Genomic DNA, 269,189 nt, shown 5'->3' on the forward strand with positions numbered 1-269,189 from the left:
CAGTACCACCTGGGTGACCCTTACACATTACCAAGTCCCGCTACAGCAGGAGTACAACCTTGGTTATCTCTGGAACACAGCCTCTTTGTGCTTTCAGAAAATACTTCCCAGAAGATGTCACCTCAATGATGCTGGTCTCTTCTTAATCACGGCTAATTTCTTAGCTCCAGCTAACCAGCATCAATAGTCCCAGTAATGCTAAGTTTTTGCTTTAGTAGTTCTGGTATCTTGTGATCCACAGCTGATTCTTCAGCCCCAGCTAACCAGAACTACAAAATCTTCACATTTATGTGAACAGCAATGGCCCTGAAAAGAGTCTTTAATTTTCCCTCTGAAATTTCACAAACCAGACCTCCATCTTCTGCACTGTTCTCAACATTATCTTCCAAGCTCCTACACAACATCTGACAGAGCTCTTAACAACGAATGGATCTTCAAGCCCAAAGTTCCAAAGTCCTTCCACAGTCCTCCCCAAAACATGGTCAGGTTGTCACAGGAATACCCCACTTCTGGTACCAATTTGTCTTAGTCAGGGTTTCTATTCCTGCACAAACCTCATGACCAAGAAGCAAGTTGGGGAGGAAAGGGTTTATTTGGCTTACACTTCCATGCTGCTGTTCATCACCAAAGAAGTCAGGACTGAAACTCAAGCAGGTCAGGAAGCAGGAGCTGATGCAGAGGCCATGGAAAGATGTTATTTATTGGCTTGCCTCCCCTGGCTTGCTCAGCCTGCTCTCTTATAGAACCCAAGACTACCAGCCCAGCGATGGCACCACCCACAAGGGGCCTCCCCCCTTGATCACTAATTGAGAAAATGACTTACAGTTGTATCTCATGGAGGCATTTCCTCAATTGAAACTCCTTTCTCTGTGATAATTCCAGCTGTGTCAAGTTGATACAAAACTAGCCAGTACACCCCCCCCCCAGAGCTCCTGTCTCTAGCTGCGTATGTATCAGAAGATGGCCTAGTCAACCATCATTGTAAAGAGAGGTCCATTGGTCTTGCAAACTTTATATGCTTCAGTACAGGGGAATGCCAGGGCCAAGACGTGGGAGTGGGGGGGGGGGGATTGTATGAGGGACTTTTGGGATAGCATTGGAAATGTAAATGAAGAAAATACCTAATTAAAATTTTTTTTTTAAATCTTTTTCTGGCAATGGTGCCCTGTAGGTATTATTTCAGGGCTGAAACCAGGAGTAGAGACAGTAGTTTGAATATGAAGAAAGTGGTGAAAAGTGAGTAGTGTGTAAAGAAAGAGAGGGGAGTGATCATTTAGGACACAGAACTGTGTTAGAAGAAGTGAAGTAAGCTTGCCAACCAGCATAAGGACCAATCATGGATGAAGTCATGGGTTTAATGAGACACCAATGACATATATCTCCATGCATGTACTTTCCCTATGTCAAGTTGTTCAGTTGTCCACGTTGAGCACCTGGGCTACTTGAGTTTTTTGAGTTGAATTTCTGCTAGCAGTATGATAAAGGGAGGAGCAAGAAAGATAAGAACACATGTAGGTAAGAAAGCCAAATATTCAAGTCAAGTTACACACACACAAAAGAACATGACAAGCAATGAAAAATAATAAGAAGATGATGAGTGAAAGGGCATGGAGTAGTCGAGGTTGAGGAATTCGAAAAATTTTGGAATGCCAGAGAAAATATATCAGAGAGTGGAGTAGGTTTCTCTGTCTCTCTGTGTCTCTGTGTCTCTGTGTCTCTGTCTCTCTCTCTCTCTCTCTCTCTGTCTCTGTCTCTGTCTCTGTCTCTCTCTGTCTCTCTCTCTCTGTCTCTCTCTCTCTCTCTCTCTCTCTCTCTCTCTTTCTATCTCTCTCATGTTTAGAATTTTGATTTTTTTTATTATTCTTTAATTTTTTTTTTTACAGCCCATTCTTTATACTCATCCTGGCCCACCCTCTGACTGTTCCACATCCCATACCTCTTACACCACCCATCTCTAAGAGGATGTCTGACCCCTGCCCCTACCATATTTGCATCTGACTCTTTCAGATGCTTGTTTTAGGACTTTTGGAGGGCAGTCATGCTAGGCTCCTGTTTGTAAGTGCACCATGGTACCAATAATAGTGTCTGGTCTTGTGGCCTACATTTGAGCTGGATCCCTATTCAGGCCTGTCACTGGACCACCTTTTCCTCAGGCTTTTCTCCATTTTAGACCCTGCAGTTCTTTCAGAAAGGAATGATTCTGGGTCTGAGCTTATGATTTGGGATGGCAACCCTATCCCTCTGCGTGATGCCCTCCCTGTCTTTCTACTAGAGGTGGATTCAACAAGTTCCCTCTCCCCACTTAAGGGCATTTCATCTAAGGTCCCTCCCTTTGAGTCCTGAGTCTCTCACTTCCCAGGTCTCTGGTACATTCTAGAGTCCCACCCCCACCCCCAACCTCCTCCCTCTGGAGATTGTCCATTTCCATACTTTCTGTGGTCGTCAGAGCTTTAGTCCTTCCCCCCACCCCTCAATATGTGATCATGTTCCCCTCTTCTTCTCCCTGCATCCTTTCCCACCTAGGTCCTTCCCTTTTCCCTCACCCTGTGAATGCTTTCTTCTCCCTCCCAAATGGGATTGAGGCATCCTCACTTGGGCTCTTCAGCTTGTTAAAATTCTTGAGTTCCGTGGATTGAATCCTAGGTATTCTGTACTTTTTTTTTTTTGCTAGTATCCACTTATTAATGAGTACATGCCCTTTAGGGTCTGAGTTAGCTCACTCAGGATGATATTTTCTAGTTCCATCCATTTGCCTACAAAACTCATGATGTCCTCATTCTTAATAGCTGAGTAGTATTCCATTGTGTAAATGAAACACATTTTCTGTATCCATTCTTCTGTCTTGGGACATCTAGGTTGTTTTCAGCTTCTGGCTACCACAAATAAGGCTGATATGAACATAGAGAAACATGTGCCCCTATGGTGTGGTGCAGCATCTTTTGGGTATGTGCCCAAGAGTGGTATAGCTAAGTCTTCAGGTAGATCTATTTCCAATTTTCTGAGAAACCTCCAGATTGATTTCCAGAGTAGTTGAACCAGTTTACAATCCCACCAGTAATGGAGGAATGATCTTTCTCCACATTCTTGTCAGCATCTGCTGTCACCTGAGGTTTTGATCTTAGCCATTCTGATTTGTGTAAGGTGGGATCTTATGGTTGTTTTAACTTGAATTTCCCTGATCACTAATAGATCCATATTTGTCACCTTGAACAAACCTAAAGTACAAGTGGATCAAGGACCTCAACATAAAACAAGATACACTGAATCTAATAGGAGAGAAAGTGGGAAAGAGCCTCAAACTCATTGGGACAGGGAGAAATTTCCTAAAGAGAACTCCAATGGCTCAGGCTCTAAGATCAAGAATTGATACTTGGGACCTCATGACACTGGAAAACTTCTGTAAGGCAAAGGACATAGTCAGTAAGACAAATTCACAACCTACAGATTGGAAAAGATCTTCACTAACCCCACATCTGATTGAGGGCTAATATCCAAAATATATAAAGAACTCAAGAAGCTATCCACCAAGAAATCAAACAACCTACCATGGACAAGTGTCTCTGGGTTGTGTAAGGAAACAAAGCCAGAAAGCAGTACTCCATGGTTTTTATTTCACACCTCACTGTCCACTCATAGCCTTTAGAAAAAAAAAAACAAAAAAAAAAAAGAAAAGAAAGAAATCAAACCCAAAGAAATAGCAGAGATCAGAGTAAAAATAAATGAAATATTGAACAATCAATTCAACAAAGTATGGGTTATCTGAAACAAAATTAAATTTTAAGATTGAGAATAAATAGAATGCTAAAGTAAATAAATTCAAAGAAAATAACAATATCATAAGAAACTAACTGGGCTACTAATGACGAATAGAAAATGGTAGTACCACTCAGCAGTAGAGTATTTATCAATCTTGCACAAAGGACTGGGTTTGATCTCTATGCTTAAAAATGAATTTTTGTATTGATTAGCATTATGAAAATCTGTGTATTATAACAGTGTTAGAGAAACTTGAAAGCCCTAGGTGAAATGGATAATTTTGTGGGAAGATATGACTGCCAAAATTGAACCATGAGAAAAAGTTAAAGTTACACAGATCCATTATAATGAGATTGATTACAAATAGAATATCATCCAATGAGGAGAGGTCCCACCTGAACGGCTGTATGATGAATTTCAATAAACCTTTTTTTTTAAAAAAAAAAAAAAAAAGGTGGGGGTGTTATAGAACTAAACAGAGAGTTCACAACAGAGAAATCTCGAATGTCTGAGGAGCACTTTAAAAAAGGTCATGGTCTCTTTTAAAGGTTGGCCTTTAAAAGCCCAGTGTCTAGGAAGCCATATGGTTGGCTTTCTTTTCATGAAGATTCCAATTAAGGTTTCAGGTGGTAGATATTCTGACAAATATGAATCACAATAAAATAGCTAACAGAATTTTCCCTTCCTAATCTCCAGTCCAACTTGGTGGGAGTCAGAAGTAGACACAACTGTAGAGAATAACAGTGACGCAATACAGAAAAGAAGAACTGATGGTGTTCAGACGTCAGACCATTATGTCAGAATTATCTACATTTTGGGAGCAAAGAAGTTAGGGAAGGAAAAAGGAAGCTATCTGATGGGAGGCATTCCTGATTTAGGATTGATATCATTTAAGAAATGCAGTTTGAAGCAACTGGAAAGTGAAGCAAAACAGAAAGAAATTAATATTCAGCAAGGAAAACAAGGCATTGCAGTGGTCCCTATGCCTTTGTAAATAGTTAATAGCAACAACAAAATTCATATCAGATGATCCATAAATGGAGGTGAGGTGAGCTGAGAGAGGAACAATCTCTCTCACCCCCTTCTCTATAACAATTCTTGTGCTAGTTTGGTTCCTGTTGCTGTGATACAGTGCTGAGCAACACCAATTGGAGGATGGAATGATTCATTTCATTTTACAGATTAGAGTCCATCAAGTCATGACAGAAGCCAGGGAAGGACTCATGAGATGCTCCTGGAGGGACGACATGAAGCAGAAGTCATGGAGGAATGCTGCTCACTGGTTTGCTCTCTGGGGCTTGCTTGTACTGCGTTCTTAGTCAACCCGAACCCACCTGCTCAGAAGCAACATATTCCACAATGGGGTGTTGTCTTTCCACAACAATTATTAGTCAAGAAAATGTCTCCCATGTTTGCCTATAGGCCAATGTGAAGGAAATGTTTTCTCAGCTTAGGTTCCTCTTTCCAGATGATTTTTGTGTGAAGTTGACAAAAATGAAATCAGCACAATCACTGAAGATGGGGAACTGTTGTGCAATAATATTTGGGGGAGAGGACATGAGCACTACACACATGGACTCCTCACAGCAGCTGTGACTGTATACACAATACCTGCATAAGATCAATCCAGGGGAAATCCTTACATCAATGGAAAGAGGGCCTCACAAATTCCCATCCCTAGCTGAAGACTTTTGACAATTACTGGCTGCTTGCTGCAGGAGGGTGATCTGTCAATTTTCTTTAAGGATAAGGCCCCTGATAGGCTGTCCATGTCCCATGCTCCTACCTCAACCCACATATTAGTAGTACTATGTGTACTCAGTGTATTTCATTTAAGTGCAGTTGACAGAGAAAAGCGGTGGTGGAAATATGGACAGAGTTTGAGAGGATGGACTACAGATAGATTTGATCAAAACACATTGTATGTGTGTATGAAATTCTCAAACCATAAGTTTAAAAAACAGATCAAAGACTACCTCTAGATGCCAGGTACCACAGTTGTTCATAGGTAACATGGGTATTTTAGATAACGTATGGCTATTGATGGCCTCTTTTACATTTTACAACTATGACCTACTAACTATTAGCAATAAAGAGTCAATTTCATAACAAATGCTAAATTCCAAGTGTAGTTCAGTTTCCTAGGGAAATAGGCTGGCATTTTTGACTGCTGGTTAACCATGTCTACAGACAACCTGTACAGTGAACCCGAGAGAGAAATCTTCCCAGCTGCTACACATCCTATCTCTTTAACTGTTCCATGCCTGTTTGCTATTTTGATAATTTTGTGTATGTGTGTGTATGCTGAAGTGCTATAAAACCCTTGACCAAATTTGTTTACTTTTTCCAAAATGCTAAGGTGTTTTGGTTTCTTGAAGTAGAATCCAGATTAGGCATGTTTGTTTGTTGTTTGCTTATTTTGTTTTGTTTGAGAAGCCAATGGGACTGTAGGCTGGAGCATTCTGTAAACATGGACAGATGATAGCCAAACTGCCTAGCCACATGTTGAATCTCCAGTGTTAAATTTAGAGACCCAGATTTCCTACAAAAAAAGCATTAAAGACCCCATCACATTCAGAAGCCTTCTGTAACATCTTATTTTCTTTAAAGAAACGAGACAAAGAAAGAAGATGCATTAAGCAAAAATAAGAATAATAATCATGATGATGTGCTTGGAAGAATACAAATTGTTATTTAACTAGAGGGTAGAAATCTCCCAGGATGCTCCTTAAAGAACATGTTTACACTCATTTTTTTATATGAAAGGATTCATCTGAAAGTGTATTACAAAACAAAACTCACAACACTGTTGATAATCCCAGCTGGAGTAAAAGGATAGAATGCAGACCAATTTATTACCAACTGGTTTTAAAAAGTTATAGTCCCTGATCCAGGAGAAAGGAGGAGGGACGAGCTGGCAGCCTAGCAGGTAGAAAACTTGCATTTTCTGATCATCAAAGCATGAGCAAGCTTTGTGTTCCACATTTTACAAAAATTTTATTTTTTTTAAGCGAAAACCCACTTCAGGGTAAATAAACCTGGGGTGCTGTTCAGAGACATGAGACTCACTGAGTTCTGCAAATGACCTGAAGTGATACAGCTTGTCAGATGCTTACAACCTTTGCCCGACCTCATTCAATGCACAGTGCATAAAGAAATTCTTTATAGTATATTTACATCCTTTTCAAGTACAAGAAAGCATGACCAGAAGTGGTGGGAAGGCTCTTTCCCATGCTTCTGAAGCTCTGTTTAGACTGCAATCAGCTATCTGAGGGTGGCTGAGTGCAAGTGAAAGTTCGGAGCCTTCTGTGGCTTTTTTCTGTGACCAGGAAATTCCATGATGACATTTTACCTTCCTGAAAAAGTGATCAGTGCAGGATTAAGCACACTCACAGGGGAGACCTTAGGATTATCTCCAGCTTTTATAAGTTGTAGCTGATGCAGGGGCTGAATCCCTCAAGTCTCTTCTCTGTGGTCAGAACTGGCTGGAATTTGGCAGCTTTTTAGTCCCTTGCTTCAGGGTTGGCTCTGCTCTTCCCTATGATCTTAAAGCCACGCATTCACATGTTCACATTATTTCTGACCTTGGAGGCATCTGAACTTGTAATCCCTGGATATGATGCTCTAGAAGTTTTTTCCACTTCCCATACTCCATGACCATTTCATATAGAATTACTGAAATATGTACCCAGGCCTGTCAAAACATTAAAGAAAAGCCTCATATTGTTATATGGGGAAATTATTTTTAAGAGCACAGACTTTGTGATCTACAGAAGATGTCAATCAGCACTTTGAAAGAGGGAAATGAGGCTGTGACATCTCCCTCACATTTAACTGGAATGAAATTCTGTGTTCTAATCATCGAGGAGTTGACAGATGCCTACAAGTCGGTAACACTTGAGCATGGCCCTAAGCACTGAAATACATGGTGAGCTAGCACTAATCTTTCCTTCTCCAAAAAGAACTACACAGCATCTATAAATTGGGAATGCATCCTGAGCTTCCATACTGGTGTTGTGTCTAAGTGTCTGAAAACTGGCAGATAGGTTTTCAAAATAATAGACTTTTTCTTTAAAATATAAACAAAATAAAACACGTCAGAAATTGAACCCTTTGTAAAATACTGCTTTATGGAAAAAGGGAGGTTTATTGCTACTTGCAAAAGAAAAAGTTACTCATCATGCAACAGAGGCTTATGGAAGGTAAAATGTAATCTGCCATATTTGCACAGACACACACATAGAACATACATACATATATACATACATATATACACTTGCATATAATTAAAAATACATTTTAAATTTTAAATAATAAAGCACTTTCTCTTTTGTCTTGAGAATTGCTCCTAAGAAAGTCATATTCTTCAAATATAGAAGCTATTCTCTAACTTTATGGGTATTGTACAAAGTTTATCTCTCTTACAACAAAGGTGACACCCCACTAGTACCTCAAGACTTTGACTCTAATGTATGGTCAGTGGTGTTCTGCAAACAGGTATCAGTCTGTAGAAAAATGGCTGGTATTCAGTGACCATACTCTTTGTTATTATTGTGGCTGAATATAAGAACACTCCACATTCTGTCAGCTGATATTTTCTGATGATTTCATTTTTCAGACAGATGTATGGCACATCAAATCACAGGACAAAGTCCCTGAGAATGTTCAGAAGACACGTGTCAGAACAAATGAATACTAGGGGTATAAGGTGGGTTGAGTCTTTACACACTAGCAGTTTTACCTGTCTCTGGACTTTTCAACTGCACCCTTTAAATGAAGTAGTTTGTTTAAGCACTATCATTGTGAAATTAGCAAATAACTCAAATGCACATTAGATTTCTTCATTTTTTTATTTCCTGATGCTTACCTTCCTGTCACTATGACAAAACTCCCCAAAAATCAACTTGAAGATTTACCTTTGAATCAGAATTCCAGTTTCTAACCACGTGATTCATTCTTTCTCAGCCTGTGGTGAGCAGACCACCAAAGAAGGAGTATATACTAGAGTGAAGTTGCTCACCTCCTAGAGCCAGAAACCAGGAAAAGTGACAAAGTCTCCTTTTCGGGGTATATCATCAGTGACTTACTTCTTTCAACTAGTCTCCTCCTCCTGAACTTTCCAATACCTCCCAGTAACCCATCAATTCATAAAACATTCGATTCACTAAAGATTAGAGTCCTCATAACCTACCACACTAGGGACTAAGTCATTAATATGTGGATTGAAGGGATGAAACCATATTCTCCAACAGAGAACATTTGCTATTAAGCAAACTGGAAGTCAAATATAAAGAAGGAAGTGATGCAGATGTCAACTGTGAGGTAAGTGTTCAGAAAGGCCACTGCCCTGAGAAGTACGGGGGTCTTATTGACTATGTGCTCCCACAGCGCAGTGAATCCACCATCTAAGCAATGTTGCTGCCTCTCTTTTGCAGTTGCTTATCCATCTTCTCTACTGTACAGTGAGCAGCCTCACTAGTTTTATATACTGTTAGTCCCCTAAGGCAAGACAGAAATCCTGGCATCTAGCAGGCAAATGCTAGATCATTGCTGAGCAAACCAAGACATGAAACTAAAGGTGATGTGTTTATAACTGAATTGTGACATTGCCTGACCTTGCAAGAATTCAAGTCGCATCTTCAGATTCATGATTTGTTGTTCACTGGTCAATAAAAAGCTCCAGTATTTATTATGTCACCCATAATCCAAACTTTCATTTATGAATCCAAAATGAAACACACTATTGATATAGGTTTTCGAAGATTTTTTTCTACAACAAATTTTAAGGAAATGTCTTCAGGTTATCACAGGCATTAAAACTACAGCAGATTTGCCTGACCGAAAGGAAGTGAGGCTGACTGGCCTCACAATATTCACCCTTCCTGCAGCCCCAGGAGAAAACTATGAGATGTCCATTGTGTGGATGAGTAACTGAAGCTGAAAGGAGAAAACATGGGCTGTGAGCCAGACTTCAAATCCCACCTCTGAGCAACTCATTTTTTATACCTTGCTAAATAAGCCAATGAGATCCAAGTGAGAATATATACTAAATTCAGGTTTATTTTTTCTATTTATTTATTTATTCAATTTATATCCTGATCACAGTCAAGCTTGTCTCCCAATGTTTGCTCATGTGGCCTGTCCCCACCCCTCTCCCCCTCTTATCTAAGAATTTTGAGGGCCCTCCTGGGTACCAACCCAATCTGACACATCAAGTCACTGCAGGAATAAGCACATCCTCTTCCACTGAGGCCAGACAAGGAAGCTCAATTAAGGGAGCAGGATCCACAGGTAAGAGAGTCAGAAACAGTCCCCTCCAGTCATCGGAGAGCAGCATGAAGATCAAGCTCCATATCTTCTACATCTGAGCTAGGGTGGGGATGGGAAGTGGGTGTGGTTAGGTCCAGCCAATGTATGCTCTTTGGTTGGTAATTCAATCTCTGGGAGCCCCCAGGGTCCAGGTAAGTTTATTCTGTTGGTTTTCTTGTGGAGTCCCTGTTCCCCTCCAGGTGCCTCAATCCATTCCCCAACTTTCAAAAGACTCCATAAGTTCCATGTAATGTTTAGCTGTGGGTCTCTGCATCTCTTTCAGTCAGCTGCTGTGTGGAGCCTCTCAAAGAACAGTTACGCTTGGCTCCTGTCTGCAAGTATTATTAATAGTGTCAGGGACTGGTACTTTCCCATGGAATGGGTCTCAAGGTGGGCCAGTCATTGATTGCTCATTCCCTCAATCTCTGTTCCATCTTTGTGCCTGCACTTCTTGTAGGCAGGAAAAAATTGGGGTAGAAGGTTTTGTGGGTAGATTGGTATCCTTATCCCTCCACTGGGAGTCCTGCCTGGCTATAGGAGGCAGCCACTTCAGGCTCCATACTCCCCACTGCTAGAAATCTCAGCTAAGTCACCCTCATAGACTCCCTGGCAGGTCCAAGAGATTGCCCTCCTCCCCCCACCCCATCGCACTGATTTCCATTCACTTTCAGGGTGAGGATGGGAACAGAAAGAAGGGGATTATAGTAAACATAAATTCCAAAAATTTAAAAATAAAGCCCAGGCTTAAAATGCAAAATAATATGCTTTCTGTTCAAATAATGACACTGTAGATGTGAAAGCTTATCCAACTGTCTTAAAACCCCACTCTATAAAGAATTATATAAGATGCACTGGAAATGTGTTACAAGACTCTCAAATTGTTCTCTCTGCACTTACATTTCACAGGGATAAAGAGCACATGACTTTGCACAAGGCTTGCATGTAATATAAATCAAGTGGCATAATTCTACTGCTAATATTACTTCAAACTAGCTGAGAGACCTATTCCCTATACTATGTTTGCCATGTAACTCTTTCCATTTCCAAGTTGGGGGGTTGGGGTAATATGAATATTTTCAATGTTGGGACAAAGGGTGGAGGAATCATGAAACCTTTAGTGCCATAAATATGCATGATGTTTGAATGGATAAAGATGTCTACAGAAAGCTGAGACTTGCAACTCTAATACTTACTGGAAGATGTGTATCCTCTTCTATACTTCAGGATTTTCCACTAAACTTTCATTCAGAGAAGTGTGTTCAACCTCTTACCTTTGGGAATTCCTGCAGCTGCATCCCCACAGAAGGCAATATCTCAATTGTCCACAGAGAGGAGGATGCTAACCTAAATGGCCCTGCTGCTCTATAAAAACATCAAATCACTGACAGCATTGATTTGGGCATATTTATATAAATGTAATTCTTCAGAATTTATTATGGAGAACCCAACATTTATAGATTTGTTTGTTCATTGCTTTATTTGTCTATTTAAAATATATTTTTCTTTTTGGACAAGCTTGGTATTTTAAGGATAAACAAGTGTTTTTAAATCAGTCCACCAAATGACAAGCCAACAGGTTTGAAACCAGTTGTCATCTTTTATTCATCACACCCATAAATTGAGCCTGAGATGATTTCCCTTTATCCCCACATCACAAACAACAGAGTACTAAAAGACGATAGTATCTTCTTTAAGAAGTGATTTTTGTTGTTGCTGTAGTTGTTGTTGTTGTTGTTGTTGTTGTTGTTGTTGTTGTTGTTGTTGCTGCTGCTGTTGCTGTTGCTGTTGTTGTGTGTATGTGTGATTGGCGATGTTCTGTGAATCAATTTCCTTGCAATTATTTTATAATACATTCATACATACAACATATCATTGTTCTTTCCCTTTCTCAAGTCATCTACCTTTCAGTCATAGGTAGAAACAGTCCTGACTCACCTGAGCTCCATCAGTCTCCACCAGAATATTCCCACTCTGTACCCTCTACCCCTGTAAATGGAAATAATTCTACCTCCTGTTCCTAGATCACCCAGGTTTGAGTGTTACTAAGCACATTCTAACAGCAGAAGCTGAGCCTGTATGTTTTACTCTCAACATAAAATATGAAAGACTGTCATCATACAAATCATCTTCAAAGATACATCCTGCATGCTTAAGTAGCATTGATGAGAAGAGGCGGGAAGGACTGCAACCTTCTCATACCCTGGGCTTTGGGTGCGCTACTTCCTGCCTTGCTAGCAAAGGCAGTGAATTTAACACTCAGATTTGCTCTGACAGGCTGACAACTGATATCACAAGGCCACAGCTAAGAGTGGTTTATTACTTTTGGGGGGATTTATTTAATTCAGCCTCACAGCCTGAGGGTGGGGTAAAGATTTAACTTGAAATTAAATTCCAGCAGGAGACCTTTTAATATAAGAAAAATGGGCAGAAGGATAAATGACATGCTCAATTGCAATGAATTTAGAAAAGGGGGGTTACTATATTTAACAAGGAAAAAAAAAATCCCACACAATCATTTCAGTTGTATGCCAGAAATAGAAAGAAAAAGTGCAGATGAACCAGGAATGATGATGAAACTCACAAGATGATATGCTAAAGGAAAGTTTCTGACACACTAAAATCGTCTCATCCATGAAGGGAAAAAAATATCCCAGTTTATGAATGCTTTCTGTCAAGGTCTGGATAAGCTGATTAAGAAAGTAGGAAAAAAGAAAAACACAGGAGTGGTTTTTTTTCCTCTTGTATTAACTTTAAACAGAACAATAAACTGTAGAACTGAAGCAACGCCACAAGGAGCAATAACTCTGACTTAAGCAAATAAGCAAACAAACAAACAAACAAAACCACAGGGAATATCTACCCTATAAGCTTCAGAACTGAAATGAAGCTGGGCAGAGAGGAATTTTGTCCTAGACAGGTTCTGCCAGCAGGAGAACTGGGGAGCTCAAGTGGCTGTGCTCAAAATCTTCTGCCTGCATCTAAGAAAAGAATGTCACTGACACAGGCCATGGGCACAGGAGATGCCTCACGGCTGGTGTATCCTGGTTAGCAGTACATCTCATCTTCTCAGACAGTATTGCACTGACTGAGACTTTCTGGGAGTAGATGTACTGTCATAAAATCTATTGATCTTGAGGGCTACATTTGAAGGCAATTTAACTGTCAGGCATTTGAGACATAAATGCTCAAGAAGAGGAAAGACCATTTGCCCAACTCTATCCTGTCCATACTTGGAAACATGGATATTGACCTTACCAGCCTCTACTCCATCATCTCTGCACCAAGCCTGGCACCAGATTCGATTGGGAGGTTTTTATTCCCTAACCATATGCCATGTCTTTATAACAGTCTCTCCTCCCTTTGGAAACCCAAGTTGTGATGGTTTTGTTGGACAACTTTGAAATCCCACTCATGATCGTTATGGTCTTTCTTCTCCCTCTGTCTTCTTAAAACCCTGTGCTTGTCATAGCTATCTAGGTCTCATCTATACAGCATACTTCATACTGCCTGGCTTCAGAACATCTATGATCCATGTCTGGGTAATTGTTTCATGCCATTCTTTGTTTTCCTTTTTATTCTTCTAATACAATATATCCCAACCAGAGTTTCCCTTCCATCTGCCCCCTCCCAGTCCCATCTCCCTCTGGCCCCCCCATCCCTCTCTTGTACAGTCACTGTTACCCTGTTTCCTTTCAGAAAAGAGCAGGTCTCTTACAGATATCAACCAAACATGGCATAACAAGATTCAATAAGACTAGACACAAACCCTCATGTCAAGGCTGGAAAGCAAATCAGCAAGAGAAAAAATGGGGTCCAAATGAAAGTAAAAGCAAGTAAAACAGTCAGAGACACCCACACTACCAATGTTAAAAGTTCCACAAAAACCCTAAGCTAAACAACCATACACATATGCAGAGAACCTAGCAGACCCATGGAGCCTGTGATTGCCATGGTAGTCCCTATAATCCCTTATGATTCCTGCTTAGTTAAATCTGTAGGCTGTGTTCTCCTGGTGTCTTCAAACTTGCTGGCTCCCACAGTTCTTCTTCCCCATCTTTTGTGGATCATACCCTTCTGTATAATCTATATTAATGAGAGATTTATTAGATTGTCTTACATGAAGTGGTCCAGGTAGTCCAGCAGTGGTGCTCTCATACCAGACATGCAGAGGATGCAATATTTGTTCTGTCCACAAGTCTTTCTCAGCAGTCCTAATCTAGCACTGGAGGCCTCTGGGATTCCTGCAGTGCTGTGGGCCTTCAGTCTACATCAGAATTCCACAGAAGCTGGGTTGTATTGGTGATAGAATATTACAGCAATGGAAGAAGACCTGCTCAGGAAGAGTATGGCCGAGCAGGCAGAGGGCAGCGTTTTCTTCTTTCTTGACCTGGGCTGCTACTAGAATATGTTGTTCTCATGCAGTTTGCATCTTCTTACTTCATGAAGTCTGATCAAGAAAGGTCTTCACAGCATTGCCCAAAGACTTCAGGTTTAATTGATTTCAGATTCAGTCAAGTTGTAATCCAAGATTAACCATCACAAAGGCTAAGGAAATAACCAAACATTCTATATAGTAAACACTTGGGTCTGAGTGCTTCATGATCACATATTACCTACTTAATACTGTTCAATATTTTCAAACTGTAGAATACTTCTGGACTCTACCTTTAACTTTGAGTGAATACAAGGATCATAGTGATACATGTGTGTCTGTGTGTATTCACATGTACATGTGTATGTGTGTGTGTGTGCATGTGTATGTGTATGTGCTCCTGTCTGTACTTGTGTGTGTGTGTGTGTGTGTGTGTGTGTGTGTGTACTCAGTAAGCGAATGTGGGTGAGTCTTACTTACCTTGGGTTTTACTCTTTGCCTTCGTTCATTTTGGAGATAGGCTCTCTCTCTCTCTCTCTCTCTCTCTCTCTCTCTCTCTCTCTCTCTCTCTCTCTCTCTCTCTCTTTCAATACATAAAAAGATAAAGATACCTGGTCTACTTATTTACTAAGGATTCTACTATTACTGCCTCTTACCTTCCAATAGGAAGGCTTAGTATTATAGATATGTGCACTATCATATATGACTTTATGTAGGTTCTAGGGATTCAAACCCAGGGTCTCCTACATGCTTGACAAGTACTTTATCTACTGATCCATATTTCAATACCATGAATATTATTTTATTTTAAGTGCATGATGAACATGAGTTGATCATCAGCACACAGATTGAAAATCATGTGAGTAAAGCAATAAACATAGAACTTCATCTTATCAAAGAATTATTCTCTCCTATCTACCTCATCACATTGGCCACCAACTTCTGAGGAACCTTCTAACTTTAGTAAGTTATTATTTTGCACTTTAATTAAGGCTTTATTTATTTTTTTAGAATTATAATCTTCTGACATGGTTGGCTTTTATTTGCCTCTGTCTATGATTTGGGAAGGAGTTCCTTACATATTGTTCTGTGAAAACTAATAAGACATTATTTTTTAATTAACAGTGTTTTATAGACTGGTGGGGTTTTCAGAGAAGAGTTAGTCATTAAGCAAGAGTTGGGTGTGCACTGAAAGCAATATTCCTGAGTGAAACGATAATTGAGATATCACCTTGCTTTATTCCACCGTAAAGCTGAACCCAAGCCCTGTCTGCTGAACAACACAATCAGATTTCAGGTTAATTAGCTCCCAAGTGCCCTGTATGTATTTATATCATCAATGGTTCAAAAGGTCCACGTTTGAGTGTATCTGAAGCTGGAGTATCCTTCTTTTGAAATCAAGTATGTGCATTTGACGTGGGCACTTCTCTGCCAAAGAAAAAGTTAAATGCCTCTGAAGTGACTATACAGATGCATCTCTGTGCTGAAACTTCACAGGGAGACAGTAGAAGGTGCCTTTTCTTATCTTTAATTCAATGGTGTTGTGGAAGACTATCCTAAATTTTAGGTTAAAACACTGTAGAACATAAGCTGCTTATGTGAAAGCAGTAAATCTTTTACGGAGAAAATACACTTTTGACCAAAGATTATAATGTAGAAAAAAATATTAGTAGTTCCAGTTGGCATACCATCTATTTATTTAAAGGCCTATGTCAAGCAAGGTAATGGGAAACTTTTATCTCATTCCTGTTCCTAAGATTGCATCTGGGTTCTGGGAACTAATTGAGTGCCAAGATACTGAAGAAGAGAAGGTGCCTAGCCCAGGTTGTCTAAGCCTACATTTCTCCTAGCATTGGAGACATTACATTCCAACTTTCCTTTGATAATACATCCCACTGAGGGCCATGGGAACTCTTTTACAAAAATAAAAGATCCTCAAATCTCACTGCTACTTAGCCCCAGAGGATTGCAGCCTATATGCTTGTCAGGATGTCTCTGTGGACAGTTCATCCACATGGATAAAGACAGTGATTATAGACAAATATACTGAAAAGACAACTACTCCATTTTGGTATGAATTAGTACTGTAAGTAGTTTGTCTTTGGAATATATTCAGTTATGGAAAGAATATGTTGTAGGGAAATTTTTTTTCTTAAGAAGTTTCCCATGCATGCAGGACTCTCAGCACATAACATGGCTCACCTCTCATTTTCCGTTCACACACAGTTTGTGGTTATTTAAAGCCTAATAAACTGACAGACGATTTCCATTTCCAATCTTCTTGATGTATGTTTTCTAATAGAAAGTTCTTAAGAAGCGTCTAAGTTAAATTCATGTGGTTACTTGGGTATATAATAAATCCCCGAGCCATTCAAATAAGAAGCAATGAGCCTCATGAAAATCAGCTCCAGTCAAACGCTGTTCATAGAATTTGGGGGGGTGGGTGCTGTGTTTGAGCTCTCTTTCTCTGTAAGAGACCAAGAAATAACCAAGTAGAGACAAACATACACATGCTCATGTTTATAAAAGGTCTGAGGAAAATATATATATATATATATATATATATATATATATATATATTGAAATTCTAACCAGAACCAGTGTTTTCCATACTCTGATAAGATGCAGTCACATAGTTCCATCTACCATAGGTATGCCACATTCAGGGCACTACTGGCAGAGGCATGTTAACCAGAGAGGAGATAGCAGAGTGAGGAGCATAAGAAACCCAGCTCCCTCTGCGGCTTTCAGAATTGCTCTTGATTGCACATTTTTTTTCTTTTTGTCTTGCTTTTGCAGCCCAAAGATTCTTTCCAGATTCTAAGCTGTTTGCCCAAGGGCTGTAAAATAAACCTTCTGTATCCTCCTTAGAAATCCCCCTCTAGGATCTCACCTCAAGTTTCTCTCCTTTTTTTAATTTATGAATAATTTTCAGTATTCATGGTAAGTGGATAAAGATTGTAAAGCAATTTTAAGAAGTAACTCTGAAATCATGCACGTTATGATTTCAGATCCATTGGGATATTTCACAAAGCCAACTTTTGGCTAGATTAAACTATACCGAGAGCAAAATGGGGTGAGACCCTGGTCCAGACAACTCATAGGTACCGCAGGGCATAAGATTCCTATTACGTGAGATGTGCTTATCGCAATGAACTGAGAGTTATGGGTTGGAGGGGTCATTCACGACTCCAAGTAAGGTTCAGATTTTCCAAGACCATGAAGTTAATAATAATGACCAAAGCAATGTGTTCTCAGTATAATGGCAAGATCATCTTACTCTTTGTACATAGATGTTGATGGGGAAAGTGATGTTACAGCTCAGCCCTCTTTAAGGAAATGCATGACCAGATAGAATTGTGGAATGGAGAACTGTGTTAATAACAACACCCTGGTTACCAAGCCCAGCAATGAGAAGGCAAGAAAAATGATGGAATGGTTCATTGTATTCCAAGATACGTTTCATCATCAATTGTTCCTAAGTTCTTTACCTGTCTTCCCAATGGTTTACTACGGTTATTGCTTTCTCATCCCTAATGACCTACTAGATGCATGATATTGGGCCATATTGTTCATCAATCAAAAGTTGTATTTCTTCATTTATAAAATGGCACTAATATTTTGGATTAGTATTGTAAAATTGCATAATATTCTACTTATTCTAGACAGTCAGTGTTCAACATATAGTGCATACCTTTCCAAATGAACACTGTTATTAAAGTGAATTTCACTATTCCTATGTAATTTAGCATCCCAATTTCCTTTCTAGCATCCTATGTCCTACATAAATTATTGCCCACCTTACCATCCAGCTAAAATGAACTTCTGTTTTCCTATTTCAGCTATTTATATTTGAGATGGGGGTTTTGTCATTTCCTGTGTTTAACAGTCTTAATTTATAGAAGGCATTTTTAAAAATCATACTTAGCTGAATATAGTTTTTTCTTCTAGTTCTCATAGAGGTTACATCTTAAAACTATTTCCAGATAAAAATCTCACATAGTAATTTTAGTCTCCAGAATAGTCTTTCTTTCTTGAGTAATTAAACTTATTATCTATTTCATCATTAGAAAAAAATTTCTTTGGCTTATCTATTGAAAAATCCAATCTTTCCTCCAATTCAATCTGAGAAAATTTAGAACATCAAGTTAACATTATAAGGAAAGAAAGTCCCTCTCCTATGACTAAACTTTTGAGGAGACAGTGTGACTAATACCCATTGCAACTCTAGGATGAGACAGCACATAAACTCAGCACACTGTTATGGACAAATATAACTGTACTGGTTCCAAGATTGTGTTGCATATGAATGGTTACGTGGGGAAATTTCAGTTTATTTAAGAGTTTACTATCATTCTCTATCGGAGGCATTTTAAATATATAAAACTCTGTCTAGAGAACTTCTTATAGTCATAGCATGCCAAGTAAAAATTATAGACAAGTAAACTTTTGTAAATTTTGAAGTGAGGTATACTTGAGCATTGTATAAAGCATTGGAATGCACCAATAGGAAAAACATAGCTGGATCCTCTAAATTTAATGGATAATATCTCTGAAGTCTTTGAGGAGTGTTAGTTCAAACCTCTCCAGTTTTACCTAAACTGTACCTGCACATTCATAGCAATCTAAATTTCTCATGTGACATTGGCCTATGAACTGTTTTCTATGTTTTGCTTCCAGGTCATTTCTTTGTTGATTTTATTAGTTCATTGATAATTTCTTTAAATCATATTCACTTCCTGACCCCACTCCTCCCAGATCCACCAATGCTCCTCTTTCAACCTAACTTTGGTCCCATATTTTGTATGCCATCAAATACAGTTGGTGCTGTCCATTTACTCTTGGATATATAGCTCTCCACTGAATAGTAGTCAATCCACTAGACTGTAGAACTTAAAGAAAACTTGAAGGAGTAGTGGATGGAGAGGAAGGATGTGGAGGGACAGAGGAGGTGAGAGGTGGAGGGAGGGAGGGGAAACAGCAGTTGGTATGGAATATATGAGAGAATACATTAATATTAAAAAACCAGAAAACTAACACTCTTCAAGAAGCTATTATTTACTAATAACTCCTCAACTAGGAGTAGGACTGCATGTCCCCTTACTCCCTCCATGCTGTTATCTTGCCTGCCTTGAGCTTGTGCAGGTCTATCACAAACACTGTAAACTCCTAGGTGCAACTTTCCCATTGTGTACAGAAAATACTGGCTCCTTAAAATCATCCAATGCCACTGATTGTTAGTTCTGCCCCCTCTTCCACAATTACTCTTAAGCTTGAAGAAGAAGGAATAGACTATGATGTCAGGTTTAGGGCTGAGCAGCCTACTGTGTCCTATGCTCTGTATCTTAAAAATTTGTGGATATTTTTGTGATAATCAGCAATTTCTACCAAAAAAAAACTTCTCTGATGCAGAATGAAAATTATAATCATATATATAATGATTATATATATAATGATTATATATATCATATATATATCATATATATATGATTTATATATATATAATGGTATATATAATATATATATAATGATTATATATAATGATTATATATATCATATATATCATATATATATGATTTATATATACATATATATACATATATATAATGGTATATATATATATATATATATATATATATATATATACCATTAGGAGGAGAGATGGGTTAGTACTATGACCATTTAGCAAAGTACTAGTAGTAGGTTCCTGTATGTGTCCTATGAGTTGTCCAGTCACAGGTTATTGACCCTGAAATCCATACTAGATGTCAGTTCATCTTGTAGAGTGATTGAGTTCATCCAACAAACATTGGTTGTTTGCTCCCATGACATTTATGTCACTATTAGATAACTAAGCATGACTGGCCGTGCCAGTAGTTGGTGTAGCTCACAGGATTCAAAGTAGGGTAATTTTGATTAATTCTGTACTCCAATAACATAAAGAATATCTTAAAGCACTATAAAAGCTAGATAGTAAAATTGAGCTTTCAGGTCAGTAGTAGCTTTGGTTTCTCCATGGTCTATGACTCAAATATGTGGAATCTTCAGCAATAAGGCTTTACTACTAAGTTCTAGAAAATAACCAACAACGTTAACAATAGTCTATCACATTCAATGTCTAAAGGACCTAACAGGCCAAAAACTCCTAAAGAAGTCACCTATTTCTGGCACTGAGCTTTCTATTTGTTAACTTGTAGTATGTTATAGAAGCATTGTTGCCCAATTATATAACAACTTCACTTAAACAGTTTTAAATGTGCTTATGTATGTATTTTAGGAAGTTTCTACAGTAGTAGGTTTCCATGACTTTTAAAGAGGGCTTTCATGTTAATTATCTTTCTGCATATTTCTTCTCCTACCTCACCCTGCCATTTTACACTATTTAGCCCCCTCCTCTTCTATTAGTTTCTTTTAACCTTTTATAACACTAAATTCTCTCTCTTTTCCATGAAATCCTTATGAAATGCCTGATTAGTACCAGAAAAGTAATTTTTTGGCCCCAGAAGACTACTTAGATAGTATTTAAAAATGTTCTTCTTCTTTATGGAGGGTCTGTGAAGCACTGAGGACACACCATTCTGTGCCTCATTTCCAGCATGTGCATCAATACTGGTCAGTCATCCACTGTGCTTCATCTTGTTTCCCTGTAGTATAAAACTAATGTCCAACATTGCCAAGAAAACCTCTAAGAGATTATTATTATTATTATTATTATTGTTATTACTTACCAAAGATGTGTTGACATTAACTATTTTTATTAACAAAAAACATCAAGCAGATTTCATAATCAACCATTTCTACCTGAGAAGAAGCACATTGGCTTTTTCTCCACTTTAGTTTTTTCAAGCAATAAGTGTTATGACTTCTAAATCAGTTTACTATCCTTTCTTGTTGTTTGTATAATCCCTTTTGCAAAGTATGAAACTAATAAACACTTATTCCCCTCTGTCAATGAGGATTTTTTTTTTACATTTCCTTGTATGCACTCTAAATTGTAAGACTTTGTGAAGTGCTCTGACAATCCACTTGCTGTGTGATAAAACATTCCAAAAGTTATCAAATTTAAATAGCAACCACATCATTGTCTCACAACCTCTGTGTTAGAAAGTTAGACAAGATTTATCCAGGGAACATTCTTAATCTGCGTGTCATTATCTGATACATTGCAAGCATCAGCTGTGGACGTGCTCTCTGGAGAATCCAGGTTTACTTTTGATTGACTTGGTGTCTTAGAGGTAATGGCTGTAAGACTGGCTCAGCATTATCATTGTCTGGACTACCTGAGGGGTGGAAAAAAGCTCTGTGAAAAAGTTTCAAGCTAGTAAATATATATATATATATATATATATATATATATATATATATATATATATATGAATGTATCAGAGGCCTGAAAAATTTTTCAAATAGATATAACAAAGAGCTGCACTGTTTATGATCCAGCCTCAAAGTTACAAACACTACAGTCTTGTATTGTTCAATCAAGCTATTACAGCCAACAGATTCAAGAAGACAAAAAGGTGGACTCCACCTTTTAATGATCACTGTTCTGAACTGTTTATGATCATCTTTAGTCTATACTTAGAACTTTCATTCATTTACTGAGTACTTTCCGAACCACTTAATGCATACCAAACACTGAGGCAAGCACCAAAAAATTTTGAGAATAGAACAATGCATTCTACAAAAAAATATCCTGTGCTGATCTGGGACTTCTTGATAAATTTTCTGTTGGGTGGTTAGATGCAAGACTGGAAGAATGTTTCTCCTCTGCAGTGCTCAAAAGAAGATCATTGAGACGCAATATGGAGTAGTACTTGGCTGCTTGACTATTTCTGGACAGCTAGTATACCTGCTGGACATTTGATAACAATACCTGATGGCCAAAATGAACAGAAAGCAGGTCCACTGTTCTTTATTTTTAGTAGTCGTTTGCAAGCCTCCTCCATTTCAGTACAGTATACACCCTAAAACCAGTTTATGCAGTTTGAGTTGAAACAATATGTGATTTCAAATTCTACTTTTTGACAATTCAAAATAAACATACCCTTTCAGAAATTACTAAATGCAGGGTGTTTATGAAACTACACCCCCAGTTTGGAAATCCATTACAGTAGTAATCATAATGACAGTATTTTCATGTAACTCCCGAGAATAAGCTCTGTCTCTGTAGCCTTTTGGGTTATTCTTGATGCATTATTGTTCTATTTGTCTAAAACTTGATCAAATGACCTGAAGGAATTACATGCAGTAAAGGAATAGCCTATAACTTCAAGTTGTTTCTATACTTTTCTGATGATAGTATATATTTCTGTAGCAATTTATTACCAAAAAGAGAATCAATTGTTATGACAATATGAACTTAAGGCACAATTTTAATGGTACATCTCACAAAATATGATTGGTTTAATAAATATAAAGATTGTAAACTTTATGAAGTTTTCCATAAAATAATATCATCTTCATAAAGTTTATTTTAAACAAAATTGCTTTAAAAGAAATTTTCAAAGAGCATTTTTTTATTGCAGTAGGATTTTATTATGATGGTAGGTTTTGTTTTGTTGTATAGTGAAACATCACACAACAAATATTCAATATAGGGAGAAATTCAACTCCTCTTTATATAACTCAAAACCTTGCAAAAATGTTGACAAGGTCTAGTTCCCCTGCTCTCTCTCTCTCTCTCTCTCTCTCTCTCTCTCTCTCTCTCTCTCTCTCTCTCTCTCTCTCTCTCTCTTTGTGTGTGTGTGTGTGTGTGTGTGTGTGTGTGTGTGTGTGTGTGCACGCGCGAGCATGCACATGCATGCAGGTTACTAAAAGTTATAAGTAGGTGTTTCTCAATGCAGTTAATCATAGCATAACATGTCCTTTGAATTTCTTTTGTCTTCAGAAATATCTGAATATTACCAATCTAAAAAAGCAAAATCTTCTGAGAACCAGTTGGACATTTAAATAAAATGTCACTAAGTAATGATATCTTGTTCCAAGAGGAAATGATATCTGATTTTCTGAAACTTCTCCTTAGAAAATGCCAAAAGAAAAATCTAGTGCTAAAAGCAAGCTCTGAAAAAAATTCATGTTCAAAGAGCTATGATTTGTAATAGACTGAGAACAAGATTGTCCCATAGACTTTTAGGCTTGTCGTTAATACAATTTCAAGATATAATTCATTTCCTAGTTAACAATTTATTTTATCATCTTCATGGAAATATTTTATGGATGGATAATAGAGAACTTCAAAGAATAAATGTGGTTATTTTTGGATATTAATCATAACTGTAATCAAATGAAATAAAATATTGATATATTTTGATTTCTATTTTTAATCTCAACTTTCTTATCTTTGAGAACATATTGAGCACTGTTCAGTCTAGTTCAGATTTATTTCCAAGTGTGTCGCACCATGGAAGCCCTATGCAAATGTTGTAAAAATGATTAGGTTAATTCTTCTTAAACCACTTTGTAGATGTGAGTGCCATGGTTTGAGCACATTCTAACACTATATGCTATGTTCTATGGTTTGAGCACATTCTAACACTATATGCTATGTTCTATGGTCTGAGCACATTCTAACACTATATACCATGTTCTATGTACTAGAAGCTTGTTCTAGTCACCATCACTTTGGCATGATGGGTCTTCTTAGACATGATTAGATCATGGGTCTATCTGTAGAAGTGAATATGTTTCTCTTAGTGGTGGATTAATTCTCAAAGAAACTCATTACAAATGAGCAAGTGTGGTCCTTCTCCACACTTGCATCTCCTGCGTCTTAACCTTGATCACTTTTTCTCCCTCTCCTATCTTTGGAGCATCACCAGACATTGCCTTCAGAATCATAGAACTTTCCAATCATAAGCTTATTTTCTAGGTATACTACCCAGTGTTGATTATTTTACTATTCTAATGAAACAAAAAAACCTGAAAGGTGATATTTAGGAGTAAAAACACATTTTAAATTGTATCCAAGGTAAATCAAAAGAGTATTCATAAGTAGATCTTAACAAACTAGAAAGAGATCAGTGTACAGATCAGTATATATCAGCTCACTATTGAAATGAAGTTTACATTAAAATATTGGATATGTAGTAACATTTGAATTTCAAAGAAACAATTTTTAGTATGAGTGCATTCCATGAATATTTGAGTCAGGATGTGATGGTTAATCCTGCCTGTCAGCTTGATTGAATCTGTCACCAACTAAGGGGCATACAAACTGTAAGGATATTTTCTGGAAAGATTAACTATCTGCCCAAAACAGTATCTTTCAGCTTCCAGCCTAGACATAAACTTACCCCAGAAGAAAGCTGAGTTACTTGTGGCTGCTTGCCTTTGCCCCTTGCCGGTAGGAACATCTATCCTCTTGTTGCTAATGCTGTTGGCATCTTCGCTGACATCAGAACCCAGCTTCTTGACCATCTAAGAGGCATTGAAGAGCAACAGGCCCAAAATGGGATCCAGCTCAAGGGGAAGTCCTAAGGCCTGACACTATTACTGAGGCTATGGAACACTCATAAAAAGGGACCTAACATGACCACACTCAGGAAGACCCAACAAGCAGCTGAAAGAGTCAGATGCAGATATTTGCACCCAACCAATGGACAGAAGCAGATGACCCCAGTTGTTGAATTGGGGAAGGCTGAGGAGAAGGGTGACCCTGTAGGAGGACCTGTAGTCTCAATTAATCTGGATCCCCAGATCTCTCAAACACTGGACCACCAAATACACAGCATACATCAGCTGATATGACCCCCCCAACACACATACAGTAGAGGACTTCTGGGTCTGTGTTCATTCTGTGATGATGCAGCTAACCCTCAAGAGACTGGAGGCCTCAGAGAGTTTAGAAGTCAGGCAGGGTAGGGGTGGGGACATCCACATGGAGACAGGGGGGTGAGGTGGAGGTATGAGATGTGGAACAATAGGAGGGTGGATGGGGGTTGGGGAATAAAATATGGAGTTTAAAAATAAATTAATAATAATTAAAAAAACAATTTATTAAGGAACAACATACCTCATAGGGCCACTTTTTATGGTGGTTCCATAATCAAGGAGTTGTGCTATCAGTTTGTGTGACTTCAATGACAGACTCACATAATAAATTTCAGAGTGTGTCTCTACCTAGCTGAACTTGAAAATAATGAATGTATTTACTCAATGATGGCTGGAAGGCCTGTGTGCCAGAGATTCCATGTATGTCCGGGGAAATAGAAATGTTTGTTTTATGATGCTCTGCAGGAGTGAAGAGAAAGGCAAACCTTCAGAAGATATAGGTAAACTTGTGAGTTTTGTTTACACTACCAAAGTTTTGAACATTTCTTTGAAAGACGTGAGACATGGAAACTCCCTCCATCTGTATAGACTTAGGATGCTTGCTTAGCTCGATTCAGTAATGCCTGTGATTCACTGCTGTGATGTGTGTATCTGTTATTCATAGTCCTTTTAAAATATGAATGAGAACATTAATTTTCTCCACTATGACTATATTAGCTTTGTCATCTCAATCTAATTTGGGATTTCAAGTTAGAAAGGAAATTGTCTTAAGCTGCCAGAGTAAATGGTTTGCCCCATTTGCTTAGACATATGCACGCACTCTGCTCACTAGTATCCAGAGATCTGGTCACGTAGACTTGTCTAATTGAGGATCTATATTTTTTTCCCTTGGAAAAGAAAGTTCTTATTAGACATTGGATTTTAATTAAAAGATATTGAACTTCATTTCCTTTTAACAGAAACACTGATTTTCATTTTAGGGTGTTTATTAAACACTGAGTTTTTATTTTGAGATGAAGTTAAACCACGGCTGACGAACCATTGCTGACTTCATTGATGACTCTTTGCCTTTGTAGTAAATTACAAATCAATGCTGCTCATTCAATTTCTTTTAAATAGTGTTTTCAGTGATGACGTCTCATGACTGATTATGTTTCTCCCAGACATTTTTCCATCCAACAAAAAACTATTATGGTTCTTACTTTGATATTTTCTGCAAACATCCTAACTCAGCGGAAAGCCAGACAGACCCACAATGGAGTGTTTCATTCAAACTGGGGTTGGAGGTGAGAATGGGTTTGGATTCGAGGTAAAACTGTGAAATTCTTATACAGGTTATATGCTTAAGAGCGACATTAATTAATACAGACTATTTCTGTGAATACATCTCCTCACTGCAAGTGGCAAAGATGAAATCGGAAGCTGGGGTGAGTCCCATGCAGATGATTTTTATTGAACATGGAACAGGTATTGCTCACATTTTAGGGACAGTATTCTACCTAAATAATGCAGGAGTATGTGATGCCTGCCAACCCCCACACAATGTTAAAACCCTACTTACTGTTTTATCTTTAAAGAGAGAGAGCTCTGCATCCTTTGGCAGCTGATGAGTTCAGATAGAAAACACGCCAGGAGTGTGGACCCGACGCATTAGCACACACATCCCCCTACCGCAAAGCTGGGCCTCATCAAATGCCATAACATTGGCAAGCAGAGCCCAGAGCTCTTTAAGAACACGAAGCTCATAAATAATGCTTGAATCACATAAGGGATAATTAAATGAGACAACTGAATGCCAGTGGACTCCCTCGCAGAAAATATTCCTCAGCAAGGAGCTTTCTGCCACTGCTTTATCTGTGTGTGTGTTTTTCTTTCTCAGTTTCAGCTCTGACTAACAGTTCATTACTGCCGATACTTTTCAAATGGGAGTGTTTTAAAACTCCTCACACTCCAAGAAACATTGTAAGACATATTGAGCAGCATTTCTCCAATGTCTAGCGACTCGTACATATATCTTCATTTCTAAATACTTTAGCATGAACCATATCAATCTAATAAGATACACCTGTTTGACAAACCAGACACACTTAACAATCCCGAAAACTAAAAGAAAAATATAAATATACAGAAGTTCACTTAGTTGTGAACCTTACAGCGTATCTGGAAGTTGTTCATCCATTCTTTTCATTTAGGGTAAATAGGCATCGGTGTTATATCTGCTTCCTCATTCTTAAAACAAACAAACAAACAAACAGATTCACAATGAATTTCAATGTTTCTCTACCAACTTCCTCCGAATTTTCTTTCAGAAATGCTTAATGTCTTTGGCTTGACAGCTTTGTGCTCGAGGTTGGCAGGCTATTTTTAGTCTCCCAAGTATTGTAAAGGCTTGAAAACACTCTGCTCTGCCTTGCTTGTTTATAAAATACATTTAGTAGACAATTACAGTTCATTTAATATGCTTTCATCACTGTCTAGGAAAAAATGCCTTTAGTTTTTGGGTTTTTTTTTTCTTTTTGGAAAATGAAGAGAAATGTAAATCTTTGTCCCATGGGGCCACTAGGATGGGACATGTGTACTAACCCTGAGAAAAAAGATGGGACTGCAGGAGAAGGGAACCCTAACTCAGGTTTGCAGCTGGAAGCTGAGAGAGGGGAGTGCCTCGGGCCTCCGGTCTGACCTATTTTTATTTCGAAGCTGCAAGATAATCCTGTAGAGTGATGTACAGATGACTCCCGATTCCAGGTAGGCTTCACGGCTATTCAAATGGCCTCCTGTCAGTTTGGTCAGGTGTCAAATGTTCACTTAGCATCTAATAGTATTCCAGGCCTGTGGCCAGTACTCAAGCTAAACAAACTTTTAAGCTAAATAGATTTTGTTTTAAACTAAAACCAAAAGAACAAAATTGGCCTTTGCCTTCCTTGGAGGGGGCCATTGAAGAGATAACTGAAATAGTACTGAAAGGGTCTAACAGATAAAATACCCAGGGGAGGGGAAGCTGTTTAAAAGATACTTTGTTTGAAAGACAGACCGACACAGAGGCAGACAGAAAGAAATGTGTTATGATTTTCTGCATTCAATCTGACTAACCAGGTAAGGTAAGTAAAATGAGGTTAGACCATAAGCTCTACTGTAATAGGAATCTATTACAGTAGTCACTAGGGACCAAATTAACAAAATATAATTCCAGTTAGATAGAAATGAAGTGACAATACTGTTAAGTAAACCTATTAACTCCCTACTCTTAGAAAATGTATACTACCATAGTTAGAAACCATGTAGGATACCTACAGACCATCTGCAATCAAATAGCTCAAAAAATGTTAAAATTATTAGATGTAATTATATGTCACATATTATTATATAATTATAGCACAGTCTTATATATAATATAGTTATATGTTATATGTAATAAAATTATATGTTATTATATATAAAGCATTATATATAATATAAAAAATGTTTACATTTTCTGTAAGAAGAGGATAAAAATGATGAAAGTGACAGGAAGAAATGTCAACAATAGGTGTGTACAGATACAAGATTACTATTTACCACATTTACAGCTTCTCTGTACATTTAAAATTATATATTCATAATTTAAAATTTTGGCATTGTTCCAATGTGATGAGTTACTATTTTTTAAAAGAATAAACAAAGTTGAGGCATAGGGAGTTGGAGATGGATCTCAGAGGAGATGAAGAATTGGGGTGAAGAAAAAATATACTATATGCGATTATCAAACAATTAATAAATATCACATTATAAAAGTTTTCTTTTATATGTGTGTGAATGAGTAGGAGGCTACACCCTGGCAGATGGAGTACGTGGGGTCTAACCTGCTCTAAAGGCCTTGACATGGAAATTAGCTCTCATGATGATGCATGAAGGGTATGAGAGAGACAGGAGAAGCCTGAGGTAAGGAAAAGGGTCTTCAGCAAGAGGTTTAGGTAGCTGAGCACCGAAGCCAAGGGAAGTCAACCCAGTTATAGCACAGAAGTGGCAAAGGAAATTGGCTGAAAGAATTGTGGAAGGAGCCCAGGGATTCCATACATCCAGTCATAAGACCTAGCAAGTTTGAGAAGGGTATTATGGATAATTATGAATGATTATGTTCCTAGGACCTCAATTGGTGAGAGGAAAGAACTGATGCCTACAAGTTCTCCTCCAGGCTAAGCACACATGAGCAAATGCACACACACACACATACACACACACATATACACACACATACACACACATATACACACATACACACACAGACACACACACAGACACACACACAGACACACACATATACACACATACACACACAGACACACACACACATACACACACACACAGACACACACACATATACACACATACACACACATACACACACACACACGCACACACACTCACATATACACACACACTCACACACAGGAAAAAGTCATTGAAGCATGCAGTTTTAGCTTTTGGAAAGAAAGTTAAGTTTGAGATTCTGAATAGTGAGGAGAAACCCACTCTTTCCTCTTCTCGGAATTGAACTCAATTCTGTTCCTACTTCATCTATCTAGGATGAAGACAGTAAGAAGGGACTCCAGACGGGAGAGCCACTCTGTTCAGTCTTAGAAGCCAAAAGTTTGAGAACAAAACAATGCATCCCAAGTCTGAGGCTAAAGACTCCAAAGCACCCTGGAGACTTCCTGGTGAAAGCCTAGGTTCCAGGGCTAAGGAGTGTGTGAACTCAGCCAGCCACAGCAAACAAGGGCTGGGCTGGGCACAGTAGCCCTGGAAGAGCTTTCCAGTTTTTCCAGTTTTGCCAGTTCATTCCATCCAGACATCCAGCCCATTAAACCATGCTGCCCACACTTAGACCCTCTTGGGTCTTTGAACAAAATGACAGTCTTCTCTGCAAACTCCTTCACAGAAACACTTTGAAGCAAGCTTTACTAATTTCCTAGAAATCCCTTAACCCAGTCAAATAGGCAACAAAAAAATTAACCATCATTATAACTGTTCATGACTATCTTTGATTGACTCCCAGATCTGGTTATACTCCATGGTGAAAGCCTTACTATTAGTCATGTAAATATTTTAGAAGAAAATCTGTTAGAATGTTTTAAATTTGTGAAAAACTAAGATGCACTTATGAATTAATAATCATGTTTTGAAAGTTAAAACTCTGCAACAGTGTCATCAAAGAAGCTTAATTTTGTGTCAGAGGGAAATGGTCAACTGGTCAAAATACAGAGAACCACTCATCATTCAGTGCCTAACACCAGTTGCTAATTCTGCACTACAATCCCAACAACTAAAACGCAGAGTACATGAAAGATGGCAGCGGGGGGCAACCTGTAAGAGCATAAGAGTCACAGGACCATGACCTCCACTGAGATTTTGTCTTCTATTTGACGGGAAAGCTGCAACCATGAACGTCAAAGGTCTGGTCACTGAACGAGACCTATACAGTGAAAACACCAGTTGACATGCAGGTGTGAACAGGAAAATCTCACAGGGCCCAACCCTAGATGAAGAGCTGCATTCAGTTAATGACTTCTAAAAGAGATTCACTTTTCTCTGAGGGTGAGCTCCTGGTATGTAATCCCAAATGCCCCGCCCTAAACATATATACAGATGAGCAACAGTAAATGAACTCAGCAGGCTGCAGTCACACGTGTACGCATGCACTAATATGGCAATGGTAAAGAAGATGAGGTCATGAATGTGAGAAAGAGGAAGAGGGAGGAGAAGTTAGAGGAAAGAGGAGGAAGTGAAAATGATGTAATTACAGGACTTGTATATGAAATTCTCAAATTTATCAAAATTTAAATTAAAAGTTAATATAATGAAAACTGGCAACAAAGTTAGCAATGCCCACTTTTTTCTAAAGAGCATTTCGTCCCCATAGTGGCAAAGCAAATAGCCTGAACAGTGTACACAACTGTACCGTCAGCCATGGAGCTCCCTTGAAACTACCTAGTCCATTCATCACTTTCTTCTACAGGCACAGAGGACTCCAAGTGAAGATGGTAACCTGGAACAGATGGTCTTTCCTTCTGTCTCAGCTCTGAACTTTGTCTGTGTAACTCCTTCCATGGGTATTTTGTTCCACATTCTAAGAAGGAACGACCACTCTTTGGTCTTCCTACTTCTTGAGTTTCATGTGTTTTGCAAATTGTATCTTTGATATTCTATGTTTCTGAGCTAATATCCACTTCTCAGTGAGTGCATATCATGTGTGTTCTTTTGTGATTGGGTTACCTCACCCAGGATGATATCCTCCAGATACATCCATTTGCCTAAAAATTTCATGAATTCATTGTTTTTAATTGCTGAGTAGTACTCCATTGTGTAAATGTACCACATTTTCTGTATCCACTCCTCTGTTGAGGGACATCTCGGTTCTATCCAGCTTCTGGCTATTATAAATAAGGCTGCTATGAACAACAGGGTGGGGGGAGGGTATAGGGGGCTTTGGAAATAGCATTTGAAATGTAAATGAAGAAAATATCTAAGGAAAAAAAAGTAGCCTGGAATGGCTAAGAATTCAGATAGCCCTCAGTCCTGCCAAGTTTCCTATGTATTCTACCACTATTGGCTCTAAGTAAAACTAGAAAAACACTACATATATGCTTGATTGATTGTTATTCAGAAAATAAATTATTTACATATGACTAAAATCAGTTCTTTTCAAATGTTGTTTGGCTGTGTTGATTCATCACACCAAAGGGTTATTAGAAATTCCCTACATTCTCAGAGGGTTGAATCCAAGAGTTTAATTAAAATTCTTTATTTTTTTTCTCATGAAGAGTATGAAATGTGAGTGTAATTGGGATAAAACTAACTCTCTCTGTGCATTCACAAGACTCATACATTTATTTTCCATTATCACTGGAAGCTGAAACAAACACATAAAATTATCAGCCATAATTATGATTATGTTTAATTTTCCCATTTCTCACCCCTAAAATGCCATTATAGATGCATTAAATTAAAAAAAGTGCAGGTCAAAATGTGTTATGAGAGGTCAAGTATTTCCCTCTAAGAATTTCAAAGGCCTGAAAATTGTTCAGTTCACTCTCATGCCTTGACTTTGAGATAAAATAAGTATGATAACTTCGAATCAAAAAGTCAGAAATCACAAAGCCACAGTGAAATTGGAGACAAGGCAGCAGAGTGGCCAGTGTCCAAATGGAGGCTGAAGCCCAGCTCTTGTTTGCCTGTGCAGTTTTTGAGTATTGAACTTTAAACTCTCCCACATAAATGATCATTCTTACAGCTAGACTCTCTGCCCTTGTCTCACAAAAAACAAACAAACTACCCCATGATGATTCAAGCTACCAAAACTGCGCTACCACAGTCTACCTCATGCATTCCAACAGAAACTCCAACATAATCCTTTAGGATACTTGCTTCAGCTGGAGAAATTGGCAGTGTTGTGCGAAGCACAGGTCACCTGACATTGATCAGCATAACCTGGAATTAGGACTCGCTGCAGATGATATATGCAAATACATCCAAGGGAATCTTCCTTTTGAAAAGAAACAAAGAGACAGCTTTATCAGAGTCCTTTCAGCAAAATCTTGCTGGCATATGCAATAGTGTCTGGGTTTGGTGGCTGATTCTAGGATGGATCTCCGGGTAGGATCATCTCTGGATGGTCCATCCTTTACTTTAGTCTTAGCTCCAAACTTTGTCTCTGTAACTCCTTCCATGGGTATTTTGTTCCCTATTCTAAGGAGGAATGAAGTATCCATACTTTGGTCTTCCTTCTTCTTGATTTTCTTGTGTTTTGCAAATTGCATCTTGGGTATTCTAAGTTTCTGGGCTAATGCCCACTTATCAGTGAATGCATATCAAGCAACTTCATTTGTGATTGGGTTATCTCACTAAGTATAATATCCTCCAGATACATCCATTTGCCCAAGAATTTCATAAATTCATTGTTTTTAATAGCTGAGTAGTAAGTACTCCATTGTGTAAATGTACCATATTATCTGTATCCATTCCTGATATTGCTGTCTCGTGTGAGGCTATGCCAGTGCCTGGCAAATACAGAAGTGGATGCTCACAGTCATGTATAGGATAGAACACAGGGCCCCCAATGGATAGAGAAAGCACCCAAGGAGCTGAAGGGGTCTACAACCCTATAGGTGGAACAACATTATGAACTAATCAGTACCCCCATAGCTCGTGTCTCTAGCTGCATATGTATCAGAAGATGGTCTAGTTGGCCATCATTGGTAAGAGAGGCCCCTTGGTTTTGCAAACTTTATATGCTTCAGTACAGGGGAATACCAGGGCCAAGAAGTGGGAGTGGGTGGGTAGGGGAGCAGGGCAGGGGGAAGGGTATAGGGAACTTTCAGGATAGCATTTGAAATGTAAATAAAGAAAATATCTAATAAAAAAGCAAAAAAGAAATGAAACAAAGAAAAAGTTTTAGCACTTAAAGTTTATGGATTCACTCCGCTCGATGCTTCTTAAGAAGGGCTGCCTAACCTTAAAGGGGTAGCAGAGCTCTTCTTCCTCCTTCTCAAGATTCTGAAGCAGCTTCCATCTGGTACTTCCCTCACTCTAAAACTTCATCCTCAGACCAAGACCCCGCACTTATTGCTATCTCCCTTTCTGAAGATTTAGCTTATGTGTATTTGTGTGTGTGTATATATGTATACATATATAATATTAGATATTCATAATTTTATGTAATGTATATAATATAATGTATAATATGCATTAATATTATTACGCATATTATTGCTATGTGTAATATGTTATATAATGTATATTAATATATTATACATATAAAACCATGAGCAAAATAACTAGCAGAGGAAAGGGTTTTAATTCAGCTTACAACTCTCGGGTCACTTTTCATCAATAAAAGAAGCCAGGACATCAGCCAAACATAAAAACCTAGAGGCAGGAGCTGAAGCCCAGTCCATGGAAGAGGGTTGCTTGCTTGTCAATCATGGCTTGCTCAGCCAGTGTTCTTATTGAACCCAGGATCCCCAGGCCAGGGATAGCACCTCCCACAATTGGCTGGGCCCTCCCACATCAGTTTTTAATTAAGAAAGTTTCCTACAGCCTGATCTTGTAGTGGACTTTTCTCCACTGAGGTTCCCACCTTTCAGATGGCTCTACCTTGTAGCAAGTTAACATAAACTTAGCCAGCACATAGGTCAAACCACAGTCTGATGAATTGAAACAAGAACTTCCTAGAAAAGGATAGTAGGTATTCCTGGCACTTTTCCTTGCAGAAGTCGCCGCCATCTTGTTGTCGCTATCTTGTCAGTACTTTAGAAGTCATGTGTCCATTACTGAAAAAGGTGAAAGGGATTAGATTGTCATCGTAATCCATTCTTCAAAGTGAGGAGGAACTAGGAGTCATTTGCAGAAAAAGTAATGGCAACTTGACAAAGCAAATCTGAACATCCTTCAGATCCAGTAAGGATAGTAGACATCATAAAACAAATCATGTACATTAGATTAAATCCCCATGAAGACTGTCAAAATCCTTCAAGCAATAAAAGTAGAAAATCACTATCCTGTGTTAATATTATAATTATTAACAGGCAAGAAAAACAGAGGATGTAGAAATGTTAAGAAATAAATTATCCAGTGTGCTTATTGTTTTATAAGCTAAATGTTAATTATAACGGGGAAAAAGTGTGACAGATGATGACTTTAACAAAAATGATCAAATATAGCAATATGTTCAACATGAAAATAGCTACAATATCTGCAGCCTATGTGCTAATGTACAACTCAGATGTGACAATGATAAAATTCATTCATAATATGAGACACGTTTCAGCCTGGCTAAACAGATGTTTTCAAAGATGTCAAAACCATGAAAGATGCAAAAGGAAAAGAAACCACTCTAGAATAAGGAAAGTATACAAACATGACAAAATAATGCACCATATTTCTTAGTTGAATACTAAATCAAATAAACAGGAAAATAATCAGGAAAACACAATATTAATGAGACATAATTGTCAATAATTGTTCAAGGAGAATACATTGCCATTATGCAGCAACCACTAAAACTTGTCATTGTATTTGAGTGCTGAAATCTTCATGTATCCTCATACAGGTTTAGTCTTAGGAAGTAGAATAAAAGCCTTTCCATGAAAATTAATAAAGGCTTTGATGTTTATACCCTCTTGAAATATTCAAACTTTTCTGGTGTTAAGCAACTCTTGATATCAGATAGTTAGATGAGTTTTATTTTATTTAGTTTAATAGGAGCAGGAGGTGGGAAGAGTTTGTTGGTGTTAAATGTCTATTCATTCACAATTAAAACTGAACATGTGGTCATTGTCTTTTAAGGTATTTCAATTGTTTTCTTTCCTACTTAAATTAAAACTGTGGTTTCTTATGCCATTTTTAAGTAAGAATTAATGAAGAAATTTTATTAATTTCCATAAGAAAGGAAACAAAATCGAAAAGTCTTGAATTGACGGAAAAATTAGATCATTTAAAGAAGAACAAACTATGAGAGTGATTGAAAATTTCAAATCTCACTTCTCACATCTCTTTATTTATTTTATTTTACTGGATATTTTCTTTATTTACATTTCAAATATTAGTCCCTCTTCCTGTTTCCCTTCTGGAATCCCCATATCACATTCCCCATCCCCCACACCACATCCCCCATTCCCCATCCCCCTGCTTCTATGAGGGTGCTCCCCACCCAACTATCCACTTCTGCCTTCCTGCCCTGGCATTCCTCTACACTGGGGCATCAAGCCTTCACAGGACCAAGGGCCTCTCTTCCCATTGATGTCCAAAAGGCTATCCTCTGCTACATATACTGCTGGAGCCATGGGTCCCTCCATGTGTACTCTTTGGTTGGTGGTTTAGTCCCTGGGAGCTATGGGAGGGTCTGGTTGGTTGATATTGTTGTTGTTCCTATGGGGTTGCAAACCCCTTCAGTTCCTTCAGTCCTTTCTCTAAATCCTCAATTAGGGACCCAGTGCTCAGTTCAATGGTTGGCTGTGAGCATCTCCATCTGCATTTGTCAGACTCTGGCAGAGCCTCTCAGGAGACAGCTATATAAGGCTCTTGTCATCAAACCCTTCTTGGCATCCGCAATAGTGTTTGGGTTTGGTTTCTGTATATGAGATGGATACCCAGGTTGGCCTGTCTCTGAATGGCCTTTCCTTCAGTCTCTGCACCACACCTTGTCTCTGTATTTCCTCCTGCAAGTATTTTATTCTCCCTTCTAAGAAGGACTGAAGCATACTGGAAGGACTTCCATCTTTACAGTTGGCATATATTTATAAACAGCAGGAAAAAATTATAACTAACTTCCTACTTATTTTCTTAGGAAATATGCAATGGTGGCTTATAAGTATCAAGATGCTGCTATGTTTCTTAGAGGTAGTTCTTTGTTTTTGAGAATCTTAATTTTAAAATAGGGACTTGAAACTACAGCTGAAGTTCACAATATACCTGTACACTCAGGCCCATTTCTGATTTTATAATATGTGCCAAATAAGCTACTCCATGACCACGGTGACTTGCTTATGAGAAAACAACACAGATGCATTTGTAATAACTCTACACTTCGATAGCAGCTCATGAGAGAAAGGTAGTATAATTTTCTTGGAGACCTCAGAGCATTTTCGAGTTTCAACTCTTTTGCAGCAGTGTACCTAACATCTTTCTTTCATTAACCTACATTTGCCTCTTTTGTTCTTCTTATCAAAGACATATGTGCCAATCACATTTTATTTTATCACTGCTTTAAAGGATATATTGATGAATTCACTCAATTCTAATGCTAGTATCATTTAAAAATCTGTAAAATAATAGAATATCAAGTAATAATGAAATACTTTAAAAAAAACACAATGCTTTGTATTTATTACCTCCTACAACTGTGAAATAGAATCTGAATTAAGCCAGTCAACTTTTTGGTTATATACTTTCAATAAAAGTATCAGTTGAAACTGCAGTCATATGGCCAACTGGGCTAGGATGTCCAAGATGAGCATTCACTCGCTGGCCATTTTATGCTAGCACACTCAGGTACATTGAGTCATTCCAGAGTTGGTGACTGAAGTGCCATCCTCCTCATACATCAAGCCTCCCATGCATCCTTGACTCAGTGTGGTAGTGCTTCCAAAAATAGATCCAACTTTGCATGTTGCACAACAGCATGACGTCACCATCTGTAATCAAAGCAACAATAACAGCCTAGAGAGAGAAGGATGCAGAACAAACGGATGAACTACCATAGTTGCTATTTTAATTATGCTGTTAAACACTGTAAAATAAACATTAGCCACATACAAGAGTCTATTAGTGATGCTATGGTGTGCTTACAGACAGGAAACTACCATGGCTGCCCTCCAAGAGGCCCAACAAGCAGAGGACTGAGACAGAAGCAGATACTTATACCCAACCAATGGTATGAAGTTGGTGACTCCTGTGGTTGAATTATGGAAAGGCTGGAAGAAGTTGAGGAGGGTGACCCCATAGGAAGACCAATAGTCTCAACAAACCTGGACCTCTGAGATCTCTCAGACACTGATTTAAGATTAAAGATAATAATTTTTTAAAAAAATTTAAAAGAATCTAAAAAGGAGGTAAATATAATTAATATTTTAAAGCATTTTCATTATGGATTATCTCAAAAAATATAAAACACATCAAGGACCCTAAGTATTCACTGCATAAAGTTGTTTTTAAAAGTATAACTTATAGTAAAAGCTAGTAGAAATAAGGAAAGATAGTGATCAGTTTTAAAAATAGAAAATAACTGTGAAACATTAATGTCAATAAATTGGAAGTAGCTTCAATGAAAAGAATATAAAATCTATATTTTTCAGAAAATGCTTCTCAAAAACAAACAAGCAAAATCAACCACAAATTATCAGGATCCAAAAAGAGAAGTAGTCAAGATAGGGCTCTTAAATACAATGGCACTGGGCTGGATGGCGTTTAGGGCTGAGTACTTGCAACTCACACAAAACCCTGGATTGGACTGCAAGGACTTTTTTTTTTTTCACAGCAAGCACTAGGAGAGAATTGTGAGAGTTCCTCTCAGAGCCTGAGTAGAATACAAAGCTTGGCACTGTCACCTCCTCTCCTTCACATTATGCTACAGTGTCTAGCCAATGGACCGTGGCTAAATTAATGAATGGGTAAGGAATTTGGAATGAAAATTTGCAATGTTTGCAAATGATATAATGGTTTTTTTTTGGGGGGGGGGAACATCCATGGAAATCTACAGAAAAACAGTTAGCATTAACCCATACATTTGGCACAAATTCAGGACACACATGCAATCTAAATATCAAATTTATTTGAAAGAATAGCCAAATTTTTTGAAATTATTTGTCACATTTATGTACATATTTATAAGTAATAAATGTAAGCAAAATATATACCTATTTACAAATAAAACTAGCAAGCACCCAAATATATCTGAAAAAATATTATTAGGAAAACTTTAAAAAGTTGATATGTATATCATGATTAAAAGCAACATTGTACTCTTACAAAATTGATGTAGAAATTTAAATCAATTACAGAAAAAAATCACAGTAGAGTTTGTGACTATCTTTCTCAGTGTATGTGTGTATGTGTGTGTGCAAATATATCATAAAACTTCATACTATAAGAATTCAAGAATATTGGTATCAACATTTTCATAAAAGAATGAAATATTACTGCATAGATATTAGGCTGTACAGCTAACTGAAACAATAACAACCATGTGTAAGGAAAGCTCCACCCGTACCTGATAGAGAAAGACTAGAAACAAACACACTCATTGGTGAGTACTTGACTCATGCTAAATGTGCCCATGGAAAGCTATAGTGAAAAGCAATCTTTGATTATATGGTTCAGGATCAATGAGATATACACAGAAATCTGCTTCACACTGTACACAAAACTCAATTTCAATGACTACAAGTAAAAGCAAGCAGTACAAAATAAGCTTCTATAAAAATCACATTTCACCATGTTCATTATCTTGAAAGGAGAAAAGTTCTTTTTAAACTTTATGATAACAAGTAGGTCTGCAAATATATTATATATATATATATATATATATATATATATATATATACCCAATTGCCACTATAGACTTTTGGTTATCAAATAGATGGCAGAAAGTAATTGCAACTTATGTAACCATAAAAGGGTTTGAATCCAGAGCATGTAAAGAATCATAAATCCTTGAGTTATGCTTGGAGAGGCACTTCACATAAGAAAATATAAAAATGACCTTTGAACATTTGTAAGAATGCTTATCTTAACAAGTTAAAGAAATGCAAATACAAAGGAGTAACAGACCATAGGCATTTAAAGAGGGAAGTTAAGAGGTCTAACAATGCTTAGTGCTGTTACGAACAAGCACTCTGCAGAGCATATACCCACACATGGTCACATATACACACAGAAAAATAAAGATACAGAGTCAGCAGTTACAAATAGCTAAGCTTCTGTGACTATCAATTTATTTAAATGTTATTCAAACCATGGGTAACAAACACAGCTGGTCTTCGATACATGTCTGGGAGAAGAAGATTTGTGGTGAGAGTTAGCAAATCCTGGTGAGGATATGTATCATACACATACACACACACACACACACATATGTGTGTATGTATGTATATATGTGTATATATATACATGTGTGTGTTGCATGCATGTGTGTGTGTATTTAACTAAAATCTGAGAACTTAGAAATAAATTCTTTGTACTTTGAGGTCACAGTTACAGTGAGTCATCAAGTGATACAACAGTTAAACAACTGTGACCTCAAAGTCCTCAGTCCCCTATTCTCTCATGCCCAACCTCATGTCTAAGCTAGTATTAGAATATGTATTCAGCAGAATTGGCACAAAGACTAAGAACTAATACATTTAAAGTACAGCTCACACACTTTAGTGACAAACAATTACTCCTAAGTAATGGTCAGTATCTAAGAGCAAACACATCGAAACAGATATAAGTCAAGAGTGTTAGCCTAGGAGAGCTGTTAGCAGGAAATCCTATGAAGAGTACAAAACTTTACAATTTTCATTAAACCAAAAATAGGAAAAAGGAAGTGAGTATCAATTACACATTACCATCTTGGGCTCTGGAGACATGGCTCAGCAGTTAAGAGTGGGTACTGCTCTGGCATGAGACTGAGTTCTGTTTGCAACACCCACATCGAGAGGCTCACATTTGACTGGAACTTAGGGTCCAGGGTTTCAGACGCCTTTTTCTGATCATGGTGAGCACCTGGGCACAGATGCATGTGCTCACAGACAGACAGACAGACAGACATATGCAATTAAGAATAAAACAAAAATGCAGTCATATTAAAAATAAATTATCCTGGAGATAATAAATATTTGGAGATTCAGATATGCTATGTTATACAACAACAAATACAATATGCATTATCATGATGCTGTTGAAGTACCCTTTGCCAACCGACAATACAATTGTCTATTTATAGGTGTGCAAATGTCACAAAATTCCTGTTTCCATAAAGTATTTCTTATTTTTCTATTGTTCTGTGGACTGATTTACAGAATTCCAAGTATTAATTTTCAGGGTTAAGATTTAGCCGCTTTTATGATTTTTGGATCTATCTGGTAAGCAAGCATTATAGACTTGTTCTACTGAGCCGATCAGTTTTAACCTCATATAGATAGGTGAGATTTGTCAAGCAAGAATAGGAGGAAGAGTTAGAAAGATGTAGAAGAATGCAAATTGATCCATTCTTATCTCCCTGTACAAAGCTCAAGTCCAAGTGGATCATGGACCTTCATATAAAACCAGATACACTGGATCTAATAGAAGAGAAAGTGGTAAAAAGTCTTGAACACATGGGCACAGGGGCAAAGTTCCTGACCAGAACACCAATGGCAAATGCCCTAAGATAAAGAATGGACAAATTGGACCTCATAAGATTGCAAAGCTCCTTTAAGGCAAAGGACACTGTCAATAGGACAAAACAGCAACCAACAGATTGGGAAAGATCTTTACTAATCCTCCATCCGATTCAGGGCTAATATCCAATATATACAAAGAACTCAAGAAGCTGGACTCCAGAAAAATCAAATAACCCCATTAAAAAATGGAGTTCAGAGCTAAACAAAGAATTCTCAACTGAGGAATACTGAATGGCTAAGAAGCACCTGAAAAAATGATAAACAACCTTAATCATCAGGGAAATGCAAATCAAAACAACCCTGAGATTCCACCTCACACCAGTCAGAATGGCTAAGATCTAAACCTCAAGTGATAGCAGATGCTGGCAAGAATGTGGAGAAAGAGGAACACTCCTCCATTGCTAGTGGGATTGCAAGCTGGTACAACCACTCTGGAAATCAGTCTGGTGGTTCCTCAGAAAACTGGACATAGTACTACCTGAGGACCCAGCTATACCACTCCTGGGCATATACCCAGAAGATGCTCCAACATGTAATAAGGACACATGCTCCACTATGTTCATAGCAGCCTTATTTATAATAGCCAGAAGCTGGAAAGAACCCAAATGTCCTTCAACAGAGGAATGGATACAGAAAATGTGGTACATTTACACAATGGAGTACTACTCAGCTATTAAAAAGAATGAATTTATGAAATTCGCAGGTAAATGGATAGAACTTGAGAATATCATCCTCAGTGAGGTGACCCAGTCACATAGAAACAAACACGGTATGTACTTACTGATATCCCAAAAGTTTGGAATACCCAAGATTCTATTCAGAGACCATATAAAGCCCAAGAAGAAGGAAGACCAAAATGTGGATGCTTCAGCGCTTCTTAGAAAGGGGAACAAAATTCTCACAGGAAGAAATACAGAGACAAAGTGTGGAGCAGAGATTGTCCAACCTGGGTATCCATCCCATATACAGTCACCAAACCTAGACACTATTGTGGATGTCAAGAAGTGCATGCTGACAGGAGCCTGATATGGCTGTCTCCTGATAGGCTCTGCCAGAGCCTGACAAATACAGAGTATGGCACTCATAAGCAACCATTGGACTGAGTTTAGGGGTCCCTGATGGAGGAGATGGAGAACGGACTGAAGGAGCTGAGTGTGTTTGTAACCCCATGGAGGCTACAACAGTGTCAACAGGCCAGATGCCCCCCCCCCCCCCGGAGCTTCTGGAGACTGGATCACAAACCAAAGTATACACATGGAACTGGCCACATATGGCACTGGCCACATATGTAATAGAAGATGGCCTTGTTAGACATCAGTGGAAAAAGAGACTCTCGATCCTGAGGGTGTTCAGTGGCCCAGTGTAGGGCAATGCCAGGGTGGGAGGATGGGAGTGGGTGGGTGGGTGAACACCCTCATAGAGACAGGGGGAGGGGGGCTGGAATAGGGGGTTTCTGAAGGGAAGACCTGGAAAATGAAAAACATTTGAGATGTTAATAAAGAAAATATTCAAGAAAAATAAAATAAAATAAGAAAGATTTGCTGTCCTCCAAATGAGTACATACTTAACCCAGACCTGAATACAGTTCCAAAGCTTCTCACCAAGCAATAGCAATTATCAACAAAATGTCCTTCCCCAGAGCATTTTGAAAACTCAAAATGGGGGCTTATTTCCATACTTCCCAGTATTCTCAGGCTTTCACTGTTTTTTTCCAAATTAATGGAAAAAGTGTGATAAAATAAATAGAGTTATTCCTACCAAAAGCTTATCTGAATGGCCATTGTCCTTTTTGACAATAAATACTAGGTAGGCCACTGAAAGGCTTCTTGGTGTTAGGAAACACAATTCTTACTTACTCAACAATTAATTTGTTTAAATAGTAATTACTGTAATAAAATATGCCTAATAATCTCATAAACAGAATAAATATGACAAGTGGCAATTATCTGACAAAAAAGATTAGATGTGAAGAAATAAGAAAGCTTTCAATAAGACATTTCTGAAAAATCACTGATTATATACTGACACATGTGAGATATGCGTGCGCATATACCTGTTTGCATGGATGGATGGATGGATGGATGAATGGATTAGATGTGAAGAAATAAGAAAGCTTTCAATTAGACATTTCTGAAAAATCACTGAGTATATACTGACACATGTGAGATATGTGTGCGCATATACCTGTTTGCATGCATGCATGGATGGATGGATGGATGGATGGATGGATGTCTATGTAAAAAGTCATTGTTTGCTGTCACTAAATCTACATGTATACATTCCTGTGCCTAAATGATCATGCTGTGATAGTTTTTCCTTTTACTGTGACTCAAAGTATATGGAAAAATGTGTACATACCAAAAATAGAGCAATTTAATACACGACATGATGGTTCGTTCCTTTAATCCAATGACCATGCAGATCTCTTGGAGATCAAAGTCAACCTGGTCTATAAAGAGAGTTCCAGGCAAGCAATAGCTACAGAGTGAGGATCTATCTCAAAACATAAATTAATTAATAAATAAAAATTTACAAAATAATTATACATGATTTTATATAAATGATTGATCATTGTGAATTTCTGTGTTCATGAAGGAAATGCTGGAAATAGTCCCCTAAAAAGTCCCAAAGGAAGACTATACTTACATATAGTTTTTGTGACAGCCAAAATTTGAAAAAAATCATTTTGACTTTGGCTATGCTAACCAAAATGTTAAATTGCAATGGACACCACAATTTATTTCTAATTATAGAAAACACCTCGACTATCTGAAAGAGAATAAACTAACAAACGCACACGTACACACACACACACACACATACACACACACACAAAAGAAACTAAAATTATGGGTATGAATGTAAAATTGAAAGTTTTTTTGAAGGATAAATTTTCTAATATTTTTGCAGTGGTTACAAGCAGTATGAGAATACTATAAAGGACAATGGAATCATAATTTTTAATTTATGCCCTCACATAATTTGAATTTTCATAATATAGGTTTATTTATTGTGTCTCCTTTCCTTTATTTCTTTTTTGATTTCTGAGAGTATGATATAATTACAACATTCCCTCACATTCCATTTTGTCCCCTCCAGCCCTCCCAGAGACTTGCCCCTGTCTCTGTTTTTACTACTTCTTATTACATCAAGAAAACATCAAGACCAGGTTTTCCCATTTGCAAATATTCTGTGAGCTTTTTTCGAAGCAATTTGAACAGTTGTCTATTCACTCAAGACAGGGCACCAATGACAAGTTTATCCACCCTAATGTAGATTTGGGTTAATGTATTTAACTGGGCTTATGTATTTGAGCACTGATGAAGAGCTATTTACAGGTGTATGGTCAACTTACCGGCAGTTACATTGATGATTAACTATTTACAATTCTTTTGGGAAGAGCAGGTACTCAGGACCCTGACCCCACTTTCAAACTACTGAAAGCCCAGTGGGTCCATTTTAATGCCAATATCTTCCAGTGATCACAGCCATCCATAGTTTTGAAAGCCAACAGTCAAGTTATGACCTGAAGGACAACCAGGCAAATATAAAATTTCACAGCTTTATTGCTTGCTCTCTTGGCTTGCTTGCTCTCAGATTATTCACACAATCAAGACAGAGAGTTAGTTTAGGACTTTGGTTTTTTGTTCTGTTTTGTCTTGTTTTGTTTTTGTTGTTTCTACTATATTCACATTCATATGAATAAGGCAAATTGTATGGTATGTCAGACCTAGTCCAACTTGGGAATAATCACAGATTTTTCAACTTTTTCTTTGCAACGTCTCTATAATTTTGAGATCTCTAATGTGGCCCCTGAGTTGCCAAGATGAGGCTATGGGTGCCAAGCTAGCGCCTAGCAACATGGTCTGTGAGAAAACAGGAGCAGTTCATGTCTGCCAAGACCAGTTTCTCTCTCTCTCTCTCTCTCTCTCTCTCTCTCTCTCTCTCTCTCTCTCTCTCTCTCTCTCTCTCTCTCTCTCTCTCTCTCTCTCCCTCCCTCCCTCTCTCTCTCCCCTCTCCCTCTCCCTCTCCTTCCCCCTCCCCCTCCCCCTCCCTCCTCTCTCCGTCTCTATCTCTCTCTCCCCCTCTCCCTCTCCTTCCCCCTCCCCCTCCCCCCTCTCTCTCCTCAGTCTTCTCTTCCTATTTATCTCACCTCCCTCACGCTTCTGCCTTCCATTGCTCCCCTCCTTCCTCATTCTTTCCCTTAAAGTACAGCTGACCAGCATGAACCTCAGTCTTCTGCCTCCCACTTTTTCCAGTTATGCTAGATAAAGGAAATATCCTGAGAAGTCTGAGGGAGCTATTGTTCTCTCTCAAATGAAGATTGTAGTTTTGAGTCTTTAGATGTGTGTGTGTGTGTGTGTGTGTGTGTGTGTGTGTGTGTGTGTGTGTGTCTTTAAACTTGAGCACCAGGAGAACTCAGGAAACTAGATGGTGCTAGGGCATAGGCTTCACAGAAGATATTAAAACAGATGGTATGGAGTGTGAAGGAGGAAGAAGTTGGAAGAAAGGGTGAAGAAAAATAGGGAATGGAAGAACAGGGGAGCAGTTGGGTACAGGAAAAGGATAACATGAAAGAACTTTTAAAAATAGGGAAACAAGAATACATACATTCCTGTTGTGCTGCCCCCAATACCTGATCGTGTTCCCCTTTTCCTCTCCCTGACTCCTCTCCCACACAGGCCCCTTCCTCCCTCTGCTCCCACTCAGTGATTGCTTTCTTCTCCATCCCAAGTGGGATTGAGGCATCTTCACTTGGATCCTTCAGATTGTTAACCTTCTTGAGTTCTGTGGACTGTATCCTAGGTATTCTGTACCTTTTTTGGCTAATACCCACTTATTAATGAGTACATATCATGCATGCCCTTTGGGGTCTGCGTTACCACACTCAGAATGATATTTTCTAGCTCCATCCATTTGCCTGCGAAACTCATGATGTCCTTGTTCTTAGTAGCTGGATAGTATTTCATTGTGTAAATGAACCACCTTGATATAGATAGATAGATAGATAGATAGATAGATAGATAGATAGATAGATAGATAGATAGATATTAGATATTTTCCTCATTTACATTTCCAATGCTATCCCAAAAGTCCCCCATACCCTCCCCCCCACTCCCCTACCTACCCACTCCCACTTCTTGGCTCTGGTGTTCCCCTGTACTGGGGCATATAAAGTTTGCAAGTCCAATGGGCCTCTCTTTCCAGTGATGGCCGACTAGGCCATCTTTTGATACATATGCAGCTAGAGTCAGCTTCCAAACGCTGACACCATTGCATACACTAGCAAGATTTTGCTGAAAGGACCCAGATATAGCTGTCTCTTGTGCGACAATGCCGGGGCCTAGCAAACACAGAAGTGGATGCTCACAGTCAGCTATTGGATGAACCACCTTTTTTTTATCCATTCTTCTGCCATGGGACATCTGAGTTGTTTCCAGCAGCTAGCTATCACAAATAAGGCCACTATGAACATAGTAAAATAATGCCACTGTGGCATGGTGTGGCATCTTTTGAGTATATGACCAAAAGTGGTATAGCTGAGTCTTCAGGTGAAATAATTGAAACAGGCAACTTCAAGAGGTAGGAGGTGTGTGTGTGTGTGGGGGGGTGAGACCATCTAGAATGTACCAGAGACCTTAGAGGTGAGAGACACTCAGGACTCAGAGGGAGGGCCCTTAGATGAGATGCCCAACAGTAAGGAAAGGGAACGTGTAGAGTCCACCTCCAGTAGAAGGACAGGGCACCAAGTGGAGGGATGGGGTTGCCATCCCTCAGTCAAAAACTCTAACCCAGAATTGTTCCTGTCTGAAAGATCTGCAGAGACAAAAATGGAGAAAAGACTGAGGGAAAGGAGTTCCAGTACCCAGGACAAATTGGTATCCAACTCAAGGGTAGGTTCCAAGGCCTGACACTATTACTAATGCTATGGTGTGCTTACAGACAGGATCCCAGCATGGCTGCCCTCCAAGAGGCTCAACAAGCAGCTGAGTCAGTTGCAGATACTACACTCAACCAACAGACAGAAGCCGGGTATCTCTGTGGTTGAATTAGGAAAAGGCTGCAAGAAGCTGAGGAGGAGGGCAACCTCATAGGAAGACCAGCAGTTTCAACTAACCTGGACCCCCGAGATCTCTCAGACACTGAGCCACCAACCTAGCAACATACACTAGCTAATATGAGGCTCCCAACACATATACAGCAGAGGACTGCCTGCCATGCCCTCAAAAGAGAAGATGCACCTAACCCTGGAGAAACTTGAGGCCTTAGGGAGAGGGGAGGTCTGGTGGTGTGGGGCAGGGGGTGGGGACATCCTCTTGGAAAGGGGGTGGAGGTGTAGGAAGAATGGGATGAAGAACTGTGGGAGGGTAGATCATGACAGGGATAATAACATAACTGTAAAAAAGGTTAGATGATGATGATGATGATGAATCAGCACCAAAACAAAATGAATACATACATATAGAAAAGGAATTTGAACGTAGTTCCTCCCACCATACAAAGGGAAAATGCTTCTGCAGAAGCTATAGCATATCAAACAAAATCCCAGTACCACCTATGGCTTATTTCCCTTTGAGTAATTAGGTAGTATGTCTTATAAACCCCTTCCCTCAAAACCAATACAGCCATTGCCATTGCTTGGTACTTCCTGAACATGATAATAAAACTTGGGATTATATACCTGATTCATCTGGCATGAAGAAAGTAATCTGGTACTGTCTTAGAAGCTTCACCATGATTGGCCAGTGTTTCACGACACCAGAAAGTACTATGAAAGCTATGCAGGGAGTAAGTAATAAACAGCTCTACCCAGCTCTGAATGTTTCCTGCTATAATAACAACCTGTATGACAAGATATTCCCACTTGTGCAGAAACATTTTGACAGTACTCAATTGCTTTCTTATTGAATTTAATGCCCACTCTATAAGACAGAATTTGTGTCTGTTACTCTTAACATGGAACAAGAACACGTGGCTAAGTAGATCATAGGTCTGGGATAGGACCTCTTCTGCTAAATAGACACATAAACTGTATGCTAAATACTTATATTTATAACCACAGATTAGTTCCTCTCGACTCTCATCAGAGACTATGGGATTCTCAGCTCTAAATGAGATACATACATCACGCTCCTTACCTCCAAGACTCAAAAATCATCAGAGAGGAAGAGTCACAAAGAACCGGAGCTGTAGAGGACAGCTGTGAATCGGTGTTTTCCAGATGTGGCAGTGCCCCTGCACACAGGCATTCACAGCACCTGGGACTGCATGCAGGAGACCTATAGAAAATGAAGTCAACCAAAACTTTAGCATGGATGGGAAAGTACTCAAGAAGTCCCACTCCTTGCTGAAAAGGTATTGGAGATGGTTCTGGGGAGTCAGTTTTCCTCAGATGCCAGCAGAATCCCTACGTCTCAGTATATAGACCAACAACTAGGCACATACCATAAGCAATAAGAGTTTTAAAAAGAGTACAAGGAGTTTGGAGGGGAAAGTGAATAGGGTTTGCATACAAGGTAAGTTGAAGGGGAGGGACGGAAGATGGCTTTGATCAGGATACATATTACTATACGAAATGCTCAATAAAATTTTTAAATAATAAAATCAAGTGGTATGTGAGTAATGAATATTATATAAAGTCTTTATGCACTTAAACAAAAAATAAAAATTCAACTGAAAATACACAAATGAAAATGGCTTTGTGTTCACAATAATTATAAATATATTTTGTTTTCATCTGTTTCCTATGTTGATTGTTATTTGTATTTAATAACTTTTAAATATTCATTATTGGATGGAAGATCTCAACAGACATGAAAATATACAAATGGAAAATGAACATTTGAAAATATGTTAAATTTCATAAGTCATCCTAGAATTAAATAGTAAACAACAAGATATACAAACATAATAAAATAGACACAATTTTAAACAATCTCTTGGGGATTTGGAGTAATAGGGATTGAGATGTCATTCAAAGCTGATGAAAATTCAAAATGACAGAGTCACTTTGAAAAATAGTTTGCCGGTTTCTTTCAAAGCTAATCCAGAAATCTCAGACTCCTCAGTCTTTTCCCAAGTGAACTGAAAATGTGTGTCCACATAGAACTCTGCACGTGGTTGTTTATCGCAGCTCTATCCCTAACTGCCAAAACCTGAGAGTCACCAAGATGTCCCTCTATAAGCAAACAGGAAAATAACTTGGAATATCCAGACAATAGACTGTCATTCGGCCATAAGAGAAATGAAGTCCCAAGATATGAAAATTATGAACAGAACTTCAATGTGTATTACAAAGTGAACGCATCTAGTCTGAAGAGACTCCAGAAAACATAAGAGCAATTGTGAGATCCTCTGGGAAAAGAAAACATATGTGTGCAGTGAAAAGATGAGTGGTTGCCAGAGACTGAGGTGAGATGACACGGTGGGTCTCTAAGACGGTGACTGTTTTCTGAAACATGTTGGATTGTCAAAATCAACAAACTGTACCGGATAAAGAGAGAACAACTAATGGTAATGATATCCCAATACTAATTCAGCAATTGTCAATAATTGTCACCCTATTGCAAGGTGTTTAGATAGATAGATAGATAGATAGATAGATAATAGGTGGGTGGATGGATAAGTGGATGGATGGGTGGATGGATGGATAAGTGGATGGATGGGTGGATGGATGGATGGAAGAATAAATGGATATCTAGGTAAACCTTGAGAAAAATATACACAATATGTATCATCTTTGGTTTTTTTTTTAAGTTTTACTATAATTCCATCATTTCCTTCTTGCCTTTCCTTTTGCTCTTGGATGCCCCTAGGATGCCTCCCTGATGACTAGAATTCAGTATACCAAAAGACACCATGGGAGTTTCCAAAGGAGGGAAGAAACTAAGTCCTACCCAGCTATATTTGTGATCTACAACAATGACCAGCATGGCAGCATAACCCTGAGGGTGCAATAGTGGCACACATACCTTGGTGGTAACAACAGCTCTGTAATTGATCTTAAGATCTACTTAACAAGAAGGCTGTCATTCCTGGTACAGGGAATCTACCCAACAACCCAGAGCTAGGAAATGATGGATCTCAAAGAGAATCTGCAAGATGTTAGGAATAACAGACACAAAGAAGTAGGGGCGGGACAGGGCATATGAGAATGTGATAACTTTTGCTCAGTTTGTGTGTGTGTGTGTGTGTGTGCATATGCCTGTGTAAACATAACAGTGCTCTGAAATATATTTATTAAAATGCTCATTCAAACATAACACTTAAGAGTTATCAGTAAATTCTAGTTTTATATTTTGTTTCATGTGATTCTGAATTTGGTTTAGGGGTCCTTCCTTGTTTCTTGTATATTGTATTTATATAAGAAGATAACTTTTCAAGGTTGTGTATAGCTTGAAATATTTTCTTAAAGTGTGTCTGTGAAGAGCAGGTGTGGCAGCAGTCCCAAGATGGGGCCCGGGACTGCAGCTAAGTCTTATGACTTGCACCTGACTTCCTCATACACCTGAAAATAAGCCACGACCATCGTGAGAGCTGCACAGGTGCACCATGAAGCTGGTGGTGTAAACAAGTCCATATTTGGTGGAGACGTGCCCCTGCTGCCCTGATTGGCTGAAGCCGCGTGCCTGGTGAGGTGAGGTGAGGTGGCCTGCCATGAGTGGATGGGGCTGAGAGTATATAAGAGTGAGAGGCCTGGGGTTCGGGGGAGAAAAGGATGAAGCAAGAGAGATGAAGACTGAAGCTTGCTGAATAAACTGCTGTTAGAAGAACTGGTGGTCGTGTCGTTCTTGCTGGTCGAGAGCAGACGCTACAAATGGTGGCCCGTATGGGGACCCAACTCCCCCACCAACGAGTTCAGAACTTTCAGCAGTCAGTGTTTGCCAGCAGGGTAAGTTCACAGTAAGTGAAACCCCAGGAGTTTGGGAAGGACCTCGGATAAAATAGAGGCAAATATAAAGTTGCCAGGAAGCAGGCACAAAGTAACAGTGAATTGGGAAGGACCTCCAATAAAACAGAGGCGAATATAAAGTTGCCAGGAAACAGGCACAAAGTAAAAGTGAAACCATGGGGACAAGTTAAGGTTCCAGGTTTGGGGACAAGTTAAGGTTCACAGTTTTGGGACAAGTTGCACCAAGCACCATTGGGACTTGAGGTTTGCAGAGGAACAGGGGGTTTTTTACCAAAAGGGGTTTTGCCAGTCTGGAAGTTAGTGAGAAATTGCATAGAAGATAAAGATGTGGCACAGAACTCCAGAGAGGTAATGAGGCGCTGAATCAGGTGAGAGAGGAGCGCTCTCAATTGGTTTGGGCGAGAGGGTCCGTTTGTGTTTCCCCAGGATCACCGACAACAGCTGTGGGTCCCAGAATGGCTGACCAGAGCAATTCAAAACAAGCAGAGCTATGAGGACATGGATGTTCCTGTGGCTGGGAATGCTCCTGCTAGTGAGAACTGAAGAGCTCTGTGTTCCCGAAACCCATGCCATTGACGCATTCAAGTGTTTCCTCAATTCTTTACATCTAATGCTTCTCTACAATTGCCTTTTTTCTATGCTGCTTCAGCTAAAGGGATTGTTGTGTTTTCAGATGATTCAAAAAATTTCACAGATGAGTGATTGTGTTCAGCTGTATCTACTAAAATTCATGCTACCTGGATTTGAGGGGTGTGGCCTGCCAGTATATCCAAGGGCAATGGCACTATACCCTCCCAACCTAGATGGGCCCCCCTTCCTCTTTGTTGGAGTGTTCCTAATTCCCTTCCACCTTGGGCAGTGCCCCTTATATGTATGGTTGTTATGTGGGGTGAATGGTAGTTGCACTGATCTTTCCCCCTTAAGCCAGGTGGTGGGAGGGGCCTGGGGTAATGCAAATTTTATTGGAATGGTTCTAATGTGTTTGAAACTTCTGTATTTCAATTTGCTGGAGGAAGGAATGTTTCTTTTCAGGCTATGCCTGTTTGTATGTGACCTCCTTTTGTGTTTATTGTTTATAAGATCCCTTGCCTCAGGGCTGATGGGAGCCCTGGGATGTATGCTTGTAATAGTGTGTATGTTGTGTGTTTGGTGTATGTGTCAGGTGCAGCATGTGCAGGCCCGCACTTCCACCATGGTGGCGCAGGCCTTTGCCGCAGTGGAGGTGGGACGATCTCCTCAGATTTGGCTTGCCGCTCTAAAGAAATAATGCTGTGTTATGCCGTGGGTTGTGAGGCTAAGCACTGCACAGAGGATATCTTGCTGTTGGCATCCTGTGGAAGGCACGTCTGATTGCATGAAGGTTCAGTGTCCTAGTTACCTTCCCCCAGGAAAAACGACACAGGAGCTGGCCAAGACCTCTCTGGGTGATGAGCGCAAGGGATGGTTTTGTGTAGGGCCCCTATGATTGCACACTGGGAATCAGACCTCTACCTTGACCCATGAGGCTTGCTTGCAGCAATCAAAATCGGGCCATAGATTAATCAGTGTCCTGGCCTTCTGGTGCACCTGCCGCATGCAGACAGGACAATCTCAAGTGTGGCTTGGCATGATAGAGAAGTAGTCAATGACGGATAAGACTCCCTGGGCGTGTCACCAACCTAAGACAGGGATCAAACCAATGCTGTTTGTCTCCCAAGGACGGGTAAGGGGCATTGCCGCAGGGGGCAATCTAAGACAGACATTCTCTCTGCCAAAAAAGAAAAAAGAGGGAGATGTGAGGAGCAGGTGTGGTAGCAGTCCCAAGATGGTGCCCAGGACTTCAGCTAAGTCTTATGACTTGCACCTGACTTCCTCATACACCTGAAAATAAGCCACTACCATCATGAGAGCTGCGCAGGTGCACCATGATGCTGGCAGTGTAAACAAGTCCATATTTGGTGGAGACATGCCCCTTCCACCCTGATTGGCTGAAGCTGCGTGCCTGGTGAAGTGGCGTGGCCTTCGCCATGAGTGGATGGGGGCTGAGAGTATATAAGCAGTCCTCCCTGGGTTCCCGGGGTCCCCTTAGCAGCATCGAGTCATTCCTGCAATAAAGGCTGTTGAGAAGAATCCGACCGTGTTGTGTCTTCCTTGCCAGCCGAGGTGGGCGCAACATGTGTCTATTTAAACAAATACCTGATTACTTCCAAATCATTACAATTTTCATCATCTTTGATATTGCTCTTGCTTTGACCTCTGTTAAAATATGTTAATTACTGCAATGGGTGGCCAGTCTCAATCTATATTCACAGAATTGGTAGGAATAAAAAGTCCATCTGTAAACTTCCAATAATTTTACCTTTAAAACTAGGTTTTCGTAGGCAGTCCCATTTTTTTCTCAGCCTTTTCTCAGTCACTAGTAACTCCAACCCCCACATTTTTCTCTCCAGGATCATTGCCCAGATAGTGAATTAGCCTGCTCATCACTATCCACGGAATCAAAACTTGCTTGCCTTTTCCTCGGGCATTCTAATGTTTCCATTTACTGTCCTTTTGTTATTGCAAGTTCTCTACACCTTTAGGGGGATAAATGTGGTTCTTTTTTGAGCATTCTGAGAGCTAGTGGAGAAATGTGCTATTCCACAAGAGAGACAAACTTCCAAGGTAAAAAGACAAAGTTGCATGTAGTCAGGGTACAGATTTCAAAATTTAAATGAAACAGGGACTTGCCAGGGGAAGAATGGTTCTGTAGACAGATTATCTGTTGGAAAAAATTACTACTCTTGGTTTCTGAGTAAAAGTATATTTAAAAAATAAAGAGCTTATTACACTTTCTAATTTTTCATTCATAAAAATAGAACAAATAATTGTTCTAGTGGCTAATTAATACAGTTTGGTATGTTTAATTTCAAGCTCTGTGGTCTTGGAGTTGAAATATTGACTTGAAGGCCTCCAGTTAGCTCCTCACAGGAAACAAATAGTGCTATGTGTCCTAGTGTCTGTCTGATCAGCTTCTCTAGATCCAAGACAGACTCCTGGTGCTCGCTGGTGGTGCCAGTTTCTGCCACCAGGACTGCACCCTCTGCTGGAGACTCTTAGTACAGAATGTTAATAAAAAGGCCACCTTGGAGTGGAACCCAACCCAAGCAGGTTTATTGCCAGTGGGACTGTCCTCCCCTATTTCCTGATATTCTACCAGTATCTTCAAAGGCAAAGGTAGAGTATACAGGCCCTTTAAGAAAATCTCTCTGTCAACTTACCATCAAGTTTAAAGGCATGAAGTAACCATAGAACCCTTCCCTGTAGACATGCCTGCATATGTGTTAAAAGGTGACATGATCAATTATTTTCCAAGCAGCACTTTTCTCTTTCAGGATTAATTATATCAGCCTTTGAAAGTCATGGCACACCAAAGGTAGGCCTTTTAAGAAACAATCTCATTCCTGTGCCTGGTACACTGAGAATGGGAAACTCCTTACTTATCACTTGTACATCTGGCAATTCAATGATAGTGGGGAAGACTCCCTCACAGTATTGCATGCATCAACCAGTTCACTTATATGGGAACATATGTCTGTGCATTGCACCAGTTTTACTAAATTTAAATTCTGATGAAATCTTAAATAAACAATATGAGTTTACTAAAATAAATTTTAAAATAATCTGAAAAGCGGTTTAGTTCTTGGTTATGTTACTTTGAAGGGAAGAGGAGCAACACCCATCCTGCATCTTTTGTTGAAGGGCTGGGGCTATCACTCTGTATTTCTGATTTCCTGTCTACATTTTGTATACTAACCTATTCCAAGCAGAATACCCCATTGCTCTCCTCCCCAGATAGGCCACTGTGGTTAAAAGACAAGGACTTGGTAGTTTAAATATGTCATTGTGAGAACACCATAGGGACTTGAATGCCAAAAAGGCAAAGAAACAAAAATGTTGGTACCACTCCTCTGGGTACCAGGCATTTGCTTCTAGCCTTAAGTGAAATGTTGCCCCTTAAAAAGCCAATAAGCACATCCAGCTTTCTCCCGTTCTACCTCTCTCTCACTTACCCCTTTGTTGTTCTTCATCTTCCAGCCCTAGCCCTGCTTCTTCTTACTCTCCATTGAATGACTAGGCTGAAACATGCCAAATTAATGCACATTAGCCATGTCCTTTAAAAACAAGTGAGTCCATGCTCTCTCCATCTTTTGGAAACCCTTGTTCTCATCCTCACTCTCTTATTTTTCTGTTACTATTCATCTCTTCTGTGTTCCTTGTTTTGTTTCTCAGTTTCTGTTTGGTTTACCTTGTTAAATTTTTTCTGTGCCCTTCTTCTGAGTCCTGGTTGTTAGTTTAACAGAAGTTACCACTTTTCTTCCTCCACCTGTTTATACAAACTGGCTAAGATTCTAAGAAGTAGGAGTTCAAAGATCCATGCCTCAGGTCTGTAAAATGGCATGGTGATCTTTTTCGTTTTATGCGCAGCATCCTCCCAGAGAGGAAGATAAACTCCTCCAAAATTGATTCAGATTGATAAAGTACACCTTGCAATTTTTATCTTTCCATTCACCAGACAGATAACGCAAACTTCCGTATCCAAAGGAATTAGGTCTTCCATGTCTCTTCCAATTAAGAAAAGCATGCTTTCATTCACACAAACATCTCTTGATCTCTGCAAATGACTTTTAAATTTTATATATGTGTGTGTGTGTGTGTGTGCGCGCGCATCCATCACCTGTCGAAAGGCTGCCAGGCCTCATATATGCCAAGTGTTCAAACTGAAAAGTCTCATCATGTGTGTACATGTTTCCTACAGAAGACCTGGTGGTCATAATTTGGTTCTTCAGGTGGCTTCAGTTAGCCTTCCATTCTCTACCCCAAAGGAAAAAAAAATTGGCTGAAAGTCACAAGGATGGGATTTCACAACAGGCTGAAATCTCAGAGGAAAATGGATTCCTATTGCCACACTGAGCAAATAGCAAAGACAAAATACATTTTGTTAAGAATTAGTCTGATTTGGGCAGTCATGTTGGAACAAAAAAGAAGTAAATATTTGTGATTTTTATAAATGTAACTCCGTGACCGTGTCAGTTTTGATGTTTGAGAGGTGTGAACATGCACACCAAAAAAAAAAAAAAAAAAATCTTAAATCTTAGCAGAAAACGCTGAGTCAGATTGTGTATATGCACCAGTATTTCAACTTTTTTTTTTCAAATTCAAGTCTTCAAAATAGTCTTCGTTTCTCCTCTCATTTGTCATTCCAGGTTTTCCCCTTTTCTGTGGGCTTTGTCCAACAGTTCATATGCTGGAAATTTGTTTGCAGCTGTGATTAGGCTAAGAGATGCATGAGCTTTGAGATGTGATGGAAGAAGTGAGTAAATCATAAGGAACCCACCTTCAGATTGGATTCATGTGGTTCCTGGCTGGTCAATTCTTTCCTGAAGGAATGGGGTATAAAAGGGCCAGCTCTGCTCTTGGGTTTATGTTTTTCCTGCACACACCCATCTCCTTCTCCTCATCTCCTTCTCCCCTCCTTCTTCAGTCACAGTACAGCTAGATGATGGCACCATGTACAAAGTTTGAACTTTGTACATATAAAAATTAAGAACCATTTTTTGAAAATCAATCAATTACCACAGGATATTCAGACATACCAACACAAAATCTAAACAGAAAGCTACCACAAAAATAGAATTTATATCACTCAGGGATGTTTTAAATTTTATAGATCATTGCTATAGTTTCAATAGAAGACTTTGTCTAATAAACAATTGATACACAAAGTGAAGCAATGACCCAGGTATGAATGATCACTCATGGGCTTTAAATTAATTCAATGTTTATATGTTAAAGGACACAGATGATGAGATGAAAGATTTCACCAGATAACTGGAATATGTGTAGAACCAAATGAAAATTCTGAGACAAAAAAAAAAATGGAATAACTAAAAAACTTAACAGATATATCTATCAACAAAGTGTAAAACAGGAAATATCTGAGAAATATTAGTTAGATAATAATCATGTAACTAACAAATCTCCTGGTAGACTCTGGGAACCAAACAGATACAAATTACACTCAAATGTGAAGAGTATATGAGAATCCAAGAACACATCAAAACAATCATCCATCCTGACCAAGTAGGTTTCATCCCAGGGATGCAGGGATGGTTCAATATACGGAAATCCATCAACGTAATCCAGTATATAAACAAACTCAAAGACAAAAACCACATGGTCATCTCGTTAGATGCAGAAAAAGCATTTGACAAAATCCAACACCCATTCATGATAAAAGTCTTGGAAAGATCAGGAATTCAAGGCCCATACCTAAACATGATAAAAGCAATCTACAGCAAACCAGTAGCCAACATCAAAGTAAATGGTGAGAAGCTTGAAGCAATCCCTCTAAAATCAGGGACTAGACAAGGCTGTCCACTTTCTCCATATCTATTCAACATAGTACTTGAAGTCCTAGCCAGAGCAATTCGACAACAAAAGGAGATCAAAGGGATACAAATTGGAAAAGATGAAGTCAAAATATCACTTTTTGCAGATGATATGATAGTATATATAAGTGACCCTAAAAATTCCACCAGAGAACTCCTAAACCTGATAAACAGCTTCGGTGAAGTAGCTGGATATAAAATTAACTCAAACAAATCAATGGCCTTTCTCTACACAAAGAATAAACAGGCTGAGAAAGAAATTAGGGAAACAACACCCTTCTCAATAGTCACAAATAATATAAAATATCTTGGCGTGACTCTAACTAAGGAAGTGAAAGATCTGTATAATAAGAACTTCAAGTCTCTGAAGAAAGAAATTCTAGAAGATCTCAGAAGATGGAAAGATCTTCCATGCTCATGGATTGGCAGGATCAACATTTTAAAAATGGCTATCTTGCCAAAAGCAATCTACAGATTCAATGCAATCCCCATCAAAATTCCGACTCAATTCTTCAACGAATTAGAAAGTGCAATCTGCAAATTCATCTGGAATAACAAAAAACCTAGGATAGCAAAAACTCTTCTCAAGGATAAAAGAACCTCTGGTGGAATCACCATGCCAGACCTAAAGCTTTACTACAGAGCAATTGTAATAAAAACTGCGTGGTACTGGTATAGTGACAGACAAATAGACCAATGGAATAGAATTGAAGACCCAGAAATGAACCCACACACCTACAATCACTTGATCTTCGACAAGGGAGCTAAAACCATCCAGTGGAAGAAAGACAGCATTTTCAACAAATGGTGCTGGCACAACTGGTTGTTATCATGTAGAAGAATGCAAATCGATCCATTCCTATCTCCTTGTACTAAGGTCAAGTCTAAGTGGATCAAGGAACTTCACATAAAACCAGAGACACTGAAACTTATAGAGGAGAAAGTGGGGAAAAGCCTTGAAGATATGGGCACAGGGGAAAAATTCTTGAATAGAACAGCAATGGCTTGTGCTGTAAGATTGAGAATTGACAAGTGGGACCTCATGAAACTGCAAAGCTTCTGCAAGGCAAAAGACACCATCAATAAGACAAAAAAACCACCAACAGATTGGGAAAGGATCTTTACCTATCCTAAATCAGATAAGGGTCTAATATCCAATATATATAAGGAACTCAAGAAGGTGGACTCCAGAAAGTCAAATAACCCCATTAAAAAATGGGGCTCAGAATTGAACAAAGAATTCTCACCTGAAGAATACCAAATGGCAGAGAAGCACCTGAAAAAATGTTCAACATCCTTAATCATCAGGGAAATGCAAATCAAAACAACCCTGAGATTCCACCTCACACCAGTCAGAATGGCTAAAATCAAAAATTCAGGTGACAGCAGATGCTGGCAGGGATGTGGAGAAAGAGGAGCACTCCTCCATTGTTGGTGGGATTGCAGCTTGTACAACCACTCTGGAAATCAGTCTGGCGGTTCCTCAGAAAATTGGACATAGTACTACCGGAGGATCCAGCAATACCTCTTCTGGGCATATATCCAGAAGATGTCCCAACCGGTAAGAAGGACACATGCTCCACTATGTTCATAGCAGCCCTATTTATAAAGCCAGAAGCTGGAAAGAACCCAGATGTCCCTCAACAGAGGAATGGATACAGAAATTATGGTACATTTACACAATGGAGTACTACTCAGCTATTAAAAAGAATGAATTTATGAAATTCTTAGCCAAATGGATGGACCTGGAGGGCATCATCTTGAGTGAGATAACACAATCACAAAGGAACTCACACAATATGTATTCACTGATAAGTGGATATTAGCCCAAAACTTAGGATACCCAAGATATAAGATACAATTTGCTAAACGCATGAAACTCAAGAAGAATGAAGACCAAAATGTGGACACTGTGCCCCTTCTTAGAATTGGGAACAAAACACCCATGGAAGGAGTTACAGAGACAAAGTTTGGAGCTGTGATGAAAGGATGGACCATCTAGAGACTGCCGTATCCAGGGATCCATCCCATAATCAGCTTCTAAACGCTGACACCATTGCATACACTAGCAAGATTTTGCTGAAAGGACCCAAAGATAACTGTCTCTTGTGAGACTATGCAGGGGCCTAGCAAACACAGAAGTGGATGCTCACAGTCAGCTCTTGGATGTATCACAGGGCTCCCAATGGAGAAGCTAGAGAAAGTACCCAAGGAGCTAAAGGGATCTGCAACCCTATAGTTGGAACAACATGATGAACTAACCAGTACCCCGGAGCTCTTGTCTCTAGCTGCATATGTATCGAAAGATGGCCTAGTCGGCCATCACTGGAAAGAGAGGCCCATTGGACTTGCAAACTTTATATGCCCCAATATAGGGGAATGCCAGGGCCAAAAGAATGGGAATGGGAGGGTAGGGAAGTGGGGGGCGGTATGGGGGACTTTTGGGATAGCATTGGAAATGTAATTGAGGAAAATATGTAATAAAAAAAAAGTAAGACGATTAATAACTGTGAGACTAAGAACAATGTCAAAGATAATAAATCAACAATAAGATAGAGATATGAGGTAATGTTGCAAATACTATATAAGAACCTGTGATACTCTGAATAAAACAAAGCTAAAATCTAAAAAAAAAAAAAAAAAAAAGAGTATATGAAGCAGGATGAAAAGTTTTAATATGCATGGAATGATATATCCACTCTGGAAGGAAAGCCAACGAATGACTCAAGGGTTGTGTGATGGAGTGAATATCAAGAACATTCCAACTAATAAAAGATTGAAATTATAAGTTACACCCATACTGCTCTTCCACACGAACTGAGTTTGGTTCCCAGCACCTAAGTCAGGCAGCTCACAAACACTTGTAATTCCAATTTCAGAGAAAAATGATACCCTCTTTGGCCTCCAGAAACACCTGTATTTGAGTGTGCAAATAAACACACACACACACACTTAAAATACAAAAATAACATATTTCAAATGAATATTCTCTTATTAAAATAATCAAGAAAAGAGAAGAAAAGAAAAATTATCCCTAAACCCATCACAGTAAAACAGCTGAGAAATGACCAAAATGGAAGACACATGCTCTCTCTTCAAAGGGACAATCTTACACCTGAAAGTTGACTCTTACTCAGAGTCATATAAAACAGATTACGGTAGAATAGTATGAATAACATGTTAAAAAACAAAGTTACCAGGAACATATTTTAAAAGTAAAGCAATACAGATGTTCCTATGACATCAGTGCCTGAGAACATTTAACAGCAGTAATCTACTAAAAAGGACCAAGAAACAGTAGCTTGAAAATATCCCATATACCAAGAGGAAATGCAAGAAAAGTTAAAATGAAGTTGGGGACAATCCAAATGAATGTTGGTGATATAAATTAATCTCAAAACTGTTTTCCAGAAGTCCAAACATGTGTAGAGTTACAATGACTGATGGTGGCCTTAGTGGAATTCCACACATCAGAAGTAGCTGCTTACTGGAGTTGGATGTTAGCTGGAAAGTAAACACTTGCTAGTTGATATTAGTTTTAATAAATCACAGACGTAGGGTTTTTTTTCCCCCTAGAGACGTGTATTGGACCTTCAGTTGCTGTCCTAATCCTGTGAGAAAAACAACTTAAGGAAGGAGAATTTTATCTTGGCTCAGGATTTCAGAGGGTTCTGTATACTAGGACAGGAGGGTGTTGAAAACAGAAGGAGCTCATGCAGGGGGCAGCCCAAAAGCACAGAGAATGGAATGCTGTTGTAATGGGCTCTCTGTTCATTTCCTTTCCCATCATCTAGGCCTCTAGTCTATGGAATGAGTCTGTCCACACTCAGGACAGTTCATCCCCAGTCCCTTAATCATCCCTGGATATGTTCTCACAGACATGCAGAGAGAGGTACGCTACTAATCTCTTTGAGGCTTCCCAACCCATTAAATTGGCCTTCAAGATTAACCATCACGTGGCGTTACTAAAAGAGCAGTAACATTTTACCAAATCAGTATATTAACAGAAGGAAAAGAAAACATTTCAAAATTACTGATTCAAATAAAGAAAGTGGGTAGGAAGAGAACTACATTAATTGGGGGAAATCAAATTAAAAGAAAATAATGTAGTAAAAAACAAAGTGGGTAGCATGTGTTATTTTCATTAACCTCGTGGAAGTAGATGAGGAGTAGAACAGGCAAGCCAAGTTTTCTAAATGATCTAAATGAAAAGGTTGGCTGCTATCAATTCATAGAATGAAGTAAATGGTTTGACTATAACATTTTGAGCACTATGTCATCATATCTCCTTTTATCCTTTTGGATTTATTAGCCATAGCTTGCACTTTTCCCATCCCCCTCCCAACACACATGCGTGTGTATATACAAACATGGTGCTCCAGACAGTGCCTCAGAAAGCCCAGTCCATTGTACCAAGACAGCAGATGTGATGGTTTAAAGTATAAACATTTTTTTTTCTCACAGTTTAGGAAGCTCAGAAGTTGAAGTTCAAGACACTGGCCAGACCCTGACTCTGATGAAGGCCTTTTTCCAAGTTTACAGACAGCTGCCTTCTTGTTGTGTTTCTATCTGTTAGAGAGGAAATAGATACAGGAGCTTTAAATGACCACTAAAGCCTTCTGGTCTTAATCTCTGGATCCCCACTGAGGGTTGGAAGTCAATGTAAGACTGTAGCATGAATATGAGTATAGGGTACATAATAGGTTAGGTAACCAGATAGCAGTTATACTCTTAATTAGATGTGAGATTTTAAAATGTGTTTGCTTTTTTTTTTTTTTGCTTTTTTTACTGTTTCATTTTGCTATAGAAAAAAAAAACGCACTTTAAGTGTTACTGTATATTTCAGTTGCTTTGAAAAGTACAACTTTTGCTCCTCATGGTTTTTAAGGTAACCATGATATAAGGAGACATCTTAGCCAATGTGTGGAACGATCTTTCAAAATAGCATGGCTTGTGTCCCTTAATCCTAGTTTAAGTTAGCAACTTATTGGACAAAATCTTAGCAAGCATACTAAGTATCTTACACTCAAGGTTAAATTGTGTTATGCTCTCCATGTATTATGTAATTAATATTGGTTAAAATTTATTTATACCTTTGATTTAAAAATAATAAATGAAAGTGCATAATCAAAAGCTCCGTGCTACAGAGAAGACAAACATATGCTCTAACAAAATGTCACAAACAAGTACACTTTGAATAGAGACATGAAGAAAGGGCTTTTTCTGAGTAATGTGACATTTATGTCAACTGAAATTCAGAATTAAGGTAATGTTCTTCTATGTTACCTAGACAGAAATACACCTGTAAAGGATAGGGGCACTTTAAATAATTAAATAGGGTTTCAGGGCAATCCATAGTACAAATTATAAACCAAGATAAGGGGTATGGATTATTCTTTTGAGGGGAAAACTATACCAGACTTATATCTTTGAAAGTTCTTTTCAAATAGTTGGAAAATTGATGGAGTAGAAGCAAGTATCAGGGTGGTCAGAAAAAAAAAAAAAATCCACCCCATACAGGTAGGAAAAGGTTACTAGCTTGGCCAAATGAGGCTCTGAAGGAAAAGAAGAATAAATAATTCAAGATAAATCCTGGAGGATATTAGCCATGATGAAGTCGTGTGAAATATTACACTTATATTTTAATTCATATTTTACCAAATGTGCTAGTTTCCTAAAAGTTTTGCCAAGCAATCTAAAAAAAAAAAAAAAAAAAAAAAAGAATCCCTCATGCACAACACTAGTGGGGCTATAATTGGTGGATAAAGTCTTAAGGAAAAAAACAAAAAGACTGAAAGACTGTCTCGGTTATCACCCCTTTCTCTTCTGCCAACACCAATTTGGATAACGTTTATTACATTGTACTCATGTATTGATTTGTTTATGAAGGCTGTTCATCTTTTCCTGTCAGCTGTGTTACAGATATTTCCCTTGGATTGTTGATTTGTTTGTGAATCTTCTGCCAGTCACAGTGTTTCCTTTTTGACTTATATACAAAAGAAGACATATTTTTCTTTACGTAGCATAAAGAACTAACTTTAGAAAACCTTATCTCTGTACATAGTCACATGACATATAAAATTGCAATTCTAGTGCCTTTTGTCTTAGTTACATGTCAATTGCATAGTGTCTGCATTTGCCTTGGTTTTGAATGTCTTCTGGTTTTCTCTTTCCCTTTAACCAGTTTCTCTCCCTAGCTCTATATATACAACATTCTCCTGGATAGTGTGGGTGATGTACAGAAGACTCAAGCTTATCTCAACATTCCCTATTTGAAGAACGTCTTCACCTTGCTTATTCCTAGGTAGTGCTCATTCTTCCCAGGCTCCTTACTATTCTGACTCATGAAGCTGTGGTTTCACTGCTCCCCCTTCTCTAACCACCCTGTCCCTTGTCATCATCAAGAGACATCAGTTTCCATCCGCAAAATGTGTCCTGAATCAGACTTGTCTTTCCCCCCTCATTATTACTGTTGCAAGCTTAATTCTGGCTGACACTATCTCTGATATGAAATATTTATTACAAATTTATTTCTAAGTTGTGTGATGAACCGAATATGGCTATTATTGCTTGATAAATTTTCCACCCTCTCTTTTTATTTTTCAAATCAAGATTCAACGTTCTGCATTCACTATCGTTTAGTGAATAGAGGCTGCTGGACTATGCAAGGCTAGACTCAAATGTCTGTGTCTTGGTTCACTTCTGTATTTCAACCACTGACTTTTGCCAAGCAAAGCTCTAAACTCTGTCTTTTAGCACGAAAACAGATAATATCAAATTACTCCACATACTCTTGGAATTTACATTTTAGTTGTTATACCTTATTTTCAATGTGGATACAACATTTTTAGATTTGTGCTCTTTGACAGTCCACTTAGCTTTCTAAGCCTTTGTTGCTTTATTGGGTTTGGGGTGGGGTGATATAACACATGACAGGCAAGCTCTTGAGAGGGATAGAAATTAAATGAATAATCCTATAAATCAAATATTAGCTCCTTTTCTCTCTTCTTTAAAAAAAAAAAAACCTGTGCATTTTTTTTTCTTTCCCTGGGCCCAATTTTCCTCATTTCTACTCTTGATATTGGGGTTAATTTGTGTTTTATTTAGCCCTTGCTACCTTCCCTAATATATTATAAAGCACAAATTACACATTATATATACACATATGTATATACATACATATATGTACGTGTGTATGTATTGCTTTCCTTTCTTTAATGTGCATAGTTGTCAAACCTGTATCCTTACTTTAAAAGGAAGTAGAATTGAAAATAATAACAGATTATACAAGATTCTGTGAGTAAAATAAATCTAGTAATGAATATAAAAGTAGGTAGATTTACTTTTATAGTTGTGCGAGCAATCTCAACCTTTATATTTTCTTCCCCCAAATTTTAAGGAGTTTAAAATACAAGGAATTCTTCTGTCTACTTGCTCTTAGCATCCACTGGAAAAGGGGATGCTGTAATTGCCCAGGACCTGTGGCATCTCAGAAGCACTCCTTGACTACAGGAAAACCCTTGCTCCTTTACCTTGAGGGCTTGCCTTCCCAGGTAGAAAGCAGATCACTACTCATATGCCACAGCTAGAGCAATGCAGGCCTGGAACCCCAAAGGCTCTTTAGAGGCATTCCAGAGAATGTCCAACCTAGAACAGAAATCTATGCCCAAGTATCTTCATCAGAACCTGTTCATCCATTTCTTCAACGCATTCATGAACATCAGTATTTTATTTTTCCATATTCAATAGACTCAAGTTTGAAGTTTTCTTTTTGTTCCCTTGCCTTTATAATATTCCAAGGTATCTATATATCTCTTCTTTAAATTTTCTAGTGACACAGCCTATTTAGCTATGCTAAATAGAAGAAATCTTTTAGTCATTCCTAATACAGATGCCAGTATTGCCAACATCCCTCCAAAATGTATAACTATATAAACACTCTCTGCTTATAGACTAACTAAGTACCAAATATAAAGAACCACTATGTCTTTTTTTCTTCAAGCATTTTAGGGTTGCCACCATCCTAAATGCTCTCTTCACCCTACAAGACTGGATTGTATTATAGCTCTTTTTCCTTTAGGACACAACCAGTCATTAACATTCTAAAGCCTTACCTGAGGAGTGCCAACCAACATTACAGACAACAGATTCACATACAACCCTAAGTAAAATCACATCTATGCTTGAGATTGGGAATGGTGTCCTGTGACTAAAGACCATTGAAATTAATCAAAATTGATACACCAACAAAATGTCCTCAAGGCCCAGAGCCAAAGCAGAGCATAAAGCCTATAATTATGCAGTTCCATAATCATTCTAATAAAATTATTCACAGTCTATTTTATGTGAACAAGAATATTTTATGATGAAATTATTATTATACCACTATAAATATAAACATTTGTTACCAGATATGGTATAAAACCATCATATAATATATAAGTATTATACACATTTGTAGAAAGTTCTTGCTTCCTTAATTAGAATTTTGAATATTTGGTTTTTCTCCAAATGAGTTCCATTCAGTTGAATTAAATGTAAAAGTTGTAGACACACTGAAAACTCCATTTAAAAATTTCAGCAGGGCCCTAAATGTCCCAGATCACATATAATAATCAAAGATCAATGTTTATGTTACTTTAATAAGAAAATAAATACTAAATAGAAAAAGAATACTAAATAAAAATTACTAAATACTCAAAGGAAAAAGAAAATGATACACATTGTATCACCATGTGTACAGAGTTTAGAAATTGAGATGTCTTTATTTATAATTAACATGTTTTAAAAAATGCTTGGAGAAAAAAATCAAGAAATATATTTTACACAGAAAGTGTGTAGTATTGTATTAATGAAACAAAAACCACATAAAAATGTGTACCGGCAAGTTCATTCCATACATGTGTTTACTGTCTGTTTGAAGGCTAAAGATATTTTATCAATTAAAATATACTTTAAAGATTCACTAGTTTATTAGAAACTTAAGAGTACATACAGGAGTTAAAAATTTTGGAGTTCTGAAATTCCTTTTAACAAGAAATAGAAAAAGGAAATAATAACAATAGCAATTACAATGTTTACAAAGGGTTTTTCATTTCCAATATTCCTATGACTCTGCTTGAAGCTCATAAAATTAAAATGATATAGTCACAATTTGTTTCTTGACTATTTTATATGCAGTAATTTTTAATGAAGCAACTAAATTAGGCATAACTTACTGCAGCTTTAATGTAGTTATGATGAATATATTTTACTTGATTAAAAATGATAAAAACCAGGGAGCCTTAAATATTATCTTAAAAGATTAACTACTGTGTCAATTAAAAATCTAGGAGAAAGGTATTTATGAGGACTAGCTTTCCTGAGTAGTAACTTCCTTTGTTCATTTCATTTAATTAATGACTCAATCGACTTTTACTTTCTCCACAACATGTTCCTAAATTACACGCAAATGGAACTGCCCACAGCCGAACTGTTTTGGTTAAACACTGACAGAAGATTCGGGAATTAATACAATTCTTATTGGTGAGACAACTAGTTGATGGTGTTCAGTGTACAGCGGACTGAAGGACTCCGAATTCTACGACATATTACGTATTATTACATATTACCCAAAGCAGCATGAATAAATACTGGCAAAAAAAAAAGTTAAGTTATTTGGGTATGGAGAATTTTGGGGAGACTCACTTTTAGAATGACTGTGACACGGAGTCCTGTCTCTGTGCTTTCAAAATGATCAAGCAAACTTTTGCACTTCCTCTCTCATGATGCTCAATTCACCAAAGTTTTCAAGCAGTACCTAACTACACGGAAGGAAATCGATGCCATGCCTCTATATTGTGTGTTTGTTTCATCTACAAAGAATGAAACCGTGCCATAAAGAACAAGTTTTGATAGCTGTGCTTCATTTTGTTTTGTTTTCTTTTTCAGAACACGGGTAAATTGTCATAGATGACAAATTTCTTATAAAGAATGCAGTCTCGTGACCTTTGTTTTAGGACCAAACTCCCCTAAACAGGTGTCTCTGAAGAGCTACTAGCCAAGTGTCTTGCTCTTTAAACCTTCACCAACTGAACAGAACCACACAGTCTTGCCTTCTAGTCTAGGCTCTCTGCCAAGTGTCCTGTCTCTAAAGTGACAAATAAAAAGGCAAATGAGCCTGTCCTTAAGTCCTGCAACCAGGGTCAAAGGGTTTCCAAATGCTAAAGAAACCCTTGTCCTTGGCAAAGGAACCTGGGGCTACTGAGAAAGGAAGAAGAGAGAGATGGAAGGGAGAGAGAGGAGGGGAGGAAGGGAGGACCTGAGGCTCAGCATTAGTTAGTTAAAGTTAGAGTGAGGGGTGGGGAGCATTTGAACAGTTTTTAAAAGAAGCTGCACAGAACTAGAGGGGTGTGGTTTTGTAGTCTACCGCTACAGCAGAAGCGTCCTGACAAGGTAAACACTCTGCCAGAGGAGCCTGCATTATGGGAAAGGGACTCTTCAAAGCGCTGTTGTAAATACAAAACTCTTTCGGGACTCTTGCAGTAAGAGGGAATGAGAGTGCAGCCCAGAGGTTCGCCTAGACTCTTCCCTCCAAAGACCTGATTGACCAGTGTCCCTTTCTAACTACTGGAGTCAGAAGTGAACGTCATTCTCACATCTGCCTCACTCTCCAGGGCGCGCTAAGCTCGGCCCAGATCAGACCTCAGATAGGACCTTCTCTAATTCCCAGTCTGGGTCCGCACATCCTGGGACGCCAGAGTCCCTAGCCCCGCCCCCTGTCCCCAAGAGCGTCCCCTCCCCCGCCTCCCCAGCCTCTCCACGCGCTGCGGGACGCTGATTGGCCATGGTGCTGACAGGAGGCGGAGCCAGGAAGTCCGGCCAAACCCTCCCTCGCGTATAAGCCTCTTCTGCGCTCGCTCTCTCCACCTCTCTCCTCTTTCTCTCTCGCTCCCTTCCTCTCTGCAACTGAACAGTGAAAATTCACATTGTGGATCCGCTAACAGGCACAGATGTCATGTGAAAACGCACATGCTCTGCCATCCATGCCGCCTTTCTTTCTTTTCTGTTTCCTTTTTTTCCCCCTTGATAATTCTCCCTCTTCTTTGTAACTAACAAAACCACCACCAACTCCTCCTCCTGCCGCTGCCCTCCTCCTCCTCCTCAGTCTAAGTGATCACAAAAGAAATCTCCGAGCCCGAGGCGGTGGCATTTTTTTAAAGCAAGCACATTGGAGAGAAAGAAAAAAGAAACAAACAAACAAACAAAAGCAAAACAAAACCCAGGCACCAGCAGCTAGGACATTTTTTTCCACTCTGCCTGAAAACAAACAAACAGCCATCAGAAACAGTCATCAGCAACAGCATCAAAACTGTTAGCTTAGCGGCGGCGGCCACCGTCACCCTGTGGCCACGACATCTGCCTAAAGGGATGCTTCTCTCAGCGGAGCAGCTCTTCGCCGACCGCCTTCTTCCCTCGTGCTGAGCGGAATTTTTGGGTTCTCTGGGGTTCGGGCTGGGAGCTTCATGACTACGCGGAGCAGGACAGCGGCCACATCATGCGAGGTAAGCGAGCCCGCGGGCGCCCAGAGCAGGACAACTCTAGCTAGACCCGGAGCTTTGGGGGAGGGGAGAGCTCTCGGCCCAAGGGAAGAGAGATTGGCTACGCGAAGCTCCCCGAGTTCGGTTCGCAGGTGGGACTGCAAATGGCCTGGGCTTGGAAAGTTGTGGGAAGGTGGTGGAAGGCTCGGGGATTTCGGCAGGACGCGGAAGGGCGCTTTTTTTGGAGACCGGGACAGTGCTAATCGCGTCTCCCAGTTCTGGATTTGAATCTTTTCTGCGCGTCGCTCTCCGGTGCGCCACAGGACACGGGATAGAGAGCAGGAAGCCGGGTGACTTTGGGTAGAAGAGGCTGGCAGCTCGCGTCCGGCCGTGGTCGCTAGCCAGAGGTGAACTCCCTGGCATACGTGGGGATCACACTGGCCCAGGCTGCCAGATGCAGGAGCATCCCAGTCTATAAGCGCGTCCCTTTCTAGAAATAGTAAACACGGTATGCTCCCGCGAACGGGGAAGCAGATGCTTACACCTGGACCTTCTTTGGGTCCCCTCTTCCCCGTTCTGCTTCACTCTAGATAGGCCGACCCACCACCACCAACCTAACACTCCCCCCACCCACCCAAAAAAAAAAGTTGGTAGGAAAAAGTTCTGGAGAGTGAAGGCCGGCCGTACAACTCACATCGGAGAAACCAGGGTCTCAAGCTCTTTTGTGGGATAAAGGACCAAAATAGGAGCTAATACTAAGGTGCACCTTCTGGACAGAACCACTACTGTCAATGTTGGTGCTATCTCAGGGACAAGTGGCCCTCATGGAAGACAGAGCTGAGTCCCCTGCTCTGACTTCAAGACTGGGAGCTACCTGAGCAGCTGGCCAGAGGGCTTGAGGAGTCAGTTTGTAGATCTCAGTGGTACAAGTTTCTTGCTTTCTCACTTTACAGTGGGACACAATTTCTTCTTTTCTTAAAGAGGCCACCGCCGGGTGCCCTCCTAATTTGGACATCTGCGTATATCTGGACACCCAGCCCCTACATCCAAGCTTCTCTTCTTTGATGTATTGCGTTCCTATGGTGGCTTTTCTCTCTGATTCACAAGTTCCTCCAGAGCAAAAATAAGCAAGCGACAGTCAAGTCTGAACCTTCTTTTGAGCAGGACACTGTTTAGAACAGGGCCCAAAAATACCCATCTCCATCTACCGAGCTGCCTACTCTGGTGCACTGTCCATACTCCCTTTAGGGAGGAGTGGGCATGACCCTCACCCTGGCCATTATTGAGGAGTCCTAGGCCTGTCCTGACCTTGAAAGCACAGCGTGAGCCCTGGTCTTTGTAGGGCAAGGCAGGACGAAAAAGGATGGAGAGAAGCTGATCATTACCCATGGGGATGGAGGAATAAGTCTCTAGATAAAGGACAAAGGTGTCTGAGTGAGTGTCTTGATTGACCCGCGCACTGGAAGTTAGAATCTCTGTGTGCTTGTGCACAGTGACAACAGCTGATTGTCCCAGTCACAGGATAGTCACATGCTCCACTATCCAGAGTCTTTCCAGAAACTGTAGTACAGAAACTGGTGGGCAGAGCGCCTTTCCTTAGTGAGAACTTGGATTTTCTTGTTTCTCTTTTTCTGACTCACCTCACGATCTCACACACTTTCCTTTCCTTTCGGTTTCCTTCACTTCCATCTGAAGCTGCCAGTTAGCAGTTTGACTTTTTCTTCTCCCCCACCCACCAGCAATACCCCTCCCATGACTAAGTTCAAGCTATCTGAGGGTCAGAAGCCACGTGCCACAGCAGTTGGTCCCCTGCACTAAAGGCTGGAGCGGAGCTGCTTAAGCTCTTAAGCTACAGTGTCAAGCAGAGCGCAGCTTCCCAGCGCTTCACCTTGATCTTGCTGCTCCTGTGGCTTTACTGCCGGTCTCCCCTTAGAGACACCTGGCTGCAGCCAGCTTGAAGGATTTAAGGCAAGGACTAGTGCCCTGTTTATATTAAGTTAGATATTCACGTGAACCCACACCTTTGTCTCAGAGAACATCAGGCTCACCAGACTGCCCAGGACAGTTCACCAGCTCTAACCCAAGATGACTCTCCGGAGGTGACTAGAGGAAACTACTGGTAGAGACAAAGTCATTGGTCTCTAGCCCTTTGCCTCTCCTCTCCTGACCTCTTACTGTCCCATTCGCTTTCTCTGCAGTCCAAGAATTATCTTACCCCAACCTAAGTGGCTGGCTGTTCCTTAAAGATGAAATAAGAAGTCCCTTCAAGGTTCAGTGGCCAGTATTCCACAGGGAAAGGATATAGAGTGCAAGAAGAGCCAAGCTACCCAGAAGTCATCTAATAGTTGAACTTGAACTTCAATTAAGAGGTGGTGGGGGTAGGGACCATCAAATTCTCTATCCCTTTGTGCGGGGGCTGTTAGGCTGAGCATATTGGAACTGATTCTGCTAGGGGAGGAGCTGCTATTAAACTTGGCTTTGCCCTTTGCTTGTAAGCATGTCATCTACTCCATACACCATGCCCTGCCCTGCCATTCCTCACACTGTCTCCACTTCCACGTGGTCCTGTCAGAACTTTGGCTCCAAGGTTTGCTTCTGGCAATGGCAACTGTCCTAAGTCAGGTCAATTTGCCAGACACAAACTGTGTCTAGGATTGAGCAGTCTCCCTGTGGGCCAATCCAACAAATGACCCCCAGGACAGACTATGCCACCCAATAATGCCTCTGCTTGGGGTATTTGAGAGACTATTTCTGGGGAAGCTCTAGGGTAAAAGGGATGTTAAGAGGCTCTGATACTTGGATTCATTGCTCTGTCCTGAAGCTGAATCTTCCTAGAGAAGACCCAAGTTTCAGCCACAGCCCCTCTCCATTAAAGTGGGGGAGGCTGCAGCTTGGTGACCCACAAAACTTTGCTTCCTTTGTCTGGCATGTGAGTGAGTGTGTGTGTGTGTGTGTGTGTGTGTGTGTAAAGGGGTGGTCCTTTGGAGTTTTAAGGATGCTTCTTCTCTTGTTTCCTAAAAGGAAACAGCTGGAAAGGGAAAAAGTAGGTAGGAGAGGAGTAAGCCAGCCTGATATGGTTTTTCAAGGCTCCCTGTTGTGTAGTCTATCTTGTTTATTACAAAGGAAACATAAATGGTGGCTTTTCTCTCTGGTGTCTGCATAAAATCCCACTTTTCCAAACTGGAGCACTGTTGCCTTTGCAATCAGTAGATGACTGCAGCTTGGGAGGATTTAACTCTGGCTTTATTCTTGTGGTAAACAAGGAGAAATGATGGCTTAAAAAAAAACTCTGCATTCTATCATTTACAGGTAGTACATTTCTGTTGCCTACTAAAGTTAAAAAAATTAAAAAAGAAAAAAATCAGCTTGCTCTCTGAGATGTAGCCACCCTTGGAAGTAAAGAGATATGAATATCCCTGGATTTTTTTTTCTTAAATAAAGTTGTTGCTCTAATTTTTCTCTGCAAGTTCCAATGTAATTATTTAAGTCAAATATTTCCAACCAATAGTTCACCTTACACACACACACACACACACACAAATTGAATGCTTGCTGAAAGGATGTCTCTGTCAGCACTCTGTTAATTTCTGCCCACTCAGAAATCACCAATGAACTGTCTTTCTAACAAGAAAATTCATTCAACAGCTTAAAGAAAAATCTTAAAACTGTGTCTCAAGTACTGTGGGAAAATATGTAGCCAAAAAAATTCTCAAATATTCCCCTAAATGGCTATTAGAACCTCCACCCACCTTGCTCCTCCCTCGACAGCCGTGGTGAATTGTTAACTGTTAAGAAACAGTTAGACATCTTGGAGCTGAAGGTTAGGCATGGGTCCACTGTAGCTTTTATATATATAAAAAAAAAATCAGTAAATGTAATGATGAGAATTTTGAGTATCAGGCTTCATAAACAAGAGTCAAAAGATTAAAACTCCTTTGTCTCGCAGACAAAGGAGTTTTAGTTTTACTTTTAGTTTTAGTTTTTAGTTTTCCACCTAAAACTTGGAAATCCTTGTATTTTCCATAAATGACAATAACTTCTGAACATTAGAGAACCCTTTAAGGTGGTCTATTCTATCACTGTCAAAGTGGTTTTATGTTATGGTTTAACATAAATTACTTATCATGTTATACTCTTAACCAAATATAAATATTGGTTTAATATTTATTCATCTTGGTATTTCGTCAAAGGCCAAATTATTTAAAAGCCTCAAAAATTACCCATAATTGTATTTACACAGATTGTACTTTAAATATGTGTTTCCAATTGACACATATAATTTTAGAATAAAAAGGTATCAAAGCACAAAGAAATTATAGAAAAAAATAGAATTGGTCCTCCTTTTATCAAAAGCTTGTAAAAAAATTACTTGTTTTTCTAAAAGTAACAGGACAGTAATTAATACAGGTGAGTTTCCAACATAAAATGACAAATAAGCGTTTTAAGACTTGACTTCCCATTTTATAAGCCTGTGTTCCCCATTTAGGAAGAGAAAATGGCCTGTAGAGCTTTTACGCTTCTGACTGCAGTAGTGCTTAGATATGCAAGTGTGACTCACAGCACACTAATTAATTTACTTACACTAATAAAGTATCTCTAATTTAAGATGAACATTGCAGCTTTGATAAACAGTTTTAAATTATTATAGTAAGTAATCCAGACTTGAAAATGTATTCATGAAGCTGCTGGGATTCTGAAATTCTGTAAAGTATGGGTTTAAATTATGCGTGGTGACATCAGTGTCACTGTGCATTGGCAAAAATCTTTGACTTACAGTTAAGTGTACCAAAAAAATAATAGCATCCCATTGAAAACAGAGTAAAGGTACATGAGTATTAACACTAAGTATAAAAGTAACTGAAATAATGTGAAATCGTATTGCATTCTAGGAGTATAAAGATAGATCATTAATGTTGCCCCATCTCTGTTTATTCTACAACTACAAAAGGTAATTGTTTTTAATTATATTGTCATTAAGTTGGTTGATGTTAGTGAAATATTATTCTGTGGTAAAATATATAGAAAAGTAGATACTAGTAGAAGAAATTGTGCTTAAAATTAAATGTGTCTCCTTATTCCCTGGATATAGTTCTACTCTCTACCCATTCTTGTCTAATGGGTAAAAATTAAGCCGACTAATGAAATAAGTCTTTAATGATGTAAGGAATTATGGCCTTTGATAAAATGAGCACTCTACATAAAAAAGTATTATTCCTATAATTTTGCAATCATCTTCCAATTACAGCTTCTTGCAAATATTTAATATGACTTTGAATAGAATCTCTGACTTAACAGAATCCCTAGCAGATAATAGCAGTCTTCGGAGGCGTCTGTTGATGCACACTGATATGCAATATGTATATGCATGTGCCTATAACCACCCACTCAGACAAAAAGAATGAATATTTGAGAGCGAAAATCATTTTTATCTTTGCTTTCACAATCTAGACTTCAAACTCAAACATATTTACAGAAACAGAACGAGACTTCCCAGAGCATTCAGAAAGGATATGTGAATACATGTGGCACTTGAGCCGCATAAAAAGGAACTGCTAATAGCATCTATTTATAAATAATCTACACAAAACTCCATTATACTACCTAATGATAATTAGGGGGAAAGGGAATCAAAGAACTGAGGATTGCCAAATAAATAAAATATTCCCTCTCAAATTAAGCAACAAATTCATAGATAACAAGGCTTCTGCCATGAATTTGAAGGATGTCTCTTTTGTAACATAAGACAAAGGGAGCACAGAGGAATAAATATTGATTGAACTAATCATCTGATGAATAGAAATGAGATTTACCAGTGCACCAATATAATAGACTATGTTAACTAGTTCTTTCATAGCGCATATGCTGCCCTTTCAACCCCTGACCTCTTCCAATCAGTTCTTAATGAGGGAAACCACAGGTGTTTTAACGGTATTTATGGCGAATCTGCCTAAATATAATAACATGTGGTTAAGAAATGGTATTGTGTATGGATTCTTATAAAAGGAAATACTGGGTCCATAGCACCACAAAAATTATAGTGTACTTCAAACTACATAAAATTTCGGCTTGCTTGGGTAACCTTTAAGATATAGTTACAACACGGTCGTCAATATTTCAAGTGACTCTATGATCCTTGCAATTTTATTAAAGCTTATCTGAGGAGGTAAAATGATTATTTGATACGTATTTACTTGTAGTTGTATACTATGCAGAGTAAACCTTTAAAAATGACATTTGGAAGATGTAGTATTTTATAAAAACGGCATACTTTCTTTTTAGTTAGTGGGTGTTTTAGAAATATTGAAAATCAAAAACTGTCCTGTAATAATGACTTCATAATATACTTTATTTAAAATTAAATTATTATGTTTTTGGTATAGGCATGTTCTTACAAAAGCTGAAATGAAGACACCAACTTCTGCCAAAACTAGGCTAAAAACTTACTTAGAACTGAGCTCTGACCCTAGGAGGAAATCAGCTTGCTTTGGCTTAGACATGTGCATCTCTGCATAATAAATATTACAGTAGTCAGTTAAGTATGCTGACTGTGTAAGTTACTTTATTAAAATGAGTATTTGCAAAAGTTTGTGTGGTTGGTTGGCATAGTATGTGGTCTTGGGTTTTGTTTCTCTAATTTACAGAAACTGTTGACTTTAGCAAAGAAATGGCAGTTTAGCCTGTTTGTTTATTAGATGATGTTTTCGGTGATGAGCCTACTTATTATCAAACATTCGTGTAAGCAAGTTAACTATCTTGCTACACAGAGCATGCAGACGATCTGGGATGCCTCTAGAAAATAGTTATACAGATTTTACCCCATGCCGAAGCCTTTTACATTACACACTTCAAAAAAAATTAAATTTCAATTATATAGTTTTTAAAATTTGTAAAGTATATAATCAGTCATCTTCCTTTTAAATGCGGTCACCCCATTACCTCTAAGTATGCTGTTACAGAGCTGTGAGCATGCTATAACTATATAGACACAGTGATTTAATACTGAGAGGAAAATATAATAGGCAGTGATCCCAAAATTAGGGGCAAAAATATATAGAAAAATATATTTTTCTAACCAAATTTTTTAAAGTATTTTCAAATGGGAATTCACCTCTCTACTTTATACCTCATAAGCCTGATTCTCTCTTGTTCTGAAAACTGTCAAAGCTGCTGATCAACCTACTTCTAGAAACTCGAGATAAACTTCTCATCTGTGAGAAGGAGATGGCTTTCTCAAAGTTGTGTCTGCTGCAACTTCAATTTTAAGGGGAAAATTTCAAATCTGTGTATATATATTCATGTCCATACCTATAGGAATGAATATGCCTTCCACACATACAATTTATGTATTGATCATCTACCCAAGATAAACTATAGGACTAGATCCTGAGAATGCTCATATTGATACAGTGGGCCATTTAGATGGTCCAAGCCTTGCTCTAGGGAGAACAGAGATAAAATCAGAAAGAAAATAGTGAGGAGTGTCCTTGGTGCTCAGGTCTCACAGGTGAAGTGGTCAGTACTTGCTGTGAACTGGAAAGATGAGTCCAAGTCCCGCCTTGGGTTGATCTGTTGATCGGAATGAGGTCTATGAACATGCTGTCTGTCTGGCATATTCCCCAGTTGCCATTGTGAAAGAACTATTGAGAAAATATCACAATCTTCTGTAGAACAAGCAGCAGCAGGAGCATTACCTTGAATATATCAAGCCATGAGAAAAAAAAATGCCTAAAGTATTTCTTAGTAATAAGAAAAAAAAACTGGGGAAAATTTTCACTATGAGCAAATTATAATATTTTTGTTGTTGCTCTTTGTTTTAAATGTTTATGTATTTTAATTAAATAGAATCACAATTCTTCCACCCTTCTGCTCCTCTTTCTAGCCCCGCCCATTTCATTACCACTCACTGCTCGACGCCCCCCCCATTGAATGCCTCTTTTTCTTTGATTATTGTTGTTGCATGCATATGTGTGTAATGTGATACTTGTTTTTGAAGTACCACAGAGAAAACAGATAAGTGAAAATACTGTAGTACAGTATACATATACTTGTTTTTAATAAATGAAATTCTTTTTTCCAAATAAGGACATAGCTGTCCGTATTGAATTTCATTTTCTTTAATGTTTAAACTATTATCTGAAAGTAGTGATACCACTCTAGGGAGTATCTTAGATTACCAGATACCAAGACAAAATCCACCTAGGTAAGAGAGTTTTGTAGGCAGTGGCTGAAGGCCCCCTGAGGTAGTCTTCACAGTCAAGGCCCCTCATTTTGAAATGACAGTTTGGTAGTTCTTATCTTATGCATTAGCTCTGTGAGCTTTAGTTAAGTAATTGTGAGTCCTCATCCCAATGTTTAGTCCACTCTGAAACACTGGTGAGATCGAGTTTCTGAGCCCATGAAGCTGAAAAGCAGGTCGGTCAGGCTGGGGAGAATTCACCACAGTAAATGTCACCATTTCAAAGCTGCCAGGCGGCCAAACTGTCCCCACTGTTGGCTATAACCTCCTGAACTACCAAAAGTTCTTTCCAAATTTCTACATAGAATTTTGGAGTTCATTGCAGCCCTGAGAAACAGTGTGTAGCTTGACACTGTTTATTAGACTAAGTAAATGTGGTCTTCTCTTTTAGCACCATCCAGCCACGTGATGACTATGGTTGGTCCTTGGTATGACTATTACTTGACACTAGAAGAATTTAAAAACTAGTTTAACAGCCCAGACTGATTTCTTGGGGGCTTCTCTAAAAGGGTAGAAAGTTAGAAAGCCACTCTATTTTTTAGTATATTTGAACAAACAGTCATTTTCTATAAAAAAATGATTTTCTGGATACTTGGTGCAATTTCTCTCTGGTCCACTTATGTCTAATGACAGTGGACATATGCTCAGACTTGATGTAATTTCTAGCCAATGTTCTCTTTTGTGTGGTAAATGTAGAGTGAATCTCGATAAAACAATGCTGCGCTTTGTAACAGAAATATCATTTGTTTGTTTGTCTATTTAACTTGTAAGAAAATATGCCTAGTACTTTGAACTAATTAATAGAACCAAACTAATATTCTGATCTTTTTATTAAAAGGACTGCTTAAAAGGCAATCTTATTAAATAGGATCAGAGTGTGTTGTTCTTTGTAATTAATGCTCATAACATCAGATCACGGTGTTATTTTTATTTGCCTAAAGAGTAAAGTGAAACCAGTTACCTGAAAAGCTCCGTTGAAAATGTTAAATGGAACATGTCTAAGGGATGAATTACAAGAGTACTTCATGCAGTTTAATAGTACTTCATTAACATGAAATTCAGTATTGGAAGATTTCCATTTTTACTCTATAGCTTAAGACAGAACAAACACCCAAATCATGTTTTTCACCCAGCAGCTGTTTTGTTGGCTTCTAGATTTCAGAACCAAACAATAACACAAGTTGAAAACATTTAGACATGTCGACTTCCTAATGAATTACTTGCTATTATTATCATTGTTGAATCAAATAAAATTATTACACAGAACGTTTTCTCTTAACTTGTACATACGTTGTGCCTGGCACGTGCAGAGGCATTGAACACTTTTAAAGGAGAGAAGAAACTTCGGTCCAAATTCCCACAGTCGTTAAATATGAGCAAATGCCGCACAGTCTGGTAGAACAGAGTAACATTTGCAGAAAAAACATGTCATATCTTTAAGGTATTGTGCTTCTTGGAAATAATTTTCTTTCTACAAAACAAAGTATTTTAAATATATTACCTGGAGGATTTTGGGTCTCCATATGTTAATTTACTAGTTTACTCTAAAATTCAATTCAAACCAAACAGTAGAATACATTAGATTCCCTTCCTTTCAAAAATGACTACATTTTAAAATGAGATTAATTCTTACCGAATTGGCCCTTGCATATACATTTTCACTATTAAAAAATTATTAGATACCAAAGAAATGGGACTTTTGGAGTTAACCATGCCAAGGACAATTCAAAATGCAAATGTTAAGAATACTAGTAAGTTTCTGTGAACCTCCATCTCCATCATGGTTTTCTTTCAATTGATTTACTAATGCTGCTGAAGATTAATTCTGGCTGATGCTCAAATCAGAATAAATGAGCATTTATGTTGTTACTTTTAGAACATGTTGTTTCATAAATAAATTGATCCTGAGTTATTTCTGCCAAAATGATGTTGTATCCATTTTCTCTTTAGTGATTTTTACAGTTGTCTAACACAATTCACTTGAGTGTTGGTTTTTAAAGTCAGAGACAAACCTTTTTTTTTTTTTCTCATGATACAATTACTAAAAAGAAAACAAAACACACAGCAAAGCTGTGTGTGGCACTCCCACGTTATACATCAGATTACAGAACACTTCGTACGTGTAAGACTCTCAGCAGCCTCCAAGTAACTATCTCCAGCAGAAAGAAGAAGAAGAAGAAGAAGAAGAAGAAGAAGAAGAAGAAGAAGAAGAAGAAGAAGAAGAAGAAGAAGAAGAAGAAGAGGAAGAGGAAGAGGAAGAGGAAGAGGAAGAGGAAGAGGAAGAGGAAGAGGAAGAGGAAGAGGAAGAGGAAGGAAGAGAAGGAGGAGGAGGAAAAGGAAGAAGAGGAAGAGGAAACAAGGGAAGGGGAGGGGAGAAAGGTAGAAAAGGAGGGAGAGGGGGACAGAGGAGAGGAAGCTTCTTTAAGAATCATCAGATATTTCTGAGTTCGAGGCCAGCCTGGTCTACAAAGTGAGTTCCAGGACAGCCAGGGCTATACAGAGAAACCCTGTCTCGAACCCCCCCCCCCAAAAAAACCCAAAAAGAATCATCAGATAACATTCACAAGAATGTCTTTGTTGTTCACTGTTGATTATTTCCCTTTTAAATAAAAAAAAAAAAAGGATACTTTGCTTGTTTTTAAGATTTACTTAATTGCCTTTAAATGAAGGCCCGTGTCTCACAAGACAAGTTTTATTTCTAGTAATCTTTACTCTGGTCTTATAGGCCATTCTGTTTTTTGCCACTTCTACATGGTTAGTGCATTTTAGTAATAAATTATGCGAGGTATTAATCACTTGCTAGGTATAGATGTAAATTTTGTTACTATATCCGTTAAGATGTTTTCATTAAAACTCTGTGTTTTGCATCACATGGCGAAGAATCACATAATAAAACTAACTGTTCAGTTGCAGTGTACCCTTGGGAAAGCATGGTTCTCCACAGTTTTTACTCCCTGAATAATCATGATGTTATTTACCAATACGAGGAAGAATTAAACTAAGTATAAAATAAAATAAAAAACTTCAGAATCTGATTGGACACTGACTAGCCAAAATAATCATGACTCCAATGTGTCAATAGTATTTTCTTTTGATAGTTATTCCATTGAAGTTTTCAAATATATATATATATATATATATATATAATTTCATGAACTCAAAATAGAAATTAAAACTATAAGATTTTAATAAAATGGCATATTTTGTTTCCCCATTGAGAATCTATACTGACTATAAGGAAGCAAACCTGGGGGCAAGATATCTGAAGCTGTTGGTGACTGGTTAGGACGTTCTTCTCTGCTCAGTTCCCAATGTCTCTTTGAGTCTGAGATAAATGGTGCTTATTTGTCCCCAAGCTCACCAATTGTCTATTGTAATGCCTGTCACCTAGATGGAAGTTTCTCCTCAGGCAGAAATATTTCAAACAAAGCAATGGGCTGAAAAGCCTGGCGTACCACCGCTTACCCTCGTGACCCGAACTTACCTTGTCTAATCAACTAGTAATGGCACCAGAGTCCCATTCCTGTCCTTCCAGGCTTCTCTATACAAGATATATTTTTTTTTTAAAGGAAAGAGTCTTCGTGCCATTAGGAAGGTGCCATATCTAATTGTTCCCACCCATATAAAAGGGAAAGCCAATTACATTTTATATTAATTCTGCAGAAATGCAAAGTTCCACTCCTTCCTAACAACATTGCAATTTAATTTGTTTTGCATTTTGGCTGAGACAGAATGCACCTTACGTGAAGCCATCATTTATGTTTATTAATTTTTACGGTTTCAAATTAAGTCCATTTCTGTTTCTTTAAAGGCATGATTGTTAGCCTGCTCTTATTGATTTTTCAGGCCTCTTCAGTGTAAACTGTACTGTACAAAGGGTGGTATGAAATGCTAGCACTGCCCTGTTATTTATTCTTCGGGACAGTAATTGATCACATTATATAATGATGCTGACTCCTGTAGTCATCCTAATTTGCCCAGAGATACTATTCAAAAGAAACCTGCACACACTGGGTCATTTTCATCTCCTATTTGCTTTCTACTTTGTTTAATAGTATCAGGTTAGAAGAGACTGTAGCCTTATCTCAGGGGATCCTCTTTGTTTTGCTTTATGTAAAATACCCTCTGAAGTAGCACTCTTTCAAAGACAGTGGCACTCTTCCTCCAAATCATTAATTCTGTCAGTAGACTGAGGCTGCTATTAAGGAAAGTTCTGGAAATGTTTTTTTAAAAGGAACTAACTGTGTAAAGCTGAGAGGAGCTGACAGATGCAGCCTCATCCCTGTGCAGATGTAACAGCAGGAAAAAAAAATAGTATAATAATATCTTGCTTGTTTCTTGCTCTATAGCTCCCAACCAGCTTATGTAGATGCTATCTTGACAGCCCACTCAGCAATATTGGGAGATGTGTAAGACAGGTATGCAAAATAATAAGTGTTGGGGTGAAGAAAGAGCCTAGGCAAACTCTCAAATGTAAATAGAATGCTTTACAGAACAATTTAAGCCGCCAACTACTACACTTCAAACTAGCCCTAAATTTTAAAAAGTAAGCATCTGGTTTTTTAAAGGAAAAAAAAATGACTAATGAACACTGGGGAAAGAAGCTCAGATTCAAGTATTAAACAGATAAAGGAACGGAAGCTCCCTTCTCGCCTGTCAGGTGGTAGCTGTGATGGGTTGAGAAGCAATGTCCTTGTGTGCTATGGCCGTGCTTTAATTATGTTAGCGCTACCTGTAACATGAACGCTTATGATGTTCTAGTCTTTTGCTTTCATTTTGTTCCATTTTATCTCATCCCCCCCGTGCTTCCTGCTGGTGATTTTTCATCCGTTGCTCCAATGACTCGGTGATTTCTGGGTTCTTCTTACCGAGGGATAAACTGGACAGCTTGGCATTTGTAGACACTGCTCTGAAGTGTCCCAATAACTAACCAAAGCCAGGATGTTTTTCAGAGCTTGGAAGTGTTAAGTTTTGATAATTCACCTTTGAATATGGAGCATCTATAGAGTGTGTGTGTAATCACATGTGTAAAAGTTATTAATTTTTTAAAAGACATAGTCTTTGCTCTGGCAATTCATCTTTTTGGAGTTTTGCCAAGGGAAAATAAACTAAAGGGCAAGTTACTTCACTAGTCATGGTCATAGTCTTATCATGGGCTTTGCAGTGATATGAGGAATGCTTTTATGCACTGTCATTATGACACACCCTTCCTTGATGTACATTCACTCTGCACGTGTATGCATTTGTCAGACATTCCATGTACCCTGCTAGCACTATGTATGTGTAGACAATAACATGCTTTAGAACTTGAGCTAAGTCTCTTTGACCAGACTAAACCTAAACACCAGTAAGAAAAATTGTAATGCAACTGTTTGGATATCATAGTATCTCACTTATATAAAATGCCCAAAGACAAAATAGAAAAAAAAAAAACAACTGGATAATAAGATTTATTTATTTATTTTTGTTTTCTTCTTTATGTTCTTTTCTATACCTTCACATTTTATACACATAGTCAGAATGAATCATTTTAAAGTAAGAAAGTAAGCATTCGGTAATAGTAGTAAGATAGTATTCTTTCTCTGAGTCGCTGTATTTTAGATTAACTGTTAGGCTGCACTACCTGGCAGGTTAATAGGATTGAGAATGAATTCCTAATAGATCCATCAAGAAATTTACTCTATCATTCATTTCCTAACACTGAGCAACTAACCATAACCTAGTGAAGTACTAACTTACTAGGCAGTGTACTGAATGCTGATGTATTTGAAGAACAGAGTAATCCCATGCTCTAAAACAGATATTTTTGTCTTCTTGAATCACATATGTTATGATGCAGACACAAGTGCTGGAAATGATGAAACTAGGAGGGGAGTCAGGACTGAGGGGAGGAGGATGAAGAAGCAGAAGAGGGCATACTAAAACTTTCCCAACCCGAAAACAAAGCCCTGTTAAGCTCTTGTTGGGGGTGAATTAACAAGCTTCTCTATATCTCTCAAGGTTCAGATTAATTTTGAATACAGATTACATCCAATGCAGGTGCAAAGGCCAGGATCTTTACATATCAGTTTTCCTCCACTTCTGTCTGTTGAACTCCCTGTACTATCCCAACAACATAGGCAGGTTCTACAATTCTAGGAGGCTAAAATGCCAACAAACATTGATAGGCCTGGGTGTCACAGAATAAGAAGAGAGAAAAGTAACTGATTCCTACACAGGGCACTTGGAAGACATTTTAAATATCCATGTGCTCTGAGGTAGTGAGGAATCCCTACTCACCCTTAAGATGGCTTGAAACTCAGTGGTATTTAGTATGCAAGGCCATATTCAATGATTTTTCACCTCCAAGGTAGTCATCATGCATGAATCATAACAGCTCTAGGCCAGTGGTTTAAAGTGGGGTTCAAATTTGGGACCAGGGAAATATGTTGGAAGAAGGGTGCAGACTTTGCCCCACTCCCAGAAAACATGGGTTAATGTCTAAAGATGAATTTGGTTGAGACAGCCAAGGTGGAAGTCTGCACACCTCATAGGTAGAGACCAGGAATAACAATGACCATCACACAACATACAGGAAAGCCCGTAAAGGATCATCCTTCCATAAAAATGGCCAGTAGTGACAGCAGACAGTCAGCCACAGAAGTCTGGAAAGGGTCTCGGAACAGTGTGCCTTCCCACATGGTATTTCTTGGAAAAGCTACAACTTTCCCACCCTCTGTCCCTGCATAATAACCCTATTGCCACCCTTAAGAAAGACTGAGCTGCGCTCATTCTAAGAATTTCAAAATATCAAGCCTTCAACTGCGTTACCAAGACAGGTCATTCAAACATTGATTCCAGTGATGAGATGATGAATGTTTTAACAAATGAACAGGATATTCTTTTGCAAGTCAGATGGTTTTTATTTCTTTGCTTCCCACAAAATTAAAAAGAAACTGTTAAGATTGTCAGTCAGATCATTCAAAATAGCTTTTGGTGACAGAATAATATATAAGTTGAAACATCAACTTTAGAAGGGGCTTAAAGTTAGAAGTAAATGAGATCAATTATGAAGGCTCTACTTTCTTCTATATATTTATATAAATTGTGGGTTTAGTAGTATGGTTGATGATAAACTCCATTATTATTTTGGTAGTAATAATTGAATATGAGTACCAGAAATAAATAGAGGGAGAAGTTCCTTTCTAACCTAAAAGATTGATTTCCTTTAAAATTAATTTTGTGTTTGATAATGTAAAATTTATTGCATACTCTTCCATTTTTGTCAGTTGTATCAGCTAATTATAATTATAAGTTTGCAATATGAAGAAACTCTATCACAAAATCAGTATTCACAGTGACAGTATGTTGAATTAATGCATATTTTTATTACAATAAAGTACAACTTAGTGGTTAAATAAAATAGTGTTAAACATGGAAGTTTTGACAAAATATATATGGCTTGAAAGTATAACTTCCAGAAGAAAAGTAGAAATTATGTGTTTTCTCCTCAAATCTATGATGTGAATATCAAAATATTGTGAAATTTTTATTTCACTGGTATATTTAAAGAATAATTCATCCATTTTACTTCAAATTATAAAACCTAAAATTCCATGGAAACTGTTTTCTTTGAACTCGTATTATGAAGGCCATAAAGTTTGCTTCTATGGTCGTACCAGGACGACAGAGAATGCCCTGCCCTAGGGCCCAGAACTCCTATCCCATAGCCACCTGCCATATTTTCCCTGTTTCTTATGAATCCAGCATCCTAATTCATCAGTGCAATACTTGGGCAACTAACTATTTCTCGCTCCTAGTGATTGCCCATTTTCAAGGGGTTAGCTTTTTTTTAACAAGGCACAATCATATCAGTCTTTGGACAATAAACAGCTGCTTATTTTTACTCATGTATTTAACCCCTATATAAATTATGAATAATCTCTGACGATAGAACTATCAACAATGAGCTATAAGAACCATTATACTCAAAGACTAGGAGCTAGTGTATTCTTCTAGACCATTCTAAATATCCTATAAACCCCATTAGCAAATACTTGAGACTCAGGGATTCATGCAACCCCTATGGCTCTCCTCACAGCTCACAATATTAGAACTTTACAAATTAGCCATAGACCAAGTTCAACAACTTATTTATTGTGACTGTGTTCCAATAAAATATTATTTGCAGAACTAAGGTGGGCCAGATTTAGATGGACAATTATTTGCTGGTCCCAACAATTAACTGTTAAGTCCCTAAAGACAGGATATATGTCTAAATTTGGTATTCTGATCTCCTGAGTCAAAAATTATTCAATGGGCACAAAAGTTTAAACCTTAAGGTATTCAAAATATGCTGATATACAATGAATGATTGAAAATAAGGGGGGAAAATCACAATATAGCTTAGACATTCAAAAGTGCTTTCTTGGCCACAAGCAGTGGGGTGAGTTTGATATGCATTATTTGTATGGTCCTCCCCATTGCAAACACTCAATTATACCTCAAGAATAATGTTCACGTGTTTTTCTCGATTATATTTTTGCATCATTTGGATCAGCCCCAAGACTAAATCCGTACGTATCTATAATAGCTAGCTGAAACATCACATTAATTATGGTTGATGAAAGCTAAACAAAATATCAGGCAATTAACAAAACAATTACCAAATATTTGGCAGGTCTAGAATACTTTAAATCATTGTAGGCGATCCGCTGAAGAACATTTGTGTGTACGCAAATACTACACAGCAGTTCTTACCTTCAGGGTTCTAATGTAATTCCTGATGTAGTTTTGATGCAATCCCAGTAACAAATAGTAACTGGGTTAATTATTGAAGCAAGTGAGCGATTAAACAAAGTACCTGCTATTGGTCTATCTGATAGATGAAGAAGCTAAGATAAGGACAAGACAGGGCACTTATCCCAAGTCACACACCAAATAAGTACAAGCCTGGGGTTCAGGTCTCCTATCCCTCCCTCTCGTGACTTTATTCTTATCCTTCACCAAATGCTTTTCTTGATAAAAAAAAAAAATCCCTGATCTTCTAAAATAACAGGTATGAATGGTTATCTCTGAGTACAACAAAAGGTGGCATTGTAAAATGATACCTGTAAACTTTATAATCAATAGGAGTCTAGGAAGTAGGTAGATGCCCCTCTAGTTAGGGAGAAGAAGATCATGGGAAGCATCCAATATTCAGTTATGTTCAATCACTTCTTAATAAAATATAGATACATATATATATTCATTTTCAGTAAAATATCATATTGACCTCCTAGGGGACCAACAATCCTAGGCATTGAAGTGGGGTTCTAATCTTCCACTGGTGTATCAATTTTCTGAGCTTCAAAGGTGTGTGTGTGTCGTGTGTGTCTCATGTGTATGTATTTCAAGTATATGTAAATAATAACTCTATTCTAATGTCATTGTTAGGGGTAAATTAATTGCAAATAATTAATTTAGAGGGAGGATAGAGACCTCATACCTTATTAGAGAGTTTATGTTGCTTCTTGGTATCATTACATACAAAATATGAAGTGCTGTAACCTCCATACACTTATAGGGAAACTTAGCCTTGAATCAAAAACTGATGATTTTCATTTGGGTAGTATTTTCACGTTGTACAAGTTTTCCATGGGTGGACTCAGGAGGAAGTAGAATGCTGCATAAAAAGTATAGCTTAAAGATACCCCAATGGCGAAACAGGAAGGTATTTTTCATATGCTGGCATATTTAGATTGTTATTGAAGATAAATGTGCGAACTTTTGATTGGAAATGAAATGTATGCCTTTGTCCACGTGTAAAAGACAAACTCTTTAAACCTTATGCATTTTGGGAAGAAGCAAATTGAAAGGCTTGGAGCTTGGTCTTCAAAATGTCTGCAGGCTAAGCTATACAGTGACCATTAGCCCCTCAAGACCCATCTTTTACCGAGCATCTTACTCACACATAGCAGGTCTGAACATACAACTGAAGGTTTATTCTCATGCTTACTTACCTTTTTTTTTTTAACATTCTGCCTGAAAAAAAAATATAGATACAACATTAACAGATAAATTGCAGCTTGCCTACATTCAACCTCCGTGAATGTTAGGCCTGAAGTGTGTGCTTGAAGTCATGCTTGTGTGTGTGTGTGTGTGTGTGTGTGTGTGTGTGTATGTGTGTGTGTTTCATGGCTATGGAAGACTTGTTGGGTCTTTCTGGGAAGCATTTTCAGAAAGATCTCATCAGTTTTAAGATGGAGGGATATCTACTATTTTAAAATATTTTACACACAGCCTTTGGAAAATCTTCCAGGAATTTAAAGCAGCTAATTCTTTTCTCTTGCTCCTACTGAAAAGCATGCTTTTGATTAGAAAAATTCAAAATTTCATCTAGGTCTATTTTCAAATGTATACTTGCAAATGATGATACAACTTTTTCTTAACAAAACTTCAAATTCTCACATCATTTATTCCTAAAATAAGTAACATATTTTTTGTCTTTCCCTTTCTTTCCTTCCTTCCTTTTTTCTTCCTTCCTTCTCTCCTTCCTTCCTTCCTTCTCTCCTTCCTTCCTTCCTTTCTTCCTTCCTTCCTTCCTCCCTTTCTTTCTTCTTCCCCTTTTTCCTTTTTCTCTCTTTTTTTATGTAGTGCTGGGGATTAAATCCAAGGTCTTCCTAAATTATATACACATGCTAACACAGCCCCAGCCAATATCACCTTGTTTTTTGTTTGTTTGTTTTGCTTTGGTTCTACTTTTAAACAAAGGAAGGGACTAATATCAACAGAGCTAAGTTGTATAACTTACGCTACATACATACATATTGCCCTCAGCCCAACCTTGTTGTATAATTATGACCAAATGGAACCAGTTAGGTTGGGAGAACCCTGACTGGTTCAGGTGTTAGACCCTTGTGAAGAGTCACGAAACCTTCCTCCTCCAGCTGATTCTATTTTGGAACACAAAGTTTTATATAAACAAAAGTCACAATGTTTGAATGGCCTTTGATAAGCTTATGTTTGTGACTAGAAGAAGAAATAGTTACTGGACATTTTTAATATAAAAACTTAGTAGTCCATTTTCCTTAAAAGCAGTGGAAAATGTCCCAGAAGCATTATGTTATTGTAAAGTGTTCTTTAAAAACTAAAAGGGGAGGGGGAAAGGCAGGGCAGATTTTTTATTCAAGCCATGTCTCGAAGTTAAATGAACTTAAACAAAATCTTATAATTGTGTAATAAAAAATAAAAATAAATTGTAAGGTCCAAGTTCCTCTGGAACTTTTTCAAAATTTTTGTTTTATTTTGTTTTTTGTTCTCCTCACCATAGCTGACTATAAATGATGAATTACAGTAGGAAACATGCTATGGTATTTGAAATGTGTGTTCTCTGTTAATTATCAGAAAAAGCCACTGAATAAAAGTAACATTTTAATCCATTTTACAGCTGAGGAAAACCTACAGAAACCTGTTCAAGATCATACCCAGCAGTGCTTGGGAGGCTAAGATTGAATCTCTTCACTCAGACATGGCCTCAATGTGTTTCTAGCTCATGTCCCCCATGGGTCTTCTTGTTTTAGTGGCCCTTCCAAGGGAACGGAGTCCTGATTCAACCCAAGCTACAGCTAACACTCTGGTTCATTTTCCTCCTTGAGCTGTATGTAGTACTTAGGGCTTCCTCCTCTGCACCTGTAAGGGGGCACGGGGATTTTGAGAGAGAATGAGCATTTAACACCACCAAAGAGCATATCTTACTATTTATTCTACATTCAAACAAATATCAGCAAACCTGGCTCTGACAAATTGTCTTGGGATAATGTAGCTCATACCCAAGGGCAAGCAGAATTCAGTACACAGGCAGTGTTCTGGAGACTCCATGGAAAGAACTCCAAGGTTTACACCAGTCAGCACTTTTTCTAGCTGTGGGTAATACATCCAGGGTCCCACCTTCTAATCTCAAAGAAAATGTGGGGTGAAATTATCCCCAAGCTCTCTCTCTCGGATATCATCAATAGAATCATATCCCCTCTTACAGATAGATAGATAGGATAGATAGATAGATAGATAGATAGATAGATAGATAGATAGATAGATAGATAGATAGATAGATAGATATGTGTGTGAGAGAGAGAGAGGGGGAGAGGGAGAGGGGGAGAGAGAGATTGATTTTATATGAATGGTTTTCCATCATGTATGTTTGCTCTCATTTGTATGCCTGGTGCCAGCAGAGGCCAGAAAAGAGTATCATATCTCCTGAAAGGGGAGTTAAGTGTGAGCTGTGTGTTCGGAATTGAACCCAAGTCCTCTGGAAGATCAACCTGTCCATGCTCTCAAACCCTGAGCCACCTACCTCTTCAAGTCTAGAGAAAATATTTTAATTGCATTGTTACAGGGGTTTGTTTTTAGTTCTTTTATTTTTTTAAGATAGAAGCTTTTAAAAACTACCCAAATCCAAACAATCTTCTACAGCTCTAACACTAGGATTCCTAAATTCTGAACTAGGAAGTTACTCTCAATTCTTTAATATATGTAAAGTAAGCCTACTTTCAGCCTTGTTAGACTCACAGTGAGTTCTCATGGTATCGGATCTTACAATATACCTTACATGTTTGTTAAAACTACGGAGAGGTTAGGACTCTATCCCGGTCTTGAGGTACACACCACATTGAGTTTAGCATCCTTTACAGCCTCATAAAGGATCCTAGAGTTATTTCCCGAGAACACATTTTCTCAGGGATAGAAGAAAGCTAGATGGTCAGGGCACTTGGATGATCCTTCCCTCCCCTCTTGACAGAGCTAAGATAGGACAGGCATAGAAAGGTTGTGCTGATTAAAGATAAACGTCTAAGCCCCTGGACGATTTTGCCGAAAGCTGTCTGGAGTGTAGTATGCGCATGCGCGTGTCGGAGGGCTTTAGAGACAGAAGTCAGGGTGGATAGCCTGTGCAGGAGACAAGGGAACTCAATGAAGGGAGACACTTTAGCCTCTCCTTCAAGTACATCTCCCTCCTGAGTGCATTTACTCCCATCACAATGGACTAGAGGAGATCCTTGCTCGGTGGTGCAGAACCCTTGAGATCTAATTTAGCTTTTATAGGAAAATCAAAAAGAGAGAGACAGCACAAGAGCAAGCGAACAGAACAAAGATAGGAGTTTGTACGGGGAATATTGATACTTGTGGACTGCTTCTGTAACTCCTTTGAAAGAAATTGTCTAAGTAAATGCTGACTTGGACTTTTCTGGGAGCAGAAAGCAGAGCTCTGCCCGCTCAGCCACGCAGGACCAGACCAACAGCCTGTGCTCCCTGAGGCTTGGCTTCGTTAATTTTGATGCTGTGAAGGTCAGAAAACATTTCGGAAAAAATAAAATTTCACTTTTAATTTCTTAAATGTGTCCTCACAAGGATGCTCAGAAGTAGGTAAGTCACAAAAATGCCAATCAAAAACATACCAACATCTGCACCCCCTGGAGATGGATAGATAGATGGATAGATAGGTAGGTAGGTAGATAGATAGATAGATAGATAGATAGATAGATAGATAGATAGATAGATAGATAGTAAGTAGATAGATACGGATGTACACACACACAAACATACATACACACACATTGTGTGTGTGTGTGTGTGTGTATTTCACATTTCACAGCAATTTTCAATATCAACAACTGCATCCTTTGTTTACTGCAGGTCAATTAAAATATCTCTGAGAAGCAGGAACAATCTTCAATATGTATTGTTCTCAAAGAGTGAAAGGCCATTTCTTTTGCTAACAGCTATTGGAAAGACACTGAGACTTAGGAAAACAGAAAAAAAAAAAAAAAGTCCTTCCATTTAAGGATTTCACAGACAATAAAGAGACGTTTTTCCTCAATATTGTATTTTTTTTTAAAAAGTGGCATAACCCAGCAGAGAATGGGAGAACCAAAACTCTACATTCTTATTCTTTTTCATGTATTGCTTGAAGTCTAATAAACTGTTGTTCACAAGCAATTTTTGCCACACAAATACAAAGCTGTTAGTGCAAAGAGCCTAAATTACTTTTGTAAGTGAGTGTTAGGACTGTAGTACAAGATGGCATTTAAAAAAAAATAAAAGGGGGGAAGAAAGAGAAGCTAAAACCGTGGAGTCTTGAAGTCAGATGTCTTTGTGCCCCTAAATACATTGCGGGTGCACTGTGCTGGGGTCCCTAGCCTAATGAATCTCAATTTTCTTGCTTGTCCAATAGGAGAATGAGGCCTACTTCGCTGGGTAGCTGCAGGGTTTAAGTGGAGCTGTACGCGTCAGATTTAGCAGATAGTCCATTGGTTGTGATCTTGTGTGAAAGGCAGCCATCATGTATGCTTGCACCTTACAGGCTGGTCTGCAGCAGCTACCTGGCATCTAATCTGCCATTCACATTACTGGCCGGCTGCCTCCTGCTTGTGGAGAACCTGCTTGCAGATCTGTTGCTGGTGTATCTTTCCTGATAGCAAGCTGGAGCATTTTTCTCTTACCTTAAAGCATTTCAAATCCTCACCTTCTTGCTATCTCTAGCTACAGGTCTGTAAGACACAAAAACAATTGGTAAAGTTTTGTGACTTGAATAATTAATCAGGTTGAGGTGTTAAACTGAGCCAATAATCTTTATGTAGCAAATGCATATTTAGTTTATTAGACAACAGGATGCTAACTGGCATTCCCTAGCTGTTAAAAGAACTCAGAGCTCTTTCCAACCCTGAAAATCCTGCCAGAACTACCACTTAAGTGTACCTGGGCATTACTCATCAAAGCTAAGCTAGAACTCTTGTTCTGATTCTGAGATAACAATTTATTCAGAATAATGTTTCTCCTAAGGGTCTAAGCATAAGCCCAAGATGATTAACATTATGAAGTCCAGCTGTAACAACAATAGGACCCTCCAGAAAAAGAACCACATGAATATTGAATCTTTTGAGAATTTTCCACAACAGATCTAGGGGTGATAGATCATGCAAACTCATTCTATAATTAACCTAAGTGTTCTCTTTCCTTCATCAAAATCCAGATGGATTAGCCCATGACCTTTTGCTGGGTAAATCACAGAGCCATGGTTAGCTCTGCGGTACAAAATTAAATTCAGATCTTAAAATGCAACTCAGAAAATCCAAACACACATTCAACACAGTAATGAACTAAAGAAGGAAAGAAGCATTTTGAGAATAGAAGCTTCACTGAACTTCACTAAGAAAACGGAAAATGAAGGAAATGTAAAGAACATGTGGGCACCTCCTTTCCCGTCCCTAGCTCAAGGTTCTTTCAACATAGCCATGTCCTACCAAATAAGAAATTGTGTTTCCACTGCTAACCCAAGAACAGAGGACAATCTTCACCACAAATGCAAAGTTGAACAATGGGCATATATCTATAGAGATGGTGCAGCTTTTAAAATGTATCTGAGAACTTTTCTATGGGAATCTTCCAAATTTTGCTCATCCTGTCATCTGGGAAAACTGCTTGAGTTGATGACACAGACAAATCAAGAGAAACATACTTTTGCAGTTTTGGTCCTCATCTCAATTTATCACAAGCTACATGTTTGACAGTCTACCATTACTAGCTAAGGTAGGTCCCCATACCGTGTGTACTGTCACGATTTCAATTAGAAACATCCTAAACAGGCTCATATATTTGAAGACTTGGTCTACAGTTGGTGGAGCTGTTTAGGAAGGTCATAATAACTTTCAGAAGTTCAAGCTTCACCAGAAATATGTTGCTGGGTGCAGTTTGAGGGTTTATAGCCTCGCCTCACTTCCTGCTCCTTACCTGAGTCACGGGTGTGGTGGAGAGATGTTGGTCAGCTAACTACTTCTGCTGCCATGCCTTCCCCATTGTTGTAGATCTGTAGACCCCTCTGGAACTGTAAGTTAAAATAAATTCTTCCTTCTATAATTTTCTTTCAGCCAATGTATTTTATTGCCACAAATGAAAAGTGATTAACACAAATGCTTACTGAAAACATCAAGGATGTGAGCTCTATATCATTTCTCAATCTATACTAGCATGGAAGAACAGCTAACTGCCTTTGGATAGTTCACTGTAATATTGTAGGTGTATAAGTTATAAATAGAGAGGTGAAATAGATAGATAGATGATATATATATGATTGATAGATGATAGGTGATTGATAAATAGTAGATGACAGATATGTAGATAATTGATGATAGATTTATAAGTAGACAGACAGATAGATGATAGATAGATGATAGCCATATTTCTTCAGAAAATATTTGTAATTACTCAATCTGAGCCATACATTTAGTAACATTACTGAATTTTATCAAGTATCAAATTTCAATTTACATTCTAGTCATCTCAAGTTTGGCCATATCTGGAGAAGTGCAATGCCTTAAAGTTGTTGATTTCTATGAATGTGTTGAAAATTTCCACATTGTCTTAACCTCATAATTGGTATGAAGCATTTTTATCTTCAAAGTGGCTGCTATCAAACCTTCACAAACATTAGGAAAAACAGAAGATAAAATTCATCTTTTGTCAGGAAGTATTAACTAAAATAATTAAATATTGTGATGTTACTATACTATTTTCCAAGTAACGTCCATATAGGTCAAATTAAGGTCAAGAAATAGCATTTGTATTAGAGCCAAAGCAGTGAGAACATCTAGCAGCAAGGCCGTACCTGTGCATTTGCCTTAACAAAGTCTAAACCTTTGATACTTTTCTAAAATAAATGGTTTACAGTGTTGTCTGCCTCTTGCCTCCCTAGTGGACAGTATTGGTGTTCTGTGAGTGAATTATCTTTAATACAAATGTAGCAGTAAATTAATCCTATAGCTGCATTTCTTCACCTTATGTTAGTCTCCAATAACTACAAAGAGAAACAATAACTGATTTAAAACTGCACCTCAGTAGCTGAGCGTTTAAATGGTCTACCTTAGCCGTCTATGGTAGTCTTGCTAACTCCCAGCCCCATCCTATGACACTTGCATATTATTATTGTTCTGGCTCTTTGGGCTTTAGGTGTGTTTCTGTAATTCTCTCCAGACCCCTTCATCATGGCTCCAACTCCTCCTTCCTCCATGCTGATCTGAATCTTCCTCTCTTCCTGTCTCTTTTCTCTGGTTGGAGGATATCCCAACATGCTCTCTCTTATGACCAGTCACTGGGTGATCAGCATTTACTGACAAGGCAGAGACTAAGATAGTAAGATTTGTTCACACCAACTTGAACAGGAGATTCTTGGTATAAGCATTACAGTAACGTGTCCAGATTAAAACAAATAGGAGGTCACAGAAATCAGTATTTGAGTAACACAAGGGTAAACTTTACATAGCATATAAAAACATTATGACTACCTTGTTCAGTTCTCAAACATTTCCCAAATGAGAACCAACTGCATGTGTAGGCTTTTCTGCCCAATAGTAGCCTATTAGTCATTCTTCAGTCTTCCACTAGACCAAAACAATAAACTAAAGAATGGAAAGAAGCATATTTGCCAATAAAGGCATCGGTGAAATTTACGGAGAAAACTGAAAAGAGAAGCAGAATGCAAAACATGTGTGAGTTCTAGCTTCTAGCTCTGATTCCTTCCAACCAAGCATACATCGCTGACTTCCAGGTTTAGAGTGACTCCATTTGACTTTAGCTCCTTAACAAGCTTATTTCCTGAGATTTGATTTTGATTGTTCACTGTGGAGTTTTGGGAAATATTTTATTTCTTTCCTAAATGTAAACCCTTTTATTTCTATTGTTCCTGAGTTTCTTCATCATTTTATATAGCTCTAAAACCTAAGGGTTAATTTTCTTCTTTCATTAAACTTCTCTTATCTCTTCTGTCTTTGTGGGATTTTTTTTTCTTATCCACTGGCCTTGTATTATTATCCCTACTTATTTTGAAACTGTTTTTCTCCATTGTTTCATTTATAATATTAGACATACATTTTTAGAAACTACTTTGTTCCAAGACCTTTGTTAATTCAGAAGAAGAAGAGTAGAGCTCCTGCCATATATAAAAGTCACAGATAAACCCAACAATAATGTCAATACAGTATGAGATCCAAGGCAAGGGACTTTAGTCTGTCTTGGACAGCAGGTGATAAGGTAGATTGGGCCTGAATAAAGGTGGTATTCCTTCAAAGAAATTTGGTATGATGGATAATGAAATCAACTAAATGTTTGTTATAAAAGATTGATGCTACAGCCCTGTCATTTTCATGTTCTCAATATTGAGTCTTGAGAGATCCTGAAGGAAATCAGAAGGTCTTGACTTCTGCTGAAAAGCTAATTAACTTTATTTCTGGTGACCTTTTCATTCTCTTCCTATAAGATGAGCTATTGCTTTAAACACATTCATGAAAAGGTTCAACTAATTTATAGGAGAAGATAATGTTTAAATATTTATCCTGTTGTTTGCTCAAGCTATCTCTGTAGTCAGTCTCTTCTTCATTTGTATGATATAAACACTTTTCTTAGTCAATATTGGCTTTTTTTCTTGTCTAGAAGTGGAAACTTAGATCAATCACTATAACTCAAATATAAAAAACAAATCTAAATATGACATCATCTTTAAATTGAATTATGAAAAATATTGTGGAATATTGTGTTATATTGTGGATAAAGGTTACCTTTGGGTCACAGTAATTTTTCTTTAAGAGTCTAAAATGTTTCTTGGAAAGCATAACTTTAATTCTAATGACAAAGTGTTTCAGAGTCTAATATTCTCATGATCTAATATGAAAAATCTTTAGAAAGAGATATTGTTACTTTCTTCTTGGCTTTGCTATAGCTCAAATCTAAGGAAATAGACAGAGATACTAGTCAAAATCACTCATGAAATTATAATTAATTTTACATAATGCTGTCTACTTAGCATCCTACATTCATAATGCTAGTAAGTAAATACCAACGATTATACCAGGCCATATAATCTTTTAATCAAGACTAACAAGGCTAACATCCCGATTTTCAGAATATAAGCCATATTTCATTTTGTCAACTGAATGGCACATAAAGAAAGAACTGTGTGTTTGTTTGCCGCAATCCCTACTGTGAATTATTAATTCCTTTGTCAGTAAAACAAAGAATTTATAAGGATTGAAGGTTATATTGATTTTTCATTACCAGCTAAAGGCTTGCATACCGAATAAAAGAAATTCTAACGTGAAGACAGGGAGAAGCAGTGTTTCTAAGGTCCTTTTAAAACCTCAATAGGAAGTCAAACAGTGGCATAGCCTAGTTAATGAAGTTAAATAGGGGAGTGGTAGAAATTTCAAAATCTAGAAATATAGCAGTGACTGAAAAGATCAAGAATGCTTACTCCAATAAAACTGGCATTCCAGAAATGGGGGGGGCAGAAACTATTCTTAATAAGTATAATATAGTATTTGTAAACCTCATCAATTCTGAAGAGAAGAGTTTAAATGAGGCACAAAAGGATAGACATGTTAAGTGTCAGGGAAGTACTCCTTTTTAGTCTATACAATGAAAATACAACTACATTTTCTATTGCTAAGAATAATATTCAAAAGCACATGCCTCCGGTCATTTACCTCGACCTTTTGGTTTTCCAGAAGAAAGAAGAGAGCTACAGCAGTTAACATTTTGTCTAAGATTTGACACCCCGAGTTCATGCTCACCCACAGGTGGCCAGTAGTCTGCACTGTGTCATCCACATCTCTTAGGAAGATAGTTGCCCCTTCAGATCCATTGTGTTACTGCGAACAAGTTCATAATAACTAAAAATGTTTCATTCTTCCAAAGCATTTCTACACATCTCACCAGCATCATGACTATGGATTAACACACTGCCTTCACACATTTAAGGACAGATGGCTGTTATCACCGCAGTGTACGTGATAGCATAGTCAAACATTGTCTCCAAGTGGGGTTGCAGAGACCCGACCACAGAGATCTATGCAGGCTATCAACATAGAGTTTACTAACATTTACTTTGAAACTTTCATGCACTTTAAAAATCAATTCGGAACCTATCACGTGTTTGTCCCTAAATTTAAGTGACAGAAACCCAGAGATCATTCCTCTGCTTTATCAAAGACCAAGGGGCCCCAAAGGGAGAGGTGCTAGAGACTCCCCAACTTGAGTTAAACTGTGATAAGGGAGGAACTGGAGTGAAGATTCTCAGAGCCCACATGTTGGAAACACATTAAAGTGCGGTTATTGCTAGAAGTAACTGTGAAAATGGTACTTGGCTGTTGCAGCTGCTCCCATCGTATTTGGTTTACTGAAAAAGAAAATGTTTATTATGGTTAGGACTGCAAGCCTCCGGCATCCACGTCTCAAGTGTCTCCTAATCTCTCCTCGAACAGCCATCCGTCTGGCGGCAGAAGAACAGGCAGTTCTGTATGTTTGAATTCAGGATTTAGTGTGTTGGGCCAAAGTCTCGTTACCCTTTCTATTTGTAAGCTGTGAGCATAATAGACAGAGATGGAGACAGGGTGTATGGGTACCCACAACTGTTTTCAAATTCCCATTCCGAATATGAGTAGATCTTCAATAACATTTAGGGACAACCTGAAAACTGTCTCTTTTAAATGTAATATCTTTTTTAAATTATTAATTTACTGGAATCACCCCTTCTTTGGTTATAGTACTGCACCAGTGTTTCATGATGTGTTACTTAGGGACAGTTCTGTGCCTTAGCTTTTGGACTGTCTCACAAGTAGAAGAAGTCACTAACATTTGTTATAAGCCTACCTACTCACCTTAAGTTTTAGTTATAATTCATTTAATCTTAATGGAAAAAAAATCTTGTGAGGTTGTCACTTTTGTTAAGGTCACATTTTAGATGTGGGGATGAGGCCAAAGTAATTTAAATAACACCTCCCCCCTGAATTGTATATTTAATACCAGACCATGATTCCAAATTCTCAGAGTTCTAATCCATGAACCTTCTTTTAATCTAACATTGGCGGACCTCTCTGTTTAACCGTTGCTTTATAAGGGATACTGTATTTTCCAGGGAAATGGGAATAAAATATTTGTTGTAAACAGAATTTTTTTTCATAATTAAGAAAATTCTTCCTGCTATTAGAGAATGGGTATGTGCCCACTTTTAGGTGACGGTTGGTGACCTTAACTTCATGAGTTTTGGGGGCCACGGTGTTACATAAGCAGGGCTCACTTCAAACTGTTTTCATTCCGCATCAGTGAGATCACCTCATCTAAAAGGCATAAACTGTGAATACCGGGAGTCCCCTGACTACATCACAAGGACTGATCAAGATGAAACCCTAGGTCAAGCTTTGGCTTCTAAGACAGTCTCATAACCTCAAAGTGACCAGTACAGAAAATATAAAACCATCCTCAAGCTGTTGGAGAGTGGCTCACAAGCTCCCTTATTAAGGGACAATCTGCAAGCTGAAATACCCTTTTTAAGTGCATAATGTTCCTATTTTAGAACTGACAAATTTGTGCTTTTATTGGGATTTTATTCCTTCTGTATGAGACTGATTTAAATGGCTCAGATAACTTAAATTCAAACATGAGTCCACATGCCCATACATGCACACCTATAAATATTCATTCCATAATTACCTTTTTTTACATACAAAAGAAAAATAAGCCCTCCATACTGAACCTTCAATTTAAAGGAAAAATAACCACTGATGAATGCAGTAGCTTTTCTCTCTCCATACTTCCACGGATCAAGTAAATTTCAAGTAAACTCTTGCTACACCTTACATGAGAACTTTTTTCTAATGATTGCTAGGTCTTCTTGCTGATGGGGAATGGAAGGTTGATGGATCCCTAGTTCTGAAATTTATTGTCAAAATTATTGCCATCTAAATTCATATCGTGTGATTTTTTTTTTTTACCGAGAATTAATGATGTTAGGTACCAGAAGCCTATGAAAACCTTCGGAGTTTCTTCTCATCTAAATTGACACACTGTCACTGTGATTAAAAATGAAGAAACACATAATTTTGTGAAACTGTCTCCAATACACATGGTTGCTCCAAGCTTACTTGTCCTGGAATTTTAACATTAGTATGAGTTCCTAGGTCCAAACTCTTGAGTAATACTGTATTAAAGAAATCAATCCATTACTTTAAAATTTAGCCTTAAGCGAACTCTTAGGACAACGGTAGAAAGCAACCACATTCTTCACCAGAAAAATACAAGAACAGCCTCTAGCAAGGTTGTGAATATTGTTCCCCTCTAAAACCTCTGCAGTGGCCCTCCACAGTCCACATTGCTCTTTTAGATTCATCTAAGATAGCCTTCCAACTCCTTTTGTAGCTCAAAATCCCAAAGTCTTCAACATTCCTCGTTAAAACAGCATGGTTGTGTTCCTCAAAATAATAGCCCACTCCCCGGTACCAACGTCTGTGTCAGTTACTTTTCTGTTGCTGTGATAAAAACACCTCAACCACAGCAACTTCTAGAAAGAGGGGTTTGTTTGAACTTGCAGTTCCTAGTGGGAAATGGGTCCATTATCCATCCTTATGGCAGGGAAGCAAGGCAGCAGTTGAACACAGCTGAAGCACCGCATAGCTTAAACTCTAAGCAAGAAGCAGTGCGAGCCAGCTGGGAAGAGCACAGGGTTTTTGAACCTCAAATCCTGCCCCAAGTCACATGCTCCCTCCAAGCAAGACCACACCCCCTTGCCTGTCCAAACAGCACCACCAACTGGAGACCACAGATTCCAATTCCCAGTACTTATCAGAGACATGTCTCCTTTAAAACATCCCGAGTTCTTTTACTATTCTTTCCTGTGGTGTTCTATATGTAGAAAAATGACCAAGTTGTAAATGCAACCCTATTTCAAGAAAAATCACATTACCAGGACAGAGATACTTGAAGATGACTTAAATCTAACAGATTCTTCATCTTACCTCTATTATTTTTATATTTTTAAGAGTACGTCTAATATCTAGCCCCAAAGAACCACTCCAAGCTTAGTTTTGTGTTTTGTTTTGTTTTGTTTTGTTTGTTTGATTTTTTTGCTTTCCAGTTTCATTGACTCTTCACAGACCTTATTCCTTATGAGGTCTTAATGCCATAAAGAATCTTTATTCCTTAAAAAAAGGAAAGATGTAATATTATTTATATACTGCACCTTTATATACTATACCTTTATAGTACTGATGTAGAGCTGTTCACGCCTTGCGGCGGCTGCGCATCTTGCTCTTTGTAATACCCGCATCATCAACATGTGCTTCTCACCCCGTTATCTTCTGAAGGTCATTAGTGAGCTTAGCACTCAGATGATGCTTACTGTACAAATGATACGATAATGTGCTGTTTTGGTTAAACATCACAGCTGGTATGATGGGCCCTGTGAATGTGTGTGTGTGTGTGTGTGTGTGTGTGTGTGCACGCGCGCGCGTCTGTGTCCGCATATACATGTTCTGACAGAAAAGGTATAGCACAAGCTTAGTTTATTTCTCTTAATCATTTTACATACTTTTCTTAAGCAACTAGTATTTGCCAGGGGTTAGAATACAGGCTTCGCTATCCTTTCCGAAGGAAGAGAGAGAATTGTTTGTGCAAAGTGTCCATCTGGTTTTCTTGGACTCATTTTGAATAAGTTGCCCTTCATTTTGAAACTTTGCACAACATAAAAAATTCACAATAAAAAACAAAACAAACAAACAAAAAAACCTAAATTCTCACTTCTTTTGTTAAGAAAACTTTGAAAGGCAGTAAATTTGGGTCCATGTCTGCAGAACTGAAACTGAGAACTGGTCTCCATCTTCTGAAAGCCATGCCCACTGTATTTCCTGTTGTCTTTGTGCCACCCCCGTCCCACCCCCCCACCCCCACCTCGCACCCCTCTACCCTCGATTCATTCCACTTGGGGCTTCCTGGCCGGGCTCTCAGGGTACTTGAGCTTGCTGCCTCTGCTCCAGACAAACATTTTCTGAAAGACTTTCCAATTCGTTTTATAGAACTATCTCACAAATGCCACTTCCCCATGAGGGAAAATAATAGATGCTTGCCTCTGATAGGATCCATTCAGTGTCAAGATATTTTTCCTGTGGCTTTCCTCATGTGTATGCAAAATTTCACCAGCTTTTCGATCTCGTTCCTCAGGAGCCCTCATTCAGTTGCTTCCACTCTGAGAACATGATGAGATCTGCATTTCTGAAACGTTCTGTAAAATGTCCTGAAAAATTACTAATAGTGGCAGTGACAGCCCCATCCCTGACCTGGATAGGGCTAATGACAGGAAGCTAGAGAGTGGAGTCCCTTTGACGTGTGTATTTTTAATCACAGTGCAAGTCTCCAAGGGCTAACACACTCTAATGCTTATTACGTTGCTGGGTTGTTTTTTTTTTTTTTAATCCACTCCCTTTCCTTTTTTAAAAATCAATTTAATATGGACGGACCTGTCAAGTTTATTTAAAATGACTTCGGAGTTGAACATCAGTCCAGGGAGACAATGGCGCCCGTTATCACCCACGTGCCTTTGTCTCCCCAGACCTGTGAGCTACAGTCTGCATGGTGCTTTTACCAGGCAGAAGGCAGAGAGGTGCTCCGACTCTTTAAAGTATGCATTACTGCCGAGATCCCACCCGCCCTTTAACAATAATGACTCATCCTCTTACAGAAGAGCTGGAATTTGGTGACTTTTTAAAAAGAGACAACCACATGTTGGGGAGTAATAAAGAGCCTATTAGCAAAGGACATTATACCTTTGACCCCTTTATTTAATAAGGTAAAGGGGGGGAGGGATAATATACTTAAATAATACCAAGGCACTGTGGTGTCAGGGGGCCATTTTCAAGAACAGAATTACCCATCTCTATCTACACTGAGTGTTCTGCAACAGATTTAATCCAGATGTCACTTCCCTCGGGATGTTTCTTCTCTTGCACAAATGCCCCTTTCCTGTGTCTTCTCTTGCCTTCCTATGGTAAGAGTTGCCAGGTTCACATAGGGATAAGGGACACACAGAATAACCTTGAACACTCCCGGGGGCAGCTGAGGAGCAAGTTTCACTCAGATGTGGAATTCTGAGTGGCAGCTGCCTTTTAAAGCACACTAGTTAATTCTGGTTGATGATCGCCTGATATGATTTCTTTGATCTTTCTTTCCCCCTTCTTCAATCTATATGAATAGTCATGAACATGACTGAGGGAAAAACAAAACAAAACAAAACAAATCAAAACAAATCAAAACACAAGAACCAAGAAACCACCATGCCTGCTTTGTACCCTCCAACCTAACAGGAACTTTGTCTTTTATGCCCTTAATGTTAATGAGCTGTGAAAAATCTGTAATAATTTCATGTAATGCCAATTGCTGCATGTTCAGGGGTCACTTGACCATATGTTATCCTTGGTATCAGATTGCCTTGTTCTTAATGTTAGAGGCTCATTCTAATTAGCAAGCTTTTTTTAAAAATGTATGATTTTGCCCAAATACTTATATTCCAGATGCTAATTTGCACCCCCCAAAATCACCATATACAAACTCCTCCACGGTGGCTTGAGAAAGGATGCTGAAGCCACTGAAGCAGCCCTAAAGTTGGCACAGTCAGAAAATACTTTGACACACTGGTTACTTTGACATACTGGATACACTCTGCAGATACTGTATCCCAAAGTGGCTATGTCAGGACATAGTTCTTTCCTTTTCTGTTTCCTGATCCACAAAGCCAGGCTCACAATTGGATTTGGCAGCTGCAGAGCTACCCTAATAGAGCAGCAGATGAATCCAGGCAAAGAGCAGATCTATCACTGGATCTAACTGATCTTTCTGCTTATGCACAGTGACAAATTCTCACCTCTCCATATAGATCAGCCGGCTCTGTAACCAGTCAGTCACGCATACGTTGTGACAGTGTTATCACAAGACTGGCAATTCAGAGCCCAGGAGAACAAGGTGAAACATGCAGTTAGCTCACATGAAAACTGTGCCTTTTCCAGAGCAACACAGGGTGGGAGGAAGGGGGAAGACATCACCACAGGGGTGGGGGCACTTCATCTTACAAAAGAAGAGATGTGGTTCTATTCACTTTATTAAGATACACAGAAAGAGGAGATGAAAAAGCAAATCTTTGCACTGTGGAGGATGGATGTGCATTGCTCTTAGGATAAAGCCCATGCAGACCTCTGTTTCCACCAGCGTCTAGGCTACTCAAAAGGAATAAGACAAAGAGTATCCAGCCAATGCAATCATTCAGACAATCACCACTTGGATCGCAGGGCTCCACCTACAATGCCCAAAGGAAAAAGAAAAAGAAAAAAATCTAGGTAACCTTTTCCAGCCTTCTCATCCCATTCACAGGAAAATACCCTCCCAGGATGTTTCTATGTATCTGACAGAATTGAGAGCTATTTGAATCTGCTGATTTTCGAAGTCTGAGAGATGCCTTGGGTTTTTGCATGGATTTTAGAGAAACTTCCTTTGTCACTCCCTGGTAAGCACACCCACAATGAGAAAGCATGGCTGCCTTAGAATCCTCCAAGGATGATCTGAGAATCTTCCCATGTGCAGAGAAAATTTATAACATAGGAAGAACACATTATAAAGAGGTATAACAAAAACATTTATGTTTGATGGGTGGATTAGTGGTATAAGATTAGAGGTATTTTATCTTTGCTCATTCATAAGAAGTTAAATGGGAAAACTTCTTGACAGCAACACTATAGAGGGCTTTAGAGGTGCATCTTTCATTTTTACTTATGAAAATTACAAAAAGCTGTGACACGTGATTTTAAGATAATTATGGGTCACTGGCTTCACACTTGGAAATAAAATCAAATATATAACTAACTTGTATAATAAACTTTTCCACTTACCAAAGTGGAATTCTTTAGAATTCTTTAAATTCTTTAGATCAATTACATATCAAAAAAGAAACCAGAAACAAAAACAAAACAAAGCAAAACAAAACAAAACAAAAACCTTCTCAACTAATGGTCTATCCTGGTTTAGATACTTGAAATAGCATCTTGGTTTTTTTTCGGTTTAAAGCAGGGAAGCAGGGCTAGAGAGAAGGCTCGGCAGTTAAGAGCACATGATACTTTTGCAGAGGACCTGGATTCAGCCCTAGAACCCTTGGAGTTCTAGGGCCATCTTCTGATCTTAGAAGGTACTAGGCATGCAGGTGGCACACATACATACATGCAGGTCAAACATTCATACACATAAAATAAATAAATCAAACAATTTAATGAGAGGGGTCCACAAAGAAGATGGAGTATGCAGAATAAAAAGAGAAAATGGGGAGAAAGAATATTAAATGACATTTTTCTGTAAGACAGCAAGCAGAGGCAGGTACTGTTTTTAACAGACTACCTGTATGAGTTCATGAAAGACCTCAGAAATACACGAACTAACTTTCTTTACCCCTTTTTGAGACATTAAAATACCAGCTATTCAAATATTTGGATAATTGAAGAAACAAAGAGTTCAAAATGTCCCTTTCTCTCAGTTTTCTGGAAGACACTCAACTGACTCCATAATTCCAAACCAACTGCTTGGCCTGCCTGTTCTGCGATGATGTGACCAAGTCACTAAGTCTAAGGTTCCCTCGGTGGGCTGTATAGCTGGAGTCGTTTATTATGTTGTTTGTGCGGCTTGAAAAGGGAAACTACAAAGCAGAGACACCAGCTGATGGGCCCAAGGTCATTCGGCGACTAGCAACAAGGACACAGTTTAACACTTGCCATTCAAAAGGCGTTCAACTGGCTAAAAGAGAAGGATGTTTGAAATTCCCTAGACGTGTTGAGCATTCCCAGAATTCACCAGGAACCATTCTCATAGTGAATCTTGAGTTTTGATGATTTGCAAGCTGTTCACTACTAAACTGATTTCTAGCTACTACTTAGCAAAAACACAACAGACAGGATTGGTGCTGAGCTTAGAGAGAGGAAGTGAGTTCCAAGGACTTAAGCCACTGACTTCAGGTTCCCAAACTACATGAGACCTGAGCTAGGAACACAAGCACCTTTATCCCCCAAATGTGATGCTGTTTCCAGAGTATCAGGCTGCCTTCTTCATCACTGCTTCTTCCCCATGCTCTCTGCCACCACCCCCTACCCCCAAAAGTATTTCTGTTTGCGCGTTTGAAGAGTAAAGTCTAGATTCTCTCACTTATGGAGCTAGCAAAGACAATGAGACATCAATATAAGTAGCACCTAAAAAGAAGGAAGACATTTTTTTTCTCCACTGGGCTGTCTGTTTCTATGTGCAATAGTTTCTCCTTTCCATGTTTGCCCACTCAAATAAAAATGAAAAGAAAATGTCCTCCTGTATTTCCTGAAACTTGAAAAAAATCTCATTTTTTCCCTTCACACGCAACCCTCAGTTCTAGTGAACTATAAAAGAATCTTCAAGCAGGTGTTTGTCTTCTTTAAAACAAGAATGACATTTAACTTTAGTCTTTCTGCTTCAGAAGTAAGCATTTTATTCATTAGTTCAAAATGAAACATTTTTTCAAAGGGGTTCTTTGCTGACTAGCTTTGAGCCATTTGAAGTTTTAAATGTCATTTGATGAAGTTGAGAAGTGCGGATACAGAAATAACAAAGATCATTGTTAACTGGTGAATACACAGCATCCTTGTTTGCAGGAAGCTCCTTCAATAATCCTGAAAGAGCTAAAGGAAGTGTTACTAGAAAGTTCTCTCTATATTGCTCACAGTTTACTAACTTGAATAAAATACTACATTAGAACTTAAAGAACAGGGAAGAAATTTGCAAGAGTTTATCTATGTGGCTTTTTCATGGATGATATTATGCTGGTTTAATGAAAAAAATGTTGTATATCAGTTACTGATAATAACTCTTAGATTCTAAATGATTGTTACTGAATCATTAAAATTAGTGTGCAAATACAGCCATGAGACTAGATACAAGCATAATGTCTGATATGCTTCATAAGCTAATTCTGAGTGGCTTGTGGTGAAAGATGACAATGAAACACACACACACACAAATAAACAGGATCACATGACAGCGTTAACTAGTAAAGAAGAAGTGCTTCAGCCATAATTAATAGCTTGGTCCTCACAGTCAGATAATACTGCGTAGGAATCTGAGCTTATCCAGCTGGTTGACCTTGAACAAGTTTTTTTCTAGGCTCCCTGATCCCTCCACCATGAATGAAAAAGACATAATAAAGAACAGCTCCCTCAAAGAAGATGGTGTCTGCAATGTCTCTCTCAATGTACTCTTTGCAGTCACAGAAACAAAACTCTGCCCTACACTCCCCTTCCCACTGGCAATTGTGTTGAACTATAAACAGGGAAGCTGAATTGAAGCTCTATAAGGCTAGAAAAGCCAACTTACATTTAAAACAAATCCTAGAGAATGCTGAGACAATGCCTCTCATGTTTGTCTCTAGCTAATAAAGAAGCGATCCATTAATCCAGGGCAGAATGGAACCAAATATTCATGATAAAACGCAGTTATTTTGGTTTTTATGTTTGTTTTGCAGCAGACGGACTGGAGTTGGGGAAAAAAGATCAAAGAAACAGAAATGCTGTCGTTTTTGTTTGTTGTTTTGTTTGGTTTGGTTTGGGGGTGGGTTGTTTTGTTGTGTTTCCTATGAGTAACTCCCATGAGGACTTCCAGAGCATGACTCACACCGAGCATTTTCTTTATTAGTTCAGCCCAGGAATAAATGAGGGAAGTCTTGGAAGGGTTGGAGCATCAGAGGTGCAGTAAGATGAGGCGAAGGAGAGCCAGCACCAGATTTCAGGAACAGAGAGGAGGCGCTGCTTCAAGCACATCCCAAGAAACCTAAAGTTTTGTAGCTAACTCCTGCTGCTTCAGCCTACTCCACCCCAAATACGTTTTCCAAAGGAAAACAAAGTTTTCTTCTTGCCTCAGCCCATCCCAGTCACAAATATGAAAGGCTCTCTTAAGGGAACTCAGAGCAGCTTAATTTGGTTTGAGTTGCAGCTTCTTAGAGTCACAGGTGACCAAAGAGGGATCCTGGGGAAAAATGGAGTTTTAATCAAGTCCACATCTTCTTGCAGCGGTATCGCAAACCAGGTATCTTCTACTGAAAAAAGTGAAAGAAAGAAAGAAAGAAAGAAAGAAAGAAAGAAAGAAAGAAGGGAGGGAGGGAGGGAGGGAGGGAGGGAGGGAGGGAGGGAGGGGGGAGGGAGGGAGGGAGGGAGGGAGGGAGGGAGGGAGGGAGGGAGGGAGGGAGGGAGGGAGAGAGGGAGGAAGGAAGGAAGGGAGGAAGGAAGGGAGGGAGGGAGGGAGGGAGGGAGGGAGGGAGGGAGGGAGGGAGGGAGGGAGGGAGGGGGGAGGGAGGGAGGGAGGGAGGGAGGGAGGAAGGAAGGAAGGAAGGAAGGAAGGAAGGAAGGAAGGAAGGAAGGAAGGAAGGAAGGAAGGAAGGAAGGAAAGAAGGAGAAAGAAAAAGAAATCTCTGAGGTCTATATTGACAAACAAAAAATAACTTCATGTATTTAATTCTCACATGTTACAACAGGATATATTATCAAGGTCTTTTTCAATATATGTGTGGGTGTTTCCCCTACACGTATGCCTGAGGAGGTCAACCGTACTCACAGATGGTTGTTGGAGCTGCCGCGTAGGAGCTGGTACTCGAATTCCCGTCCTCCGGAAGAGCAGTCAGTGCTCTGAGCTGCTGAGCCATCGCTCCAGCTCCTGTATCAAAGCTTCTTGTCCATGCCCATACCCATGTTCTCTCTGTGGCCAGACTGAGAACCCTAATTTAAAATTTGTGTTTGTTTCCTTCTACTTCTTCCCTGTGCAACCTCAGGCATGGTATCCTCTCTGTGGCTCAGTTTGTTCATTAGCAGAAATGAAGATAACTATATCCATATCAAAGGTTTGAATGATTATTAAATAGATTCATATCCATAATAATTCATGTGAGTTTCTAACAAATGTGTTTGTTCTATCAACAAAAACAGACAAAAAAAAAAAAGCAACCATACTGGAGATTTTTTTTTATATGTAAAAATTAGAACATAATATATTATTACATTATTTGTCTTTTGTCACTTAAACTAATTTTACTTTTGGGTTAGAGAGATGGCTCAGCGGTTAAGAGCACTGGCTTTTTTTCCAGAGGTCCTGAGTTCAATTACTAGCAACCACTGGGTGATTCACAACCATCTGTAATGAGATCTGATTTGCCTTTTCTGGTGTGCCTGAAGACAGCAACAGTACACTCATATAAATAAAAATAAGAAAAAAATTCACTATTAGTACATTATACCTTTTTAATTTTCATAGCTGTGTATTATTTCATTGTCTAACTCTACAATAATTGACTATTGAGGATCATTTAAAATTTTCTAGTCTTTTAATTTTATTAACAATGCCTCAACAAAGAAACTCAAAAATATCCCACTTTGATGCTATGCAGAAAAATTTGCAGGATAGATTTCCAGCAGTGAGACTATTGGTTAAAAAAAAAAAAAAAAAAAAAAAAGCAAAAGGTATTAACTACTGAGGCCAAACTCTAGGGGTCAGAGGTCACCAAGAGGTTGGGGAAGCATCTGAAGAAACATTCTGTAAAGATTATTTACTGACTAAACATCCAATATTTCTGAGGGGAAAAAAAACACACACATGAAATCTAGAATTAAGAATTCTAATTAAAATGTATAATAGCATTGTCCGATAGACAATTATATTCATCTGCAAACAACCATCCAATCCTCCAACCTGGCCTCAGGTTCTTACACAGTCTCTATTTTAAGTGGCCCATTCCTCTCCTAAACTACAAGTTTAGGAGCATTTCAGGGTGCTTGGAAGTAAGTTATTCAGGCTTTGATATGTGTTTAGTTTGTAAGGAGTTTTTCAACATTTATCTTCATAATTAATAAGCTATGAATCACAGATAAGATGTGAGAACAAGCATTTAATATTTTCATCCCTGAGCTGCCAGTCATGAGGAGCTTCCATTTTTAAAGGCTGGGGAAGGTGGGCCAAGGAGACAGGACGGGGATCTTAGGACTTTCCTTAAACGGGGGTGATACTGAGGAGCCTACATGACACAAGAAGGGCAGCAATGTCACTACGTTGGCTGTAGAGGAAGAGAAGGCCTTCTTGATAATTAATAACTACAAAGCTGTCCTGTTGCCTGGCACCCAAATTTACACTATGCACATGGGAGAGCCCCAATTCAATCCATATTTGATTTGAGACAACAGGTATTCCCCGCAGTTACTTACTAACTGCTAATGTAATTCTCGTAAGAAGATAAAAACCAAATTTCAGTCCTGACCTCAATTTGCACAGATAAGTAGACTATGAAAAATAATAAAATATTGACAGAAATGAAATATACTGACTGAAACACTAGACAAGAATGAGAACCTTATATGCATGTGTTGGAAAAAACTACAACTGAGGAATAATTAAAAACAGACTTGAGAACCTCACCCACTGTACCATACAACAAAGAGATGGGAAATATATAAGGCATAGGGAAAGATATGGGAGGTAAACCAAAAAATCAGGTCATCGGAGTCGTGGTAAAAGACAGAGAAGATAGAAGTCAATGTGCAAGATTCTGCTGTGAGCAATTGTTCACAACCTGTTAAAAAATTGTCATTACTCTAATCCAACAAAGGAGCTTTATCCAATATATTTTTCAAAAAAGTTCTGTACTAACTCCACGCATAATGCTTATAATCCCAAGATTAATTATCCAGTTGTCCTAGAGTTTCCTAGAACACACTTCTCAATGCCCATCTGGACACTAGTGTGAGGAAGCTGAGGGACCGGGACTGAGGCTGGCATTTATAGATCTTAGCTGTGTAGGGTCAGCAGCTTCCTGAGCTTCAGCAGTCTTATACTTAAAATGGGAGTAACAGAATCTTTCTTATGAAGGTAGCCCATGAAAATGAGATACGAAAGTATGTATGAAATGCCTCCCACACTTTGTGTATTTTGGGTGCTGAGCATGTATTCACTCAATTTCCACACGCTCATAATGACAATAGAGTCTTCAACACAAGAGCCAACAAATGCCCATCTGTCAATTACAACACACTGAGCGTACATCCACTGAGGTTTGATGCCAATCAGACCTGTAGATCTGTGGTGTCAAAATAACTTCTTCTAGCCAAACCAGTGAGTTTACAATACGAGCCCACCTACAGATGACCCCCACCTCCAAAGGAATGTCTCTGGACGGAGCTGTGGGACAGGTAGGAGCTCCACATGATATAGCTTGCCCATTAAAGAAGTTCCCCCCACTCCTGGTGTTCATGATATGTCATGCCTCTGTTTACATCTTGTGAAAAAAGAACAGGCTCTTTGCTCTGCTCATTTCTGAGAATCCTTTTTATTGGTTATTCATTATCTCAGTCAGCAGGTTTATTGAGCCATTCTTTTCCCTGTGCGAGGCCATGACATCAGGACCACATCAGGTCCGGGGAGGCACAAGCTGCTTCCAAAAGAACACTCCAGGTAAATTTGAGAGTTCAACGAATTGTGGTTTCTAAATAGAAACGTTAGCGTCAAAGACAAAGAAGTAAGGGGCCTGAAACTGTCTTGAAATAACACAGATGTTTGAAATGGAAACAAATTGAGTAGGTAAATAATGTGTCCCTAATCAATTCTATCAAAAACTAATATGCCCCTCTATCAGTGATCTTGAAAAGAGAGATGGGAGATATTGTCCTCTGCCATAATGCAGAGGAAATTAATATATCACTTCATCAGGGTGGGGAGGAAATTACTGGGAACACAGTCTCAGCTAAATGCATGCAATATGAAAGCTGGTTTCATCTTTGGGTACAAAGTCATTGGGCTTGTGTTAAAAACAACATCTTAAAGATAGACACCCACTGCTTAGGGGTGGTCTCTCCAGTCCCCCAGATGAGGTCCGAAATTGAACGACATCTTTCAGGAGATTGTACCAGGGACTCTTCCTGGTAGAAGCAAGCAGCAAAGGTTGCTGTCAGTACACACAGTGCCCTTTCTCCTTTCTTATTTTCTGTTCACCACTGAGCCACAGATCCTGCCTTATCCAAACCCTCTCAGACTTCCCTTTGCCTGTTGGCTCCATTCTGTCATTATCCTACTGATTGGAGGACTCAGCTATTGATGCTGATTGCTATCTGGTCATATAAAGGCTGCTGAAGTGATCAATGCCAGTTCAACCTCTTTTCTTCACTCCCCCACCTTCATAAAGGGTAGCGCTGTAGTGCCCAGTGACCCCCGCCATCCTGCTGTCCTATACTTACAATTGGGTTCTGAAAATGGTTAGAACCAAAGGTCTGGGAAAGGGCTGTGCTCCACAGATGCCTGGATCATTTTCTCATTTGCAGACAATGCATTTAGATAAATAAGTGAAGGTACAGCAAAAGAAGCTTTCTCGATGTAGAGGTCCAATTCTTGGTGAAATAACAGGCCAGTGTTCGGAGCTTAGAGATCTCCTCACTTGTCACATTATATTTCTTTTCTTCCTCTTAACCTCTTAACTCCCCCCTCGAGGCTGTTGTGTGATGCCCAGAGAAGTCAACTACTCGAGAGCCCAATCAGATCCCACTGTGCCTTGGGCTTTACAAATCCTGGCAGAAACTGGGGCACAGAACCCTCCCCAGTCAGCTGGATCAGCTGAGCCCAACCTACCTGAAGAATAACAATATATGTCAGCCAGGTCCCTGTCACATCCAAAAGAATGAAGATGAGCTTCGGAAGCAGGTGTTTAGAACTCAGGGTCAGACTGACCTTTAACTAACTATCTGGGTGCAATCATCAGAGACTTTTAACTCACAGAAGCTCCTCATCTTAAGGTGAAGATTCATAATGGAGATACCACAGTGCTTAGGTATGGGGATGAATGGGAAGACTTCTGTGGGTTGTTCTGAGGTAGGCAAATGTGAAAATGTTCTTCCCTCTGTTTCCATCATCCTCAAAATTCTTTACAGCCCTTACCAAGAAAGGGATGCTCTATTCACAGAGTGATAATTAGCATCAGGTTGGATGAAGCTCAAAGCTTAACTTACTTAAAGACCCTCTCTGCAACTGTTGGTATCACAGAGATCTAAACATAGTGTTATAACCAAAAAGGTTGGTTCCATCAGGAGAGGTTCTGATATTTTGGTAGTTCAAGTTGGAGTAATTTTTATCTATAAAATATTTCTATCACTTTTGCACAAATAACTAAACAACCTGACTTTCTTGTGATACCCCAGGATTGTTTTTATGGGAGATATTTAATATTTAATATTAACATTGTGTTTTGTGGGAGTGCAAAGCCAATCCTGTTTATGTGATGGGAAAAGTACTTTTGGAATAAGCAGCATTTGAAAAGAGAATTTGAAAACAGAAGTGAGACCTTGCAAACCATCAAGGGAACAAGAAAGGACAAGAATCAAGAGTTGAGGGACAACAGCCTCACAGAGATAGTTTAGCATTCTTCTGGCACATTCCTCTCAGCAGTCTGTCCATCCATCTCTGAAATAGGCCATATATTAGGACACAAAGCAAATCTTAACAAAGACAGGAAAATCAGAATAAAATGTCTCAGATTCTACCTTCCACATTGGAACAAAACTAGAAATTAAGAGTAAGAAAAGATGCAGACACACAGAAATTCATAGAGAACTTATGGTACACTATTGAAGGGTGAAGATGTGATAGTGAAGAGTTGGTTCTTTGAAATAATAAATGTTAAAACCAATGAATGCTTAGTCAATGTAATCAAGAGAAAGAATAAGAGATAAAAATAGTGTCATTACATCAAATGCCAAGTAAATTTAGAAAAATCATTGTAATACACCTTAAAAACTTTCATTCCAACATCTTGGAAAATCTAAAAGAAATGGATTAACTTCTCGATGCATATAACCTACCAAAATTAAACTAAAAGAAAAAATAAGCTTAAGCAGATCTATAACAAGCAACAAGATTGAAACACTAATTAAAAAGTCTCCCTACTTAAAGTGCAGGCCCAGATGGAGTTACTGGTAAGCTCTACCACACATTTAAAGAATTAAAAGCAATCCTTCTCAGCCTATTTAAAAAACTAGAAGGAGAAGGTATGCTACCACCTCTCTTTATAAAGCCATTATTACCCTGATGTCAAAATTGGAAAAAGAAAAAAAAATCTTCAATAAAATGTTTGCAAACAAAACATTCAGAAGACCATTCTACCTGACCAGTTTAGCTTTACTCCAGAGATTCTTAACTGGTTCATTATGTTTAAGTCACAAAGTGTAATATATAGTATTAATGGACTCAAGGTCAGAAGCCACATGACCATCTCAACAAATGCAGACAAGCCTTTGACAACATCTATTGTTAATTCACAGTGAAATCCCCCAAAGAGATCAGGAGTAAAAGGAACATATTTCCAAATGAAAAAGGCTATAAACAACAAACTGATGGACATTATTGTTGTAAATGAGAAGAAAATCACAACATTTCTGTTACTATCAGTAACAAGACAAGGGTATACACTCCTTCCATTCTCATTCATTGTAATGTTTGAAATCTTAGCTAGAGCAATACAGTAAGTAAATGGGATAAAAATAAGAAAGACACCAAAGTATCTGTCCCTTCAGGTCCTATCAGACTCTAAAGATTGCCCTAAAATATGTTTATAACCAGTGAATACTTTCAATAAAGTGACAGAATACAAAATTAACAATCTGTAGGTTTTCTATATACCCGTAGCAAACATGTTGAAAAAGAAGTCAGGAAAACAATTTCATTCACAATTACTTAAGAACACATTACTGAGATATCATGTTAATGTGAAAAAGGCACTGTTCACAATAGCTAAGTTATGGAAACAACTTGGGTGCCAGTAACAGAGGGTTAGATAAAGAAAATGTGATGTGATACATACAGTAGAAGATGGACTAATAGAATGGTCGTATCTATTAATCCAGAAGAATGGCAGTAATAAAATGTACTCATTACAGAGAACAGGGCTGCTCTAAAGATGTGTCCAACACAAAATATTGGGCATGATGTAGAGAAGCTACATAAATTGACTTTGGAGTTCTAAGTGGGGAAAAACTATAGCTTTGGTTTGGAAACCATCATTTAGAAGTACCTGTGAGAAGCTGGAAAAATTTTAGATTTATATCTGGAAAGAGGATACATACAGGAGTTTGGAGAAACTGACTTAGGAAATTATTGTAGCTACTGTTTTTTTTTTTAAATATGTAATGTAATAAGAGATGGGGATTGACAGAAAATTGTGGAGGACTACTTGCCTTCAGCTGGCAATGGAAGGATCCAGCATGGAAGACACAGAGAAGAGAACAAGTGTAGCCATAGAAGGTGGTATGCCAAGGATGTATTGCACAGCATCCTAAGCAAGTGAAGGACTCAACAGGAAGGAAAGCCATAGAAGGTGGTATGACAAGGATGTATTGCACAGCATCCTGAGCAAGTGAAGGACTCAACAGGAAGGAAAGGAGAAGCCATGCGAGTGGTGAACGAAATCAGTGACACTGGGGTGCTGGCTCTGTGAAGTTCTTGATCCTGCTAGGCGTTTGCATCTCCTGCAGGGTTGTTGGAAGTGAGATTGGGTACACCATAAACCCACAGCTAGAGATCCTGATGTGATCAGTTTAACATGGAATCAAAATCTCTTATAAGTGAGATTACTGATCAAAACTGAAGAGAGCGCTTACTAGGTGAGATTGACGATACATCACGACTAAAATTTTTTGGGTTGTCTTTAGTTCTTTCCTTTCAAAGTGAAGTCTAAGTACATTTGCAGGTTAGATGGAGAATGAAAACTACAGAATGACATTCAAAACAGATATCTTCCCACTGGGGAAACATGGCACAAATGAAAAAGATGGGTGTGAGATCTGTGGTGTCAAACACCCAGTTTTAAATAAGGAAGAAGTCTGGTCAGCCTTGGAAGCAAAAAATGAGAACAGATCATATGTATTGTGATTCCAAGATAAAGTGAAGGGCGCCACAGGTGACCTCAGCTTCACTAATTAAAAACCTATCTGTTCAAGAAAGATGAAACATCTTCCACTGACCTTAAATGAAACAGGCTTAGGGGAATCAAGATGAGATTAGTCATAGCTGACTTGAGAAATGCTAGTAGTAGAACTATAGTGGAACGAACAAGCTACAGTTTTAAATGGAGTTTGAGGGGACCCCCACGTTGCTTTTGCCCAGACTTGAAGCTGGTGAGGGATAAATATATTCCAGGCAGAAGGAATAACCGGTGCTAATGCTAGAGCCTCGGGTATCAAGATAAAAGCTGGAAGCAAAGGGATAGCTCAGAGAACTATCAAAAAAAAAAAAAAAAAAAAAAAAGGAAGAAGTTGCATGGTCCTTGGTTGTAGAAAGTCTCCTGTGCTTTTTGTAAGAAATTCACTGTTTGTTTTACTGATACATCTCCAATGTAATTCTCTCTGTAAGGGGATTGTTGCCAGTTTGAATATGAAATAGAAAATTAGTTAAGAATGATCGCCCCCTCTTTTTGTCTGTGCAACCAAAGCAACAGATTAGCTTACAGGGCAGGGGAGAGGCAAAGAGTTCTGGGGGACTGTATTGTGGGTACTGAACTGTTCTGATAGCTGTAGTATCTCCTCCTGGGCATTCCCATGTTGCATTAAATGACAGGCATAACCTTTACTGAACTAACAAGTTAGATTTCTGTTTATGTTTTGAGTAAGTATATTTACAGCTCTGACTATTCCAGAAGAGTAGTTTCTTTGAGCCGAAATGTTTACAGAAAAATGTATCTCTAAGGTTGCACAGAAAAAGCCTACCCTGGAAATTAGCTGCCCGCTGAGAAGGTATTTATCCCATGGAAATCACCATTTTGTCCAGGTTAGGCCTTTTTCATGTTTCTTATTTCACACTTGGCTTTTTCAGTGGATTTGCTGCTTGGTCTGGGCTGTGCTTCCAGGATCATGTACAGTGTACTGTGTAACTCCAACCACAGCCTGGCCTCTTGTTCCCTGGAGGCATGATATGGTCACCTCTAAACGACTGTGAGCATCCAAAGGACAACTGACCCGTACAGTGGACATCAAAAGTGCAGAATAACAAAAACATAACAAAACTGCATAAGCACTTGAAATATATTGGTGAATTATCTTCTTGCCTCCCTTGATATATACATATGCATAAAGATACTTTGTTTTTCAAATTTGAGATTATAGTATGAACACATTTAGGCTTCTACTTTTGTCAGCTAAAATATTCTACTTTCCCATAATCTTATTCCTTTGCATTGCACTATCATGGCGATGCACACTGTAGACAGTGAGTACATCATTTGATCAATGATTTTATATCACCAATGGATATATAATTCCTTCAAGTGAAATACACTATAGTTAGTTATTCTAATCTTTTACCCAACTTTATAATATTTTATTTAAATTTTAACCATGTGGAAATGAGAGCCATAAATCAAACGGTGTCAGCATCTTCAGCTGTCCGCCTGGCTTCCATGAAAGGTAAACCATTCAGAGTCTCATCCACACCCTTAGAGACATCTTGTCTCAGCTCCTCTAGGTTTCTGTATTATTTCTCTTTCCTCCTGGCCACACTAAGCAACTGTTTCTATTGGTGTTGTGGATATAATTCAAAACTATTTGATGATAGTTCACCAAATATTATGAAATGTCTGATATGTACCCTCAGTGAATTTATTTTAAAATTAACTTTTTTATCTCTGGCACGGTTTAAGTTAAAAAAAAAAGCTACCAGCCTATGTGTTTCAAATGAGGTTAAGGGAAAGTATTTTACAACTATCCAGTAAATAACAGGATTCACTCATGAAGGATAACATGCTTTTCCAGCCCCAGGTGACTCATAATAAGTGGTTCATAACCTGGAATGCAGACTTGGACCACCTGTCTGCCTCCAGAAAGTCTCTACTGAGAGATCACAAGTAGGACTTGGGCAGCTGTAAGCTTTGAGAGTTCCACAAGTGGTCTTACAGCCTAGCTCCGGCTGAAAAGTAATTTTCTATTAGCTTCCAATGGATGAGAAGTCAGTCGTTTTGATTTCTAGCTCTCTGCAACTTCCTCTTAATTGGCCAATGACAACTTTGGATCCTTCCACCTTTCAATTACCACTTGACAGTGTATTTGTCAGAAGAGGATGTCACTTCAAAGCATTTCTCTTCTCTAGCTACTCTGTAGAAAGCAATTGTCAGGTCAGCCCCATTTGCTGGTAGTCATAAACAAGATCTAAAAGGCAGCCCAGAGAATGAGTATGTGCTAGGGACTTTCTATGAGCACTGAGAGCTACAGGGGTCCGGTATGGCACCACCAGCCATATCTGCCTATTGAGCAATTAAATCTGGCCACTCCAAATCACCACATCCTTAAATGTAGGTGAATGTTGGATAGTAGCTACAAAAGCAAAGATATTCCATCAATTGTTTTATATTTATTACACATTGAAATGAAATGACAATTTGGAACTATGAGTTCGTTAAACTCATTTTAAAATTTCACTCGTTTCTCTACCTTTTTTTTAACTACCACAGAATTTTAAATTGTGCATGAAGCATGTACTAGATAGTCTGGAATGATGCTAGCTAGAGACAAAACATTCCCTCTGAGGCAAATTAAATTCATTATTTTCACATAATTGGAAAATTAATTTAGGAGACTAAAATTATATAACACCATTAGAGACTTCAGATGGTTCAGTTTCATCACTGTATACACACAGGTCTTCACTGACATAACTGTCACCATGTGTTTGCCTTTCAAAAAAGTCTTCTGGAGTGCTCTCTGCTCTTATAGGATAGGATCACACCAGACCTGTGATTGCAGGAACAAAAGTTAATAGGACAAAGACTTGAGGGAGCTTCCCCAAAGAGATGAAACCAGTATGTGAAGAGGCATAAGGATTACTCTACAAAAATCCCCTAAAAGAACAGGGAAAGTCATATTAGAAAGAAAAGACTCAGAGAGGCAATACTAAATAGCTTCCAGCTGCTGGAGGGCATCATGGAAGAGAAGCTATGCCTCTCTGTAGGCTTCATTTTCCTTTAAGACAGGGTCTCACTGTAGGCAGCCTTGGCTGGCCTAGAAGGCACCCTATAAATGGGCTGGTCTCAGTGTTACAGAGATCTATTTGTGTCTGCCTTCTGACTGCTGGGATTAGGTCTGTGGGCTTCCAAAAGTAGAGCCCAGACAGAAATAGAGTCAACAATGAGGAAAATTTAGAGGCAGAATAAGTGGGAATTTATCACAGTTTTCACTATAAGAAATGGGCTGATCCAGGAACGACGAGAGTTTTATATGTGGAAGTGATCAAGCCTAAATGAAGAGTTCATTTAGCATGAAGTTCTTGGAAAGGAGATGTTAAGAGTTAGCTCTTACCATTTATAGCACAGTGCTTAAGAGCATAGGCTCTGCAAATGTGGTTCTATATCTTACTATGTCATGAGTCCTGACTGTTAGCGTTAGTAAAGTTAGACTGTTTCAAAGATGTTTAGGGTAAAAAGAACTCGGGGAGGAAAGGAGAGAAAGAAGAGGGCAGTGGGCTACCAGGAGGGCATGCTCAAAGTACATTATCTCATTCACAAAAATGGCCTTATGTAATCCTGCGTGATATATTTATATAAACCCTTAACTTGTAATGTGCCTAATATGTTCAGCTAGTGTAAGAGAGATATGCCTGTTTGGAACAAAAATATTTTTCCCATATCATATTTATAATATTCTCTTACACATTTAGCAAACAAACAAAAGGAACATATCACAGTTATGTGTACTGCTCCGCTCCAAGGATAGGTTAGCCAATACAGAGAAAGGTGCAACCATCACAGGCCTTACATTCTCCATAGGCTATGCTCAGGATAAAGAGTGAGCACACTGCATGGGTAAGAAACAGTTTAACAAATACTGTGAAGTCAGCATAGTGTGAAGAGGCAGAGAATAATTCTGAAAGGTCTCTCAGAAAGCCAAAATCCAAAAATGTGTAATAGGCAGAAGGTTCAAGAGTCAGGAGGGTAAGTCACATGGAGTGTAGGAAGCCACTGAAAACCTACCTGGGCAGGCGAGACTTGCTGGAACAGTCATGTTGCTAAGTTTGAGGCCATAAGAAGCTGTTGGCGATGTGGGGAGTGGAAGTTGAAGGGAGAAAAGCGATTTGGGGTGGTCCTGCAGGAGCAGATGGGCTGGGACAATTTTGTTCCGAGTCTAGAGCCTCCAGATGAGACTTACATACTTTGCCTCAGTCTCGTTTATATTTTGCTTCTGATTCAGGAACCAAAAATTTCATTTACTTACATATTTAGAAAAGCAGAATTCTAAATAAATAGTGTTAATTCTGGAGAGTGTTCTTTTCGCGGAGTAGAATTTTGAGAAACAGCTAGTGAAATTACTTTCCCTAAAGCTACAATAACAAAACGATCTCCAGAATTAGCATCGTTCAATCGTTATCAAATACACTGACCTCCCCAAAATACACAGCTATATACTAAATGCTTACATAAACAGTCCAAGGAAGGCAGAGGAAACGTGTGTCACAGGTGTGCTTTTAAATGAACAGAATCAAAAGAAAGCTGGATGTTTCACGGACATGAAGTTAGCAATTGAATTTCCCAACAGACAAAATTTGTGAGACTCGTTGACACTGTGTTTACTTGCTGAAAAATAATGCTTTTGGGCTCTCAAGCAGACATTTGTTACTGTCCTCTGCTCTATACAATAAGCGAATGATGTCAGATCCAATGAACTCCTGTGTATTATGACTACTCCTTCATCCCCTTGAACTGGCATGAGCAACCTGCAGCAACTGAGTACAGTGTATCAAGTTGTATACCTCAGAAAAGGTGATGAGCCTTGAAAGGGTTGGGGATATAGATTAGAGCTTAGAGCCCAGGGCTTAGACTAGCATCCTCATGGTCCCTAGAGTCCATCCCCAGCAATCTGTATATTCCAAGATCGCTTGAAACGCAATCTATGTAGTCCAAGATCTCTAGAAAGTCATACTAGTCAGTAGTTATCAATCAATAATCTCCTGCTTTGAAGTATTATCATGACCTGGGAAATTGTCAAAAATGCAGATTTCTCACCCCCACCTACATCTGCTGAATCAGAACAAGAGGTGGAGCCCAACAAAATGCACTTTAGTAAACCTTCTAGATGAAATTTGCCCACTCTCAAGTTTGATGACCATTTGCTCAAACTTCACTGCACATGTAAGGCAGGTAAGAATCCAAGAAATACTAGGACTTGCTGAGGATAACCCTGCTCGAGGCTAAACCAGCTCCAGCATCAGGCCTGCTGGCTTCCTGTATTTGCATCCTGAACTGGTTTTCTTCTCTCTGCCAAGGCAACCAGAGAAGTCCAGGTTGGGTCCTATCACCATGGCTAATTGTCTGTGCCTCCTGTCCTACATCTCTGAAGCACCTGGACTCTTTCCCTTTCCTTTTGGACAGTTGCTGGAGTGAGTTGATTAGGAGCTGCATAAATAATGAGCAGGTACAAGCAGCTCTGTTTAGTCACAGCTAAGCCTTATAAGGGGGTTAGAACTATGGAAAATCTGACTTCTTACAGATCTAATTTGAATAACATCTTTAAAAAAACAAACAAAAACGAATCAAATCCCACTGTCTATTTTCACAAACATTTATCTGATTATATCTTCAGCACCAGCTCCCTGTTTGCTTGTGTGTTTGTTCATTTATTTAAGACTTACTCAATATAGATTCCTCAAAAATGGAAAGTACTTGAAGGACTAGTTTAAAAATTCAGACGACTGGTTAATTTTTTTGGTGGTGCCCAGCCACAACAATGCATTCCCTCCTGGCTTTGCTATGAGAGGGTATTACAAATTCACTCTCCACCAACTAGAGATCTCGTCACCTTAGAACTTTGCCTGGCGTCTCCTTTCTGTGGTTGTGAATGTGGCCAAATACGATACAATTACCCACCCCCCAACGTTTGTATGCTGCTTCTTGTGTGATTGAAAGTGTGTCTGTATGCAGGACAGGATGCAAAGAAAGACTTGTAGGGAAAAGTAGGCTTACGAGAAGAACCAACCCTGGGAAATCAGTCTTTAAAATGAGGTGCAGGCTAATTGCCTGGTCTGGTCCTCTCTCATCTTCTCTCGTGACCCCTCTACTCACATCCATTTTATTGTCCTAAGCACTGGGGCTGCAGCCTAGCAGGCTTCTTATATAAGGCTGAAATCAGATCTGGCATGCAGTTTGTTTTAGCCTGTCACAGACACTGGGCACTGCATTGCTCTCAACAAGGCTGTTCAGCATAGCATATGACTGTAAATCTTCTTTTTCATGCACCACACTGGAGACCTTTGTCCTAGCTGTGATTTAGCAGCTTTTATTAGCCTGAGAAGCAGCCGGTGATCAGGAGACATTTAAAGGGAGAGCTTGACCATTTCAATGAGTCCAAAAGCCACAAGCACTTTAAGAAATTACTATTGGTAAAAGAGAAAAAGAATCTTAATGAATATAAATATATAGCATGTGTCTATATTAAATTAATGGCAGTTCAAACACATGCACTTATAACTTTGATAAGAACTGGAAGCCACAACTGTTTAAGTATTTTCAACCACTCTGAATTTGACATGTCCTAAAGCACGGGATCAGTTTAACAGAGTTTTTAGAAGTATGCATTTTGAAAAAGTGCAGGTCTTAGACAGCTTTGCACTCCTGCAGTGGCCACTGCTTTACATTCACAGCAACTCCAATTAGGGTCTGCAGCGGCTGCAAATAAGAAGGAATGATGTTCATTCGGCTACTTGTGTATTCTGCAAATGCCTTCTGGATGTGGCAGTTTGCATATGATGTCAGCGTGGGAAAATAAGACGGTATTAGCATCTGTAAGACCAGCCAGGATTTCTCAGAGCAAATCTCCACAAGCTGACTCCACAATTCAGGCTGTATTTCCATTTTTAAAATGTATTTTGGTGGCATTTTTACTAGTTCCATGGCAAAGTAATGATGTCTAGCTGGGTATTCAAAGGGTTATGTTTCATTTTCAATAAGAGCAAATGTTTTTTTTTTTTTACTGGAAATCTGTAGTCCTGTAGCTTTCTGCCATTGTAGTCTTTGAACATATAGAATAGTTCCTGCCAGTAATTTCAACGTGTATAACCGACCACCAGTGCAAAAGCCTGTAGTTGGAATAATTTGAGTATGTTCCTGATCGTTTGTAGGAAGATGGAAGCATTGCATGATTTTCATTCATTATTTCACATACTTATTGATATGTTATTGTAGAAGCACAAGAACCTCTGCTGTAGGTCGAGGGACCCCCTGGGCAAGTGCAGTCTCGTATGACGCTAAAAGAGCAAACTGAGCCTTTCAAAAGAAACCTTTGCTTTTAAAATGTAGCATAAATGATCTTATCTGGAAACCAAAGAGTTTGATCCCCACTCACAATGAGCTGGAGTTAAGCAACCAAAGAAAAGTGGAGCCCTGTCCCTTTCTCTGAGGATTGGGCACCATCCACGGTGACCCCACAGATCATTCGGGAAACAAAGCCCACCTTTACCCGCATTATCTGATGGCACAGGCTGTCTTATATTTCACAGATAATTGCACCACACACTGTCTTGCTTTGCTAGGTCATAACAACTGGCTGATCTGCTATGAGATAAATAGCACACTCATATCAAAAAAAATTTTTTAACTGATAAAGTCATTCCTTTAAAGGTATTTAACTATACACTAAAGTGGGTACTTTGTGTGTTAGGGAGTGGGTTGCAGGGTGGGGAAGGGGTAGAAAAGAGGAATCAGATAGTGAAGCTCAACACAACGATAGAGCTATTTCTTACTATCTCGTGTTCTTGGTTGATACAATATCTGAAGCCCACAAACTTTGTGACCTGTTACTAAAATGACAGTTCCTGGAATATATCCTGGATATCTTGACTCTTGTTGATTTTTCCCCTTTTTGCTGTGAGTCCACTGTCACATAGTAGACACTCTCCTTACTTATTGTTAGTGTTTACTGCCCATTTTCTTCTATCTGCTAGAACACCCCCACTTGTTAATTATTTTTCAAGATCAAACTCACTCCTTATGTAACTCAGAAAACTCAAAAGTTAATCTATTCCTGCCTCTGTTATAAGGTTGAATCTTAGTCTGTCAGACTCAGAATAATCTCTCTTCTTTGTCTAGTGTTGGTCTGAAAAGTGGGTTGAGCCTAACCATAACACAGCATTCTCTGACCAAAATACTGTAGTCCACACTTGGAAGGAAGGTTCTCTTGCCCTTCCCTTGCCCTCCTAGGGAAGGAGGTGGCTACCCCAGCACCTGCCTTGAAGCAGTACACAAATCAGACTTACGGAACTAGCCCCTACACATTAGGGAGTGCCAGAGAATGGTCTGAATTTCACTGGTCCTCCCGCCTGGAACTCTTTCCTGCCTCTGGATGTTTGTAAAGGGTTAACAGCTGAATGATTTGTGTAGTTTTGAGTCAGGAATTTGTTGTTGAAGTTGAAAATAGCCCACTCTATACATCTGAAGTGTTCAGATATACAACATGTGTTTATATCTGACCTCAATTAAGGACATGGTTTTATTCTGACAGAAAGTTCCACTGTACTTGCACACTACCAACAATCAACACACAACAAGTTGCAAACTCTGCACCATCTCAGCTTTGTGGCGATGGCTATGAACTATTTGTGACAAGCTTTACAACTCAAGTCACCAAAATTAAATTGTTCAGGGTCTCAGCATTCAAAGGAACAAACCAAACCACAGAAGCTAAAATTCTGCCTTATTCCTTTTAGGGTTTGATTGGTTGATGTCATTATTGTTTGCTCATTGGCTGGTTTGTTTCTTGAGTGAGGGTTTCTTTATGTAGCCTGTGCTAAACTTAACCTCCTGATCTTCCTATCCCCTCCACCTCAGTGCTGGCATTAAGGGTGTGTGCCACCACATTCAAACAGTTTGGCTTCACTAATAAAGAGAAAGCATCATGTTTTATTTCCTTCCAGTAGCCCACATTACACAGGCACAGTTGTTGGTTCATATTACGTTTTTCTATAAACTTTAAAGTTTTTTTAAGTAAGATATGACAACTAATTACCACACAAAATTTAGAAGGTATTTAAATGGAGGAAATGACTATGATGACACTCTAGTTTTTCACACTTCCACCTTAAAGAATAAAAGATCCATGTCATATATTTATCTATTCAGGAGGGCACACTTTCATTAATATTTACATGCACAGTATTTTTAAGCAATTGTGATTTGGATATAAACAAACATCTTGACTGTGGTAGTGTACTAGTTACCATGTCACCAAAGCAATCCTTCCTTCTATGTCTGTTCTTCAGGGTAATACATCCAGCCTGTGAGTCTATGGAGTATAAGGAGGAAGAATGGGTGGGATCTTGGTGATGGTCTTATTCTTCATTGAGAACCTGTGGTCTTCATACTGGTACCTCTAGGAACTGTACTGACCACTTCTGCCAGTTGTCCTCCTTCTTATACCTTTCTGTCCTAACTCTCACAAGCCCTTTAAGACTAACTTTAAATCAGCAGACACTAACCAAATCCAAAAAGCCACACAACTTGAGGAATTCATACAGAGTTACATATGAGTAATCATATATTGTTAATTATAGATAGGTAATTTGGATGGGTGATGTTTTTATTTATTGCCAAGTTTTTATAATAAGTAAAATATTAAAAATTGACATACAGGCTCACTTTCTAACTCTGCAAACCAAAGATACTATTTTATCAAATACTGCATCACCCACTCACCAGTCACTCCAGTATACAGGTGCAAAAAGTCTGATAGAAAGTGACTCTACTAGATTTTCTGGGTATCCTCAGTATTGGAGAAGATATACACAGTGTGAGGAGATTAAGAATGAGATGTTGAGAAGTAGAGGGGAGAGCAATGAACCTCACCTCTTCTTGGGAGCTTTTTAAACTTACATAATATTGTTTTACATAAGCCCCAGGACTGGTTATTTGCCAGCTATCCTGGGATTTTAGCTTCAGAAGGATCTTAGCTCTTGTCTACTAAAATAAAAAATCCCCCTCAGAGAGCATTCATTAAAAGCAGGCACATGTACATGGGCATTGTTAGCAACAATTATAAAATCAAAATTCTAGAGAGAGCATGGCTGACCCATTTAATTAACACCTGAATGGCTTTAACTGAAACGCCATTGTCCACTTTAAATGTCATAATTGGTAGCAATAACTTGCTCAATATACAGCATCTGATACCTACCATAGATTTCTGGGGTAGAACTGAGGCAAAAGATTTCTTTAAAGTGTATTTATCTGTCTATCAGTGCCCTTTCCCTGTGGCAGTGGGGATCAAACTTGGAGAACAGCTGGGCATGTTGGTAATCGGGAGCCACAGGTAGTAAGATCTCTATGAGTCTGAGACCATCCTGGTCTGCATAGTGATCTCCAGAGCTACATGGTGAGACCATGTCTCAAAAAAGACAACAAAGAAAACAATCAAACAAACAAACAGACAAAAAATCCAGGACTCAGAAATGCTAAGAAAGTGTTCTTCCACTGAGCAATATCTCCAGTCTTGATTTTTGTCCTCCTGGCCAATACTTTCATTTATCTTCTGTATCAAAATGCCTTGCAGGATACTAATACCCTCAGAGAGGTAGAGTGTGAACTTCCAAAAGAGTCTCTAAAACTCCAGGATAAGGAAATTAATGGAAGAGAGACAGTTCAGAGTTGGCTGCCCCTTCCAAAAAATCAGAATAAGACTTGCAAAGGATGCAGTTACTGGGTGACAACCTGACCCTGGCCCAAGAAATCCACTCCCAGTGACCTCATCTACTGTATTCCTTTGCCACTTTTTAAGTCTCTGCTGGTTGCTTTTTTTTAATATAGCTACAGTTTCACCTTTGACTTTGCACATTATTGATGGAGCTAGACATTTGATGAAATTTAAAAGCAAATCCAGATATTTCAGGCTGGATTATAGAAATCACAAAGACAAGACCTTTGGGTTCTTAAGTTCACTGAGGTTATATGGGATAATAACAGTAATATTCTGGTTTTCTATGACATCTTCCTACCAAAGAGATGAATACACCTTGATAGCAACATTGAAATATTCATAACGCTTCCATCCAGGAGATATAATACTGTTATGCTTCTCTGTTTATGAAGAACCAAATCCTGCTTCTTTGAAGTGTTATAAAAAGTCATAGAAAATATGAGTGAATTGGGTCAACATATTGTAAATATGTAAGGACATTAAGGAAAAATCTAAAAGTTTCATCCAAATGTCATACAACCACCCTATAAACCATCTTCAAAATCCTATTTGAATGTATTCATAATGAACAATCAACTAACACATACCCTGCTTGAGATTCACATGTCTCAAATAACTGAGTTTTTCAGGAATGTAAAGAGAATTGGAGCATATGTTGATTTCACAGTTCTCCATTTTTAGTCCTTATTCTTCGGTGATATGGACACATAAAGGTTCTCCTCAAGGTATGTCATTTGTGAGTGAGACTCTGTCTATTGAAGCATCCCTTTGCCTATTTTCCTTGGAGTCTAGTCTACAATTTCAAATTGCAGATCATATCTTCAAGTGTGTGTGTGTGGGGGGGGTTTGTTTTGTTTTGTTTTGTTTTGTTTTAGTGCTCCTAAGAGTGATTTAAGGTACACTCTCAGAATTTGAGCAAGGATGGAGAATTTACTGTGACCAATGTAATTTTCTTCTAATGTGAGGGTATTACCCACATAGAGCATGCCAAAGATCACAGTGGCTCTGTGTGCTAACAATTGCTACATGCCAATCACATGCACTCTATACAAAGTTACTGAATGGAAAACACCAGAGCAAAGTATGATGTTGTTAGGGTTGCTTACCCATAGAGTTGAGGAAATATAGAGGTTTCCTTCAAGATTTTAGCATTGGTGGTTATTCCAAAAATACTGGAAACTCTAGGTTAAATATTGAAGTAGAGGCTGGGGGATGTGGCTTAGAAGGGAAAGTGCTTGCATAAAAACTACATATGCACAAAAACTGGAGTTTGGTGTCCCAGCACAAATGTAAAACGCTGGGTTCTGTGGCCCAACACAGAAAGATGAAGTTACAACAGAATTCCTGAAGCTTATAGGCAGCCACTCTAGCAGACTTGAGAGCTACAGATTCATTCAGAGACCCCATCTCAAAACCTTAGGTAGAGAGTGACTGAGAAAGAAATTTCCTATACAAGTCTGGCCTCCACACAATCACAGGAATCCAGCATGCACATATACACACACAAACAATGAACCTACATGCACAGGTACACACACACACACCCACACACATGAGAGAGGGGGAGGGATGGAGATAGTGGGGAAGTGAGTATGAGAGTCTATAACTGTCTACAGAATTTATCTAGTAAAAGATAATGGCAAACCTAAATAGTTTTCAGTGTTGATAACATATAAATTATTACAACTGTTTATTGCTTTAGAATTACTTGTCCAAGTAAATATCAAAAGTAAAGCATATAGACGGCCCTTTCCTACGACTGTGTGGACTTCTGTCTCTTTCACATGGCTCTCAGAACAGGAGAAATGTATGTTGGCCAGATGTTATTGGCAAGTACATTTGTATCAGAGCCAGGCCTTCAGCTCAAGCTTAAGCCATGGCAGGAGTCATCTTTCAACCTTAAGAGCATAGGAACAAGTATTCTTCCAAGTTTCTGGGTCACAAAAAAGATAGTGTTCCCACCAAAAAAAAAAAAAAAAAAAAAAAATCAACTTTCCTTCCATTCCTGTATATCAGAGAAAAAGGGCCATATTCTTCTACATATTCCCAATGGATAGAAAACACAGAAGAAATATTAGAAGAAAACTATAGCAACAGAGATGTCTGGCTAGCTGAAGTCAGCACTGGGGCTTCCCTAGAGGTGAGGAATGAATGCCCTGAGCTCAACAACCTGCACCTCAAGCTCACATGCTAAATGTCAATCAAAAGGAGAACTGAAGTACCAGAGAAATGCTTATCACAGTATTTATTAGGTTTCTTTAAAAGATGCTCAAAAAAACCTTTATAATGCGCATATGCCTATGAAATTATTATTTGATGTTTGTCCTTATAACTGAATATGAGTTTAATTTTTCAACCCCTTTATTTTTCTGCCAAAAATAGCACTTTTTTACTTAATGTGACATAGTCTCCAAATTAGAAACATCCATGTTAAAATTATCATAATTTCATTAGAGAATCAGTCCTGAGAAATATTTTTATTAAGAAAAAAATTAGACTGGCAGGCAGTTGAGAAAATAATACAGAGGTTTCACAGATAGATATTATTTAACCTCCCTTAACAATGTAAAGAAATAGAGTGATTGAGGAAAAGCCAGTAGGTTGGCATTGGTAAGCTACTCCCAGTATACCTACCTATTAGCTCTTCCTTAACCCTTGTTTGCCCTTCCAGGGTCTAATATAGAATCCCACATTGTACTTAGTTGATGAAATGCTTCTATAATCTGTGAGATTACATATCCTTGCCTTTCATGGCTGCAGTCTTATTGATGAATATTGATCAGAATTCATAGAGGATGCCACACAGCATAGGTTGGGTTTAGTTTATGTTTTCTCATGAACAGATTGCCAATATTCATTGTGAAACAAAATACAGGCATGGTGTATGTTAATAATATGGTACATCGCTGTTGGGGCTTGCCTGCATATTTGCTCACAGTGCAAACTTCCATATCACAAATAACCTTGCATCTGATGTCAATGAGTTAGTCAATACTTTTATATCTAAGTTTCTTCATAGTTGAGTCTACTATTCTACCCTCTCTTTCTATAATATGAGAGGTGTGTTTTTATATCTTACCTGTACAGCTATGCCAAAATATTACTATTCACTTCTCAAAATTGAATTCAGTGAGGCAGAAATTTAAATAAAAGAGTACAATGTACTCTGATCCCTACAATCTTCTCAGTGTGCATGCGTGTGTGTTTTAATAAGTTACTGCAATGAATAGTCAAGATTACAGTGATTCATTTCATGTCAAGAATATCAAGAAGTGTATAAATTTACATTGACTTGGGAATCACATCTGGAAACAAGGCTGGGACACCAACCTTGCTAGGAGCATCTGATGCTGGCACACTCCCTCTCAGAACTATGTGCTTCCAATCCTGACCCTCTGCTGCCCCAGGTGACTCTGAAGCAATAAAAGAGTTAAATAAGAGGATTGTTATTTCTTTTTCTTTTTCTTTTCTTGTTTTTTTTTTTTTTTTTTTTTTTGCTCCCAGTACCAGGAACCAAAACTAGTTAAGTTTGTTAAGAACCATACAAAAATATTGCAGTGTCTGTTTTCTCCAGATTTCTCAATTGTTAACATTTTAACACTGCTATGACTTTCTCAGTCATTGACCTTTGCATATCCTCTCTTATCTGGGTGTGTGCGTGTTCAAATTTTTCAGTTCTATTAAAAGTGAGGTGAAGACATGTTATTGACTTATTATTTCCTTAAATAATTCAAATGGCTCTTCCTAACAATAGGGCATTATTTCTTAGAATCACAATACAGTAATAAAAATACAAGAAATTAATATCCATTACTTCAATACACACCCTTTACTTGAATTTCACCTACTTTTCTCCAAAATGGTCTTCACAGAAAAAGTAAGTCTTTCGTGGAATCAGTTCCAGATCATGTCCTGCACTTAACTGTCAACTATCTTCCATTTCTTTATATTTGAAATGTTTTCTTAGTCCTTTTTCTTTTGCAACATTGACATTTCGAAGTAGAAAGTCCAGTTATTTTATACAAGGTCCCTACATTTGGATTTCTCTAATCTTCCCAGTTGTTAGATAAAAGTCAAGTTGTTTTTTGTTTGTTTGTTTGTTTGGTTGGTTGGTTGGTTGTTTTTTTGGTGTTTTCTTGTTTGTTTGTTTGTTTGTTTGGGAGTTTGTTTGTTTGTTTTTTACAGTGACAGGTCTTGGGAAAGAACTTTGTACACAGGAGAGAACGGGGCAAAGTAACACATTAGTAGGCAACAAGGAGTCACTGAAAACAAGCAGTAGACGAAGGGATGCGACCTCAGACGTGTCCATTGTGAGCTAGAACCTAAGAGGAAGATGTGAGGAGGAACTGAGGGAAACATTGCAGGGGGCTGGGCACCATTGGTGCTGTGGTGATGTGTCACAGGAGCAGATGCAGAGGCTTCCCAGTAGCTGCCTACAAGAAGCCAGAAGTCATAGAACACCACCACTGTAGCTCATAAATGCCAGTCCCCAGAGGACCAAATATAAAATCAACAGTGGACCTTGTAGGTCAGTGAAGAACAGCCTCTGCATCAGCCAGGTGTGGTGTTGCACGCTTTAATCCTAGCACTCTGGAGGCAGAGGCAGGTGGATTTCTGAGTTTGAGGCCAGCCTGGTCTACAAAGTGAATTCCAGGACAGCCAAGGCTATACAGAGAAACCCTGTCTAAAAACAAAAACAAAAACAAAAACCAGTCTCTGCAAAATGTATTATTGCTGTGTCTCATTCCTCTTATTCTATAACCATATACTATCCAGCTGCAATATATAACTTTACCCAAAGATAAAAAATAAAATCTCTACAGGACGAAGCTGAGAATCTGGCCTTAATTATTAGTATCCATTGCTTGGGACACATACTTAGGCTCTCTGAGTCTCTTCACAGCATCCTCGTATGCCCATTTCCTTTATGGCACAGTCCCAAAGACTGCTATCATGTTTTGGAATGGTATAGAGCCATGTAGTCACTCAGTTCATGAGCTGAGAGTAAAAGTAAATGAAGAAGAATGATTTGTGTTCATAGCTCATGTACAAAGTCGGAATGTCTCTTCATTAGAATTGTTCAAGGAAACCATTTTCTTGTGTAGTGTTGCTCTGGGGTATCGCCTTCAGTTCTGCTTCTGATGAGGAGCAGAAGTTAAAACTGTTACTTGTAAGTCCATGATTTTCTACCACTTGGGAACATTTTTGAAAAGAATATAACTGTTTTCACTGTTGTATCTCCACTAGTGTTTTTTGTTTGTTTGTTTTGTTGTCATTGTTTTGGTTTGCTTTGGTTTTGATCAATTGATTAGCTTTGACCAATCATGGCTCTTTTAGCAGTTATTTAAAGCACACTGGTAGAAGGTATAGAATGTATGTAAATATGATTCTTATAGGGCACATTTTTAAAATTACATCCTCTACTAGGATCCCAAGAAACTAAAGAATGAAGTTTTCATGGCTGTTTTCATTTAATAGGATGAGACAGAGCAATATCATGATGAACCTTAATGGGATCTCAGTCCCAGAATCTTAAAAACAAATGTAAAGAGTCCAGGACAGTGTTTTCCAACCTTCCTACTGATACAACACTTTAATACAGTTTCTCATGTTACAGTGACCACCACCCCCATGAGAATTATTTTCATTGTTACTTCATAACTGTAATTTTGCTACTACTATCTGGTATGAGTCATAATATAAATATCTTTGTTTTCCAGTAGTCTTAGGCGACTCATGTTATCGGGTCATTCAATCCCCAAAGGAGTTATGACCCACAGGTTAAGGACCACTTGTCCAGGAGATTAGCTTTACATTGGTAGTACTCAGGAAATATGTTTGGGGTGTTTGTTTGTTTGTTTTTGTTTTAATATGGTGGAAGCTCACTGCTAGAGCCCTTCCTTCAAAGCTTCAAGACCCTGATTCAATCCCCAAGAGAAAAACAAACTATGAAAAACTTTCTGAGCTAAGCACAATGGCTCATGTCTATAACCCTAGGGTTCAGGAGGCTAAGGAAGGAGGATTATGAGTTCGAGACCAGCTTGTGCTATATGGAGAAATCCTGAAGAGCAGATGAGAAGGGATTTTGTGACCCACAACAAACATTAAGAACACTTTTCTCCTTCAATATACACAATGTGAGTTAACAACAAGTGGGTTGAACAACACCTTTGAGCATTGGCGGTTATAAGAGATGTCTTTAACTCTAGTCTTCATAAGAAAGGAAAACACATATCTCTATTTAAATGTCTCCTTGTGTGCCAAATCTGTTTCCGTGATGGTTTCTATCTAACGTAACCTGGATCTAGTACTCAGGACCTAGTGATGTGAATAGCAAATACCAAGATAACTCTTAGCTGAGAAGACTGATCACAGGATTTCTGAAGGTAACTCCCTATACACAGTGCATTTCTTTCCAAGTGTGTATGAATGAGTTTGCTGTATGATAAATAAATTGCTCAAACCTACTGGCTGCTTTCCACTACTCCTTCTTTGACTTAACTTCCAGTTACTTCTCATGGATGACAGAAGTCAGAGATGTACTCACATCAAACAATGTGTTTAATAAAATCACCTAAAATGATTGATCTGATCACTGCCAGACATTGCTGGCTGATATCATCATCAGACGTTTCCATCTGAATTCTTACCTTACAGACGGAAATGAATTTTCTCATTTCTAAAGACCCTCTACTTGGCAATGAGATATATGGTCTCTTAGCAGTTAAATATAGAACATAAAATTAAGAGGAATGTTAAATTTACATTTATTCAAAAAGTAAGAGGTGGACAGGTGTCTTTTTTTAAATGACCTTTAAAAAAAAAATCAGCTTCATGTTCATGAGTTCTTACCTGAGTCTTTCTGCCTGTGTGCTGGTTCTTGAGTCATCTGGGATCCTGGGTTGTTTTGTGGATGTTTGTCTAAGTGAGATTTTTCTAGTTTGTCCTACTTTCTTCCTGTTCCGATTCTTAGTCACAGTCTTTTTCCTGCCTGGCATATGAACATCAGAACCACCTAATTCTAATGTAACTGTCCTGATTAAAGATAAGTGCTCTTTAAACAAGATGCTCTGATGATCTCCAATCCTAAAATTTCACATTAAAAAGAGATATATAAAAAACATCATATGTAGAAGCTTGGTCTCTCAGAACAACAAAGGGTTAGTGAAAAGATCAGAGGCACTTCGGCACTTGCCAGCTGTAGATGACAAACCTGCTCTCCTCCTCCTCCTCCTCCTCCTCCTCCTCCCCCTCCCCTTCCCCCTCCCCCTCCTCCTCATTCTCTGTCATTTGCCATCTTTGATCCTCTCTAATGATGAAAGGATAAATGGGGGATGATAAAATCTAAGAGCAGAAAAATCAGTTAGATAGAGTGTGCCCTTTTATTAACACCTTTTATTAAAATCTTTCTCAGCACTCAACTCTTCCACCTTTCTGAAATGTAACCTCTTACTATTAGAATCACAGAATAATTCTGTTTCATATAGTCATTGGAAGAATGCAATGCATGTAAATTTCCTCTTGTGTTTTGATGACCTATTATTTCCATTGCTTTCTATTTTTAGTGGTGTTGGTTTTATTATTCTGAACTTCTGCTATCCACAGTTTTATGTTTGTACAGGAATTCATTATATCCATTCTCAAAAGCACCTCTTGGTAAATTTTTTGGGGGATGGATAAGATGAAAAACTAGTAACCAAATTATATCAGTGAAGATACAGTCACCTCCACAATCTTGCCATACTGAGGCTTCATTTGTTAGCAGGGTAGTCCAAGGAGAAGTCTAAGATGACCAAGACATTTGTGCTTAAAGGAGCTTTATTTATTGGTTGTTTTGAATCTCTAAAAGCTATTGCTTTCCAAAATTATTTGGGCAAGGATCACCCTCTATTTAAGGACACCCTTTAGCCAGAAAGAAGCCAAATGGATTCCAAATCAGTAGAGATGGGTGCAAGAGAAGGCTGACTCAGACCTTCCCACTACCATCTTAGTCCTTGAGCATTTATAATTGAGGCAGGAAAAACAGAAAACTTCAGAACACGTGGTAAATGGCAAGGATAGAAAAATGATGCTCCCCAATGACAGGGCTTTCAAAAACAGGAACAAGATAATGTGAGGGAAGCCATAGTTGTGGTGGATACCATCTTTTCCTCCAGAGAAGTGACACACATAAAAGATCCATTCATTCTGAAACTCTGCTGCCAGTCACAAGGAAAACAGTGCCCTTCATGAAGGCTAAAACACCAGAGGTTGTACCAACCTTTTATAGTGTATTATATAAACAAAACATGGATCAATCTACTCTATCACAATGCACAAATGAAATAAATTAATCGATAATAATGAAATGAAACTATTTTAAATAAAACCAGTTTTTTTTTTCAAAAATTAATACAATGGAATTGTTTTCAAGCTTTATCCTACAAGAATTTTTGGTTTTCGTGAATATCTAAAGGCACGTTTTACAAATAGCATATCATTTAAAGTTCTGGATACATGTGTACATGTATAAAGTATGTGGAATATTTAATAGCTGTATTTTTTTTATTGTTGTGGCCAAAATCCTGACAAAAGGTGACTTCAGAGAGGGATGATTTATCTTGGCTCAAAATTTGTTGCTACTGGCTGTGACTTCAAAGAAAGTGTGTGGAAAGGAATAGCTAAAAGCTGTGGAAGTGGGAGCTTGGTCACTCCTAGAGAGATTAGTAAGCAAAGGAGAAGCAGCACTGTGCTCAGTCCCCCTTTTCCTTGTCCCCTTTAAATTCAGCCCAGGACTCTAGCCTATGAGATGGTGCAAGCCCAGCTGTTCTGGATGGGTCTTTTATCCTCAGTTGAACTGTTCTGGAAACACCCCCATAAGTGTGCCCAGAGGGGAGTCTCCTGGGCAATTTGAAATCCGACAGACTGACACTGATGTCTAACCAGCTCAGCAACCATAAAGAAATGTGTTTAGAAAAACAAAAACAAAAACAAACAATGAACCAGTTCTATCATTTGCTAAGGTTCATTCTAATGACAGTTTACAAAGTGAAGCCTATTTCCTGGATGACTTACAAGAAGCAGGTGAGTGTGCTCAGCTTGTTTTATGATGCCAAGAGACAAGATTAATACACAAAATTGGTGGTTTGCAATGAAACAGTGAATGAAAGGTCCAGCTGAAGGCTCTGGCCTCAGGGGTCCTGGATGTCCTACTGTCACAAACCTACAAACCCTTCTCATCACTAAAGAAATCTGGTGACTGCAACAATCAGAAACGTTAAAAAGTTTTAATATCTGTTGGTAAATACTTTAAAATACTCAGGAAAGTATAAACAGAAAATTATATGCTGCGCTTTCCACAAAAAAATGACTCCATAAATTACGACTTAGATGTGCATATCTTGTCTTTGGCTACATCAAAAAGTCAGGCATCAGGCATGCTCAATTGGAGATTCAACTGTATGTTCTCTCTACCAAATATTTGGAAATGTGAATCTTCTTCTTCCATGTTTTTTTAAATCTAATTAAAGTACTAGATTACATCTTCTTTTTTAATTTTACCATACCATACCACGTGCTTTTTTCAACAGAAAAAAAAAACATCTATTTAAAGCACAGTAAGAGGCAGCAGACTAGGTCTAACAACAATCCCAACTGTGTGGGCAAGATATATATGTGTATATTATATATATATATACACACACACACACACAAAATATTAGTTGATGTTATTAATAAAACTCCCTTAATAAGTTTATGTTTATCAGCATATAAGTATATAGGTTTATAAACTTATAACTAATACCCTCTCCCCCTAAAATCTTTGGAGAAATGACCAAGAAAAATCAACACAATAAAAATAATCCTTATAAGTAGGTTTGTGGCTTGCTTTTAGGTTTCAGTTCTTAATTTTGGTTTGAAGGCAAGCTCTCATTAACACTGGCCTTAAGTTCACTATATAGCCAAAGATGACCTTGAATTCCAGTGTCTCCTGCCTTGACTTCCCAGATTTCTCTATGGACATTTGCCAGCCGAGTTCCATGCTCTCTCACTTGGCATTATTTATGTCACTATGAACCATTATTTGTTAAATTAATAAAATAGTGCATGCAGGGTATATGTGCTGAAAATATAAATGAATATGCATTTGTCATCTTTGATGTATTTAATTTGGCTGATGCACCCATAAAAAAGCCTGCAGCATATTTGCATAATTAAGCATAATATTATGATAAACCATTTCAAGAGAAAAAGTTGGGTCTTTCAATCACATTGCAGTTACAATTGTTAACCTTGTATGTTCAGACGGCGTCTGTGAGGAGAAATGGAGGGAGAAAAGATTGGCTTTGTCTTCATGAATAGGGGTGAAAAGTTTATTCAAATTAATCATGTACTGTACCAAACTAAAACCCAAATAGTACATATGTCTGACATATTCTATAGGATAAGAATATCTTCTTCTAACTTCACATTAGAAAATAGTTCTAGGAGATAGAGAGTTGGATCCCTGGTAAGAGAATTTGCTGTTGAAAAGGACCTGGGTTTGATCCCTAGCAGCCACATCGAGCCTCAACACCTTCTCAGGCACAGGGCATTCATGTGGTACACAGACATTCATGTAGGCAAACCACTCATTCATATATATATATATATATATATATATATATATATAATCAAAATGCTTTTAAAAGAGAAGAGTTCTATGTTGTGACATTCACTGAGATTAAAGCTTCTATACTTCACATATGTGTGTGGGCATGTGTGTGCATGTTATGTTTCTGTATCTCCAACTTACCACAGCGCTTGGTAAATACTTTTCAATACTCATTTTTCATGAACATTCATTTCTTACCTCCAGATTCTATCATAAGAAGCATGTGAAGGTCAACAAGCAAGTGGATCTTTTGAAAGATCCACTTTTAAATTTTATTACTTTTAAATTTTTTATTTTTGTTATTAAGTTCTCATACACTTCAAATTCTAAAAGTCTAGAGAGTCACACTGTAATTGTCAATTCATTAAAAGAGAGAGAGAGCAGCAAGCCAGTACCAATTTCTTATTAGTTTAATAAATACAGCAAGAAGTCTTTAACAAAATACATATCAGTTTAACCTATAGTAAAGAGGAATGTATGCATTTCTTAGTTTCATCCCCAAGACTCTTGTTTGCTGTTGTAGTTATTGGTGACATCATGTGGTTGATGTTGGTATCGTCAGCAAAGTTAGAATATTTTCCAAAGCTGGTTGAACTACTGTCAGCAAAATAAAAGATTTTTAAAGCTATATTGCTTCAGTTAAATTTGAGACAAATATTTTTTTTCTGTTCCACAACTAACCATTTCTCCCTCAAACTTTAGAATTTCTTAGATCATCTTAGTGTATGACTAAGTTATAGTATTGTGGGCAGTCAACACACAGGGCAATAATATTTTTATTTGTTATTTTCCAGATAAAAACAATAGTCTTAAATGTTAAAAACTGGGAGCGGTGATATTTGTTCTGCTTAGTAGAGTGTAAAATTTTCTATTCACTGCCTTCTGTAATTACTTGAAAAGTGTTTCCATTGTTAAAAGCTAAATTAATAGTTTTCATTTTATTTACATGCGATATTTTAGTCAAATATTGTCCTTGCTGAAGAAAACATACTATTTCTTAGAATTACGAAATGTTTTGTTATGTCTTCTTTTTCAAATTCATCATGTAAAGGAAAACTTGAGGCGATTTGTTTTTTAACTTTGACTTTAGTTGGTTTCTTAAGAGTGCTGGTGCTTACTATGGTAACATTCACCTCTGTAGTGTTCCTGTCATTTGATTAAATGAGATATTGCAGTCATGAATATAGTCCTGTGATGTTGAAAGGAAGACTTAACATGCAGAGGGCAGGATTACTGGGCCAGGCTCTTCACAGAGCCAAGGCAGTGAGTCTGGGTGGGTGTCCAACGCTGCACTTTCCCCTCCAGCCCATAAATCTTACCTGGTCTCCAATTTACATTATACTGCAAAGCACAGAGCCTCTGGGGAACTTGGTTTTCTTACCTAGAGAAGGACTTCTTCACTCTAACACACCACTAAGTGAGAGATCACTTTGCAACTTTTGCTAGGGTTTAGTCAAAGCGAGCTCCCCAGGGGCTCTCCTATTATACCCAGAGGTACTAGATGAAAAGCCTTCACTTTCTCTTCTTTAAAATTCAGGCTCCTAAATTCAGTGGGATGGGAAACCACACACAGCATTTATTTACAAAAGAAATTGTCACTGCCCTTAAAGAAAATAGCAAAGTACTGAGAGACTTAAAGAAAATATGGTCAGTGTATCATGATTCAAAAGTCACAGAAAATACATTTTTTTATATCGATTTTGCACGTATCCCACAGAATGCCCAGGAATGAACTCTTCCTGTGCACAGATGCCTGAGGGAGTCTGGGAGTGAGCCTGGCACTGCAGAATGGGCTATTTTTGGAAGGAGCCAAGACCTGCAATTGCCTTTCGTGGAGAAAGATGTACCAGTGCGATAGCCGGTTATTGAACTGGGGGCATTGGCAATTGATGAGGTGATGGTATCACCCTTAAAGTTCAGGTCACGGGAGGAAAAAGGGTGCTCCTGAGGGTAATGAGATACAAACACTTCCATTGCCCTCATCTTAATTAAACCCAGTAAGGAAAAAAGGAAAAAAAAAAAAAACAACTTGGGATGTTTCCCTTCTACACTCCAGGCCAGTCACAGGACCAATTAGCTCAATTCAGCTGAAATCCCCTTTTTCCTCCATAGGCTTTACTTAATTACTTCATGTTTCCTTATCCAGGTGGAACATGACATGTATGTTAAAGCAGGTCCAAATGCATCTGGTGAAATACACTCCCTGCTTCCAGCTTACACCTCCCCTGGTGTAAAGCACGAAGGAGAATGTGAGGCAACTGCCTCTTGAAGGACTGTTCAAAAACCAGCCGAATTCAAGAGGTTAATTTCCACCCTTCAGAGCCTTTTAATTGTAGATCACAAAGATCTCAGATCTTCTAATAAATTATTTTGGTAGTTCGGTCAAGTGCCCCATTTTCCCACCCTATAAAATATAACAGAATGTGTCACCGTAACACAAGCTTCACACACATTTCTCTTGCTGAAAAGACTCTACTGCTCTTCTTTTTCTAAAAGCAAAAGATGGCATGGCCCACTTTGGGCAATTGGTCCACTGGTACATCTTGTGGAGAACCTGAGCCAGTCTGTCTTATGAGATGTTAACAATCAGTCACTTGGGAATGTCACTTGTCCAAGTGGTTTTTCTATTTGTCCCACCTCAAGGATGACTTGTGTGCTTGGATTTTTCCTATAGAATGCATTTTCCTTGCATTCTTTAGGTGCCATCTGAAAACCATCATAATCCAAAGGCTGAATTTTGGCTGCTAGGAAAACCTGGGCCTAATGATCAGAGAGCTCAGTGTGAGGATGTTATTGGTCTGCTCTGTGTGACTGTAACAGTGTTGACATGAAATCAAATTCAATTAGCATAGACTTGCTAATGACCTGCACTGCTTCAAAAACACACAAGGACAAAACACTTGGCCCAAAAGCTCCCACTTACCAGAGTTTCCAACTCCTTTTGGGTTTTTTTTGTTGTTGTTAGAGCAGTAGCCAACTGCCAGATTGTCTCCATAGATGCACCCTAAAGCACTTCACTAATGAAACACTTGACCAACCACGCCTGCAAGTGTTGAAAGGGAGGGGGTGGGGGAAGTTCTGTCCTCAGGTGCTCTTGAAGTGGTTTCTGAAGCCACTGTGGAGCATACACTGCGTCTCTGGAGGATACGTTGGCTGGACAGGGTATCAAAGCAGCTAGGGGAAATAAGGTCTGTGGTCAGGATTGTGTTTCAGTAAGGCTAGAGTCACCCTCACTGAATGTTCAGGAGGCCAGCCCACTATCCGAGCAGCACTTTAAAGAAACAGAGGAGCTTTTATGATGTCCCGCCATGCCAGGAAGATGAAGACGATGTCCATTCTAGACTGCCACAGTTTTGATTGACTAACTCCCTATTGTTTCTTTCCTGATTGCCTGGCAGGCTCATCATAACACCCTTTGTCTCCCAGCAAAGAGCAAGGAGAGTTCTGATTCACCTGTCCTCCTCTGTCCCACCAGCAAATAGTCTTTGCACTGAATCACTATCTTGAATCCTCAGTAAACACAGCAGTAGATAATAATGCCTGATGTTTAAAATGCCTGGATTCTGTCACCCTGTTTCTCATGTTAATTCTTCATGGTTTCCTTCTAGACACATCCTCAAACTTTTTTTCTCTCTTGTAACTTATACATATTTTTTTATTTAATATCACATTCTTTATCAAATATGCTGTTGAAGGCAGTCGTGTTAGGTGGTAAGCATTACAGAGCTCCAAAAAGGAAATTCAGGCACCTGGTGTAAATGTTCCTACTTCTCTGTCTGGGCATTTGCCATCACCTGCACACAACACACAGTGGTGTCAGGTCATTGTAAAGCCTCAATGCCTCCCCAGGTCAGGGTCAACACACTTCAGCTTCTTACATCTATTACCTCATAAACCCAGAAGTTAAAAACATCATGAGAAAGCCCTGACCTGGCTATATACAACTTAGAATCCAAGGAAGTAATGATAGAAAGTTGATATTTTTGACTAAGAAGAAATCCTAAAATGCTACTGACCTCTGCTCTTATAAGTGCCGAAAATAAAATAAGCAACAGAGGATATGCCCTAGGAAGAGAGACTATTTGTTAGCATTCCTTTTAGGCTCTGTCCCACAGTCACCTGGCAATAGGCAGGTATGCCTGGCTTATATAAAAGGGGCTGCTTGCCCCCTCCTCATTCTCTCTCTTACTCTCTTACTCTCTCTTCCCCTTCTCCCTCTCTCCCCATTTCCCTCCCCCCAACCTGTTCCTGCTCTCTCTCTCTCTCTCTCTCTCTCTCTCTCTCTCTCTCTCTCTCTCTCTCTCTCTCTCTCTCTCTCTCTCTCTCTCTCTCCTCCCTTCTCAACTCCCCTTCCCATGCTCTAAATAAACTCTATTCTATACTATAGGGTCCTGTCCTGTGTCTGGTACCTCAGGGGGAAGGGATTCTCAGCATGAGCCCGCAGAGTTATACCCTCCCGACTCACCATACCACTATCAGACCTCAGCTCTTTTCTTTTTTTATAAAACACAACACTACTAAAGTGAAGGAAGCTATGCAAAACACAGGCAGCCAGGCTGCCAAGTCACATGACACTTAGCCCTGATATTATTCAAAAGCAATGACACATTTCCTCCAGAGGAATTTTGAGGCAAATAAATATAAGGAATTAATACTACATTCAAATTCTTGGAATCACTTGAAAACCTGTTTGACTAATGGCAAAAACAAACAAGCAAACAAACAAATAAAAACTTTATTACTGAAAAAAAAAAAAAAGAACCTGTAGAGAGGAATTCTTCATTTCACTTTAGAAATGAGAAAACTGAGTCTCAAATTCATTGTTGGCTCCAGAGTTGCCCTGAAGTAATGTCTGCTAGGAGGAGCGCTTCAAGGATAGAAGGAAGGGGGTAGCGGTCTGGGAATCTGTGTTTACTTAGATGTCACTCTCTCCACTGATTTGACATGGTTTAACTCAGCCAATCTCTTCCCCAGAGAAACTGAATCACTTTCCTGGAGTTTGCTAAGCTGTGTAGTAAATGGTGAGGCTTAGACCAATTAGACCTGTGCAGCTAACTTCATAGGCTCTGCTGTTATGGATAGCCTACAAGACTTCCATACAGCCTGAGCATCCTCATCTGAAAATCTGGAACCTGAGAGGCTCTGAAATAGAAAAGTTCTTTGAGCACCACCTTGATGCCAGAAATGGTTATTTCCACACCTAGCCTCCTATAATGAAGTCGTTTTGAAAACATAGGTATAAATACAGCACAAGGTTGCCTTCAGTTTGTATGTATAAGGTGTATATGAAGTTTAATTAGTTTTGTGTTTAGGCTTGAGTCCTATCCCTGGCACATCTCAACATACCTATGTAAATATTCCAAGATTAAAAAAACAAAACTCCTGAAACCCAATGTGCTTCTGATTGCAAGCATTTTCAGAGAAGGAATGCTGAGCCTGCAGAGACATCTATTTCCTCTTTCAATGGCCCAAGAACCATTGTGTATATGAGAGCATCCATTCAGCAACAACCGATGTCAATCTGCTGTTGAAGAATGGACTTCAGCAGCTCATGAGACAGATGACAGACAAACAAACAAACAAACAAACAAACAAACAAGGACAGCTACAGCTTCCCTTATAAGACTTACCTCAAAGACTGACTTACTTCCCTTACAAGGCCTGGACATATTAAAAGTCAGAAGGAGGGACTAAAGAATGGTCTATGTATTGAGTGGCACTGGGAATATTCTACTCCACAGAGTAAAAAGGACAAATAGAATACAGAACTGTGTGGGGATCAAATGAAATTAAAAATGCACAAGCCTGTTGTAAATGAGAAAGCCCTTTGAAATGTAAGCAACGCTACAGCTCATCTTATCACATGAGATTCTTGCCGCTTTTCTTAATAAGACAATAGTTTCTTCAAGGTCCCTAGAAGCAAAACCAAAAGAGTATGTTTCCAGAGAAATGAAATGTAAAGATGATGGTGGATGTTCGATAAATATTAAACAGCCTCTCTATTTGGGGGATGTTTCAAGTATGTGATTAAGTTGCGGGTAACGGTAAAGGAAGCCAGAGTGATCTTTAATTATAAAATACCTGTTAGGTTTGGTTCCAGCACAATGCAATTACCTTGAGGCTGCTGAATATGTCTCATAAGAGGTTACATTCTCGACATGAAAGCCTTTGTGGTTTCACATTAGACTCCATTGTTTGGACTTTCTTCATGGACCCTAGCTGCTGTCTGTAGCAGCTAATCACTATTAGCTTGATGAGCCTTGCAGGAAATCTCAGTTGTATGGCAGCCATTCTGTGACCTGCCTTGAAGTGTCAAAGCATCACAGAAGTGAGGAGAGAGGTGACAGGGGCAGGCATTAGTCAATCTTAAGGAGGAAAGACCTTGAAGAGAATTTAGGATCTCATAGTGGGCAAAGGATAGCTCTAGGGAGGAAGACATGGAATTGTCCTTGTCAGTGTCACAATTATTATAAAGCGAACATTGTAGTTTAGTTCTTAAGTCCAGCAAGGAAGCCTTTGGGTTTCCTTTTAGAAAACTGCCCATCTACTTGTATAGCTTAATTTTAAACTGATTTTCTAGAGTCGGTGTCTGGCTTTTGAACCTTGGAGTAGAAGTAATTGATGACCTAAGGAAACACTATTTTGAAAGTTATTTTTGTCTCCTGCTGTGCAGGTTCAAAAAGCCTTGTATTAAGATCATTCCTATGAAATAGTAATAGCTGAAACACTTAAGTAGTGGGTACCTTATGACACTGGGAAGTGTTTCATGTGAGGGCTCAGTTCATGTCTATAATGAAATCATAGGAGGCACTATAGTGTTGATTAGCTTGTCGGTGATCATAGGACTTGCAATTGAAGATGTAGGGTTCCTTGTCTGGACAGTCTACACATAGAATCCTTGGTCTTCTCCTGTACACTGACTGCCTCTGAATTTTTCATATATGTGAGTTTACATGAGAAAGAGTGCATGTGTGTATGTTTACATACTCTGTTTAAATCTTGGTTTCAGAAAGACTGGATTGTGTATCTTCTTATGAACCAAAGTGAATTTCAGTGCTTTTCATGTCTTCCTGTTCTCTAGTTCATTTCTAAACAATTAGTTCTATAACCTGAATTTAGCTTCTTCATTAGTATAAGAATATTTCTGTACATAGGTATCTTTAAACAATGAACATATCATCTCCCCTTTGTCTTCCAAATTATCCCTGACTTACACTATAGGATTAAGTATAGAGTGCCTGCCGATGTACTTGTAGGAATTCACCTTTCTGTTTGCTTTGCCTCACCCTAAATTTTCTCAAGTCAGCAGTGCTAAAGGACTGATCCTTCAGATAGAAAATGTAGTCGATGGAAACCACGGGGTGGGTGGGTGTTTTTTCTCTTACAAAGAAAGAACCTGTGTGCTATACTCTAAAGGGAATGCTGTATGAACTTCAAAGCCAAAAGTAAGACACTGCTTAGAGAGAGCTGGTAGAGGGGGAACACGTGCTCAACATATAACGTGAAATGGGGAAGATACACAGAAACCTAACAGAGCAGATTTCCCCAGCTCTCCAGGTTTCTCACCGGTTAGCCTGGATGATCATCATTGACCAATGGCATAAAATAAAGGCACGACAATGTAGCTTTATTGTGACCACTGAGTAATGAGAAGCCCTATAAAATTCTGGACAGAAGCTAGCTGCCTGGTTATTTGTTTAATTAGTCATTACATCTTTCATTTTTGTCCCAAAATACAAAGGAATATTGGGATCACCCTTAAAGATAGTACAACTGCTTCTAAGCCCCAACTGAAAAAAGAATCTTAACTAGAAGAACTGATAGAAATCCAAAAACCTAACTGCCCCAGCCAGACAAAGTGTTAATTCCTATGCAACTGTCTTTGTTGAGCTATCTTTTGCTGTGATGAAACATGACCAAAAACAACTTGAGAAGGAGCAGGTTTATTTCCTCTTATAATGCTTGGGCCACAATTCATCACTGAGGGAAGTCAGTACAGGAACTCAAGGCAGGAAGCTGGAGACAGAAATTCTAGCATGGAGCTACGACTTAGTGACTTTTTCCTCAAGGTTTGCCCAGTGAGTTTTCTTATAGCAACCAAGGACACTTGCCCAAGGGTGGCACTATCCACAGTGATCGAGGCCCTCCTACATCTGTTATCAACCAAGAAAATGCCCTACAGACTTGCCCCCAGACCAGTCTGTTAGGATAGCTTTCTCAACTGAGGGTTCCCTCTTCCCAAATGATGGTAGCTTGTATCATAAGACTAGCCTCAACTAGTACATCAACCTATTGTGCAGATAAGAAAACTTAGAAGCAAAAGTAGATCGTAAGTTCAGTGCCCTCAGACATCTACCAAGTGATGGGAGAAACAGGAAATAGCTTCTTTGCTTCCTTCAGGAATAATTTTCATTATGCTTTCATGATACACTATGCTTTTCTTTGGACTGGAAGTTTTAGGCCAGGAGAGGTCAGTCAAGAGTAGTCCTTGGTCCAAATAATCTTGCTTCTAGTCACCACCAGAATCCCAAACTGAAACAAGGGACAAGTTCAGATTATAGTTGGTCACCGTGGGGCAAAGAAAAACGAAAGCAGTGATTGTTCAGAGAGTCAGTAAGATACAGATTGAGCATATGCTTGGGGACAATCCAACTGTCACACCATGCAGCTCAGCAAAATAGCTTCCCATCATCCTTAGCTCTCTTTTGTCAATGGACAGTTTTCTTTTTGAGATGTCTTAGTGACCAGAAGTCATTTGGTGTAGGAAAGAGTTCAAAATAGGCTTAAGAAGTGTGGCAAACATCTTTCCATAACTATAAATAAAATGCCTGAGATAGTTAACTTATGAAGAGAAAAGGACTAAGTTCATGGATTTAGAGATTGAAGCCCATGGCGAGGCAGATTTATTGCTTTGAGCTTCTGATGGGGATCCCAGTAACAAAGACGGGAAACATATGGTGGAACAAACTGCTCCCCTTGTGGATAGAAAGAAAAAGAAGGAAGACGAGGGCAAGTCAGAATTTTATCACCCCTCTCCTGGAAACATGCAATACTCTAAGGACTTCCCACAAGACCCCACATCTCAAAGGCTCCACGCGCTCTAGGTGGCATCACACAGAGGAGAATGCTGTTAACTTAGGGAGCCTTTGGGATACATTAGAGATCCAAACTACTGCAGAAAGCATTTATTTCAAAAGAATGAGATTTGGAAATGGCACAGATGTTGTATGCCTTAACAAGAAAAGACTAGAGGGACAGGGATGACATCAGTTAACTGAGATAAACTCCCTGTGGCAACAAAGCCTCCAATATAGACATAAGACATACCTACAGCTATACCTGTGTTACCATGCCAAGACTAGCATGAATATTCTAGAAAGTGAAGCTCCTCTGATGGGCTTTCTATGTAAGTAAGATCTGGAATCACCTTTCTGAGAATTGCGACTCAACAAATATTCTAAACTGCAGGCTGAAGAAATGCCAGAGAGCTGTCAGCTTTCATCCATCACTTTGTCTCCCCTTTGTTCTATAATCGTGTGTTAAGGAATATGCTACATGTGTGATGGGAATAAAGAACACCAACCTGGATCCATTAAGGACAGCAGCTCCAGCAGATAAACAATTCCTTCATTGTAACCCAGACAACTTGCCAAACTGAGCCTCGTGAAGTGTCAGACACTGGATTTACCAGTGGTTTGTAATGCCATAACCTTACTAGAAGAATCTGTGACACTCAGTCTAAATAGGGCCTTCATTACTTTGACTATTGAATGAACATGTATATAAAGACAAAAGTGGAAGAGAGGAAATTTTATCCACAAGTCCACAAATAGAAGAATGTGGTTTTTGCCATCTCAAATACCCCATAAAATCTGCAGAAGGGAAGAAAGCTTTTTCCCTGCCAATATGTGAGGAGCCAGAGGCTCAGGTGGGAAAGTAGGGAACACTCTGACTTTTTCTCTACACTCAGGGCTTACTCTTGTATTGTTTCACACTTGGTAGCTCAGGATCATAGAGCATTAAAATGACATTGCTACAGTCCTAAGTTATATGATATATAATCAAATGTATCAAATATATAATGATATATTTACAGACTCTCTCTTCCTTCACAAAATTCCCCAGTGCCTTGAGAATCTTTTCTTTTCCTCTTCTTTTCTTTTTTTTTTTTTTTTTTTTTTTGGTTTTGTTTTCCAAGACAGGGTTTCGCTGTGTATCCCTGGCTGTCCTAAAACTCTCTCTGTGTAGACCAGGTTGGCCTCTGCCTCCTGAGTGCTGGGATTAAAGACATTTGCCACCATGCCTGGCTACTCTTTCATACACTCCTAATGATCTGAAGCCTGAAAGAAAAGGGTTCCATGCAGCTACAGGCACGGAGGATATGTCTGTGACATACAAAGGATGGATATAAAAAGGAATGAGAATAGGACCTGCCAAGTCAACTCTTTGCTAAGTGACAAACCAACAGTCTGTATGAGCTCCACCCCCATCTCACTGGGTTAACAAATTAAGGCCAGTTTCAGGAGATGTGAGGAAGAGATGATTTGCGAAGGAAACCAGGCTTATTTTGGTTTTCAGCTCTTCTGCCATGAACCTAAGACCAACAGAAAATTTCTGTGAACAAGCAAGGTTTGTCAGAAATGAGTTAATCTCTTTCACAGCTTCACCAAAACTATGAAATAGGGAAGGTCATGAGCTTCAGCCCCATTGTGAAGACTCCACCGGCATCAACCATAAAGTGTGAGGCCAATTATATCCTTCAAACACCAGTCTTCCCACATGGCAAGCATCTGTTTCCACAATCCAAATATCCCTGCTGTGAAATACTCTCATCATAAAGTGATTCCTCCCAATCTGACATTGAATTTATGACCACCGGTAGGGTATCAAGGTACGGTAACATCCTTCTATGGGGCTTTTCAATCATATAATTTATAGCACTATTTCTCTAGAGCTTAAAAATACTTAAAGATGACTGATATACCTTGTGTATTTTATATTTTAAAAAATAATATGCTTTTTTTTGTAAAGTAAATACTCCTGAACTGAAATAAAGAATTCTCATCTGTATCAATCAGTTCAAAAATTTTGACTGAATCCTTGGTATTTGTGATAAAAAAAATTATAAATTTTCTATGGTCTAGCCAGTGTCTACTTACATTTGTTCTTGATTTTAGAAACCTGAACAAAATATTGCATTCCATAAGAAGAAATAGGACCCAGTACAATGTTCATGGAATGGGAGAAGTGTGAGGCAAGGTATATTTATAACCACACTAAATTATTTAGGTCATTTCATTAATAAAATAAAGCTTTGATTTGAAATTACAAATCAACTAGCTATTTTAGGATAAATTATTTTCTACTTACTTCAATTTTTACATCAATTTCAGTATATGTACACAAAGGAACTAACCAGAAAAGTGACTGGACCAATGTGAGTCTCCACTGATGTCAGAAAAGGGGGTCTGGGTCCATATCTCAGGAATGATAAGGATTCCAGTGTCACTCAAATCTGTGAGCAAATTATTAGATTAAAAATATTACAAAGATTACAAACTTCCAGGATGCCTATTAAAATAGTTCCCACCATATCACTTACCTTGTTGTCTACACTATTAGAAACAATCAAACAAAACCACTTGTAAAGGTTGCAGATTTAACTCAATGGATGAAGTACTTCCCATGCAAACATGAAGACCTAAGTTCAATTCCTAGTGCCCACATAAGATTCAGCCATAGTTATATACATTTACAACCCCAGCTATGGGTAAAAGCAGAAACAGGCAGATCCACAGAGGCCTTTTACCAGTCAGGTTAGTAGGTTTGTGAGAGACTTTGTTGTTCAGCCAGTAAAGAACTTGTTAAAAATAGCCTGAGTTCCATCATCAGAAAACATGGTGGAGGGAGTAAACTCACTCACAGAAGTTGTCCTCTGACGTACACACACACACACACACACACACACAGAGAGAGAGAGAGAGAGAGAGAGAGAGAGAGAGAGAGAGAGAGAGAGAGAGATACACATACACACACATAAGCTGCAAGCACAATAATAAATTCTTTAAAAGATTGTACCATTTCACACATATATCTGGGTTGCTTCTTGAGTTTGGGTTCTTCTTCTACAGATCAGCTGTTTCTGCACCACTTGGTATTTTCTGGATAGATCTGGTTTACCTTCGTCTCTCCCACACAGAAAATCTTCTTCTGGTGTCCACTCAGTCACATTCAATTCTAGCTTGAGTCCCAGAAATCATGTGAATCTGCACGCTCCTAAAGCTCCTATCTACAAATGACAGTCAGTTGTGAGCCTGAGTGGTAGACATGATCCCTTTACTCCTTTGGGTGGTGCCAAAACTGCATTGAAGAGTGAAAAAAGAAGAAAGAGTTAAACCATATTTAAGACTAAATTCAAGAGCTTGAACCATTGTTGTTTCCCAGCTCAAGTCTCAGTGATAGATTATGCCGTATATGCTAGGAGCTCTCTTCAAGGTCAAGGTAGCCTATGGAGTGGGTGAAGTAGGCCTTGTTTTACACAAAAAAAGGAAGGTGTTAGATTCATGTATCATTTCTTCAACAAAGTATCCTCTCCCCCAAAGTATTCCAAGAACTGACACAATTGCATTTTCCAATCAAGGGTATATTGTGTTTCTCTGTATACATTTACCATTAACTCTGACTCTCTGTATTTGTTCCCATCTGCTACAGAAGGAAGCTTCTCTGATTATCTATTGCTGGATAAGGCACTAATCTATGAGTATAGCAGAATATCATTAGGTGTCATTTTATTACTATTTTTTAAAACCAGTAGTATTTTGTTTCTCCCTAGTTCTCTGAACTATCCAGTCTCTGGGTTGTGGTCACTAGTGTGGGTTCCATCTCATAGTGTGTGTAAATCAAATCAGACATCACTTGGTTGCTCCCACAAGTTTTGGGCCACCATTGCCTTAGCATATTTTGTAGGCAGATCAATATTGTAGATCAAAGGGTTTGGGGTTAGGCTGTTGTTTACATTTATCCTTTGGCAGCCTGCACAGTACCTTCCCAAACATAAGAGGTTAGAACATAGGTGTGAAGGTTCCACACAGGCAACCAGCTTGACCTCTCCATGTTCAATGAGCTGTGTGAGTGTTGTCTTCAGCAGTGGGGACTTGCTATGAGTTTGTAGACAGCTACTCATTGTCTTGACAACAGCCTGGGTTGTTTGGGGAGTTTCACAGGACATCTTTGGTCAATAATTCAATTGGATGTAACCCAGTTCTAATACTGGAAGCTTCATTTGGTGACAAGAGATTGCCACTTGGGACTCTGTTTTCCCCCCTCCCATTCTTTGGAGACCTCATTAGGATCACCTTCAAGTATTTCAGGAAGTTTCCACTGCACTAGATGGCCATACCACCTCTCAAGTGTCCCTCCGTTCTATAGGTGGCTACAAAAGAAGCTCGTGGGCTAATGCACAACTTCTGTATATTTTTTTGTAGACAACTCCCACAACCATTCACTGCCAAGCTTGGTTCTTAACCCCCAGTCGGTCCCTGCAGAAACACTGTATCTGCTCCCTACACACAGCGTGGGGATTCCACAGCAAACTTCCACTTTGCCTCACTCTTGGGACCATTTCTTTCCAAATACATGTAATATCTTTTGTTTAGCTAACCAATTCTATGAATAATTGTTTCACCAAGGAAACATTTTCAATGGAGTCTCAAGAGTTGCAGGATGAAGCCCAGCCAGCAACAGAAGATGGACATTTGAGAGTATAAAACCACACTATACTTTCTTCAAAACTGGGGCTGGCATGAGGGCAGTCAAGCGGCTGAACCACATTAGCTGAGGAGCAAATGTTAGTTAACACCAACCCTCCCAACTTGTGGAACTTAAACTGCTAGATACAAACATGGTCAATGTTAGTTGGGGGGCCTTCTCCAAACTTAAGATCGCATTCTCTGTAAGGCAGAATTTAATATTTGCCAAGCCAGAAGATAAGTTGGCCAAAAAATAGCCTCAGAATTTTGATGGTGTCGTTGAAGATTATGCAAATGCCGTCTTTGTATAGCACCGATACCGAAATGAGACTTTCTGTGAGGTAACATTTGGAAGACCTCACATGCTGTTCTTCTATGTGCCAGGCTTGATGTCCAGAAATAGTCTTTGCAACCCTGAGTGTTTGGCTGAGCAAATATCCATAACTTTAAATGCCTCACTACTGGTGGGATCACTGTGGCAAATCACACAGAATTTTTTTTCTATACTCTGTGAAGACTTAGCAATATATAAAAATAATTGCAGCTTGGCTCTTCTGAAGCACATGTAGGTAAAATGGGGACCTGGTAGAGTGATTTGTAGCCAATAAGTCTGAAACTGCACTGGCTGCCTGAGTTTGAACTGCATAATAATTCTGACTCTCAATTTCCTGATGCAAAATGGGTATTAACGTAAAATAGCCACTTTCTGGGATACTGTGATGATTAAATGAGATAACATATGAAAGTTATTCCACAACGATTAGCATGTTCAATGTACTCATCTAACTATTGATGTCTTAGTGTCCTCCAAGAAGTATATTTGTCTCTGATGTGCCAGCAAGGACTGTCACTAGGCTATTTATTGCATCAGAAGGGATTTCTATTTATGGGAGAGGGGTCCACTGTCCTTCATATCAGCTCCATAGCAGAGAGGATAGAAAGCCATTAAGAATACACTTGGCTAGACATTAGTTTAGCCTACTTCTTGTCACTGGTCATTGGTAATGGAGACAGAGAGTCTGCAATTGTCTCAGCTCTGTCTTCAGGATCTACTGTCACAGATCCACAGACTATTGGAGCTATCAGCAAAAGGGAAATGGAAGGAGTCAAAAGAGGCTGCCCGCAAAGAGGATCAACAGCTATGGTAACAAAAGTACCTGGCAGCAGAAGTGTGTATCGGGGATAGGAAGTTGGACTGTTGGAAATAAAGCAGCTAGTCATGATCTAATATGATGGAGCATGCTAAAAGTGATCAAAGTTAAGGCTCTAAGAAACTGGGTCTTCATCTCTACTTTCCATCTCTCTCCTAGAGCCCTATCCAACCAAAAAATGGCAGGGTTGCAGCAGAGGCATCCAACCTCCACAGCTGCTAAGGATTGCCTGCAGGCTGAATAAATATTGTCTCAAATAGATACCGTGGCCATGTTTCAAGTGAAGGTTCTTTACTGAGGACACTGGCACCATTTTGTAACTGGAAATCTGCCATGTCAACAGATTCTAAAAGTACAGCTTAAAGGATGAGTCTGAATCTTTGTCTATGGTAAAGCAGGTCATTTTATTCCAAATTTGAGAAGTCTTGCATTCAGGTTAGAATGCAGCTGATTAGCACAGTATAAATTTTTTCCTATAGGGAGGGTTCTATATTTTGGACAAGACCTCTTTTGCCCCCCCTGTACATATTCATAGCTTCCCCTTAGTGTCATTCACCTCTCACAGTTTGTAAGTTCATAGGCACTAGGTGCTTTAAAATAGCTTATTTAATACTCTTCACAATTTCACTAGCACACTAATTGTCCATAGATACCAAAGAGGCATGAGGACCTAGAGTGAAGTGGTAACTTACTTTGGGGAGAAATTTCTTTTACTTGTATTTGTAGTAATGCTTTAGAAAAAATAAAATTGTGCCCTAATGAGTACAGACACTCGAGTGTCTGTGTGTGTACATAGTTCCAGGATATTTTATGTCTTAAATCTTTATTCTTTCTTCTACCCTAGTTTTCCCATGTCACATGGAGAAAACTGGAGTGTTTTCTCCAAACCTGGCAAAGGTTATTTGCTATCTATGAGTTGGGAAGGACTTGACTTAAGTAGTATGTGCTAGCATCATTAAAATGAATTACACTGAATAAAATAAGTAACTGGTTTAATTGCAATTAAGAGCATGTCCCTTCCTACTCTGCCCCTTTCAACCCATTTCAACCTGTATCTACTGTCCACATTAAAAGCCTCACTTGATTTCCAGTGAGGACCTAACCTATCTGTCCATTCCCTTAGTATAGACACTCACCCAACTGGCTTAAGCAGACTGTTTCGTTTTGTATTGCAATTTTCCCCAGCAGCAAAATGAAAAGCTTCATGTAAATTTTAAGAGATAAGTAATAGAACATTTGAATCAGTGAAAGTCAGATGGTGATAGAGCTCTGCCTTGTGCATGCATTCACAGTGAATTGATGACTTTAGGCTCTGGGTTGGTCCTGAGCAGAAACTATGAGTTTCTTTGGGATTCTGCTCATATCAGATCTTCCCTGGTCATCCCCCAAGGGAGTAAGATTCTATATATATTAAAAGTTGCTGTTCTATGAAAACTTCTAGGACCTCTAAAGATGAGAGTATTTGAGTGGCTTTTGTTTCTTTAATAAAGAGCCTGGAATTATCAGACTAAATGGTTACACCTACAATCATACCCTCTTCATTTCATGCCTGGGCTTTTCCGTCATGTGTAGTATCTCCATCATAAATTAAGGACACATGTGCCAGTCACTCTTTTGGCTTAACATATCACCCCAAAACTCATGGGCTTATAGAAATTAATGTGTGTTATTAATTGTGATTCTGTAGGGTAGCTAGGTCAGTAGAGCTGACCTCTGAGGTCACTTAAAGTCTTGGCTGGAGATGAATGGTCCAAGATGGTCTTATTCACATTTCTAGTGATTATAAGATTGTTGTACAGGGGCTTTGGTTGGCATGACCTTTCCTGCATGAACTAGCCTGGGCTTCTTCACATGGGGCCTTTTGATTCTAAAGAGTAGTAAGCAATGTCAAATTCCAGTGAGCACAGACTTTTCAATCTTTGCACTCTCAGACATGCTATCATCCAGACTCAGTGTAGGAGGCTGCAGTATAAATGTGGATACACTTACACAACTGTGAGGGCCTTGAATGCAATAAAACAGACTAACAGCATGATAATTCTATTCAGACAGGTAGGGTTCTTTGCGGGGGGGGGGTGGCATACTTCACTGAAGAATCACTCAGTATACATCTGTGTATTTAGTTACTAGATTTTCATCATTTCTTCTTTCTGTGCATGGCCCTTAGGTTGCAGGGTTTTGTTTTTTGTTTTTGTTTTTGTTTTTGTTTTGGGGGGGGGTTGTCATTCTTACAGATTTAAAAAGAAATGTCCCTTTAAATTTAATAGGGAGCTTTCAAAATAGCTAGTAAGCCAATGAGATATGGAGCAAAGGCAGCAGATAAGGCCTATGCAGGCCTGCTTTTGAACCACAGTAGAGACCCAATGGGCAACTAGGAACCGTGCCCCATGAGAATGTTTCCTCACCCCAAAACCGAGGGATTGGCACTCAGCCTTCACCTAGCTCTTGTGTTCTGTAATGAAAAGACATCTGGCATGCACAGAACGGAACTGAAACTGATCCTCTGTTCCAGTAAACATATGGATGTGTTACATTTCAATAAAAAGAAAATACTAACTTTGGCAAGTACTGGTCAATACATAATATGTGTGCCAAAGGAAATTAATGTCTACTTTTTTATCTACACATAAAGTAATGCTTCTAAGATTCAGTCTAGTGATGGAAATAATGAGTCTGCCTCTTGTCCTAATAAACGCCATTATATATGGTATAATATTGTTATAGGTCATCACTCATTATGGCTGGGTATTCTCTGATTTAAAACAAGGGTATTATACTCCTAATTCATCATCCAGTTACCTTTCCTTCTGAAGGGAAGATTGAAAGCAATTTTCATTCTTTTGGGGCCATTAGAACATGAAATAGTATATTCATTACATAAGAACTGGAGCTTTTAAGCTATCGATGGAATCTTGTTTAGTCAGCTAAAGCGCATGTATTGCCTTGTTGTATGGGTACAAAGTGATTCAAAGCAAGATATCGTTTAATCCTCTGAGCAAAGCACTTCTATGTTTTTCTGGCCTGCTTACGCTGTTAACGTTTCTTATTTCCTTTTGTTTTCCTCTGGATTTGACTCTGTTAGATGAGATTTGTTTTTTATCAAGGGACTCAGAAAGAATCAAAAGCTTTATGTGCAGAATTGGCAAAGGAATGACTCCAGCCATCATTTTCAGTAGCACTCAGCATCTGGACATAGAGTATCAGGGGGACATGATTCTCAATTCACCTTCTGTATCCAGAGCCAGAACACTCCTTGATCCCACTTGTACACATTTATATTTGGTCTAAAGATTAGTAATTTTGCAAACAGATAGGAAAACCAGGAACAGCAGCTAAGGAAGCCAAGAATTTTAGTGGTGAGAAAGAACCATCCAAATGGGCTACTGTGCCTATTTCCTATCTCTTTCAATACTGAAATGTGACTACTAAAGTTCTCCAAGCAGCTGTCCCGCAAACACTCATACATTCTCTCTCTCTCTCTCTCTCTCATATATATATATATATATATATATATATATATATATATATATATATATACTCAGATGCTGTGAGGTAGGGGTGGGGATTAAATCTAAAAGAAAAACAAGAGCCTAACAAGTATTGAATTCCAATTCTGACTTTAACTAATGTGTAGTGCAGCTTTGGGCAAGTTACTCTGTAACCCTCCATGGTTTCCCCATTCTAAAATTTGTGACAATCAACTCATTCCTTGAAGAAAATGAATCCGGTGAAACAACTTGCACAGCAAACTTAGTTTTCCTTCTCACACTTTCCATCCTTGTCCCCATATCTGTGAATACTAAATTTGAAAGGAAAAGTACAACCCCAGAATTCTCCTTGGCAAAGTGCCATGTGCCTCATGTGTCCTGACATCTCCTTTTCTAGACACTTGCTGATCTGACGTACTGTGCACTCCACCCAAGCCACAGTCATCCCATCTTACCCCAAGAAAAGCATTTTCATACCACAGGTACCAGTTTAGGTGACTCATTACACACTCCCTATTATTCTTTTTTGCAGTTTAGGATTCCTTATTAATCAATGCACTAAAATCATTAGCCTTATGTGGTAAATAAGAATATGGACTCCAGTATCAGATAATTTAGATTTCAATTTTACCATCTTCACACAATATCTACATGACCTTGCAAGCTACTTAACACTCTTGTGCTTTACTGAACTGTCATACAAAGACAACAGTGAGATGGCGTTTAAAATCTTGCCAGTCAATAATAGCAGGAATAATAGTGGAGTGATGCCAATAGACGCAAGAGCAGAATTCACAGTAGGAATGCTGTGCATACAAAAAGTAGCAAGAAAATAGCAGTGTCCCCTACTAGGCTAGAATGCACATTTTTAAACCCCTTTACTCTTATTTGTGCCTAGCAAACCATAGGCACTCAAACACAACTATTCAAAGACCAATTCCATTGGATTAAAATCTATCATATATATCATATTATAGAGTGAGTGTGTGTGTGTGTGTGTGTGTGTGTGTGCTGTATCTATGGTTAAAACTCTGTACTCTGACAATGGCCTCAGTCAGCCTTAGGCTCAAGATTTGATCCTACCACCATATTATGGTGCTTTGGAAATTGCCTTAACCTTCATCATTATCTTTCTTCACTTGTAAGGAGGAATTATCATGAGGATTAAATAAAAGAGTGTGTGTAAAATAAAAGGCATTTGTACTTGCTTGTCAGATCTTCCCATGATGGCCTGTCATGTCACATCTAGATGTCTGGCCCAGCCAGCTGGGTGTTCTGTCCCTCAGGAGACACCAGGAGGTATTCTACAGATGTGCTCTCACCCTGTGAGGATTAGTTCCATTTTCACCCTATAAAGCCTCATAATCATAGTAACTTGATTGTTTTAATGAGAACTTCATATCTAGCTAAATGGTATTGAAAAGGAGAAGAAGATACTTTCTATCAAGCATTAGCTAAAAAGCACTTAAGTCCCCAGCTGACTGAAGTCTTATACAATGGATCTTAATGCAAACTGAATATCTAAACTTTCGCCACCAGAATGCTTTTTTTTAAAATGTCCCCAGGCTAGGGGTGGGGGGAACTGAAATGGAAGGATCAGGTGGGGAGGGGGAGAGGAGATGGGGATGAAGGAGGGAAGAAAAGGAGAGACAGCTAGAATAGAAGGGCATTTAAGGGGGCGGTCCTGAAACCTAGTGCAGGGGAAACTTCCTAAAATATATTAAGGTGACCCTAGTGAAGTCTCCCAATAATAGGGGAGACAGAGTCCCAACTGGCCATCTCTTTTCACCAAACAATACTTCCAGTACCTGGACTAATTTACATGCAATTGACTTGTTGGCCAAACAGGTCCCATGGAAATCCCTAAACTATCCAGTCTGTTGCAAAGACAATGGGTTGTTGTCCACAGACTAAAAGCAAAGTCTCATTTGTAAAGATAACCACACTAAACATAGAGAGGTGGAACTGACAGCTACATAGAACCTTTATCCCTACATTTTAATGTTTTCGGTATGGGAAGGTACTCTGCAGCCTATTCAAAAAAAAAAAAAAAAGAAACATAAACGCCAACCCAACCACAAACCCTTGGTTTTACAATGCTGTCCTGCTTGCCAAATATGCCAGAGCAATAATGGCACAAAGGTTGTGGGAGTAACCAACCAACATTTGATTTGACCTAAGGCCCACTTCATGAGATAGCACCCATACACAATACTTCTGGGGTGACCAAGAGCCAGAGACTAGACAAACCAGAGAGCCAGAGTAAAACCAAATATTAATGATCAAAAGAAAAAAAGATCTTCTCTTGAGCAGGGACCATAGTATTCCACTGCAAGAAGCCAGTGTCCATCACAGAGTTGTCATCTATTCAGCATGTAGAGCACCATAGGCATGGTTATCACTGATTCTTTCCTAACATTAAATCCCTAACTTTTAAAAGATACTTTAGAATGCGGATTTATGGACTCATTACAAATAAATAAAAGCTACAGATTTATGCCAGGTAATGTGAATAAAACAAAGTAAGAAACATCATTCTGTTGCTACAGACAGCTGATATGAATGACCATAAACCAGGAAGTCTCAGTGACTAAACTAATTATTTAATTTACTGCCTTAGTGGAAGATTATCGAGAAAATAATCAGGTTTTCATGAAACTTGACATTATGTTTATGTAAAACATGTTTTTATTCTAAGTAAAATTTACATAAATTCCCTGATAGAAGCCAAATGGGTGCATGTTCAATTGTATACATAAAGAGGATTCTAGTAGCCATATTAAGTACATTTCATTAACTAAAGTACAGCGAGGAGTGGCCTGAGTTCTTAATTTTTGCCATTTTCATATTTTTAAATAAAAAACTTATGCAAAAGATTCTGATCATGCTTCGCTTATCCCCAACTTCACCCAGATTCCCCATCTCTCCTTCAACGCAATTCTACTCCTTTCTCTCTATTTAAAAAGTACACAAAAAAACAAGAAATACATATAAAAAAACCACGAAAACCAAAATATGTAAACAAAAGACAAGTAAGATAAAAGAAAAAAAAAACACCCAAATGAAACATGACACAAAAAGTCTACAAACATATCATTGAGTTCATTTTGGGTTATTCATCTACTCCTAGACATTGTGCCTACCATGAGGTTTGATTAATATACCAGGAATACTCCTTTGAAAAATTAATTTTTCTTTTGCCAGTGGACATCAATTGCACATAGCTTCTTGTCCACGCCCCTGTCGCAATATTGGCACCCCTATGGCTTAAACCTGTGCAAGCTATTCATTGTGCATTACTCCTATCGTTTCTGGAAGACATTGTTCCCTTGGAGTCATCCATCATCTCTGACCCTTACTATCACTTTACCTCCTCTTTCACAGAAATCCCTGAGCCCTCAGAGGAAAGGTTTAATGAAGACATTTCATTTATGACTAGTGTTTCAAGGAAGTTCTGACTCTTTTGCACATTTTCCAGTCACAAGTCCTGGTGTCTGTCCCCATCTATTGCAGGAGGAAGCTTCTCTGATGGTGACTGAGCGAGACACTGATCTATGGGTATAGCAGAATGTCATTGGGTTGTTATGTTTTTTTTGTTTTATTTTATGTTCTTTGAGCAAAACAGTAATATCTTATTTTCCTGAGGTCCCATTTTAAACCAATTTTAAAAATAATTTCCAATCCTTAGAATGTTACTTAAGTGTGTGTGTGTGTGTATGTGTGTGTGTGTGTATACAGTAGCCCATATTTTGATAATCTAGAAATAACATTGTCATCATATTCACTTTCCTTGGAGTCCTTTCTTTTTTCTTAATATTCATATATCCCAGAAAATTTCAAGAAATACAAGCCTGGGCCTCAGTTCCTGGTCACCATAATGTGGTACTTGGAGCAGAAATATACAGATGAAGTGTTGTCTCTCAGACACTATAAGCACCTGGTGAACCAAAGTTTTTCTCTTAAACGTGGACTGAACATGCATTGATGTTTGGAGCACCACTCTCCTATGAGAGTCTTAGAAATGCCAGTCAACAGCCTCTTTGGAATATCCTTATGATACTATTGTAGGACTTGGGGGGAAAAAAATCTTCAGTAGCTTAGAGAAAAGTTTCCCCCTTTCAGAGCTCATTGGCTGCCTAGACCAGTTTCTGGAGACGGATGATTAAAGTGCTTACAGAGCATCTCAGAGATGCAAGCACATGTACTCGAACAGAATCTGAAGAGCCAAACCAGGTTGGCTAGCAATGATCCGTGGTGTATATCAAAACCTACAATGGAAGAGGAAGAGGCACTGTGAGCCTGCTAAAACTAGTCCAAAACCCAAATTAAGGAACGGAAAGGGATCAGAAATGAAGAAATGCTGTCAGGGACAGGCCCAAGTAGAACTTTTGAAGCCATTGTCTTTCTAGTTCCTATGGACTATTGCTTGAGCTAATGAGAGTCAAAACAACTTTTTCCACTGGTGTATTTCAGTATGGCCATTTGTCCATTCATTGCTCAACTCTCTGGTGATATAGTTACAAAAATGCACACCAAATATTCATTTAATTTGATTAATATTTACTGATTGTGTGACAGGTGCTATATTAATGATCAAAGGAGGGAAAGTGGAAGGAACTACAAATACCCATAACAAGCAGCCAATTTCACAATAAATGTAATCCCTTCTCCATGCAGAACTACGCCAAATGAATGCTTCTCTCTACTTGTATGTGTTTAGCCCATTTTACACACCATTACCACAATCTTGGTTACCTTCTATCTGAGACCTCTCTACAGGAAGAATGAATTAGACTAAATTGAAAAGAAAAGATAGCACAAACAACACTGTTCCTTCAGGAAAATAGACTGGTCCAGTAATAAAGTAATATATTGGAGACATAAATGGAAGGTCAGAGTCCAGCAACCATATAGCCTTCTGGACTCACATTTACATAGATACCAGCACTGTTCACACCTCACAATATCTGGGTCTTTCCATTCCACATCAATGCTCGGGGGCCTCAAAAGTGAGCTAAGTATTTACAAAAACTACACATGTCCAGAATATTGTATCTGAGAAAAATTAAAATTATGTAATATATTTTATAAAGATCTCCAAGGAAGATCCGATAGAAAACTCAGTGCTGGAAACAGCAGGCATGACGCATCTGAGAGATCTGTAATGCCTCATACCGCAAACGTCTGAACAGCTGAGGCCTCCGTATGTGTTTAAAAGGGAACAACACACTCGGCATAATGACAAACAGGCTGGAATAAGGAAGGCTCATGTGCATGGGTCCTGATTTATCCAGGTGCCTCTCGAATGTGGGAGCCTGTGCACCATCAGCGCCAGCTGTGCACTTACGAGCAATGTGCACCCTTTCCCATCTGGGCCGTCACCACACTCTACATGTCCCAACTCCCCTGGTGGTTAATTCCATCAAACCTTTAGGAAGCTCCAGCTAGGAGCATATTAATCTGCTCCTTAAGGACTATTTTAAATGAGCTTGTCTGGGTATAAAATATCACAAAAATCATTATGCATAATCTACATATAGTGTATCTATTGACACAGTGTACTAAATTTGATTATCACAGATGAAGAAACAGAAAGACAGGCAGATATGGGATTGGAAATATTCATGAAAAAAATCACAAAAATATGTCTAAACTCTTAACTGATATTCTTTAGGAAATAAAATTACTTGAAGTTTTCTTTCTTTATATATCTACATCCTGTTGATGTTTTTGGTAATAACACACACACACACACATGTGTATGTATGTATGCATATATACATATATATGGTATACTATATAATATGGGAAAGAATGAGAGACAGGGCTGTGAAAAAGGAAGAAAGAAACAAAGAAGGAAGGGAGAAACAAAGAAGAAAGAAGAGAAGAAACAAGGAAAGTGGAAGGAGAATATAGAAGTTAAAAGATAAAGAAATGGGAAAGAAAAGAAGAAAAGGGGAGCAGCACAAAGACAGAAGGACGGAGGGAAGCAAAGAAAGAGGATTGGGTGAGTGGGGTGACTTAGCTTATTGATCTCTCAGTTGCTAGCCATCCTATAATGTGTCCTTCATCTTTCTCCATGTTAAGTAGTCTACCCCCTTCACTCTATGGAGCTTCCCTGACATATCCCAGTGATTATTTTACATGTCAGGTCCCTAAGGACGTCCGTCCATGGTGGCTGATAAAACCTAGGCCATAAGGTCAAAAATCTCCTAAAGCCACAAAGCCATCCTTGGACATAGTCAAAGATGGAGACCCACACACACAACACACCAATAGTCCTAGCAACAAACACTCGCTGCGACTCTCGAGGGTCTATTCCATAGTCAGTCAGGTTATCTTCCTGCTCTCAAATATGGTCATTAAAAAGAAGGAAACTTTGGCTCATAATGGTGGCTACCTTATAGCGGGCTAGTGCAAACAACCACAGACCATAGATGAAGAATGGATAAAGGCCAGCCTGGTCCTGGCCTTCCCTGGAGCTTTCTGCTCCTAAATCACCTGAGAAAGCTGCCTTACTCTTCTAAAAATGCCCTGTCTTTGTATTCTGCTTAAATAATGGGATTGACATCATGTAATTACTTGCCTTCTACACTGTGCTAACTTAATTTGCTTTTCATTCTCAGGTATTTAAGAGACCATTATTTTCCCATCAGACGTTACTGTCTGTCAATTAAAGCATTAGATCGATGAGGTAGAGAAAGCACACCGTTCAGGAAGATTTCGTGGGCATAGGGAAAGCCAAAGCTTCACATCACTTTCCCTTTCTATGTCACCATTCCACCCAGGTCTGTGACACCCTTTGTTCAACATACATCATATTTTGATTCAATCTGAAAGTAGAATATGGTTTCTCTGTAGATAAGCTTTACAACTAGATTTTAACTAAGACCTCTCTAAGGAAAGATTAAAGGGGCAAGGAGGCAATGTCAGGAGCTGAAGTTGTTGGGGAGTCATATTTACCCTTTGGGGGGTCCTGAATTAAAGACTAGATGGTAAGAAAATAAGATGCCCTGAGACCCCGACGCCACAAAGTCCTTGTTTTTACCAGATGGGAATTTTATCAGAAACCAAATCCCAGCTGCACAGCTCCAGTTCCGTTTCATGATCAAATATGGTTCATGTCTGAAGAAAATAAGGGTTCAAGCTGCTTAAGTATGGTGTGATGAACTGAACCAAAAAGGGGGGAAAATTGCAGGTCGTTTTCCTTCGGGTTCAGTCTTATTTAAGTAGTAAGAGCTATGGCACTGAGGGCTTTCTATCCCATCCCTGGATACCCAGTCATTTTCTCTTTTCTCTGTGTCATTATGGAAAGCGCCTGTACTGTGGAAGTGCAGGAAATCATAGTAATTGCCCAAGAACAGTGGAGGGAGAAAGGGTCCAGGACAAAGGTAAGGACATTTGTCAACTCAAGAGAGTACTTCTTTAAGAAAGAGAATTATCAAGGAAAAGAGGGTCATCATAAGCACAGCCGGATGACTCGGACCACTAATAAACTAGTAGGCTGGCTGTTCTGAGGCCCCAAAGAAGAGAATGGGTTATGCAACAATAATTACAAAATATGATGGTTGTCTGTTGTGGCCTCCTTGTCAGACTTCCTGAGTCTACCTCTCCTCTTGTAAAGCATGTGTGTTTATCAAGCAAATGACTAGGGACTGTTTTGATTACCCTAATCCCAGGTTTAGAGCACACACTGGTCTACTCAATCACTCCCTTCTGAGAGCCTACACCTGGAGAGTGGGGCTGTTGACTAACAACTCCGCCTCAACATTAACCCTGAAACCACTGCAAGTGTGAGTCAACGTTGCCCCATCACAACTACTACTTCCCCTGCCGATGTGAAAGAGCTTCAATAGATGGTCCCTAGACACATTCAATGAATTTGGCTTCCTAAATTTGTGTTGAAAATGGAAGCTTTGAATGTAATTCATCACTCTTCGTTTGCCAAATTCCAAGTACTTCCTAGTCAAGTCACCAGTGGCTACCAGACAGGATATTACAGAAGCAGAACACATTTGTCATCACAGGAAATTCACCGAGGTACTGTGTGACTAAAGCTATTGCTCTCTTGATATCCCTCATCTCCTATGTAAGACCCAACCATGAACAGAACATCAACAGTAAATAGAGGACTTTTCCAAAAAGTTATCTCAGAGGACACAATCTTTCTTATTGTAGCTATCCCCAAAACTGGTTCAGGCTGGATGGGACCCCCATGTCTCTAGACGGTAGATATTACGTGACATGTCTGAATGAAAAGTATCCACAAAAGAAGAGTTGCTAAAGGACTTCCAAGTGGGGAGCATCTTAATCCATGACCTAAAGCCTGATACATGGGAAGCTTCTATGTTATTGGGTGCATTTTGGGGAGAAGGGTGTAGGTATATCCCAACTAAAAAGAAGTTTCAGATTGTTAAATTCTCTCTACACTCACCTGCCTCACTAGTGGACATGTGGTCAAAACTATGGACTCTGCTTCCACTAGATACAGTTAACACATGTAAAGAAGTGAAAACAAGCCCAAGGATTATCTGGCACTGTGGATGTACCATAACATCTCTTTGCTTTTACTGCCCTAGGCAATCTCCAAGAGTAGAAATTATTAGTAATATTATTTACCAACTAAAAGCCCTGAGCAATACCTAGAGCTAAACAAATTCTGAAGTTGAAACTGTTCTTTAACAGATGTCTAACTTCTTATGCTACTAGCTCTTGGCAATTTGGCCATCTCCTCAAATGACAGGTTTATCAGTAGTTCATAAGACAAGGGTCCAGTTGTGGCACTCAGAGGAGCTTCAAATGTGTCCTTCCCCATCCTCCATAAAACCTTCCCATCTTGTCTTCTCATTCAGATATCTGTATGCCTCACATCTCTGACATCAATTCACTCTCAGAAGAGGCTGAATCTCCTGCTTTATTTTATATTCGACATTACTTGGGAGTTCTGTGAGACTGAATCTCAACACCATAGACTGAACTCAAACTCAGTTCTGCCAAAAACTGTCATTACGCATATGTGCATGTCTGGCTACTCTCTGATTCAATGTCTTAGAGATAGCAATGTCTTTTAAAAATGATCAATATCTGAAGGGAGTGGAAAGAGTATAAGAAACAGTGGAACAGAGAGTTTGTTATGAGATTGTTTCCTATGGACGTCAGAAGTTACATTCCTGGAGTCATACAAACATGACTAACTAAGCATGAGCTGAGCAAGGACACCACCAATAGACCTGCTAAGGGGGAGAGGGAGGTCTCACGGCCTCAATTCTGGGAAAAGAACTACAGGAAACTAAGGAATGCTAAGAGCTGGAGGAATAGCTTCCTCAGGGAGGGACATACTAATGGCTTACTTAATACCAAATGGCCTGTCTGGAAGACAAGTTCAAGTAACATTGTATAGACTGATCAGGTTATATTTGTGTATTTAGGAATACGTGTTCATGCAGGAGTGTATGTGTGCTTAGGAATATATATATGTAACAACAATTAATGACAAAGAAGGCCATGAATTTGAAAGAAAATGGGAAGCAGTATATATGAGAGGGTTTGGAGAGAGGAAAGAAAAGAGAGCAAGGATGCAATTATATTATAATCTCAAAAATAATACAAGTATTTTTAAATGTTCAAAGGATAAAATATTCAGACAGACCAGAGGGATACATGCTCATACAAAATGATGTCTTTGATCACGTAAAATATTTATCTACAGATAAATATTTTTCTTCATAGCAAATTAAGGCAAGCATCCCAGTTTATTACTGGTGTCTTAGTTTGCTATCTGTTCCTATGATAAAAAAAAAAAAAAAAAAAAAAAACAAAAATGAACCTGAGATGCTGGGAAGGGTTTATTTCATTCTACAACTCTCGGGTCATACACCATCACTGAGGGAAGTCAGGCAAGAACTCAAGGCAGGAACCAGGAGGCAGGAACTACAGTGGGAGCCATGGAGGAATGCAGCTTACTTGCTTGTTCTTTATGGTAAGCTCAACCTGAAGTTTATAGAATACAGGGCCACCTGCCCAGAAATGGCACTTCCCACGGTGGGGCTGGACCCTCACACATCAATTAGTAATCAGGAGAACGCCACATTAACTTGCCTACAGGCCAATCTAATAGAAGCATTTCCTCAATTGAAATTCTCTCTTCCCAGGTGACTCTAACTTGTATCAAATTCAGATTTTAAAAACCCATCCAGCACAACTGAGGTGTTCCAATTATATCATTGAAAACCAATATAGACATGGAAACATTGAGAGTCATAAATGTCCATGGATCACTAATGGGCCTCCCAAAATACAATGGCAGTCACCATTCAGACCATCAGCCATAGCTGATCATAACCTGAGAACTGATGTTGGCTTTAGGATAGCTTTCTTACTGAGGCTTTCCCAGATCTAGAGACTTGGAAGTGAATTTCAGAACTGTACTCATTAGCACACTGACCTTGGTTAACTGAAGATATGGTTTATTAGTAGGAGTCAGGATTAGCAAGGACTATCCTCCAGGAACAGAAGAACTAAAATGACCCAGAGTTTACCAAATCACAAGGAATCTAAAATGTACTTTTATCTCAGCATTGAGTTAATCTCTCTTTAAAGTCATGTTTTCATCTTTTTTTTCTATTTATCTACATCTTTTACTTTTTTTCAAGATTAAATTTACATCGTTTCCCTCTTTTCTCTCTTCCATCCACCCACCTCCCATATATTCTTCCTTGCTGTCTTTCAAACCCGTGGTCTCCTTCTTCACTGATTGTTGTTACATACGTGTGTGTGTGTGTGTGTGTGTGTGTGTGTGTGTGTGTGCATTCCTAAACACAACATGCTCATCTCGACAATGTTTTAATTTTGTTGGACTAATGTTTTGGTAATTGGTATTATATAGCTGCCAAACATATGAGAACTAGATTTCATTGTTCTCTAGCAGGTAGAAATCACTCACTGGTAAACTGAGTCATTTTATTACAATGTCACAGTTCCCAGAAGCAACTCTTCACCAACAACATCTGCAGTGGCTGTTTTTAGAAACTGACAGTGCTCAGTGTCTGGGTGGGGATACTGTGATAGAAATATTCACATAACACTCAGGGTTTCAAGGAGTATCGAACAGGAGTATAGTCTTTCCTAAACGATTCTTCTGGGGAAAATAGAAGCAAACAGACATGTACAATTATTAGAGAAGTGGAAAACCCTCTTAGAAACCACTAAATAACCACTCAAGAGGAAACTGGAATGAACTTACGCTCATCACAGGGTGTAATATTATACAGACTCTAAGAACAACCATTTAACAATGTTCTGTTTATTTAAAATTTGATTTTAACTTCTGTATGGGACATCTGATTGGTAGATAGGCAGTATTTAATGGTACAGAAGATTGTCAAGTAAACAGTACTTCCGTGACCCGAGCCATTTCCTCAGAGATAATTAGTATGCAGCTATATATTGAGCATATCAAATATATTTTATGCCTTTCTATATTCTAAGACATGTGAACAAATGTTTAATTTCTCCTAGTAAAACAAAAGTTCTGCCATTTTGTGGTGGGGCATCCAGGTTCACGTCAAAGATCCCTCCTCACTGTCGTTACAGAAACCTCTCAGATCCTAGGAAGCAATCTATTGCTACTCTTTCCCTGGATACTCTTTGACCAACATCTTTTTTTGCTCAGAATTTGAGTTCCTTTCTCAGAAGAAAAACATGCAATGAAAAAAAAAAAAACTTTATACAAAGTATTTCGAATTCTTGGACTTGACCTACAAGAATTCAGTGACTTTCAAAATGGGTGTATGAATGAATGAATTCTATATTATTGGACCAAAGAGTAAATGTTAAGGGTGGCTTTTACTCTTGCACATTGCGTTAAGTAAAACCACCCGACCGAGTAAATGCTCTGGTGGCAACAGAAGAACGTGGGCTTTTGTTTGAGAAGTACACATGTGTTCTTCCCTGCCTTGACATTATGGGCAGTAAGAATTAGCATGGCCTATTTCTGAAGGAAGGTGTAGACAGTCTATGGAAGAACTCACCATCATACACTATCTGGCAATACAGCTTTTAGGAAGGAATCTCTAGAATTGGTTCATCCCCAACATTGGCTTCTGGTTGTGTTCTGATAAACATAAGCACCCAGCATGTCTAGGCTGGGGCTTTTTCACTGATGCAAGGAAATGGGACTCAGCTATAAGTTAGAAAGTGTTCCTGTTTAGTAATGGCTACCACATGGTGGCACTGTCTTTATGACAGACACAGGTCAATCACCTTTCAATGTGATTTCATTTTATTCTTTAGGCAATCACTGAAACAGGGATCATTACCCCAGTTGATTAAAGAAGAAATAGACACAAAGGAGTTGATCTTGACCAAAGACATGACTCTTCTGTACACTAGTCCAAATACTGACCAGTGCATGCCCAAGACCCACACTGCAAACCAGTAATTCCAAAGGTCTGGTCTTCAGTCATTTTCTTCTAGACCAGCCTCTCTATCACAAGGCTTCCCTGGGGTATTGGAAGATCCAAGTCACAATCCTACTGTGCCTCATGGTTGCCCAAGAACAAGAATCAGCCCAGTAGGTACTTGGTGTATTGCTAGGTATTAAAATATTTGAAATAGTGATAACCTGGTGCTGCATCTGTTTCACTTTGACACCGTGGCTGGGGATTGTATTCTTGAGTGCTGGGATGGTAACAGTGAGCTTCACACATGCTAAACAAGTGGTCTACTATTGGGAACATCCTATTTTCAGACCTGAAAAGTTGCTATTTTCTAGTGACTATAGAGAAATGGCAATCCACTGGTAAATGGCAGAGAGAAGGAGAAAGGAACTATAAATGTTTGCTATGTGTATAAAAATATATATTGCAATAAACTTTTTAAAAGTTGAATAATATTTTCCTGGCCATTAAGCTTGAGAATTTGCCCATATGTGAATGGAGCCAAGCAGGGTGGCATTTGTTTAGCAACAACATCCATAGTATTGTTGTGTTACGTGTTATTTTATGTAGTATAAGATTACTTAAAGAGGCTCAGTGGCTATTTTTCAAACTAATGGCCTGAAATCTCAAATAAGTCAAAAAAGGGCACGTGCAGTGTGCACAGTAATCTGTCTCCAATCTCAAGTGGACTCGTTTCTGAGTAAATATTGTTTGAATATTTTGCCTGCTTAAAATATCCTAATGATCCTGCCCTCTTCAGACCCGAAGGAATATCAACTCCTCAGCACAGCCATTTAGACTCTCCCAAAATATCAGAATAAGCACTTTTGTCAAACCTACCTAAAGCAACTGCTTGGTCGACACTTCACCCCGCCAACTGCCTTCAGCAACCGAAAGATAATTTTCAGATTCCTAGTGCTAACTATTCTTGGACCCATTAGTTTCAAGGTCACAGGCAAATTGGATTGTCTTTTCTATCAGTGTTTCCATCCCAGAGTAGAAGATATGTACTGACCTTTATTTACTGCAATACCCCTGCAGCATTTGTGCCCAAGTCTTTAGTTGTTAGGGTATAGTTCTTGATTTTCAGCCATTAGACAATAATTCATTATTCTTCCAGATCATAACATCATTATCCACTAGGAAAAGTGGGATGTTAAATACCAATTGTTTCTACTCAATGATTTTTATCTCAGCAAACAAGAAGAAAAAATTGTCTGAATAGGGTGAGAGTAGAAATCTTCTGAGTGGTTGATATGACACACATCACTGGAAACACCCCAGGCTCTGCTGACCCCCCAATGCAGCTATTTTTTAATAATGCTTTTCTTAGCAGTTTGAAAATAACTTTCCTGGTTAATAGTGCTAAGGACAGCAGTCTGAACACCTAGTAAGCATCACGGATGAGAAACAAACAGTGAGTCTAGCGCACGCACAGACACTACCCCACTTGCGAAATTCAGTCCACATTCAGGACCTTTCCTTTTTCTGTGGCAAAATAAGGTGAAAGTCCAAGCATTATGTGAAGCCCTGCTATCCTTCAGGGCTAAGGAAGGAGAGCATCATGGACATACATTTCTTTGTTCTTTTTTTAGAGGCCAGATATGAATTAACACTCAGCAGGAAGCATTGCAAAGGAATTACTGATAATAAGTAAAAATATAAATGAAGAAAATGCTACCAGAAATATACACACCCATAATCTCAACACACTAGATGCTGAAGCAAGATGATCATAAGTTCAAGGCCACACTAGACTGCATAATGAGCTCCAGGCCAACCTGGTCCATATAGTAAACCATGTCTTAGAGGAGGAAGAGGGGGAGGGGAAGGAGAAGAAGGGGAGGGGGAAGAGAATGCATTTTATTTATTTAGTCATTCTGGGTCCAGTCCTCTGTGCATAGAAGAGAAAAAAGAAAAGCCAGCAGGATGGGAAAGAGTGGGGATGGGGAAGGAGGGGCAGAAAAGGCCAAACCTATCAAATGTGCATATGGAAAGTGTGAACAAAACAACTAACAGTTCACATTTGGAAACAGATGTGTGACAGGTAATCCAACTTCCTCGAGGTGAAAAGGATCCTAAACAGATTTTAGGACGGAAACTCAGACAGAGCAGTTCTCCCATATCTGGAGGAATTTAAACCCCAATCACTACTTTGGGTGGTGCCTCCAGCTCATCGACCACGGCAGCTCCTAAATTCTCCCTAGAGGAAAAGATAACATTTGCTTTTTTCCTTAAAGAGGGAGGGGATTGTGCAATACGCAGGCTGTCTTTGGTGTGTAAGGACCAGCTTGCTTTGAAATCATGGGACTTAGGGACATGACTCAAGACTTCAAATAGAGAAAAGAAGCGTTGAATAGTTAAAACTGAAGCATGTCTTTCTTGAAGTGTCCTTAAAATCACTCCCCTTTGTAAATGTCGTTGAGTAGCTGAAAGGAATGAAGTGGGAATGCATTTAAGGAGACATGATTGTTCGTTCGTTCTCTGGATCCTTGAGGGTTCTGGAAATGAAAGGAGAATGGCTTAATATATCTGCCTTTTATTGCACCTCTGGATTTTTCTCCCTTTTACTCTAGATCAGGCTGAACAGCTTTGAGTTTGAAAAAAAAAATCATCCTACATTTAGTTTGGCAACATTTAGTTTTTATATTCTTGATTTTTTTGTCACCCTATTCAGTAAAATATTCACAATTTTAGCAAGCTCCTGTAAGATATCCCAGGATGGGTGAAGGAAAAGGACCATGCACACTTCTACTTTATAAAATGCTTCAGGGACAAATTTCTTTCTGCTAATGTAAACGTGGGACACCCACAGAGAAATTGCTGTTATTTCTGGATGTCTCTACATTTTTAAGTAAATTTACTGTATCTATCTGGTCATTAAGCTGTCTCTTGGTGAGTATGTTCCTTAGTATGTATGGGAGGAGAAGCTCAACTCTTTGACCTGTTTAGCACAAAGCTGAGTTAGTTTAGCACTAATGACTCCACCTGAATTCTTCCTGACAGGATTGCCTGGATTTCAGGGAAATAAAGATTTGTTGGTGTGTTAGTACAGAAGGGGGAGCACAGAATAGTATTCAAGCAAGAGCAATAAATGACTCTATCCTACATAGGTAGCTACTGTCAAAAATACTAAATAAAAAAAAAATCACCAGTGCTTATAAAGAAAGAAGCTATTGTGTTTTGTTTTGTTTTGTTTTGTTTTGTTTTGTTTCATGACCAGACACAATCGAAGATGTAACTTGTGAGTTAGGAATGCTTTTGCTAGAGAATTTTGACCTAACAAAGTTCATACCAAAGTGTAATACTACAGTTAACTCCATACTGCAACCGCGGGTTGCTAGTCACTTGAACTAGACAAAGTCCATCCAGTGATCCTACGTATTTAGTAATGCACGAGCTCACACTTATTGCCCCAACATCTGACAACAATTGTCTTTGTGACTTGTAAGTTCTAAAGGTGCTCGCCTGAAGTTAGCTCCCCGAGACTTGGAAATGACAAATCTGCTTCTGATGCCTGTGCCTATGTTTGGAAATGGTATCTCCTCCACGAAGAACACTGACCTGCAGACTAGGAATAAGTAGAATATGTATTGTAAGGGAGGAACTGAACTCACCACTAAATTAGGGTTATAGAATGATGCTTAGCGCTCTAGTCTTCACATAATCCATATACTGCGAGGCAGTGACTGCAGACACAAGTGTTTCTCCCTTGATGGCATTCTGGGGCCTCTGGAGCACTGAGAAACTTCTAAAGAATTAGGAATACTCTATCTCACATTCAAGAACAAACAGAAAGAATGTATTTATACTATATTTATGTCTGTATTTATACTATAGAGTGTTCGTGTACACATACATAAATGTTTGTACATATTACCAATTCTATATGCACATGTACCCTATACACACTCAACAGCAAGGCTCTAAGACAGATTTCTAACTAGAGCATTAAGACTCTGGAAGTGAAGTCATTTCATGTGTGATGATCTTCCTTGACAGAACTCAGTGATAAACTTATCCCCTACATTGCACTTTTTACCTGTTTTACTGCACTGCTGAGATCAACAGAGCAGCATAGAAATCTTGTTTTTATTCCTGAGAGTTTGTGGATGTGTTATAGACACCAAGGCTACAGGCCATGCTGCAAGAGCACAGCTTGGACTGATCAGCTTTGAGGTAAAATAGGGAAACTGATTGTTCTGCCAAGAGCTTGAACTACTTAGTCAAGAAATGCTCCCAGGCCGAAGGTGAACAAGAACTGGGGAAGTCTGTCGCTCTCCCAACACACTGAGCTGATGAAATGGAAATTCCATGAAACAAGGCACTTAACTCAGTTATAGGATATGCAGTCAACAAACAAATATCCGCAAAATGAACGCATGACAAAATTTAACCTTTTTTCCCCCAAAGTCCCGGATATCATTCCTACAGAGACTGGGTTGCTACTGAATTGGGAAGATTATACTTAATGTTAAAAAATAAAACTTTTGTGTAACTAAACGGTAATTGTTCCCAAATATTGGCCATATAGATGCTATATAATAACTCCCAAGATAAAAGCAATCTAATTTTATATGATTTTGTGAAGTTCTTCTTAGGAGTTCTCTTAAGGTTTAAAGCCTGGAGTGTTTAAAGAAAATGTTAGTAAATGAACAACCAGGGCTTACATTTTCTGATTAAAGTTTAGGTGCTGCTCCCTCCTTTCCTTTTTCCTTTTTCCTTTTTTCCCCTCTGTTTTCTTTTCTTTTTTTCTCTCTGAAAACTTGTTTTCATCATTAATGACTACTCTAAAATTATCTTTACACCAGAACTGGGTTCTTTTCATTGGAAATAGATGTTTTCATAGAATATATTGTGACTGTAGTTTCCCTTTCCTCGGCTCCTCCTCGATCCTCCCCCATTGACCCACTGACCCACTGACCCAAATACATACCCCTTCTTTCTATCTCTCTCTTTAATACAAACAGGTGTCTAAAGTAATAATGATAAAATATGATAAAAATGAAAACCAACAAGACAGAATAACACAAAACAAACAGGGGGAAAAAATGGAACCACAGAAAAAGCACAAGAATCAAATGATGACAAGACGCCCACTTTCGCACACACAGAAACGCCCTAAAAACAAAATTGGAAACCATAATATATAAGCGAAAGATTGGCTGTTACTTACGCCTACTTTGAAATTTTTCTAGTTCATTTGTAACCTATTCTGCTACTCATATAACTTTCTCTTAGATAAAATAATAAGTAAGACGAGTTGGGAAAGTGCTTGGAAATGTGAAAAGGTTCGGTTTTATAATATGGGTCTGGTTCAAAGTTAAAATATCTGAAAATTCAGCCACCAGAATAACAGCTTTAGATTAATACAATAGTTATTACACGCCACCAAAATTAAACTGCTAACATTCCTTTGTGAATTATCCCATTTGAGTGCTCCCTGGCACAAATGAACCATTTGCAAAACTGTAAATAAATTACCCTATACCTCTGTGTAGACACTGAGAAAATTTTATGAGCATTTAATCATCCTGATTCCCTATTCAAAGAATAAATGGAAGCACAGTTTCTACATACGGCCTTGAAAACAAAAAAGATTTTTCTAGTGCCTTAGGGAAAAACTGTCAGTAAACACATAGAAGTGAGAGGTAGTGACAACTATTTCCGATGTATACAGGATTTTATGTGCATTTTTATTTCTCAAACAGCAAAATATATCTTTATAGTTGGAAGCACCTCCATGGAAGAGGAAACTAAAGTGCAGTGGAATTGGTTAGTTAACTCACTCTAAATCATATCGTTAAGTGGTAGATTCTGATTTGGACCCAGACACTGAAACGCTAGAACAGGTTATCAATTGAAAGTAATGTTTAAAAATCTTTTGGGTCTCATAACTAGGGGCAAGGGTGCGTACATAGTCGCTTATAGTATTGAAAATCCACAGAAACACTCCTCAAAAGACAAAGACTTGTCCAGGCCACACTCAGTCATCGGAGTTGTCATCCCCCTGAGAACTTAATCTTTACCATTTCTCTGCACTTTTTACTATGGAATCTAGGCAAAATCAGGGTGCTCACCAACCCAGTATCTCATGTCACTGATGAGTAATTCTAATCCAACTGTAACCTCGAAAATCTTTCTCATTGCAATGTTAATTATTGTAATAATTACAATAGACTGCTCTCCTGGCATGAAGATCGTCTTAATATATTCTGTAAAATAAAAATACCATTGTCTCCTCCCAAAACTCTTATTGAATTAGTCTGGCATACGGCTTTTGGGAATTAGATATTTCTTTCAAGTTCCCCAACCATTTTTAATGTGTGGCAAGTTTTTAAGAAATGTGGAGAGAAAACAGCAGATATTTTAAAAGTATGAAACACTTTCTGTTCTGCAGTGATCTAACAGTATAGTAAATCGCATAAAGTTACCGGCTAGATTATAATATGACCAGGACTGCTCTAAATTAAGGGGTTTAATCCTCTAGCACCTCTGTCAGAAAGGTGGGTATTCTTACAATTGTCTTAGTCAATTTGAGCTGCTTTGATAAAGTATAGACTGGGTAGCTTTTAAACCACAGCAATTTACTTCTTATAGTTCTAGAAGCTGGAAAATCCGCAGTGCCAGCAGTCTCAATGTCTGGAGCCCACTCTGTGGTTCACAGACGGTACCTTCCTGCAATGTCCTCTTCTAGTAGGAATAGCAAGGCAGATCACTATGTCTTTATTACCTATGACCTCACAGAAGAACCAGCATCCGAGCTATCAGCTGGGAAAACAGGATTTCAGCCTGTGCCTTCTGCAGACAAGAACATCCAGACATCTCCATCTTACAGACGGCGACACGAAAACATCTGAAGATTAAAGAACTTCTCCAGTCCACACAGCTAGTGTGTGACAGAGCTGTGAATTAAATGTAGCTCGTTCTGACTGGAACCCAGTGCTGTACACCACTAACTCAGAAACATAAGCGTGCATCCAACCATCTGGAGAGCTTATGAAAACACAGACGGCTGAGCCCCGCCCCCAGAGTGTCTGATTCCTCAGAGCCTACCAATCTGCATTTCTAATAACTTCCCAGTAATGCTGCAGCCACCACCGCTGCCTCTGCTGCTGCTGCTGCTGCTGCCTCCGCCAACTCTAACCTAAGGACCTTACTTTGCAAACTATGTTCTAAACTGAAGCTGTTTCCTATCAAATGGCTTCATCTGAATTTGCTTTTTTTTCACTATAGGAAGATTTGTTCTCCTGTTTCATTGGTGACTCCTGAAAAGGTTTTGTGAAATTGTCTAGACTATTCTCTTTTTAGACCATAGGTGGCCCATCTTGGTGGGAAGAACTGTCTCGGGGGAGACCAACTTCTTGTCTTTTCTGTTGAGGACACTCCTGGTGAGAAAAAAAGGATGGAGAAAAGACCTATGTCAATGGGATAACTAATCTAATGGTTATTAGATAATCTAAAGTTATGATTAAATATATAGAGGAAAGGAAAATCGGTATATCAAGGAAAAAAAAGGTGAATTGGAAGAAGTTTGTTTCAAGCTCTTGTTCATATACTAGAACCAATCAATAAAAAACAAAGAGAGACAAGAGCTTAAGTCAGGGCTTGCTTTCATTCTTAATCTTCCCTTCCTTTCTACTTACCTGTAATAAGAAAGCAAACATACCGCATGGAAACACAGGTGGGAACATGGAAACACAGGTGGGAATGTTAAAAAAGTAAGGAGTGAGGCTTGTCTGTAACTCTTCAACATGTGAATGAACACTTATACACTCACCCATTCACAGGCTGGGCACTACACTCGACAGTACGGGGGGTGGGGGGGTCATTACTAAGGAGCTTACACAGAGGACGAAAAGCAAGCATGTAAACAAGATTAATGAAGCACTCTAGGACCGAACAAGTGGTAAAGACACAGGAGCCCACTGGGGACAGATGGTCAGCACACACTAAACAAAAGTAATGGGAACTGAGTTGAGTTATAAATTTGAGTAGTAGGAAAACAGCGGGGGGGGGGGGAGAGTGGGGGAGAGGCCTTACTTTACTTACAGAGGGCGGCGGAAAGGAGGGAGGAGAGGCAGGAAGGAGAGAGTGGTGTGAAGCACTGGGGGCTGTTTAGGTTCCCAGACAAGGACTTGAAGACAGCCTGTTCATGTGAGGAAAACCCCAGCTAAGAGGAAGAATGAATGTATGAATTTATCTCACAGAGACCAGAGAATCAAAAAGGCTTTCATAAGGAAAGCTATGTGGCAACACCATGATTCTAGAGAATCTTTCCCTTCTTTCTTCAACATGGGCTAGGTTCTTTTATCACGTATCAGCTGGCATCTCCCACCCTGCTTTTTGCATCAAGGGGACGGTTCCTGTGTTGTGAGATGCATTCCATTCAGTTCTGGGTCTCTCTTTCCATTGCTTGGGTGGCCAGGGTAAGAGTTGGGTTTCTTTTAACATTCTGGAGGCATGGAGATGCGTTAGATTTTACTCCTAGCCTTTGACTTTTAGTCCTTCTGGCTGGGGCCTACAAATTTCATTGCAAACTAAGATTTGATAATCACAAATAGTCTACTGTGGCAAAGAGGAGGAGATGCTTGTCCTGTAAGCATGAGACCCTGAGTCTGTAGTCCCAGTATCCACATAAGCCAGGCACAGTAGCACCAGGAGATAAGGGCAAACAAGTGTGTACCTGAAGCTTGCTGGCTGCGTAGTATAGCTCCAGTGTCAGTGACAGACTCTGTCCCAAAAGATAAGGTGGAGAGAAATTGGGGAAGAAAAAAGGTGCTTGATGATAACCTGTAACGTTTCCCTGAACATGGACACACATACATGAGACAGAGAGAGTGAGATAGATAGATAGATAGATAGATAGATAGATAGATAGATAGATAGATAGAGATACAGATTGACTTTTAGAACTAGTTCTGCCTCCACAATTAACTCATAAAATACAGAATACTTACTTGACTGATACTTTTTTCATATCTATTGCTCACTTAACCACATTAGCATTAGCTACATGAAAACCTAATAATGACAGTGGCAGTAATTTATGGATTAAATCTATAGTCTTTAAGAATACACTGGCCTATGAACTTCATCATACGTATTTCCCAGTGACTTTCACAGATAGTATTAATTACTTAGTAATTAACTAATCAGTGATGAATACATGAATTCATAAATGATAGCTGCAACCTGAATGCTTACCCCTGAGATAAGCAAAGACAGGAAGATTACATCCAACGCTAGTCACAGTATTGCAGCCACATTTCAGACAATGTTAGAAGCCTTCTCACTCAGGTGAGTAGGTGCTCTTAGCATTTCAGAAGTTTGCAGCCTTAGTCCTTCCTTCCCAGCACTTTGGAGTTAGGAATCTTTGCACTGACTGCAGCCTAGTACAAGAACAAGCTTCTTTGACTCAGATTGAAAGAAACACAAGTTTGTACCCAGGTCTATGGGTTCCAAGATAAATATTTAAAAGGCTATTTGAAAAAGAAATGACCATTTAGCGAAATAACCATAGCAAGTTCTAACGCAGGTGCTTTGACCTCTACCATGGGATTTTGACTGGATTACAGTATCAATACGAAATCTTCCTCTGCAGAGCAAGGCAGAAGTCAGTTTCCCTGCAATGACAATGCCACTGTCTCATGGATGGACACATCCTGTCTGTCAGGTTGGTAGGCATGACAGCATGCAGGGGTCAGATCTGGTTAAAACCATTGATATCTTTTCTCCCTTAGCTGCTTGCTTAGCATCTCCCAGCATCATGACAGGTGAAGCACCAGGAAAAATTTCCCTACTCAGTAGGACTGTGTTCTGCAGCCAGACTTTGTGGTGTCTTTAGGAATAGGATCTTACTGCAATTATGGTGGGTAATCATAAGCAACGGCAGCAGCTTTGGAGACTTCTGTGGCCTCCCTGACCAATTGTGGGCATCACATGCCTGGTGCTGCAAGTTTTGCTTAATAGCCCATGTCTCCTGGGAGTGGCTCTGTCATCCGTGCAAGGTACCTCCCTTTGGACACATTCTTTTTTAAAGTTGTATTCTGAACTTAGCTTACTAACTAGTGAGTTTTCCGGAACACTTTCTTGTATATCTTTAACTTACATTAGCATATCCTCTATCTTCTCCTGTACCTGTTCCCTCAGCTCCCAACCCCAATCTTTCCCAACCCCCCATTCCCCAGCAAGACCCAGGGAACATCTTAGGAGAGGAGACAGAGAGCACGTTAAAAGCTAGAAGATGAGGATGAATGTTTAGAAATGCCAAGTTTTAGACATGGCAAGATTACAGCACCCATGACCCCACAACAGCCATGGTTGCCTATGCAAGATCTACACCTTCTCAAGCAGGTCAAAATTCCCACAAAAATGGGATAGATAACCTGCAGGCTTCACCACTTGCCCAGCAACAAGGGCAAAGAAAGGAAACTTTCTGGGTATTTTCATCGATCTCATTTTACAAGAGGAGACACTGAGGTGCTCCAATAGAATAGAGTCGTTTAGACTTCGGGGTTAGTGTGAAGTCCCTGTCCTGGTACCAGGCTGTATTGCAGCGAGACTGTAAGATATACTCATTTTCTTCAACTATAAAATGTCTCTGTGTCCCATTAATTATCCCTCAGACAGTTATAATCCAATGCTGGGTAATCCTTATACAGGAGGCCTCAGTAAAAGGGGCAAAATAATTACAAACCACTGCTGAATGAAGTCTGCGCTAGACTGTCAGGGTCACAGCTTGTCTTGAGATATTTGTCAGGTGCGCATTGGGTCCTGCTCCAGAAGGATGAAAACAAAGGGGACTTGAAGTACAGAAAGAATACACAGCAATGTGATTCATGGGGAGGGTGGAGGATGTTTAAACTGCTATTTTACAATTTCGCAAATGTACTCTTGAGTAAATATAAAAAAAAAGAAAGGAATTTTTTTTCTTCTGTTCCTTCCTGGTGTGAGGAAGCCTCTCTTTCACCCTTACTTAATGAAACGAAGCCAGTTGATGCCTCTAACTCTTCTTTAGTCTAATCTCATTAATGCAGTCTGTTGGGATTCTGGTTGTGGGATAACATAGGGGCAGTCCTCAGACCTCAAGTGAAACGGGGAGATATTTTTCAGTCAGGCTTTTCACTGCTCCGTCAGAATGTGCGAGAACCAGCCCAAAACTAAAGCTGACGGCACTGGTGAGTTGCGCTTTTTCTTCTGTCTGCTGACATTTAGCAGTGTAAACCATTCTTGGACGAGAAAGCAAGCAGTTAAAGGATGGAAGCAAAATAAAGCAATAGCAGTGTGGGGACAATACATTGTTTCTGATTTGGGAGTGTATTGAATAAATCAGTCTCCATAGCCTAAGTTTACACTAGAAAAGATGCCGATACGAAATATTGTTATGTGCTGAGGTGAAATTCTATAAACACTGTTCTGGCCTTAAGTATTTTCATGTGCCGCATCATGTTGACAATAGATTGACAATATAAACATCCTTGGTGTATTTTTTTTTTTTTTAGCTTTAAGCTTGCCTGTTACATTGCTACAGTTATTATTATAGTTACTTGATTTTTCTAACTGTTTTAAAGGTCAATTTTGTTTGTATTCTATGTTGAAATGTATCATGTATAAGAAATTCTTTTTTTAATGGTTTTGTCTAAGAGTGATGAATGATGGTGCTTGGGGATTTGTTTTTTACTTCTAATTTCTTTAGTAAGTTGGGACATATTTCTCTAAGCGTATTATTTCACAAATGGACAGGTCTACGTATCTGTTCTGAAAATATTTCAAGGTAAACATGACACATTGCTATTTTTACTAGCATTAAATAGCCATAAACAAGTTGAAAATGTTATAATATAAAAGAAACAATTGTTCAAATAATTTTTAAAAACAGTTGTTTCTAGACACCTACTAATTACACTAAATCTCCATGTATACCTTAAACTCAGAACTTCATCTTCTCACAGTCCTCAGGGTCTCTGGGGACTTATATTTTAAAGGAGCATACACAGTGTGTCTGTCTTAACTTACCACATTCAAATCCTGTGTCCTTAAGGACTAGACTGGGGAACTACGTCCTGACCAATCAATTTCAGTTCTGGCATCATTGGAGTGTTTAAACAACTATTTATCCTTACTAACAGAATTATTGAGGATAATGTTGCTTCTGTTGTTTGTAAATTCATAGCAGTGGACATATTAACGTCTATTACTTAATCCTCTTTAGTTCTGGATCAATTAACAGCAACTCACAAGTAAATATGTAGGCTTCTTTCTAATTATGTGTTTTAAAACATATAGCTATCTTTTAGAGGTACCTGCCTACACACACACACACACACACACACACACAACTTGCATAGTGAAGCATATGAACTAACATGCTTTTACATTTTGAAAAGCAAACTATATTTCTTTTCTTTGTTTTTCTTTTAAATTTTTTTGTGGACCTACAGGATATATTCTAAATTAAAGGTGAAACTTTAAGAAGATCAGTCTTTCTCTAGAACACTTGGTGTCCTGCTCAGCAATTTCTAGATTTCACCAATTTCTTTTCTAATATTTCCCCCCAGAGACGTAAATACCTACCCTGCTTTAAAAGCAATTTAAAATCTCTAAACAAATGGAAAAAGAAAAGGCCAAACTTCTTCCTACCAATTCAATCCAGCACACTATAACATGCAAATACCTTGGTACAAGGAATAGAGTAAGAAACACCAGCAGCGATGGTGGGAGAGGGGGGCAATTCTCTGTTCAGACGCGATTTTTACACTGGCAAGCGTGGCTGGAAATGTCCCCCTTGTGGGAAAAAGGAGGAAGAGTTCAAAGGGAGGAAATCCATTAGGGCAGAATTTGAAAATAACATCCGCTCTTACTATTTCTGTGACAATGATGCAGAGCGGTGTCACTGCAGGGAAGAAGGTATGGTCATCTTGTTCAGGCAGCGCCAGCTTACATAAACATGGAGTAAAGCTGTTGTGGATTATGTGAGCATGCTGGATCTGATGAGCTCAAAAATAAGATAGCTCGGTCCTATCATATTTAGGATTATGCTGGTAATCGCCTTAGAGAAAGTGTGCAGTATCAGCAGAACAGCCCCTTCCGTCTTTGAAGGGGATAGCATTGACTCCAACTGTGTTGGGCAACAGGCCTTTGTGACATTTAGCATAGAGTAAAACCGTAAGACACAACTTCTGGAGTTGCGTCTTGTGTGATCATTTGACCCCTGAAATAGTTTCTGATGCTGTGTGCACACAGGAAAACTTCCCACTGGGTCCTCTCTCCCTTTGTTGAAGGCCGCTCATCTAACAGTCGACAGAATCCAAGGAGGATGACTTCTAGCCTCTGAACTATTTTTTGTCATTAGAGATGACAAGAATCAGGGTTCACTTCAACTCTGTGATTCCCCTCCATTTAGACTCATTGTTAAGAAGTTAGTGGCTGGCCAGCAAGTTCCCTACAACATCGACATCATGACAGCATAATTCTCAATGGAAGAGTTTGCAGTCGTTTTGCTAATGTGGTATTCATGTTGGAAATGATCAAAGCTCTTGTAGATGATACAAAATATAAAACCTTAAGATTTGAGTTTTGTGTAAAGATCATTAGTATTAAATTCTTCGTTCCTTCTCCCTTTCCCTCTCCCACTCTTGTCCCGTCTCCCACCCACCCTACTGCTGCCATTTAATTAATGATCAAAAGTGCAAATCCCATGGCTATATTCAGTTTTATATTAAGCATGTTCCTATATCTTTATATTTTTGAAGTATTCCCCACCTTTGACTTTCATTTTCATACATACTTTTTTTAAGTGTCTTAATATGTATACCAGCTTGGCATGAATTTTCTACCTCCACTTCCTGAGCACTGGTATTACATGTATATAGCATACGCCTGCCTCTCAAGTAATCCTGAAAGCTACATAGGATAGGAGCTACATCCTAAAACACAGCAAATAATAAAGTATAATGTTGAATCACATGAAATTCCCAATAAAACTTCATCCTTTCACAAAAAGTAGCAATTTGATGTGAATCAACTCAGTGCATGGTGATCTACTACAGATCAAGGAATGCATATTAATAAATCTAGAAACATCTTACTATTTGCTTTGCACTTAACCCCACTAAAAAGGCCCCTAAAATAAATTTACTTAATCTAGAAATTGAGTAATTGGATTTTCCTCTTTCATTCTCTGGCTACCAGCTAAAGTTTTTCCTATCCCTATACATGTATTTCTTAAAATTCCACTCCCTTCCTAAGGTCTGGCTCAAAGCCAGCTCGACTCTCAGGCTTCATGGCTTCACTAAGTTCTCATTTTTCCTCCTCCAGACTCATCTGCCTGCTCTTTGCACAGGTTTTTGGCATGTGTGGCTGTGCAATCAGAATATTCCCTTTGAAGAATAAAACTTGGTTTTGTGTGTATCTGTGGCATCAAACAAACTTAAGTGGCTAAATTACTTCTGGGTACAGTGTAAAAACGAGAACACATTCCTGTGTGTGCACACAAGACTCAAAGCTTGTGTCTATGGCTGATTTTTATTTATTTATTTATTTTTACTGTGTAGTTTTGAATTTTCCAGAGGGGTGGCTGGAAGCATGCTGGCTTCTTTCACTTAACATTATTCAGTGAGGTCTTCCATGACAATGCCACTCATAGTTTAGGAATTCTTTCACCATGCCAAATGATATTCCACTATACCAGTATCACATGCCCTTCCATTCAGCTTTCAAAGTGAATCTTGATTGTATCCCATTTGGGGAGAATATAGAGAAACCTCCATGTACATGCTCTGTGTGGACATGAGTTATAACTCAGCTACCAAATGTCAAGGAGCACAGTTGCTGCTAAGGCTCCCTTTGACGGTATAAAACTTGCCCCACTGCCCTCAAAGTGGCTTTAATACCTTACCTTGCCAACAAAAACTGAGCATCCATTTGCTCAACTCCTCTCCAGCTTTTGGCATAGTTCTTGGTTTTTCAAGTATAGCCTTCCTGATAGGTGATTTGCAGCTCAGCAATGCATGAGAAGCATGGCATCTTTTAATTGTTTTGTCCTTTTGAAAGCAGATCTTTGGCCAACTAGCTTTCAATTTTAGGAGTCGTTTCTATGTTGCAAGCATATGCCCATTATTGGACAAGTGTTTTATAATATTTCCTCCAATTCTGTAACTTTTACATCTTCATTATGCACTTTGGTTTTTAGCACAACAAGCAATCTCTTTACTGAGATTGCTTATTAGGCCATGTCTCCAGCTCCTAGGATACATCTTCAAAGATCATGATCAAATACAACTTTGGGACTATAGGGTTTATTTGGTTTAGGTGACTTCCTAATCACAGTTGATCCCCATGGAAAGTCAGGGCAGGAACTCAAGGTAGGAAATGAACCTGAAGTCAAAACCAAAGCAGAAGAATGGAAGAGAGCTGCTTACTGCCTTGCTCTTTATGGCTTACCCAGCCTCCTTTCTTATAGAACCCAGGACCACTTGCCCAAGCACGGCACCACCCACAATGAGCTGGGCCCTCCCACATCAATAATTGAGAAAATGCTCCACTGATTTACCTACATGTACTCTCTTAGAGGCATTTACTCGGCTGTGTTTTCTCTTCCCAGATAACTCTAGCTTATGTCAAGTTGATTAAAAAAAAACAAAAAAACAAAAAAAACAAACTAGCCAGCACAGTAGGAGAAAAGCAAGAAAAACACATTGCTTGACTTAACAATTTCCATCAAAAAAAAAAAACTTTGTTCAATTCTATTTTTAAATTAGGCAAACTGTATTTAAAAACAAATCCTCAAGGCATAGTGTCACCATAGATAGATAGATAGATAGATAGATAGATAGATAGATAGATAGATAGATGGATGGATGGATGGATGGATGGATGGATGGATGGATAGATAGATAGATAGATAGATAGATAGATAGATAGATAGATAGATAGATAGATAGATAGACAGACAGACAGACAGACAGACAGGTAGATAGGCAGATAATCCAGAAAAACAAGAACTTAGATGAAGATGGGTAAATTGGTAAAGTGTTTGTTGCACAAGGATAAAGACCTGGATTCAAGGCTTGGAATCCACATAGAAAGCTAGGCATTGTGGTGTGTGCTTTGTAATCCAGTGCTGGGGCCAGGGCACAGTGGCCGAGCATCCCTGGGGCTCACTGACAAGCTATTCTGGTCAAAGGAAAAGCTCCAGGCAAACAAATGAGAGACCCTGTCTCAAGACCAAAAGTAGGCAGTTCAGCCAACACTTGAGTCTTACCTCTGCCTGCCACATACATGTATAAACATGCACATGTACACACACCACTCTTTACACTCAAAAGAACTAGTATTAAAAAAAATTGAAAACCCGAGGAGAGAATAAAACGTATAGTTTAAAATACCCTCAAAAATGTCCCTTATTTGTAAAACACATGAAACTGAAGAAGAACGAAGACCAAAGTGTGGACACTTTGCCCCTTCTTAGAATTGGAAACAATCACCCATGGAAGGAGTTACAGAGACAAAGTTTGAAGCTGAGACAAAAGGATGGACCATCTAGAGACTGCCATATGCAGGGATCCATCCCATTATTAGCCTCCAAACGATGACACCATTGCATACACTAGCAAGCGTTTGCTGAAAGGACCCTGATATAGCTGTCTCTTGTGAGACTACGCCGGGGCCTAGCAAACACATAAGTGGACGCTCACAGTCAGCTATTGGATGGATCACAGGGCCCCCAATGGAGGAGCTAGAGAAAATACCCAAGGAACTAAAGGGATCTGCAACCCTATAGGTGGAACAACATTATGAACTAACCAGTACCCTGGAGCTCTTTACTCTGGCTGCATATGTATCAAAAGATGGTCTAGTCGGCCATCACTGGAAAGAGAGGTCCATTGGACTTGCAAACGTTATATGCCCCAGTACAGGGGAATGCCAGGGCCAAAAAGTGGGAGTGGGTGGGTAGGGGAGTGGGGGGGAGGGTATGGGGGAACTTTTGGGATAGCATTGGAAATGTAAATGAGGAAAATACCTAATTTTTAAAAAAGGAAAAAAGAAACTGATTTGTGCTCAGTATCCAGAAACTGGCATCTATGCCACAACCTGGAGAACAAGTCAGAGAAAGGATGGAGCCACTCCCCAAGCAGTCTAGGACATAGAGAAAAAGCAGGGGCAGATCTGTCTACAAAGGGAACATTGCAGTGACCTGTGTAAAATGCAGCAACATAAGATGTTCCTGGGGTGTGCTGGATTCTCTTCCCAAACACACCATCAATTAGTGACCAGGATTGTGAGGTCTTTTAGAGGGGAGGGGGACTCTAAAGCTCCAGCTCTCCTACTGCCCTTACAAAGGGTGATGTATAAAAGCAAAAGTAGGAAATGGTTTTTCCAGAATCTTGTGAACATTTTTATCTCAGCACCAGTGAAATCAGAGATCCATCCATTCTCGGAGTAGCTACAGCTGTGTACCCCTGGCATCGCAGAACAATGCTTTTTGAGCTTGAATAGTGCCATGGGAGCTTGTTACAAGCCAGATTTCATATCAGCTGAGCTTGTGAGAGTATTCACATTTAAACTTGTTCCCCAGTTATGCCAAAGCCCCTGGTCCATGGGCTTCCCTGAGTGAATACAAAAGACATCAAGTCCACTTGAATAATACACCTACACATGTCTTAAAAATGTGAAGACACTGACAGGACAAGAAGTGTTAACTAGGAATTAATTCCTAAGTTAGAATCTTGGCACTACTAGAGCACATAGAAGTGTTTGAAAGTGCAACATTGAACTTGTATTTAAAACAATCCTCCACATTTATCCAAATACTCCTAAGCTTTCAGTGGACACTTCAAACCATGGCTACTACCAAACACTGTATTTATTGTATTTTCCTACAAATGCAAACCCAATGTTAATTCTTTTACTCATCATTAAGACAAAATATATAGCATAAAGAGCTCAAGGAAAGAAATATGTATTTAGGTTCCTGTTTTCCTAGAACCTAAGTGCAGTGAAGACATGGTAGTGACAGGTGACCCCATCCTAGCAGGTTTGAAAGGCAGTTGCTTGTTATCTCATACTGACCAGAACACAGAGAGCTCACACTGGAACCAAGGCTAATCTATAGCCCATAAATCCTGGCTCTGCTATCCACTTCCTCCAGATAGGCCATACCTCTGAAAATTTCAGTGTCCCATTAGCTGAAGACCAAGTATTCCAACATGTAAGCCCCTGAGGACATTTCAAATAACAATATCTACAGTGGAGCTTAATCAATAAGTTAGGTGTCATAAGATATTTACTACAACTAATAGTAAAAATGGAATGTATATCATATGCACATATTCTGACAATTGATCTGACAATCAAGACAGATACTGTATGGCTGACAGATATGTAGCATATACAGTGTGGCTACAGTAGGCAAAGAGATTTCTTTTTCTTTATTCACAATAGAATGGGACAGTACCAGATTTTACCTTTCTACTCAGGCACTGTGTGATTGGAAACTTTCAACTGTATATTTCTAGAGCTTTCCACTTAATATTTTCATATTGTGGTTGTCCTTGGGTAACTTAAACAATGATGACTGCATTGTGGGTAAGAGGCAATTTCTGAAATTGTTTTTATTCTTCTATGCTAGTTGCTATTTGTGGGTTCAATTTTTCTATTGTTTCTGTTCTCAAGAGCAAGCATACCACACAGCACTCTGTGGGCAATTACACGAAGATACAACAAAGGTAAACCAGTCCCAGTGTGATCCCCCTTACAACTGTTTTTGGGAAAAAAAATCATTCTCACATTGTCATAGGATCATATTTTAATTAATCTACTTTCTAGTAACATGAAGTATAGGGAACTACAATCGTCTAAAGTTAAATGCATCCTTAAGTCATTCAAGAGATATTAATCAACAAGAGCCCACCTCCCAGAAAATTACAGAGAGGAGTTCAAGGAGAAAGATGCAGGAGTATTCTTGCACGGTAGATTTTTAAGCTGGTGTCTGACACAAAGATGCACACTCTCCTGGAGAGATACCCATGAATACAGCCTAATCCAAGGCCAGGACTCTCAGAATCATTGATATAAACGACACATTCAAGATCCTGCCGGCATTCCATCCCATGCCTAAGGCAATTGTCTGATTAACCTCAGAGTGGAGCTGGGTCTTAAACATCCTTCTCTATTGTCCTTTAGGTTGACTGTCTTGTGTTCTTAAAAGATATCATACTAAGGAGGTAGATACTTTCAGGTCTGCCAGTGAGAAAGGGGATGAGTAGAAGGATTTTTAAGTTGAATTTGTCACAGATGGTAGATTAGATACAATTTGGGTAGATGACATAAGACATGGGCTACTGCGACCATCTGCAAAAAGATTTTTAACCAAAATAGTCATCTTTATTGGAAATTTTTACATGTGTAAATTGTGTTTCACACAGACATTAAGAGAGTTAATTGCTCTGTCCACTTTTAGCCTAACTGCAAAGTTACAAGAAATAGAAACTAGCAGGCAAGCCCAGCACCCAGGGGTACAGCCTGTGCTGTGGAAGGAACAGTGTCCAGCATCCAGAACTCAACCTGGAAGATGCATCAGAGAACAACAGATACTGCAAAAAAAAAAAAAAAATATATATATATATATATATATATATATATATATATATGATCCCAAAGCCACAAAACTTCAGTTACTGGCTGTTCCTTCCCAATTGACCTTTCTGGATTTCAGTGCCTTTGAGGTGACTTGTGCAGTAAATGTAATCATTTTATTCCTAAAGGCCATACTATTATCAATATCACCAGGGAACCTAATTCAAAATATATTGCTCTCACAATTCTGTAAGCTGTTTCCTGTTTTCATAACAAATATGTCAAATCATTAATTCTTAAATCCTCCCTTAGAAAAAAAGAGTACGTCATGGCTCTCATCAATACTGAAAGATAAAAGGAAGTTTAGGACCACAACTTTGAGCTCCTTTAGACACCACTGAAAAGAAAAAGCAAGGGTTGAGGAGAGGACTTGGTTATAAAGTAATTGTTGTACAAGAATGCGTTCCTCAGTGCAGATCCCCGGCACTTACATAAAAGCTGAGCACAGCTATACCACACATTCCCAGCTAAGAGGAACAAAAACTTGCAGATGTAGGAGCTCGCTGGCCAGCCTGTCTATTCAATAGGTGAGCTCCAGGTTCTGTGAGAACCTCTGGCTCAAACAATAAGGTGGAAAGCAAAAGAAGAACACACACAGTGCTTACTTCAGGCTTTCAGGTACAAATGCATTGGTGTGGACACCCACACATTCATCTGCCACACACACACACACACATGCATGCACACATGTGTTCTTAAAAGTGTGTGCATGTGTGTGCATGCATGAACATATATACACCTACACACAAGGAGACATAAAGAAGTACAGACTTATCTTTGCTTCAACTTAGAATGCCCAGACTACAAAATGGCCACACGGAGTTGGAAATCTCAGATTAATGGGAATGGAAAGCTTCAAACTATGTGCAGTAAAATGCACCACTCTCCAGCATCAAGTACCTGGCAGGCTCAACATCACCGCCTTCCTGAGGGATGCTTTTTAAGAATCAAAGCATTTTCCTGAGCCATTTTCTGGTTAACTCATTAGCCTGAATTAGTTTTCTGACCTCAGCACCTGCTGTAACCAGCAGGGGCTTGAATGGGGCAGAACTAAAGAGGCATATATTTCAATAAACAGGAAAAACTGAGACAAAGAATTTGCACAGTGTTGGACAGGAGACTCTGGGCAAGGAAAGAACAAGAGGGACTTAATAAAAGGAACAGAATGAAGACCAAGTAAACTTTTATCAATTTTTCAGACCATCCAAGATCCTCTAAATTTTTTTCTCAATGACTGTCATACTGAAAAATAAACAGATCTCAGCAAGCCAAGCAAAAGTGCCAAATACCAATGCAGCCCCCTCCTTAGTTCCCTCCTACTATCTTCCTGCCATAGCTGGTGAGGCCCAAGCAGCCACACCCTTCTAAAATGCTCAGCCTGAAGCATTGATAAAGAGCACAGTACTGGGTCTGCACATTGTAGCTCCTGGGAAGGCCATGCCTTTGCCCTTAGCAAGACACTTCGAAACAGCAAGCAATGAGCAATGCTGTGGTCTAGGATCCTCACTGGGGCCTGAAAGTCTGTCCTGGAGAGGTGCTGTCGGAAACACGTAGTGTAAACTGTAATGCTGCAGTTCAGAACAGGGGTTTTTAATTTTTAATGAGGGAAAAGGAAAATAGCTGCTACTTTCAGTGATTGGGATGTCTTCACTTCTAATAAACATCAGATGACTTATTCTGCCAGAATAGAAAGAGCCGCAAGGTTTCTAAACAGAGAACACTTTCCCCCGAAGAACAAAACATATAGACACTATAGGTGACTTCTTTCTCTTTAAAAACGCTGTTAAGGGTGTCTGTAGCTCTTCAGGATTACGCATAGAGCAAGGTTATGAATATGTATAAATATGCAGATGCTCTATTGAATGTTCCTTATCTCATTTGTATTTCTGAAGATGTATAAGATAACCTTTGTGTCTTTCAAAAACATCTTCCTACACCTCAGGGAGCAAATTACCTCTATTTTCATTTCCTTTAAAGTTAGATCATTTTATAATTAAGAATGTATTGAAGCAGATTCTCCCACGTGTAAGCTACTCCCTGGAGTGTAATTTATGCAAAGAGAGCCTCTGACTTAATATCATATGAGCCAAAATCTATTCAATGGCTACCTGGGATGATTTTAGTCAGTTTATAGTACCTATAAACACCCACTGTTAGAAATCTTACTGCTAAACTGAAATCCATAGTACAAATAAGTTATGGTGATTCATTGAATTATTTTAAAAATACCTTTAATAAAGATATAATAATATATCAAATTTTTGACATGTTTTTCTTTCCCTAAATCATTAGACAAAAATCAGTTAACAGGGACAGTGGTGTCGATTATGATGATGTAATGATCAACTGTGAGTTTGGCCTCACAGTTTTATGAAGTTTGTTGATGAATACTGTATTTTTAAGTGACAAAATGTAAGTTCAGAGGCTTTCTCTTAGCTGTGTCCCTAAGTATTAATAGATTAAGGAGTGAAATACAGAGGGTCAAATGGAAATAACTGCAAACTTCCTGTTTCCCCACCACAATATCCTGAAAGCAGTTCAGTCATATTTACACCCCCAATTCCCTCCCTTGAATTCTTTGTCTTACAAAAAAAATTGTGTCTGTAGTGTATTTAATTTTGAAAAAGTTAACGTGTTACCCTAAAGCCAAGTATTCTATTCATTGTATAAAGCAATAACAAAAGATGGCGATGCTTCTCTCTTACTTGTCTTGTGTATTTACGAGTGGAAAGCTATAGAAGTGTATGCAAGTGTCAACTTTGTGTATGAAGCATTTTGAAGGATATTTTGCATAATTATTTTAAATTGGGAAAGGAAATAGCAGATCTTCTTAGTGTGAATAATTTTAACAACTCTTTAGAGGACTATCAAACACAGGAATTCCTGAATTCTAAATAACTTCCCACGAGAACAAAACTGTCCTTCTAAGACATTCTACATCCAGGTGCCCCGTCCCACACCACATCATACTCCACAAATATCTTCATTGCTGTTCCAAGGCCAAGGCTCACATCTAGCTCTCATGCATGCTAGACAAGCGCTCTCTCACCCCACCCCACCTGGCAACATCCTTGTCCCTACTGTCTCCATCTCTATCATCTTATCACTTTGCCTTGCTTCCAAGGTGAGGCGGATAGAGCTCTTCCAATTCTTCATCAGCTTCGGTCTTCCTTACCTTTCCGCATTTACTCCCACGTCTGCCTCTGAAGCATTTTTGTTCATGTTTCTGGGCCACCCTTTTTCCCCGTGCTGATACCTCTTTCTGATATTGCCTAACACCCATGTCAGGAGTAACTTTTCATTGATCTGCATTTTTTTTCTGGTTAGCCTCCCAAGCAATAAGGATCTCCCTTCACGTCTCACGTAGCTTGTGAAGCGGTTTTTGGGATTCCGTTTAGGACTCTTCCCACACTGTGCAAGCACTCTAACACAGAGTTATATCCCAGCCTTGCCCTAACCGCTTATTTGCTCTTTGTTTTATTCATTCCTCGTGAAAACTCCCCTGCCTAACTCCAGTGGCTCCTAAGTCTTGTGTCACACTTTGGTGTGTCCACATGACCCAAATTTCCCGTAAAGCCAATTACTCTTTATAATTATCAGCCTCTGTCATACTAGACCTCTAACCTATTTTCATTCAATGACTCTAGCCTTTCTCTTTAGCCAAACCAAATCCCATACATTTTATAAAATGAACTGTCTTCCCGATTGGAACATTAGTGATAGAAGACGTTGGAATATTGCAGGTCAGGGCTAATCACCTCATCTTATGCTAGCTTTAACCCCCTGGCTAGCCATTGTATTCCCACTACTGTGTCAAAACTAACATCCTATGACTGATAGATAAAACTCTTTTAGAATCTATTAGTTTAGCAAATCTCTAGCTTCCATTAACCCAAAAGCTCAGAATGTCATCAGACAGCATCTGAGACCTATAGCAAAGCTTTTCCCATATTGTGACCACCGCTCTGATGTACCCATCAGTGCATTTCAAAGTTGCCCTAATCTATGACTTTCTTTGTTCTGTAAAACTATAAAATGTTATGAACCTCTCTCCACATTTCAACATGGAATTTGGGATAACCTAAATCTATGACCTGGGCCATGGTCACTCAAATATGCCCCAGAATAAACTATCTCTCACACTCTTTAAAAAAAAATGAATCCTCATCATCTCCAGTGAAATTAAATGCATGCCAACTTCCTATATAATTTACTTTTCTGATTTATTTATTATTGTTTCTTATTAATGACTCTATCAGAGTCACTACCATATCTTCCCCTGAGTTATCATCATCTCTCAGTATCTTTCCAGATATTTAAAGCATGCTCACTTAATGTCTGGCTGGTATTTTCACACAGGTAAACAGTGTATCCACCCACATATATAAGATTACCAAATACCAAATCTCCAGACTTATTTTATTAGTTATTTAAATATTATTGAGATAAGACCATGGAAAAACACCTAGAGACTTCGTATTTCAAAAGTAAACTAAGAAATATAAAGGCACAAGTTCACAGGATTTTTTCTGCCGTGCTATTTTAGGAAAAACAAGTTTTAAAAGGAGAAAACAGTGAAAGGAAGAGGAAAAAAATCTAGTTTCTAAATATACACATGCAGGGACTTGTGCATCTGTGTGTGTGTGTGTGTGAGAGAGAGAGAGAGAGAGAGAGAGAGAGAGAGAGAGAGAGAGAGAGAGAGAAACAGAGACAGAGACAGACAGAGACAGAGAGACAGAGACAGAGATGAGAGAGAGAGAGAGAGAGAGGGAGAGGGAGAGGGAGAGAGGAGGGGAGGGCAGAATTTTCATTTGAAAAAGCAGAGTGATAACCAGGCCTAGAACAATGGTTCTCAAGCTGTGGGGCGCAACTCCTTGTAGATCAATGGCCCCCTTCACAAGGGAGCCTTTCCTCAAGCCATCTGAAAACTCAGATATCCACATTGTAATTCATAACAGTAGCAAAATTATAGTTATGAAGTAGCAATGAAAATAATTTATGGTTGGGGGATTACCATAACATAAGGAATGTATTAAAGAGTTAGAACATTAGGAAGGTTGAGAGGCAGCGCTTTAGAGAAAGGCCATTCAAATAGTAATGGTGACCCCAGGCCATCGCTAGCACCCAGCATCCTCTAACTGTAAGAATCTACCACAAATACCTTGCCAAGGACAGCTAAGTGTGAAAATAGTAACAATTTTTTAAAGCCAATTATAGACGTTCTACATAGCTTTTTGTTTTTCCTCTTTCAGCACAAATTGAAGTGATACCATGCAAAATTTGTGGCGATAAATCCTCCGGGATCCACTACGGAGTCATCACGTGTGAAGGCTGCAAGGTAAGGACTTCCGCATTGTGACGGCGAGCAGGAGCTTTAGAGCAGACGTGGTGCGGATGGTTGTCCCTGCCGGAAGTTTTGGCTTGGGGCGTGGCTGGACTGATTCCCTCTCTTTTTCCTTTTACCTGTTTTTGTCTAACTGATCTGCAGCTCTTAAAACATGAGTGGTTAAAGACTTGAACTATTCCCATTTACGAAGAAATAAATATCAATTCTTTCTGTATTAGCAACACTGACTCCATTTGATTAAAATAAAGATTAGAATAAGATTAAAGTAAAGACTAGAAGCTAATGGACATGTTTGTCTGTTTGTTAAGGACACCGAGGTGACAACTATAATATACATATGTCACTCCTTTTATTCTCACATTCCAACAAATTAAAAATTTAGAACTAAAGTCTTACAGGTTAAGTTGCTCTTAGAGATGAATCAAGTTCATTGCTGAGCACCCACATAGTGGTTCAGAGCCATCTGTAGCTCCAGTATGAGGGTATCTGATGACCCCTTCTGACTTTGGGTATTAAACACATGGTACACGGAACATACATGAGGCAAAACACCCATACACGTAAAGTATAAAAACAGTAATAGAAAATTTAAAGCTCTGGAAGCATTGGATGTGTTAGAAGTGGTGTCTAGACCAGTCAAACATCAACTTCCATCAAATCTTAATTTTTCAATGAGTTCCCGAAGGATAAACAAGATCTAATTTGACATATGCCACTGGTTTAAATATGAAATGGAAAAACTGACCAAGAGCACAAGAGTCTTTCATATTCTGTCCATTGTTCCCTCTGAGTTACCAACCCTATGATAAACTTGTTTCTGTGAGTTAGATAGGTGAGAAATAGAAGGCAAAGGAATAACAGTTACCACAGACCTAACCTGGGGTAATTTGAAAATTAAGAGTAAGGTTGTAAAGTAATTTGTTAGGGACATAAGAATGAGCATAGCAAGGTGCACTCAAAATGTTTCTACAATGATTTTTAAAGAGATGGGCATCACCAAAACAAAACTCAAGTGTCATCTTCAAGGGGCATGGACAATGCTGGCAAAGCCATTGGCAATATGCAGGCAAAATGAATCCTTTATTTGCATTCAGTAAACCAAGGGAGGTGGAGCACAGTCATAGATCCTAGGATTCAATCATAATCTTAGGAGACTTTTAACTGTAAAAAAAAAAAAGCATTATAGTTATCAAAACAGTGCTACTCTTTGAAAATTGATGATGCCTTCGCAAGTCTTTAAAAAACAAAGTAATTGGGACTGAAAAAATGGATGGTAAAAGAAAAAAATTAAAGTAACATGAGTAAAGAACAGTCAACATAGTGAAATGGTCTGGAATGAGATGGTTGGTGGTGTCCTTAGGCAAAGCTTACAAAACAGCCCATCATTCTATTCCTCTTACATAGTTAGAATGAAGAATTAGGTATCATCTGCTATCAGGATTTTTTTTATTCCATCAATAGGAAGCAATATAGCAAAATAAGAAGTCAGTTGTTTCATTAACCCTCCATACGTAAGTCATTTTCTCTGGGTAGGCAGACAAATAGTGTTTGTCATAAGCAGTAGTGAGTTTGTAATGAGAACGCTTTCCAGTGAAGGCATTTCTACAGGCTTGTTCTTCAAGTTGAAGAGCCCTGGCCTAGTTTACAATGTATTTACTAATGTCTTCTGTACATGAATTATGCATGCTCATTATATCATGTTACAAGACATTGGGAAAATATGGGACTTCAAACTGTGGGTAGATATTCATTTTAAGATGTAGTTTTTAAAACACAGGTTCTTAAATATTGAATGATCATAACCCAACATGCCAACAGCAGGAACAAGTCGTCCTGTCATCTTTTCAATCCAACAGAATTTCTTTAGTGTCGGGTTGAAAGGATAACAGGGCTACTTGTTCCTGCTGTTGGTATGTTGGGTGATGTTCATTCAATATTTTAAAGATACAATTTGCAAAACACATGAAACTCCAGAAGGTAAGACCAAAGTGTGGATACTTCTCTCCTTCTAAGAATGGGGAACAAAGTACCCATGGAAGGAGTTACAGAAACAAAGTTCGGAGCTGAGACAGAAGGAAAGACCATCCAGAGACTGCCTCACCCGGGGATCCATCCCATATACAACCACCAAACCCAGACACTATTGCATATGCCAAAAAGATTTTGCTGACAGGACCCTGACATAGCTCTCTCTTGTGAGGCTATGCTAATGCCTGGCAAATACAGAAGTGGATGCTCACAGTCATCTATTGAATGGAACACAGGGCCCCTGTGAAGGAGCTAGAGAAAGTACCAAAGGAGCTAAAGGGGTCTGCAACCCTATAGGAGGAACAACAATATGAACTAACCAGTACCCCTCAGAACTGTGTCTCTAGTTGCATATGTAGCAGAGGATGGCCTAGTCATCCATCAATGGGAGGAGAGGCCCTTGGTCTTGCGAAGATCATATGCCCCAGTACAGGGAAATGCCAGGGCCAGGAACCTGGAGTGGATGGGTTGGGGAACAGGGTGTGGGGAGATAGGGGATTTGGGGATAGCATTTAAAATGTAAATGAAGAAAATATCTAATAAAAAATGCCTTAAGAGTAAAAAAAATAATAATAAAACAGAATAAAAAGAAAAGAAAAAGAAAAAGAAATTCTGTTGTCACTAGGAAGCATATTCTGAGGTTTCCACCAAACTGGCTACGCATCCCAGTACTTCACCTACATCATAGGAAGGCCCTATGTAAATATGCCACAGTTTTCTCCAGTAGGAATCCCATTCCGAATCAGATGTCAGTGTCAACATATTCAGTTACCAAGCTCTATGGTTTTGTAATAATGCTCTGCAGTTGACATATGCAACCATTATAAACACCAGTTCAGCCCACCAACTTATTCAGCTCCTATTCATTCAGTAAAATGTGAAACAGAATCTATTTTTCATGCCAAAAATCTCATTTGCAATAATGAGCAACAGATAAGCAAGAAATGACTCATAATTAATGTCAAATTGGCTGTAAATGGGGACTTGTGGCTGTGACTTCAGAACATCTTCCCTGCCAACTTTTTCACTAAATGGCATTCCAATATCCAAAGTGGAGGGGGGGGAGCAATTCTTCCTTAAGATGTAAATTCCAAGGCATCTCTAATCAGCTCCAAGCCACTTCAATCCTGCCTCATGACAGCTTTCCTGATATAGCCCCCTGGGGACTTAGGTGTGTTCCTGCTTCCAGAATCAAATCGAACTGGATTCATGGAGCCCTGTTGTGCAATCACTAGTATAGTGAACAGACACCACACATGAAGATGTAGAGGTAAAAGTAGCCCTTCTTGAATAGATCTGGGCTGAAATCATAAAACCAACTGTAACTCTCTCTCCAAAGGGTTCTTAGCCACACAGCCATTCTAAGGTTCCTTATAGGTCAGCAAAACCCTACTGAAATGCAAGACAAAAACAAAAACAAACAACAAAAAAAACCAATAATATCAATCCCATCTTTCCTTAAACTCTTAATAAGAATTTTCATATTGATGTTGATTTTAATGTTCTATCAAAAAAATTATTTTTACTAATAGCCTTTATTTATAGTAAACCCTGAACTTTATATCCAAGTTGCTCTCTTGTGTGTTGTATTTAATCCATTCTGAGGAAACATGGGTGTTTGAAAGAAGTTAGGAGGCGATCTTTCACTGTGGGTATTTTTTCCTGTTTAGTTTTTGTTTTTGTTTTTGTTTGTTTGTTTGTTTTCTGTTTCTTCTCAATCTCCCTAGCATCATTTGGCCAGGGGCCCTTTTCATTTTCACTGTTTAGCAAACAATGATAAAGAAAACTGATTAATGAGGGAATAAACAGAGAATGGTAACTTTGCTATCTTTGGGGGAAATGCTTGTTTTCCTTACTATGTTTTCTTCATAAGAAAACTGAGGTTGGTACTCAAAGAATTAAAAAACAAACAAACAAACAAACAAAAACCCAGCTGCAGATTTCAAGGGACAGTTGTAGTTCTTCTACCCCAGAAGACTCCAAACCTACTTGAAATAGAACCTCTCATATCCTACAACCTAAGTGCAGGCATTTGTTTATTGCCTGTATTGCATCGATGAAGTGGTGGTTAGTATTTCTTTGACTCATAATGTTACTTTTGATTAAATACATCATGGGTTTCAAGAACAACTTTCTGCCCAATCCCCATAGCACTTAGTTCAAACCTAAGCCAGACACCCATCGTCATACTTGATTTAGCAGTAACATGCCTCTTTGACATTCTTTCCCTATTCTTTTCTCTTCAAAGAAATTAGTATAGTAAATATTAAATGAGTGAGTGAGTGAGTGAGTGAGTGAGTGAGTGAGTGAGTGAGTGAGTGAACAACTGAAGGAAAGATCCTGTCAATTGCCCATAAATAAGTACATATATTCTGCTCAGAACCATCTAGAAGCCCTCTAAGAAGCATTAGGAAACTTTTGAAAGATGAAACTTAGCTATCCTCGGTGTAGAAAGGATAGCAGTGTGTATGCTAATGCCGCCCTTCCTCTGAGTCTCCTGCCCTTGCTTTCTCTTTTCCCCTTTAGGGATTCTTCAGGAGAAGTCAGCAGAACAATGCCTCTTACTCCTGCCCAAGGCAGAGAAACTGTTTAATTGACAGAACCAACAGGAACCGTTGCCAACACTGCCGCCTGCAGAAGTGTCTTGCCCTAGGAATGTCAAGAGATGGTAAGCCTCTGCCTTTCTGTTCCTTAAGAGTTTTCAAATGGATGCTTTGCTAGAGGCTGTTCAAGCCACTGAAAGAGTTTTAACTGTGGGAATTGGGGATATAAAGAAAAGAGAACCAGAGGACTGGTCGTGAATTAAGAAGTAAAGCAGAAATATATCAAATGTAGCATTGCCTGAGAAATAAGAAAAAGGAAGGTGGTAGAGGTTTGCAGACAGCCTACGCTATCTAGGATAAGTATAAGCCAGGTAAGACATTAGATAGTAAGTGGCTACCTGAGCATATTTTCTTGTAATGGAGGGTTTCCTGGGATGTGAGGTCTTCGGTGTTAAAGTCACAAAGCTATAAATGAACAGAAGCCATTCATCCACCAGAGCCATCTGACTGGTACACAAGTTACTAATATATGAAGATCCTAGGAAAAGAACATGCTTCCACAGGAAGTGAGACAGACCACTGGCTGTTCATAAACACACAGCCAGGAACGTACACTGTTCTGAGACATTATGATGAGTAAAAATGTATTCAAGGGTCCTGAGTTTCCACTCAGATAATGAGATATGTGTTCCTTTTTCATACCCAAACAATTGCTTAGATTCAAGATACAAGACAAAAAATTCAAGTACAGTAAGCAAAGAATTTTCTTCTTTTTTTCATTTTATTTTTAGTTATTAAGACCCATTCTTTTGTTTGTTTGTTTGTTTGTTTGTTGTTTTGTTTTTCAAGACATGGTTCCCTTGTCTAGCCCCAGCTGTCCTGGAACTCTGAACACCATGCTGGTCTCGAACTCACAGAGATCCTCCTGCCTCTGCCTCCTTAGTGCTGGGATATGTATATTGGCCACAGATTTCTTGCACTGTGAATGGCCATGTGTCTTGGACAAATCCCACTAGTGCCAGAGCTGATGGTGGTCTCTCTGTCCCAGTAAGTGATGGTAGCATATGGTACTGAAGAATCCTAAACTTGGTCTTAATTGGGACTTAAGCAATGCCATATCTCCCGCTGCTTTTTAATTATCCTTCCCATCCACTGACTCAGAAAATCCTGGCAAAGTTCTTTAAGTAGTACAGGATAAGATGTCCTCACATCTCCCTCAATGGTACAGTGGTATGTTGACACATTCATTTTTTTTTTCTGCCACTTATATCTGGCTCTGTCTTCACCACATCTGGTCAGTGGAACAGCACGGCTTCTGGTAGACAGCTGCTTTACTCTTCACATAATGGACTTTGTATCCTCTCGTGTATATATGAGCAGACATCCAACTCAGGGACTACAAGTTTGTTCAAATCTGCCTAGGCAAAGAATTAAAAACAAAAAATCAATGTATCTGAACAAATACATATGTGTGCTTTTGCTGTAAAGTGGCAAAAGTGTGTGTCAATAGGTACCACGTGTCTTGAATCGTCTTCTCTGTGATGTATACTTTCTTTGTTTGTTGGTTCTGTTTGCTGGTTTGCTTACTGAAATAGAATGCCAACCTATGGTCCAGGCTGGCTTCAGACTCACTGTGTAGCCAAAGACAGTCCTCCTGCCTCATTCTCCCAAATGCTTGCAATATAGGTATGCGCCTCCATGCCTGGCTTCTGGTTTTCTGTTAACTAGACTCTTTACAAATCAATCCTCATTAGAACTATTTGTGGGGAAATGTTTGATATCAATAGGAAGATATTATATGCCCCCTCAAAATGCAAAGCCTAATATTTACCACGCAAAAAATCTAGAAGGTGAAAAATTAATTTATAATTTTAAGTGTCTCAAGTATGTTCTCATAGGTGACATAACCCTATGAAAACACTAGAAACTCTGTACACAGACAAGCTTTACATAAAAATGTTTTCCAGACAGAACTGGATCACATGACATATATCACTAACTGACTTAAATTTCAATTAAAAGTCAATAATCAGGCCTTTAGTCATATACTTCTTTCTTGAATGCACTCCATAGTCACACACTACCTTGTGACTATTATAACAGAAGCTGCCCTCTACACCCAAAGTTTGTGAAAGGCTTGGATGACATGAGAGAGGTACCAAAATGAGCCAATTGGGTCAGACTTCCAGTACAAATATCAAATTCCTAACGGTATTGGCTTATCTCCAATGCTGAAAGATTTAAGCTAAGACCAGTTTAACCAGTGAACAGTAGGTGGAAACCTGAAGACTTGGAGACTGAGAGATAGTAAGACACAACAATTTCCAAAATGACCCCCAGAGTCACAGATGATTGTGCAGCTGGTCTCAAAAACACCTGTTCTGTTCTCCTGCCACGGGAAGTACAAATCTTTGATGGAGATGTGACTTTTAATTTCTAATCACCCTGAAAACTTCTGTTCTACTTTAAATCCCACATGTCACACAAAAGTGAAGTGATTTCTAACCCTCTAACATGGAAATGTTCTTTTCATCTGTGGGATTAAGATAAGGGTTAAACCTGTATTGTGTACTGATGCTGTCAGCCTAAGTATTTGCAAATCACTTGTATACAGAACTGTGCTGGTTTCCTTAAGAGGAGGCAGTTTAAGAAGCTGTCTCTACTCAAGTGAATGTCATTAGCAGAACAAATCAGGTTAGAGTGCAAACAGTTAAAATACATGCTGTGCTCACCCTTGGGGAGTGATAAGATGCACAGAACTACTTGAAGATGTAACAGTACGTGGCCTCTGTTAGAGTGGAGCTTTGAATACATCAATGTGTCTGCAGAGAGTAGCCAGGAAATATTTCTATGTCAGAAAGTTCAGTAGGTGTGTTTTCTTGGTGTGCTATACATTTCACCCTCCAGGTATATTGTGAGCTTTATTGCAGGAGAGGACATAAAACCGAAACACCTTTCAGAAATAAATGGAAAACTCATCCTAGAGTAGGTCTGTAGTCATTGTCTATAAAGCCTTTGATTTAAGCCCAAGCCGGAGAATTCCAAACTGTAGTCACTTTAAGATGCCTTATTCTAGATATTCCAATTGCTCAGTCACCTGTCAAGTCAACCTTGTACAAAAGATGTACATTTTTCTGTTATGTCTTCAGATGATTACAGCAGAGCCATTGGCAACATGCTTTTCCAACATCGTTAACTCTAATTACAAGGCCTATGGTTAACAGCACATGTCTGCATGCTTTGGCAGCAGGTCAGCCTGTGACCCTGCTGATAGTCGATGGCCTTGCTCTGGTGATGGAAGAGGCCTGAATCAGCTTCATACAGCCTATTGTTCGGCAATCTAGTGCAGGCATGCCCTTCCCATGGTGAGGTGCCCAATCAAATGGGCCCCTTTTAAGTTTCTGCTTGTAAAACATTTGTCAATAACCCACTGACCTAGACAGGTCATGTGACTGGAAGTCCAGGTTTGGGCAGCATGCCTGCACAGAATGAAAGGGAATTGGGAATAGAAATGGAGAAGGACATAAAAGGATGCAGGTAAAAGGAATTGGGGTCATTAATACAATCCCCCTGCCTCAAAACACATAGAAGTCTAAAGTGAGGATTGAATGGCAAGTATAGTTTAAAGGCAGTCTGATCCCATGAAAAACTCTGGATTTTTTAATTCCTATGATTTAAACCAGTAAATGCACACTAGTCTATAAATCACTACATTTTAATCTCATGCCATAGACTCAGTTCTTGAGTTGGTAAGGCCATGGCTGTCATAAGGACCATCTGAGCTGACACAAAGGCTAAAGAGCGAAGGTCACAAATATAGAAGAGGCGCATCACTGCTTACTTGGGATGCAGTCCTCCTGAGCCAATGGTTAACATTCTCTAATTTTCCTGATTAAAAAAAAAAAAAGGTCTTTCCCTCTTAGAGAACAATATATAAACTATTTAGAATGGCATAATATGAAAGTACAAGAAAAAGCTTCCCCAACGATTCTGTAGAATTCTGCCCATGGCCAAGTAGAAATACCACTGTACTCCGTGAATGAATTCTAATAAGAGCCGTGTCTACATAGCAAGGTAAACGAGACAACCTAAACCAATTCAAGACCAAATAAAAGCACAACTGAGAGAGGAAAGGGAGAGTGTGTTAGTAGTTAATTAGATTGTTTCTCTTCATTGAGAAAAAAAATTACTAAATAATCACTGCTTCTTCTTCCTACTTAGGCAGCACTGGAAAGCCAGGCTATAGGGATGAGCATCTCCAAGACTACCACAGTCCCCACTGTTAGTAAGATGATTTGAACCTGGCAGCCCAGCACTCAGGTTGCCCACATGCTAAAGGGAGTGGACAGCCCATACAAAAAGAGTCACTATCCAAACAGTTCAGGATGTTTCCTCTCCACACATAAGGAAGCAGCCCATGGGGGTTACTCCCCTGTGGAACCCCTTCCTCGCTTCCCCACAAATGCCTGAGGGTTTTGCAAGAGATGGGGTGGGAGGAGGAAGCTATGCTTCAGCTGCAAGGATGGGGAAGAGGAGGAAAGTCGCTCCTGCTTGCTTGCTTGCCTTGAGCTCATGTGAATGCTGTCTTCCAAAGGTTCTTACCATTTGCACCACAATCTAGATGCCAGAAAGTGATGCTATTTTTATACTCCCTGCATCCTTGTTAGTACCCAATAAATCATATCCCAACCTGAAACAACAGGTTCCTCCCCGAGGACCTCGAAATCCTAATGCTAAGGGGAAATGTCAATACTGATATGGGGGTCGTTTTAATAGCAGGAACCCTTTGCTAGTGTGCAGAGATTTGCTGTTTTGTCTCTGTATGTGCTAGTCACAAAGGAATGGGGTGGGGGGAGGGAGGGGAGTTACATCTTCCAGTTCATGACTGTGACAAATAATTCACATTTTTACATTTCTTCCTAGCTTATTTCTTCCTAGCTTACTGTCACTGTTTAGATAGTGAATGTCCTCTATAGGTCCATATTTTAACATATATTAAGGATGTCGTCCCCAGTTTGGCACCACTAAGAGGTTGTGGAGCCTTTAGAGCATGGTGCCTAGAGAGAGGCCTTAGGTCATTGGCGAGTGCAACTCTGAAAGAAATACTGGGACCTATGCTCTTTCTCTTCCTCTTCCTTTCTGTCACCTGCTTGGAGTTGAAGCGCTCTGTCTCATATTCCGAACATAGTATCCTGATGGGCCACCCTCACAAAAGCCGTTAATACTGTGAGCCGAAAATAAACCTTTTCTACTTTTAAGTTGATCGTCTCAGATATCTGTTACAGTGGTAGAAAGCTGGACAACACACAGGTTTCATCATTGTGATACAAACCAACACACTCTCCAAACATAATCTTTCCCCTTAATGTGAAATGCAGATGAGTGAACTTCTGACTGGCATCCATAGGGATTTGTCTCTATGATACCGAAGAGACAACCATGCATGTCTCAGACTGAAGTGGCTAAAGAGGATGGTAACCACATTTCTGTCTTTTGCTCTTCTTTCCGTCCCAGCTGTAAAGTTCGGGAGGATGTCCAAGAAGCAGCGGGACAGCCTGTATGCTGAGGTGCAGAAGCATCAGCAGAGGCTGCAGGAGCAGCGGCAGCAGCAGAGTGGGGAGGCGGAGGCCCTCGCCAGGGTGTACAGCAGCAGCATTAGCAATGGCCTCAGCAACCTGAACACCGAGACCGGCGGCACATACGCCAACGGGCATGTCATTGACCTGCCCAAGTCCGAAGGTTATTACAGCATAGATTCCGGTCAGCCGTCTCCCGATCAGTCAGGACTGGACATGACTGGAATCAAACAGATAAAGCAAGAACCTATCTATGACCTCACGTCCGTACCCAACTTGTTTACCTATAGCTCTTTCAACAACGGGCAGTTAGCTCCCGGGATAACAATGTCTGAGATCGGTAAGTCCCCAAGTCTTCCCCAAGTTTCATTTCTGGAATTTCTCCATTGACAGTGTCTTAGTCCTACTTAGGGAAGTCGTTTTTCACAGCCCTAAATTAAATTGCATGCATAGCTGGTTTCTACTGAGAAGATAACATTGGTTTAAAATATACTTTCACAATTATCACTAGCCCCTTGCCCTATAAAAGTTTTTATGAGTGAAGGAAGATGGAAGGAATTGAAAGATGCTAGCTATAAGGGATGAATGGATGCTGTTGGGTGAATGTGGATTCTTACTGAAGGAAAAACGTTGATGGGAGCAAGAAAATGTTCTAATTATCCAAAGTAATGTTACTGAAAGGGAAGTGGACACAGTATGGAGTAATACAATGAATGATTCTCAAAGATTGCAGGGACTACACCATAAGTGCAAGTACCTCAGCTTTCTTCTCTGTAAAGGTGTAGCAGGCAGACCAGACCATCACTATGGATTTGAGGAATCTAAATTGAAGAATTTGACATGAATGAGATATTCTGGGGAGAATGCTCACACACAAGGACTTGAGTTTAATTCTCAGAATCCATGTTTTTAAAAGCTTAGTACCCCACATATAATCTCAATACTAAGGAGGTAGACACAGGCAGACCCCTGGACTTCTTGGCCAACCAGCCTAGACTACTTGAGCTCCAGAACGGAGAGAGAGCCTGTCTCAAAGTGACAAAGTAGATAAGTCCTGAGAAACAACAGCCAAGTTTATCTCACATACATGTATATACATATGTAAGCATACACATATGTACATGTACCCACACAAAGTCTGTATGGGATTCTGGACCACCACAAAAAAGACTATGGTCTTGGCAATACAGAGTAACAAGTTAGTCCCTGACATTTTCCATTATGGCGATGACTTTTGACTTCTTAGGGTACGGTGTCAGGGTGCCCCATCTCAGGCTAGCCCTCTTCTGACATTGTAATATTTTTTGTCTTTTTAACTCAACAGTCTAGTGAATGCTCAGTGGGTTGGTCTAATGAACTGCCACAAAAATAAGAACAGACTTTTAGGGTATTTCCCTCCTTGACAACAGAGCTCCATGTCCACCTTGCCACAGAAAAGCTAGATTAAAACCAGAAGTGACTGCCTCCAGGCTAAGAGGCAGGCAACCTGAGTTCCAATCCTGGCTCCGTAGTTTGCAGTGTTAAGTAGAACAAGTCCTGTGAACCCAGATCTCTAATCTTTGAAAGGAATAAAGCACAGGTTCGGGTCACGGGGATCTCATAAAAAAGACAACGCCAGACAAGTGCCCACTAAGTCTCTGCTACTGTGCATAGTGACCATCAAATAAGTGACAAGAGCCCACAAGTGTTTTCATTTTACTTGTGGTGAGCATATAATGAAATGTTGGCTTTTCTGGGAGCTTATAACATGCATTTGCGGAAGAAATAATGTCACACAACGATAAACCTGAGATGTTACGTCTCTGTTTCAGTGGTCTCTTGTGTGATAGAAAGTTAAGCTATTGACGTCCCAACCAAGAGACACCAATAGCTGGACTCAGACTAGTCCACTATATTGTCATTCTTATTATATTGAAGATACATTGTAAACATTTCATTTTCAAAAAAGTCTTAAAAGGAAAAAACTCCTGTTTCACTGCAAAAAACAGAACCCCAAAGGCAATTCACTGCTTCTCAAGAAACCTGTGGTAACTTCCTGACAGAACTCAGGATCTACTTCAGGAAGTCTAGTTCCAGGGTCTTGTGGCTCATCTATTTACCTGCTACTTATTCATTCACAACTCCTAGAAATGGCCTTTGTGTGAAGGGGCCTCTAAACTTTCAAGAAAGGTATGTCAAACCAAATAACATACTATCTACTATTCAAGTTCTTGAGTGCAGTATTGTTTTGGACCATATTTAATCCCGGTGAAAGGAAAACCTGGGATTGACCAAGCAATCTTTGCCCTCATACATAAAAAAAGAAGCTGTCACGGTTTATTTGTGACTTATCACCAATAGAAATTATGATAAGAAAAATACAGCCCCAACCATTGGCTGTGAGTTCCTGTGAACCATCGCTTTCCCTGTCTGGCCCTCAGCCTATTTTCCTAGGAGCTGAGAGAAGAGAACTGGATAATCTCAGGTTTTATCATGGCTTCCTGCAGAGGCACTGACTCCCAAAGAGGACTTTTCATAATTATTTCAAGACATCAGTAGTCTTTACAGATCTCTCCATGTGCTCTAAATTTTCATCAGACTTTAAGGGTGAAATTAAAATTGTCCTGTGAGTACTCTCAAATGCAACAGACTCTTAAACCTAAATAGTGGCTCTGTTCATATTTTGCTAAAACCGCAATGCCACCTAGTGGACACAAACCTATTCCATGTGTATGGATCTAAGTGTTATGTGATTACATGACACAGTAGGGTGGTGGATGCCTCCCCTTGTCTTAATGAACTATCTAAAACTTGCCGTTTGTGTGGCTAAAACACTAAGTCCATAACAGCATCATTATGGGAGAGGTGTCAGAGAGTGCTTATGGACTCTGGTTCACAGTCAAGCTGCAATCTTTTATCTTGGACAAGTAACCTGACATCTATGAGTCTCAGCATTAAATCTGGACCAGTAATAGTCACTGTGCTTATGCATATATACTGTCCAAATGGATAACTGAGTTGATATTTATAACTTCTGTGGATATTACTTGCCATGCCCAAGAAATCACTGTAACAATATGATTGACATTGTAATTATTACATAATAAGATCCCTAGCTATTATAGGCAGTATAATCACCTTTTATCATTGTACTAAATGATACTCTACCTTTTAATTTTAATAGCACTCTAGTGAATAAAAGATACTCTAGGTATCTTCTGTATACCTATTTTACAGAAAAAGAAAATATATTGAGGCTCAGAGATCACAGTCTCACTAACACCAAAGAAGAAATTTGAGTGCAGGTCTAAGAAATCGGAAGCCAATTTTTAAGACATGAGAGTGTATTTTCTCCTGGAAACACTGAGAACACTCAGAAGCTCGTTGTCATTACTACACAAAAGCATGTTTGGCCCTTGGTGCCTAACATCATTCTAGGTGACACTAAATAAAGTTCACAGAGTTTTCTGTGGACATTTTGTCTTTATTTGATCATTAGGTATCAGAGCGACTCTTCTGCTGGCATGCTGGCATTTGAAAATCCCTGTACAGACAAAAGAGAAAAATCTGGGCTTAGCAACATTTTCAATAATGAATTCAAGACTCTGGCACACTAAGAAATTTGTGAGCACCACATTTGGCCACTGATTATGACTGCCCCCTCTGGTTTCTGAGAGGGTCAAGGACATGCAGTCCTGCCACCATGCTGAGCTCAGTCCTTATGAGAAGATCTTTCTTCTGGAGCAAGGTTTGGATTAGCCTGTGCTCAACTAGTCCTCACATCTTTGAAATGTTTAATTAAAATTGATTTGTGAACTGCAACATAACAGTCTGAACAACTATGTATAAATCACCAAGTCAACTATATAATTGTTACTAAAGTCAGAAATAAGCCCAAAGCAAGTCTACCCTTCACTAAAGGATCAAGAAAACCCACACTTCCTGGAATAAGGATCCTGGTGCTAATAGTTTCTGTTTAGAGGAAAATGTAAAAATCTTTCACATGTATCAGTCAGCAAGAGGAGATTTACCTCCTGCTTCAGATCAACCACGAAGAAGCTTCTAGATAGGTTAAAGATGAGAAATGGGAGTTTGTTCCCTAAGACACAGAGTGAGTCAACCAGTAAAGGTCAACTCTAACTTAAGCAACTTGTTTTACTACCATAGACTTCCATGCATGCTTTGAAGGATTTCTTTTTGCAATATTCCAGCCACTAAATAAGCAAAATGCAGCTTCTATCCTTACCATCTAAGTGACAGCGGTCAAGAGAAGTAGCTACAATTAGAATAGAACAGACTGGCTATCGGTAGTGACGCACCAGCCTAGCATGCATAAGACCCTTAGATGGATCCCCAGCATGCTAAATTAAGTAAATTAACTTTTAAAACTGTCATAGAAGCTAAGTCCTAGGTGATCCTGGATATGAAGTTCTGGGAGCTGGCGAGTATTAGCTACTCAAGACCTCTTCTTATCAGGAAACTTTTTTATTCCCAGAATCTTGAGGCTGGAAAGCAAAACACAGTTAAGAGAACAGAAACAACAAAGAATATTTCAGAAATATATCCCTGGGCTTTTCAGAATCCCAAGAGAAAAAGAAGTCATGAAATAAGAAGAAACTGGAAGTCAACCACAAATTAATATTTAGGCCTTAGTATTGACAGGCCTTGGCTGAAAATTTACTTCGAGCTAGCATGATGGATGTGTTATGTCTCTGGGAATAAAATTTTGCGTGGTTGGTGATAGAGAAGGGAAGCGAGGCAGAGGATTCTCAGAAAGTGAGCTGGAAAGAAAATGGAACCATTGGCTTTTGCTTCCCATCAGAGCTCTCTGATACTCTGGGGACGCCGCAAGATTATACTCTCAGCAAAGCTCATTTAAGCTGAAGGATGATTGACAAGGTATCTAGAAAGTTCCAGAAAAGAAAGTTCAAGGAGCCAGACAATATTTTTAAAAGGAGAGAGAAAGTTAATATATACACATGCATGTATATGAACATATATGTATATACATCCTTAAATTAGCTGTAATGCTAAGCAGGATAGTGTATCTTCCATACCATCGGCTGGGTCGTCCCTCCAGATGTAGACAAGGGAATGTGAACTCCCGGTCTCATTCTTTCCACATAGTGTTAGCATGGATTTGTTTTCATATTCCTTTTGTGTTCTATTCATGGAATCTGGAGTTTAAAGTAACAAACACAGAAATAACCCTCATTTTAGATGTGTCTATTACATAACTGAGTACGATATGAATAGTTAGAGGACACTACACAAGCAGATTGGCATAAAAATGATCTAGTCTCCGTCATGTACGACTTTATACTGTTAAGGCTACAGAGTCACCCAAAGGGTTTACTCAGGGTGCTTTATTTTGCAAAATTTTCTGTAAGTGTCAAATGTTGACTTTAAGAATTAAGTAGACACCGTGGACTTAAAGCAGCTTTAAAAAAAAAAGATAGTATAGACTTCTCTACGTATTTTATAACTGCTGTTATTTAACTTCCTGTGGGGGTGTGATACAGAGAACAGAAGCTGCAGCTCCTGAAGTATCTATGTCCTCTGGTAGCATCTGTACACATACAAGTGACATTCAGTTTCGAGGAACAAAGGTCACTAACACAAATAGGATACTACATCTATTGGAGAAAGCATTCAAATGGTCTGGAGAATGGAAAATACATTGGCTGTGGTTAAGCTTTTCTTAACTTGAGGGTAAATGTTTTGTAAATGTCCCATAAACCCCTTGCTGACACTCACTCCAGCCACAGACTCTGCGGGCATTTAGAGAAAGTATTAATATTTGCAATCACAGGAAATCTTCTATTCATGTAGGCTGGTTCCAAGTGTTCCTCTTTATGTGGCTCAGTCTCCCCATCTGAAAAGTAAGGCAACTGGACAAAATGACCTCAGAGGATTGTGAGGTTTTTTTTTTTTTTTTTCACTTTCCAGAGAGCTTTGACAATACACACAGACAATCCTTGTTTCAACAACTACAACAGGAAAAGCACAGAAGAGTGGCAAAGAAGGACTTCTGAGCCAATATGCACTCCGTAGCAGTGCTAAATAGCATGGCTGTGGCAATAGCCATTGAGCCCCTCCTCAGGACCCAGGAAACCCTTCTCTGGGCTTCTATTTAGTGGTGTGACCATGACCAAAACCCAGCCAAGCACTTGCTTCTTTCCATCTACTATCCCCCAAAAACCATATAACTAAGTAAATAATAACAAAATGAAAGTCAGGGGCAAAAAGAGACATCTGAGGGACTAGGTGGTGTGGCCAGTCCCAGTGCCTTCATGCTTACACACAATGGACATATCTGGTGAATAGCTGTGTAAGTATAGCTTCAGGAAAAACTCACTGGCCCACTCCATGAGGGTTGCCACTTCCAAGTCTCTCTTGAAGGAAAACTATACATGATCATGAAGTAAAAGAAAATCTGCTCTTGACCACTGAGGAAAGCCACCCCAGCCACTGGAAAGAGACATACTTAGCCCCTATGATGCTTTAACATCACCCTGTTCTTCCATTACTCACAGATTATCTCCCAACATCTACTTCGTTCAAGCACTCTATCTTCTATTCAAAGAAAGAATTCTCCGAGTGTGTGAACTGAGCTAATCAACCTGATTTGCCACATACTTTTGAGCTGACTGTGATTAGAATTGATTCTAACTGGTGTGTAGCCATGAATTATTTTAGATGGTACTTAGGACACAGGACTCTATAGCTGTTTTTTTAATGATCAGTCAAATCTGCCTTTATAGATATCCTTTAATAAATCCTCCCCTCAAGACTAATATCATCTAGTGGTGAGGCTGAGGTTACCTCGAGGGCATGATTTTTCCATAATCCAGAAAGTACACAAAGCACTTTGAGAGTAGGAAGGCTCTAAGCAAATATTAAGGTTTCGCTATACCATACTCAATGCAAACATACATGTTCAGTTCAAGTGCTTATGAACATACATATCTATTTACAGTACAGAAATGTTCGTGCCACTCTTAATACAACATGCTAACATTCACTAGAGTAAGGAAATCTTCTAACACACTTTTTTCGATTTTGAGTTGAAAGTGTGAAAAATTGATCTTCGGTGGAATTCCCCTAGAGATATTATTTTAGGATTAATTCTTGACTCAGGGTTTAAAACTTCATAAGAAGATTCTAAAATCTACTGGCAAGTGGGGTGGGGTGGGGGGGGGGAGAAAGCATCGAAGCCACTGGATTTTATACATCGAAGCCAATTCCATTTTATACACTCAATTTCAAAAAACATCATAGATATAAAATGTTCCACAATAAGGAAAGGGAGTGATTTCACGAGGGTCTTCTTTGGTTTATAAAATGGGATTTTAGGACCTACAAGGTGGCGTTTGACATGGCTTTTATTGATAATACCGCCCGGAATTGTGTTTCCAAGCATTCTCCTACAGCAAGCCACGTTTTCACCTTACTCTGAACCTTGACCTTGGCTCTATCTCTTGTTGTAATGGCACAGGGTAAAATACCACAGTGGCCAAAGAACCAGGAAATGCCTATTGATCATCAGATTGATGGTGATTAGTACACTTTGGGACTACTAGTTTAGCGCATGGCTATTTACCAACTAGAAGAGGTTTTATTTCTGTGATGGTTAACATACAAAGAAACCTGTAGAATTGGAATTTATTTATTTATTTATTTATTTATTTATTTATTTACTTACTTACTTATTTTAGTTTGAGGTATAAGCTTTCTTTTGAGAGCATGTCCTTAATACTAAGGAGGGAAAATAATTTACTGTTTAAACTTGAACCCTGAAAGACCTGTTCTGTACATAAGAAACCATTGACTCCTTTGTAAGCAGACTGTTCAAACATTTTGGATAGTTTTGTTCTGGACTCCTTAAGGAAGCACTATTTTAAGCTAGCTAATTAAATAAATTATTTAAACAATCAAGATATTTTATTAAGATTTACGTTATGGATTTGAAAATACAAATGTGATCATCCAAAGGTTACCTCTAAATTATTTTTTTTTCCAAAGGTCAGAAATGTATTGACGAAACTTCCAAAACTGCAGTGAGAAAGGGAGGGGGGTTGCTCCCATCTAAATTAACAATCAATCCATGTGTCAACAAAATTCAGATAATAAACATCAATCCTGGTGGTGGCCCTAAGCAATTTTTATAATTAGATTCCATCATCTGTGATCCTCTAACCGTCCTCTGGGCAGGATGGAGAGCTGCAGTTCTTAAAGGGGAATAAGGAAGGATTCTGTCCGGCTTTGTGCTCCATTGTCTGTGCCTGTCATGTCAGAATTCCGTGTGCCTTTAAAGCTAGGATCGGTTCTGTCTTTAGCTCAGTAGGATGCATCTTGCATGAGTCAAACAGAACAAAATGTGCCAGGGAGACTCTCAGACTTCCAACGCCAAAGAAAGTGTCGCTGTGGCTAAACTTTCCTATGGATGGAACCAGGACAGTTAGAGTTGAATCGACTTTCTCAAAAGCATAAACCAGAAGATGCAAAGGGCTTGTATTAGACTTCTCCGTCTTCCAATACAGCTGCCTCAAAGCTGGGCACTGTAGGACATTTAAGCACACCCATTTCTCCCCATTGTTCTGTGGAGGAGGTCTTTTACTTGGAAAGTTAATTTTGAAATGAAATGTTTTCATAATAGATTCTTTCTCAATGTTGCCAACTGGTTTCAAGAAAACTCTAATTTCCCCAAAATTACACATGCACTGTTGAAATAAAACAAAAGATGCATGATCCAAAACAGCTTTCAACCAGCCAGCAATGAGAAAGCATCCTTAGGTAGTTAATTTGTTTTTGCTATGTTTTTTTTTTTTAATCAGCACAGCTTAAATACAGATGCTTACATATGCTCTTTTAAATCTTCTAAATTTCTCCCCTTCTTACCTTCTGCTGTTATATGGGATATGGTCTTTCTGAATATGAAGAAAATGTTAAGAATTCTAATTCCTTCTTCACTCACCCTTTGCCACGTGTTATCACTGCCTACATTAATCTGATTTATTCTATTTTCACTTGTTCATATTTGTGTTTTGTCATACTTTCAGCACTCCATAATTAGACTATAAACTACAAACTATAAAATGATATAACTTCATATTTTCTTAATATATTATTTTCTTAAAAGTCTATAAATATCTTTTGCTGCTTGTCTAGAATAAATCAATTTTGCTACTCTCTGATATGAGTTGACAATAGAACGCCCATGAAAAGCAAACTGAAAGCTCTTCTGACTCACTGGGGAGAGTGATGAAGGCCAGACAGTGGACTGAGCCAATAAACAACACAGAGGTTATTGTTGCCGACAATTCCCGCTGACAAGAATGCAAACCATACATGCTAAAGCTGCTGTTTCATTAAAGGCAAATGGATTACTAATACATTGACCATTTAGCCTTCAGGGTTACTGATGTTTTAATCATATTCATGCTAAAGGTCATGCATTCCAACTAGAAATTCAAAGTATCAGAAAGGTCTTAACTGACATGGCCTCTTCTGACACCATCGTTGGTAAGAAACCACTGCACTAGTAAACTACAGAAAGGTATAAAGTATGATTCATGGCAAAAAGCAAAATGTGCATTTGGTTAAGTGCTTTTCCCTCTCAGCCAGCTGGCTTAATATATTATAGCGTATTATAGTATAGTTGCTGCCTCAAAGTATGGGGCCTGGCAAACCTCGATACAATGAAACCTAACATAGGAGCTTAAACCTGCTGTCAGAGAGTCCAAGGAGATAACCTGACATTAATTCAAAGTGAATCCACATTCACACAAGGAATGTAAACTAAACACAATTCTCAGCCCTTCTCGAGATCTTTAAGGCAAATGACAATTTTAAAATCCACTAATCATTTTGATTGAGGCTAAAATATAGTATTTTAGGAAAAGATTTTGAAACTTAAAAAAAAAATCTCTTATGCAAGTTCACAGAGAAGAAACTAACCCTTCTCTCTTGCGGGGGGCAGGGGGGTGGAGTAAGGATGGGATTGGGACGTTCAGATGTCAGCCCTCCAGAGCCATGTAGTCTTCTCTACTCCATGCAGTTAGACCTGGATGCTCCTGATAATAACACTAATAGCAGCTGTTTTTAAAGATAAGCTCAATTCTCCAGATCCTAATGAAACCACCTGTGGGATGTGGGATGGGGGATCCACGACTGAGACCATGTAGCCTTTGGAGAGCACCATTTGCTGAAATGTCTAGTGAGAGCTAAAATAAGCCACTTTGGTGGAGAGGAAAAAAAAAAAAAAAACCCCGCTGAGTGGTTGGAATCAGAGCTGCAGAAGGTCATTTGCTATTTTAGGAGCTGCAAGCTGGTCCCCGTTTTATAACATCACAGCTACAAACATGAAATTGTCACCTTGCCTGTCAGTTTTCTTCCCTGCTGAAGCAGAGGTGGCCTGCTTCGCATTGAACCTGGCAATGGGTGGCTTGTTTCTAAACTTTGCTATAGTGTTGAATTGGTATGCAAGGAAAGATATTTCCCATGTGTTTCTGTAATTTTGCTTCAAAATATTTTTTATACATCTTTTTATGGCATCCAGTCTAACTGACCTTGAAAACTATCTAGCTATGTAAACTCATCCTGCATCCCAACCTTGCCATGCTGAAAGTGCCTTAAAGAGAATTCCTTATTCATTTTGACTCATTGACTACATTACAAAGAGAAGTACTCACAATGGACAAGAAGTGTAGAAGTCGGAGAGAAAAGGAAAGAGACACACAGAGAGACAAAGAGACAAAGACATACATGAAGGACAGAGACTGAGAGACAGAAAGACAGAGACAGGGACAGGGACAGGGAGAGAGACTTATAGGATTATTTAGGCACAGACCATTTGGAAATGGAGGAAGGATGTTAGCTCCAGCCCCAGGCTTCCATAATTATTGCAAACACTACAGAGAATTACCATCAATTTTTATTCCATTTTCCCCTTCAAAATTTTAATTTCTCTTTTCTTATTGCCCACATCATAAGTAGAGTTAAGATCATCCTTAAAACTTTTGGAGAAGTGTAACAATTTAGTGATATTGTTTTATATCCTTTCACCAAAAATGACAGAGAATTTTCATGGATTATTATCTCCTGTGAATTAACCACTGTAATTTTTTTGTCTCACATAGTAAAATTCATTTAGGAACTTACAAGTTCTATTGGCTAATTTTAAAACGTGGATTCAAATAAGCTTCCCCTATGAAAAGAATTAGAACTACAATCTAAGTCTACATGTAATGTCAGTGAATGGGGGTGGGGGTGGGGGTCATGTTCGTCAGCACAGAAGGCAGAGAGATGTCCCATGAAGATGCAAAATAAGGAACATGGGATTAATATTAACCTGAAATTACACACCCAGTTTACCTGGCCTGGGCCAGAATCAGCACTGTTCTTCCTTGTAATTGAGAGTAGAAAACAGAATTGGATATATTATATTGTGTTTCTCATTCTTCAACATCACTTTACTAGCAATTAAAGCAGCTTTCAGACTCTCAGTGAACTGAGCAACCTTTGATTTACTGAGCGTGTGTACAGGGTCTTTACACAGTGTTTGCAGCTGCCCTTAGAAGTTCATTTCCCAGCATTGATGAATCACCTTCCTCCTCCTGATCTCAAAAAGCACAGGCTCTGTGTGCCCCACCTCGAGACATGACGGACTTTGTCATATTCCTGTTGAACTCATTATTCCAGCACAGTTCATGCCAACTCGTCTTTCAACATGTACCCATCTTCAGCCCAGGCTAGTTAAAGAAACCAATAGAAGCCACCTGCGGAGAAGTAGCTGCAATCCAAGTCAGGGTACCAGATGAAGGGTGTGTGATTGCCCAGTAAGATTCCATCGTCTCTGTTCTCTCTCCTCTGCCTCCTTTGTCTGGACTTTCTCATGTGGCTGGTCCCCAGAGGGGACTGCATCTGCTATTACCTTTTCTCTTTTTTTCAGGCAGGGACTCTCGAAGCTCCTTTGGCTCCCAGCAGGAACTTAGCATACTGTACTCACTGTCTCTTCTTTGTCCTTTCTTTTTGAGTCCTTTTCACAACTACAGACTCTCAGCCCAAGAAAACTATCTTGCTCTGATGTTCAAGCATCTTTCTAAGGGACAGAGTGAGACCTCTGGCCATACTCTTTTAAGACCAAGAATAGCTTTGCCCTGTGTTATACTGACCTGAGCCCAGAAAGGACCAAGTTAGTTTCTGCACACAGTCCTACCACACACTGCATTGGGAGCCTCCATTGCCATGTGTAAAAGACATTTAACTTATTTCTCATCAGAGGGATGTGTGAAATCATCTATTTATAGCATTCTCTTCTCTCAATTCTAAATGTGTAGGCTTTAAGGTTATCAAACAAAAAGACAAAGCTCAGCTTTCTCGAGTGTTTTGGGAATCAAGGAAGGGATAAAAGGATGTTTGGGCAGTTATTTGATGAAAGATGATGGATGTGTTCATATAAGGATGTGTGGACATTTTCAAACCTATGTATGTAAGTGAACAACAACTAAGCTGCTGCTACTGTTAATGTTTCTTGTTTTATTACATTGTGTTCTGGTCCTGTGTATTTTCTTTCGGAATTGTCTGGCACTCAAACCTTCTACCCTTCTATGCCATGACCTAGTACAGAACATCTTATATCTTACCTACATTTTCACAACAACCTGATTATGCTCACACACTCCCGAATATAACTCCTTCTGAGATCACCTTTCTGGACCAAATCTCTAATCTTGTCACCCTCCTCCGTCATGGCGTCCTCTGGCTCCCTGCTGACAAAGTCTAAAATCACAGGACAAGTAATGCCTGGACATTCTTACTCAGCTATTCCTGCTCCATTCTGTACCCCCATATAGTCTCATTTCTCCCCCATTTCCTCCACACACTCAGTGTCACAAACATTTGACCTTTTGACAGAGAAGATGGAACTGAGTCCAGAATGGCTTTTGCAAACTCTTTGCAAACAAGTCCAGAGTTGCTTGCTCTTTCTAACCCTTGTTTCTGCAGTAACAACATAAAAACTGAAAAGGGTAGTTTATGATGAAGTGTTAAAGGTTGTACAAGTGTAACAGATAACATCTGAAGTGACCTAGCTTAGTGTGCATGCCTAGCTCTGTCTTCATAATATTGTCCCCTCTACCTGCATGCATCTTATCCTCTTCCGTGTTACAAACATTCATCCCTCAGATTGCATATTCCCTTCTTTCTCTCAAATCTTCCCCAAATCTTCTCTCAAATCTTCCCCACATAGAGCTGAGTACTTTCTTCTTGAAGATACTCCAGTAAGTAAGGACATTTATTACATAAATCCTAAAAGATGAAAAACAATACTTTTGTTTTAATCTATACTTTGACCTGATCTGTACTAGGGCTTTTTTTTTAAGTATTTGTTGAGTGAACATATAATAATATTGTTTTCCAGTTCTTGAAATATTTAGAGTCTTGAAGGGTCTGAGACAGTTTCATAAAAAATAACCACACTATGAACCTGGCTAGAATCAGGACTCAACACAAGAATGGAGAATCACAGTAAGACCCACCAGCCCTACTGTATGAGGCTACAAAGAGGCAGGAAAGCCTTCCCCACAAGTGCACAAGCAAGCAAGTCCTGATGTGGGTGTACACTTAACCACCAATCTTCTTAGCCCTTCCACATACTAACTGTCTCTTTACTCCTCTCCGATATTCCTTAAAACTACAAGTGCCAAGTGCCCGAAGACCTGAGGATTCTTAAACTTTTGTCCATAAGTCCAAGAAGATAACCTGGAGGAGGAGATGACCAGTTACAAGGCAATTCTAAGTAGCAGTTCTAGTTTTGCTTATAAACCCTGAAGCCTGTGAGTCACCACCAAATCAGCATACCTTTGAAGATGAAAATAAGCCACTCTAGGTCTAAAGACTGTAAAGCTTTCGTGTTAGGTTTTCATTGCATAACTACTGGAGAACAGATATCTATTTTTATAATATAAATAATTAGACTTCCCAAATGAAATTGAAAAATAATGAACCATGACTTACCAATCTATTTTAATATAATGTAGAGAGTAATTCCCACTCTTTTTTTATAACATAGGAGGCTATTCAATAAACTTTGAATATAAGATTTTATAAGGAAAGGATTTTGTAGTATAGTATGCTAAAAGGCTAGAAATGTCAAGGTTGAAGCCAACAGAATATGATCAGCATCATAAGTTAGCGTTTTGTAGTGTCTTTATCTCTGTCCCTTTATAGTTCGGGTTTGAAAATCGCAAACATGTATTGAAATGTCTCCCATCAGTAGTACTAACTGAAATATCAAATAACTCTCTTTTGTCTCCATCCAACTCTTCACACTGCTTCCGTGGTGAGAAATCACAAAGAATGTCTTCTCAGCGATAACTGTAGCAACCACTTACTCAGAGTTCCCAGTGTGCTCATTAGCTTAGGAGAATTTCATTTTAGAAAGTTCGTTAGAAACATAGCTTAAATTTTTCATCCCTTGTGTCTCTGAAACACAACCAACTTCACACCACATACCCCAGAAACACAGCAAGGGACAAACGGGGCACTGACATATTACTTGGAGACGTATCCTAGAGAATCAAGTGAAACCATTTAGAACAAAAACAAGCTTGAATTTCCAAAAGCACCTGAAACACAGGATCACTTCTGCAAGAACAGTAGTTACCAGGCAGACGTGTTCCTCTTCATCCATGTACACTCCACATTACAGGATTCCTGAGTATTTTGACTTCTCAAGCTTTCCTCTTCTGCACGTATTCAAACAGCATATGGATCTATGAAGAACTTCCAGCGAGCGCATTCTGACACAGGTGACTCTTAGCTGATTTTCAGGGGAGCATTCCTGTCCAGTTCCATCACTCAACCAAAGTCAAAAGGACAGTGACTTAAGAGAGAGAACATAAACTACAGCTACCTGGAGGCAAACAGCCCAGAACACGATCTGTCACTTCCCTTTTGTTGATATGATCATGTCCTTGTTTATAACTTTTTGACAAAGGTTTCATCACATGAAAAAAAACTATAAGTTTGAGCTTGATGATTGTATGAATGGAGGTCATAGTTACCACCCACAGGCCAATGTTATTTTGTCTCTACCTGACTCTGGTTGTTAAGTGTGAGAGATACACACATTGCACCAAATAGGGATGGAAATGCATGTCATTGGGTGCTTTGTTTTTCTAATAATGCATAGAGTAGCCATGTTTTCCTAATAATGTACAAAGTAAACGAATTAAGTGTTAGCTTTCTCCTCTCTACATAGACAGCCTTTCTTTTTCATTGTATTATTTCATCCTATTCTTAAAAACAAATGAGCACAAATATGTATACTTAATCCTCCTCCTGGTATCAAATATGATTGCAGTGATTTTTCAAAACATTATGGAGTAATTGGAATGTGTGTTAAACTGTTTAGAGATTGTCGGCCAAAAATTGAACAATAAGGTAATTTAATAAGTGTTTTAAAGGCAAACAGATATGCTTTACAACTCGCAAGATACAAAGCTATAATCAAAGAGGGAGATGAGAAACTTTTGACTGAAAAACAAAGACTTTGGATGATTTAAGATAGGAGGTGAAGTTCAGATCCTCTCACATGACTGTGCACTTAGCTCATCAGCATCTGTGTCCTTACAGACCCATCTTCTAGAAAAATACTTAAACCACAACAACCTCAAATTGCTTATCCTTTTTCTCATAGATCGAATTGCACAGAACATCATTAAGTCCCATTTGGAAACATGTCAGTACACCATGGAAGAGCTCCATCAGCTGGCATGGCAGACCCACACCTACGAGGAAATCAAGGCGTATCAAAGCAAGGTACTCCAAGAACCATGGGGAACAGGTCACCTTCGAGGTTGCCCATTTCTGGTTTCTTCATCTCAGCACTGTTGACATTTCACACCTGAGCATTCTTAGCTGTTGGGTTACTCTGTGTATTACACAAGTCATTCACTGCCTCTCCAGTTTCTCCTGAGTGAGAGAATCTACAACAGACCATGGTTGTAGAAACCAAAAATGTCTGCTTGTTGCCAGAAGGTCTCTAGAAGGCAAGCTACCATGATGGAAAGCTATGCCCCCATTTGAATGACTGGGGAGATGGTGCCTGTATCAGGTGTTTTGGAACTTCTCATGGTAACTATGGGTTAAGCCAAGGAGCAGATGATATTAGATTATCATTGCAAAAATGGTGCCCAAAGGTGGTAAAACAAAAACAGAGAACATTTGTATCTTTGTCTAACATTTTGGAAAATAGCGCTACAAAAGAGTTGTTCACCCCATGCCATCAGTAATAATCCTGTTTCTCTGAGTACACTAGACATGTTTAAGGGATGGAGTTGCTCCTGGAGGCTCAGAATTCATGTTATTTGATTTCAAGACAGAGATTGGCAACCACAAGATCTACCAGTTGGTGGAAATTTAGTAAAATAAATGTGTTTATCAAAACATATGATTTAGACAACATGCTGATCTAATTCTTGCTACTTTTACATAATTATGAAAACAGACATAAGAAGATCCACAAAAAGCACACTTCACAGTCACATAGATTTAGTTTCTTAGTTCAAAGAAAATAACTCAAGTATTAAAATATATTTGAGGGTCTCTATTACTTATTGAGTGACTTGACTTGAACTCATCTTTCCTATGGAATTTCTTTTATACAAAAACAAAACAAACAAACAAAACAATTTATAACTCAAGTTTGGTGGCTTCTGCCTACAATTCTGGCACTCAGAGGACAGAGAAGGACCTTCTGAAGCTGAGCCCCGCCCCCCTTAAGCTCTGCATTTTGTTCTAGGCCAGCCTGGACTACTTAGTGAAACTCTCCCCTCCCCCATAAAATAATAGACAACCAAAATATCAGGATTTTTTTCTTAAATTCTGGGAAAAGAACACAACATAAAAATATTATCTTCAGTATCCACCAGGTTCCCACAAAGACAGTATTATGGTGGATGCTAGGATAGAATCACTTACTCTTCCTGAACATGGGTTTTGTTTTTAGCTATCGAACTAAGATTGAGTTTGTTGCAGTAAGAAATGGAGAAAAGTAGTAAAGAAAAATATTTAGTTTGCATTCTATAAACATCGTTTCTCCTTGTTTAGCTATGGTACTTTGATAGTTGAAAACAATAGAATTCACGTAATCCAAAAAGAAAAAAAAAATCACTTCCCACCTTGGGTGGCAGTGACAGGTGGGGCGAGGCATGCATATTTCCTCATCTCCTTGGAAGGTGGTCAATTCAAGGGCTGTGTCCTCTCTGCTTCAGTCCAGGGAGGCTCTATGGCAGCAGTGTGCCATCCAGATCACCCATGCTATCCAGTACGTGGTGGAGTTCGCCAAGCGGATAACAGGCTTCATGGAGCTGTGTCAGAATGATCAGATCTTACTTCTGAAGTCAGGTGAGCCTTCTGACTTGTGAGGGCCTATTTCAGACAGGGACTGTTTGGCCCTCAGCACTCCGAGGGCCCTAGAAAACCCTGCTTCCACAGGTAGGTCTTTTTTGCCACCCACACAGTCACCTAACTCCCTCAGGAAACTCAGTAATAAAAATGCCCTGATATCCATTCATATACCCCTTTGAAGTCAAATACAATTTTGCTTATTGAAAAGTAGAGCTATTAATTGCGGGGGCTGAGATGCCCAGCTTGACAGGCAGTGAAAGTAATTAGCATGTCAAGGTGGCTGAATTGCTGAGCTGGCGCTAAAACCAGCTTCTTGCTCCTGCAAGAGAACAAAAACATCCAAACTGGCTGAGCTGGGCCTCTGTGGTCACTTCCAATCATTTTAATGAGAATAGCCTGCAGCCTGGATCTACTGGAAGAAACTCCTCTGTGTTGGGATCCTTCCTTCTTCTCTGATGTTCTCTTTAACACACAGGAAATACTGAAGTTATTGTTGCCTTAGCAAAAAAAAAAAGTACTTGTGTCTTTCTTGGATCCTTTTGAAAAGAAAATTGGAACCCAGTAGCTTTTGGGTTCATCTTCCTGGACTCATTCACACTGAAAATAACATCCTTTTCCCTCGTACATATCTCCACATGTACACGTGATGTTTCATTTATTCTTATGAGATTGGTATCATTTCAAACTTGAAACAACGAGAGTAAAAGGTTGTGTTCAATATCACAAACCATGATAAAGCTGCCATTTGAACATTGGCCACTTAGAGTTGTTATGGTAGCATGATGTTGATTCTTTAACCAATGATAGAAATGGGCAAAAACTCTGACTCAAGCACTGATTCCAATGTTATCGGTTATCTAACCATCCTAAAATTTGGTTAAATAATCATTTATTTATTTTGTGCTCAAGGCTACAGTTTGTAGTGCTCAGAAGGATGGTTTCTCCCTACTATGCTTATTTTCTTAGTGTGCACTGAGAAAATTCCCATCAGGACAGGAGAATCCATTTTATTGCTCACCCGGACAACAATCTGCTGGTGAAAGGGTGGCATCAGCAAAGGCTCTGTGTTGGGGCTTCAGTTGCTGTCCCTGTAAGAAAAATGGCTCCACAGATGACCTGGACTTCCAGACAGTATAGTCACTGGTCTCCAGAATCCAGAATTCCAAAACCACACAGCCGGAGTTCTCATAATCTTCTGACATACCCTAAGAAGTCACGTTAGGTTATCTATACCATTCTCTACCAATTAATGCTATCATGAAAGCATACCCAGGGTCAAGTGTACTAGGCATGGCTTCTACAGTAAGGTTTTGGAAGCATATGGAATAGGTGACATTTTTGTGACTCTTATCAAAAAAATAACACCTGACCTGTTTGAAGTATGGCCTTGAACAAACACCTTAAGAAGTCAGTGTTCTAACCTTTAAAATAAAGAATGGGACTAGAACCGCAAACTAGGAATTGTAGCAAACACAGGAAAGGAACTTTTTAACAGTTCAGAGATGCACCCATCATCGCAAAGTATGGAATTCAGTCCCTTTAGAGGGGAACCCAGTTCAGTGCATTTCTGAGATTCATATATTCCCAATCCGTGAGTGGTATTTGGTGCCATTGAATTACATGATCATACATATCCTGCCTCCTATACAAATGGTGTCTTCAGTATAAAGGAACTTAGCACCTTAAAGCCTCCTTAATTTCTGTTTACATGAATCTATGTGAAATTCACTTGAAATGGTCATTACCAGCAGCAGCAGCTATGATACTGAGTGTAGGAGCCCAGGAATCTGTCTTCTATAGTGCAGAGAGGACAAACAAAGGCAATAGACTAATTCATTCACTACATGTTATTAAGCATCCACTCTGTGCTGCCAACTTTCCTTGGTCCTACACAATGTCAGACTGAGTGAAATTACTCCAAACATGTATTACTGCTGTTTCATGTGGCAAAAATTCAAAGGTGAACCTTTCCAGAAGTAACCCTTTTTATACCGAAGCTCATAGACTAGATGTGGCTGACACTTCCTGGACCACTTATCAACTTTAAAAGTTCATAAGCTGGAGTGAAATTTAAAATTTGTCAAAAGGCAAACAAAAAGGAAGGAAATATTGTCTTCCATTTTATCCAGCTTTGAAATATATTCTTTTTATTTCTTTATCAAAGTATCAAAAGATCTTGATTTCTAAAATTATTACTCTGTGTAATAATTTTTCACCTGTGTAGTAGTACCTTCGGAAGAGAGTACAGGATCTCCTGGAGTTTGAGTTTCCTAATATGGTGCTGGGAACCTAACAGCAGCACATACTCTCAACAGCTGCACCATCTCTCTGCACCCCTAAGATGATTAATTTTGAAGAAGGACTCTCCTGAAATGTCCTAGGTTGATGACACATCTCAGAACTTTGGGGCTGGGGCAGAAGGATCTGGAATATAAAGCTGGCATGGGCTGCATAGGGAGATGGTATATCAAAACAGTAAAATTGTAAAATGTTTCCTGCCTCATATGCACTTTATTGCTGGATATATGATATATACACTTTTAATTCTTTTAACTGTATAATACATACTAAGGACCACTTTATTGTTGCATAAATGACATACACATGTACATTTTTAATTTTTATCTCTTTATACTATCCACTAAAGACTACTTTATTGTTGGATATATGGAACATGCATGTACATTATAATTCATTTAACTCTGTATAATGCGCACTAAGGACCACTTTATTGTTGTATATATGACATTCATATGTACATTTTTAATTATTTTATCTCATAGGTTGCTTGGAAGTGGTTTTAGTGAGAATGTGTCGTGCCTTCAACCCATTAAACAACACTGTTCTGTTTGAAGGAAAATATGGAGGAATGCAAATGTTCAAAGCCTTAGGTAAGTTTCCCTTGGATGACAACACAATTTTACTAAGTGTCTTCACCTTCTATATACTTACACTGAAATAGCAAATGATATGCCTTGATTCTTTGGTAGAAGCTAGGGTCTCATTATTCGATTGGCATTGGACCAGGTGAGTGTCCAGTATTCTACCCAGCTCTCCAGTTCCTGTAATTACAGATCCTGATCAGGAAAGGAGAGAACCATGAGCCCTATGAAAACTGGCACAACTCTGGCCTTATGGAAATAAGCAAAGTGTGATGCTAAATGAACTAGGTCCACTCTAGATCACTCTTTGTATGACTACCATGTTTCTAGCTGCTGCTTAACTGCTCTATGGAGCACATTGTGCAGACCATTGTTGGTCTATAGGAGTGGCCCGTAAGTTTCTTAAGTAAATTTGTAATCACTGGTCAAGATAAAAAGCAATAACCATGTGTAATTACCACGAGAGACTGTTGCTGTTCTTGTTTCTTATCCAGAAGACTGTGAGTTTCTGGGAGCACAGACAGAGTTGGTACTGACCTGGTCAGAGTGGCCCCTAAACCATTCTTCTGAGTCACAAAAGCAGGATCAGTCTTTGGAGGTGCTGAGTATCCTCACATCCAGTCTTCAGGATGAGGCATGGATGAGAACACTAGCAAAGATGGGCTGGTGCCAGGAAAGGTCTGAACAAACGATAGGGCCACTTGTTCCATAGCTGCCCATGGACACCAAAGAAGCCACTGCCCTTTCACCCCTTGTGCTGTTAGCTGATATGGCAGCCAACAGCAAGCCCAATGGGCTGGCAACATTCCCTTTCTGCAGCTGATATGCATCCATGCCCTTCTTGAGGCTAGATTTTCAAGAAAGAAGGAAAAGCCTTCTTGGCAAGTAGCTTCAGGATATTTCCAGCTTCATCAAATAAACATTTACAGAGATTGGCGCAGAGATACAGTGCTATTTTGCCAAAATTCACGACGACTAAGAAACTGACCTGTGAGCCATTTAATTAGACAATGAAAAATCAGTCTAATTTAGGGGGGAGGTGTGGAGCACAAAATTAATGAAGCTCATTAGCATTATGTAAGAAGTCTCAGTTTGAAGCTCCTGGATACCTCATGCTGCCAGGTCTTAGTGCCACTACAGTAACACTCCCTGAGCCCCGGCGTTGAATGCTCTAGGTTTTCTGTAAAAGCTGTAGATTTAGTCTAAAGGATTCCCCAATCACTTCAATTTTTTTCCTATTTCATTTCTTTTTTTTTTTTTGAGCTCATAATGATTCCATTTTTTTCTCTTCCCTTTCCTCCCTCCAAACTCTCCCATATGCCCCTCTTTGCTCTCTTTCAAATTCCTAACATTTTTATTAATTGTATTACAAGCATATATGTAGAAGTACATACATAAATATTTCTATCTATAACGAGCTCCATCAGTGTCATGTTACTTGTATGTCTGTTTTCAGGGCTGGCCATTTGGTATTTTACCAATTCCTAGGGAAGACTATTTCTCCCACTTTCAGAATCTCTTAGTTGTTTCTATCCCTTTGCTGAGGTGTCACAGTCTTTCCTTCATCCACTTTGGCATATCTATTGTTGTCTTTGTTCAGCTCATGTCTAGACAGTCATGTAGGTTTAGACTTTATAGGAGTGAGACAAAGTCTCACCATGTCTCCAGGCTGACCTCAAACTTGCAATCCTCCTGCCTCATTCTCCTGAGGGCTGGCATCCTACACATGTGCCCCCAAATCCAGTTTACTTACAATTTTTAGGTAAAAATATTTTCAGACTTGTAGGACTGAGGTTATGTGTTCCCAGCTGAGGTCACATGGAATCCACACTAGCCAGTAGTGTACCCCATTGTTGCTAAGATGATCTTCAGCTCCCTGGCAAAGACGTGACCCAATTTCTTCATTCTCCACTGAACATCAAATCACTTCATGTGACAGGGGTCTGAAAATGTCCGGTCTAGGTTTCTAATATGCAAACCCCTGACTACATACTTGATAATGAGGTATTTCTAGCTGTGCACCATTCCAAGTTGAAGTATTTCTGTTTAAGATTTCTTCTTCCTTTTAGGTTCGGATGACCTAGTGAATGAAGCATTTGACTTTGCGAAGAATCTGTGTTCCTTGCAGCTGACTGAGGAGGAGATTGCTCTGTTCTCCTCTGCTGTTCTGATATCCCCAGGTAGGAAGGCGCCGGCCCCTTGCCTTCTTTTCAAACCTGCTTCACTATCTTTAACATCAATTGCACCTTCCCAAACCAATGCGTTCGAGAAATAACTTTAAAGGGACCGCATTTTCTCTAGCAATTGTTTGATATTTTTGGACAATGCAAAGGCAAGTAGCTTCACATTGATTAATGGCCAATTTTCTTCCTAACACAAGAATGTCACATGTGGCAGGGATCAACCCAGATTCAGGTAAGCAAAATTATTCCTCAACAAATAATAAAAAATGAATAGTGGGTCAACTGAGCAGCTGGGTTCTATTTCTGGTTTAAGAATAAAGGAAATAATTTTTTAATGTAGAGTCTAATAGAGTGAAACTTACAGAAAATGCCTAAATGAAAGACCAAGTATAGGAACTTTAATTACATTTTTTAAAAAACTGTTCTACCCATGATGCATTGCAATCATCTTTTGAAACAAATGGATTGCCTCTATCCTTAGCAGTATTAAGTGTTTCCAAGTGGAAGGCTAGCTGTGGGGGTGGGACTTGCCTGATGAAGAGGATGAATCTCAGACATGGATCTGTGTAACTCCAAGGCTGAAATTCCCTCACTGATAAAATAAGACAATGGACTCTGGAAGGGGTCTGGGCTAACATCGTCTCTAACTCTAAAATGCAGTAAATTACTAAACTGTTTTCCAAAGGTAAAATGTGACATTTAGGGAATGACTTAAAGTGTAGCAACAGAGGGACTTTAAAGTGCCAGTTTGAAGTGCAGCAGTAAATAGCTTAGTAATAGATAATCATAACAATATAATGAAAACACTGTGATAATAAATATGTGTTCCCTCTTTGACCAGTCACGCAAACAGCTGTCTGTTACATACATAGCATCACTGCTCATTGTCAGCTCTCTTGAGTGAAAAATGAACCCCTTTCCATTTCTCAGCTTAATTCCTTCCATAATCCATTTCTCTCTGAGATTAAATCTCTTTACTTACACCCTAGTGTTTTTCTGTAATGCTGGAAGAAAATGTTTTAACACAGTTTTAGGGTTCTTTTTAATTAATCATTTTATTTGTTTACATTTCAAATGATATCATAGTTTGAATTTTATCATATCTTTGACATGTCATCCTAGCTATAGTCAAAAATAAGTGCCTCTGCACATTCTTATGCAAAGGCTATCTTACTCACGGTATGATCACTGATAGTTTAGCCAAGTCTTCAATTTTTTTGTTTCTGGTTTTCATTTGACCCTTTTCATCAGAACAGAAAGGCCCAGAAGCACAAACACAGATAGGAAAGGTGTCAAAAGTCCTTTTTTACTAGCAACTATATACCAAATAATGCCTTCCTATATTCTCATGGCACTTAATTCTCTACCCTGAGCTCTGCTCCATGGAAGATGGATTCTATGGAAGCAGAAGACAGCCCCAGTCTGGTTCCTGCTGACTCTAAGAAAGAGCCTTACAGAGACTCCCTTTCCTCTTTGTGCATGTTTGTGGAAATCAGTAATATCCTAGCAGCAAATGCTGAAGACATGCCATCTTCAGCTAGAAAAAGCCATGGAAATGACCATCCCAGGAGGTGAAGCTGTTCTCCCTGAGTTAAAAATCAACTGAGCTGTTCAGGCTCTTTTTAAAACTAGTGAGGCCATCCTTCTCATTCTCTGAAGAGTTTAGAAGCATTCTGTTTGTCTTACTCTCCACCTAGTGGGGAATCTTTCAGCCCTGGTAGTCAACCCACACTCCAAGGCTTCACGATATCAAGTGCCCTATTTTGTCATCCTGGCATTGTGCCGTGCTTATACAATACGGAAGATCGATCTGTGTCCTCTCAAGTCAGATCCCACTTTTCCCCAGACTTTTGACTTAATAGCTACTGTCTATTTACTCCCAAATAGTTTAGGGAAGGGAAAGGAAACTTAATTTATTCTGATTGACAATTGTCACTGAAGTCCTTTGTGCTCACTTACGTAAGGGTTTGCTTAACTCTTGGCTTGACTTGTCCTTGCCTTGTCTAGGATTACCGAGTCAAGTTTCTCACCTGACCTGAACTATGTTTAGGAGGATCACAGCCAAGTGCTTTTCCATGAGTATTTGTTCAGCATTTGGAGACTCCCAGCATCTCTTGATCAAACTAAGGAAATAACACTTGAGCACATTTTGTCACCATGGTGTATAAATCTAATCAGAAAAAAAAAGACAAAGAAAGGAGTGGAGGAAAGACAGAGAGACAGAGAGACAAAGAAACAGAGAGAGAGCACACAAGAGCATTAGGGAAAGGAAGAGTACAGAGCAAGAAAAGGAAAGGGGATAACCTATCACTTAATTCGATACAGGAAAATAAAACTCAGATGTTTGTTTCTGAAATTGATGTGTGTGTTCTATAAATTATAGCATGGCATCAGCTTTATATCTGATGAATGAATAACTCATGCTAAGGAAAAGGACTATGATTATTAACAGTATTCCTTTATGGTTTCAAAATTATTTCTGCTTTGAAAGAATATCTAAGCATCTGTTGGGAGGAAGGAAGAGACATTGAAACAGTCACCAACACTAGGCAAGGAAGGAGTTTGTTGGAACCAAATGGCTTCTCTGTATCCTTACACCACGTGTGGTCAGGCTCACCTCACTATTTACAAGTTATTCCTGTTTCAAATAAAACTAAACAGCCTCAAAAGCAACTTAGAGCTACACAATTTGAGATGGCCTGAAACTCAGTGTTTATATATGTAGGTAAATGAAGCAAAGTTTATGTGCCCTTTCCTTATTCTTTGGCTTTTCCCCTTGTCAGACCGAGCCTGGCTGATCGAACCAAGAAAAGTCCAGAAGCTTCAGGAAAAAATTTATTTTGCACTTCAACATGTGATTCAGAAGAACCACCTGGATGATGAGACCCTGGCAAAGGTAAGTCTTCAAGTCACAGACCTGCTGTCCCCAAAGGAGCCCTGCATGAACAGGGTGAATGTCTCAGCAGCATAGGCTGCATAAATGTAGACACATGCTTTTTCAATGGGAGATTGGTAAATTTTGAGACATTGAGAAAAGAGTTACTTTGTTTGAGGAGTTGTTTTGTATTTTGGTTGTTTGTTTGTTTGGTTGGTTGGTTGGTTGGTTACTAGACAGGGCCTGGTTATGTACCCCAGGCTGACCTTGAACTCATAGTTCCCAGCACTCTTCACTTCAGCTTACTTAATACCAAGGTTACAGGTGTATACCATCATTGCCTGGCTGGGGAGGATTGCTTTCCTGGAGAAGGACCATACTGACAGATCAGAGACCAAGACACAGGGAAACAAAACAAAGGAATCTTGGGTATGTCAGTGTCATCAGAGGAACAGCCACCTTAAGAAGGGCAACACGTCTTCAAATTCATCTGCAAGCAAGGAGAAGGCTACACCCCTATAAAGTCAAGTCTGAGCCAAGGTTAAAAACACTTAGATTTTTATTAAGTTAGAAAGGAGCATCGAATGCTGGGTGTGACTCTCCGAACACAGGAGTGGGCTGCCATGTGAAGTAGCTTGCCACTGCCAGGTTCTTGTCACTATCTGGTTACCTCTTAGATGTGTCTTAAAGGTTCTACTCGAGAAGAAAGATTAGCCTGATGACCTCTTAATTTCCTTTCCACTCTGATCTCTTCATATAGGTCTTGCCCTGGGGTTATTTCAACATGTGGACTTACCAGGGGTAAATGCATGCAACATGACATCTCTTTCTTGGTTTATCTTAATTAAGAATGATGGATTTTAAGGTGATGCTGTGTGACAACTTTTCCTGGGGAAATGCAACACGCACGTCTAATAAATTCAGAAAGAAAACCCATACCAGACCACTCATGCTACCGGACTCCAACTCAGTGAACACAGAGTTTTCTTGGAATTACTTATAGGAATATGGGGGAAAGTTACTTATGGGAACAGAAAAGATTCAAAGACATCTACATCACCAAGGCCCACTCCAGCTTGGATGACAGATCACAAAAGCTGTAAAGCTGGAGCATACTGTGTACCCTGCAGGCAGCTCACAGGGTAGAGGGTGTTCTGTCCAAGCAACTATGGTCTAAACCTCCTCCAGACAGCTCTACAGGTTTCAGCTTCTCCCAGGCAGCTGGCCTGGTATAAGAGTCTTCTTTGCAGCATGACTCTTCATAGTTTTTGCAGGTTAGCTCTGACAGTTTCAGAGTGACTCTGCTTTTATTACTTACTCTGGCAGGGAGGGGCTTAGGGAATCTGGTCAATTTCAGGGACTTCCTGGAGCTATTGAGTTGTTTACCTCCCTATTTAAAGAACTTCCTTTCAGTATGGAATGTTTCAATTCAGAGGAAACTGTTACACAATAGATTAGTATAGAGTACAAATTGTTTACCAAAGTAAAGGGATCACAGAAAGAAGAAAAGTAATTAATTATCGGTGGTTGACATTCAACATTATTTTAGATCTTAAACTGATTTCTCAAGTACTAGAATTTTTTAGAGAATAAACATTATTTTAAATTTTAACGTAATTTTGGTTTTTTAAGAACTAAAATCTTCAGAAGGTAAGAAACTGGGAAATTCAACTTATTCTTGGTTAAAGATAATAGAAATCCTACTCTTTATATTTTTATCATTAAGACTTCCCACTCTGCTCTTGAAATTCTTTATTTTAAAAGTGGGGGAGGTAAAGACTATTTGGAGACACCATCAGATTTTACTTTGCACATACTGAGAACTGCTATAAAAAAAAAAACTCATGAGTTAAATATGCTGCTTCATTATGATAAAGTTTGTTAAAATTAACACATCACCAGGAAGAACATTTCCACACCATTTTACAGTGATAGCTCCCTTTGACAGAACTTCTCCCAAGGGTAAGACACTTGCTCTCTGTGCCTCAGTTTTCATCTAGTCAAGAGTAAAGCTTGAACCAACAGCCTCTCTGGGCAGAAATGGCAGTAATATGAATATCTACATATAAACCTATAATTCATTAGCTCATAGGTATAAATATATCCAGTAAATCGATAAAGTGGATTTTTCCTTTTCTATTGGTGCATTATTCATAGTATATCATACTAGGTTTTATAGGGAAACTTTCATACAAATATATAATGTACTTTGACCATATCTACTCCATCCCTTTTCTCTTCTCCCTAGAAATTTTTCTTGCTTGTATTTTAGATCTCTTAAAAGTTTGGTCTCTACATTTACCTTGTAAACCTGTGGTCTTAAAACAGAGTTAAACAAAATGTCTTGCTATTCTGCTTGGGAAAGTTGTTTGTTCCAAACCATGCTCCCAACATCTACACAAGAAAGGTGAAAATACCATATTTCTGAACTGATGTGTTATAAGATTAAGCTTATGGCTCCTCTAAGGAGGTTAATTGTTTGCAGTTACATGTTTACTATGGTTTCTATATCCTGGCCTCTAGGTCATGATTTGAACTACTTATGGCTTTAGAAAAGAGTCAGAAATTGACAAATTTAATATACTTGATGGCAAGAAAGCAATCACAACATTGATTCTATGGATTAGCTTAAACCTGCTTTCTTAGCTTTAGCAAGATAAAAATACACAATTCTATTCTTCTTAACAACAACAAAAACTATTTTTAGAAGATTGGACCCAGGGAGAACTCTAGACAAGAATTATTTCTTATGAACCATTCCCTGGAGCCAGGTGATGACATATATCCAGAGTTCATATGTAGATGCTGGGTTCTTATTTAGATTGTTCTTTACAATAGCCAACACATTAATTATATACTGTATGCCAATATGGAAAGACCAAATCTCAGTGAAGAATAGATTCCCATTTGTCTCCAGTAAATTCATATACATAACTTCATTTGTCTGAGTTTCAGATCCATTGTCAAGTGCAAGGGGGTAGGAGTGAATCCATCTAGTCACTTTTTGAGACATGGGTACTATCCATCTTTGAGACAGTATGTGAGTCAGCTTACCGTCTCTATGATAAAGTCCTGGCACTAACAACTTCCAAGAAGAGGTGGTTTGTTTGGGTTCCTGGTTCTAGAGGTTGAAGGCCATGTTCACTTCATTGTTAATACCATGGACACTGGAGAGACAGAACACCAAAGCAAGAACATATGATTGAATGAACTTGCTCATGTCATGGTGGCCAGACCAAGAACAAGATAAGAAGTGGGAACACTCCAAATATCACCCAGAATGTGTGGCCTCAGTCACCTAACTTTCTTTTTCTATGCCCCATTTGCTAAAGCTCTCACTTCCTCCCAACAACACCACTGGCAGCTTGAGTACAAGCATTTAACTTATGCACCTTTGGAGAACATTTAAGATCCAAGGAAAACCAGCACCTGCCAACAGAACTCTTCCAAAGGAATTCTTTTCACTAAGTTTAAAACCACTCCACTCATTGTAGACCTGCCTTATCTTTATAAAAATTTCCTTCCTACATCATGAGACAATGGCCATTCTCAACATTTATTCTTTATAAAACCCATGGAAAAAATCTAAAACTATTTCTAAGGATGAGCATACAAACCACAAATGTTGTATTCTAGGGCACAGACTTAGGTTAAATATGGAATCAGTCAGCCTCTGTATAACAATTAAAAAAAAACATTTCTATCAGTTGCCCAACTGACCCTGAATAAGTATAGACAATAACAAGATCAAGGCACAGAATCCATACAGTTGTTGAACTTCCTCCTGAAAGAATGAACTCCAATACACTTTCAACACACCTTGACATTAAAGGGAACAATACTTTATACTTTAGGCCAAATTTCAATCTAATAAGGGTTTGAGTATTTGGGTATCTGTACCCATTAATTAGAAACCTTCAGTATTTATATATTAATCGGGTTTTCTGCCATTTAGAAATATATTAAAGGCAAAATATGTTAGAGAATAGATTTTCCTCTCCTCATAAGCATATTAATACATACCATATTTTAATAAACTATCCCAGCTATAAGATGTGTTAGCAGAGAACCCCAATCACACTATATAACAGGACTGAAATGGTCAGCAAAGTCTTGGGTACTTACAGGACTAAGAGATAATTTATAAGTATTCCATCTAGTTTATAAAAGGGTATATGTAAACTACTGATTATTGGAATAGGATTGGTATTGGCAGAAGGAATTTTACCTCAGTAGGGTAATGTCTATATAAGAAATGATATGTTTTATGTAGCAGAAGATGGCCTAGTTGACCATCACTGGGAAGAGAGGCCCCTTGGTATTGCAAACTTTATATGCCCCAGTACAGGGGAATACCAGGGCCAAGAAGAGAGAGTGGATGGGTAGGGGAGCAGGGCTGAGGGAGGATATAGGGAACTTTCGGGATAGCATTTGAAATGTATATAAGAAATATCTAATAAAAAATAATTTAAAAAGAAATGATATGTTTGAGGTAATCACTGAAGAGTGGAAACTTTTCACAAGATGGAAGTGGATGATGGGAAAATGGAGAATGAGCATTATAGAGGTAGGAAAGTAGAGGGCTTATTCACACTATAAATAATAGATTGGGTAGGATCCTGAATTTGAGAAGACAGGAAATGAGATAACACTGGTCACTTTCATGAAAACTCATGAAAAATAGAGATATATATTTTTAAGCCCCATATGACTAGAGGAGGCAGCCCATCTGTTTCTTGGCTTCACTTCTCTTGTCTGGGAAACGAGTAGGCTGGACTGCCTGGTCTTTAAGATCTCTTCAGTATAACATCCTTTGATGTCCCAACGAAAAAAACAAAGGTTCTTCCAGACATTCTTTTTGCCCTCCACTGCTCAGTCTGGTGTGGTTATTTTAAAGACTCCTTAGATGTTTTCCACTGTCAAGATGAAGAGAAAAGGAAGGGTTTTGCCACATCTTGCAGACTCAAACTTATAATATGTACCAAAACTATGTTGTCTGGAGTGGTCTTTTAAACCAAAGCTTACAGCATGCGGTGATGATGGTATGTGTGTCCAAGGGTCAGCCTTTCTATCAGCTTTCCAGGCCAGTTTCAGGTCCTGATGTAGGGAGGCCTGACCTGACTCAGAAGGGCTTGCTTCCTAGGAGAAGATCTATGAGGGTCAGGGTCCAGTGGAGGACTACTGTTGAGGCAGAGAAGATGAAAGGAGATCAGTAGTAAATGTCTGAACTGTAAAGACAGCTGTCATTTGAGACCTCTGGCTTGTCATCCTTCACTATAAGTCACTAAGTGTCTTCCCTTCTTGTTGCTCTGACCATAGGGGCAGAGGCAGAGAAGAAGGGGGACCGGGCCGGTCCAAGGTAGATTATGCAGTAACACTATATTCACAGTCGAGGACAAAGCCCAGAACTGGGTGTCTCACTCAATCTTGTCCTTAAGTCCATTTTCCACTCCTCCTCTTCAGAAAGCCTCTGGGTCTGGCCCACTGCTGGAGGCACGTCTGATATAGGCCTTCTCCTCTGTGCCTACTGTGTTATTAAATCACGAGATAGCCTTTGTTATATGTTTATTTTTTCCAAGTAATTCTCCGAGTACAAATGCCTGTAGTTATGTTCTCACCCTAAGTTAAAATGAGAAGTACAAGAATTATCAATTTCTCTATTAAGTTTCCATTAAACATTGTTAATTTAGACTCTGAAGTTTATGCCTTCTGCCCAGCCAAGCCACAGTCTGTCATCTCCTTCTCTTTGAACATAACCTCTTACCTAAGTGAGAGAGCTGAGCATGACTTTCCCCTTCCAGCTGAAACACTACAGTATGGAGCCCTAACCTTGCAGGAAGTAATGCTGGCCCTATCCACACAATAGCACAGCCACCGCCTTCCATTGCAGAAAAAATTCTCACATGGAAAGAGTATTCCTAAGTCATGGTGGTTTTCTTTACGTCACAAATCTTTATTACAGATCAAGTATGCAATATATGTGTATCTGAGATATAATGACACATAATGTGGATCATAAAAAGTACTGCTCTGATTATAATGCAAAGCAATGAAGATGGATATTACATGAGCAGTCAAAGCAATGAATAATTCAGAGAGACAGAGAATGCATTGTGTGTAACACTGTACTGATAGATCCAGATAGGTTGACTTTGAGATTTTAAAGCTAAGATCTCATTATCTTACTTTACAAAAGGATAAACTGAAAACCCAAGCAATCAAAACCTCTCCTAAAATGAGCCAGTGTGTGAGCAAGAGAGTTGGAATTTAAACCTAACCCACTATCAGCACTTAAACAATTAATTTGTGAATGCCCATCCCTAAATGATTAATAAACTCAGAGACACCCCCAATCCCTCTAAAGGCTTCTACCTTCCCAAGAATCCTGCATTAGACTGACTGAGCTTTGGAAACCAACAGAATCACTAACTTTGTGATCCCTTTGGCTATTTGTAGCATGAATAAAATAACTGTTTCTTGAACATAAGAACCTAAGTTACTAAGGAAAAGCATTAAAGATGGAAGATTTAACCCTAGTTTACATGCTAGTGTTTGAAAGGTTACTTACATCATCCCTGGCCACTCTTGTCCAAGTGCCCATGTATCTACCCATGAGAACCAGTCATCAGCAGCCCCACTGTGAAATGAAACTAGAAGAAACAACTGTTGGCCCATAGTGTCCATTCATCAAACACTGAAGAAGCCAGGGGAACTAGAAAGCCACCCACACACTACTTTTCCTTGTGTTCTCCATGGGGTCAGAAATAGTCATTACTCTGGTTAATAATGGAAGGTTGGGGCCGCATGTGCATATGCCTTTTAGTGTGGTCTGAGGGTGCTCAGAGAATTCCTACTTGGGTAACTAGAGGATAGGGGTCCATTTCATCTGAAATAAGCAGTCAGGCCTATCAGAAAATAAGGTTGTCTTGCTCCGATGGTGTGGGTTGTGTCCTCTGTCTCACTGTTCTCTTTTCTACTTGGGTAGGAATTTGTTCTGTAATCTTAAATGTCTGTATTTTGTTTTACAAATCCTTAAGAGCCTAATGAATATCACAATGTAACATACCCTTATAACCACATCTGGGACATCCCTGAAGCTCCCCTTAGGCACCTACACATCTGTAAATACATAGGAGAATAATGCAAGAACAGGCAGAATTATATAAAATGTATTAACTGAGTCTCCCAATTTTAAATTTCAAATCTAAATTCACAGAACATAGCTCTCTCCTGGGATGGTTTGCCATTTCAACCTGTATTAGTTATGAATACAAGAGCCAGAAGAGCAAGGGGGAAGAGTGCATGGCAGTTTCTTCCAGGAACTCCTTAAGAGAACAGATTATGTCTGTCTGTTTAGCTGCTTACAATGGACCAACACATACTGTAAGACCAATATCACAAAATTCCAGGTTAAGCATTAAAACAGGAGAGAATTCAGTATATTACCCTTCAACCCTCAGGTTGCAGGTTGGTGTATTCAATGGGGTTCTTCAGTTACACATAACATGAGTCAAGTTTAACTGAGCTAAAAAAAAATAAATGAAAGGATATTAAGCAGTAAAAACGTCTGATCAAATCTAAAGTTTTAAAAAGAAAAATAGCAGTTGCCACTCATGAAGATACTAGAATTGGGAAGCTTTAAGATTTTTGCCACTTTACATTTATCCATCTTGTAGTGTCTAGTTAATTTCTCTCTGTGTGGCTTTCTCTCTGTCTCTCTATTTTTCTGTATCACTCTCTATGTCCCTCTGTTTCTCTCTGTGTCTCTGAGTCTCTCTGTGTCTGTCTTCATCTCCCTGTCTCCCCCTCCCCCTCCCCCTCTCTGAATACCAATGTTCTCTGCTTCCCAGTCCTCATGGGGTTATACAACCAGCACTTAGCTCTTTAAGTTCCTTGGAGTCTTGGCTACATTTAGAAAGTACCTTGAGGCTATCTGTCTGATTCCAAATCCCAGGCTCAGCTTAGACAAATGCCCACTTCTACTGTTACCACCAATGGCCAGGTAGAAAGAACATGTGCCACAAAAATGGATGTCAAGAATAGGCAGAGGAGAAGATGGAAAGAGTTTATGACCTGGAAAGGAGTCTCAAGTTCAATATTATTTTAATCCAAATACCGAGGTCTGGTCACACACACACACACACACAATGTGAACAAGGACAGGTGAGATGGATGTATTCAGCCTCTTCCATCCATCTTCCACTTTAATCAAACTATTGTTGGCTTTCTTTGTGAGGATGAACAACAACATCCTGATGGCTTCTTTTGCTTTCTGATTGTCCCATTTCCCTAACACCAGTTGTATCAGTTTTAAAAATGTGAATTCTGTCAAAAGACCACTCTCTAGAGAGAACCATAGGAATGTTGTCTCTGGTCAAGTAGCAATTTCTTCTTGTAGACCCCAGTAGACATAAGCTAAAGCTTCCTTCTTATAAGAAACACTTTCCATTAAGAAGAAGAAAAGAATGTGAGATGCCCTTTTATAGATCTTCTGCCTGTCTAGTTCTGTGATGGAGATTATTTGGATGTGAAGGAATTTCATGATGATTTCAAGTTGACTACCCCCTCTATCTCCGAGTGCTTCTTTTAAACATCCCCAGCTGTTTAAAAAGTTGTTGGACCATTAACTGCTGCTGAGGCTGCTCTGAGCTCCCTTTGAAATGTGGGTCCCCCAACTGCAGTACATGATATTAATGAGCAATAAGTGACTGCATGCTGCTTTCTCCACTGGGCCCTTCTGGGCTCTGCCAAGTGTTTGCACTGTGTCTATATGGCCTCCTGGCCTTGCCTGACTATAGAGTGGTGGAGCCCCACCAGCCCTTACATTCCCACAGCTGACGGGATGTCTCAGCCAGTCTTCTCCCAGACAACACAGTTTAATGAGGCTTTCTATCCTTTTGTCGGTGTTGTTGCTAACAGTGTCTGTTAGCTACTCAGCCCATTCTACAGATAAACAATATAAAATGGACTTAAATCCCATAGAAGAGGCAGAACCTGATAGGAGTCAGGCTCTGCTAAGACCTGAGTTAGTAGAAGAAAGTCAAGAAGTCCACATTCACTTTCCAAAACCAGACTCTAGTTCCCTGCCTCTAGTCAAGTGAGTAAACACCAAGGGTTTGGTCCTGGACTTGTGCTTTTAATTTCCTATATACTCTGCTCATAGCAGAAGTAGGAAATGTCTGAAGAACCATAGCATGGGAGTCTAATGGGAGTCTAGTCTCTGAGCAGTCGATAAGCAACTTTTTTTTTTTTTTTTTTTTTTTTTTTAGTTTTTCGAGACAGGGCTTCTCTGTATAGCCCTGGCTGTCCTGGAATTCACTCTGTAGACCAGGCTGGCCTTGAACTCAGAAATCCACCTGCCTCTGCCTCCAGAGTGCTGGGATTAAAGGCGTGCACCACCACGCCCAGCTTGATAAGCAACTTTATTGCCACAAGAAAACAAAAGTTCATCATGATTTTAGATCCCTGTTCTAATAAAAAGCAAATGACTAATTTTCCCATGAAATAACATACAGTGTGCTCAGGCTCAGATTTTGGAGCTTGGTTAAAGACTAAATTGGATCTCTGCTGCTTACATCTTTTGCAAAGCGAGGCCTTTACCCCTCCCCACCCCCCCTTCACTCTTTGAAAGAAGCAATATGTGAGTTGGAAGCATCACAGCTCAACATTCATTGTCTACTTGACTATGTCTATGAGGGCACATCTAGAGATGTCTAAGTAAGCAAGAAATACCCATCCTGAATGTGCTAGTGATGTCTTGGTTACTTTCTATTGCTATTAACAGACACTATGACCAAGACAATTTATAAAAGAAAACATTTATTTGAGGGCACAAGTCCATGACCATAATGGCAAGGAGTTAGTTTGGCTGCAGATAGACAGGCATGGTTCTGGAGCAATAGCTGAGATCTTATATCCATATCCAAAAGTTGGGGGCAGAGGGAGTAGGGTCTGGTTTGGCATGGGCTTTTGAAATCACAAAGCTCACTCCCCCAAAGGTCAGACCTCCTAATCCCTCCCCAAACAGTTCTATCAACTAGAAACCAAGCATTCAAATGTCTGAGTCTTTGGGAGCCATTCCCATTCAAACCTCCACAGGGAACCTGAAATATTAAGGGTCACAGGAGCTGAGGGTATAGTCAAAGTAAATCAAAGTCAGCCACATTCTAATATTTGCACACACACCCCACCTCTGTTTCCTGCCTGCCTTGATAAAAATTTCCTCTGTCCCAACACTCCCTCCGTGCCATGATGAGCTGACACTTCTGAAACTGTGACCCAAAATACGAATCCTGCACATGACGGTGTTCTTTGGTATTTTGGTTGCAGTGACTAGAAACTAACTAATACAATAGCTATCGTGTGTGTCGTCAGCAGACGGCAGGCCACACTATAAAACCATGTGTATTGACTCATTAAATCCTCCCAGTCTCCCTCTGAAGCAGGAAATGTTATAGTCACCATCTGTGCTGGCTAGTTTTTATGTCAACTTGACACAGACTAGAGTCATTTTGAAAGAGAGGGAACCTCAATTGAGAAAATGTCCCCACCAGATTGGCCTGTGATCAAGTCTGTGGAACATTTTCTTGATTGATGTCTGATGTGGGTGGGCTCATCTGACAAGGGGTGGGTGGTCCTGGATGGCATAAGAAAGCAGGATGAGCAAGCCATGAGAAGCAAGTGAGTCGCACTCCTCCTTGGCTTCTGCTTCAGTTCCTGCCTCTAGGTTTTTGTCCTGAGATCCTCGTCTGGCTTCCCTCAAACATGGACTAAAAAACTGTAAGCTGAAGTAAACCCTTTCCTTTCCAAGTTGCTTTTGGTCATGGTGTTTCTCATAGCAAAGAAACCCTCACACAGCATTTGACTGATATGGAAGCTGAGTTAAATCCAAGACTGTGTTAGTATGAGTGGCAGAACTAGAGTCCAAATAGAGACAAGCTGATTCCAAAGCCCTGAATCCACAATTTTCACTATGTCATGCCTGTGTATCACCAAGAACTTCTAACATCCTTCATCATATAATGAACATATACAGCCTTCCCTCTATACACATGAAATGTCTTTGCCACCTGGAAGAACCTACTTGACACTCAAGAAACAGAACTGATTCAAATAGAATACAGAATTTACTTGTCAATTTTTAAAGTTTTTAGTTTAGTATTTTTTTTTCTTCACAAAGCCTGAGTCTCCAAGGCACTGTTTCTCAGAGCCTATTCCACTGGCTCATGACACTAGTGTTCACTGGGGACGTTTACTTCAAGCGTGGAGTCTGACATACTGGAACTGAATCCCTGGGAGAGGTTCCTGGTAATCCGCACTTTGAAGGAGCACTCCAGTGATTCTTATCACGCTAAAGATTGGCAGTCATTTCACAGTTGCATCTGGAAGTTCCAGCGGCAACGCAGATCATCAATTCAACAGCAGATGATTAGAGAAGGCTTTCAGAGCTCCTCCGCATTCAATAGCTATTTCAGGGAGCACTGTAATGTGCAAGAAGTGTTTCTAAATTGTTGTAGTTTCCTTCTGTGTGAGGCAGCTGGTTAAGAAAGCTTCAATAATTTCCCAAGGGACTCCAGTTAAGTGGACACTTATAAACTGTTTACGTATAAAAATATACAAAACACACTTTTCTACCCCAGATTCAGAGTGAGTCTCTCAGACAGGTATGCTGATCATCTTTGTTCCTGTTTAAAGCTGAAGGCTGTGACATGTACCATAAGAGCTGCCAGATTCTGGCTGTGCACACTCTCCATCATCGTCAACCCCCAATCCATGCCCCAGTAAGTCTGTGATGCCTTCAGAACTCTACGTGACCAGTATCTTCGCCAAAGATCCTGGGCATGTTAGGTTTCCCTTTCCAAGTGCCTGCCCAGTTTGCATCAGTCCTCCCCTGCTCAGATTTGATGTCCCATTCTTAGGAAAGGCTTGTCGCTCCTCAGCTACCACCACTCTCACCACAGCTTCTCTCTGCATTAGTCAGTGTGATGACTTAATCCCTAGTTGTCTTAGTAATACACTATGGGCATGATCAATAATAGCTTTGTGCATCCTGGTGTCCAGTAGAGTCTCGATATCAAATAAACTTGCAGCCAACTGTTGTCAAGTCCCTTGAATGAAAGGAATATGGTTCATAATGTTGAAGATAAAGTCTTAATTCTCAGTCTGAAGTCTGACACACACTACAGGAAAGACTCTACCTGTTTTCTTTCCCAGATTTTCCTCAGCAGCAGAGAAGGCTAGGTTGCAGAGCCAGACACCTCAAAAGTCTTTGAAGGTTTGAAGACCCCACATCATTGGGCTGTATCTAGATCCCTTTAGTTGTGTCAGTAGCTCAACTCCTAATGCTGGCTTTACATTTCTTATGGCATGGTTACAGAATAATTAGTTGTTAAAGGGATTTTGAAAAATCATAAGGTAATAATCTGTTTGCTGTTTCCCTTCAAAGGCTGAGATGTATTCTTACTAGTGAGTGGGGAACATAGGGCACAGCCAGGTCACCAAACAAGTTTGCTTAACTGAGTTTTATCATGGACACTTCACAGTAAACCTTAATCAGCTGTGTGAACGACTACGTTTACCTTTAGTAAGAATGTCCCCTGCAGGAGAATCTATCTCAATCCTGCAAGTAATACTGGCCTATGAACATTTGTTTAAGCTAATTTGATACTAAAGGATGGTTGTAAACATGTTTAACATCAGAAATGTTCCCCTCCTAAAGCCTTTAGAGCACGTAGCAAAACAGGGAGCATTTAAATTATTGTCAAACATTGTTCTCTTTTAACTTAAAGAATTACACTGTGACATAAATGTATACATATATTTGAGGTCGCGCGTGCATGTGTGTGTGTGTGTGTGTGTGTGTGTGTGTGTGTGTGTGTGTGTGTGTGTGTGTGTGATGTAGGTGTAGGTGTAGCTCTATGGTAGAGCACCTGCCTGGCATTCACAAGGATCTGGTTCCATCTTTAGCATAAAAAGATGAAGGAGGAGGAAGAAGGAGAGGAGGAGGAAGATAGAGATGACCTAATGAAAGTCTAGTAATCACTTGTTTGTGAAAGAAGTTCAAAGCCAGTGGCCTCACTTTCTGCATCAGAGTAAAAAAGAATTAGAAAGGTGCAGGTTCAAAGCCAGTGGCCTCACTTTCTGCATCAGAGTAAAAACGAATTAGGAAGGTGCAGGTAGACTGAGTGAGTTGGGCTTCCAAGTATTGTGATAATCATGGGTCACTCCCCAGAGTTTTTAATTAGTGAACAAATGATAGATGTCATTGTGATACCTTTTACATATGTGGTATGCATGTCATGCATATTCATGCCCACTGCCCTCTCTCTTTCCCCTGCTCCTCTCTCCCTGGCTCCCATGCCTCCCACATCCCATCCATCCCACAGGTAGTCTCTTTTGCCTTTGTGTCATGAGCTCTTAGAACTTGCTTTTACTTTCCTAATATTATCATCCTCCAAAGGTTTAAAAAAACAAAAACCAAAAAGCCCTAATATTCATGTCCTGGAAGTCTGCAGGAAATGAAGGATAATAAGACTATTAGCTAACAATTATGTTTCATAGCTGCAGATTTCTGAACACATTCGTATCAATTACTCAGTCCACATAACTCAAAGAGAGAGCTAGGATTAACAAGCCCATTTTACAAATGAAAAGACTAAGACAGTGCCTTGAGTCACACTGTCAACACTGTCTTTGACTCTTAGGAAGCAGGATTCGGTTCATAGTACTTGCCTGCTTAGCACCCAATCACCAGCATGAAACAAGAATGCCTCCTTTGCATATTTTATTTCAGAACAATGAACCAGGAGTCTTAGACCTCCTTGCTTGCTTGCTTTCTCTTCTTTTTTTTTCTTTTAGACCATAGGATGAGAAATATGTTTTTGTTTTCTTTTCAAGGGAAGCTGAAAGTGAGCCTTCATTCTCTCTGAACATCTTTTTCCAAAGCCATTTGCCTTTATCTGGATCCCCAAAAAGACACTAATTCACAAGACAGTCCACTAACGAGCTTCCCTCTTTGTCTCCCTCTGTCTCTGTGTTCTGCAGTTAATAGCCAAGATACCAACTATCACAGCAGTCTGCAACTTGCATGGGGAGAAGCTGCAAGTATTTAAGCAGTCTCATCCAGACATAGTGAATACACTGTTTCCTCCATTGTACAAGGAGCTCTTTAATCCTGACTGTGCTGCGGTCTGCAAATGAAGGGGACGAGAACTCTCAGAGTCATGGAATGCATCGCCGTTAAGACAAAAGCAATGTGTTCATGGGGACTTAAGGAAAATGTCACTACTGCAACATTAGGAATGTCCTGCACTTAATAGAAATATTTTTCACCGCTACAGTTTGAAGAATGTAAATATGCACCTGAGTGGGGCTCTTTTGTTTGTTCGTTTGTTGTTTGTTTTTGAAATGACCATAAATATACAAATATAGGACACTGGGTGTTATCTTTTTTAATTTTATTCGGGTATGTTTTGGAGACAACTGTTTATAGAATTTTATTGTAGATATATACACAAACAGAGCCGTACTTTCCATGATTACTCTCCCCGTTGATTGTTCGACTCTAATTTAAGAAGATTCCACTTACTGGACTTACCTATTTCTATGTTTTTAGATAGTTGATGCATGTGCAAATTCGTAACTGTCTTGGAAAGTACTGTGCATGTATGTAATGAATATATAATATGTAAGAGTATTATATATGACTATTACGTATCCATGCACTGTGGCTTAAAATACCATGCCCACTAGCAATGGAGGTTCAGTCAGGCTTTCATGTGATTTGCTGTTATATGTTACTTTTATGTTAGACAATCAGGGTTTTCATTTCCAGCCAGAGTTTTCATCCATCCATAACAACCTGATAGGACCCATGCAGAAGGAAATCTGTAAAAGAATCGGGGTAACACGTAATTGTTCTTTCAAAAGCTCCATTTCTATCAATTACTTCAAATCCCCATCAAGATGGCACATACTGGGGAGAGGGGAGGCCAAAAGGATTTAAAGCCACTTTCCTGTTTTATAGACCAGATGATGATATTGTCTATTTATTACCATATTACAAAATATTGACGTTCCCCCACATTGGATTTGGAATCCAATTCTGAATGAAACTTCACTTTTGTGGTTATAATTTCTCCAAGACAACAAAAAAATTCAGTCTATAGATTATCACCACCATTAACGTTTTTAGAAATATTTGACTAGAAGTATAAAACAAGTTCCTTGCACCCATTTTGTGTAGATATTTTCTAACCGTTTTCCCAACGAACAAAGAGAAATAGAGCATACAAAGTTAAGAAGTAAATTCACTAAATTATACTCATGGTAATCTGTTAGAAATGAGAAAACAGGCAGGAGCCTGTTTTTTCAACTTCAAAATGCTATATTATAAAATATAGAAAAAATTCAGATTAGAAAAAATAAATCTTTTGTCTATGGGACTAATATTTCCCAATGCCAAAATTCTATCCTACACAGTTTTAAATGACATCCTCTATTCAAACCGGTTATTTTTTTATCCACTAAAATGTATAGAATGGAACGGTAACCTATACAGGTTCTTTACCTACTTTCCTACAAAATTAAGCACCAGAAAGGCATGAGCTAGAAGCTATTTGTTCTCCCTGTTCCTGGAAGGCCTAGGTCTTTAGTATGAACTAGTCTAAGCCACACACATGCATGAACATGCACACAGATGACACAGCCACCCACAGACACACACACACACACACACACATACACACATACACACACAGACACAGACACACACACACCACTTTGTAGAAACTTGGGTCTTTTGTTTTTTTGGGTTTCTGGGTTGGTTTGTTTGTTTTGTTTTGTTTTGTTTCTTTTTTCTTTTCTTTTCTTTTTTTTTTTTTTTTTTTTTTGAGTCATTTTTAGTCCCTTATGCTCTCTCAAAGTTCTGGATTGAGAGTCATCTTCAGGATGCCTCAGAACTCCAGTGGATGATCAGAGCACAGTAGTTTTAGTCTTGCCTTTCAGAAAACGGGGGCCTTTCTCACCTCATGATTGATGAATTCCAAGCCATTGGGGGAAAACAAAAAGACTTTAAAATAATGAATCTCTTTTTCAACCACTGTTATATTCAATTAATTTAACTACATTGAACCAAATTACCTTTGGTTCTGAGAAGACAGCTGTAGACTGCTTATTATGCTGCTACAGGGACTCAGTTCTTTTTGGTGTAAATGTCACTCCTGCTAGCTCTTTGTATAAAGAATTAATTCCAAGAGTCATATTTCCTTCTAATGGAAAGATTACTTTACTGATTGCTAGGAAAACAGGGTAATGGAAGGCACTCAATTAAACCAAGCCGCTTCCAAATGCGATATATGTTTTATGATTGGCTTGTGATAAGGCAATGCTTACTGTGTCTACTTGATGTTCCCCTTTGAGCTTTGAACTTGTGTCAAACTTTGTTTTCATTGTTCTGTTGGCCCAGTGTTTCCCATTGTCAGCCTGAAGATCCAACGGGGCTGCAAAGGGGAATCATTTGTTGCCTTCAGTTTACCTTGGAGGATTTACATCGGCTCAATTGATGAAGTAGCTGAGAATTTTTTTCCTCCCTTGTCCCATGGGTGGTGTAGGAAAGAGATTGTTACCCACATTTGCCTCAGGAGATACTGGTTTTGAAATTGTGTCATTTCCACTAGCCCTAGCCTTTCATTGGGATGGCACAAACCTTTTGAAGCAGAGGGACAGGAAACAGAGCTAAGAACTGGACCAGAACCAAACAGTGGTAACTAGTACTGGCTCAGCCCACTTTCCACCCAGAGGAGAGAGCTCCAGTTTTGGCTTCAGTTGCCGAGTTTTCCCTTTAAAGAGAAGTCATGTTTTTAATGGTAAGAAAGCCTTTAAACACTGCCCTTTGAACATCTCAGTTGACTACATGAGATTTCAGTAAAAAACAAAAACAAAACAACAACAAAAACTCTCTTTACCACACACAGTCTCAGCAAGCTGTTCCTTTTCCTGAGAATGGGCCAATGTTCAGAATGTGCTAGGATGAGGTGAACATTGGAAGAAGGAACTGGGCTCTGAAGTCTCCTTTAAACCTCGAGGATGACAATCACTGCTTGATGCAGATGTTGCACTGAATCTGCTCAGGGATGCTACATTTAAATTTTAAAAAGTGCATCGAGAAGGGGGAGGGTCAGAAAAGGAAACTGAAAACAAAATGTAAATGCCATAAATTGAACAGGTCAGTGAGAGACCCTCCCTGACAGGCTTCAGAGAGGCCACAGTGGCTTAAGGCAGAAAAATGAATGAACTTCTTTTTCTTCTTTGAACCTGCCTAGAAGTTCTACCCAAGTAGAGACATTGGTTCCATTCTCTAGAGTGAGCAAGGAACAAGATAACAAGACTGCTCCCCACTTATCTCCCAATTAATCCAGGCTTCCTGTGTAAATCCTTAGCAAAGGAAATACAGGGTCTGACCTAAGGGTCAGAGGCCAGAGCTGATAGGCTATTGAGCAAGACAAACGCTGTGCCTCTGTACTCTGTAGAAAGAAAGACAAATCTTGAATGAAAATGATAATTTCAAATCTTGGTTGGCAGTTACAAATAGCCACATTGTCTGTGAATTGGTCTATCTTTGTGGCACATTTTTCTGGGGCTCTTTTTTTCCTGATAGTACATTGAGGGTCAGGATAGACTTTCCAAACACACTCTGCATTTTCTTTGTTTTATTTCTTTCTTCAAGGCTCTGGGCTAAAGGACCTCCAAGTAAAAAGCAGAAAATACTGTGGTCTTAGGCGATTAGATTCCCCTGGCAGCAGCTGGAAGACTCTGAATTGTATCCAACTGAGTATTAATGGTAGGCATCAGGGGCCATCAGTGCATTTACATCATGGCTGCCTTATCAATCAAGCAGGTTACATCCCAGCCGACAAGCTGAGCTATTTGTAGAAAGCCTTGCAGATGGATGGCCAAGTCTTACTGCCTCTTCATAGTACTATGTGTAAGGGGGCTCAAATTCTAAAATCCATTACATGGGTCCTAAGGACAACCAAAAATTTTACTTGCCTCTACCCATAAACACCAGAAATGAGTAATGACAGTGTAAGTCCACATCCTGTTTTTTCCACAAACAGGAAATTTTTGAGTGCTGGCAAATCATTTTTCCTGGCTTTTGTTTGTTTGGTTGGTTTTTTATTTTGGGTTTTGGTTTTTGTTTTTTTTTTTTTTTTTGCCCATATTCACTTTTGTTTCTAATAAAATTACCACAAAGGGCACTAGGTTCAGGCAAGAATGTCTCTACTCTGACAAACACCATTCCGTAGTTAGCAGTAGCTCACCTGAAGGGAAACTTCTGCCGAGTCTCGTTATAAAGAGGAAGGAAGGAAACACTACCATGTAGATGAAGTGCTATTTGATGTTCTATTTGCAACTGCTGGTGCATGTGTAGCCAGAAGAAAAACCTGGTGTGGGAAGCCATGGAGTCTTTTCACAAAAAGCTGGTTACCTATTTTTCTTTTTAAGGGGAGTATGTTTTAGAACCAGAGGTGCCTGCCTATTTGAATCAACACAAAACCCCAAAAATGTCAAGGAGTCGATGCAAATAGTGCTGTGGAGCTCTGTTAAGTTAACCAAGAAATGCCCCACCTACAATAGGGCAACCAACATTCGGCCAAGGCCTCATGCCCACAGTGCTGCTGAATTATGGAAGCAGACTCATTTGTAAACCATGAAAGTTGTCTGTGAGTATAGTACACACCAAACACATCCCCAGGCAGAAGAGGGCCATAGTCACCCATCTTGCCTCCTCTTGTTGGTATTAAAAACCACAGCTAGAAGTCTATTGGGTTAGAGCCAGTCAGGCCAGGTTTGATAGAGGGTGACACTGGGATGCTGGCACAGTGGGTGAGAGAAGAGATACTGCTGCTCTCCATCTCGATCTAGTTTCCATATTTTCCTATCACTACTCAAAGATATAATGACAGGTGGCCTGAACAAAGTAGCAATCAAAAGATAAAGGCGAATCCACTGAATGATGGCTTACAAAAGACACTTGCATGTGTCCCACCGAGCTCCACTGTGGAAGCGCCAAAGGGAACTAGATGTCTTGTCCATTTTTTTTTCCTCTGAAAGTCAGATATATAACTTTCATGTTTTTGAGCCTGTATATGTGTCCTTAAATGTATGGCTTCAAATCTGTGACACTTTCTCCCTTTCTCTTAATTGTACCTTTCTGAGCAATTTATTCTGTCACCAAGATCGCCTCGCCCCCCCCCCACCTTGTTCTGAAGTGCAGGTCACAGGTCACTGGTTCCTACACAGCAGGTGGGACTGTCTGTCTGTGCACTTTTTTCCTAAGCTGCTGAAATTCCTCCGAGATCAACTGGTCACAGCAACCGATGCTTCCTGCCTGACCAAAGCACAACTACAGTGGATCAGAGAAACCAGGCCAGTGGTTGTTCTCATAGCCAAAACTAAAGCACAAAGATTACTGGAATTAAACAAGTCCATCTACCCAACTATGGGAAATGCAGGTGTCTGCGCCCCTATTGACAGCATGAGGCTCATATCACTTATACTCTCGCTGTGGCTAGTGGTGGGCACTCCCCATGTCACCAGCACAGCCGTACATAGACACTCATGAAGAATGTCTGAAATCCACAAGCCCCACACCCAAGCAAGCACAGCACCATCCGCTTCTTCCCATTAACACACACCCAAGAATGAAAATCACACACACAGAAAACTGAGTATGTATTGTAGAAATGTAGAGGAAAAATAAAAAAAAAATATTTTTTCAAATGTAATTACTTTTAATATATGCTTGTGGAAGGTCTAATACAATGTATGCTGTCTCCATAATTTTTGCTGTAAATAACTGGAGACAGTGGATACACTGGTTTTTCTATGTCTCTGTTTAAGCATAAGACTTTGTAACAATTTTTTAGAGGGGTTAAACAACAAAGGTAAATATGTACTCGCTCCCTTTCTGAGTGTTAATGTACCTCTCAGTTTTTTTAACCGGGAAATGGTTGTAATGGTTTAAGCATCTGGATGGGTTGTCAATGTTACTTGTACGCTTCTCTTTGTAGTACAACTAAGAAAGGGACAGGGCTATCAATTAACCACTCCAAAGAATTTGTATTGCAGATTGGCCTAAGACCTGCAAACTCCATCTAAACTAGACAATGTGAAAATAGGAACATGTAGAAAGAAAACTGTTGTCTAAGGGAAGCCGTCTTTCCTCATAGTGAATGGCTCTGTCCAAGCCCATTCTACACGGAAGAGCTCAAGGAAAACAAACCCTGCTTTCTGATGAACAAAATATTTTTGTACATGTTTATTTCTTATGAATAACTTGAGGTCAGACCACTCATTTGCTGAAGCCATAACTGACCTCCACCAAATAAATGCAGTAAAGAAGCTGGGGAGGGTTGGGGAGAAGCTGAGAGGTAGAAAAGTCTGAGGGTGAAGATAGCAACAGAGGGAAGAGCAGGGCTGGTCTGGTGAAACTGGCGCTTTTTTCCCTGCATCCCAAATATGACTTTAAAAGGCTAGTATTTTATGATGACCGATTTATAAAATAATAATAAAAAAGATATTTAGTTAAATGAGACTTTCCAATATTTTTTAAATCCCTGACAATGCTTCCTTGCTTTTAGGATTGAGATAAAAAAAATAATTTTCCTATACTTCCAATGTTCTGAGGTTTAATGCTTCTGCCGTAGCTCCAGCCTACAGTGCAAGGTGCAGAGTCACTGAGTCCAGAGGTTGAAGCCATGGACTGGCTGGGGCGTGGCTGTTCCTACTCCCCAGCTGCACTGGGAGGAGCATCATGGAAGGTACAACTTGCTCCTCCTTAGCATGCACACCACTGTGGCGGCAGGCCGATGTTGCATTGCCACAAGTATGTAAAATAAAAGCATTCATTCAGAAAAGCTAAGTATACTTTTTCAAAAGAGCAAGGCCTCCTGGAGTCAACCTCTGATTTTTCGGGAGCTGAATTAGTCTATTACCATATACTCTTACCAGCCTGTAGAGGCAAAAGGCAAACTACAAATAAACCCAGTGATATATGTAGTTTTTAAATCTTCAATTTTCTGATCTCTCTCTCTCTCTCTCTCTCTCTCTCTCTCTCTCTCTCTCTCTCTCTCTCTCTCTCTCTCTCTCTCTCTCCTTGTTTAATATATAAGCCCTAATTTCTGTGTATGTGAGTAAAACTGCAGCCTGAGTCACTTAGGAAGTAAGCATTGAATTTTTTTTAATTATAAATATAATAGATTAAAGCAGCACTCCCTAACAACTAAAAAGAGTTTTCTATTACTTTAGAATGTAACGGGGTTTGTCCTTATTTTATGTCCTGTAAATTATTAGTTGAATACTGTTAGCATTCCCAGATAATGCACACATGATTTCTGAATGTTTCCTGTAAATGACAATCAATGTTTATGACTTTCCCTCCCTCAATGCTGAACAAATTAAAAGAAGAAAAAGAAAAAAAGTCTTCCTGGGTGCTTTTCTTCACACATAGGGAACAAGGAAGGACTGGGTGGAGAGGGAAGAGAACCTGGGCTTTAAGAATGAAGTCCTATAGATTCTGGCTTATAGAGTTGTCTTCTTTTCCAGTGAAGGATGGGTAATTGTTTCACTAGAAACTTTTGTGTTTCCCAGATCTGCCCTAAGTGAAAAGTAATTTTGGAGAATAGACCCAGAGTACATTTTGACCAAATAGCATACCAGGATACAATCGGCTTGAGCCTGCTAAAGTGAACGGATTGGATAGACATTTTTCTAAGAGTTGTACTTCTTCACAGCTATGGCATATCGTTAAAAGAGGAGCAATGTCTCTGAAAAGTAACAGCTCTCTTTTTCCCAGCATTTGCATGAAAGGTCACCTACCTCAGAGCAGAGCCATAGCAGCCCTGTCCTTTGGATATGCTATTGAAAGCTGCAACAAGCTTAAAATAAATGAAACACCCCAAATATCTGACCACCACTTTGGGATGATCATTACTGATCAAATCTCTGGATCTGGGTTGCTTGTTGTCTTGTTTTTAGTAAAATCCCACTGAAATCAATGTTTTTCAGCACACCTGAATGCTTTGAATCTTCTTTACATCATCCTGTAGAGTAGGTAACAATTAATAATCACAGCCACGTGGCAACACTGAAAAAATGTAGTTCTAAAAGAGCCAATAGCTTTCTCAAAATTGGAGTGATGCAGGCTGGGCTCACAAGAGTAGCAATGCTCTGAGAAAAGTGTCATGAATCGAGATTTCAAAGGAAGTGCTTACCTTTGGGACCAGTGTTAACCCTTGCAGACTGTGCCAAAGAACACCTCCACCTCCGCCTCTGCCTCCACCTCCATGCTGGACATGCAGATCCCACATGGTGCTATGCAAAGACCACAGAAGCAGAGCTACACTGTGACAGGAAGATACTGTGTGCCTCTTGGTCTCTGACCGGGTCTTCCAGAGCCTGGTGAGACATAGTAAACATGTAATCCCAACCTGTCTAGGCTTTTGATTGTCACCAATGATTACATGGATAACTCTACCCAAAGCTCTGCTCTTATCACAGATTCTTTTCCTTAAATACGTGAACCAGCCACACATCATCACTACTACATCAGGCCAAAGTACATGAGATCGGTCAGGAACCAAAGCAACCTCCCCCAAGTGACAACAGCCTCCTGGCCCAATCTGAAAAGAGCTGGAAGTTCAGCAAACCTACTAATGCCACCTTAGCAGGGGCCATCTCTGATTACACTTGGCCTTGCTAAACTTAAATGATGCATAAATGTGACTCTATGATATTAGTTCTTGATGGCCTTGTCTCACAGACCTGCATGCCATCCAAATTCATAGCACAGTGTAGGCATTCTGATGCCTAATAGTTATGCCTACTAATGCTTGGGGTGCTCCCCTGACAGTTTCAGCCAGTTACTGTCATTTCAGTCGCACCCCCCACCGGTACCCCCAAACACCCATGCTTTTAGCAAGCTTAATGAGAAGGAAGATGGCAGCAACCAGCCATGAAAAAATGACTCCTCCCTTCTTTTCTCCAGAGATGGAACCAGGGTACCACTTTTGAGATGTGTTTGTTTCCCCCTCTATTTCCTGATTCTGCATTCAAGCTCTTCTCAAGTCCTAACCTTGAGGAATCCTTTGCTGTGGAGAACTGACTGACACCCTCCCCGTGCCCCCCAGCTCCCAAGTTCTCGGCCTAGCAGAGATTGCTGTCTCATACTAGACACCAAAGAAGAGAATTTCTATCCTAAGGTTTAAATTGTGAAGAAGCATGCAGTGACCATGATGGCTCTAAAAGACAGGCACTCAGCAACAATTTCCCAGGTTCCCCAAGGCTCCTTATGTGAGTGGCAACAGTTTAAGAACCATTTCTCTCTTATCAATAATATATCGATCCTAGTGTACCAGTTTTCTAGGGCTAAAGTCACCCAGTGTGCTTTAAGATGGAAATGTATGTTCTCGTGCTTTTGTGGGATAATGTCCGATGCAGGTGGCTTCCCTCTGAGAAAGTTCCTATGAGGAAGAACTATTCTGTTCTGCACCTAAAGTTTCTATGTCTTTTTAAGCAAACTTCATACTGTCTTTTGTATAACACACTTGCAGAAACTTTGTGCCTTATCCTTACATGGCAGGCTCCCTGTCTGTGTGTCTCAGTCCACATTCTTCCTTCTTATAAGAACACTAGTACTATCTGATGGCCTTACTTTAATTTGATTGTGACTATACAGAATTTGTATCCAAATGAAGTCCCATTCTGAGGTTAAGACTCCAGTATATGTTTTAGCAAACAGTCCAGGCTCCCTTCCCTTCTAATGCAGTATATCTATCTTGTAATTTCTCACTCATTCAATATGAGCACAAAAACTTCAAGTGGGTTTCAAGAAAATGATGCTATTACTCAAATATTGTCATTATGGACAGTCAGTCTACAAATCACATACTATATTTTTTATGAAAATGACACAATCAAAATCACACAACAGAGGCAGAAAGAAAACAAAGCTATCTGAAGGAAAGAGGAAGAAGCTTGATCAGGGGGAAAATGGGTTAAAGTGGGAATTCTAAGACTCAGCTTGCGACTCCCAAATACCCGACCCCATCCATGAACCTTACTCAGGAAGCAAACATCCTACAACATACAATGAATACAAATATAACCCACAAACATTCATAGCACCTCCATAGCCAAAAGAAAAATATTTAGCTAGGAGAAAAGAGGGAATTTAAAATCCTCTTACGGTACCAACTGTCAGTAGAAGAGATTTCCCAGAGCTATGACCCATCCTGGGACACCACTTGGTATCACTGAGACTTCACTACTTTGCTTCTATTCTTTGTTTTGCATGCTCACTAAACATTATAAGCCTAAAATCCAGCAGTCCTCAAACACATGGAGCTATGGTGTCATTTTGACCTTTCCCCGGCTTTGAAAAGATTAGGAGAAATGGGGCTGACTCAAGAACCACTTGATAGGCTTGATGAGCAGAGAAGGAAGAATCAGAAAAGTCTGTCCCACAATAGCCTCCCTTCCACCTCTCAGCGGGCAGGAATTTCCTCTCTAATCAAACCATACATCCACATTACCCACCACTCAATTCAGGTAGACTGTACCTTAAAATTCCCTGATGCTTACTACAGAGACTAAAACCATAGGGCGCCCAGAAACTTTATAACTTTGGGGGGGATCTTCTATTTAAAGCCATTATATCCTAAGATATTTCCAGCCTTGAGTGGACAGTAAAATGTTTACCATTTGAATAATGTTTTGGGGGCTGATGAGATAGCTCAGCAAGTAAAGGTGTTCGCTGTACAAGCCTGGTGACCTGAGTTCAATCCCCAGAATACATTGAAATGGTAGAAGAGAACTGACTCCACAAAGTTGTGTTCTGAGCTCCACATGTGTGTCCTGGCATGTGTGTGCACATGCATACACACACACACACACACAAATAAATAAATATACAAACAAATAAGTCAATAAAGTAATCCCTTAGATGTACCTACTCATATAATAATGACCTAAGTGCTAAGGGAGTAACCAATTGCATTCTGGCTACATCTAAGACTTACTCCTGCAGAGGGTTGTCCATGCCTAGTCACTGTGACCCCGGTCAAGAGCCCATGGCTGGGGAGATCATGGGCTCAAAGGGTGAACCTACTGCTTCTGTTTCACTAAATGAATACATTATCAAACTGACTCCTTAATATTTTTTATAATTTTTAATATTTTTATTACATACTTTCCTCAGTTACATTTCCAATGCTATCCCAAAAGTCCCCCATAGCGCCCCCCACTTCCCTACCCACCCATTCCCATTCTTTTGGCCCTGGCATTCCCCTATATTGGGGCATATAAAGTTTGCAAGTCCAATGGGCCTCTCTTTCCAGTGATGGCCGACTAGGCCATCTTTCGATACATATGCAGCTAGAGACAAGAGCTCCGGGGTTCTGGTTAGTACATCCTGTTGTTCCAACTATAGGGTTGCAGATCCCTTTAGCTCCTTGGGTACTTTCTCTAGCTTCTCCATTGGGAGCCCTGTGATACATCTAATAGCTGACTGTGAACATCCACTCCTGTGTTTGCTAGGCCCCGGCATCGTCTCACAAGAGACAGCTATATTTGGGTCCTTTCAGCAAAATCTTGCTAGTGTATGCAATGGTGTCAGCGTTTAGAAGCTGCTTATGGGATGGATCCCTGGATACGGCAGTCTCTAAATGGTCCATCCTTTCATCACAGCTATGAACTTTGTCTCTGTAACTCCTTCCCTGGGTGTTTTGTTCCCAATTCTAAGAAGGGGCACAGTGTCCACACTTCGGTCTTCATTCTTCTTGAGTTTCATGCGTTTAGCAAATTGTATCTTATATCTTGGGTATCCTAAGTTTTGGGCTAATATCCACTTATCAGTGAATACATATTGTGTGAGTTCTTTTGTGATTGTGTTACTTCACTCAAGATGATGCCCTCCAGGTCCATCCATTTGGCTAGGAATTTCATAAATTCATTCTTTTTAATAGCTGAGTAGTACTCCATTGTGTAAATGTACCATAATTTCTGTATCCATTTCTCTGTTGAGGGACATCTGGGTTCTTTCCAGCTTCTGGCTATTATAAATAGGGCTGCTATGAACATAGTGGAGCATGTGTCCTTCTTACTGGTTGGGACATCTTCTGGATATATGCCTAGAAGAGGTATTGCTGGATCCTCCGGTAGTACTATGTCCAATTTTCTAAGGAACCGCCAGACTGATTTCCAGAGTGGTTGTACAAGTTTGCAATCCCACCAACAATGGAGGAGTGTTCCTCTTTCTCCACATCCTCGCCAGCATCTGCTGTCACCTGAATTTTTGATCTTAGCCATTCTGACAGGTGTGAGGTGGAATCTCAGGGTTGTTTTGATTTGCATTTCCCTGATGATTAAGGATGTTGAACATTTTTTCAGGTGCTTCTCTGCCATTCCGTATTCCTCAGGTGAGAATTCTTTGTTCAGTTCTGAGCCCCATTTTTTAATGGGGTTATTTGACTTTCTGGAGTCTACCTTCTTGAGTTCTTAATATATATTGGATATTAGTCCCTTATCTGATTTAGGATAGGTGAAGATCCTTTCCCAATCTGTTGGTGGTTTTTTTGTCTTATTGATGGTGTCTTTAGCCTTGCAGAAGCTTTGCAGTTTCATGAGGTCCCACTTGTCAATTCTCGATCTTACAGCACAAGCCATTACTGTTCTATTCAAGAATTTTTCCCCTGTGCCCATATCTTCAAGGCTTTTCCCCACTTTCTCCTCTATAAGTTTCAGTGTCTCTGGTTTTATGTGAAGTTCCTTGATCCACTTAGACTTGACCTTAGTACAAGGAGATAGGAATGGATCGATTCACATTCTTCTACATGTTAACAACCAGTTGTGCCAGCACCATTTGTTGAAAATGCTGTCTTTCTTCCACTGGATGTTTTTAGCTCCCTTGTCGAAGATCAAGTGACTGTGGGTGTGTGGGTTCATTTCTGGGTCTTCAATTCTATTCCATTGGTCTATTTGTCTGTCACTATACCAGTACCATGCAGTTTTTATCACAATTGCTCTGTAGTAAAGCTGTAGGTCCGGCATGGTGATTCCACCAGAGGTTCTTTTATCCTTGAGAAGAGTTTTTGCTATCCTAGGTTTTTTGTTATTCCAGATGAATTTGCAGATTGCACTTTCTAAGTCGTTGAAGAATTGATTTGGAATTTTGATGGGGATTGCATTGAATCTGTAGATTGCTTTTGGCAAGATAGCCATTTTTACAATGTTGATCCTGCCAATCCATGAGCATGGGAGATCTTTCCATCTTCTGAGATCTTCTAGAATTTCTTTCTTCAGAGACTTGAAGTTTTTATTATACAGATCTTTCACTTCCTTAGTTAGAGTCACGCCAAGATATTTTATATTATTTGTGACTATTGAGAAGGGTGTTGTTTCCCTAATTTCTTTCTCAGCCTGTTTATTCTTTGTGTAGAGAAAGGCCATTGATTTGTTGGAGTTAATTTTATATCCAGCTACTTCACCGAAGCTGTTTATCAGGCTTAGGAGTTCTCTGGTGGAATTTTTAGGGTCACTTATATATACTATCATATCATCTGCAAAAAGTGATATTTTGACTTCATCTTTTCCAATTTGTATCCCTTTGATCTCCTTTTGTTGTCGAATTGCTCTGGCTAGGACTTCAAGTACAATGTTGAATAGGTATGGAGAGAGTGGACAGCCTTGTCTAGTCCCTGATTTTAGAGGGATTGCTTCCAGCTTCTCACCATTTACTTTGATGTTGGCTACTGGTTTGCTGTAGATTGCTTTTATTATGTTTAGGTATGGGCCTTGAATTCCTGATCTTTCCAAGACTTTTATCATGAATGGGTGTTGGATCTTGTCAAATGCTTTTTCCGAATCTAACGAGATGACCATGTGGTTTTTGTCTTTGAGTTTGTTTATATACTGGATTACGTTGATGGATTTCCGTATATTGAACCATCCCTGCATCCCTGGGATGAAACCTACTTGGTCAGGATGGATGATTGTTTTGATGTGTTCTTGGATTCGGTTAGCAAGAACTTTATTGAGGATTTTTGCATCAATATTCATAAGGGATATTGGTCTGAAGTTTTCTATCTTTGTTGGGTCTTTTTGTGGTTTAGGTATCAGAGTAATTGTGGCTTCATAGAATGAGTTGGGTAGAGTACCTTCTGTTTCTATTTTGTGGAATAGTTTGTGAAGAACTGGGATTAGATCTTCTTTGAAGGTCTGATAGAACTCTGCACTAAACCCATCTGGTCCTGGGCTTTTTTTAGTTGGGAGACTATTAATGACTGCTTCTATTTCTTTGGGGGATATAGGGCTGTTTAGATCATTAACCTGATCTTGATTCAACTTTGGTACCTGGTATCTGTCTAGGAACTTCTCCATTTCATCCAGGTTCTCCAGTTTTGTTGAGTATAGCCTTTGGTAGAAGGATCTGATGGTGTTTTGGATGTCTTCAGGATCTGTTGTTATGTCTCCTTTTTCATTTCTGATTTTGTTAATTAGGATGCTTTCCCTGTGCCCTCTAGTGAGTCTGGCTAAGGGATTATCTATCTTGTTGATTTTCTCAAAGAACCAGCTCCTTGATTGGTTGATTCTTTGAATAGTTTTTCTTGTTTCCACATGGTTGATTTCACCCCTGAGTTTGATTATTTCCTGCCTTCTACTCCTCTTGGGTGAATTTGCTTCCTTTTGTTCTAGTGCTTTTAGGTGTGTTGTCAAGCTGCTAATGTGTGCTCTCTCTAGTTTCCTTTTGGAGGCACTCAGAGCTATGAGTTTTCCTCTTAGAAATGCTTTCATTGCGTCCCATAAGTTTGGGTATGTTGTGGCTTCATTTTCATTGAACTCTAAAAAGTCCTTAATTTCTTTCTTTATTCCTTCCTTGACCAAGGTATCATTGAGAAGAGTGTTGTTCAGTTTCCACGTGAAGGTTGGCTTTCTATTATTTATTTTGTTATTGAAGATCAGCCTTAGTCCATGGTGATCTGATAGGATGCATGGGACAATTTCAATATTTTTGTATCTGTTGAGGCCTGTTTTGTGACCAATTATGTGGTCAATTTTGGAGAAGATACCATGAGGTGCTGAGAAGAAGGTATATCCTTTTGTTTTAGGATAGAATGTTCTGTAGATATCTGCCAGATCCATTTGATTCATAATTTCTCTTAGTTTCTCTGTGTCCTTGTTTAGTTTCTGTTTCCATGATCTGTCCATTGGTGAAAGTGGTGTGTTGAAGTCTCCCACTATTATTTTATGAGTTGCAATGTGTGCTTTGAGATTTACTAAAGTTTCTTTAATGAATGTGGCTGCCTTTGTATTTGGAGCATAGATATTCAGGATTGATAGTTCCTCTTGGAGGATTTTACCTTTGATGAGTATGAAGTGTCCCTCCCTGTCTTTTTTAATGACTTTGGGTTGGAAGTCAATCTTATCAGATATTAGAATGGCCACTCCAGCTTGTTTCTTCATGCCATTTGCTTGGAAAATTGTTTTCCAGCCTTTCATTCTGAGGTAGTGTCTATCCTTTTCTCTGAGATGAGTTTCCTGTAAGCAGCAAAATGTTGGGTCTTGTTTGTGTAGCCAGTTTGTTAGTCTATGTCTTTTTATCGGGGAGTTGAGTCCATTGATATTAAGAGATATTAAGGAAAAGTAATTGTTGTTTCCTGTTATTTTTGTTGTTAAAGTTGGCATTCTGTTCTTGTGGCTGTCTTCTTTTAGGTTTGTTGAGGGATTACCTTCTTGTTGTTTCTAGGGCATGGTTCCTGTCCTTGTATTGGTTTTTTTCTGTTATTATCCTTTGAAGGGCTGGATTCGTGGAGAGATAATGTGTGAATTTGGTTTTGTCGTGGAATACTTTGGTTTCTCCATCTATGTTAATTGAGAGTTTGGCTGGGTATAGTAGCCTGGGCTGGAGTTTGTGTTCTTTTAGTGTCTGTATAACATCCGCCCAGGATCTTCTGGCTTTCATAGTCTCTGGTGAGAAATCTGGTGTAATTCTGATAGGCTTGCCTTTATATGTTACTTGGCCTTTTTCTCTTACTGCTTTTAGTATTCTATCTTTATTTAGAGCATTTGTTGTTCTGATTATTATGTGTCGGGAGGTATTTCTTTTCTGGTCCAGTCTATTTGGAGTTCTGTAGGCTTCTTGTATGTTCATGGGCATCTCTTTCTTTAGATTTGGGAAGTTTTCTTCTATAATTTTGTTGAAGATGTTTGCTGGTCCTTTGAGTTGAAAATCTTCATTCTCATCCACTCCTATTATCCGTAGGTTTGGTCTTCTCATTGTGTCCTGTATTTCTTGGATGTTTTGAGTTAGGATCTTTTTGCATTTTACATTTTCCTTGATTGTTGTGCCGATGTTCTCTATGGAATCTTCTGCACCTGAGATTCTCTCTTCCATCTCTTGTATTCTGTTGCTGATGCTCGTATCTATGTTTCCAGATTTCTTTCCTAGGGTTTCTATCTCCAGTGTTGCCTCATTTTGGGTTTTCTTCATTGTGTCTACTTCCCTTTTTAGGTCTAGTATGGTTTTGTTCATTTCCATCATCTGTTTGGATGTGTTTTCCTGTTTTTCTGTAAGGACTTCTACCTGTTTGATTATGTTATCCTGTTTTTCTTTAAGGATTTGTAACTCTTTAGCAGTGTTCTCTTGCAATTCTTTAAGGGATTTTTGTGCTTCCTCTTTACTGTCTTCTACCTGTTTACCAGTGTTCCTTTGTATTTCTTTAAGTGTGTTATTAAAGTCCTTCTTGAAGTCCTCTACCATCATCATGAGATATGCTTTTAGATCCGTGTCTAGCTTTTCCGGTGTGTTGGGGTGCCCTGGACTGGGCGAAGTGGGAGTGCTGGGTTCTGATGATGGTGAGTGGTCTTGGTTTCTGTTAGTAAGATTATTACGTTTACCTTTCGCCATCTGGTAATCTCTGGGGTTAGTTGTTGTTGTTGTCACTGTTTAAAGATTGGAGCAGAAGCTGTGTTCCACTCACCAGCAGTCTCAAAATCCTGTGGCGGGGGTCGTGGGTAGCTGGCGGGTGTCAGCCGACCCTGTGCTCTAGCTACCCCGGTGCTGGTCTGGCCGGAAGAGTGACTCCTTAATATTTTACCTTTATTCTCAGAGACAACTTCTGCTCTCTGCCTTTGTTAAACTAACAACAAACAAACTTTTTGCACAGTGGTTAAAACTTTTTTTAAGTGGTGGTTTAAAAAGACTAGTGACTGGTCAAGGTGTTAGAACAAGTGACAATGGAGCAACTATTCTTCAGTGTGACAGGTGCATTACTCCTGTGACGTTTGGGGAAACATCACAAAAGAGGAGGTGGAAAAAGATAACAGGAAACGCTATCTTCTGAGGAGGATCTGAGCACTACACTCATGAACTTCCAGCAACCGTGGGTGCCCACAGAAGACCAGATGTGTCACCCATCAGTCTTGGATAAGGAAGGACTCACTGGGTGGGGCCTCCTTGGGGAGCACTTGGCAGGTGATGGCTGTAGAAGAGAGTCATTGTTTACAGTGCTGTAGCCACTGGTGAATTGCCCATGCTCCATGGGATAGCTCCACTCACATGCACACTCAGGCACCCTGACTGAACCTAGTGGGAGCCAAAACAAAAACAGAATTAAAAGACCTAATAGTGGAAAAGGAGCTAGTAGTAGTGAGAGGAGTATACAGGGCTGAGTGTGACCAAAATGTATTTTGTATTCATTTATATGGACGATATTCAAGTAATAAATACGGAATTTAACGTTAAAAGCATCCCTTCACACAAATCTTGACTGTACACCATTCAAGTAAAACATACATTTTGCCTTATAGATTTCTTCATCAAGACTAATTATTTTTGTTGATCATAGAAGACTCTTAAGTTTACTTTCTCTGAATTCACCTTCTCAATTATATTTCCTCTCCAAATTAGTATTTCCATCTCCAGAAGTAATTTTATCTAAATGTTCAGAGCCTTTGGCTAGCCATTAAATGGAATCATTCTAGGGAAACGCTTAGATGTTTCTAAGCACAATTTACATCTCTTATCCAGTCAGGTTCAAAGCAGCAGTTATGTTGCTCTTTCTAGTTCAAGAGGCAGAACAGAGTCCTCAGTGTGATCTTCATGTTTGCCCCTTGTCCCAGTGCATGTCCCCTTATGCTGCAGGGAAGACTAACATCTTCCCAGATGCCCAGACACATGGCTCAGGAGAATGTTTTTATTTCCTACCCCACCCCCACTCTTTATTGAAAATAGGGTTTTCTCACATAATATGTCCTGACTAGTTCCCCTCCCTCTACTGCTCCCAGCTCCTCCCCTTCCACCTCCTATACATATCCACCCCCTTTCTGTCTCTCACTAGAAAACAAATGCTTCTGTGGGATAATAATAAAATATAGTAAGATAAAACAAAACTAACACATTGGAATTGAACAAAACAAACAGAAGGAAAAGAGCCCAACAAAAGGCAGAAGAAACCAAGACTCACTCATTCGCACACTCAGGGATCCCATAAAAATGCTAAACTGTAAGCCATAATATACACAAAGATTTCTAGAAAAAAATGACATTTATATAATATACATACATTGTATATAGTAAAATTAAAATTAATAGGAAAAAAATAAAAATGGGATGAGCCTGAAACATCATTATGAGACTAGGACCCTCCAAAGACACATTTTCCTGTTGGCCGTCTACTGCTGGGCATGCAGCCAACCCTTAAGGGTAGTTTGTTTCCCCAGTTAGATTGCCTTGGAGAAAACTAAATTTTTATTTTCAAGTATTTATCAATTGGAGGTTGCTTCTAGCTGGAGACATGTGTCCACTTCTTCTTTCAGCTCTAGGGTGCACCCTACCCCCAAACGGTGTAGATGAATGCAGGTTCTGTGCATGCTGCTTCAGTCTCTGTAAGTTCGCAAGAGCGTTGATCCTATTGATTTAGAGGATCAATTCTTGGAGTCCTCCATTCCCTTTGGCTCTTACACTCTTTATGTCTACTCTTCCTCAGTGTTCCATAGGCTCTGAGAGGAGGGATTTAGTGGAAACATCCATTTTAGGGCTGAATGTTTCAAGGTCTCTCGCTTTCTGAATAATGTCTGGATGTGGCTCTGTATTTGTTCCCATCTGCTGCCGGAAGAAGCCTCTCTGGTGGCTGAGCAAGGCACTGATCCATGAGTAGAAAGGAATGGCATTAGGAGTTATTTTATTGCTGAGGGGGGTTGTTTGTTTGTTTGTTTGTTTGTTGTTTTGAACCATAGTATTTGGCTTTACCCTAGGCTCCTGGCTTTCCTGGGCTATCTAATCTCAGGATCTTGGTCATGAAAGCAGTGTCAGGTATGGGTTCTATCTAGTGGAGTAGGCCTTTAATCAAATAAGATATTGGTTGGTTACTCCCACAAAATTTGTTCCACCATTACACTAGCATATTGTGAAGAAAGAACACCATTTTAGATCACAAATTTTGTGACTAGGTTGGTGTTTACATTTCTTTCTTTTTGGTAGGGCATAGGACATAAGATGCTAGCACATGGAGGTGAAGGCTCTATGTAGACATCACCTTGACTTCTCCATGTTCAATGAGTTGTGTGGGTATCTTCAGAAATGGGTCTTTGCCATCAGTTCACAGAGAACAATCTGGGTTATTTGGGGATTCCCATTGGACCTCTTTGGCCAACAATTCAATTAGACGTAACCTAGTCCCAGTACAGGAAGCTTCATTTGGTAACAAGACACGGTCAGATGGGTGTCTGTCTCCCACATTATTTAGCATTTCATTTAGATGTATGTGAATATGTATATATTATATGTTTTAGGAAGCTTCTATTATGTTAGGTTCCCAGAGTATGTCTCAATGTGTCCTTACCTTTGTCTATCTCCATTGATTCTCTTACTCTCTCTCCCTCACCACTTGAACCTCCAGTTTCAGTCTCCATATATTTCTCATCCACCCATAGATGTATTGTATTTCTCTATCCTAGAGAAAACTATCTGTTCTCCCCACTGCCCAGTTCCCTACCCTCAGCCAAACCTCAGTGGTTCTACAAACTGTAGCTTGATTATCATTGACTTAACAGCTAATATCTGCTATGTGTGAGTACATGCAGTATTTGTTGGGACATCTTCTAAACATATGCCCAGGAGAGGTATTGCGGGATCCTCCAGTAGTACTATGTCCAATTTTCTGAGAAACCGCCAGACTGATTTCCAGAGTGATTGTACAAGCTTTCAATCCCACCAACAATGGAGGAGTGTTCCTCTTTCTCCACATCCTTGCCAGCATCTGCTGTCACCTGAATTTTTGATCTTAGCCATTCTGACTGGTGTGAGGTAGAATCTCAGGGTTGTTTTGATTTGCATTTCCCTGATGATTAAGGATGCTGAATATTTTTTTTCAGGTGCTTCTCAGCCATTCTGTATTCCTCAGGTGAGAATTCTTTGTTTAGCTCTGAGCCCCATTTTTTAATGGCGTTATTTGACTTTCTGGAGTCTACCTTCTTGAGTTCTTTATATATATTGGATATTAGTCCCCTATCTGATTTAGGATTGGTAAAGATCCTTTCCCAATCTGTTGGTGGCCTTTTTGTCTTATTGACGGTGTATTTTTCCTCACAGAAGCTTTGGAATTTTATGAGGTCCCATTTGTCGATTCTTGATCTTACAGCACAAGCCATTGCTGTTCTATTCAGGAATTTTCCCCCTGTACCCATATCTTCGAGGCTATTTCCTACTTCCTCTTCTATAAGTTTCAGTGTCTCTAGTTTGATGTGGAGCTCCTTAATCAACTTAGATTTGACCTTAGTACAAGGAGATAGGAATGGATCAATTCGCATTCTTCTACATGATAACTGCCAGTTGTGCCAGCACCATTAGTTGAAAATGCTGTCTTTTTTCCACTGGATGGTTTTTGCTCCCTAGTCAAAGATCAAGTGACCATAGGAGTGTGGGTTTATTTCTGGGTCCTCAATTCTATTCCATTGATCTACTTGTCTGTTGCTATACCAGTACCATGCAGTTTTTATCACAACTGCTCTGTAGTACAGCTTTAGGTCAGGCCTGGTGATTCCACCAGAGGTTCTTTTATCCTTGAGAAGAGTTTTTCTAGCAAATATTTTTTGTTATTCCAGATGAATTTGCAGATTCCCCTTTCTAATTCATTGAAGAATTGAATTGGAATTTTGATGGGGATTGCATTGAATCTGTAGATTGCTTTTGGCAAGATAGCCATTTTTACAATGTTGATCCTGCCAATCCATGAGCATGGGAGATCTTTCCATCTTCTGAGATCTTCTTTAATTTCTTTCTTCAGAGACTTGAAGTTCTTATCATACAGATCTTTCACTTCCTTAGTTAGAGGCACACCAAGGTATTTTATATTATTTGTGACTATTGAGAAGGGTGTTGTTTCCCTAATTTCTTTCTCAGCTGGTTTATCCTTTATATACAGAAAGGCCATTGACTTGTTTAAGTTAATTTTATATCCAGCTACTTCATTGAAGCTGTTTATCAGGCTTAGGAGTTCTCTGTTGGAATTTTTAGGGTCACTTATATATACTATCATATCATCTGCAAAAAGTGATATTTTGACTTCATCTTTTCCAATTTGTATCCCTTTGATCTCCTTTTGTTGTCGAATTGCTCTGGCTAGGACTTCAAGTACAATGTTGAATAGGTATGGAGAAAGTGGACAGCCTTGTCTAGTCCCTGATTTTAGAGGGATTGCTTCCAGCTTCTCACCATTTACTTTGATGTTGGCTACTGGTTTGCTGTAGATTGCTTTTATCATGTTGAGGTATGGGCCTTGAATTCCTGATCTTTCCAAGACTTTTATCATGAATGGGTGTTGGATTTTGTCAAATGCTTTCTCTGCATCTAACGAGATGATCATGTGGTTTTTGTCTTTGACTTTGTTTATATACTGGATTACGTTGATGGATTTCCGTATATTGAACCATCCCTGCATCCCTGGGATGAAACCTACTTGGTCATGATGGATGATTGTTTTGATGTGTTCTTGGATTCAGTTAGCGAGAACTTTATTGAGGATTTTTGCATCTATATTCAAGGGAAATTGGTCTGAAGTTCTCTATCTTTGTTGGGTCTTTTTGTGGTTTAGGTATCAGAGTAATTGTGGCTTCATAGAATGAGTTGGGTAGAGTACCTTCTGCTTCTATTTTGTGGAATAGTTTGTGAAGAACTGGGATTGGATCTTCTTTGAAGGTCTGATAGAACTCTTCACTAAACCCATCTGGTCCTGGGCTTTTTTGGGTTGGGAGACTATTGATAATTGCTTCTATTTCTTTAGGGGATATAGGAATGTTTAGATCATTAACCTGATCCTGATTTAACTTTAGTACCTGGTATCTGTCTAGAAATTCATCCATTTCATCCAGGTTTTCCAGTTTTGTTGAGTATAGCCTTTTGTAGAAGGATCTGATGGTGTTTTGGATTTCTTCAGGATCTGTTGTTACGTCTCCCTTTTCATTTCTGATTTTGTTAATTAGGATGCTGTCCCTGTGCCCTCTAGTGATTCTGGCTAAGGGTTTATCTATCTTGTTGATTTTCTCAAAGAACCAGCTCCTCGTTTGATTGATTCTTTGAATAGTTACTGTTTCCACTTGGTTGATTTCGCCCCAGAGTTTGAATATTTCCTGCTGTCTACTCCTCTTGGGTGAATTTGCTTCCTTTTGTTCTAGAGCTTTTAAGTGTGTTGTCAAGCTGCTAGTGTGTGCTCTCTCTAGTTTCTTTTTGGAGGCACTCAGAGCTATGAGTTCCCTCTCGGAAATGCTTTCATTGTGTCCCATAAGTTTGGGTATGTTGTGGCTTCATTTTCATTGAACTCTAAAAAGTCCTTAATTTCTTTCTTTATTCCTTCCTTGACCAAGGTATCATTGAGGATAATGTTGTTCAGTTTCTCCCTGAATGTTGGCTTTCTATTGTTTATTTTGTTATTGAAGATCAGCCTTAGTCCATGGTGATCTGTTAGGATGCATGGGACAATTTCAATATTTTTGTATCTGTTGAGGCTTGTTTTGTGACCAATTATGTGGTCAATTTTGGAGAAGGTACCATGAGGTGCTGAGAAGAAGGTATATCCTTTTGTTTTAGGATAAAATGTTCTGTAGATATCTGTTAAATTCATTTGTTTCCTAACTTCCGTTAGTTTCACTGTGTCCCTGTTTAGTTTCTCTTTCCATGATCTGTCCATTGGTGAAAGTAGTGTGTTGAAGTCTCCCAGTATTATTGTGTGAGGTGCAATGTGTGCTTTGAGCTTTACTAGAGTTTCTTTAATGAATGTGGCTGCCCTTGTATTTGGAGCATAGATATTCAGAATTGAAAGTTCCTCTTGCGAGATTTCACCTTTGATGAGTATGAAGTGCCCCTCCTTGTCATTTTTTATGACTTTGGGTTGCAAGTCAATTTTATTAGATATTAGAATGGCTACTCAAGCTTTTTCCTTCAGACCATTTGCTTGGAAAATTGTTTTCCAGCCTTTCATTCTGAGGTAGTGTCTGTCTTTTTCCCTGAGATGAGTTTCCTATAAGCAGCAAAATGTTGGGTCCTGTTTGTGTAGCCAGTCTGTTAGTCTATGTTTTCTAATTGGGGAGTTGAGTCCATTGATATTAAGAGATATTAAGGAAAAGTAATCATGGCTTCCTATTATTTTTGTTATTAACTTTGGCATTCTGTTTTTGTGGCTGTCTTCTTTTAGGTTTGTTGAGGGATTACCTACTTGCTTTTTCTAGGACGTGCTTTCTGTCCTTGTATTGTTTTTTTTCTGTTATTATCCTTTGAAGGGCGGGATTCATGGAAAGACAATGTGTGTGAACTTGGTTCTGTTGTGGAATACTTTTGTTTCTCCATCTAAGGTAATTGAAAGTTTGGCTGGGTATAGTAGCCTGGGCAGGCATTTGTGTTCTCTTAGTGTCTGTATAACATATGTCCAGGCTCTTCTGGCTTTCATAGTCTCTGGTGAAAAATCTGGTGTAATTCTGATAGGCTTGCCTTTATATGTTACTTGAACTTTCTCCCTTACTGCTTTTACTATTCTCTTTTTATTTAGTGCATTTGTTGTTCTGATTATTATGTGTCAGGAGGAATTTCTTTTCTCGTCCAGTCTATTTGGAGTTCTGTAGGCTTCTTGTATGTTCATGGGCATCTCTTTCTTTAGGTTTGGGAAGTTTTCTTCTATAATTTTGTTGAAGATATTTGCTGGCCCTTTAAGTTGAAAATCTTCATTCTCATCTACTCCTATTATCTGTAGGTTTGATCTTCTCATTGTGTCCTGGATTTCCTGGATGTTTTGAGTTAGGATCTTTTTGCATTTTGCATTTTCTTTGATTGTTGTACTGATGTTCTCTATGGAATCTTCTGCACCTGAGATTCTCTCTGCTATCTCTTGTATTCTGTTGCTGATGCTTGCATCTATGGTTCCAGATTTCTTTCCTAGGGTTTCTATCTCCAGCGTTGCCTCACTTTGGGTTTACTTTATTGTGTCTACTTCCCTTTTTAGGTCTAGTATGGTTTTGTTCATTTCCATCATCTGTTTGGATGTGTTTTCCTGTTTTTCTATAAGGATTTGCAACTCTTTAGCAGTGTTCTCCTTTATTTCTTTAAGTGAGTTATTAAAGACCTTCTTCATGTCTTCTACCATCATCATGAGATATGCCTTTAAATCCTGGTCTAGGTTTTTGGGTGTGTTGGGGTGCCCTGGACTGTCTGAGGTGGGGGTACTGGGTTCTGGTGATGGTGAGTGATCTTGGGTTTTGTTATTAAGATTCTTATGTCTGCCTTTCACCATCTGGTAAACTCTGGAGTCAGTTGTTATAGTTGTCTCTGGTTAGAGTTTGTTCCTCTCCTGATTCTGTTCTTCTCTACCAGCAGACCGGGGAGACTAGCTCTCTCCTGAGTTTCAGTGGTCAGAGCACTCTCTGCAGGCAGGCTCTCCTCTTTCAGGGAAGGTGCACAGATATCTGACGTTCAGACTTGCCTCCTGGCAGAAGATGAAGGCCTGAAACAGGACCTATCCCAGAAGCTGTTAGCTTCTGTAGTCCAAATTCTCACCTGTGCAGAGTAGTCTCGGTGGAGTCCTGGATCCAAGATATCTCCTGCAATGCTCAGGCAAAGCCCTCCCAGGCCAGGCAGACACCTATCCTCTGTGCAGAGTAGTCTCGGCGAGTCTGGGATCCAAGATGTCTCCTGCAGATGCTCAGGCAAAGACCTCCCGGGCCAGGTGGACACCTATCCTCTGGCAGGGAAGGTGCCCGAATGTCTGGAGCCCAAAAAGGGGGCTGCCTCAGAAGCTCTGTGGCTCCCGCCTGTCCAAAAAGCTGTTAGCTTATGTAGTCCATACTCTCTCCTGTGCAGATTCTTTATCCATTTTCTAATTGTTGCTCTTAGAGCCTATACTAACAAGGCTTTTCAGAAAGTCTTTTCCTTCTGCTAATGAATTCAAGGCTATTCCCCACTTTCTCTTTTACCAAGTTCATGTATCTGGTTTTATCTTGGTCTTTGATCCATTTTAAATTTTGTGCTGGGTGATAAATATGGATCTATTTGGATTCTCCTACATGCAGCTATCAAGTTTGACCAGCACCAGTTATTAAGGATGGTGTCTTACTTCCAGTTTAGGTTTCTGACTTCTTTACCAAAATCCAGGTTTCCAAGGGTGTGAGGATTGATGTCTGGGTCTTCAGTTCAATTCCATTGATTGACATGTCTGGTTTTGTGACAATACCATGTTGTTTTATTACTATAGCTCTCAAGTACAACTTCAAATTGGGCGTGGTAATACCTTTAGCAATCTTATATTATTTGGAATTGTTTTAGCTGTCCTGATTTTTTTATGTTTCCATATAAAGATGAAAATTATTCCTTTATGATCTGCAATGAATTTGTTGGAAGTTTGATGAGGATTGCATTGAATCTGCAGATTGCTTTTGGTAAAATGGGCATTTTTACTCTGTTAACCCTAGAAATTCTTGAGCATGGAAGATTGTTCAGTCTTCTCATACCTTCTTCAATTTCTTTCTCCAAGGTCTTAAAGGCTTTTTAGTTGTTTTGTTTATTTGGTTGGCTTTTGGGGGTGAGAGGTGACAGATTTTGCTGTGTAGCCTTGACTATTCCAGAACTTGCTCTGCAGACTAGGCTGGCCTCAAACTCAGCAGTTCACCTGCTTCTGCCTCCCTAAGTGCTGGAATTAAAAGCATACACCACCACACTTGGAAGAGATTTTATCATACAAGTCTTTCACGTACTTGGTTAGAGTTGCTCCAAGATAGTTTAAATTCCTTGAGGCTAATGTGAAAGTTGTTTTTTCCCTGATTTCTTCCATTTGTCATCTGTATATAGAAGGGCTATCACCTTTTGTAGGTTAACTTTGTATCCGACTACTTTGCTTAAAGTGTTTATCAGCTATAGCAGTTTCCAGTGGAAATTTTAGGGTTACTTATGTATACTATCATATCTTATGTAAGTAAAGCTGTTTCAGGATTTTCCCTGTCCAATCACATTAGGGCACTGGGAGGCTTGTGATTGGACAGGAGAAGGGAGGCAGAGCAAGGAGTTGAGGAGTCAAGGCTGAAGTGGTGTCATCAAAAGGTTAGAATAATTGTGTAAAAGCTTTATCATCATCATTTGGCTCTGAAATTATTGTATTGGCATCTTGTAAATCGTGTTATTATTGATACATAAATTTGATTGGCTAATTAAGCATTAAGAATCTTGATTCTACCGGATAATTAGGTGTTGAGATGGCTAACCAGGGGTGTATAGAGCATTGTGTGAAAGCGAGGGGAACTTGGGGAGCGGGTAGGGGGACATCCGAGAGATGGCCTGGTCGGAGCCATGTGGCCTAGCAGGGCTGGTGAGTTGGCGGGCTGAGAGACCAAGTAAGTGAGATCACCTGGCACAGGGGCTAGCTCTAGATATTTCCTGCAACATAAAACTACATTTTTCCTTCCCAATTTATATCCCCTTGATTTCCTTTGGTTGTTTGATTGCTCTAGCTAATAGAGCAGACTTTAAGTACTATATTGAATAGATATGGGGAGACTGGACAGCCTTTTCATGTTCCTAATTTTAGTGGAATTGCTTTGAGTTTCTCAATATTTAAGCTATTGGATAACTGTAAACTACCTTTATTATATTGAGGTATATCTCTTGTATCTTTAATCTCTGAAACTTTTATCATGAAGGGGTGTTACATTTTGTAAAAGGTCTCTTGCACATCTAATGAGATGACCATGTAGCTTTTGTCTTTCAGTTTATTTATGTGGTGGTTTACATTTATTGATTTATGTATGTTAACCATGTCTGCATCTCTCCAATGAAGCCTACTTGATGATGGTGGATGGTCTTTTGATGTGTCCTTGGATTCGGTTTTCAAGCATTTTATTGAGAATTTTTGCATCTATGTCATAAAGGAAATTGGTCTGTAATTCTTTCTTTGTTGGGTCTTTATGTGGTTTGGGTATCAGGGAAACTGTGACCT

The 269,189-nt window shown here is 39.2% G+C and overlaps 1 protein-coding gene across 1 annotated transcript; it reads left to right on the forward strand.

The window, feature by feature from the left end:
• The first annotated feature begins 68,383 nt into the window (after positions 1-68,383).
• Rorb (RAR related orphan receptor B) lies at positions 68,384-243,554 on the forward strand. The gene is made up of 10 exons (XM_021151635.3): positions 68,384-68,972; positions 192,089-192,174; positions 196,738-196,879; positions 202,269-202,670; positions 218,013-218,134; positions 219,589-219,721; positions 222,508-222,615; positions 224,676-224,786; positions 227,573-227,685; positions 241,708-243,554. The coding sequence occupies exons 1-10, from the start codon at positions 68,966-68,968 to the stop codon at positions 241,861-241,863; spliced, it is 1,380 nt and encodes a 459-aa protein (XP_021007294.1). The 5' UTR covers positions 68,384-68,965; the 3' UTR covers positions 241,864-243,554.
• Positions 243,555-269,189: the final 25,635 nt, after the last annotated feature.

This window comes from Mus caroli, unplaced genomic scaffold (genome assembly GCF_978045245.1).
Source record: "Mus caroli unplaced genomic scaffold, Mus_caroli_1 scaffold_20, whole genome shotgun sequence".
Lineage (NCBI taxonomy): Eukaryota > Metazoa > Chordata > Mammalia > Rodentia > Muridae > Mus > Mus caroli.

Excerpts from the sequence above, each read along its gene's own strand:
- Rorb (XM_021151635.3), top strand. Across the intron at positions 202,671-218,012 it reads GATAACAATGTCTGAGATCG|ATCGAATTGCACAGAACATC; the intron begins GTAAGTCCCCAA and ends TTTTTCTCATAG. Across the intron at positions 219,722-222,507 it reads GATCTTACTTCTGAAGTCAG|GTTGCTTGGAAGTGGTTTTA; the intron begins GTGAGCCTTCTG and ends TTTATCTCATAG.